The 256,783-nt window shown below is 37.1% G+C and overlaps 1 protein-coding gene across 1 annotated transcript; it reads left to right on the top strand.

The window, feature by feature from the left end:
* The first annotated feature begins 51,562 nt into the window (after nt 1–51,562).
* galnt18b (UDP-N-acetyl-alpha-D-galactosamine:polypeptide N-acetylgalactosaminyltransferase 18b) lies at nt 51,563–189,395 on the top strand. Its single transcript, XM_055213705.2, has 11 exons — nt 51,563–52,085; nt 118,054–118,249; nt 121,019–121,185; nt 130,856–131,039; nt 132,127–132,324; nt 133,601–133,715; nt 152,312–152,497; nt 157,223–157,360; nt 164,649–164,744; nt 181,174–181,338; nt 188,784–189,395. The coding sequence occupies exons 1-11, from the start codon at nt 51,848–51,850 to the stop codon at nt 188,928–188,930; spliced, it is 1,830 nt and encodes a 609-aa protein (XP_055069680.1). The 5' UTR covers nt 51,563–51,847; the 3' UTR covers nt 188,931–189,395.
* The last annotated feature ends 67,388 nt before the right edge of the window (nt 189,396–256,783 follow it).

Genomic DNA, 256,783 nt, shown 5'->3' on the forward strand with positions numbered 1-256,783 from the left:
TTGTGCAAATGCAAATGATTGTTGTGGTGCGACCTGTTTTAATTTCTTTACGAAACATTCGCATATACTGTAAAATAATGAGCGAACGCCTCATAGAGACCAATGAGACTTACACGGATGACTTGTGTAAAGTTTGTGCTGTTTTTTAGCATCCGAGGACACGAATACATGAAGTTTATATTCAGAGATGCTACCAAAATAAAAATCAGTTAAAGGCGGAGTCCACAATGTTTGAAAAACGCTTTGGAAAAGGAGACGGGCCGACTACCAAAACACACTTATAGCCAATCAAATCAAATCAAATGCCGGGTTGCGTATGTGTGAGGCAGGTCTATCAACAGAAGGTCCAGATTCTATTGGGGTAGGGGCGTGTTTGTTTAGGTGATTTCAAATATCAACATTGGCTTTCAAACATCATGGACTCCGCCTTTAAACGTAATAAAGTTGACAGAGATATTTTATTATTGTATAGTAAAATCTACTTACAAATAATGATTTTCAATAATTTTTATTTCTTAAGTAATATAATCACACACAAAAGATTTGTACTTTCATTTTTAATTTAAACAAAGTTTTGTTATGCAGCACTTTGACAAAAATATGCAATGTTTTGATAAAAATATTATTAGTTTTTATTTGATTTTTTTAGAAAAGATAAATTATTACATGTTATGAATTTAGTTTATTAAACATGTGGTTTGATAAGGGACATGTAATTAAGTATTAAAGAAAATGAAAAGTGAAAATACAGAATCCAGAAAAATTAAAACAGAAAAAAATGGAATTTGTGAAAATAAAAAACTGAATTTAAATTAAATAATTTAAAATAATATTAAATGGTATTTATAGTGCCCCATGAATCTACATGTTTTAAACATATTTTAAGCGTAAAAATGTGTCAAGCACAAGTCAAGTGTGTGGGAAATATTTTAAGATCAAGTTTGATCCAAACTTTTAAATTTCAGGATGATGAAGTGCTCCTATAATTTTTAATAAATGCTTCTAAATTTTTGCTGGTGCTCCTACAGTACTTTTAAATTTGGGAGCTCCAGTGCTACCTACTAAAAAGGTTCGAGCCCTGACCTCATGTTGTTCCAAACCTGTAAAAATGTCTTTCTTCTGCTGAACACAAAGGAAGATATTTTAAGCAATGTTTGTAACAAAACCATTTTTAAGCACCATTAACTTCCATAGTATTTTTCTTACTATGGAAGTCAATGCTTCTCCTGTTTCCTACTTGATTACTAATATCTTCCTTTGTGTTCAGCAAAACAAAGAAATGTATACACGTTTGAAACATCTTGAGGAAGACCACTCCCTTTAAGGCAGTGGTTCTCAAACTTTTTCAGCGTGCAGCCCCCTTTGTGTACGGTGCATTCCTTTGCGGCCCCCCAAAAGAAAATGTACGACAAATTTGTTCTAGAAAACATAACATTTTAATTAAACAAAACATATGAACTTATACAAAGTAGTGCTGTTGGTTAATAGCCTTATTTTTTTAGGTTAAATTACATAGAATTTATGCGAAATTAATGTATTTTAAAAATGTCATAAAACTGGGGCCTCCCTAGTACCATCTCGCGGCCCCCAGTTTGAGAACCACTGCTTAAAGGTTCAACATTTCATTTGTTGAACATCCAACACCCTAAAGAAGGATAAACAAAAATATACCATAATACTGTGAATCTATCTCTCACAGGCTTGTTTTTAAACTAAACACAGCATGTCGTTTCCTTTATGGCATATTGTAGATGAAGTTCAAGCATCTGCTCTGACAATGACCTGACCCTGAACTGACCTGAACTGTGAGATTGTCAGTTCAGTGAGAAATCTTCCAGTTAGCCTTGAGTTTAATATCTCAGCAGGTGTTGACTCTGACAGTAACATGAAGTAATGCTACGCTGCTCATACAATCAGATCTTTGACTGGTCAGGCTGGATGGCTGCATTTATCTCATGATTTTTCCAGGCCATACTGTACTTTGTGGAAATTGATTTTTTCCTCTGATGCATGTATTATCAAAAAATCTTAAAGGGATATTAGACCTAAAAAACCTTTGTGTTGTTGTAAACATGTGCCTTTTTTTCTTAAGGGAGCAAAAGTAAGAAATATGAAAGAATAATGTTTTTAACAATAAAAGTGCGATTAATTTACTTATACACTGTCAGAAAAAGTACAAAACTGTACTTTTTATTAAAGGATTAATCCATTTTCTTAAAAGAAAAATCCAGATAATTTACTCACCACCATGTCATTCAAAATGTTGATGTCTTTCTTTGTTCAGTCAAGAAGAAATTATGTTTTTTTGAGGAAAACATTGCAGGATTTTTCTAATTTTAATGGACTTTAATAGAACCCAACATTTAATACTTAACTCAACACTTAACAGTTTTTTTCAATGGAGTTTCAAAGGACTATAAACGATCCCGGGCGAGGCGTAGGGGTCTTGTCTAGCGGAGCGATTGTCATTTTTTACAGGAGAAATAAAAAATATGTGCTTTTAAAGCACAACTTTTCGTCTAGGTCCGGTCCAGCGCGACCTAACGTAAATGCGTAGTGACGTAGGGAGGTCACGTGTTACATATATAAAACGCACAATTGCGGACCATTTTAAACAATAAACTGACACAAAGACATTAATTAGTATCAGTTGACATACAACAACGTAGGAACGGTCCTATTTCTCAACACATGTAAACACTGGGGCGGAGTTTCGCGTTCGTCCTCTGTGACCTCTTGACGTCATGACGTATCGCGTTGGGTCAGCTGGCACATCACGACCAGATCTAGACGAGAAGTTGTGCTTCAAAAGCGTGTATTTGTCATTTTTCTTGTCAAAAATGACAATCGTTTTGCTAAATAAGACCCTTATGCCTCGTTTGGGATTGTTTATAGTCCTTTGAAACTCCGTTGAAAAAAAACTTTTAAGTGTTGAGTTAAGTATTAAATGTTGGGCTCTATTAAAGTCCATTAAAATGAGAAAAATCCTGCAATGTTTTCCTCAAAAAACATAATTTCTTCTCGACTGAACAAAGAAAGACATCAACATTTTGGATGACATGGTGGTGAGTAAATTATCTGGATTTTTCTTTTAAGAAAATTGACTAATCCTTTAAGGGTGTCACGTGTCACGATTTCGATTTTAATTTGATCGAAATTAAGTCGAACTTCGAATAAAAAAACTAAATCGTCGATTCTGCCACGGCCCCATGTCACGTCCGGTTGGCTTGCCAAGCGGAAAAAACACGTGTTGAGTGCTGCGATTCAACCTCCTCTAACTTCGCTAGCTACAGCCAGTTAAAAGATAACATGGCAGATGCAGGTGACACCACGCAAGCTGCTCTTTACATGGTAAACAAAAAAAACAGCATGCGCCTCCTGTCTTCAGCCGAACTCAAATCAGAACAGAGCACGCACGTGTGCACATCAGAATGGCGTCTGTGACAGGACCGGTTGTTTCTTTGAATTGAGATATGTTTAAGTTTCACGACAACTTATTTTAGTTGCTTAAGAGTTATGAAAACAGCATTTAAACATGATTTATTGGGTATAGTCTCACAATGTTATTTATAAGTCGGACGGTAATAAAAGCGCGTTTTTAAGGTGCAAATGTTGTACTGACAAATGTTTATCTGACAGGAAGTTTAGTTTTATTAGATATGTGGGCGCAGGGGCGGACTGGCCATCTGGCAGACCGGGCAGTTTCCCGGTGGGCCGACCTACTTTTTGGGCCGATCCATCTCATACTATTTTTGTCTGAGCAGCCCAGTTAGCGTCTTTTTTTTCCTAGACAGACCGGCCCACTGACATTTAAGCAGCAGCCCATTGGTTATTTTTTTTAAACGACATTAAGCTGGCCCAATGACGGACCAGCCCAGTCATCGTCCTTTTTTTACCCTAAATAGACCGGCCCACTCACATTTAAGCAGCAGCCAATTGGCTATTTTTTTTAATGACATAAAGCTGGCCCAATCACCGCTTTGGTCTCTGTGCAAGCGAGCGTGCAACGTCGGTCAGTTCACGTGTCAAAATAGAGAGAGAGAGATGGAGAAAAAACTCAAGGGAGGTGCAGAAAAACTGCGCGACAAACAGAAACAGACTCTTCAGGCAGACACTGGAAAATAACACAACTGTTTTCTTCAAATCGCGTCGCTGGCAGTGTTGGGTGTAACTAGTTACAAAGTAACTAGTTACTGTAATAATATTACTTTTTTCAGTAACTAGTAGTGTAAGGCATTAACCGTCTGAAAATGGTAATATTATTACAGTTTTCCCGAGCTAGTTACTTGAGTTACATTTGCCAGTAGCACCTTCATCACACAAGGCACAAAACACAGAGAACAAAAGGGAAGGGGAGGAGGGCGTGAATGGAACAGTGATTGGTCTACGTTTGGCACAAGGTATCATTTACCATCACCGATTGGTCAACACCCGGCAGCCAGCAGCACAGATCGGCAGCGGCACACTCAAAGACAGATCGGGAAAATGGAAGCGTCAACAACGGCAAGCTCTTTTTCAGAGGAAGGTTCCCAGCAACAGAAAGCTAGTTTCGACGGGTGGAGATTCAGTCATATGTTCAACGGAAGGAAAATAACTTGACGGTGAAGTGCACACTCTTTAATGTTTCTCCGAATGCTGTGCCCCGCGTCCGGTAGCGGGTAAGGAAGCCAGCATTTTCTTGGCCGTGGCTTGCCCAAATAAACATTCTTGTCCAGAAAAAAAAATGTAACTAGTAATATAACTAGTAATATAACTAGTTACTTTCTCCAGGGAGTAATAAAGTAAAGTAAGGCATTACTATTTTTAAGAGTAATATGTAATACGTAATATATTACTTTTTTGAGTAACTAGCCCCAACACTGGTCGCTGGTGATGATGATGATGATGATGGTGGTGCGTGGCACTGGCAGCACCAGCACGCAAAATGTTGTGAGGAGAGGGAGAGAGAGACGAGGGAGAAGTGAGTTGCGGTAAGCAGAACTGCTTTCAAAACACAAGTTTAGATAGATACCCCTTGATAAAACCAAGTCAAAAACACACAATTATGGTGATAAAGCTGCAACAAAATAATTGCACTCTTTGCTCTGTGACTACAACCCAGACGAGCTGGGAAGTTCGGTACTGTTGCGTCCGTTGCGTTCTCTTCTCCTGTTTTCTTGCCATTTTCGCGTCGGTTTAGGGTTAGATTTACATAATGACATCCCTACCCAAACCTAACTCTAACCCCAACGCCAGGTGACAACTGTTTCTAACCCCAACGCCAGGTGACAACTGTTTAATTTCGCGTACACTGTTTAATTTCGCGTACACGGTTTAATTTTGCGTAATCTAACCCTAAACCGACGCGAAAATGGTAAGAAAATAGGAGAAGAGAATGCAACGGACGTAATAGTATTGAAGTCCCCAGTTCGTCAAAAAATGACGCGAAAGGTATTCCGCGTCACACATTGACGAATGGTCAAGTGTCGTCAAGGGGTGAGACTGTGTTAGTGACTACGAGAGTGTATCTGATTCGTAGATTTTTCGTTGATTGTCTGTTTCAAAACGTGTCATTTCTCTTCAAGCAAAATCAAACAATCCAGGACATCTGCTTACAGACAAAATATATGTTTATTGTATATAACAACACAATTGACAGATAATGTTAAAAAGCTCTATTACTGTAATCACACAAGTTTAGTTCAGTGAATGTAGTAGTGAATACTTTCCTGTAAGTACTGCAAGTAATAATCAGTTTTTAATATTACTGTAAGCAGCACTTGTATTTTGTTAAAAGTCAGCAATTCAATGGCAAATTTTGCCAATTGCACCATCTCTGGTGTCCTGTTCTTCATCATAGGGTACTCTTCATCTGCCTCTCAGACTGTTTACAATCCACACAATTGGTAAAGAATACCATTAGAAAAAAGCGTGTACAATTTTGAGTTGTTGTGTTTGCTTGATGACAACTGAGTTGTAGTTGTGTTCATCTTAAAGGCGTGCAAAGATGGGTGGTATTTGTAAATATATGTAGTGTGGGCCGGTTTGGGCCAAAATGCCAGGGCCGAATTTTTGTCCCAGTCCAGCCCTGTGTGGGCGTGTACCACTGGCAGCACGACTAACATGGCAGGGCATCTCCGGGTTCAAGGTCAGATATTATATTTCATAAAAGTGTAGTATAAAAATGGCATAGCAATCTAAAAAAAAAGAAGAAGCAAGAATCGAATCGAACCGTGACCTTAGGATCGAAAAAAAAAAAAATCAAAATGCTGGTGGTCACCAGCATACCAGCACCAAAACACAACGTATGCTGGTCTTGCTGGTATGCATTTTTTTTTAGCAGGGATGGCTGGGTCAGTATTGGACAGAACACACGGTTAGGTCTTTAATATTTGCTGTATGATGTCTTGAGATTCGGGCTCGTGCTTTAGAGGTGCGCAAACAAAACTTATCAAACGAGGCATGAGTAAAATAATGAGATCTGTTTTCATTTTGTGCTTAAATATTTTAATTGGGCAATCGCGCCAGTGACTGTTGCATTGCTGCTAACAACACATTTATTTTTACATGTTTGTAATCATTTTCTTACAAATGATGCACGGAGAAGTCTCTTATGTTGTAGTAAATTAGGTAAGTACTGTTTGTTACACAATTCCAGCAACATTGGTTCGCAAAAGCGCCTTTTAGAGCATTGTCTGGTCTGCATTTTTGCGCATGGGCACCTGCATACCAGTTATGTGTACCCCTGAAATGAGTAATTTCCAAGCCCTCTAGTCATGATGGTTCTAGAAGAAAATGAAATCCACTGCTGAGCTGCAGATGTACAGAGCTGTCATCAGTAGAGGAACAGCCAGTGAACATCGAATGGTCACACAGTAACAGCCTGACCTCAATTTCAGCTGTTAAAGACCAAATTGCAGATATAGGGCTTGGAGGGTTTTAATTGGTCTTTTCAGAGAGCAGGGGAATAGTGAAAGATAATGAACAGAGCTGCTGTACATCCAAACCTTTTCATAATGATGAAAAATAAGGCTTCGGATTATTACAGAGTTAGCCAGAGAGGCACAGAAATTATGAAACTCGGACCGTATAAAGGCTTTAAAAGGATTTGAGTCAAGAAATAATCAAAGCCTAAACTCTGAGAGATAGGCTTGCGTCAGTAGTATCCAGAAAGCACCATTCACTTCAAATGAAAGGATGTTCGGCCTCCGCAATCATTCAGAAGCGAGTAATCAATATCTTTTCATCATCGGTGAGTCAGGACTTGACTGCTTAAGTGAAATGTGAATATGGCATGAAAATATGTAAAGTCTGAAGAAATTAGGTTTTCTTTCTCTCTGTATATATTTGTAATACTGTATAAGACTGAAATTAAGTAAGATTTTTCAAAGAATAATTCCACTGACCTTGGATCACCATCATCAGTTGCTTTGGTAAAACATATACATTATAAAAATTGCTGGGTTATTTTCAATCCCAATTTTTGGGACCCAGTTGTTAAGTAAAATGTTTGGATTTGACCCAACAAGGGGTTAAACAACTCAGCATTTTGGATTGAAACAACTCAGCATAGGTTATATTAACTCATTTCCCGCCAGCCATTTTTTGAAAAGTTGCCCGCCATCATTTTTTTGTGATTTTCACAAAGGTTTCACAAAATGCCTTTGAGGAAAATTTTCTTAAACATACAAATATATCAAATGAAAGAACAGCCCCTCTGTTTTCAAACAAACAATAAACAAACAAACAAACAAAACAGTAAAAAAAACTTTCATCCTATCTTATAAACTCTTAAATATGGGTATTTTTCTTAAAAAAAATTTTTTATCAAAAAGCTTAAATAATTGCATTTTTGTGAAGGAATTTTGTTAGAGATCAGATTCAGAACGATTATCAAAACATTAACAGAGTTTGAAATTAGTATTTTTTTTATTTCCTTCAGTTTTTTATAAATTGGGTAAGAGCGCCTTCTATCGGATAATCGCAGTATTACAGAATAACATAAAACCTCATCAGTAAAACTTTTTTATGCAAATGTTTTCTCTTAATTGCCGAGATAACTTAACTCTTTCCCCGCCATTGACGAGATATCTCGTCAATCAAGAGAAAACGCTTCCCCGCCAATGACGAGTATTTCCGTCTTTCCGCAATACCGCTATTATCCACTAGGTGGCGCCCTTCCGCAACTTTTTAAACCCGGAAGTATTGCCCTCTGGCAGGCTGCTGCATGTCCGTGTCTGTTTTAAAGATCGCTCTGAATGGGATCTCTATGAAAAGTCCGTCACAAAAATGGAATTATCTCTGCTTTTTGCTCAAAATGTGGTGTTTTTGCAGAAACCTACCCATATTCAAAGCTGATTACAAAAGAACTACTGAAGGTAGGATGAAACGTTTTTTTTTTGTTTGAAAGCAGAGGGTCTCTTCTTTCATTTGGTATATTGTATGTTTATATATCTGAAGAAGAACATTTTCTGGAAGGCATTAAACTTTGGTGAAAATCATGAAAAACGCTGGCGCTGGCTGGCAACTTTTTTAAAAAATGCTGGCGGTGAAAGAGTTAACAAAGGCGGGGAAAGAGTTAAAGTGGCAAGAAAAAGTATGTGAACCTTTTGGAATTTGATAGTTTTCTAAATAAATGTGTCATAAAATGTGATCTGATCTTCCTCTAAGTCAATTGACAAACATTAAGGGCCCTATCATACACCTGGCGCAATGCGCGACGCAAGTGTCTTTTGTTAGTTTCAACCCGGCGCAATGATCATTTTCACGTTTAGCACCACGTTGTTTAAATAGCAAATGCATTTGCGTCCCCTTTCCATGGGTGTTCTGGTCTGAAAACGAGGTGTGTTCAGGCGCATTGTTGGCGCGTTGCTATTTTGGGGCAACTAAAATAGACTATGCCATTGACCAACAAAAACCTGATCTAAAGTCTATGGCGCAATATTGTTTTTGTTATTTAAAGAGTGCATTAGTAATATATGCCTATAAACGGGACGACAACGTGCGTTTGCTTATCACATGGTTGCGCTGCAGCACATAAACATTTTAAAATATGAAAAATCAAAGAATTAAAATGCTAAAGATTATTATTCAGTCTCTTGGAAATAAACGAGGACCGATTACGAGACGTTAAAAGGTGTAAAGAGCTGCTTCACCTGTAGCCTGGTAAGTAATTAAATGTTTTGCTTTCAATTCAATTCAATTTTATTTATATAGCTTTTCACAATTGTTAATCGTTTCAAAGCAGCTTTACATGAGTAGATGTAGGGGAGAACACAGAATAATCAATAGATAATATAAGAGTAGAATACAGCGGCTAAGAATAAACCGTACAAGCGAGCGTAGTAATAATGTAACGTATACAGTAAAGTGCTAAGTTAAGCCAAAGTTAGTTGACTCTCCCGGGGATGAAAAAAACCCCTAGGAGAAAAACCCAGTGGGAAAACTCCTAGAAGGACAAAAACCCTTTGGAGAGATTAATATATATTTATATATATATATATAAATACTGTAGGGATAGGAAGTGGGTAAGTGGATTAAACTGGTTCAGCCGGTGGTCATTAGTCACGTATCGGCTGGGCATCACGTTGAAGGACAGCCAGTAGATCAGTGGTGTGATGACCTTCACAGCAACAGGAACTGGGTCTGTTTGTCTCATTGTCCTCGGGGTTGAGAACGAGACAGGGAGAGAAAAACAGAATTCTATTAGCGTAGGGGCCGTTCGCACGTAATGCAAGTGTCATACAGTATTATGGTTTAAAATCCGCTCGGTTCCAGACAGGTTACCTATTGCAGCATAAGTATATTACCCATATGAGGTATGGGAGTGCTTTGTTCTAGACAAACTAACTATTCTGAGATAAATACATTTACTGGACATTTTATGTTAATGCTATGTTAAAAAAGAATGTCTTAAGTTTAAATTTAAATTGATCGACTGTGTCTGATACTCGAACAATATTTGGTAAATTATTCCAGAGCTTAGGGGCTAAGTATTAAAATAAACATATTTTTAAATGTTTTTTTTTTTAATGCTACCCCACAGATTTATTGTATATGATGACTTTGTACCTATGGATATGGTGAGATGAGAACCTTTTTTAAGTAATGCTTTTCAAAACACTAACGCCGCTGTCCGAGTGCTGAAACGTTTCGTCTCTCCACACGTTTGTAAATTCTTTATCTCCTGTTTGTTACAAATAAAGTATTTTTAGAGTACAAACCTTTTCTTGCACATTTGTAAATTATTTTTTGAGATAACACAGATCATGTAGGCTATCCATTAATTTACAGCAATTAAAAGCCTGCTAATTTTACTTTCATGACTGAAAAAAATGAATTTTAAAGGTTTTAATACCAAAAAATAACAGTTTTAATACAAATTAAAATAACGCCATTTTAAATATCAACCTTAAAGTTTACAAATTCTGCTTCCTAGATAGGGATTAGACATGGCACCAGGCGCAACTTGCTTTTGAAGGAGATGAGAGCTGAGACTCTCATTGGTTTATTGCCGTTACGCCCAAAACACACAAGAATAGGAGCAACCCATTTAGGCCGTGCGCTAGGCACATAAGCTATTTTTGCCATCGTTAAATTAGCAAAAGTGGAATCGGGCACGCCCGTTCAGACCGTGCACCGTGCGCTTTAGACAATGAGCTTAGATCATTAAAATAGGGTCCATTTAAATAAATACATGAAAAATTCTGATCTTTTATGTCTTTATTGAGAACAACCAAAAAAACTCATAGTGCTTGTGGAAAAAGTATGTGAACCCTTGAGTTAATGATTTCAAAAAAGCTAGTTGGAGTCAGGTTTTAATGCACCTGGAGACTCATTAAAATAATACGTTTGGAGGTGTGGACTACAGCTACTTCGACTGATAAAATTCCCTCAAATTTTTGGAGTTTGCTCTGCACAAGAACACCACGCTTATGTGAGCTACGCCTCGCCAAAAAGAGCTTTCAGAGGAGCTGCGAATCAAGAATTGTTGCTTTACATAAAGCTGGAAAGGTTTCCAAAGTTATTTCAAAGACTTTACAAATTCACCAGTCTACAGTCAGGCAAACAATCTACAAATAAAGACGCTTTGGGACTGTTGCTGCTCTACCAAGAAGTGGGCGACCAGTCAAAATGACAACAAGAGTACAACGAAGATTCATCAATGAAGTAAAGAAACAACCCCAAAGATTTGAAGACATCATTGAAACTTGCTAACATCTCTGTTCACGAGTCTACAATACATAAAACACTGAAAACAGAAGGGTATACATGGCAGGACACCACGAAGGAAGCCACTGCTTACTAAAAACAACATTACTTTTTCTTGCCACTGTATAACAGGCTCGGTTTGTCTATTTATGTTGAAAATAACCCTGCATTTTTTAATGAAATGCGCCTAAGAAATCTTAAGCCTTGATGTTCAATTTGCAAATGTCTTTGGCCCCTGTGGACCTTAGAGTTGTAGCTTATTTGAACCCTTTTGATTTACCAAAGTCTCGGCTTAAATTGGACATCAAATTTGATCTGATCCTCAGTTAGGTCGCAGTAATAGTCTGCTTAAATAACACAACCATACGTTTCATGTCTATATTGAACATGGCGTGGAAAGATTTGCCATGCAGTGCAATGCTCTTTGGGGAGCCATAATCTCCGACGAATGTTTCTTGTAATTGTGCATTGTGGATGCGAATCTAATCTTAGGGCTTGTAAGATCTTTTTTGTTCGAGGCATGGTTTCATCAGGCAGTACTTCTTGTAAAGATCAAGTTCAACATTTGTAAGTGTATCACAATTTCTCAAACTTCTGCACTACATTATTAACTGGAGAGAATGCAACAAGATATAATTTATTACAAGTACCAAGATGAACTTGTTTACCTGAACAAATTAAATGGGAAATGTTGGACACTTCATGCCCTGAACAATCGTAACTTTCTCTACGTAGCGGAAGGAAAGCCGAGCACATATCGTACGGTGTGAGTACACAGTGCTACATCATTTGAGATCCAGTTATTAGATTAGATTGTGGAGAAGTTATTAGCCTAGGGTTTCACAATTTATCCACCTGTACTGCGAATGTTTACACGGTGCGATAAGACATTGTTTCTTTGTATTTATGCAGAATTCCAAGTGAATCCAAAAGGTTTGCATACCTTTTCTTGCAGCTGTATATATATAATAACAACCCTTGGGTGTTATTTTTCAGGTTGGTTGCTTGGTTGGTCCTGATCTTGAGAGTGTGGGCTTTTAAATGAGGTGTCCAAGCTGTTTTAGCAAGGCTGCAAATGTCACAGGAAAATGGAAAGGACAGATGCAGCCCTTGGCTTGAGGGTTTAAGCTGTGACTGACAGGCGAGACTCGCTGCCCACTGATTCATTGGTTAATGGTGTTTTCTTCAGGTCCAGCCGAGTGACAAACACGTCTTGTAATGCTGGAAAGCAGTGACTTCATTCTGTATTCTGTGTTAACACTGTGCTCCTTGATGAAGCATGGCTCTCTGAAAGTGAGTTATTAACCTGTTTGAACATCATTCATTCTGTGACAGAGCGAAGTGCAATACATTGATCCAGACCTTCATTGGATGGATCAACACCCATGATGTTTTTTTGATGAATGAAGACGTTCATTTTATTTATGTCCGGCTGGGGATTAATAAAGTATTATTTCATATTAAATGATGGGGAGTGGCCGTGCATGTTTATGCCTGATAAGGACAATACACAGTGTGTGCGTGCGTGCGTGCATGCATGTGTCTGTCTCTTTATACATCTGTCCATCCAACCATATACAAGCCAAGGGGTGTCAACACAAAAGAAATAGAAAAAATGAACTAAAATTAAATAGACTTTGAAAGGCACAATATGTAAGATTTTTATTATAAAACACTGTGAAATATATCAAAGTGTGTTATAAATAATGCAGTTACAGTGCAGGGGTATGCGGGGCAAAAACTAACGCGGGGTTAGTTGCAACACGGACTGTTTACATTGTTCCACAAGGTTGAGCATTTTGATTTACCGTTTTTTCACGCTGAGAAAAAAGACAATCTCCCGCAAATTATTGGAAATGTATAATGTTTTTCAGAGAGTTATTGATGAACGAGTGTTTTGGTGGCATGTAAGTACATTTTTTCATCATATGTTTTTTTTTTTGGTTTCTAAGTTGGGTGTGTAAGATACCAAATCCAATGCTATGTCATCTTAATCAGTGTTTTGCTGACTAAAACATAGCCTCGTTTTGAAATATGTCTGCAGCTCTTAGCAACTTTTTTGGTGGGCTTGAAAATATTTTGACCCAGCGGGGTTAATTGTAACGCTGTGTTACAACTAACCCCTCAGCACTTACGATATGAAAACCGCTAACGTTAGAGTAATTCATGTTGTTGTCTAAATAGTCAACACACGAATGATTGCTGGCTGCCAATAAAATAAATGTGCCTGTCTTATCAAAAATCGTGTGTCAAATTTATTTTTGTTCATATCTTTAATATTGATTAAATTAAAGATTGAAATCATAATGAAATGAATGGCTAAAATCAGACTTATCTCAGAATTTGATTTTGAAACTGTAGTATGATTATTCAGACTGGGTCACGTATAAATTTTTTGTTTTTCATAATTGTGCTGCTTTTTCCTCCCATATTTGTATCAATTTATAATTGAACTATTGTTAGAAAAGGGCTGGATGAATGAATACAGTGTGGATAGCTGTCTATTATAGACAGATATATAAACAATATCCACTTCAAGTATATAGACAAAATAGTATTGAAATATTTGCCTGCAAACTTAATTTTTAGCAAGTGTTACAACTAACCCCCTGCCTGTTACAATTAACCCCACCTATGGGGTAAGTTGTAACGTTTGCACTTCTGTCACATTTGGTGTAATTGTCCAAGAATGGTAAGTACTAGAAACAAACTTCAAATGTTCATTTGTAGCAGAGATGTGTGTGTTGCTTGTGTAAAAATATAATTAATCAAACTCAAATATTTTTTGAATGATTGAGCCAAAACCAAAAAGCGTTAGGTTGTGCCCCGCTCTCCCCTACTTATTCCAAAAGTTCCCATTTGTATATCCACATAAATTGCACATTTAAATAGTGGCATGTCCCTCAGGGCCGTGCAGAGTTGTTTGGAGGAGCAGGTGCTCAACATATAACACGTATAAACAGAATAGAAAAGACCATTTTAAGTCTAATATTTTTCTTTATTTTCCTTGCAAATAGAGTGAGACAGAAAAATGTATATAGTTTTCCTGATAGCAACAAGCTCCGGGACGGATCCGCAACAATCCGCTCCGAAGTCGGCAGCTCCGGTCTGGATCCGTTGCGAATCCGCCCCAGAGCTTATTGCTATCATATCTATATATTTATGCATTTGGCATCCAAAGCGACTTACAGTGCATTCAGTGTGTGTGTGTGCGTTGCAGTTTTGATATTATATGACATTATATATTGCATTGTGACAATAAAATATTTTTAGGTTTACAGGCTTGTGTTTTTTGTCATATTTAAAATATAAATCTATTCTAATCCTGTTCTGTGATTCTTTGTTTGAAAATGTTACCTGGTAAAAGTTCAATAGGTCATCATGTGTCTCAGTTTATTTACTTATTTTTCATTAATTTTACTAGTAGTTATATTGCACAGGCCTTCACAAAAGGGCATTTAATTACAAAAAAAAATGCCTTGACACAAAGGGCACTTTGGTCATCCACGTGTCAGGGGAAGGTGCTTTATTATATAAAGAAACTTGCATCTTTCCACTGCCTTCAGAGGAGCATCAAGTTTCGACTTTCAAGTTTTGTTTTGAAAATGTGACCTCCGGTGGCAAAAACGTACATAATGTGACTTAAATGTTGAAAATGTAAATGTACTATAACAATAAAAGTTTTTATTATTTATTATTATACTATTTTTATTACCTTTAATTAAAATGTAAATATAAAATTTTTAATGCACTTTTTAGGGGCGGTTTCCCGGACAGGGATTAGAGTCTTCGACTAAAAAAAGTTTAAGATCTGTCCAAACTGAAAACAACTTGCACTGACATGAAATACATCAATTCTCTTTGTTTTACCTCAAAATGCATGCACGCAAGTAATGTTTTTAGTAATGCATGTTTGTTATAGTTATATTTCATTATTAAACTAAGGCCTAATCCTGTTTTATGTTAATCCCTGTACGGGAAACAACCCCTTAATGTTTATCTGTTAATCTTTAAAGTTTATTTTTATTGAAATTTTTTGATTTTATAGGTCCATAATTTATTTCTTCCTTCTTTAATAATTGGCACCCTTTGGCTTCCATACTTCTTAAAAACAAGCAATCTACACAGTAATTGGGACAACTGACAATTCAACATCATAAAATAATGTACAAGAAATTATGTTTTTCACAAAACATTGGGAAATCCAGCTTTTATCTATATGAAAATCCTCTATTTTACTTTCTACAAGTGTGAATTTCTGCATTAAATTGTTTTATGTTCTCGGTCCTGAATGATTCCCGAGAGTGCAGGTGCACAAGCTCATCAAAATATCGCTTCAATCTTTAATGATATCAAGCAAGCCCAAAACTCCAAACCACATGCACGCCTCTGCACCCGGTAGGTCTGTGGTTGCAGGGAAAGAAGCCTTTCACTCCAATTGATTTTCGCTTCTGATTTAATTAAATAAGATCCCAGTCTGGGAGGTTTTCCGTCTTCTTCCTTCATTTTCTTCTTCTGGTGCTTTGAAGTGCAAATCTGATCTCAGTGATGTATAGGAGAATCTCTCTTAAATCACACTCGAGAGACCTTTAAAGGTTGGTGATGTCAGGTGAACTCAGCTAAGTGATGCCAAAGGTATAGTCAGTAAATTTGACCTATTTGTCACAAATTTACATTTCTACTTTTACAGATCACAGTAAATATTACATTTAATGTGAAAGCTTAGCTCAGATCTATGTACTGTGTTTTGAAATTGAAGTGAAAGTGACTGGTAGCAATTGGAGGAAACCATGGACTGTAAAAAAATATGGATGTAGTGTTTTTGTACCAGGCTGTAAACAGGTGGGCATTTGAAAGGAATAGTTTACTCATTTTCAATATTAAAATATGTTATTACCTTAACTAAGAATTGTTGATACATCCCTCTATCATCTGTGTGCGTGCACGTAAGCGCTGGAGCGCGCTGCGACACTTCGATAGCATTTAGCTTAGCCCCATTCATTCAATGGTACCATTTAGAGATAAAGTTAGAAGTGACCAAACACATCAACGTTTTTCCTATTTAAGACGAGTAGTTATACGAGCAAGATTGGTGGTACAAAATAAAACGTAGCGCTTTTCTAAGCGGATTTAAAAGAGGAACTATATTTTATGGCGTAATAGCACTTTTGGGAGTAATTCGACTCGCCTGAAAAGTCCGCTCCCCTTCTCACTCTCATAATGGGAGAGGGAGGGTGTTACTGCGCCGAGTCGAGTACTCCCAAAAGTGCTATTACGCCATAAATTATAGTTCCTCTTTTAAATCCGCTTAGAAAAGCGCTACATTTTATTTTGTACCACCAAACTTGCTCGTATAACTACTCGTCTTAAATAGGAAAAACGTTGATGTGTTTGGTCGCTTCTGGCTTTGTCTCTGTTTGGTGCCGTTGAATGGATGGGGCTAAGCTAAATGCTATCGAAGCGTCGCAGAGCGCTCCAGCGCTTACGTGCACGCACACAGATGATAGAGGGATGTATCAACAATTCTTAGTTAAGGTAATAACATATTTTAATATTGAAAATGAGTAGACTATTCCTTTAAGACTTGAATGCCCACGCAAACTAGTGACATTAATTTCTTTTTCAATTTACAACTACCTTAGTGGTTGTCACATTTTGGCACAAAATACAGAAAGACTGTTACCATCATAAGCTTGATTTTATGTGACATTTTGCCCCACATTATTCATGTTTCTTTATTTAAAAAAAGCGTATTTTTGTTAGTTTGTTGTTGTAAATGTTCCAATTGGGACAGAGATTGTGCCATTTTCAAATAGTTTAATTAAAAGTTCATGTTATAAATTTGGGTTGCATTTGAAGGGTTTGGTTCTAAAATGCGATAAACGCCATTTAAAAAAAACAGTTACCGCCAAAATCAGTATTGTTACATGTCAGTATTAAAAAGTAAATTCTTAATTTTACGCAAAATCCAATATCCGCCATGTTATTCTGTCATCTTTTCTCTCTTTTTTCCCAAAACGCGAAAAACACCAGTCAGAATGCACTAAATCCACACATTGTAAACAACAATGGCAGCGCGTTGAATACACACAGAATTCTAGTTTTCCTCATCTATTTCGTACTTTGTGACCAACAAATAAACAAAAACAAAATAATACTTTTGATGGCATTGATAAACCTGTGGTGGTTTTCTGTGGCATTGAAGAAATGTAAGCCATCAAAATCGAATAATTTACATGAGAGGCACTCGAGAGACAGAAAAATGCCGGCTGTTGCTTGTTCCTACACGACAGCATCAAGCTTCTGTCATGCTAACACATTGACCTCAGGGGATCTTATGAAAAATGTTTCATTTTTTTACTTAAAGTCAACGAAAATCGAGCAGGACCAAAATATTTTACAGCTGATCGCTGTCAAAAAAGCTCAGCGACGACGTCCCAAGGATGACAGCAGTAAGTGTTTTGATTAATGCCATTAATGTTTATTTTTTTATAAGTGTTTACCACTAGTCAACTAAATGAATATAACATGGCAAAGATCAATGCACATTTATATATTGATTCAATAGATTTATAGCATTTTGAAAAAAAGATTGTCATGGATTAATTGCATTTTGCAGAAAAAAAATCAGTTTTTATAATAAATCGTTATTTTATTATAACCTAAAGATGCTATGTGAAAGTTTGTAACAGAAAAATAGTGGTTTTCATTTTGTCACTTTCTTGGTATAGAAAACACATTTTTACGCAAATTAGTCAAAATGGATTGCGTTTTGGAACAAAACTCTTCTTTTGTAAGTAAGAATGTAATTGCTTAACTAGGCACTTAATAAAAATATGAAAAAAGTGTTGCATTGAAGAAGTGTTTGATGTATTGGCAAAATTTGCATCGCTGGATTTTGTATCGAATCGTAATTAACGATTACGATTTACAGCCCTACTAGCTGCCAGTCGATGAATTGCAGTTTAAGGCACTTCCGTATAGACCTTTTGCGTGTTTGCAAACAGAGATGACGTTTTTTGTGGGTGGAACCCAACTGGTGGCAGAAAGTGACAGCTCCGCAATAGCTGTGTGAAGTGTTTTAGCGTTAAACTGTGATTTTTATGGATCCGGTGTTCTGTAGAAGTCTGTTTCCCCTATATTAAGTGTAATGTTTCTTATATCGTTTTCACCAAGTTGCGTTTAATTTTTAAATAAATTAATAATTTTAAATAAAAAGTTTAAATGGCTTGGCTGATATGTGTGCATGTATGTATATGTATTGTTCTTTATTGGTAAATTAATTATTTAAAGAAAACTTTAATAAATGGTAATATTATTGCTATTATGAACTCATTCAAATCTTTAATCTTTCTAAATAAATTATAAACGTAACGTGATGAAAACGCTATAAGAGACACATAGAGGGATCAGACTTCGACAGAACACCGAATATCTTCTCTAATTATTTTCTATTCAAATTATTAAAAGATTTCCAAATGATTTCATCACTCCAGTCTGTCCGGTTGAGGGCTTATTGCAACCATAAACACCTACGTTTATCTTCAAATGGTGTCTTCGACGACGGTATACTATAAAAATGAAGGTCATCTATTTTGGCATTCCTATTCTGACACTCAACAGCACAAGAAGACATTTTCTAGTAAGTTATATTGTTCGTTTCACTCGTGTCTCATTCATTTCCACAGTTTTTCTGCCACCACAACGCGCATGACGTAACAGTGACGTCGACTCGCAAAAGGTCTATTGGCTTCATCAGAGAGATCTAAGTAGGACACACAAACCTACAAATTGGCAATTTTAATATGGTATTTTGAGCAAGAACTTCATGTACGTACTCTGGGGACACCAAAGATGTATTTGACATTTTTAAAAAGTCTTGTGAAATGTCCTCTTTAAGTTAAATGTACCACTGTTTTAGTTCACATATAATTTTTTAGGGCAACAATTTTACTCCAATTTTTTAAGTAAATTCAACTTGTCCAGGTTTACAGTGTGGCCATAGCGTGTCTAAGATAAAGCTACTGACAACTGCTTTGATTGTAAAACTATTGTATAAACATTGTATTTTATAAAACGTTCCAATCCTTGATTCTGATTGGTCAATAGCTGTGCTTTATTCACAATAAAACACGGCTATGAACGCTTCACCCAATGGTTCTATTTATCACTGCGCCCTTAGCAACACCCTTAGCAACCACACGTATCAGTTTGAGAATTGTTTGTTGTTTTTATTTGAGCTCTCATGCATATTACACATTGGAATGTTGTTGTTCACATTTTTTTTCTAGCGGAAGGAATGCTTTTATTGATGTAACTTCATGAAAGTTGCACTAATAAATATGTTATACACTTTAATATTGTGTGGTAACCGTTTTATAAAAGCAATAAGGTACTTGAGGCAAGTGCTGTATCGTGAATAAGTTATTGATGAAGAGTAAGTCATGATACAGCACATCCCCTGGTACCTTATTGCTTACATATATAATATGTATGGGATAGGGACACCTTACATATTTTAGTTTTCCAGTTATTAAAATGTTATATTTTTCTCTGGCCCAAATATGGCTCTAAAACAAATTTCCTTCAGTGTTATTCGAGTATTTTTAATGCTAAAAAGAAAAGTAGACATTACAGCTGAGGCTGTCGTGTCCCAGTAGATCATGTTTAAAGGAATCACATTTACTATTGCCTAATGGACGGTGACAAAGCAGATCATACACTGCGTGCATCTGAAGATGCAATTGAAGATGATTTCACTTCCCATCTCGGGCCTTTTGGGCAAACAGAAACACATTAATAATTCATGCCTACTTAACCTTTCCTAAAGAACCATCAGTTGATGCTTTGACTGCCAGATTTCAATATTTGATTGACATGGAAGACATAAAGACGTCTAAATCAGTCAAACCTTGAACGGGAGAGACTTTTTATTCAGTTTTATTTAGTACTGTACCTCTTAACACGACCGAACAATTTTCAATAAACACACACACACACCTGCTACTTCACTGAGTCATCAATGAATGTTTTCTTCTAGCTACAAAGTTTGTGTCTCACCACAGGTGCACAACAAGGGCTTTTGTTAATAGCTCAGCAAGAATATCCTGAACAGGTCATGCTGTACAACATGACATGAAATTGATTTTCGAATCAGTCCATTAGCGGCTCTAGTAACACCTTTCATACAAACTACCTCTTTGACATCTATTTGCGACCATGTGTGCCATGAAGGTGTCTTTATTACACCGCCAGACAAAAGGGTCCCTACCTGTCACCGGGGTAAAACCCATTCAAAAAGTACACCTTTGCACCTAAAGATGTCATATTAGTAGCTCAGAGGTACATATTGTTACATGATGATATTTTGTAAATGTTCTACTGTAAATATTTAAAAATGTATTTATCATTAGTAATATGTTTTGCTATGGACCATATTTGGACAACTTTAAAGGAGAATTAGATTTTTTGGCAAACCATACATCAATACAACAATTCATCAAATTTATTTATTCATCTTATTTATGTATATACATATGTGTATAGATATCTGTACCTAAATGACCACATAGGTAGAGATGGGGTACTCGAACTTGGACTCGAGTCCAAGTTGAATGAACTCGGACATGTCACGCACTCGGGTGAATTTATACTCGGACTTGACACGGACATTTTGGAATATTTCGAGTACAGTCGAGTCCGCGTCATGTGTAACAACCAGCACAAACTTGAGATAAGAAATTAATTAATGTCTCACTGTCTCCCCTCCTGTTATTTTACTGCAACCCACTGGCAGGCAGCAGCCAGTCGCATCATACGTGCAGACAAACACACACATCACACACATCAATGCGTGGCTAGCACGATGTCCAATAATTTGTTTTGCTTACGAAAATCATAGAGAATTTATTTGCAAGACATCTGGTAAAAAGAAGATATCTCTATATCCCTTTCTTTTCTTTGAAATCATTTTTTGATAGGAAACTAGTTGACATAAAAGAAAAATGTTCAATGGCAATGACAAGATGCAATAGAGGTATTTTTTATTACATTTTTATATTGCCATTGGTTTGATGGGTTGGAAGGTTAAAGTATTAGTAGAAAGTAACAATTTACAATTCAAATTTTGTATCTTTTTTCAATTTAATTACTTTCTGGACTCATGCGGACTGGACTTGGCCTTTAAGAACTCGGACTTGAGTCCAACTCTGACCCTTTTAGACTCGGACTTAGACTCTGACTTGATGTTTAAGGACTTGGTCTTGACTAGAGGTCTTCTCGGGTCCAAAGAAATGTACCCGACCCGAAATGACCCGAATCACTTCATACCCGAACCCGACGTGCATAAATAAACATTTTTTAAAGAAAGACCCGACCCGAGACAAGCCCGAGAAAATTAGACCCGAGTCCGACCCGAACTAGTGAAATTTTTTTTAACCCGACTGGAACTGAATGTAAACGGCACTGACGTGTGTGCATTCTGCAGACCCACGCGCAGCAGTCAGACAGAAAGAAACTCCGGTGGCCTTGCACCAATTTGGCGAGCTGCTCCATTCGTTTTACTTTGTTATCTGACGACGACACCAACGTAACCGCTAAAATGTACATTTATAATTGACTGACATGTTTGTCTCAACGAAAATGAACCTTCCGACAACCACACAATGTCGCAGCGCTCTTGGCAAACAGATGAGAGGTTTGAAAAGGACATTGACGCACACAGACGAGAGAGTTCGGGTCTTCTCGGGTCCGTTCAGAAAAAACACATTCATTTTTAAATTACCCGAGACCCGATGCCGCTATTATTGTACCCGACCCGTGTCCGAGGCACATGTGAAACTTTTAGACCCCAACCCGATCGGGTCTCGGGTCGGACCTCGGGTTTTCGGATCTAAGTGGACCCGTGAAGACCTCTAGTCTTGACTCATACTCGACAAAGGTGGACTCGGACCCAACTCTAAACATAGGTGAATGTGATTTAAGCAAGTAGTTTGTGATCCTGGATCAACATTTCCATTAACCAATCAGATTGCAGGATTAGGATAAGGGTGTATGTTAGATTTAGGTTTAGGATTGGGTTAGGAACTTTTAATAAAATCTTCTCAAACTACTATTTCACACTAATTTGAGGGTTAAACAAGTTGGGCCGACTACCAGAACACACATGTAGCCAATCAGCGGTAAGGGGCATGTCTACTAACCGACATCGTTGCCTGGGTTGTGTATGTGTGGGGCGGGTCTATCAAAAGAAGGTCCAAATTCTGTTGGGGTAGGGGCGTGTTTGTTTAGGTGATTTCAAATGTCAACATTGGCTTTCAGAGATTATGCACCACACCTTTAAAAATGGTTAGGGTTTGAGTTATGGGTAAGTTGGAGTATTTTTGATTAAAACATTAATCCAGGACCAACAAAAATGTTCATCCAGGATCACATCTTACTTCACATCTTACTTCACATATTAGGACCACTTTAAACCGTACCATCCCAGTGACAGCTTGGGAGCATCTTTTGACGATTTTTCTGACAGTGTAGGACTCCATTTCTTCCCCCAAGGACCTTTGGGTTATATTGCTGGGTGACTTCCGTCAGAATCAGTTCACAGGGTTCCCACGGGTCTTTGAAATCCTTGAAAGTTTGTTCTCTTTAAATGTTAATATCTTCTGTATGCGAATGTTGATTCATACCAAAATGTTTTTTTTTGCATAGTTGTGTTTGACACATTAAAACGTCTCACGTTACGTATGTACTGTTGTTCCCTGAGAAGGGAACGAGACACTGCATCTCCCTTACCATAATTCCTGCATCCCTGTAACGCGATATACTTCCTGGCTCCCACGTCACCCTGTCTTTGTCATTAAGCCTCACCATTGGTTTAATTTGATATACAGATTCAGACGCACTTACCTCTGGAGGCGTCCCCAAACTGTCACTGCAGTGATGCAGCCCGAGTTCCCTCAAAAGGGAACTGTAACAATGTGTCTTAAATTGTAATACGATGTAAAGTTGCTCTCACTTGAAATGTGTCCCCACATTTAGTCCTTGAATTTGAGGGTATTGCACCTGGAAAGTCCTTTGAAAGTCCTTGAATTTGAAGTTAACTAAAGTGTGGGAACCCTGAGTTCAGTGGGCGGCCATCTTGAAAACACAGTGCAGTGTTTTTTAATGTATGTATGAAATTTGCATATAATAAATTAGATGCAAAATATCATTGAAGATCAAATCTTATTCGGTCACACGAGTCTGAAAGTAGAAACAATATTCAAGCCTTTGGAAGGTCAATCTTCAGGTGTTAATAATTCAGGGTGTCCACGAGCACTGAGTTCAAAGACTGCTTTATTAAAGGACAAAGAGTCAGGACTGTAATACCTGCTGGGTCATTTTCTTTTCTCTTACCCACTACAGGTACTCCTGGGCTTTGCTGCTCAGATCCTATTAAGTTATCTGAGACCATCACGGTGCTGTGTTTCATTCAATGACTTAAGTCATTATTAAGTCATTAAGACATTATTTGATAGCCGTTGTCTTTAATTTAAATCAATTTAACTTGTTAAACCTAATAAGTCAGCTGCTTGTTGAGGGATTGGCACAGGATCTTTTATCTGTTCTATTTAGGGCCAGGATTTTGGCACATTTATTAAATGAATAAAATTGTTTATAGGTCAAAGCAAATGAAATTAAAGGAAAACACCACTGTTTTTCAATATTTTACTATGTTCTTACCTCAACTTGATGAATTAATACATACCTATATTTTTATCTTTTTTCAATGCGTACACTTTTAATCTTTGTACAGAGCTTTTTGAATGTGTTAGCATTTAGCCTAGCCCCATTCATTCCTATGGCTCCAAACAAAAGTTTTATTTTGTGCCACCATACTTACTTGTGTAACTACTAATAAAATAGTCTTTAAATAGGGAAAACATGGAAGTGTTTGGTGGTTTCTAAATTCATTCCTGTTTATATCCTAAGGAATGAATGGGGCTAGGCTATATGCTAACACATTCACAATGCGCTGTACAAAGATTAAAAGTGCACACATTGAAAAAAAGAGGGCATGTATTAATTCATCTAAGTTGATGTAAGAACATAGTAAAATATTGAAAATCAGTGGTGTTTTCCTTTAAGCAGGAAATATTTGCATTCAACTTGTCAAGCATTGTGGTTTTTGAATATGCTATATGCATGATTGTAAAAGAGATTTACATTTCATTACATTTATCCATTTGCCAGACGCTTTAACCCAAAGTGACTACCGTGCATCAAAGGTTTACATTTTTTACTAGTATTTGTGTTCTTTCACTAGCTTTGCACTGCTAACGTAATGCTACACCAAGTGGCAATTTAATGGGGTTAAAAAGAGACATAATCATACAAAGAGACAGGTCAAAACCAGGCAATACATAACACAAGGTAGAGGTGCAAAACTGTAGCCTAAAGGAGACAGGTACAGTTTACATGACAATGACGCACTTTAAATAGAAAAGTTTGTTTTGCATTTAACGTGTACGTTGACAAAACGATCCCCGGAACGATGCATCCTCGATATCAAGAACGAAGCCTACTTCATGTATTCTTGAGTATTGGAACCGGACTTTGATGGTTGATGATAATGTAGAGTGAATACACGAGAATGCAATACCGCATAAGAATGCATACTGAGGTTGGAGCCGATGGTGTAGTGGACGGTGCTCCGACACATGGTGCAGACGCACTTTTGACGACCCGAGTTTGAATCCTGGCTCGGGGTCCTTTGCCAATCCCATACCCCTCTCTTCATCCTATACTTTCCTGTCGTCTCCTTAATTACTATCCAAGGCAAAAATGGCCCAAAAAATAACTTAAAAAAATGCATATTGAGAAACAGCCATAGTGTTATTTATACAAGAAGTTACCATCATTAACCAGACGCAGGTGTAAACGATTAACAGCAGAATTTTGGCGAGCGCTTCCTCACATAGTTGGAGTGGGAAGCAGCAGACAGACTTGGACTATTTTTAAAGGGTACCTCAGCTGTGAAGCCTTGTATGTTTTAATACTTTATATTTGACTTTTACTATAGAAACACATATATGAAGAGTTTGGTTCCAAAATGCGATATATACCACCAAAATCAGTATCAGGTCAGTATTAAAAAGTAAATTCTTAATTTTACGCAAATCCAATATCAGCCTAGCCTGACGTTGTCATACTCAATTCTAGTCAGAATTTGAGTCTGATACCGCTCCATTGAGCTAAAATTATGAGGCGTGTCGCAACCGAAAAATGCATCTGCACTCAATTGGATAGACATACGACCAATCAGAGCAACGGAGTGTGTGATGTTGAAATGGCGTCTTTAGCAGCCTGACCGAACTGCTAGTAATTTCGCTACAATGATACTAACATCATTGTAATTATACTAAGTCTGAGTTAGCGAAGGTACATCAACACCTACTATGTTTACAACATTTCATTTATATCACAACATTAAGTATTTACTAAGTCATACAGTAAGACTATCTCTTACCTTTTGTACGTTAGGTGAACTTCATCCACGACGATAGCTACCCATTACGTTGGCTTGAAAAATATCGGAGCCTAGCATGTCCCTCCACTTATTCAGCAGTCACGATTCCAGGCTTCCGAAAAGAAGCTGGCAACGACCGCTAATCCATCTCGTCGTGCACGCCGAGTTGCATCGCCATGATACCCATTTCAGTTGCTTGTTTAACTTTGTCCTCCATAGGAAGGATGGTGAAAACATAAACAAATGCCTTGATCGCGTTTCTCTGTTCCTCTTTTTAAATCAATGCTCTGTCGATATCTTTAAGAACAGACTCAATGTCAGAATCCACACATCTGAATTCACCAGCGGCAGCCATTTCATTGTAAACAGATTGAACACACGCGCTCTTTGGTGACGTGGTTGATACGTTACTGTTGATCATCTGTCCATCATCGTATAAAGCCCGCCCTCACAATTTTATTCGTCGGCCGGTTTTGGTATTCGCATAGTAGCTCCTCAACGGTGAATCCCCAGACCGATCTTCCCCGTTTTTCAAATTGTGGTGGGCGGGGCTAAGATCGGCTGGCACCCAGGCTAATATCAGCCATTATTCTGTCATCTTTTCATTTTTCTGTCACCCTTTTTTCCCAAAATGTGATAAACAGCAGTCCTCCTTCTTTGCATAATGCAATAAATCTGCTCCACAAATCACAGTGCACCATTCCACACATTGTAAACAATAATGGCAGTGCTAAGAATACACACGTAATCCTAGTTTTCCTCATCTACTTTGTACTTCGTGATCAACAAACAAACAAAAACAAAATAACACTTTTGATGGCATTGATATACCTGTGGTGGCTTTCTGTGGCAGGGAAGAAACGTAAGCCATCAAAATCTAATAATTTACGCGAGAGGCACTTGGGAGACGGAAAAATGCAGGCTGTTGCTTGTTCTCACAAGACAGCATCAAGCTTCTGTCATGCTAACACATTGACCCCAGGAGATCTTATGAAAAACTTTCCATTAATTTACGCAAAGTCAACGAAAATCGAGCAGGACCAAAACATTTTACAACTGATCGCTGTCAAAAAAGTTCAGCGATGACGTCCCAAGGATGACAGCAGCAATGACAGTGTTCTTAATATGACAAAGTAAGTGTTTTCATTAAAGCCATTAATGTTTATTTTTATTATCAATGTATAATACTAGTTAACTAAATGAATATAACATGGCAAAGATGAATGCACATTTATATATTGATTTTTGACATTTCTTGGAAAAAATAATCAGTTTTTATAATAAATCTTTGAAAATAAAATTATGGATTTAAATTTTTTATGTTTTTATAAACTAAAGATGCTATGTGAAAGTTTGTAACAGAAATTAGTGTTTTTCATCTTGTCACTTTCTTGGTATAAAAAACATTTTTACCGAAATTTGTCAAAATGGATTTATTGCATTGTGGAACCAAACTCTTCATATATTAATATATAATATTTTTATTACTTCAAAAAATCCCAACATGTAATACTCATTTTAAGCTCTGGAGGCTGCCATTTTTTCGCACGTAGTGCATTCTGGGATGAAGACATGTAATTATTGTTGGAAAATATTACTGCAGTAATTACTCGCATAGGTAATACTTTTTATGTGAGAATGTTTTACTTTGTCTTACCTCTCAGATCATCTTTATTTTGTGTGTTTTTTTGTATTATTCTTCATTTATGTTACTCTCTGGTTGAACAAGGCTGAACAGAAGACAATGTTTTTGCATTTTAAATGGAATGCAGTTGTCAAAAAACAACAACAACACATACCACCACCTACTGTCAGTGTGTTATAACTCACATTTCACATCATTTTACAAGCTACTAATTGAAGACTTGTTTACCATGTTTATCTCGCTGTAGCCTTAAAGGATTAGTCCATTTTCTTAAAAGAAAAATCCAGATAATTTACTCACCACCATGTCATCCAAAATGTTGATGTCTTTCTTTGTTCAGTCGAGAAGAAATTATGTTTTTTGAGGAAAACATTGCAGGATTTTTCTCATTTTGATGGACTTTGATAGAGCCCAACATTTAATACTTAACTCAACACTTGGCAGTTTTTTTTCAACGGAGTTTCAAAGGACTACAAACGATCCCAAACGAGGCACAAGGGTCCCATCTAGCAAAATGATTGTCGTCCCCGACAAGAAAAATAAAAAATATGTACTTTTAAACCACAACTTCTCGTCTAGGTCCGGTCCAGCGCGACCTAACGTAAATGCGTAGTGATGTAGGGAGGTCACGTGTTACATATATAAAACGGACATTTGCGGACCATTTTAAACAATAAAATGACACAAAGACATTAATTAGTATCAGTTGACATACAACAACGTAGGAACGGTCCTCTTTCTCAACACTTGTAAACACTGGGGCGGAGTTTCGCGTTTGTCCTCTGTGACCTCTTGACGTCATGACGTATTGCGTGGGGTCAGCTGGCGCATCACGACCGGATCTACATGACGAGAAATTGTGCTTTAAAAATGTATATTTGTTATTTTTATCGTTTTGCTAGATAAGACCCTTATGCCTCGTTTGGGATTGTTTATAGTCCTTTGAAATTCCGTTGAAAAAACTGTTAAGTGTTGAGTTAAGTATTAAATGTTGGGCTCTATTAAAGTCCATTAAAATGAGAAAAATCCTGCAATGTCCTCCCCAAAAAACACAATCTCCTCCCGACTGAACAAAGAAAGACATCAACATTTTGGATGACATGGTGGTGAGTAAATTATCTGGATTTTTCTTTTAAGAAAATGGACTAATCCTTTAATAGACATAAACAAAATGGTGGCCTCCAACTGCATTTTTTTTTTTAAGTTTATTAAATCTATAACTATGCTTTTTGTCCGTTGTTGAGCCTTACATCTTGTGTTCACTGTATGCTCAATAAATAAATAAATAAACAAACCCATATAATAAATACAAATAAATACCTTCAAAGCTGAAGGAACAGTCCTTACAGAGAGAGAAAAATGTTAGATTGATGTACTCTTGATCACACAATGTGGACTGTTTATAGCCGTGCTTATCAGACCTCAGCCCATAAAGCCACCCAAGGGTTTGGAGGTCATCACCTGTGCTGAACATTGATTTTGGTTGGTTTTTGTCTCATAAAATGCGAATGAGGACAAGCCATATTTTAAGCTCTGCCTGGATGACTCAACCCAGACGTTTACACTAATCCTAAGGAATAGCTGAGGCTATTGACCAAGTCTGTCTTTTCTCGAGGTTTTCCGTGAGCTTTCAATCTAATGGGAATTTAACTGAGCTTCACAAGTCACTTCTCATCGACTGTCTCTCTCTCATTCCAGCAGTGTTTTTTGGACAGATAAGCGTTCAACTCGACTGTTCTCTGAAAGACCGCTTTTGTTAAACGGGCAAATGCCATTAACTTTCATCCACTTAGTACTATTTTTTACACTTTCTTTTCATGTCACAAGTGAAATACGCAGTGATGAGCTTTTTCTCATTCTGGTCTTTGAAGGAATTCATGGGGAAATATTCTGCGGTGCTTGTATCTTACAAAACAGCACTGAACATCCAACGGCTTCAAATGAATAGAAATAAAGTGCCGTCATATTTTGTTTTATCCAATATTTCTCTTTTATAAACCGTAGCACCAGTTGTGCAAGTTCATTGTTACGGTACAGCATGTAAAAATATACAAATCTCAATTTTACAAAGGTAAATACTATTTTTGACACTTGTTTTCCATGGCAACTGTAAATGCTTCTAGGAGAGAACGTGCAGAATAACATTTCTCCAATTTCCTTTAGTAATCACTCATGATTGCTTTTAGTCAGTGCAATTGAAAATGAAGCAAGTAAAAAGTAAAGAAACCAGAATAAGTAAACAAGTTTGTTCTTCCCTTGAGCACACGAGGCTTGTTTGACACGACCAAAGAGATCATTACTTCAGCTTCAACAACAACCATGAATCTCATTTGTATTTCATGTAACAGCACAGATTACTCTGCTTACGTATTCATCAATAACAATTCTTCCAGCCTTTACATTTTTGCAAATACTACATCTGTTTATGATTTTGTAGGAGGAATTGTTAGATGCTAATGTGTAACTTGATGGTAAGACAGTGTGTGTAATAGTGCCATATCTGATGTGAGAGTCTCATGGGTGGGTCATTAAGGGAGCTCACATCTAAATCCTGCTTATCCTTCATAATATGGTAATGACTGCCAAAAATACATTTACATGTACGTGGAACCGATAGCATTTATATGAGCATGTCTTTAGCTCTATTTATATGAAATAAAATGTGTTTTATATTTGATTTGTGTTTTTATTTGTAACACTTCAAATTTAAAGGCATACCGCGGAACTTTTTGGCCACTAGGGGGCGCTAGACATGTATTTTTCACGACTAGCGCCCCTAGAGGCCACAAGCGCCGCAGAACTGTCGCAAAGCAAAAGAACTGGCCAACCTTAAAACTAAACTAAAAACTAAACCTTTAAAACGCTAAAAGATCAACATTTTGAGGCATCAGGGAGAAACGCAGTCATGTTACTTTCTGATGAGGAACTCTTGGCAGAAGCCATTTCTCAATCTGAAGGTTGCAGCCTCCGGATGTCGTATTTCTAAGCTGCATACGTCATCAAGACTGAATATTAACAATTATAAAGTTGACTATTATACTTAGTTAATCGTAAATTGTTGCAGTATGCTTATGACTTGCGAATCTAATGCTCACCTTAATAACCCAGGCTTGATGACGTATGCAGCCTGCATATTTGACCTCCGGAGGCTGCAGCCTTCCAATTGAGAAACGACCAGAAGTATTTCCTTGCCTTTTTCGAAACAAATATTGTTGCATCGTCTCTCTCTCTCCCTCGCCACCAGGATTTTCCACAATAGCGCTCGTTTTTCCTCTCTTTTGTGTGAAAATTGTCGCTCCAAATCCAAGTAAACCGATGTGTTTAGGTCTGCCGCTTTGTAATACGTCACGCGAGTGACAGCGGAACGCAGCAAATGAGGAAGAGAGAAGACAGAAATGCTCGGATCTGATTGGTGAATGAATAGGGTTTGGTTTTACACTGTGTGAGTTTGAGCAAGTTTGACTGCTATAGCATCCTGGGTTGTAATGTAAATACAGACAGTAAAAGAAAGGTAAATACGTGAACACGTGAAGCAGCATCTGAATACAGGGAACTATATGCAAGATAATCACCGTCATTTAAAAAGAAGATCACATTTATGTATGAATCAAGATCGTGAGTTTATATAAAAATTTGCCTTAAAGGGGAATCAAACCCGGGTCGCCCGTGTTATAGGTCCGTGACACCAACATGGTGCCACAGAGTCACATAATAGAAGTTGCTCTCTACACTCCTTAAGTAGCCTCCAGCGAAATTCACGTTAAAAAAATTGTGTGGAGGAAGTGATGTATGCCATAAAGCATTCAAATTTTTTTTTTTGTGCGCTGGTTACTACCCGAAACCCTAAGTTTAAAGTACGAGTAAAAGCGATACAGACCCCGTTAGGCTATAGTAGACATGTCATTCAACCTATTTAAAGTCGATGTACTATCACAAGGGTCTTGAAAATTTATTATGAAGGTTGAAAAATTACATGGTGTCGCTTTAAAGCGAATACATGCTGATACTGGTTAGCACGGCAGTCCTTAAGACTCTTTAAAAGGCACAGATTATGCCCATTTTTACAAGAGATAATATAAGTCTCAAGTGTGCCTAAAATGTGTATGTAAAGCTCAAAATACCCCACAGATCATTTATTATAGCATGTCCAAAATGCCCCTATGTGGGTGGGAGCAAAAAAGTGCTGTTTTCATGTCTGTATCTTTAAAAGCAAATGAGATACAGCTCCTCACTACCTTATCAATAGACAGTGAGTGCTTTTGGTTAAAGAGCACCATTTCATTGCTAAAACAATGTTATTTTGTGTTTATTTGGTGTAATACAATGTGTTTGCCTGGTATATGGTTATATATAAAAAAATACATTATTTGTAGCTCCAGATTTCACTCTTTTCCCGAAACGCACGGATTTGAAAAGCGCCATGTCCCTGATTGGCCAGCTAAGCTGTACGTTGTGATTGGCCTGAATACCTCTGACGTCAGCCGGAAATGTGACGCTCCTTACCATGTTTGAAAGATTCGCTCACAATGCAATGCTAACAGGAGTTAACTTAAAGGCTGTGAGTCCGAAGCGGGAGGAATTATGATACTGTCGGTCTTGTCTACATAACCAATTCCAGGAAGTAAACTGTTGCCTACAATCCGTGTTTGTTGTAGTCCAAGAAAAGAGATTTAAGTTGGAGATGATAGGGTATGTACCTTTTGCATATCGTTAACATATACTAATACACACTTACACACCGAAATTTAAAAACGTGAATTGGACGATAGGTTCTCTTTAAAATAGATCTGATTCCTGTGAATACAGTCTGTGACAATAGCATATTTAGCCGGTTTAGTGCTACAATGGCTAACATACTGTAGAAATTTAGAAAAGCTTTTGGGTAAAATTAACCAGTTAGTCAGTGGCGGTGGGCGGGGCTTTGTTTTTGTGATGTCACATTAACAAGATAATCAAAATAGCATGTCTAATGGGACTGCTTTGGTTTAATGGGGATTCAAAAAGAAGATGATGGATTTTTTTCATTGTAGGGTTGTTGTGTTCACACACGGCCAACACATATTTATGTCCAAACACCTTGTAAAAGTGGATGTTGCATAATATTTGCCCTTTTATATAAAAATAAAACTATTTCAGGCACATCTTGCACAGAAACTGATGGAAATTCATTTATATGTTTTGGAATATAATGGAATATAAAATTTTAGAATATAATTTATTTAAGGTGGTTCCTCTATGCCAGAGGTTCCCAAACTAGGGCCAAATTTGGCCCGCAATGACTTTTAATTTGCCACGTGAGATAAGATTTAAAAAAAATGTGTATGTTACAAAAATGTAAATTGAAATTAAATGCAAGGAATTATAGTGAATAAATTTTTTTTTATGTACATGCATACTTGAATACATCACGAAACTCAACGAACTCGGGTACTTGGCTAATAATGGAGAGGTCGAGTGGCACACAGACAAAAGGAAATTAAAAAATGATTGGCAAAATTATTTATTTTTCACAACAGTTACCTTTGAAAATAAAAATGCATTAGTTAAGCAAAAACAGGGTAAGCTTATTTATTTTTTAAATATTAGAAAATTGTAAATTAGGAGAATCAGGGCAACTTTAATTTTAATTTAACACTGGCCCTTGGTAGGAAAAAGTTTGGGCACCCCCGTTCTATGCCATCGTGGTGAAGTTTCTTTTGTAGCACCTTTAACCTTTAATAAGTAAAATCACGATAAAATCTATTCATACTGTAGTTATCCTTAAGCTGTAAGAGCAGTACAGAGTTGGCACACAGCAAAATCTTGAACCTCAGAATAACTCTATAAGAGTTAATTTCAACACTTTAAAAGTGTCTCATGGGGTCCACTCCCAATAGAGCTATTTTAACACTTTTGAAAGTGTTGGCACATTGACTCTTTTAAAGTGTTAGCAATTGACACTATACAGAGTTAAAAATCTAACTATAAATTTACACCAATCAGTGTTAAATATGTTTTATTTGTTAAAAATTAACTCCCTCTGTGTAATTTGTTAACTCCAATGTAGTGTGTTATTTTTAATACTATGGTGTTAATATGGTAAATGTAAAGACAGAAACATATTACGGTACTTTGGGGACAAAAAACTTTATTTTTTAACAGTTTTTTTATGTAACAATACAGCAGTATAATCTATCATTATCATTATAAAACTGTTACATATTTTTTTAAATGTCATCTGATCAACATTTATTTATGACAGAAAAATTGTTCTCAATGTATCATGCATTTAAGTGTTCATTAAATTAACATATAGTAACATTCGAGACAACTAAAAAGCACATTCCCAATGTATAACAATAGTACAGATATTTATAAATACAGTTTATGGGATGCTTCAGTTCATACAAACAAGTTTGACTTCATTTCAATCCAAAATCCATGTTGGTCTTCACATAATAACAGCAGAATGTGATGAACCAGCTGTAATGAGTTGATATGATCCTCAACGGTCAGACCTTCAGAAAATTAAAAGGGAAAAATTAATTATTAAAAAACAATATTTAAGTATAACACCGCAGAAACTAATATTTACAGAATGCATTACAGAATTTACATAGAGAACACATTACAAAATACTTTGAAAATAGTTATACATTTATGTTTTTCACAAAATACTTACTAAAAATTGCTCTTCGTCTGAAGAAATGTTCTTGTAGGCCTATTTCTGTGCTCCTCCAAAGTCCCCAAAGCGAATCTCCTGCACACATTAATGGATTTAATTTTTTTTTTTTAAACTAAAACAGCATATAAAGCAAAAAACAACAAAAACTCCCCAAAACATTATGAGTATGAATTGCTCCATCTGAGGCTAAGACCTCAACTCAACTGCAGCATTCATATAATGACAATAACACATGACTCTAATGTTAAACTTGATACTAAGAGCAATATAAAACATAACACCTCACAACTCTCAAATATTATTGATCAAAATGTTATTTATTGAACATTTACTTACCATTTACAGTGAAAGAGATGACCTTCTGCTTGAACTGCATCATCCAAAAACACGGTTCATTGTATGCTGTAAAGAGGGGGAGGTCTTCTCTATTTAACACCCTAGGAGTTAACAAACTCCACTAACAAAACACTGTAGGAGTTAATTTAAAAAAAAGTGGTAACACTCTGTTTTGACACCAACTCTTTATTTTTATAGAGTTAAATAAAATAGTTTTAACTCAATCCAGTGTTAAATTAACTCCGAACTCTTTATATTTCCATTAACACCGTAATTTTAACTCTGCTAAATTTGCTGTGCATACTTACAAATGCAGCGCATTTTGCAAACTCAAGTTGCTTATTGATTCTCATGCATTACAAACAAAATAGTGAGACAGTGATTGACAGCATTGAGGTTTAAGGTGACATCTTCACCTCGGTCTCTTAACTCAGCGGTGTGCTTTAACAGATGCATCTCTCTGTCAAAACACATATGTACCCACATCTAAAACAAGCATGAGTTGTATACTTTTCATGTATTTTTAAACTTTTATAAACTTACAATTTGGAAAGTGAGTTTTTTAGCATTCCTTTGGGCGACACACAGTACAGCCAACAAACATTCTGAAGGGTGAGATCAGGTACAAACAACTCCTCAAGGTAAAAACCGCATAGCTTTAGCTTTAAACATTGTATCTGAGTCTGTATCTGCCAAATACAGACACTTAGCAATCATGAAGCTGTTTAGCCCTTATGGCTGCCTCACAAATCTCTTTAAAGGTGTTGAGGGAAGGATTTGAAGTGAATTAGTAACGTCTGTCTCATGTCTGTACTGTAATCCCACGGCACACAGTTAGAACAGACACAGCATCTGTTCCTGATATCCTAAGATCCTCAACACAGCGATCGTCCATGACGCCATTAGCATTAAATGTTTTGCACAACCTATTATGGCTCCTGTGAGAGTTACCTATAATGTGAATGGGACTATATGAGGATTCCTCGTTTCTTTTTTGACAATTAAGTGTGTCGCATACATCTTAGGACATATTACTCACGGTGAGTAGGTGAGATGATGGATGAAGCCATGCATTATTCTTCCTGCACATACAGTTTGTGCATATTTAAGCAACAGGCAATTTAATAAGGGGGACGGAAAAGCAATATGCTTACTTTAATACACCATTCGCTGTGGTTTGGCCAATGCTATCACAATGTTTATGTTGATGGATCTTTAATATAATTCAGTTTGAAAACTAGTTATACGCATAGGATGGATACAGTCCCTTCTTGAATTTTTTATATAGTGTATTTCATGTAATCAGACAACGCTATACAGTGACTGGCACATGCATCATACTGCGTTGCTTTATAAAAACTGCAGAGTACAGTACAGTTAATCAAAAGAGACTGAACCAGCATCCGAAATACACAAACAACACACTCATAGGGAATATTGCACCGGTCCTATCAAATAACAACATTCAGGTGGCTCACGGGGGTGTCAGTCTTCTCGCTGTACACACTTATGAGGCATTACAGTCTGATGACCATCTGGCTTTGTGTTCTAGTAAAGAGAGAAAAAGAGAGACGCTGGGCATAATTTCATTTTTGGTCCACACAGGGCACGGCAGGGATCAAAAGTTTGTGAAGTCTGACTTGTCCATCTGTTTTTGTTTGATTATTTGTGGCAGAGTTAGATGTTGTTGATAAAGCACTAGAAACAGAATGAGCAAACTACAGTTTATCTAATTTTAGAACATTGAGATCTGCACTGAAAAAAATGATTCATTCAATTTACTAAATTTTAAGGTGCAATCAATTTATTTAAGACACATTTAAACAAAGTTTATTTTATTTGATTTTATTTAAAAACATTTTTGTTTAAATGTAGCTTAAATAAATTTAATGCAACTACTCACCTTAAAAAAATTGAGTAAATTGAATGAATCATTTTTTTTTCAATGTGGGAAAGCCAGGGCTGGAAATGAGAGGGGAACGCGGGGGATATAGTCCATGGGAGTGAATTTTGAGGGGTACGTCCCACCCAAACTGGCTAGAATTTTTGAAATGGTGAAATTCAAAAGAAATCATATTTACCATTGCAAATGACTTTCCATTTTGATTTTTTTATTGCAACTAATATTTAATAATGCATCATCAAGCTTGTCACATGACACTTCGCAGTCATGACTGATGCATCGGTTTCATGTCACATTTTTCCTCTTTTTAACTAAATAAACAAATTTTCACGTTCTACAAAACTTTTCTTTAACCCGAGGACAAATTTAATTTTAAATTTTTAAAGGGGGGTTAAAGCTATTTCATGCGTTCTGACTTATTAAAGCAACACTATGTAGTTTTTTGACCTTTAAATAATGTCTCTCAAATTATTTCAGTGATAGAAAAACTCTTAAAGGATTAGTCCATTTTCTTAAAAGAAAAATCCAGATAATTTACTCACCACCATGTCATCCAAGATGTTGATGTCTTTCTTTGTTCAGTCGAAAATAAATTATGTTTTTTGAGGAAAACATTGTAGGATTTTTCTAGTTTTGATGGACTTTGATAGAGCCCAACATTTAATACTTAACTCAACACTTGGCGGTTTTTTTTCAGCGGAGTTTCAAGGGACTGTGGACAGTCCCAGACGGGGCATGGGGGTCTTGTCTGGCGAAACGATTGTCATTTTTGACAGGAAAGATGGGGAATATGCTCTTTTAAACCACAACTTTTCGTCTAGGTCCGGTCCAGCGCGACCTAATGTAAATGCGTAGTGACGTAGGGAGGTCACGTGTTACATATATAGAACGCACATTTGCGGACCATTGTAAACAATAAACTGACACAAAGACATTAATTAGTATCAGTTGACACACAACAACATCGGAACTGTCCTCTTTCTCCACACTTGTAAACACTGGGGCGGAGATTCGCGTTCGTCCACTGTGACCTCTTGACGTCATGACGTATTGCGTGGGGTCACGCTGCCGCATCACGACCGGATCTAGACGACAAGTTGTGGTTTAAAAGTGCATATTTTTTATTTTTCTTGTCAAAAATGACGATCGTTTCGCTAGATAAGACCCTTATGCCTCGTTTGGGATCGTTTATAGTCCTTTGAAACTCCGTTAAAAAAACTGTTAAGTGTTGAGTTAAGTATTAAATGTTGGGCTCTATCAAAGTCCATTAAAATGAGAAAAATCCTCAAAAAACATAATTTCTTCTCGACTGAACAAAGAAATACATCAACACCCTGGATGACATGGTGGTGAGCAAATTATCAGGATTTTTCTTTTAAGAAAATGGAATATTCCTTTAATTGGACGAATTCTACTGCTGCTGCAACCTGAGCAGCCTCCTAGCTAACAAACACACTCTGAAAGTTGCATTGGTGGGCAGAGCAGGCAGCCCCACCCCTCCCCCTGCCTGCAGAAGAGTGTCTGATACCAGGCACGGTTGCGCTTTTCAACCACATGGGGGAGCCATTAGTCAATCTTACATGGAAAATACATAGTGTTGCTTTAACAGTGTTTCAGAGTTGGATTCCTCATGCTAAACATAGACAAAGTGTCAAAAAGCAATTGGACGTAAGATGAAGTATATTTCTGTGCCAAATGCATTTTTAACATGAAAGATTCATACGTAGCAATCTTGCTTTATTTCTTTACAGGCAATTCCAGTGCTGGAAGTACAGTGGAAGTCCTTATATGGGCATTCTAACCGGAATAGCGCATACAAATACCAATCAAGAGCTGATATGAAATCAGCATTACTGAGGAAAGTTAAAACCTGTTTAGCTTCCCAAATAATTCGGCCTTATAAAAAACAAAGGATATAGTTGTTTATGGATATATAATGGATATAGTTTGTTTAGCAGCGGAGTTGTGCGTGTGTGTTTGTCAGTGGCGGCCGGTGACTTCTTTTTTGAGGGTGCACGATTCAAAGCTCGTCAAAACATGTATTTAGCCCGTCATGTTTGTTGCTTATCTGCATACGCTTTAAAGGAATTTATGATAAAAGAGACGCTCGATTTGCCAGATATTCGCTTAATCTAATCAGAGTTTAGTGTTAAGTTTGTCTCTTGCGAGTATTTTCGGAACGTGAGCGTCTCTTTTGTCATAGACCCTTTCGACGCGTGTGCAGCAGGGACGTATTTTGATATTGCGCGTGATGCACATAGGTTCACATGACACACCGAACACATATTTGGATATGACGAGCCACACACGACACTCCGAACATATTGAATTTGCGCACCTCGGAAGAGAAGTCACAGGCCGCCAATGGTGTTTGTTAAACGCTGGATTTTGTTGAAATGGGGCGGTCCCAACCAGGTCATGAGTTGCAGGCGGTAAGTAAAACTGCATCAAATGTCTATGTTTTGTTGCCAATTGGCGCGTAAGTGCAAATAATGTAATCGACACAAACATATATACAAAAAATATTTCTTTGGCCAAAAATAAATATATGATAAATATATTTTTTGTAGAAAGTAAAGTGAAAAATATATTTAGTTTTAACCTTCATATATTAACATACACTCCAAGAAAGGATAATTATTTACACATCTTTTTGTTTTATGCTTTTAACACATTATGTTTAATTTTAACACATTATGTGTCATTTTGTGTTGATTTTGTGTTAAAATAAAACACAAGTTTTGGTAAAAAAACACAAAATGTGTTGTTTCAATAATAACACAGAGATGGGATGCATTTAATGTGTTGTCCCTAAACTAACCCTAATGTGTTGTTTTTCACATTGTGTATATTTCAAAATTTATTTCAGGGACGATAAATACATTTCTAATTTTACAACCCATGCAGCAAAAATATATTTTTCCTGGACAAAATATAAAAGTTTGTATAAATGTATAAATTATGTATAAAATATAAAATTATAAGTATATTTTTGCAGTTGAAAATATATTTTATTTGAACCTTTATCAAACCTGTTACAGTATGTTTACAGGTTTGTTATAACTTGTTTGTAATCGTGGATGTATGAATGAGTGAGTAAATGTGAGGCAACATGTAAAGCGCTTTGGATGGCCATGGGTCTGTGGCAAGTGCTATATAAATGCAGTCCATTTACCAATGGGTTTTTCTTCCAAAGCGATGTTAATATAAATGCTTTAAAATATATTTATTTTTAAATATATTTCAAAATATACAATAATTGACTATATTGTAGTTTATAATACTGTAGCCAAAAAATATATTGATGAAAAATAAATTTTTGTAAACATACTGTATTTCAAATTATATTACAGCACATATATCTTTTGACCATTTTTTGTATATTTTGAAATATATTTAAAAAAAATATTTGAAAAGAATAGTTTTTTTTGCTGTATGGGGTGAATTATAAGTGACTCGCTCTGCCCACAGTACACCTCAAGAATCTCCCTTTTTACGGAAACTACACTGCAAAATTTTTCGTTGTGAATTCACAGTAAATAAATTGATAAATTTTGCATGACTTTCACAGCAAGGATTACAGAAATATACTGTGAAAATACTCACAGCAATTTACTGTGATGTTATATCTGTGATATTACAATGCATTGATGTAAAAGCACAACTGTATACTGTAACTTCACCGCTTCAATGGCAAAGCAATTACTGTGATATTACAATACATTACTGGGGAATTACAATCTTTTGCTGTTCATCATTACAACAAGGCCATGTACTATTACAGTGTGTACTGTGAAAGTACATGTTGACAATAATTTACTGTGAATAGAAATGTTTGATTAGTAAATGAATTAGGTGATGATTTTTTACTATTAAGTACCAACCACCACAGAATTACAATATTAACTTTACGTTAATGTTCATAAAAATGTGGTGTATTAACACGAAGTTAACACAACCAGGGAAAAAACTAGCAAGAGTCAAGGGTCAAGAGTCCAACTAAAACAACCACTAATCACAAAAATGGTGACTTAAAATGAAACAAAACATCAACATCTAAACCTAATAAGTGAATTGTGTTTTCTACAGCAATATATTTACTGAACATTCATGTTTTATAAAATAATAAAATGCAATGTTTCTCTATCATTTACATAACAATCAAACAATTCAATATAATAAACAGTTGTTGTTTTAAACATTGTGTGAACATTAAAACATGACATTGTCATAACGTTTAAAAATGGTAAAATTTAACATTCCTTTAACGTTCAGACAACACAAAAATGTTCTTAGAACGTTAAGAAAACTGGACACTTTTTACGTTGGCAAAACGTTTTTGGGAACCTTGGGAACTTTCAGGGAACGTTCTTAGAACTTTTTTCTATTAGCTGGGTTCATCTACATCAACGTGCCATATTTTTTTAAATAAATGTATATTTTTCTGATTCCATATTTATTTTAATAAGTCAGACTACGTCCATGTTTTTATACAGTCTATGGTTCAAAACAGTTCGGTTAAGTCATGTGACTTCCCAGGGCATATTTCAATACAATATTTCACTGTAATAATACAGTTTAATGCTGTGAAATCCTTAATTTTTTACTGTGTTGCTGTGATATTACAGACCTTTTTGTGATATAACAGCAGGTTTTAGATTGCAAGATTTTACTGTAAAATAAGAGTTAAATGCTGCAAAATCCAAGGATACTATAGTTTTCACAGGTATTCATTGGGATATTACAGGGAAACTAAATTACAACAAGTTATGGTACAATAATACTGTTAATGATTGTAAAATGCTGGTAATTTCTAACAGTGTATCGGAAGAGCTGATCTGTCTTTTATAAATCTGATAAAACTAAAGAATCTTCTGAGATATAAATGATGTAATACTACTCTATAGGTATTAACATAAATTAACATAAGCAAAAACAGCATGAGTTATGTGGGCTTTAAAACGTTAAATATTCAAGAAACCATTATACATGTAATTTTACGTTATTTTAAAATATATCAGATATTTAATGTATGTAAGATATATTTATTATAGATCAGGCTGGTAAAAGAGTTAGTAAAGTTTTATAATAATACATTCATTTCTTTCCAAACAGGTCTGTTTAACCGTTTTTTTTTGTGTTTTAATTCCCTGTGGCATATTATACTGTAAGTCGACAGGTACCCAATTTTTTTTTCTAAATTATTTCCCCTGTGGTGTTATATTTGACATTCACGTATTCGCTGAAGTGCACTTGAGTAACAACCTGATTATTTTTAAATCAATTCCCGGACGTGAATCATTCTACACCCACTTGTGGTGTAATATCTCCCAATGATTAGATTCTGTTATGACTGCCACCCCCCACACATACAGTATTAATAAAGCAATAACATCCCCAAGGGATATAACCGTATCCTTAAGGTTGTATAAAATCAAGCAGAATTCATTAAATAAATACATTCATTTAATATAACCCACTTAAAATTCTCCCACTATTATCATTAGACTTCTTCAATGCATTTCTTTAAAACAATTTGCTGTTTGCTATCCTTACTGTAATAGCTGCCACCCCCACAGTTTAAATCTGTAAACGGGTACAGCGCTCAGGCCATCTCACCACGGAGAACGAACTGACCTGCTCTGCATCGATCATGCGAGTCTGAATCATTCTCCCACACACTGCCGAGAGAGGAATGAAGATGGACGGACTGATAAAGCCGCTGGACATTTGTCTTCCAAAAAGTGGAGCTCATGTTGAGAGAAGACCTGAAGAGATGATCAGTCAGTTTAGTTCTCTTCTTAGACAAGAGTAGCCATAGATGTTCTCATCCCTCGGAGGACTGAAAACTCAAGGTTAAACTATCATTATCAATTTATTAATGTTAGTAAACAAAATTAATATTTTTGATCAATATTAAGATTGTATAGTTAAACCTTTATACTGTATGTACATTACAGTCTGAAGGAAAGTTAAACTTTAGTAACTAATCACCAATGTTACTAAACATTTACTGGTTTTCTTTCATGTGATGTGTTTCTTGGGGATTAAATATGTTTTTAATATAAGATGAATATGAACACATCTATTGGAAGTGCATAGATACTGTAGTCATTCTTGATTTCTTAATGTTTGCTGCAATAGGGCAGCACATTACATCAAAACCATTGCAATACCGCAGACGTGCACATTGCGGTATGCATACCGCGATAGTTTTCGATATCTAAATTTTTTTATATATTATATTATATTATTATATATTATAAATTATTTTTTAATTATATTCAGTTCTTCAAAAGGTTATGTATAGTAAAGGTTTGAGAAGGTAGTGTCTAGAGGGGATACAGCTACGACCAAATCTCCCGAGATGTTGGGGTTAAAGCAACACTTAAGAGTTTTTGCTCTTTGCTCCCCCTACAGGTTAGAAGCATAATTGTCCATTACCATTGTCGTAAATACTGCAACATAGCTGGCTCTGATTGGATTGTAGCCCTGCGTTCCAGTTCATTTTTTAATGAACTTCCCTCGCTAACTTCCCTCAGTCTCGTTCACTCGGATGTACGTCATTGCTTACGTTGTACGAGTGCCCACTACTGCTAGAACACTTGAAGTGGGTTCAAATGGATCGCCCTAAGCCCTTGATCACATGGAAAGTGGAGACCCCCCCCTCCATGTGCAAAGCGCGAGTTGCTGAAGTGACGTCACAATCATGCTGCATTGTGGGATATGAAGCTGCATGAAGTGTCAAAATCGAGGGAGCGAGGGTCTGTCCATACAAACTTCCCTCGTCCACTTGACGAAGTGGAACGCACTTCAAAATGGCGACAGGGATTCCCCCGAGGGGAAGTGCTTAGGGAAGTTTGCGAGTGTGTGTCTAAAACTGGAGTGGAACGCACCCTAGGTCTGCCGTAAAGCAAGTTTTTGTAGTTTTCACTCGAACTACAGGACCGCGACCCGACGGTTGGAAACCTCTTTAGTGCGGTTTTGGCCAATAAAGGGCTCCAAAGTGAATGTGAAAGTGCCATTCACCTTGTTTCGAGTGGATGAACGACTGAAACTTTTATGTTAAGGTAAAAAAAAACTCTTCGGTGTTGCTTTAAGGTTAGGTTTGGGGGTAGGATTAAGATAAAAACAGCATTCATCCGGTGAGATTTCATGAGATTTAGCTGTATACTTTTAGACCAGTGGCGGCTCGTGACTGCTCATCCGAGGGGCGCAAATTCAAAATGGGTTCGGAGTGTCATGTGTGTTTGTTCCGTCATGTGAACCATGTGCATCACGTGTTTTGTCAAAATAAGTGCCTGCTGCACACACTCCAAAACCATTTATGATAAAAGAGACGCTCATGTTCACAAAATACACGCAAGACACTCCCTTAACAGTAAACTCTGATTACGCATACGATTATGCGAGTATCTGGCAAACGCAAGCGTCTCTTTTATCATAAACCCTTAAGACGCGTCTGCAGCAGGCACTTATTTTGACAAGACACGTGATGCACATAGGATTGCTCGACGCATGACGGGCTACATACATGTTGTAACGAACTTCGCGAGCACCGTCGAAAAAAAGAAGTCACCGGCGGCCACTGTTCTAGACACAACTGTTTGAGCCAATGGTACCACAAACATCCTGAAAAGTGAAGCAAAGCCTTTCAATTGCTCCCTATTGGCTGGCTGTAGTATAGCCCAACAATGGTTTCTGTTATTTTAACTATTTCTATTATGTTGATGTACTTTTAAGTGTCCGCTTTTCTAATAAGTTTGGTTTAAGTTGGTTATTAGATGCTACTACAGTGGTGTGACAACTTGGATTTGTGTGTTTGAGTTAAACCGGAAAATGGGCGGGGCCTTAATACCTTGGCTCCTCCTCATGATCACTACAGCACCGACTTTGGCTCCAAAAGATGTCATTGGCGCAAGATGTCGGCGAGCATTTTTGCGATAATATTTTAGTTTTATTTTTTTTACAATGGACGTTTATGAAACTGCGATGTCCTTTTTTTTACAATCTATGGTTTGAGCAGAGACTGACACCCGATGTTAAAGGGACACTCCACTTTTTTTAATATATGCATATTTTAGAGCTCCCCCAGAGTTAAACATTGTTTTTTTGTCGTTTTGGAATCGATTCGGCTGATCTCCGGGTCTGGTGGTACCACTTTTAGCATAGCTTAGCATTATCAATTGAATCTGATTAGACAATTAGCATCATGCTAAAAAATAACCAAAGAGTTTCAATGTTTTTCCTATTTAAAACTTGACTCCTCTGTAGTTACATCGTGTACTAAGACCGACGGAAAATTTAAAGTCGGGATTTTCTACGCCCATATGGCTAGGACTATACTCTCATGTGATAATCTACGACTTTGCTGCCGTAACCTGGCTGCAGGAGGAGCAATGAAATTACGAACTGCCCAAAAACTGTCCTCTGCTATTGAAAGTTACCAAGGGGACTATTTTCAGGCCCAACATGGTAAAAATCAAATGTCCCTTTAATGCTTTGTGAATGTTAGTGCTTACTTTTCCGTTTTTAAATATATTTGAATAAAGTTTAAGTTGATATTGCAAACTTTATCGTAATGCGTTTTAGCAAGTTATCACACAGCGCATCATGCAGCCCTACTGCTGTTTTTGATGTTAGACTGGTCTCATAAATCGGGGTCATAGATGGATTTGAAGTGTGTCACATGAAAATGTTTTAATTATGAACATCCTGTAGAGAAACATGGCGAGGTGCCAGTAATTTCCACCATACTCTGCTATAAATACACACGGTCATAATTTTAAATCACAGTGGTGCATCCATAAGAAAAATTTGTCATGATTAAGCTTGTTAAACTCTACAAAGAGAACTAAAGCTGTCCGTTGGGTCATTGCTTGCTTTCTGTCTTTTCTCTCTCTAGTGCCACATTTTTCATTTTCCGCTGGCATTCATCATATTTCTGGCCTGTCTCTCCCACCTTTGTGTGAGTGTTATGATGAAGGAGGGCTTCATAAACCTCCCAGTGTCTCTTAAATGAGATTAGAATGGCTGTGCTCACAGGAGAAACCCTCCGCTGCACACTGGGATCCAGTTACCATTTCTGCTCCACTGGAGCTTCTGGTGAAATGAAGCTGGCACTCTGGAAACATAATGATCATGGTACAATTCAGCATAAAGACATTTATTGTGGGAAACACACATGTTCTTGTCCACCATCAAATGTTTATGAAGGTATTATGTAATGCCTGCTCGAATGGGCTCCTTGTTGAGGGATCATGTTACAAGAGATCGGTAATACAAAACAATGACAAGCAGGGGGAACCGATACTACAATAAGCATTAGCAACCTCCTATTAAACAAACATAGAGGAATAAGATTACAAATTTAGGGGATTAGTAAATTAACTGATAATGGATTTACTGAAGGGGGTGTTCTCTCAGAGTTATAAAAAAGTTGTCACTGAGACGGTACCTTTTATAAAGGTTGTAATACAGTATATACCATTTTGACACAGTACATTTGAGGTACCAATATGCACCTTTTAGAACTGTACCTTTTCTGTCGCTGGGGTGGTACCCTCAAAGGTTAATTTTTGTATGCTTATCAGTATACAACACATTGAAATGTACCTTTTGGGGTACAATATTACACACTAAGGTCCTATTGTGTACCCTAAGGAACAATAAAAATGTTAGGGATACAAAGCAGTTACTGTACCTTTAAAGGTACACAATAGATCCTTAAAGGATTAGTCCATTTACTCACCACCATGTCATCCAAAATGTTGATGTCTTTCTTTGTTCAGTCGAGAAGAAATTATGTTTTTTGGGAAAACATTCCAGGATTTTTCTCATTTTAATGGACTTTAATGGACACCAACACTTAACACTTAACTCAAAACTTAACAGTTTTTTTTCAACGAGTTTCAAAGCACTCTAAACGATCCCAAACGAGGCATAAGGGTCTTATCTAGCGAAACGATTGTCATATTTGACAAGAAAAATAAAAAATATGCACTTTTAAACCCCAACTTCTCTTCTTCCACTGTTTGACGAGCCGGCGCGACCTCACGTAATTGCGTAGTGATGTTGAAACGTCACGTGTAACATGAAACAAACATTTGCGGACCATTTTAAACAATAAACTGACAAAGAGACTTTAATTAGTATCATTCGACATACAACAACGTTGGAACGGTCCTCTTTCTCCACACTTGTAAGCACTGGGGCGTAATTTCGCATTAGTCATCCGTGACCTCTTGATGTGATGATGTATTACGTGAGGTCGCGCTGGCGCGTCACAGGACCGGAGAAAGACGAGAGGTTGTGGTTTAAAAGTGCATATTTTTTATCTTTCCCGTCAAAAATGACAATCGCTTCGCCAGACAAGACCCCCACGCCCCGCCTGGGATCCTTCAGAGTCCCTTAAAACTCTGTTTAAAAAAATGTTAAGTGTTGAGTTAAGTGTTAAGTGTTGGTGTTTTTTAAAGTCCATTAAAATGAGAAAAATCCTGGAATGTTTTCCTCAAAAAACATAATTTCTTCTCAACTGAACAAAGAAAGACATCAACATTTTGGATGACATGGTGGTGAGTAAATTATCTGGATTTTTCTTTGAAGAAAATGGACTAATCTTTTAAAGGATTACTCCACTTTCGTAAAAAAATCTTGATAATTTACTCACCCCCATGTCAGATGTTTATGGCCTTTTCACACAGATATTCCTGAAAATACACAGAAAATGCACCCAGGATTTTTCGGGATCGTTTGATTTTTTGTTCAAATAGGAAAAGAGAATGCAACGGACTTAATAGTATTGAAGTCCCCAGTTCGTCAAAAAATGACGCGAAAGGTATACCCTCCGCGTAACATATTGACGCATGGTCAAGTGCGTCAAATATTGACGCCATGGGGATGAGGATGGGTTGTCCTGTAATGTTTTCCTTTAAAAAACTTATTTTCTTCTCCACTGAACAAAGAAAGACATAACATCTTGGATGACATGGGGGTGATTAACTATTTTAGAATTTTGTTGAATACAGTAATGTACCCCAAAAGGTACAACAGTGTATTATTTTTAGTATACCTGTAAAGGTACAAAACAGAACCTTATGGTACCACCCCAGCGATAGAAAAGGTACCGTTTTTCTGACAGCGTAGCATCTTTGACAAGCTTTATTTTGTAAGTGTACCTAAGCATGACCAAAACAAATCTACTAGGCCGATGCATTTCCACGCTTGAATGTTTCTCTTTTTAGAAAGCACAGAAGTGACATGTTGGTTTACAGAGCATGTAGTGGAGGCAGAGCTAAAGATTATAAATGCCGATGCACCTTTGAGTCTCAACCCCCCTTATGGCTTATTAAATTAGTACTTATATTTCAGGTGAATTCTCCAGCTCACAGCAAATTTACTGCCATAAATCTTTCGTGCCACCCACATCAAGGCTATAGACAAGGTCTGCTGCTTTTCCCCTACGGATGGGGGGCTTCGTAGTGTCACATATCAGCACCAATATGAAGAGAAGAAAGATCAATGTCAACCTGAATCAGTCTCAACACATTTTACAAAAACATGCATCATTTTTCACAAATGTCATTTTGAGTATTTTTGCCTTAGTAGTATCATTAGTGGTGCTTGATAAGGCTAATGGGAGAGCAAAGGTGGTAGGTTCGATTCCCATGAACACACTTAATGATAGAAATGTGAAGCTTAGATGCAAGTTTCTTTGACTAAGAGTCTGCCAAATCCATAAATGTAAATGTTAAAGGCAATAATTACTATTACTTTGGCTTTCCACTGCTTTTCTGCAATTCGCTTTTGCTGTAGCTTGCTCTCTGAACTTTTGGAATTAATTGCTTATGATGTTCTTCACTTTGGATAAAAGCATCTTCTGTGTAAATCTAGAAAGTAAACTTTGGCCATGCTTCCAAAGGATTGGTTTGCTGAGAAGAACTGTGCTATTGTTTTTAAGTAATTGAACGATTTTACCTAATGGATGATAAATCCTATATTGTATTGAACGAATGACCTGAGTGTCTCTAGGGACTATAGATTAGGATGTAAGACTTTTAGCAGTAAGCAATCATCTAGCATGCAACCACACCAAACACCCTAGCAACCACATAGCAACACAATAAAACCATCCAGAAGACCTTCGCAACTGCATAACAAGACGCTGGAAGTCATTGACAACATCCTCTAATCGCAAAACTCAGATCAGTTTCTCTGTCACTGCCTTATATCTGCTCAGTCATAAAAGTAACATGACAATTTTGTGCATGCAGCACTTTGTCATTAAAATGACACTCCACTTTTTTTGAAAATATGCTAATTTTTTAGCTTCCCTAGAGTTAAACATTTGATTTTTACCGTTTTGGAATCCATTCAGCTGATCTACGGGTCTGGCTGTACCACTTTTAGCATAGCTTAGCACAATCCATTGAATCTGATAAGTCCAATAGCATCGTGCTAAAAAATAACCAAAGAGATTGGATAGTTTTCCTATTTAAAACTTGACTCTTCGTGTACTAAGACCGATGGAAAATTAAAAGTTGCGATTTTCGAGGCAGATTTGGTTATGAACTATACTCTCATTCTGGCGTGATAATCAAGGACTTTGCTGCCGTAACATGGCTGCAGAAGGCGTAGTGATATTACGCACTGCCTGAAAATAGTCCCCTGCTATTGAAAGGGGACTATTTTCGGGCAGTACGCCTACCCTGCTGCAGCCATGTTGCCGCCAAACCCGGAGAGAAGCTGAATGCATTCCAAAACTGTAAAAATCAAATGTTCAACTCTAGAGGAGCTGGAAAATAAGCATATTTAAAAAAAGTGGAGTGTCTCTTTAATTCATGCACTGGATAAAATGTGTTTGATGAAATTTTGTTTTAAAACAGAACTTATATAAAGTGGTATGGCTCCCTTGGCTGGAAATAAACAAGTATCAAATTAAGTGAAATGCACCGTAAGGTGAGCATAGGTTTATATTCACATAAATAACATAATTTTTGCTTTAGTCAGTCTTTACAACGCTGTTTGTTTGCAGTTTTTTATTAAACAGATTATCTTGTGTAGATATTGAGTGCAACCAACTTATGCTAATGTAGATTTAATAAACGTCTCTGCCTCATGAAATGTCAGACATAAGCTTTCTTTTTGACTTAATTATTGTCATAAAATATAAATAACTACTAGCCTGACTTTATAATATCTTTATCAAAAGTTAACATAAGGCAATTCTCATTATATTTAAAATACTAGCAACTAGCACGTCCGTTAATAAGTTTATTTTCTCGTAAACTGATGGTAGTACTTTATTTTACAGTATGTGTACTTACATTGCATACATGGTAAATATGTTGTACTTACAGACAAATGTGTGTTACTTACTTATGAGTATCTGCGTGGTAATGAAATGGTATCATTACAGTACTTACCAGTGATACGTAACTCTAGATAAATACTGGGTAATATCAGATACATACTTATAGTGTAGGTATACTGTAGCTAACAAGAAACACTACTGTACTTACAAATGAATGTACAATATAAGTATTTAGTACTTACAGGCAAGTGTGGGTTAATGACAGGTACTTTTTTAGTTTACGTATATGATAACTAATAACAAACACTACTGTACTTACAAATTGTATGTACATGAAAGCCTTATTAAGTTATGTGTAATTACTCTTTCTATTTAATTCAAATAATCATGGAAAGTTAGATATTAGATATTAAACTCATGTTTGTACGTTTCCACAAAGTTAAATGTAAAGTTACACTTTGTCTTAACTACCTGTGAGTTGAAACAAAGCATATCTTCAAGTATATTTAACTCACATTTTTAAGGCAGCAGATGAACTTTTGTTTCTACGTTTAACCAGTTTGAAATGTTTTACAGTGTGTGAAGTACATAAAGGCCAGTGTAAGTTAATGACAGGTACTTATAGTGTATGTACTGTATATGATAACTAATAAAAAACACTACTAATGTGCCAATTTAGTACTCAGTATCTTTGTTCTTTATTGTAGTACCTGTCTTTGAGTACCTGTCATTAACCCACACTTGCCTGTAAGTACTAAATAATTATATTGCACATTCATTTGTAAGTACAGTAGTGTTTTTTGTTAGTTACAGTATACCTAGAGTATGCTGTAAGTATGTAACTGTTATTACTTATCTAAAGTTACAATAACTACCATGTACCACTAGTAAGTACAGTAGTCATGATAGCATTTAATGACCACCACAAAGTACAACATATTTACCATATATGTACAAGGTAAGTACATGTACTGTAAAATAAAGTCCTACCCTGATGGTGATATTTTAAATGCAACAGCAGGGTTGTTTTTGTATTTCTTTTGAAGCAATGTAAGACATGCCTGTATTCATTTAACAACACCACTGAGGGGATGAAATAACACATTTAACAGTATTTTTGCCTGCTATTTTGAATTGTAAACACCCATTTATCGCTCAATTTAAGTAAATAATGAATGCTGACATTATAATTATAGTCATTGTTATTGTTATAATTAGTCAGTAAAAATGCCATCATACATTTATAATACTTTTAGTCTGCATGTAAAGCATACAATATTTCATTCCATTAACTAAATAATTTTTTGTAAGACAGAAATTCAAATACAGAGTTGTGTATTAAATGCACAATGGATGTACTTTGCTTAGCTTCTTGTACAAATAATGGTTTCCTCTAGCTCAACACTTCCCAAGAGCCAGATTCCTGTTTACTTTGAGTCTGTATACAGTATACCCACTGTTGTGAATGATTTCATACAAGTGACACAAAATTATCCCACATGAAAAGAAGTATTATTAATATTTATTTCTGTTTTATTTAAAATAAATTTATTTTGTTGATGTTTACTATAATATTTTAGTATTAACTATAATAAACTGTAATAAATGGTGTACTTTAATATCTACTGTAGCAAGGTACAAAAACACTATAGTAGGCTATCTAGAAATTTTACTTAAGTGAATACAGTAAATATAGTAGTTTACTATAGTAAATACTAAAGCACTTTCATGCATGTGCATATTTCTGAGAAGCAATAAAAAGATCCTCCTTTATTATGATTGCCAATTTTCTCTGAGTCATGTTTGTTTTTAACAAACAGTTGGAATTAGTTTTTATTTTATGAACCCAGAGCATGGCTTTAATAGAGCATCATCTTATGTTATTGGATCATTGTGCAATTGGATCCATAGATTGCTGCTCTGTCGCATCTCATTGGTCAACAGGCTGAGGATCAAACCACACACACGGATACTGTACACACACACACACACACGCACACACATACTCGCATGCACTTTCCCTTAGCTTCCTATAACGCCGCGCACTGCTGCCGATGGAGGACGCGACGCTTCGTTTTGGAACAAGACGCTAGTTTTCATTTAACCAGGGGATGTGATAGATCTGAATTTGATATAGTCAGAATGATAAAACACGGACACAATGAACCCATAATAATCTTTGCGTAACGCGTCGTTACACAATTGCATGGATTGAACCAGCGCGTAATTCTGTAAGCGGGTACACCGGGACAGGCGCACTTGTCTCGGACTCTATATGGAGGGGTGTCGGGATGGCTTGCACCAGGAGAACCAAAACTTTGGTGTCTACGTGTGTGATACTGAGTGGTATGACCAACATCGTGTGTCTTCTGTATGTCGGATGGGTTACTAATTACATTGCTAATGTGTACATCAAAGTGCCGATGCCAGTTCCGGCCAAAAAGTTGGAGGGCGATAGGAAAGGAGAAACTCTGCGGATTATAGAGAGACTGGACCGACTGGAGAATGTTGTTAACCAGCACATACAAGGTAAAGATTTCATTAGTTTTGCAATTACGCGGGTTTCATTTGGGCTGTTGCACATGCTGCGCTAGGGGTTTTAAAGTTATTGTTGAATGGGCTTTTAAATTCACCTGACAGGTAGGCACTTGAACAACATTGAATTAATTTGCAATAAGCAGAAATAGAGCAAAGATTCATATTATGTAACTAATAATGTTTTAATGTGATGCAGTAGCAGATAGTATCAAGATACTTTGTTGTTATTTGGAATAAATAAGCTCTATATGAGGTAACCAAAGTTTTTGTTAATATTACATGTATTACAAATATTGCTTTTGTGAAATTTAATGGTTTTTCATACTGGATCTTCTTCAAAGGTTTGGTCTTTTCCACCTAGTGCTGTTGTTATACCTGAAAAGGGCCCTTCACAGCGATGCCCATTTGGTTCTCCAAAAAGCCTATTAGTCCAAAGTTTATGATAGTCCCTGTTTTACACTACAAAGATCCTTTTGTGCAACAATTCTGTGGAAAGGGTTATTATGGAGTTATACAGCCTGAAAAAGAAGAACCTTTATTTTTATATTTTAGTGCACTGTTAACTTTTATTACTTGATATTAGGACCTTTTAAAGGGTACTATACCCCAGTGACAGCTGTGGTACATACTTTGACCATTTATTCTAACAGTACATAAAATACATTAATCTTCAAACAGTTGAGACATAAGAAAAACAGTAAAGAAATAAGAAATTGGTAAATTAAAATGACAAAAATATTCAGAAATCCTCGTATGGTACTCCTATTTGATTTTACAGTAGTAATAGAAACTGTTGCGCCGTATACCGGGTTGATTACCATTGTACATTTTTGTAAGGCATTCCAAGGTATAACTGGTGTAACCTTAACTACAGTATTTTGTGGTTACCATGGCAATTCGTTTTGTCTGCTGTGTTGTAACTCAGGACAGACTTGACCCGGGGGTGAGGTTGCTCTGAAACAGCGAACCCCTGTTAGAAGTATCTGCCTCTCAACAAAACACACAATCTATAGAAATTCATCACGCTGACCCGAATACCATTTGTCATGTTGTGCCCGGTTCTTGATTATTGCCCCTCACCTTCATGTTAATGGGACTTGATACGCAGGTGTGACCTCCACTTTGAGATCTGGCAGCCTCACATTAATGATAGCAAAATCTTTTTTCTTCGTCTCTCTCTAGTGACTCTTGTGTAATGAACTTGGCACTGGCTGAACATTAATTACGAAAAGTGACTTGATTGCTTCTTTCTGTAGTTTCAGATTGGATTTTTAAGCGCACGGCACGTTTTTGTCACGTATTATGCATTTCTTTATTTTGTAGGATTGAATTGCATGTTCATTGCCAAGATGGGTGATGTCAATATTTCTACATTGTCACTGGATGATACACGTTAAAACTTTTCATTCTGCGACCCACCAGATAGGTACAGTCGAATTTATACCGAGACACACTAACATATTTTTTATGTAAATAGAGTAAACAAATGTTTTTTTTTAATAATTGAGTAGTTTTTATTTTCCTTGTCATTTTATAGATGAAATGTAAGTTTAATCGCAGTATCATAATAAATTATGGTACAGTACTGTGCAAAAGTCTTAGGCCACCATGCCAGAATTAGATTTGTTATTTTTGCAATGTTATAGTGATCATATATAATTGTTTCTCAGTCTATTAGAAAACATTAGAAAATACAGGAAATGTGTATGTAGTATTAAAAACTGTATAAAATGTAAACTGATGTGTCAAGTTTTTAGGGTAAACTCCCTTTCCATTTGAGCAATAGCAGGAAACTGCAGGATCTCTTAAACCTAAATAAAATAAAATCCTAATTTCAAAGAAATTTGTCTTTTTACTTCATTCTGCTCAAAAATGCTCAAGATGTGTTTAGTGCCAAATAAAAAGAGGTCACACTAAACACCGACTATGCCTAAAGAAGATATTTAGTCCTGAAAATTATTATTATTTTTTTTGTACATATTTCCTGTATTTTCTGTTTGTATCTTAATAAAATAGATTGAAAAATAAATATGGATTTACATTAAAACTTTGTGGTGGCCTAAGACTTTTGCACAGTAGGCCTACTGTATATCATATAAAAATTATGTTAGCCAAGTGACTTCGTGCGACCCACCTTATCCCACTGTGCAACCCACAAGTGGGTCATGAGTCATGACCCACAGTTTAAAAACCCTGATTTAAAAGATCCTAATATGTACAATTTAAAGCGATACTTGAGCCAAATGTCAAATTACCCCATGATTTACTCATCCTCAAGCAATCTGAGATACATATGTCCATCATCTTTTAGACGAGCACATTTGGAGCTATTTCAGTAAATGTCTTTGCTCTTCCAAGCTTATAACGGTAGAAAACAGGGACCACTTTGACCTTAAAGCTCCAAAAGTGCATCCATCCTTCACAGAAGTAATCCACCAGGCTCCAAGGGGTTAAAAAAGGTATTCTGCGAACAATCGATGTGATTTTGTAAGAAAAATATCTATATTTTAAATTGTATAAACTATGATAACTAGCTTCCGGTAATGATGCGATCTTGGACTGACGCAATTCACAAGAGTCACTGCGCAACGTACCTATAGCAACCAACGTTCACTACGAGTCCAAGATGGCATCATTACCAGAAGCTAGTTAGTAACAATTACTAAAATAACTCCAAATGTGTTAGTCAGAAACAGTTTGTCTTTACTTATTTTAGTAAATGTTATAACTAGCTTCTGGTACTGATGCCATCTTGGACTCGTAGTGAGCATTGGTTGCCATTGGTACGTTGCACAGTGACTCTTGTGAATTGCATGAGTCCAAGAGGGCGTAATTACTGGAAGCTAGTTATTATAGTCAACCTGATCTCACGAATTTCTGTGGTATAGTCACAGAATATTTTGCTCATTTTTCCGTGGCATTGTCACGGATCTCCGAATTTTTCCGTGGCCGTACCACAGACTTTCTTTTCCGTGTCATTGTCACATATTGGTTACTCAACTGTTTTGTCCTATTTTCTTACCATTGTCGCTTCGGTTTAGGGATAGATTTACATAAAATGAAATCCTTACCCAAACCCAACTCTAACCCTAACGCCAGGCGACAATGGTTTAAAATTTCGAAAATATAAAAGAATAAATCAGAAAATTTTTTATAAACCAATACTTAAAGTGCAAACACCAAATCTAACCCTAACCGAAGCGACAAAGGTTTAAAAATAGGAAATTAGGGGTGTCACGATTCTCCAAATCCTCGATTCGATTACATTTTCGATTCTGATGTCACGATTCAATTCGATTCTCAATTTTTAAATGAATTTTTTTAAGATAAAAAATTATATACCTTTATTATTTATATTATTATTATTATAGTTCACATTAACATGCACATTGCATGCTTTTCCTTGCATGGGGGTTTGTGGGCTTTACTTTACGCGAGAGAGCTTGTAGAGAGGGGAATTCCTTCTTGCACGCAGATAGACTTAATGCGCGCGTCTTGGACTCCTATTATCTGAACTAAAACCGGTGCGTCAAGCAGCTGCGCTTCTCTCTGTCTCACGTGCACGTGCTCTCGCATCTGTCCAAAGTCTAAACATAAACTAAAGTAATAATCCTTTAGTTTTTGTTCAGTTTTATGCGTTTCATGCGAGCTGAGGCAAACTATACCTTTTGTTTAAAATATAACCCGCTGCATCTTGGCCGCTCTCTCGTGCACGTGCAGAGAGCTGCGCTCTGTCCGAAGGCAGATCACTAGGTAGTAATCCTGTTTATGATATGCATTTCAAGGAGTTGTAGCAATACATCTCTCGTGTTTAAAATATAAATCGCGTTCCGCTGGATGGATGTTTTTAAAGGCACTTCTGAGACTTTATTTTCCCCCGCTTGGCAAGTCGACCGGACGTGACATGGGGGCGTGGCAGCATCGACGATCCAATTTTTTAATTCGAAGTTCGAGGTTGTGACTTAATTTCGATCGATTTCGATTTAAAATCGAAATCGTGACACCCTTATAGGAAAAAGCAGTTAAGTAACCAATCCGTAACAATGACACGGAAAAGAAAGTCCGTGGTACGGCCACGGACAAATTCGAAGATATGTGACAATGGCACAGGAAAAATTTGCAAAATATTTCGTGACTATACCACAGAACTTTGTGAGATCATTTTGCTATAGTTTATAAAGTTTAAAATATGGATATTTTTCTTACAAAATCACATCGATTATTCGCAGAAGACCTTTTTTAACCCCTTGGAGCCGGGTGGATTACTGTGAAGGATGGATGCACTTTTTGGGCTCAAAAGTGATCCCTGTTTTATATTGTTATAAGCTTGGAAGAGCCAAGACATTTAGCGAAATACCTCCAAATGTGTTATTCTGAAAGATAATGGACATATGTATCCCAGATTGCTTGAGGGTAAGTAAATCATGGGGTAATTTTGAGATTTGGCTGTAGTATCCCTTTAAGTTTCATTATGTACCTTTGAGGTACCAATTTGTACATTTGAGGTACTAATAAATGTATTAGTGCCTTTATTTCTGAGAGTGGGTGTTGGCTTCAGTTCCTCCAATTAGTAAAATCTAACACTTTCAAACAAAGTGTTTGCCAAATGGCACGCAGCTACCGGTATTGTGTTCTTCCAGCCTTATTCTTGGATTCATCTGCTGCTACTTTAAGAAATGCTCATTTGTTGCAGACCTACATGCAGACAATTTGCAGTTTTGTTCCTGATTTATTAGTCTACGAGAGCAAGTTTTATTCGCCTCTGTCAATATCTTGCTGTAGTTCAAGGCTGTGTGTTAGAATTACAGCAGTATGGATGCATTAATGGCCTCCTTTTGCATGTTTTTTTATGACGGCAGCCACATTTCTTTTTGTAACGGTGTTGATTCCATCATAATTACTAAGTGGAGATGCTGATGTGGGTTGGAGACAGACAGTGTGGCACTCAACACTCGAGGGCACAAACAAACCTCACAGAGCTGAAAGGCAGCAACAGACGATTACTTGAGCAAACATTCCCTCGCTCCTGCCGCAGACACGATTTGCCGTTTGGCAGTGAATGTGGGCTTCAGGAATGAGCCTGGAGAGAAAAGTGCATTACAGAGAATTCTCGACTTGTAACACTTGTAGCTTTTTTATTGCACGGTGAGGATCTTTGGTTGCTGATCTGTAGCGAATCTAAAATAGATGACATGCTTTGGAATATATAGTGATATCTTTTAGTGACATTTGGAGAAAATAACTGTAGCTTTCAGTTTGGGTCATTTTTACCGATTTCCCCTTTGCTGTTTTTTGATGGGCTATTATTTTGCTCTCATACTGTAATGAAAAGGCTAGTTTCACCGCTGGTGCTTACTGTGATCTTTGTAGTCCGGTGAAGGTTTTCATATAAGCGTATTTTTGAAAGGGCAGGATGACATTAGCAAGCTGATAAATGGGACAATGCCTGTAGGGGATTTCATACTACTTATAACCTTGGGTCAAAGTCTTTTTGTCCTGAGATAAAGTCCAGTTTTATTCCTGGGTTAATCATTTTTCCAACACATCCTCACCCCATGTCGTCAATATTTGACGACACTTGACCATTCGTCAATATGTGACGGGGAGGGTATACCTTTCGCGTCATTTTTTGACGAACTGGGGACTTCAATACTACGTCCGTTGCATTCTCTTTCCTATTTTCTTACCATTTTCGCGTCGGTTTAGGGTTAGATTACGCAAAATTAAACAGTGTACGCGAAATTAAACAGTTGTCACCTGGCGTTGGGGTTACAGTTAGGTACGACAGTTGTCACCTGGCGTTGGGGTTAGAGTTAGGTTTGGGTAGGGATGTCATTATGTAAATCTAACCCTAAACCGACACGAAAATGGTAAGAAAATAGGAAAGAGAATGCAACGGACGTAATAGTATTGAAGTCCCCAGTTCGTCAAAAAATGACGCGAAAGGTACCCTCCCCGTCACGTGTTGGCGAGTGGTCAGGTGTCGTCAAGTGTTGACGACATGGGGTGAGGATGGGTTGCATTTTTCATACTTGGGAAATGGGCTATGTTGATCCCAACACATTCTCTTGAAAATTCGTATTTTATAAGGTGGATTATTTGTATGAATTAAAGGGATACTTCACCGATTTAGCATTCAGCTTTGTATCTGTAGAAACCCGGCAGTATTACTGAATGACCATGTTTCCCTCCCTCATTTCCCCCTGAGAGGAGAGATATCTGCATTTTGGTTCTGCAAAAAAGTCCTCCGATGATGTAATATGACGATTTTTGCATCATCGGAGGACTTTTTTGCAGAACCAAAATGCAGATATCTCTCCTCTCAGGGGGAAATGATGGAGGGAAACATGGTCATTCAGTAATACTGCCGGGTTTCTACAGATACAAAGCTGAATGCTAAATCGGTGAAGTATCCCTTTAATTAATTTACGATTCATTGTACGATTTGCTTTCACCCTTTCACGTTGTGTTTAGGGGAGGAGTATTATTACTGTTTATTCTAATAAACATAACTCGTAAAATAGGTACGAATTTCTGTGAGATCAGGTTGATTTATCTCAGTGGTTCTCTAACTGGGTGGTGGGCCCCCTTTGAGGGCGCGAGATTGGGCTGGAGGCGGGGTTGGTTTTATGACATTTTATAAAATACTATATTTTATCATATATTCTGTGTATTTAAACCTTAGAAAAAGAAGGCTACTAACCATCAGCACTACAATGCATCGTTTAATATGTTTTGTTTTGTTTAATTTAGATTTTTGTGTTTTATGTAATGAATTTTCTTTTTGGGAAAGTCTTTTACAAGACATTCAATGTGTTTAGTCTAGCAAACATGTTTAACCTTCATTAAATAAACACATATCCGCAGAGAGAGGGTTTAGATTTGGCTCAAGATTTGGTTCTGGTGGCCAAAGCTAGTATTGCATGCTAACTGTTAGCTAGCAATCATTTATTTCCTTGTATGGTCTTTTGAAGAGAAAATAATTTGAAAGAGAAAATAATTTTTGAAAGTGAAAAAGAATTTTTTTTTGAAAGAGAAAAAACGTTTTTGAAAGAGAAAAAAATGGAAAGAAATAAAAATTGACAGAAAAAAATTTGAAGAGAAAAAAAAATCATTTTGTTCATCATGTTTTTTTACGTTCCGTTTTAGTGCTTCCGTAGTGCAGTCAGTGTTTTCAATACAATAAACTTTATTGTCCATCATCTAGTGATAGTCTTCAGTTAAAGGCTCAATTGTTACACAATTAAATACACCATGAAAACATACAATACATAAATACAACACACATTATTTCTAAATTTTTATTTAAAAAATGCACTTACTACTTGGACAGTGAGTACAAACTAATGCTGCGTTCTAACCAGCCGCGGTAGAGGCATCAAGCACGAGTGATTTCAATGTTAAATCAACGTAAAGACGCGTTGATGCACGTCTGGAGGTGTCGGGGCGCGAATGAGGTGTTTGGCACGGCGGGATAGACGCGATTCAGCCTCATTTGCACGTCTAGTTTGCGCGAGTTGAACATTTTTTACTTTGCCGAAAGTGCACAGCGTTACTTTCATTAAGCGAGTAAACTCAAAATGTTCAACTGGCAAACCAGTAGCGGAAGATGCGAATTTGACCCCTCAAACACGGCTGGTGTGAACCCACGGTAAAAGGTTATTTTATGAGCTTTCTTTATAACAAAAGGACAGCCTCATGGGAATTCGTACGTACGATGTGAATCATACAAAAACGTATGATTATCATTAAACACAATGATGAAACCCTATCTCTAACCCCGCCGTTAGAAAAAAAATGTACAAATGTGGTCATATGAATTAGCCACCTCTTAAAATATGTATGAATTGCCACGAGATTGCGTTGGTACTGACTAGTGACTACCCTCCTTGTTCGTAAAAATTTGTATTAAGTGAATCGTGCAAAAACATAGATTATCATAAAAATACAACAATGAAACCCCACCTCTAATCCCACCCCTAACTCCTATGTCACAGAAGTGATAGCAAATTGTACGAAAACATACGAATGTGGTCGTACCAATTAACCACCTCGTACAGTATGCACGAATTGAAGGGATGTAACGATTAAATGGCGTGTCCCATTAAAAATGCCTGTCTGAAATCGATTCTGAATCACAAGGCTGCGATTTTTTATTTCATGCACAGCTTGTGCGTGTACTACGGCATTTGGTCAGTAGGAAGTCCTTATCAATCTAAAATTATTATGAGTCGGAGTCGTTTATAACGTGCATTAAAAAAAGCAACACTCGTAAAAAAATCATTCAAAATATTCTTTATTATCATAAAAATACTTGAAACAATTTGAAGAACAGCTATATAAATATTCCTGTAGACATTTCCTGGAATAGGGTTTGTAATGCTAATTCTGTGAAACAAAGGGAGTTTCTGCATGAGAGCGCCCCCTGGTGTTCGGATGTGCAGGGATTTCACCGTAATTCATTCAAATTCATTCATTGAGAAAACGCGCATTTGCACGGTTAATCTTTACACCCCAAACGAATTGCAATGATATTGCGTTGGTACTGACTAGTGACTACCCTCCTAATTCATATGGATTTGTATTAAGTGAATCGTGCAAAAACGTATGATTATCGTAAAAAACCAATAATTAAACCCTATCTCTTACCCCGCCCCTTATCCCAGCAGCACAGGGTCGAAAGCAAATCGTACGAAAATTTACGAATATATGAAGTAGCCACCTTGTAAAATAAGTATGAATTTGAGATTGCGTTGGTACTGACTAGTGACTACCCTTCTAAATATGCAAATGAGAGGGTTTACAAATGTCTAAGAATAATGACTGACTAACCAAGGATAAATTAAAAACCGTGTGAAACATGGAATAAGATAAACCAGTATTTGAAGTTTTACCCTCAGGCTAGCAGGTTTGTGATAAGCTCATCTGTATATGTTAGAATGAAGTCAAAAGTGCAGTCTAAACTTCAGCATAGAGGACTACAAGTATACACATTCTCCACAGGTTCACTTTGTGTTACGTACAAGTCTCTTTCAGAATGAATGATTTATGTGAAAGAAGTACATGCCAGATGTGACTCTAGCAGCTGGTACAAACAGCCTGGAGGAGGATCTCCTGATCTCTCCGTCATCTTCAAGTTGATGCAGATCCAGCAGGCTTCGGCAGCACAGCGCCTGTTTAGCACTGTTGTGTGTTTTCTGCTGGATGAACAACACAATCATTTCAGACGGTTAAATCCTTTGTTCGGTTGTTGTTGGAGTGAATGGATTTACAGCTCATATCTGTTTCTGTCTACTTAAAGATGTTGCATTTACATTTAAAAGTTATTTTTATGCAAGATATTTTTTGCATAAACTAATCATTAGAATTATACTGTTACAGTAAAGAGGAAACTGATCTGTTTCAGGGCTATGCTAGAAATTAATTGTTTTGATTTACATGTATTCATTTAGCAGGTACTTTGCCTTTCATCTGAAGTGACTTACAAATACGAGGGCATTTTGTCCAATTTTTGTCTAGATTTATTTGGATCTTAAAGAGTATTTAACCTTGTCTGGTTTCCGCAGTGTTGCCTTCATTTAAGAAAAAGTCCATTTATATGAGTAGTTCATGTGAATTTTTTTAGTATTTACATCAACACCTACGCCCAAAGAAATTCTTGGCATACTTTGTGTTTGGCTATTAGTGTTGTCCTTTTAGTTTCTAGCAGTTTGTAGGTCAGTTATGAATTCACCCCATTGTTTATTCTTTCCCCGTCTCTACTGAATGTAGTGCAAGTATGAAAGAATTTATTAGTCTACAGACTGGCTATGATATGACTACCTGACTCCTATTTTATAAATATTACACATCTGAACTGAGAAACAGGTTATTTTCCTTCAGAAGTCACATTCGTAGGCTGCATAAGTCATGGAGGTTGGTTTAATACCATTACATAAAACAATAAAGTAGCATTATGCCTTTTAAAAAATGTGTTTTCTTTGCATATATTTGAACACTTCTGAAAAACAACTTTCTCCAACTGATCAACTTTGACTTTGTAAATTTATCCAGAGACATTTATCCGACGAGAGATGCTGTGCGCAGCCAAGTCCTCTGCTCTTTTGCAGACTTCAAATATACTTTTATACTGTTTCAGCAAGTTTTTTTCTTTCTGCGGGTTAAAGAAGAAAATATTTCGTTTATTAGTAGTTTATTGGTATTTGGGCTGTAAATAGTCATTGGGATGCTTTTGCCCTAGTTTTGAATGTCCGTAAGGTTGGTTTTGATACGCCAATCTGGCAACCCTGGCTGTGCCCTTGTGCAGACATTTGGTTCGGATTATATAGAATGTACATGTAAACAAACGTTTTAATCAGATTGCAATATTTAGGGTACAAGTAAAGTGTACTGTTGTAACATGCAATTGGATTAAATACAGTCGGATTGAATTTGTGCATGTAAGCCAGGGACAAAAAGACTTTTTATATTTAGTGTCATAATAATTTTTCATGCTGTTATTTTTCATGCTGTAATGCAAAAGAATGATCAAACAGTTAACATTTTATTTATGTAAATGTAAGACTTTTGGGCCATCATTTGGTCAAGTTCTGGACAAATACTTGAAAGGGATAGTTCACTTCAGAATGAACATTTTGTGAAGTGACAAGAATACTTTATGTGTATCAAACACAAAAGAATGACTCTTTTCTTCCATGTAAGTCTCTACAACAATGTATTGCAGCAATGGACCAAAGCACACAATGACCCCTCTAGGCATTAATTACGTCTATGTGTGTGTGGTGCTCAATGAACGCAATGTCAGAGTTCACACTGAAAATAGGTTGACTGAGCTCCGTAGATTGAGTAAACTCGTTTCCTCAATTCAATTGATTAATGGATATCCTAACAGCTTGCATATTTAAGTTCACTTAAAGTGCACCTATTTTATAAAAAAAACCCCGTTGTTTTCTGTATTTGGTATAATACAATATGTTTGCGTGGTTTATGGTTCAAAAACAGATTATTTTCCACATACCGTACATTTTTGTAGCTCCATATATAGTGTCTTCCTGAAATGCATTGATTTTGTAAAAAAACTCATCGATTTGAAAAGCTCTGTGTCCCTGATTGGCCAGCTAATCTGTACGTTGTGATTGGCCTGAATACCTCTGATGTCAGCCGAAAATGTGACGCTCCTTACCATTTTTGAAAGATTTGCGCACAATCCAATGCTAACAGTAGTTAACTTACAGGCTGTAAGTCCGAAGAGGAAGGAATTATGATAATGTCGGTCTTGTCTACATCACCAATCCCAGGAAGTAAACTGTTGCCTACAATCCGTTTGTTTGTTTTAGTCTAAGAAAAGAGATTTAAGTTGGAGACGATGACTTGCATCATTGTTTACTTTGGGGTTTGTACCTTTTGCATATTGTTAACATGTACTAATACACACTTACACACCAAAGGAAGTGTAAAATTGTTAATCGGACCATAGGTGCCCTTTAACTTGGTGGTCATATAGGCTGTCGGTCGTTCCCGGGAGCTAATTTAGTTTACTTATTTTAGTTTGTAAAGTTTAAATATGGCTATTTTTCTTACAAAATCGCATCGATTGCCCTGAGAAGGCCACTGAAGTCGTGTGGATTACTTCTGTGAAGGATGGATGCACTGTTTTGTGTTATGAGACTTTTGCCAATATTATGTTTTAAGCAAAACTTCCTCAGGGCCCCAAAAACCCCTTAGACCCAAGACCAGTGTTTCTCAAACTTTTTCAGCCCAAGGACCACTTTATCTTCCAATTTTTTTCTGAGGGCCACCTAACAGAATCCCACTCTAACACTCCCCCAAAAAACAACAAAATAGGAAGGATAAGCTAAGTTTAAGTTTAATATGCAACTGTTTCAAGTCAAAAACTATTTTTTTTAAAAACAAGTAAATGTGAAATGAGTTGCAGCTTAATATGAACAACAAACTGCACATGTGAAAAAAAAATACAATTAAACATACAGCCTAGGTCCCACTTAATGTCATTCCAAAGAGCCATTAGTTTAAAACTGAGTGTCCCCTTAATGTCCAAAATCACTGAAATTACAGGGATTTTACACATGAACAAAAAACTAGTACATAAAAACTAATAGATCTGTGGATTTTAGCTGCTTTCAGTTGACGCTTGATCTTTTATTTTAACTCCTCTTTGGTTTAGCCACCGATCCATTTTTACGTTATTAAAACAGAAAGGCAAGAACTGATATCACAGTATGCAAGTACATTAAAAATCTACTTAAATAAGTGACGATTGTATAAACACTTGCCTAGTTTAGGTCATCTTTTGGCGGACCACTGGGGGGGATTGGCGGACCACTAGTGGTCCCCGGACCACACTTTGAGAATTACTGCCCAAGACGGTTAAATCAGAAGCACTATTTACTACCATTATAAAGCTTGGAACAGCCAAGTCTTATTTTTATTTAACTTAGATTGTATATATCTCAAAAACAAATAATATACTGTATATCAAGTAAATCATGGGGTAATTTTCATTTACGGCTACACTAAGGGTAAGAAATGAAATATTTCTGTGTCACAGAATGATTTATTATTTACCTGAAATCTCCTGAAATCCATCATATATAAAGAGAATATTTATTATGGTGTATTTGCTTTGATGGCAGAACATGTTTTCTACGAAGAACTGAACAAGTGTCTGTCAGTGTCTCCAAGGAGTGAATTTGCTTCTTTGGAAAAGCTGTGATTTCTCATTTCCTCTCATCCTATGAGTCTCCTCTAATAAGCAGCGGGTTGGGTTTAATTACCTCAGCAGCGCGAGTGGAGGATGTTGAGAGAGGATGTTGTACTTTTGCTCTTCCTGGAAGAGACTCAGTGTTTTTAGGTTGCCCTCAACTGCCCTTTTGACAGACAGATGACTGAGTGAGTGAAAAGCTGATTTACAGCTGTGCTCGAGGGTTTATCCTCCGATAATCACTATAAGGTCTGATAAACAGACGCTGCAAAGCTTCTTATCCAGTAAGACGGGCTTTTATTCAGTACAGCCCGCACCCGACAAGGTGCCCATATTTATAGTGCTATAAACTAAAGAAACCTACCGTAGCGTTGGCATTAGTAGGACGTCAGCCGTTCTACTGTATTATATATTAGCAAGGCTGTGATTTATGCTGATATGTCTATATAACAGATAATTTCAGCTTTAAAATATGATTCGATGAGCCACATGCAAAGATACTGTAACCAATAATGAACAAATAAGCACCTAGTCACTCGTGTGTTTCTGTTCCAAATGCACAATAAAAATAGAGAAAATTTCAATATGTCAGGGATGAAGCCAAAAACGTGTCTTCCTCCTTATTTATTCTGTGTTCAATCTGTACAACAGATGTTTATGTGCTGTTTCGATGTATCCGCATTGCTTTTATTAGAATAAACAATGCGAAATGAGTACAAAGAAATAGGACGGCGTAAACTCTGTGCTGTAAACAAAATCAAAATGTGCATTAATTATAAAATTCTAACGCGAGTAAATTTGCATGTCTGTTCAACCCAGATAGAGCAGTTGTGTGAACTTAAAAATCCAGTTCATTAAGTATTCATCCATTTTAAAATCCTTTGATAGATGTTATGCTTGGAAAGCTTTAGAGGAGTCAAACGTGGTATCACCGTAGTCGTCGTGATTTTGCAGCGTTTACTGAATCTTTAATAGAGAAAGTAACCTGCTGATGCAGGGGTCCGACACACAGAGAAAAGTGCACATTTTCTTTCATATGAATTTGTTTCTGAGCTCCCGATGGTACAGTGGGAACTGCGGGCACGATGGTGCAAATTGAGGTCATGTTTCACTTCAACAGCACAGTCACCGCCTGACTTTAAGAACGCTGGCAGAACCTGTAGGGTTTCTTCGGTGAAGACATCAAAACTATAAATATTTAGCGAGCCAACACTAAGACAAAGAACTAATGTTGGTAACAGTGTCAGACTGTGGTCCTTCCTCTCTTTGTTTTTCCACGTCATTAAATAGCCAACAATAATTCACAAATAAAGACTTTAGCTGGGTTTTCACAGGCAGCGTCACATATTCTTCTGTATGCATATTTAAATAGCTGTCCAGATTTTATGATATACGAAAATGATCTGGGATTGTCTGAACAAGCGAAAGTAAATTAGCCAGAAACGTGCTTTATTTCTGTGTCTTATTTTAGTATGAGAGTGAATATTTATGAGTAGATGAGATACACACTCAGTTGCCGTACCACTCTTGAATTTGTGATTCTAATTAGAAGCAATGGGATGTAATGAGTCATTAATTAAGATGGAGCCAAGCTGAGGTTTCTATCTGTAAGCATAGCAATGAAGAGTCACTTATTGTTTTATCGTAACAGATACGCTTAAAATAAGCACAGCATCTTTAACACAGACTCACACTGTGGTCTTCAATGCTGTGCAGCTGGAGGAGAATAAACGGACTTGATTTACAATCGCTTGATTATCAGATTGTCTTTATGATTTTTAATTTTACTTTTAATTAATACATAATAACTGATTACTTTTGGGCCCCACTACATGCTTACATCAGTAATGTGTTGTTGTTGTAGTAAAATATTGAGTATTAAATTCAGTTTAAATGTATTTGTATATAGATGGTTTCATCAGACGCATGCAAAAATGAAATGATTTAAAAAAAAATATACTTATGATTTATCTGTGACCTTCATTATAGGGATGTTAACAATCGATCCTCGTTTAATTGTCAAAATTAAAATCGATAAAACTTAACGATTGTCGAAAAAGCAAGCACTTGTGTGCAGGCGCCTGCGCAAAGCACATACAGCCGGTGAAAAACATGAAACATGCGCGCAGAAGTTAAACTAGCCATGCTCACAATGAGGCTCGATGCCAAACACACACCTGGGCTTTTTAACATCATGCGAGACGAGGCTGGCTGCTAAAGCAACAAAATGGCATCCGCAGTGGATTTGATAGGGTCCGATACAGAAAATGCTAATATGGTTAGCATACTGAAAGCAAAGACCCTCTTCAGGAAAGCCTACAAGATTAGAATAGCAACGCTGCTATACACAGGGAAGGAGACCAGAAGCCGTTTTTAATGAACATATTAAAATGTAATCTTTAATTCTGGTAAGAAACTAAAATGTTAACTGTAAATGACTGTCGTTACACTCTGAACGCCCGCAACATATATCATTGATCATCATTATTGACTGGCTGAGGCGCTACATGCTAAACACTGTTGCGGGTTTTCTAATGAAAGGGTTGAAATCTTCATAATATAAGCATCTTTGCTAAAAGTACGCCGCAGGTCTAAAGCTGAGGTGACGACGGGAAAAGTGCCCTTCGGGTGCTTCTTGGATATAATTACAACAAACAGTGTATCATCGACTCGGAAAGCGAGGTGAACAAATAGAAAAATAACACTTGATGATAATGAAACTTTTATTTTGTCACAGATGCACGGACTTTCAGAGTGCCCATATGTGTCTATTAGTCATTATATTTCATTACTAGATTAGAATTGATAATTTTTATGTAGCCTCTTATGGAACGGTGGAAATTCCACAAGGGGGCGTATTTGTTCCTCAGACGTTGCACAATAAACGTGACATCCAAATATATTCATTATAAATCGTGAATGAAAAGTGAGATTTGAACGAATGTCGGTTAGTGAACTAATTGTATACACTATTTATACCGTAATTCGGCCAGAAACGTCAAGATTGTGAGATGAACAAATTGTTTTGGATTAAAAGGCTTGGATATTCCATTTCCTTGGACTTTTGGGGATTTATGAACAATTTGTTTTGGACAGTTTCACTGAAGCGGATAAAGGGAAGATTTTGAAGTTATGTAAATATCCTAAATCGGCGCCGCCCGGTTCAGGTAACTAACAACTAGATTACAGTTTTATGACTGCTAAAAATCATATTATGCTTTGTGTGTGCGCTTAATGGAAACCCGAAATAAGCTTTACAACGATGTGCCGCATGACCGTATATTTTGAAGATTTAATGCTTCAAAGTTACAATGACGTAATGCAGCCTCACGTGCAAGAGAGGGGGTGTACCGTGTACGGCACAGTGTTCCTTATCAGGCTAAACATAAACGTAAAAGTACATTGACTCATTTTACAATCACACTATTTAGACAAAATAAAATCTTTTAATTCATGTGAGGAAGCTGACATTTTTACGCACACATTTATGTCATTAGCTATTTATGCCACTGCTGTAAAGGCTTATTACAGTTAACGAGTATTCGATTGATTGATCGTTAATTTATCGAATTTATCGAACGATCATCGAATATGGGAAATTGCATAAATTGGCATCCCTACTTCATTATTTTAAAAAAATGTACCCTCATAATCTTTTAATCAAAAATATTAATCTCCCCTCCTCAAAGTGTTCTCTTTTACTTCCATTTTCTCATTTAAGAACCAATTTTACTCTGATATACGAGAAAAAAAGACAAATCGTTACTTCCGTTTCATGGCGACTTTAACTTCTGGACTGTGTTTGTTTATCGTTCTGGCTATAGTGGCTAAACTGGGGTACTGCTCCAGTGACAGCTAGGGTACCCCTCTAAAAAAATAATCCGTAAAAAAACGGATAATGTCCTGGCAGAAAATTACCGGCACTTTTTCCGTTATGTTTACAGACACTTCCGTTTATTTAAAAACTGAACATTCTGTAGATTTATAAAACACTGTCCGTAGATTTACAGAACATTTTCCGTAACCTTTAGGGACACTTCAATCTGCCTATGAAACGCAACAATGGTGACAATCAACAACAAAGCTTCATGCCGCAATGCATGCTGGGTACCAGGAGTGTAGAAAACTCTCTTAACATTTACTCTCACCATTGTTGAGATTTGTATCCAAAGTATTGATGTGTCTGAAGCAAAAACCACAGTTGACACATTTTCAGCCATCTTATTCAATACATTGTGTTTTTAGATCAGCATACAGTCTCACTCTTATACATTTCAGTTCATTATTCTTATTTTATCATTTCATATTTAAATGTTAGACAGTATAACATAAAAACAACTAAGCTTATATAGAAAATTCTTCTGCCTCAAGCAACAAACAAGTTGTAATTGCTACAAGCAAAAACACTGTTGCAATGTTAAAAGAGCAGAGTCAGTTCTGGAAGGTCAAGGGACAAAAGCCCAACTCAAGGGAACACCAATCACCATAGTGGTGACTTCAAATGAATCTAAAACAAACACAAACTGGAGATCCAATGCGACAAATGTTGTGGCAAACATCCATCCGACCCACACGTCACGCCAGAAAGAAGACCTGTCTACTAAATCACATGTGTTGATGCTGTAATAGTTTAACACTTGTATCTTGTTCTGACAGCATTTGTTTAGAAGTCAAACACCATCCATGCTTAGAAAACAACCCTGCAAGCAAGTTGCAATTCTAGGCTTCAAACAGAGATGGCGACAGAGAGGCAAAAGTGAAAGACCGCAGCAGGGGCCACCGTACCCACAATGCAACACGCCACCAAAAAAACGGACAAATGCCTGCAAAACATAAACACGGAAAATTCCTTCATATTTACACAGTTCTTTGTCCGTTTTTTTACGGATTTTTTTTAGAGTGTATATATATTGACCGTTTTCCAACAGTGTACATAAAGCGTGTGGGTTGTATGTGTGTTGCGATATAAATATGCAAAATGTGCTTATTCATTGACAGATATCTATAATATTCAGTCCGATGTTTATTTATGTGCGGTGACAAAGTGTTGATATTTGAATGACTCAGTTGCATGTTATTAAGCTTGTGTCAATTTCAGAAAGCTTTCACTTGACCACCTTTAACATTTTGATGAGCAATTAAAATCGCCTGGATGACACTGCCGTTCCCAAAAAACCTGTAGCAGTCGACGCTTCATTTACTGGCATCTCGTTCGAATGAAATTGTTAATATAAAAGTGCACGAATGGGGTGTAGTTTACATTATCTACAGTGCGGGTGCGAATCCTGATAAGCATCATAGTGACAGGTTGGCTGGTTAATAGACCTTAGAGAGGATGCCACATGCAATTTCACATGAATTAAAAAGTTAAACTGAGTGTCTAGACACAAAAACAAATTTGTATCTTGGTATCGATCGTTCAGATGACAAAACACTAAATATACATCTTTACAGACATCTCCAATGGAGTCTTTGATAACAAACATTTCATTTTCAGTATTTTAAAGTGAATATTGTCTTGACCTCTGGGAAGTGTTGACGTAGTCTGTCATTTACAAGTGCATCTGTTGTGCTTTACCACACACACACACACATATCCCTTAAAGTCATTTTACATTATGACTGCTTTGCTGTTAATTCCTATGAAATGAAAGCGAAGATTAATGTCGTAATGTAAGCTGTGACTCAACAGAAAGACTAAGAAAGCTGTATGATGATCGCCCACAGGTCTACAATGTTTGAAGACAATTGTTGGTTGTTTTGAAATGATGTTGAGGGGGTTGAACATGCTCGAGCATGAAATGTAATCAAGTTTATTCATTTCATAAAGCCCACAATTCCTAAAGGATTTGCTGTTTTGTATCTCATGTAGTTCACAATATAACAGGATACTAAAAGCACACAAAAAGACCAAAACATTTTTCCTTCAGTCTGTTGGTCCAACTGTCTATCTATCAGCATGAATGGACTGAGGGAGCAATCAGGATTTTTAGGGTGGGCAGCCATTTCTCGACTAAAATGATTCATACACTAAAATTAATACTAATACTAATTTTGCATCTGTATTATAATAAAGGGCCACTCATGTGCTTTTGCACGTTCAAATTTTACATTTTAGATGTAGACGCACGGCAAAAGCGCTAGATAGGAAGCTAGATACAGGAATGGTCACAAATGCTGGCTGTTTCTCACACGTTTGTTGTTTTGTTTCTAAGTTTGTTGGCAATTGTTGGTGCAGTGTTAACACAGGACACAGTCTGTGTGTTTATATATTTTATTGTTTAAGAAAGGCGAAAGCAAAATCCTATTTGCGTGGTGCCTTTATGTCTTCTTACGAGTGCCATCTACGCAAACTGTTTAACTGAAATCTTATTTTACATGTTGCATTCTTATCATCAATCTTTAATAATTTTTAATTGTTATAATGATTACACTTAAAATGATAGTTCACCTAAAAATTACAATTCTGTCATCATTGTCTCACTCTCATTTTGTTACAAACCTGTATAAATGTCTTTGTTCTGATGAACACAAAAGAAAATATTTTGAGGAATGTTTGTAACCAAACTGTTCATGAGCCCCATTCACTTCCATAGTATTATTTTATCCTACTATGGAAGTGAATGGGGCTCATGATCAGTTTGGATACAAAATTTCCTCATAATATCTTAATTTGTGTTCATCAGAATAAAGAAATCACAAATTGAGCATTGCCGCGGGAAATGCACGAGTTGAAAAATCGGAACTTTGGCGGATTTCCGCGCCGCGTTAACCAATCAGGACCTTGCTGTAGTAGTGCCGTGATTACTGGGAGCGACCGGCAGACCAGCAGAGTCGCAGAAGCCCCTCCCATGACGCGGATTTCCGTGTGAATGTCTTAAATGACTAGAATTTCACGTGCAGCTTTCACGCACAAATTAAGCGAGTAAACTCAAATGTTCAAGCGTCCAACTATGCGCAAATAGCGCGTTTTTGCCTCCTCTACTGTGGCTGGTGTAAACGCAACATACAGTAAGAGTGAGTTGCGACGAGTCCAAAAATCATTCACACTGCTTTGTTTAACCCAAATTAGATACTATAATAATACAACGTTACATTATAAAATACAGAATTTTACTTTACGATGACCTTGTAGAGTGAAAGCTCCTCCTGAACTTAAAAATTATTTAGATTTTTTGCGTGTAAATTGTTTCTTAAACGCAAGCCAAATGTGCAGACAACAGCGAAGCTGTTACAATACTGTATAACCATTTAATATAAAAGTGTGCCAAGAAAACATTCCCCACACCATTACACCACCACCACCAGTCTGCACAGTGGTAACAAGACATGATGGATCCATGTTCTCATTCTGTTTACACCAAATTCTGACTCTACCATCTGAATGTCTCAACAGAAAGTGAGACTCATCAGACTAGGCAACATTTTTCCAGTCTTCAACAGTTTAATTTTGCTGAGCTCGTGCAAATTGTAGCCTCTTATTCTTATTTGTCGTGAAGATGAGTGGTACCCGGTGAGGTCTTCTGCTGATGTAGCCCATCCGCCTTAAGGTTGTGCGTGTTGTGGTTTCACAAATGCTTTGCTGCATACCTCAGTTGTAAAGAGTGGTTATTGCAGTCAAAGTATTTCTTCTATCAGCTTGAATCAGTTGGGCCATTCTTCTCTGACCTCTAGCATCAACAAGACATTTTCGCCCATACTGGATGTTTTTGCTTTTTCACACCATTCTTTTTAAACCCTAGAAATGGTTGTACGTGAAAATCCCAGTAACTGAGCAGATTGTGAAATACTCAGACCAGCCCGTCTGGCACCAACAACCATGCCACACTCAAAATTGCTTAAATCACCTTTCTTTCCCATTCTGACATTCAGTTTGGAGTTCAGGAGATTGTCTTGAGCAGGACCACACCCCTAAATGCATTAAAGCAACTGCCATGTGATTGGTTAATTAGATAATTGCATTAATGAGAAATTGAACAGGTGTTCCTAATAATCCTTTAGCTGAGTGTATTTTAAAGATGCCTTTTCTTTAAAGACACACTATGCAGTTATTTTACCTTAATATAACAGCTTCAAAGTCATTTCAATGGTAAACGAAGTCATAGTAAGGCGAATCATCCCCCTGTTGAAGCTCGGGAAGGACGCCGCTACCAAAACCAGCAATGCAAGCTTGAGAGAACCGCCCCTGACAAATCTCGCGAGAATCACGACTTGCTTTACGGCAACGACGTCACACACGTTGGGCTTGTTCGACTTCGTGCAGCGCTGCAAGAACCGGCAGTCGGATGGCGTAGAAGTGCCGCGAGAATGATCCGAGGCGGCGCTTTGGCGTCATCCGGCTGTCGGTTCCTGCGGCGCTGCGTGAAGTCAAACAAGCCTGTAACAACAACTGCACGCGCGCATTTGAGACGTGATGCTCGATGAGTGAAACAGCTAAGAAAACCCGTTCGGAAGAGAGTAGAAAGCGAAAAAGAGAATCTGACCGACTTAGGAACCGGACAAGAGTCCCACTCAGTGAGGTTTTTACTCGTTGGCGTGAGCTAATAGACAGCCCTGGATGCAAAAGGGATGCTGATCTGGCGATCTTGTTGATGGACAAGTAAGTAAATCTCTTATTTGTAAATTTGTTTGCGGTCTATGTTGTATGTGGTTGCGCTTGCTTGTAGTGTGTATTTTTTACTAAGCTGTTCATTCATCCAGTGTTGATAATTAGACCAGTAAAATAACTTCAACAAGGGTCTAGCTAGCTTACGATCATAAGAGCATTTAGCAGACTTGCTAACAAACACTCGTTTCTCTTACATGTTTTTTTTTTGGCCATCTAAACTCAAGTGTTGTGTTGTGATGTGTACGTAGTCATTTGTCTAATTTCGATTTCTTATGGCCAACGAATAACGGCCAATGTTATGAAATAATGCAACGTATACAATTAACTTTGTCAATGCATTTTGTAATGTTTACATTACAATTAAATAACAAATGAAATTATACAGTAGACATAACGTTAGACTACAGACTGTTTACTTGTGATTAAGCTGCAATCTTGTAAAAACGTAATAAGCCAGCAAACGCAGTAGGCTACTTTATTATTATATGCCTACTCTACACTTGGCATAAACTTCTTATTATCCTATTACCATCATCTGTAGTTTAGTAGACATGCAGTAGCCTAATATTTGTATGAAATTGTGAAACATTCCCTGGTCATTATCTTCGGAGTCCATCTCACGCCCAACACTATCCTTACAGGTACGTACAGAGTGGGCGTGCAAAATTACGACAGTTGCAAGTTTTCCCCAGTGACTCTAGGGGTCGCTGTTTGACAAAAACGTCAAACTGCATGGAATGCCTTTAAGTTTCCGCCGTAGAGAATATTAGTACTTTTCTTTTAAGTTAAATACTGCTGAAGAAACCTCTGAGCTTTGAGTAAGATATATAACTAGCCTTTGCCAACAAAGGATGCTGATTGTGTAAAGAGAGTTTTTTATGTTTGGCTCGACAATTGGCTGGGGAACAGAGGGAAAATCTGGGGGGGGGCAATACCCCCCAGGCCTCCCGTAGACCCGGCCCTGATTGTGATCTTGTTTATTTATTTTATAAAGCACAAGATTCCTGAAAAATCTCTCTATCTTCTAAAAAAGATCTGTCTGTCTGTGTGTGTGTGTGTGTGTGTGTGTGTGTGTGTGTGTCTGTCTTTGTAATATGTCCAGATATCCACATATCATTGAATTATGTAGCCCTTAAAACATTTGTAGACTGTTAATCTATTTTGACATTGAAAGACAGAAGACAGACTGCCGTATACAGTTGTGTTCAAAATTATTCAACCCCCCAATGCTGTTAAGGGTTTTAGGGAATTTAGTGTACATTTGTAATTGTATTCAGAATGAAATCCTACAATGACTTCTTAAAGAACCATATGCAACTAAAATGACATCAATTGGTTTTGTAATATAGTAGTAAATGTTTCTTTTGTGAATTCTTCATTGACACAATTATTCAACCCCTTAAAGAACTACCACTCTGAAGAACAGAGGTTCATTGAAGTGTTTTCAATCAGGTATTGAAAACACCTGTGGATGTCAGGGAACAGCAATAAAGCCTAATAAGCACCAATTAGGCAGCTTTAAAATGACTGTGATACTCAACTCCTTCTAAACATTAACTGGTGTGGTTACAAACTTGGTGAAGTCAAAAGAATGGTCCAGGAAGACAAGAGAAGAGGTGATTAATCTTCACAGGAAGGGCAATGGCTATAAAAAGATTGCAAAGATGTTAAACATACCAAGAGACACCATAGGAAGCATCATTCGCAAATTCAAGGCAAAGGGCACTGTTGAAACGCTTCCTGGTCGTGGCAGAAAAAAGATGCTAACTGCGACTGCTGTGCGCTATCTGAAGCGTAGAGTGGAAAAAAGTCCCTGTGTGACTGCTGAGGAACTGAGAAAAGATTTGTCAGATGTGGGTACTGAAGTTTCTGCTCAGACAATACGGCGCACCCTGCGTACTGAAGGCCTCCATGCCAGAACTCCCAGGCGCACCCCCTTGCTGTCTCCAAAGAATAAGAAGAGTCGACTGCAGTATGCCAAAAATCATGTGGACAAACCACAGGAGTTTTGGGATAGTGTTCTGTGGAAAATTATAACTGTTTGGGCCCATGGATCAACGCTATGTTTGGAGGAGGAAAAACAAGGCCTATGAAGAAAAGAACACCTTGCCTACTGTGAAGCATGGTGGGGGGTCAATCATGCTTTGGGGCTGTTTTGCTTCTGCAGGTACAGGGAAACTTCAGCGTGTGCAAGGTACCATGAATTCTCTTCAGTACCAGGAGATATTGGATGACAATGTGTTGCAGTCCGTCACAAACCTGAGGCTTGGGAGACGTTGGACCTTTCAACAGGACAATGATCCCAAGCATACCTCCAAATCCACTAGAGCATGGTTGCAGAAAAAAGGCTGGAACATTTTGAAGTGGCCATCGCAGTCACCAGACTTAAATCCAATTGAGAACCTCTGGTGGGACTTAAAGAAAGCAGTTGCAGTGCGCAAGCCTAAGAATGTGACTGAACTGGAGGCTTTTGCCCATGATGAATGGGCGAAGATACCCGTAGATCGCTGCAAGACACTTGTGTCAAGCTATGCTTCACGTTTAAAAGCTGTTTTAACTGTAAAAGGATGTTGTACTAAGTACTAAGATTGAATGTCACTTGGGGGTTGAATAAAACTGATAATGATGTGAGCACAGAAAAGACATTTGTGGTTATTTCATTATAAATGTTATGTTATATTTGTCTGACCTACACACGCCTCTTTGATGTAATTGTAAGCAGGATGACTGAATGATCAAAATCAATGTCAAACCGGCCAAAACAATCAATTTCAGTTGGGGTTGAATAATTTTGAACACAACTGTAGCTACATCTATGTATAAAGCTATAAAATTGAATGAAGACATGCTACGTAAAGCCTAAGAAAACATTTTTACCGCTCACATATTCTGCGTTTCTCCTGTAACCTTCGTTTTCTCCGTCAAAATCTGTCGAACGATCTTCGTGGGGTGATAAGAGTTCCTCTGAGACTGAAGGCAAACATCTGCACCACTTAATGTCTTGTTAAATCTTGGCATTTCTTCAGAAAAGCTCCTCGCCAGACAAATAGACGCTGGGATGGGATGTTCAGCTACAAAGAATACAACCTAATCACTCGAAATGCCTTATCAGTCTTTGCACACCACGTATTGAACAAACAGAATGATGCCAATCTCTCCGAGTGTCTGTTTTGTGAGTCCAAGTGGGAATTGCTTCATTGAACATTTTCCAACCTCATTACAGCTGTTTGTGATTAGATATCCAGAGGGCTGTTGGGAATAAGTGCGCTTTACTGATTTTGGCTATAACAGGATTTGGGAGTTTTACATAAAACGTCTCTGTTCAGTAATGATGAATGAGTCATGTTTGTTTTTTATTCATTTCATTTTTTGGTGCTTAAAACAAGACAAAATAATTTCTTGAATTTTTCTAGAACTAAGTGTTTGAGAAAAAAGTTTAAGATTTTTTCTTGTTTTAAGCTTAAGTCCCCTTAATTTTATGGTTTTTTTTATCTTAAAACTAGATAATTTTTTTAGGTAATTTTGCTCATCAAGAAAATGCATCTCAATTTAAGAATGTTTATTTGTACTGGAAACAAGACAAAAATACTAAGTAAGAAAGTCATTTTTTGCAATGCAGACACTTGCATGTAAGAGTGAGCTCGATGCGGATGGGTCGAAAGTATTTTATCAAAAAAGGCAATTATTTAATGCGTTTACAAGTGCAAACCCTTTGACTGGATAAGTGATAAACAGCCTTTTGAAGTCATAGGGTTACATATTAGTTGCATCAGTTCCACTTGAATCGTGAACATGTTTGCATAATCTCATTTATAACTGTGAAATATTGCACAATTGTTACGAAGTCTTACTGGAGCTATTTGCTGAGAACAGCTAAAAATATAGCTCACGCCCCGCTTTTTAATTTGGTCATGTTGTGCGAGCCATTTTGTATTATTATTAATGTGCGTGAGATTTAGTAGTAAATAAATAGTTCACCCAAAATATAATTCATTTATTATTTACCCAAACATGCATGCTGTTATTATGTGCTAGTATATAGCTCAGTGTTAGAGCATTGCATTAGCAGCTCGAAAGATCATGGGTTAAAACCGAGGGACCACACATACTGATATAAACTGTATACCGTGTGATACATTTTAGATAAAAATCTGCTTTATTTCCATGGAACAGGAAAAGTCAAACATATTTGTTTCTCTTGTGCCAAACCAAACATTGTGTTGCATGTTTAACAGTATTATATTAATAATTTAAATTCCATCCTTTCATCACATAAAGCTATCTGCCAAAGAATGCATTGAAATAATGTGTTAAATTGTTTTTGATATTTACAAAGAAGGTATGTAACTTTATTAAGTGCAAAAATATCCAGAAATGTTTTTACATTTCATAACATTCCATTTACAACCCTAGGATTGGTCCTTTGAATGAGATTGTCTATTTTTGCCCTATTTGGAAGGGTCGTGAATAATAATGTTGAGCTCTGCTCTGATTGGCTCTGCTGTGCTCTGCTCTCTCTGAGGCTCATGCCAGTATCTCACATTAGTAAACAGACCTTATATGTTTGAGCCTGTATCAGTCGAAAATACAGATTTAGTTTAAAGATTGTTAATGGATGTTTCTGAGTGATAGGTTTGTGGTTTTTTTTGTTTTTTTTTTTGTTTGCAAAATGTAACTTTAAAGTCTCCTTCAGCCTTAACGTTAGCATATAGCATTAACTAGCATATAGCGCTAACTCAGCAGCCCCACCTTATTTTTAGCATTTTAACAACTTTTTTGTAATTAATTCAAAGTGTAATTTAATGTTGGGGTGTACATCTCAACTGTGACATCACAGTTGGTGTTATGTTAAAGGAACAGTATGTAAGAGATTTATAACAATTAATCATAAAATGGCCCTGATATGTCACTAGGCATTAAGAAATCATTTTAGAAAAAAAAAAATTCGGAGCCTAGCATGTCCCTCCACTTATTCAGCAGTCACGATTCCGGGCTTCCGAAAAGAAGCTGGCAACGACCGCTAATTATATCCATCTGGTCGTGCACGCCGAGTTGCATCGCCGTGATACCCATTTCAGTTGCTTCTTTAACTTTGTCCTTCATAAGTGCGACCAACTTTTGCCGAATCCCGTAGGAAGGACGGCGAAAACATAAACAAATGCCTTGATCGCGTTTCTCTGTTCCTCTTTTTAAATCAATGCTCTGTCGATATCTTTTAGAACAGACTCAATGTCAGAATCCACACATCTGAATTCTCCAGCGGCAGCCATTTCATTGTAAACAGATTGAACACACGCGCTCTTTGGTGACTTAGTTGATACGTTACTGTTGATCATCTGTCCATCATCGTATAAAGCCCGCCCTCACAATTTGATTCATCGACCAGTTTTGGGACTCGCATAGTAGCTCCTCAACGGAAAAACGCCAGACCGATCTTCCCGTTTTTCAAAATGTGGTGGGCGGGGCTAAGATCGGCTGGCACCCAGGCTATGGAGTTGCAGCCCTCAACTGATGTTTATGTTGTCATGTTGTGTATTGGCCACCAGTTGTGTGATTGCAGTACCAGTTTTAGCCACAAGTTTTGTGATTGCAGTACCAGTTTTGGCCACAATCCTACATACTGTTCCTTTAAGATTGGCCTGTTTTTCAGCAGTTTTTGCGTGCACTAGGTTTAAATAAAAATGAGGATACAAATGCGTTTAAGGCTCACGATATGTAATTTATATGTACAGAGTTCTTATTATTCATCTATGCCTATGTAAATACAGTTTTTATGGCACCTTTAAAATGTGTTGTATGGAAAAAATAAACCTGCTTCTAGTTCTCAAGTAATGCTTAAGACCTTGACCATCTGTTTCAGGTGTGTTTGTTCAGGGCTGGAGTGAAACTGCACTTGTATTGACTCTCTTTAATGGAGATTTTTTTGTCATTTTACAGCTTGCCAGCTTTTGGTCACTGTGAACTCTTGTTATATGGAAAATAAACGGGAAGATTTGGTTTGTGTTCCACTGAAAAAACAAAAGCATACAGGTTTGTAATGACATCAGGATGAGTAAATATTGACAGGGAGGAGATTCCAAACAACAGTTTTGCCCTTTTGAAGGGCAATGCAGAGAGGGGATGCCATACGGAGGGTGATTCCAGATAGAAAGAAAATTATGGTTTATCCCCCATTTTTAAAAACATGTCAATATCAATATACTGCACGGTATATATATATATATATATATATATATATATATATATATATATATATATATATATATATATATATATATATATATATATATATATATTTTAAAATGATTGTTATTTAGTTTCTAAACACGATATATATTACAGCTCTGTATGGCCGTTCAAGATGCTTCTTCCTTCCAAAGCGTGCTCCCTTGGCGTCTTTAGTACAGTAGCTATAAGCAACCATGAGCCGCGCTCACCGGGACGGCAAGGAAAATGGAATGCCTGATTGGATTTAAATCGCTCATCTGAACTTCATGTTAAATTATATATTATAAAACGGCCCGTTCTGGTTCTTCATTCTGATTGGGTGAAACACGTTCTAAGCCGTGATAAAATCCCCCGGTAACCCCACGGTTCAGACCACTTTACATAAGTATCACTGCGCCACTGTTGCTGCGTACCATTTTATGAAAATAAACACAGTCTTTAATCATATTTAAAATTTTTCTACAATTGCACAATTAACGGCGATATCCAGATAAATGTCAATAAATATTTTTGAGTCATCTCGTCGATAAAGAGAAAACGTTCTTTGAGGAGTTTCTAACTCAAATTCATACGTCCGCTATAATCCACTAGATGGCGATCTTACCCAACTTAAACACTGACGCATTCACTCACCACTGAAAACATTGTGTGTAAGTTTTGATGGCTTTGAATCTGATCTCTTACTAAAGTTCTTCACAAAAATGGAATTATCTCCACGATTAATCGTTATGCAGTCCTATATGCAATTACAAATTGAGGTTTAATATTTTTTTTATCTTATGTAACATTAAATAGCCTACTATCATTCAAAAGTGTTAGGGTCACTTTAGGCTATTAAAACAGTCATCCAACAATGTTACTGACCTTACTCAGTACTGATTTCTCTGTGGCCTTAACGGTGTAATATAGGTTATATTATTAACGTTACAACAAATCCCTAACATAAACACAGGATTTACTCATTTTTAGTAACGTTATTCACTCAATTTTCAAGTTAGCCTTACCCAGGGGCGTAGCACAAGGTCCCGGGCCCTATGCATAGGCAGTCCTGATGGGCCCCCCCATTTTTCCTCTGAGAAAGACATTTCAACCGTATCGCAGAAGTTTATGCTCCACCAGATGCTCAAGTAACATAAACAAAATGCACGTGCAGATGGACTAAGCCATTTGGCGCATTAGCAAGGGGTGGGGCCGTTAGACTTTAGATAGTTTTTACTTATACAAAATGTAGTCAGTCAAACAGTTATTCAGCCAATACACTAACTTAACATTTAATTTGACATTCATTATGAAATTTAATTAGGAAATGAAAATATCTAGGTAAAATAAAATATATTCCAGACTTTTAAAGGACCCTCTCTCTCCTTGGGGCCCTGGTACTCAGTACTGGTTTTACCCCCAGTCCGACGCCTCTGGACTTACCAAAGGAAGTCAAGAGAATGTAGTGCCACAGCGTCACTTCTCTGTTTGTAGTTGTTGGCATTTAGGAAATTATCGCCCCCTATTGTTTATCATCCTCATAAATGCAAATCATTTTCACGCCTAGAAATGCGTGTTATTGTCACGCCTAGAAAAGGCAAACCATGACACTGACACGCATCCTGTAGTGGACCAGCATGTGTGTTACATGCTTTGGCGTGATACCTTGCTTTTTCCACATATTAGTATAATAGCAATTTTATTAAAACTATAGAACTAAAGGCTATATAAAAATTAAAGATGAACATAAATTTATTTATACCATTTTTATTTTTTTTAAATATTATATTGTTTTTAGGAGGAGGTTTTATACACATGGCAAATTAATTTGTTAAGAAGTTTGTAGGTACAGACATTCGTTGTGGTCAGTTTATCCCAAGCTTTTTTAAAATTCATCCCGTTTTTGGATTTATACCGTATCGACCAAAATGTGGAAGTATATCGGCGATAGAAATGTCGCTCAGCCCTATCAGAGTTCCCATTTCAAGTGCTCCACTCTCTGTAGTGAGTAAACCTAAAGGATGGCCACTTCTGAGCGGTTTGGGGTACCCTGCTTTTTTAAGTACATCTACAATACATAATCATTTGGAGATCAGGATACACTTTCCTCTACTGTAGCTTTATGAAAGTAAAAGTCCAGATTTATTCAGTGGATTTATTCAGTAGAGTATTTCAGCTGGCTGTCTTTCCAACAATTTTTTTTACATCTCAGAACAGGTGAAGGCTGTCAGGCCGTCATGCGGCCATGGGGTATACCTGCGAGATCCTCCCTTGAGACCCTTCTGATTTATCTGCAAACATAGCAACTCCAATCTCCAACGGCAGATATGCAAGTGAACTGTCAAATTTCCCAAAGCCTCTTTGGCTTGCACAGGTCACCCATCTGTTCAATAGGGCACGAGTTAACAACCTTTTTCTTATAAAACATTTAAAAATCTGTACTGTTTTTATTTTTTTTTTTAATGAGAATCATACGTTTTTGCACAATTAAATTGGTATGAATTCATACGAATTAGCCAACTCGTAAAATATTTACGAATTATCGTGAGATCAGGCTGGGTAAGCAGAAACAGCATATTGTGTGTCTGTAAGCTTTAACATTAAACCCTTTCTGGTTCTTTGTTGTAAAAAGAGCACTTCAAGGTTCTTTAATGATGAGCGTTTGTTATTATTGTTATTAACCAAAAGTCTGTCTTTGTAGACAGTAGACAGCTCACTGTTTTGAAAAGAGCTTTTTTATATATTTTTAATTGTTTATACAATAACAGCTCTTATTGGCAAACCAATACACCCACAGCATCACAACCTTTGAAACCTTATTTTCAATGCCCTCTCTTTTCTGCATTTTCCTTCTTTGTGCCTTTCCGCATAGCCGAAAGCTTTGTCAAACGCTCGATTCCTGGAACCAACACATACGCTACTTAAGTATTGATTTTGAAGTGCATTTGTTGTCTGTCAAAGGTACGAGCTATATGAAATGAAGCCAGCTAGATTTAGACGGGTCAGTGCTGTGAAAGTCAAGCAGCGGCTGGAATAAACACCTCTAGCGATCCTCTCTGTCTTTTGAATGCAAATCGAAACATTAAAATAAATGTCATGTGTGATGCTGGTAGCTCGTTGTTTATTTCCTCCGAAAAGACATTGAAATGTTGTTTGTTTGTCTAAAGCTGGAGATCTAGAGAATAAAGAGCGTTAGCATTTGGGTTTCTGTCAGTGCCTCTGTTTTTGTTCAGAAAACGTATTGGAAGAAACGGCTGACATATCTGTAAAGATTAGACAGGCGTGACATACGCAATGTATCTTTCATGCTTAATTACGTCTGAACTTCGAAACTTCGTCTCTGCAAGTCAACAAAATCATGAATCACCAGTTCACCTCGCACAAAAATCTGCCTCAGAGCTGTGCCATGTCTTTTTTTATTTATTTCTAAGCTTTATCATTACTCTAACAGCAACAGATCTACAACAAAATCACAATAGTATTATGTCCAACATGTTAAATGGGAAAGTTCCTCGAACATTACTCTTGTTTATCAACTAATATGTTTAAATAAAAGCTTTCTCATTCATTCAAATCACAGTTTTTGTCATAAACAACAGAACGTTTTGCTACTTGTTTGGTTTTCTTATTTGCTGGGTATATTTGGATTTTTAAGCGAACATTGTGCACGGTCCAATGCACATTTGTTCATATGTCTTACAATGCATAGTTTATTTATTTCACTAGTACGTGAACAGACGTTTGACGCATACGCAGTACGATAAAATATTATGCATCTCCTGGGCTACATGCTAGATTCCCCGCATACAGTGTGCACATACTATTCTGATGCCTATTCATAAAAACTTATATATGAAATCTGGTTGCAGCCCTCATAGATATTCTTCTCTCAAATCTTAAAGGGGACATATCGTGAAAATCAGACTTTTTCCAAATTTAAGTGCTATAATTGGGTCCCCAGTGCTTGTACTGTATCTAGGGCTGGGTTTCGATTAAAATGTCAAGATTCGATTCCGATTCTCAAGATCTTGAATCGATTATCATTGTTCGATTCGATCCGATCTGATCCGATCCGATCTTCGAGTTTTAGATAAGTGTTTTTGAAAAAAGCCAGAAATGGTGCCAGATAGGGGTGCACGGAATGACCAAAAATCTATTCCATGAGTCATTTTATTTCACGGTAACAGTATATTTCATGGTATACATGTTTTTCAGTTTTTTTGGATTATAAAAATGTGCAGTTATTTGCCACTCACTATAGCTACTAACTGCTCACCACAGTTTTAAAATATGGACAATTTAAAGTTAATAATGTTTAAGTGAAAATGCCCAGAGGATAACAACAGATTAAGTCTTGATAGACAGAATCTTGTTTTTAATTGAGTTATTAATTTTATAGACTATTAAAAATAGGCAGTATGTAAAATGAACAGGTATAAATTTAGGCACAAACCTACAGACAGGATAAATATCTGTATATGAGAGACGGAGCTCTATATAGATATTATGACTGGTGCTATGATGTGATGAAGTCTGTTTTAAGGTCTTGACGCTCTTTACTTCCTATTACACATTAACATTTGCGTCTCTTTCTCGTCTTTCTAATCAAAGATGTTTGTACTATAAGCAAATTAGGCGTCAAACTACATCGCTCCAGCAGCGCACGAGTCACTGATATAAACGCGAGTTTTGTCTTAGCTTGCTTAAAGTTCAGAAACCTTTACAACTATTAGCATTATGTGTAATAACTCTTTATTTGGCGACCCGTTGCGCAATCCTCAAGAAACCTCTACGGATCGATCTTTAGAAATTAACATGAAAATCGATTCAGAATTGGTGAATCGATTTTTTCAACACAGCCCTACTTGTATCAACCTAGAAAATGTGAAAAATAACAACACACCAACTTAGTTTTGGTAAAACATTCTCTGCAAGCATGTGAAAAAATAGGTCATTGAAATTTGGCTCCCCTTGTGAGGTCAGAAGGGGATAATTCTAGGGATGGGCACAAGTACTCGATTGCTCGAGTACTCAAACGTGGCATCGATGATCAATCAAGAAAACGATGATCATTTGGGTTTATTTTTTTTTTTTTTAATTGTGGTTATGGCGCCATTGGATGTCTGGTTAGTGTTACAAGCACCTGTGGTAGTAAACACTGGGTCTGGAGATGCGTGTTTGACGTCGTGTTGAGCTACGCAGACCGGCGTCTGACATCAGTAACATTACCATGCATGATTCAAAAACAAACAGATAGTTCTGCGCACCCGCCATGCGGCAACCACCCAATGCGCGGCAACTCGCCGATCCTATGAAGCCGGCCACACCTTACATCACTGACTGAGGCACTATGGTTTAAAAGGATGCCGTGATTTTCGGAAATACAGTCAGTCAGGTGCAAAATCTACAGCGCCGTCAAAAGTTCAAGGGATTATCATCTCATATTTAAACATTAAATGTAAAAAAAAACAGCCATACGAGCATTAGCATTACATCTTGACTGACAACAGGTGAGAGGACAACACGACACAGCTAATCGCTAAAATGATCAAAAGACTTAAAGCTGCTTAATGTTATGAAGCTTGTGCTTTGACTGGACGTGTTTAAAGTGCACTGTAAATGGTGCACATCCACAAAGGGAGTTTAACTTTCTGTACATAACTTAGTTGAAAACTTAGTTGAAGTCTTGCATTTTATGCAGATAGATGCATGTTGTATAATACACTTCGGTTTGTGTTTATTAACCCTTTAGTTTCACTTCATCACACAGCTATTCCTTTAAGAGGTTTCTGTTAAAAAACATTTAATTCATTAATAATCTAGTATGGGTTCATTGTTCTGTCATAGTTTCTTCAAAATTAAGTTTTATTTGAGTTTTTAATAAAAATATTTTCATCTTCACTATGACGCGTATGCCCCGCCACTTTGATTGCCCCGCCCCCAGTAAATCGAGTACTCGTTCTTCAGACTTATGGGTTAATCGAAACAAAAATGAAATAAATGCCCATCCCTACACTGTAAAAAATACTTTGCTGCCTTAAAGCTGCCGTCGGCAACTCTGGAGGATTGAGCAGTTTCCAAATGTTTACAATTTCATGTCCCTCCCCCACTACCTCCGAGCAACCTCCCTCAGAGCACGTTCTCGTCAGCGCGTGTGCAAAAGTATTATTGTGAACGCATACTTAGCAAGAATACTTAGATTACTTACATAACACTCCGAAATACAATCAATGGTTGATAAAGCACAATTACCTGTTGAGAAGAAATGTGGCAAGCTCTGCATCCAGCTTGAAATCTCGTAGATTCCTTTCAAATGCCGGTCCGATATTGATCCTAGTTTTAATACGGCCACAGTCGCTTTCTATCTTTGTTTCCTTCTTTTCATTGGTTGTTTTCCTAGCTCTAGTTGTTAACCGAGAAATCGGAAGTTTGTTACTGAAAGTTCTTTCCGCCATCACGCTGTTCAAACCAAAACAACTATGAATTTAGGCGGATGCACGTGATATTGTAACGCGCGCGAGGGGGATGGGGATCTGTGGCGCGTGCAGGTACTGTGATTGACAGGCAGATTTTACACAGCCCTGCGCTGATTGGACCAAATGAACCAGCGTGCGCTGATTGGACCAAATGAACCGGGAGCGGTGGATTTTTGCAAAACAAATAACAGGCTCTAGGAGCTAGAAGCGCGGGGTTTTTTCTTAAACAGTCTAGTTGATGTTGTTCTATCGGAGCATAGTGTTGGTTTCAGTGAATATGATCAAAAAATATGATAAAATAAGTTGCCGACCGCAGCTTTAAATTTCTTTTAACTCAACTCAGATTTACAAGTCATGTCAACAGAGATAAGTTGTCGCAACTTATAAAATATAGTTGAGAAATGTCAACTTAATTTTATAAGTTATAACAACTCACCTGTAGTTATAACAACTCATCTCTAGTCAAGATAAATAAGATTAAGTTGAAATGACTTGTAAATCCGAGTTGATTCAACAAAAAATTTGGAGGCGGCAAAGTGTTTTTTACAGTGTAGATAATTCCACCCCTTAATCTGCATTATCCAACCACTGCACTGCCATTAAGTACAGAGATCAGCTCATTTGCATTTTAAAAGACACACCCAAAAACGGCACATTTTTGCTCACACCTACAAAATGGCAATTTTAACATGTTATAATAAATTATCTGTGGGGTATTTTTTATCTAGAACTTCACATATGTACTCTGGGGACACCAAAAATTTATTTTACATCTTAAAAAAGTCTTCACATTACCTCACTAGGAAGCAGATGTAAATAAATAAAGATTGCGACTAATTTATTATTCATTTTAATGTTTACATTTGCTAGTACACTAGGAGCTTTCTACACTCACCAGGTGTGTTTTAAACCGAGCCCATTTCTCATCTATTGTTTTTGAGGCAGCAGTCGTGATATGTTTTCACAGATGCATTATTCAGGCAGTCATGTTGTTTCCAGACTTCCATGAGCCGTTTCTTCATCTCTGATGTCTATTGGACCTGTACAGCAGCTTGTTTTGTGGACGTTATTTTAAAAGGTCCATTCATCTTCGTCTTTCATTGACTGTTGTGAAAGTACTGATGTAATCATCCTGATTTAAAACCTTAAATATCAAACATGTTACAAGTTGCCATGATCTGGGGTTGCCATGATCATATAGCGCAAACTATCAATTTGTCGTTAAATAACGACTGTCGTGATTTACTAAAAACATGCAGTGGATGATTAAAGCTTAAAAGGTGTGTCTAGATATTTTTGCATATGCATTCCTAAGAGTTTTTCTTTCAGACGCAAAATTGATGGAAGGAGATTATTTTAATGTCTCACGCAATGTGATTTACTAATGTTTGCATGTGTGATATTACCTCAACTTAGACAAATTAATACATACCCATCTTTTTTCAATGCGTGCACTTAATCTTTGTACAGTGCGTTGTGAATGTGTTAGCATTTAGCCTAGCCTCATTCATTCCTTAGGATCCAAACAGGGATGAATTTATAAGCCACCAAAAACTTCCATGTTTTCCCTATTTAAAGACTGTTACATGAGTAGTTACACAAGTAAGTATGATGGCATAAAATAAAACTTAATAAAAGCGGATAAAAAATGAGAACTATATTGTATGGCGGAAGAGCACTTAGTTTGCAGCACTTTGACCTCGGTGCACAGTAACATCCTCACTCCTGACTACTCCCCCTCTCACTCAAACTTTCGTCAATATTACTGCACCCCTAGGTCGAAGTGCTGTAAACTAAGTGCTCTTCCGCCATACAACATAGTTCTCATTTTTTATCTGCTTGGTTTTATTTTGTGCCACCATACTTACTCGTGTTACTACTCCTCATGTAACAGTCTTTTAATAGGGAAAACATGGAAGTGTTTGGTGGCTTCCCTGTTTGGATCCTAAGGAATGAATGGGGCTAGCCTAAATGCTAACACATTCATGACGCGCTGTACGAAGATTAAGTGCACGCATTGAATTAAGATAGGTATGAATAAATTAGTCTAGGTTGAGGTAAGAACATAGTCAAATATTGAAAAACGGTGGTGTTTTCCTTTAAATCTCTTTGTGCTTGAAATGCCTGCAATTGTTGCTGATAGGAGAGGCATCACAGAGCGCGTGATACAAGGCAGAGGATTGTTTTAACATGTAGCAATTTATTTGAAATGCCAGAGGAACTATTGTTCAAAAATATTGGTTGCCAATCCATGTTATTTTTGTTTGCTGAAGGAAATAAAAGAGGGGTCACTCGGAGCAGTCACACAATAGCAGGTGTTTCATTTTTTGTCCTCCGGTTCTTTTCAGTGTACTATGGCTTAGTTAGCTGGGATTACACACCCCGAATATTCAGCTCTGCTTATTAGTGACCCTGAACTAATTTGCTGCTCTTTGTAGATTGTGTTGGTCATTATGTTGCATTTGTGTTATGTAATTTGCACCTTTTTAGTAAATAACCTGCAGACATTACCACTCCCATTGGCACTTTTTTGATTTATGCTCTTGCGCTAATTTGCCCCGTTTAGTAAATTTTTTTCTTCTTGAAAGAAAAAAATTAGGTAAATTCGGGCCAAAAAAATCATGCAGTGTGAGCCCCGCTTTACACTGTCTAGTCCCGTCACCCTCAAATTATGCCAACTTTAAAACAACATTGGCTGTGATTATGTTATGTCACAGAGCAGTTTTGTGTTCTGTGAGATGAAACGTTTTTGATCCAACATCTAGAATAACTCCAGTACTTCACAGGCTGAATCACATAGCAGCAGGTTTTTCCATTGTTTATAGGCTATGGAGCGAGAAAACACAGGAAGTAATGTTAACGGAAGAACTTTAACTGAATAGCCTCAGGACATTATTTTGTGATAAAAGCAATCTCCCAGGATTCACATATTGTAGAGTCTAGACAGGCAAGGGTGTGAGGTCGCAAAGCTGTTTGGGTGTGCAGGCTGCACACTCCTAAAAATAAAGGTTCATAAAAGGATCGTGTCACGGTTCCACAAAGAGCCTTTAACGTCCACAGAACCTTTTTGTTACATGAACGGTTCTCCATAGTGGAAGAAAGAATTACAGACTATAAAAAGTTAAGAAAGAAATCATTTAGTCAAGAACCTTTGACTAAAAGGTTCTCTTGGGAACTGTAAATAATGCTTTATGGCATTGCTGCAAAGAACTGCTTTTATCGCCTTTATTTTTAAGAGTGCAGGCAGGTTGTTTGTTATCCTGGCACTGCCAGTAGACCGATAGCAGATGTTAAACCTCCATACAAAGTCAAAAGGCACAAGGATGATAAAAACTGGACTGTTCTGCTCTGCAGTCGATAATTTTATCACTTAAAACTCATCTTAGAGCATTATAGTATCATATGAATCACAACTTTTAATTTTCTGTCGATCTTAGTACAACGATGTAGCTACAGAAGAGTCAAGTTTTAAATAGGAGAAATATTGAAACTTTGGTTATTTTTCAGTGCGATGCTAAATGGTCTAATCAGATTCAATGGATTATGCTAAGCTATGCTAAAAGTGGTAACGCTAGGGTGACCATACGTGCCATTCTTCCCGGACGCATCCCGTCCAGGATTTCGGTGCGTCTTCCGGAAGTCGTATTTGTTGACCGCATACCCCTACTGAAAAATCCAGCTAAAACCAGCATAAGCTGGTAGCTGGTTTTAGCTGGTTTAAGGTGGTTTATGCTGATCCTCCCAGCCTGACAAAGCTGGTCATGCTGGTGGGCCAGCTGGTATTCCAGCATAACCAGCTAAGTCCAGCTAGACCAGCTTAAAATGTGACCAAAACACACCTAGACCAGCTTGCTACACCAGCAAAACCAGCTTCCTACACCAGCTAAAACCAAGCTGGGGACCAGCTAAAACCAGCTCACCAGCTTATGCTGGTCTTAGCTGGATTTTTCAGTAGGGACGCCATTCAGTTGATATACAATCGTAGTTTCATTCTTACCTTAAAATGTAATGGTTACTTTTTTCTGTAATAATAATAATAATCCTCTATGACGTATGCGGTCGACAAATACGACTTCCGGAAGACAAACACAAAATCCTGGACGGGATGCATCTGAGAAGAATGGCACGTATGGTCACCCTAGGTAACGCCAGAACCGGAGATCAGCTGAATGGATTCCAAAACAGTTAAAATTAAATGTTAACTTTAGGGGAGCTGGAAAATTAGCATTTTTTTTTTAAAGTGGAGTGTCCCTTTAAAGTGGACTAAAAGGAAAATCCAGAAGCACAATGTTCACTTTGTTTAAAGTTGTTGTCAAAATTTGTAAAAGCATCAGTTATATTCTGTATATGTGTTTATGTGTTGAATTATTTTAGAAATACAGTGTTTGTTCCATTTCATGAAAACGTAGCTGTTTAAAGACACAAGTTTTCAATCCAACAGTAACAATATGCATAATATTCATAACAAATTGAGTCCGCCCATCCACACAGTGGCATTTTCTGAGGAAAAAATAGGAAAAGAAAAAAATCATGTCTATAACCAATCTCTCACTTTTTCTAGTTATATAAGGTTTAAAATAAATATTTTGCCAGTAATTTAACTAAGGTTTACTACAATGTGATTCCAAATGTTTTTTTCTCATATAGCAATATACTGTAATACTGATATACTGTCTGGAGAGTGGAAAATAACTTTATATGAATTTTAGCTCATATCGCCCAGCCCTAGCCCTGACATATCTTAATTTATATCAGTGCCATTGTATTGTCTCGAAATGCACATCAGCAATGTTTTTTTTTTTGTAAGGTCTGTTTGTAAAAATGACTTGACCTCATAAGACATACGTGGACATCACATTTTTTGTTGTTTGCACCATAATACTTAATTCTGTGCAAGTGGAACCTGTTGTACACAAACATGGACAATTACGCTGCCTCATGTTCAAAGAAAAATATTTGGTTATTATATTTATTGGTTCTTCCTAACCCCAAAGTAGCTGGAAGAAATCTAAAAAAAAAAAAAAAAACTCGGGTCTTAGGAGGTTAAATGTCCTAAAATAAATAAGGCCTAGTCTAAACCCTGTCTGGGAAACTGCCCCTTAAAGGAATAGTCTACTCATTTTCAATATTAAAATATGTTATTATCTTAACTACGAATTGTTGATACATCCCTCTATCATCTGTGTGCGTGCACGTAAGCGCTGGAGCGCTGCGACGCTTCGATAGCATTAAGCTTAGCCCCATTCATTCAATGTTACCATTTAGAGATAAAGTTAGAAGTGACCAAACACATCAACGTTTTTCCTATTTAAGACGAGTAGTTATACGAGCAAGTTTGGTGGTACAAAATAAAACGTAGCGCTTTTCTAAGCGGATTTAAAAGAGGAGCTACATTTTATGGCGTAATAGCACTTTTGGGAGTACTTCGACTCGGCGCAGTAACACCCTCCCTCTCCCATTATGAGAGTGAGAAGGGGAGCGGACTTTTCAGGCGAGTCGAAGTACTCCCAAAAGTGCTATTACGCCATAAAATAAAGTTCCTCTTTTAAATCCGCTTAGAAAAGCGCTACGTTTTATTTTGTACCACCAAACTTGCTCGTATAACTACTCGTCTTAAATAGGAAAAACGTTGATGTGTTTGGTCACTTCTAACTTTATCTCTGAATGGTACCATTGAATGAATGGGGCTAAGCTAAATGCTATCGAAGCGTCGCAGCGCGCTCCAGCGCTTACGTGCACGCACACAGATGATAGAGGGATGTATCAACAATTCTTAATTAAGGTAATAACATATTTTAATATTGAAAATGAGTAGACTATTCCTTTAAACAAGAATAAAAACTAGATTTTCACCACAGGGGACTTTTAAGTCATATTTTTGTGATACCATGTCACCTGATCACGTGCTTTTGTAAAATGTATTATTTTAAATCCATGATTTTTTTTAAGGTTTGCATAGTCGATTTGAAGTTTTTTGGAGAGGGGTTGTAATGATGTGTAATGATTGTATGATTATAGAGGTTTAGCACTGGTGATGTACAATATACTGCATGTCTGTCATAGCACAGCATCCTAAATTTGAGCCACAAAATCGATTCAATTTATTTACTTTCCATCCAGTCGTTGGCACACTGCCGTACTGCCAATCCACTTTCCATGTCTTTTGCAATTTGTCAAATCTACCGTATCTCATTCTTAATGATTTCTGCTTTTCTGTGACTGGAGTTCCTTCTGCAAAGAAGGAAAGATTTAACATCAGCAGAATGTTTCTGTCGATCTATCATAATCTGTTGTTTTTATACATCTGCATACTCAACCTCGATCTTTATTATAAGTGCTGATAGACGATTTATCTAATATTTCATCAGCATTTTGATATCTCTAAAGCTGCCAAAAAGCTCCAAGAACGTTGCAGGTTGATAGGAGACCTATTTATCATACAGTCTGTCATTAATTTTTTAGCAATGAAACCATTCTGGAGCAAAGAGAATTCATGTTTTTTGTAGCAAATGCGTACAGGTATGCAGGTTTTTGACGATGGCAATTTTTAGTGAATATAATGGAGGTTCTGAGCATGCTCAGTAAGAGATTCTGCCCATCCTTAACAACTCTTCACCCCACCGTCCCTGATCACAGTTAATGGCCTCTCGCAGACGTGATACTGGACTTATTGGGGAAGGCAGAAAGTTTCATGTGGGAAAATTGAAGTGCTCATGGTGGCTCCCAGGAGAACATCCACAGTCACCCGAGCGTTACGTTAAAGCAGTGGGAGGATGGAAAGCTCATTTAGAAAGCACGAGCCTTTCTCCTCTCCTCAAGATCCATTTGGTAGATTTGGCTCTTAAGGGCTAAAGCAGAGGAGTTAGATTTACACGATTGTGAACTTCATACATGTTCAAAGTTGCTTAGAGGTCTCTCCATTTTGCCACACACTGAGCGAAAGAAGCAGCAGTACGGTTAAATGAGAGATTCAATTCAAGTGAATGTTTCATTCTTGTGGTAAATAAGGTCTAGCAGCTCAGTTTAACCATATGAAATTTCTTTCAAGGTGACATCAGTGCTGATAAGTGCTCAATTTTAGCAACAAAATGAGGTAAAACCTCTCTGCAGATTTTAAAGCTCCAGGTTCAAGAGTCCCGCAGACCACATCTTTTGTTTCATTTGATGCATTCGGAGCTAAATTCATGACCGAGGGCACAGAGGGATATTTCATAGATGTGGTGCTAGCGTTTTAAGCATCGGGTGACCTGCACTACAATTTTGCCAGCTCTCCTTTATAAAAGTTGGAACGATCTCTGCTCTTAAATTATTTATGGGGTTCAGGAGCAGTTGAAATAATAAGTCTTCCATCTCGGTTTCTTCTATGAAAGCCACAGAGCGTCCGCATACACCATGCACATTTTTTGGTTTTTCTCGCCAGACTCATGGAGTTCCAATTTGCAATGAATTTCACAAGGTTCATTAGCTGATAGATTTAACAGGTGCAAACTTGTATCTAATTACCGTAAACTTGAAATGAGTTGTATCTAGCTATTAAGCAAAATTAAGCCATGTTTTTTATACAAAGGCAGCATGAATATTTATTAACCATGCAGTCATCACACTTGATTCATTAATTGTTTCGGTTAAAACCATACTGCTAGTACGGTTTAATTTTAGCCGCTGTAGTTTGCTACTTTTGTTGTCCACCGATGTTTTTTTCTTGCTTTTATTAATGTAAAGCTGCTTTGAAACAATTAAACAATTGTGAAAATTGGTATATAAATAAAATTACATATAAATTAAGTTTTTCAGTGTACACCCGTCTCATGTAAACCCAATAACTGCTCATAATGATCAGAATGAGCTCTCTTTTGCCCCCTTTTTCAGCTTCGGTTTGTACACTGTAAGTTAATTTAAGTGGTCTCCTTTCGGGACGTCTTAAGCATGTGACGTCTTTTTACTGGTTTAATTTTTCTAAGTCTTTTTTTAAAGAAATATATATTTTAAAAAACACTTGAAAGGCCGATCAACCTACGGTAGGGGAGAGCAGGGGCAAAAGTAAAATTTTTTAGAAAAACGTAATTTAAAAGATAATGTTTCAGACAGAGATATATTTTTGCTGTGGTCAATAACTCACAAGTGTGGTCTATCAATACCAGGTGGAATTTTGAACAAATGTAAAACGACTTCAAAATAATTTTACATTGAACATAACTAGCGCATTGTTACTTTTGACCTTGTCAGCTGGGATAAGGTAACACGTCAACAAAATAGTTTTTTGTGTTACACTTGTTTTTAGTAAATATACATGACTATGACCTTGTAAATGTGTAACTGCAAACATATTTTGTCATTTATCTTTGCAAAAAATTATGAAATTACATTTTCATTTAAAATGATAGTTTCATCAAAAGTTTCAAAAGTAACCCGACAGTACAGACTTGTAGAGAACAAGATTTGTTTCAACAGTACAAATACTATGAACATTTTATTAAATTAAATTAGAATAATATACATTTGCAATATAATGCAATAGTTTTAGCAGCGGGACAAAAAGAACAAGGGCCCTATTTTAACGATCTGAAACGCAAGTGCGAAGCGCAAAGCGCAAGTGACTTTGTGGGCGGATCTTGGGCGCTGTTGCTATTTTCCCGGGGGGAGAAATAACTCTTGCGCTGGGCGCAAATCAATAAGGGGTTGGTCTGAAGTAGGTTCATTATTCATAGGTGTGGTTGGTCAAATAAACCAATCAGAACGCTATCCAACATTCCCTTTAAATGCAAGGGCGCAAGTTCCATGGCGAATTGCTATTATAATGACGGATTTACCAGGCGCACGCCAGGAGCGGTTCACAGACCCACGTTCTTGTAAGAGCAGTCAAAGACAGAGAAGTTGTTTTGTATGCGGGATGGGAGAAACCCGCCCAAATCAGCGTAGGTTAAACAGGCGTGAGAGGAAACAGCCACAAGTGTCTCATCAGCTGCGCCAAGCACTACAATGATGTCAGGAAACGGGGAATCCCAAGCTTGCCAGCATAAATCGGGCACGCCGGGCACACAGGAGGACATCGCTGCGTCCACCCTCACCGCTGAAAGGGTTTGGGGGCTTTGAAATCGGACCCAAGAAACGCAAGCAAGGTCCAACCCCAAAGGACACTTACAAATCAAGTTCATATACATAAAGGTTTCTTATGAAAACATTTTAATTATTATTTACATAAAATAAACGTAATACAGCCACACAACAAACTTATGAAAATATTTTAATCGTTATTTGCATGATAATTGTTTAACGCTGCCACACAAAATAAATAAAAACTATCACCACAATGTTCACCACAATGATTTCCCTTATCTCATGTATTAATATTTTTTATTGTAACAATTTATGATTTGCAAAAATAACTGTTGCATCTGTGTAGATTAGATAAGCAAAGTGTGTGCGCGTTGTGCACACCATACATTATGGTCAAGCATGCGCCCTTAAAATAGCATAACGAACTACGCGCAACGTGCCACTGACTTTAGACTAGTTTTTTTTGGTTAGTAGCGCAATTGTTTTTTGAAACTGCAAAATAGCATCAGGGATGGTTTGCGGCAGAACACGCCTTCTTTTTTGCGCTGAACCGCCCAGGGAGCGCAAGTTCATTCCCTAGTTTGCCGACGTGCGTCTGTGGAGGGAAAAACACGCTGTGCGCCGGTGCAAAATACGAAATGATACATGCGTCACTGACAAAGTCAATTGCGCTGGGTGCAAGATAGGGCCCCAAATGTTACTTTTGTCCCGACAGTAACTCCTGACATTTAAAAAAAAAGCTCTGAGAAGGCAAACTGTAAGTAATGTAACACATAAAACGAGAAATACAGTGCATTATAAAAAAAATGAACGCTTTAGGAATTTACCTATCATGGTCGAAAACAGCTTTCTGGACCTACACACGCAAAGCGCTGATGAAATAACACGATTTTGCAGCATATTAAGATTAATTTCCCTATAACTTTTTCATATCTCATATGTTACGTAACGTGTGGTGAGGGAGAATGATGATATATCAAAATAATAAACTTTAATTACAAATAGTCATGAAAAGGTACACAGTATACACACTAGACATTAACAATAATGAACAAAAACTGGAACAAAGGCAGGGAAATATTTACACAAGGACTAATGACAACTAAACAAGAGGATGATTAATTAATTAACAATAATGACTAATAAAACAGTGAGGGAGACAGGCAAATGGGAACAAAGATGAAAATGAAGACACAAATTAACTACACCTAAATATCAAAACGTGGAGTGAATCTTTTCAATATTCGCAAAAAAAGAAACAAATGCAATTAGGTGCATTTCCATCAAGTTGTTTGAGTGAATGACAGTGGTATTTTGTAACATACAGTAGTAACCAACAGTAAATAAAACAAGGCACGCTTAGAAAATTGAGACAGGACTGCATTTAGTTATGATTGGGCAAGTTATAAACTACTAGCAGTGCAACTTGTAATTGCCAAACTGAAAGCTGTGCACCGAAGAAGAATTGCAGAATTTCTGACGCAGGCACTAACAGCAAGGGTATTACGAGATGTCAAACCTCATATATGGGAAAGAAAATGTCAGGGTGTACAGCTAGACGATCAGACACATGGGTTTAATGTTCGCTACTTCAGAGGTTATTCAGCAAATGCGTTTCTATAAAATCTCCCTTTATTTGCATTTACTCTTTTCCCACAAGTCAAAAACCACTTTAAGCCAGCGTAAAAACCTTTTTGCAAATTAAGGGATTTTTATTCGAAATTTGACGTTTCCATCATCCGTTTTCAAAATGCGCATAAAATCGGGGTGATGGAAAAGTGTTTGACCATGCAGATGAGATGAAACATATATTTCTCTTTAAGCTAATGAGTTCAGCTGATATCAGTGTGATATCTTGTCTGCCAGTAGATGAGAAAATGTGAGGACGGTTTCCCTCCGGGGCACTCCCGAAATATTTTGATTTTTATAGTCTCTGGCTCACAAACCCTGCTTACAAAGATATCAGAAACTCTCAAAGAAAATTCATGCACTAGGAATGCACCGAAAATGGCAACCTTTAAAAAAAAACCTCCCGGAGAGTTTGCCCCTCACACGAGCTGTAGAAGATTATAGCGTTCAAAGACAAAAGATTTCAAAGATCTTTGAAAAACAATCGTCTGTGGTGAAGTTAAAACTGTAGCAGTGAGTACTAGAACAAAACCTGATTTGAAGTGGGTTGGTTTTGCCTCTGGACAGAGAAAAAAATCATCTTGAAGGCCACCCACATCTGCCCTGATCTAAGCTATAAAGAATAAACTGACCCAAGCTCCCCAACAAAATTAAAAAAAAAACAAAACGGTGGCTTGTGAAGATATATATTTCTAGGGAACCGATTTTATTCAGATTTTATTTTTAAACACTCTTAGGATGGATGTGTAAAAACAACACATTAGTGTTAGTTTAGGGACAAGACACTAAGGGCCAGATTTACTAAATGGGGCAAATTAGCATGAGAGCGCAATTCCAAAAAAGCGCAGATGGGAGTGGTAGGTTATTTAATAAAAAAGTGCAAATTAAATAACACAGATGCAACAGCTGGTAATGACCAATGCAGTTTACTCAGAGCAACGAAAAATAATTCAGGGTTGCAAATAAGCAGAACTGATCTTGAGTTCAGCACCACAGACATCGCAGCAGAAAATCTGGGATGTGTAATTCCAGCTAACGAAGCCATAGTACATCGAAAAGAACTGGAGGACAAAAAATTAAGGTTTACAAGACGTCTGGTATTGTGTGACTTCTTGTGACTCCTATTTTTTTTTACTTCAACAAATAAAAAATATCTTGGCAAACAATATTTTCGAATAATATGTTCCTCTGGCATTCCAAATAAACTGTTACATGTTAAAACAATCCTCTGCATTGTATCACACGTTCTCTGCTCTCTGTGTTGCCTCTTTTTTTTAGCAATAATTGCAGCCATTTCAAGCGCAAAGTAATTTAAAGGGACACTCCACTTTTTTGAAAATATGCTAATTTTCTACCTCCCTTAGAGTTAAACATTTGATTTTTACCGCTTTGGAATCGATTCAGCTGATCTCCGCGTCTGGTGGTAACACTTTTAGCATAGCTTAGCACAAATCATTGAATCTGTTTAGACCATTAGCATTGTGTTAAAAAATAACCAAAGAGTTTTGATATTTTTCCTATTTAAAACGTGACTTTTCTGTACTTACATTGCGTACTAAAACCGACGGAAAATTAAAAGTTGCGATTTTCTAGGTGTCAGGACTCTGCCACGAGAGTTTGGTTTTATATTTATATTTTATTGTGATGGCAGAGTTCTGACAGTCTCTTGTTTCATGTGGAGGCCATGCCTTGTTTATTGTGGCATGTGCCTCTGGTGTCTCGTCTCTAGTCCCCGCCCCCTTGTTCTCTCTGTTAATTATTCATTATTAGTTCATCCCTTGCACCTGTGTTGCCCTTGTTTAGTTTCCCTATTTAATCTCCTCTTGTCTCTTGTCTTGCGCTGGTTCATTGTGTTTATTCCTGTCATGTCAAGCTGTGCTCATTGTTCATTCAGTTTAGTTTTCATCTAGTCTTGTTAATCATGTTATGTCAGTGAATTTCATGTTGTATGTAGTTTTGCCCCCACGTGGGCTTTTGTTTTCTTGTTCTTTGTTATTAAATGTTCAGTGTTCACTCCCCGATATCGTTTGCGTATGGGTTCATTCGACCATGTCTCCAGTTCCTGACACTAGGCCAATATGGCTAGGATCTATACTCTCATTCTGGCGTAATAATCAATTACTTTGCTGCCGTAACATGGCTGCAGGAGGCACAATGATATTACACAGTCCCCGAAAATAGTTCCCTGCTATTGAAAGTTACCAAGGTGCTGTGTAATATCATATGCTAAAAGTGGTACCACCAGACCCGGAGATTGGCTAAATGGATTCCACATTGATAAAAATCAAATGTCAACTCTAGGAGAGCTGGAAAATGAGCATATTTTCAAAAAATGTGAAGTCTCCCTTTAAAACATGCTTTTTGGCACTAAATAATGGTGCAAATATCAGTCATAACACACGCACAAACATTAGTAAATTGCGTTGCGTGAATCATTTACATAATCTCCTCCCCAAAAATCTTGCATCTGAAAGGGAAACTCCTAGAAATGCATATGCAATAAGGTCAGTCACTAAAATAACTAGACCACACATTTTCAGCGGTAATTATCCACTGCGCGTCTAGTAAATCCCGACATTGTTCTTTACCGCCAAAATGATGGTTTGCACTGGCGCAGTCTGTTAGTAAATCTGGCCCTACACTGTAAAAAATGACTGCCAATGGAATAAGAATTTTTTTCTTGAAAAAAGTGTTTATGAAAAAAATAAGAATTTTTTTGCTGGTTTTAGGCACTAATTTACTTAAAGTTCATATTTTTTGTCTAATTTTCCTTGGTCATTTTGCTTATCAAGAAAATACGTATTAATTTAAGAATTTTTAGATATTTTTACTGAAAACAAGACAAAACTTTCTTACTAAGTAAGAGCGTTGTCCCAGAATCCACCGATCTCGGTATAATTATCAGTGGCGGCCGGTGACTTCTTTTTCGAGGGAGCTCGATGCGAAGTTCGTCACAACATGTGGGTAGCCCGTCATGTGTGTGGTTCCTTTTTTCAAAATATGTGTTCTGCGCGTCGAGGAACATATGTGCATCACGTGTCTTGTCAAAATAAGTGCCTGCTGCAGATGCGTCTAAAGGGTTTATGATAAAAGAGACACTCGCGTTTGCCAGATACTTGCATAATCTCATGCGTAATTAAAGTTTACTTAGGAAGTGTCTTGCATGTATTTTGTGAATGTGAGCATCTCTTTCATCATAAACTGTTTTGACGCGTGTGCAGCAGGCACTTATTTTGACCAAACACTTGATGCACATGGTTTTTAGGACTCAACAAACACATATTTTGTAAACGCAAGCAACACACATGACACTCCGAACACATATTTTGAATTAGCGCCCCTCGGAAGAGCAGTCACGAGCCGCCACTGATAATTATTGAAACAACACATTTTTTTACTTTTAACACATAATCAACACAAAATTACACATAACAGACCCTGAATTAATTTACACTGCTCTTAGTAGATTGCGTTGGCCATTATGGAAATCAGCTGTTGCGCCTGTGTTTTTAATTGGCACTTTTTAATAAATAACCCACAGATATTAACAGTCTTATTTTTTTGTGCTTTCACGTTAATTTGCCCCGTTTATTAAATGTGACTTAAAGGTGCAGTGTGTAATTTTTAGGAGGATCTCTTGACAGAAATGCAAAATAATATACAAAACTATATTATCAGGGGTGTATAAAGACCTTTCATAATGAACCGTTATGTTTTCATTACTTTAGAATGAGACGTTTTTACCTACATACACCGAGGGTCCCCTTACATGGAAGTCGCTATTTTGTCCCGCCATGTTTCTACAGAAGCTCATAATGGACAAACTTTTTTATTAAATTGTCTCCAGTGATGACATGTTTGTCCTGTGTTGGCTACCGTAGCTTCTCTATGCATTTCAAAAGCGAGGGGTGAGCTGTGAACTGAGCTGTTGGTTGCAATTTGGAACATCACCACTAGATGCCGCTAAAATTTACACACTGCACCTTTAATGTGTTAAAATGACACACACTGTAAAGTGTTAAAAGCATAATACGAAAAATGTTTCTTAGAGTGAAGGGAAAATTGAAGGGTGGTGTTTTGTATTACACCCACATTTCTACTCTTTCCATTTCTCACAAGTAAGTCTGTTTCTATTCTTGTTACATTATTTCACAGGACAAACACTTCCTGCATCTAAAATAGATAATTCTGTCATTATTATGTGATTTTTCTGTGGAAACAAAAGATTTTTTTTAAGTAGGGCTTTCCATCCATATAATTTCTGAACTAAATATTGAATCTTCAGAAGCCATATGGTATAGCTTTATATAAAAAATAAACAAAAATATATATAATTTAATGATACATTTTTTGAAAGCAAATAAGATTGAGAGCTTAGGTAAAGGAAAATTCTCCCTGAATAACAATTTTACTGTATGTATTATGAAGTTGACCTTGTATGTAAAAACCCAGCTAAAGTAATTTTTTACATAAAATAATCCTACATAATGTAAAGAACATTCTGTGAAAATATAACCTTGATATCTTTAATATAAACTGAGATCATATAAAAGATTGAAATCAATGCGAAAGGCATGGTGTTAAAAGTTTGACACAAAAATGTTTCTTTAAAGACGGCACATCTAAGGTGCTTGGCACCGAAGTTAATAAATCCACACCTTTAGTCCTTAACTCTAATTGGATTTTAACTCTTACATATGATGTGCTGTCATGCATATGTGTGCCGACACACAGCAGCTCTTCATTTATAAGTAATAAGTAATGAAACGGATTGAAGTCTTGCAGTAGTGGCTCACCATTTAAGAGTTCTTCTCCACTTTTCTTCTTATTTAGAAAACCTGCGAGACAAATTGACTAAAGTTTTTCATTTGACGAACTCATTTCTCTCACCACAGCCTTGTTAAAGAGTTTATGAAGTGCATACAGTCATTGTGTTGTCATTTAATGAGAAAAATGAACTCATTAACAGCGAGAATGATGTTTGAATGGGATGTCATTTGCTTGTTTCTCAGCATCATAATGCTGATAGATTTATTCAAACTAAACTACCGCTTTGCCTACACACGTACTGTAGCTGGAAGTCAAACATCTGGAGAGGACGACAGAAGAGAAAATGAGATAAAGCATTGTGGGTGGGCTTAGGGGCGTCGGACTGGGGGTAAAACCAGTACTGATTACCAGGGCCCCAAAGGAAGAGAGGGCCCTTGAAAAGTCTAAAATATATTATGGGGTGGGGCCCATCAGGACTGCCTATGCATAGGGCCCGAGATCTTGTGCAACGCCCCTGTGGGCTTGCATTTTTCTCATGCCTCACTGTCAACAGGTACGATGAACATGTTTCAACACTGACAAATTCAATCCGACACATTCCTTTAACATGTATTCGCCATGCACATGGTGCAATACAACTGCACTTGCTGAGATGAGCTCGGCTGGCATCTCTGTCAGCTTGCCAGTCGCACCTGCCCGCATCATACCGCCTCTTAAAACACCTGCTTGCTATTGTGTTTGCCAGTGTGAAATATTAAGCATGTGCACTTTCCATGCACTTCTCCAAATGTTTCCCAATGCAGCGTTAGCTTGTGAATTTTGTCAGTTTTATGCCACTAGTGTCTACCAAACAGAACTGTAAAATAGTTAACTCTGCCAATTACGCAGGAATAGAAGTATTTTAATAGACGCTGTCATTTTTAATCAAAATGTTTTATGCATCGGAGAGATATAGTGACACATTTATACCATGCACAGGCAAATGAGAGCAACATCGATGTTTTTGTTAATGAAAGAAAAAATATTAAGCATATTTCATGAGCTATAAAAGAGAAAATGAAGCCCTTAAGAGATACAATTGTTCATTTAAATAGATCTTCTGGTGGGAGCTTTCTTACCAAGCAGGTCATAAGTAAGCCAATTTATCTTGTATTCCAATTACCAGTGTGAGTAATTTCTTATCATGCAAGCCGGTTCTGTGCGGAGAATGCCGCAGGCTACCACAATCTTGCATGCATGGCCGCGGGAAGAGGGGGGGCTGGGGGTGCTGCAGCTCCCCCTATTGGCGAGAGGGTAAAAATATATCGAAACATTATTATTAAAATTATTGACAGCACAATTGAGTTTAAATTTCAACAAACCACCATTATGGTGATCAGTGTTTGCATTTCATCAGCTCATTTGCATTTAAAAGGACACACCCCAAAACGGCACATTTTTGCTCACACCTACAAAGTGTCAATTTTAACATGCTATAATAAATGATCTGTATGGTACTTTGATCTAAAACTTCACATACGTACTCTGGGGACACCAGAGATTTATTTCACATCTTAAAAAAAACCTTGTGAAAGGTCCTCTTTAAAAATTTTGTAGCCAAATTGGCTGGTGAGTGAAAAAGTTAATTTCAAACCCTGATTGTTATAAATAAAGGAGTTTAAAAGGTTTTAAAGGTTCATAATGATCACAGAGACGACCAGGGGCGATTCCAGGGTTTTATAAATGGGGGGGCACAGGGGGGACCAAGAACCAGTCAGGGGGGGCCAATCAGAAAATTCAGATGAAAATAAATACTGGTTTAGAAAATATTAAGCATGGTTTTTGTGCAATGCCACATGCTCTAATATAGACAATATTAATTTTTTGTATTTTGCATGGATTAGACAACAGTTCTGCTCCAGAATAGTTCACTTTAAATACATTGCCATAATTTACTCATCCTAAAGTTATTTCAAACCTGTATGAGTTTTTCTTCTGCTGAACACAAAATAAAATATTTTGAAGAATCTTAGTAGCCAGAAAGATGATGAACCCCATTGACTGCATGTTATTTTGTTCCTACATATGAAGTCAATGGGATCCATCAACTGATTTTGTTTACCGGCATTCTTAACTCTTTTCTTTTTTGTGTTCAGCAGAAGAAAGAAACTCATACAGGTTTGAAACAAGTTTATGTATATGACCATTTAAATTAAGTGAACTGTTCCTTTAAGTACATTGCGTGTAGCTGGTATTAGTTAACATTCTGACATATCAGGATTTTGTTTTTCTACTCTGTCTGATCTGACTTTCATTGTTTATTAGCCTATATTGTATTTTAACACAACTGAATGCTATTTTTTACATATTATCTGTTCTGTTGTCAGACAACAAGAAAGAGTTTAAGCTAGTGACTAAACACGACCCAATAACACCCCGTGTTTAATCCAACCAGCTGTTACTTTATACTGCTAGAATCCTAATTTAAATGTGACATTGTCTGGTACAATTTACATTGAAGAGCTGATACGAGGTGATTTCGGATTACCTGTGTGTCTCATGCAGGGTTGCTCTTCTCATCTGATTGTGTTTATGAGCGCTTTTAATTTTAAATGCGAGTGATAGTTTTATTGTAGATCGCGTATAGCAATTCAGCGCAAATTCAAAAAGATCAGAGAATACTGTTAAGCGTGCGCGCGCATACCGCACCATAGGGAGGGAGAGAGAGAGCTCGTACACAGAGAACTGGTGTGTGTGTGTGTGTGTGGGAAAACACTAACCTTTCATTAAGTCATAATACTCGATCAACCGTCTTCTCTGTCAGTAACATCTGTTGGCTGTTAACTTTTACGTGAAAAGACAACAGAGGAACCCAGGTGGAAAACACCACCAACTTTTAACTCCCTCACTCAGTGTCAGAGAGGCACTGTCGAGGTTCCGCACGCAGCAGTGAGAAAGCGTGCACGCGAGAGAGAGAGAGGCGCTGCTGAGCGCTTGCAAAAGCACATGAAGCCGTTTTAAATAGTAAAATAAAATGTAAATGGTAATCATGGAAAATCGTTTTGATTTGTGCCAGTGTTGAGTCTGTGACGGCTGTTGAGTCTGTGGCGGGGCGCCCTCCTTCTTCTCGCTTGCACGAGTCTCAAATCAAACAGTGATTGACAACTGGTCCAATTGTGTGGTGGGTGTCGTGGTGTCTCGTTCCTCGTGTTTAAAAACGCGCAACCATGTGCTCGCTTCGCCTTCGCGTTCGAGCGAGTCTCAAATCAAACAATGATTGACAACTGGTCCAATGGTGTGGTGGGTGTCTGACAACTGGTCCAATGGTGTGGTGGGTGTCATGGTATCTCTTTCCTCCTGTTTTAAAAACGCGCAACTACTCTGCTCGCTTCGTCTTCGCGTTCGCGCGAGTCTCAAATCAAACAGTGATTGACAGCTCTCTGGTCCAATGTGCGGTGGGCATTTTCAGGTTGACAGTAAATCTGAATGGCCCAATGAGATTGGAGCGGGGGCACCAGGGGGGGGGTCAATCATATTCCAAGGGGGGGGGCGGTGCCACCCCATGCCCCCCCTCTAGACACGCCCCTGGAGACGACACAACATTGTTATCAAAAACATGTGCTTTGAAACCTGTATTCAAACGTTTGCGTTTTCTGGACCCCAAAACTCCAAACCACAAAAAAACTTTCACGTTATGGTTAAAAACATGACTGTGTATAGATCCCCATAGAAAATATATGAACCTATACACACTTTACTTTTTCAAACATGAGCAGATTAGTCACATGTGGCCGAATCAGTCGTGGCACTCTATTCATCAGATGTGTCTCTTCATGCAGGTGGTCTTTTGTACAAATACATCCGTTTTCAGCCCACCTGACTGTTTGATAATGGGCAGCGTGTGATTAAAACCGCTGAGCTGAACAAGAGAAACCATCAGCACAGAATCCTGATTGACACCAGAGAGGAGTCACGGGAGATAAAACATGAGCATCTCTTTCAGTGTAACATCATTTCATACTGTTTCAATCGAGTGTGTGCCTGATTATACGTCTCACAACGCTTTCTTCCTTTTGTTAAACTGTTCTTATTGTTTCCATGTTCTGACTCAGGAAGTCACAATTCATTGGCTTCCTCTGGGTCTCTTTCAATGCTCGTGTCTGCCCAGCACACCCTTTACAGGAAGGGCCGGGCTCTGTTCATGTAAGTGTGCATGTCAGGATTTAAAAATACAGCTTTGAATAACATCGAACCCACATTGAGACAAATAAGCTGCATACCAATTCAAAGCCTGGTTGGTTCATTTGATCTACAGTAGTGTTGTTTAGTGTAATCTGCATAAACGTCTCATATATTTTAAAATAAAAATGTTATATTTATTAAGGCAGAAATGTTTCTAATGTGATCCGCTGACAGGCGCATTGGGAGGGAACAACTATCCGTATTCTAGACTGTCTCATTTCAGTACACTCCATGGACTTCGGAGGCTGCTTCTTTAAGTCTTTGAAGGATCCAGCCTTCGAATTGGGACACAGCTGTGGTTTTGCTTAGAAGTAGCTCTCTAATATCTCAAGGACTTACTGGAAATTTGACTTTAATTCAAAAACATGTGCAGAAAAGTGTACAGCGCTATGAAATGAATGCATTGCTTAGATAAAATAGTATGAGAAGAATCTTAAATGCTTGACATGATCATGTTTATGTACTGATATTTTGGTTTAGGCTTACATCATTTTAAACGAAAGTCATATTTGCATTGCATTTGTATTTTGATATTGTAACAATAAACCTCGATTCAGATTTAGTATGATAGGGACATTCACCTGATTCTAGATCAGTCTGAATAGCAGTAGTAAGGGTATAAAGGTAATTTCAGACACAGCCCTGATCAACTCAAGACTTAAAGTAGCCTACAATTCATCAACTGTCCAAGACAGGCTCCAAAGGGAGTCAATCCCTATGTTAAAATGGGTGATTTTTTTGTAACTCACCCGTGTAAATTTTATTAAGCCTAATGTTGCATTCACACCAGATGCGGAAGAGACAGCAAGTGTGAGTGATTTACATGTTAAGTCAATGCAAAGACGCGAATAGGCCTCCTGTGGTGCTGTAAGCGTGAATAGCGAATTGAGCGTTGCCAAGTGATCGTGCGAGTTGAAAAATCTGAACTTTGGTGGATTTTCGCACCGCGTTAACCAATCAGGAGCTTGATCTAGCAGTGACGTGATTACAGGAAGTGAGCGGCAGCAGAATGAGCAATGGAGGAAAATCATCATTGCTACACAAGACATCTTCGTGCTTTTACAGGAATTAAAAGGTTCTTGTTCGGAAGAAAGTGAGTGAGGAGGTCGCACAATCTTGTAAGTTTATCCAATTTGAGCTGTATAAGCCCCTCCCATAAAGCAAATTTTCAAGTGAATGTCTCAAATGACTAGAAGTGAAGCGAGAATACTCAAAATGTTCAAGGGTCCAACTACATGCAAATAGCACGTTTTTTCTGCCTCTTCCACGTCTGGTGTGAACGCACAGTTTACGTTCTGCATAATTAAGGGCGTGGGTACTTGAGTGACAAGTAAACTGCCACTGCTATCACTACCATTGAACCATTTTTGGTTATCCACGAGTGATTCACTGTTACCTCAACGCATTTAAATTTCACTAACTGTAACTGCGTTACTTGATTTAAAAAAATACTTTGTTGCATGTTTACTTTGTAACCCGTTACTCCCATCACTGTTTTTAACACAACTTGTGTTGGCCCTTTCATTTATTTTAACATGAAATAACCCCTTAAATGGCTTGACACACACACAATGTGTAAAAAATTAACACATCATTTTTTGCAGTGTATTGGCATCAAAAATGCTCTTCACAAACCTATGTAACATCATGGACTTATGTTACTCTGGCAACGCCCCCTTTTCCTGCACCAATCAGATTGGTGCAATAATTTTCAGCACCTGTTCTCTGCAAGTGGATTATAAAGCCTGCATGATGTAAGCTCTCATTGTAGATGTTGTAGCTTGTGTCAGGCTGCGCTTCATATGCCTTACTCTCATTTCTCTGTGTTGCTATTTTTCCCTCCCTGTGGTATTTTGGTAATATAATTTTACCTCTTTGTCTGGATCCTGTTCACAATATAAAAAGTACATGAAACAGAAATGATCTGTCATAAACGCATAGAGGAGGGAGAGAGGGAGGTAAGGAGGGAAATAGGGAAACAGTGTGTTGTGAGCATAGACTGTAAAAAAACATGGACGTAGTGTCCGTGACGTCACCTATAGGTTTTCTGAAGATCGTTTTTGAAGCTTAAAGTAGGCGTTGCCTGCCGTCGGCATCTTGGCCGCGCGTTACCGCGCATCACTCGTGGACATCCAAAAATGGGTAAAAAGGCGAGAAATGGGTGAAGCTGAGGTGACTGGTTGCTGAAACCACGCCCGCCTAGCTTGACTCTAGTGACGGCAGTGGCTGTTCAATGTCACTCAAGTTGCCACCCCTTACAACAAATTCACCCCCCTCACAGTTGTCATGAAGGGCAAAATTAGCTATACAGACCAAGAACACATTTTTTCCAGGCTGTGTGCATATTATTTTCTACTGTAAAGTTGGTAATTTTAACATGGAGGTCTATGGGAATTGACTCCCTTTTAGAGCCTGCCTCTAGCGGCCAGTCAATGAATTGCAGTTTAAATCACTTCCGTATTGGCTTCATCAGAGAAATCGGAAGGTTGCCCTTGGTTGTGACCCATCTATTGTAAGGACTGCACCTTTACATTTACATTTATGCAGTTGCTAGGTGCTTTTATCCAAAGTGAATTACAAAGAATTACAAAGTATTCTTTTTTATCAGCATGTGTACCATAAAAATAACAGCGGATTCCAACTATAACAATAAAGAGGAAATTATCACTGGGATCACTTTTAGTGCAGATGATAAGTGAAAAAATATCAACCTATCCTCCAACCCATACGATTGTTCTCGTCGTTTGTCCATTCCCCAAAATACGACCAACAGATGCGTTTACTAAATTAGCACCTCGAAAACTTAATATATTAGGGTATGAAATTTTATTTTGGGGTATCATTTTGCTATGATGACATGCATTGGGATATGATTTTAATTACTGACAGGAATAATTGTATTTATAATACATATTACACTATTTAGGCATTAAAGCCGCCTTTTCACTGCACATGACATTCAGACACGATTGATGGACTTCGCACCCTAGTGGCAGTCGTAATGAAGTTTCAGTTTAATCGTAACATGGTAGAGAAGCTCATTTCAGCACAAGAGGCTTCATTTCAATATTGACCATAGTGGAATAAATAAATGAACGCAAATGAATGAAACGATAAACAGCTTTTTGAGAGAACATATGGAGACAAGATTAAAGGAAAAGTCTACTCATTTTCAATATTAAAATATGTTATTACCTTAACTAAGAATGCGTAAAAAAACAAAATAAAACGTAGCGCTTTTCTAAGCGGATTTAAATAGGGACCATATTTTATGGTGTAATAGCACTTTTGGGAGTACTTCGACTCGCCTGAAAAGTCCGCTCCCCTTCTCACTCTCATAATGGGAGAGGGAGGGTGTTACTGCGCCGAGTCGAAGTACTCCCAAGGGTGCTATTGCGCCATAAAATGTGGTTCCTCTTTTGAATCCGCTTGGAGGGGCGCTGCGTTTTGTTTTGTGCCACCAGGCTTGCTCGTGTAGCTACTCGTCTTGAGTGGGAGGGGCGTTGATGTGTTTGGTCACTTCTAGCTTTGTCTCTAAATGGTAGCATTGAATGAATGGGGCTAAGCTAAATGTTATCGAAGCGTTGCAGCACGCTCCAGCGCTTACGTGCACGCACACAGATGATAGAGGGATGTATCAACAATTCTTAGTTAAGGTAATAACATATTTTAATATTGAAAATGAGTAGACTATTCCTTTAAATAACGTATACATATGTATAATATGTATAATAATGTATTACTCATCAGTAATAAATCGTTTTTTTATTAAGGATTTAAATGTTACTGATAAAGTTAAACAAAAAGAATTAATAATTTTCACCTCACACACTAGTTTTGATCGGAATACACTGAAATACATCAGTTCAAATTTTTAAATGGATCCAATGCTCAAAACAGATCCGAAAATTATGCATCCGCAGATGGTCGGCACCTCACGCAGCCCCTTTGCGACTCTCCATAGGAAGATTTCTTTTCTGGTTTATCGGACGTCATTTGTCGTCTACAGTGGAAAGGTTGCTTTAGGCATTTATTATTTATTATATGATATAAAACAAGGCATACAAAACAGTACTTGAAATATTTCAAGTCTACCGAGGTCAAACGATTGATTTATATAGAGAGGATTTTGGGTGCACGAGCGGGTTTTATTTTTGAAAATCATGAATGATACAATACATTATCCCTTAAATGCCTTCTTGTGCAAAATACTATGTTGCATGTGTGCACCTGCGTCAAACTGATTCTGGCTGGACAGGACTAACCGCGAGTTTTCAAAATCACGGTAATCAAACATGGTTGTAATGATAATGAAATTTTAAACGATAATACTGACCATCAGGACATTTTATCGTGGTTATCATGAAACCGGTAATCGTCCCATCCCTAATTGTGCATTTTCTTCTTATAAAGTGAACGTTTCACTTTAGTTCGCAGGGTTTGCAACACAAATTGTTTGTTATTGTAAGGGTTTTGTCTTGTGGTTTGTTTGGTTTTGTGTTTAGGTCTTTTATTTTGAAATGTTCTGTTTCAGGTCTTGTATTTTGAAATCATGTCATGTCACATTTCACTTCCTGTTTGTCCCTATATAACCGGTTCGATTTCAACATCACGCTGCGAAGTATTGCCAGCTAACACTGCATATCGAGTGTTTTTGGATTGTCATTGTCTTGTTTCATGGCTTTCTGTTTTCTTGTTCATGGTTTTGACCCTTGCCTGTGTCTTGGATTTTTGCTTTTGGATTACCCTTTGGATTTGTTTGCCTGCCTGGATTTATAATAAACTCCCTGCATATGGATGCATAATAAATACATGTGACTGTACTTTTACTTACGTGTGGTTTTATACTGGCTAGGTTTAGGGTAAGGGTGGGGTTAGACGCTCCAAAATATCTTTAAAACCATAAATGTTTATGAAACTATTTCTTCATTTACAAATGCGAAAAATAAAATGCATCTAATCTGACATATAAGGCAAAAAACATTAAAGGAATAGTCTACTCTTTTGCCATATTAAACTATGTTATTAATTCAACCTAGATTAATTAATACATTCCTATCTTTTTTCGATGCGTGCACTGTGCGGCGCGTTGTGGGTGTGTTGGCATTTGGCCTGGCCCCATTCATTCCTATGGTACCATAAAAAAGTTTTATTTTGTGGCACCATACTTACTGGTATAACTCCTCATGTAACAGTCTTTAAATAGGGAAAACCTGGAAGTGTTTGGTGGCTTCCCTGTTTGGTGCCGTGGGAATGAATGGGGCTAGGCTAAATGCTAACACATTCACGACGCACTGTACAGTGAACGCGTTGAAAAAAGATAGATATGTATTAATTCGTCTAAGTTGAGGTAATAACATAGTTTAATATACGGGTAGACTATTCCTTTAAGACGTAACCACAAGTTGTATAAGTTGCTGGTCGTTCGAGGGCACCCTTACACGTACCTTGACGTCGTATTATGGTGCTAGCACAAACAAACTATTAGGTTATTTTTTGAAGGACAGTCCCAAAAATATCCACTCAAAATTCGAATGAAGTCTTAATGGCTTAGTGGTGTTACTCTGTTTTGCATTAGAAGATTTTTTTTAATTTCCTGTTATTTATCTTTATATTTCACTTTTATCACGCTTAAACCTTAATTCACTGATGTTTAATACTCGGCACACATTGGTGCGGCGTTGCTCTCAGACTGCCTATGAAATTCTGCTCTTTCTGCAATAAACGTCTATGTAAAGACCTCCATTACTTGTAGCCCCACGTCTCTTTTGTTGAGCTGAACGGTTCTGATAGCTGTCCTGCATGCTTTCTGACTCGATTCCTCTATCAACAAAGAGCCTTCAGGACGGCATGCTGAACAGACTGAGAGACTACATGTTGCCTAGGTTACAAAGTCTACAAAAGCTCACACTGACTGAAGCAGCGTGTTTGCTTTCTCTCCTCGGGGAGGGGTTTAATTAATACACAAACATACTATCACATCAGTGACCCTTTTAAGCACCTAAAGGACATTTCAGATCGTGTCACAATTAAAATGCATTCGTGTGCATGCAAAAATGCAAAAGTGCTGTGACTTGTTACTTTTATAAAACAAGGTACAGAAAATAATTTTATTTCCATGAAGAGGACACTCGATGACCCTTCACTTGAATGCTGTCAGATGAAGTAGGCATATATAGTGCAGGTGAAAGCACTTTAATAAAGATTTGCATTGGTTACATGTAGGATATATATTTTTCTTTTTTTGAACAAGGCCAGTCATCTTTTATTTTGTTTATAAAATAAATTACTCCACTGTTAGAAACATGTATAAATGGCCACAATTTGACAAATGCAACAAATTCGCTATGCTACCTACAAATGGACATGTTATGGATTTACTGCATTACATTTTTACCACAGTGATGTACAGTGCATTTCATCCATACATTTTTATAATCTAAAAAGTGTTGGATTATTTTCAACCCAGCTATCACGATATGTGCTGGGAGAATTAATACATGCCGAAAACTATTTTGTTCATTATTAACTAATACAACCTTTTGTGTTACCATGTGTTGTGAGTGCAACATATTACATGAGAGTTTGTTTCGCACAAAGGTGAAAACATTTCTAAATTCATTGTCTCCCAGCAAGAAAACACTATTCTTTATATCGATATTTCATCTCAGCCGTCTGGATGTTGCGTGACGGGTTCAATAAAACATTCCTGCATCAATGTTTAAAGAACGTTGCCATCCAGACCTGAGGACTCATTGTGTTAGCAGCAGGAGTTCAATGTTTATTCAGCGCGGCGGTTCAGGTGCATGTACTCCAGGTAGCCGGTCTCCAACAGAGCGGCATTTGATTCAGTCAGTGATCCAGACTGACCCCGTCAGTATCAGTTTTCTGACTGGGGATTCGACAGCAGTGCTGCAGTACTGTGGCTAATAACAATAGCACTTCCTATCTGTCATCTGGTGATCGCTTCCCTTAGCCGCTGTTACTCGAGATATCAAGTGCACTGCTCTGAAACAACAAGGCTGTTGTTTAGGAGATTTTCTGGCAGTTGTGTTGGTATTATTTGAAATATGGACTTGGTATTGAGTTGTATTGAGGCCTTGGGATACTGAATTTAACAAATGCAGTGCCTTTCAGGTTGGCGCAATTACATATTAAAGACACAAAAACATTATTTGTTGCCTCATAAATTGAGTCAATACCACACAAACATTTGTAGCTTTTTCACAGCATTCATGGTTACAACATTAAATAAACAATGGGATTAAATGGAGAGGGAATGAAATTTCCTGCTTTATAAAGAGAAAATTACATCCAACTAAAAGCCAGAGCTTTGAAAGGGATAGTTTACCCCAAAATGAAAATAATGTCATTAATGACTGACCCTTCATTGAAAATCTATGTACGGTATACTGTCCATGTCCAGAAAGGCAATAAAAACACCATCAAAGCAGTCCATGCGACACCAGTGGGCCAGTAAGAATGTGTTAAAGCATCGAAAATACATTTTGGTCCAAAAATAACAAAAATTATGACTTTATACAGCATTGTCTTCTCTTCCACGTCTGTTGTGAAGTGCATGTGCGAGACTAAAGACACGTGACTGCAGTGACCCGGCTGACGTGTTATTTGGTGCGCCCCAGCTGTTTTTTTGTGCGCCCGGGCTTCGTTTACAGTCTGAGGGAGCCGCACACTGTAAGTTTGAAAAGAAAAACTTCGCAAACATGTCTAGGATATCACGTCATCTGTGTCACTGCAGTCATGTGACTTTAGTCTCACGCATGCGCTTTACAACAGATGAGGAAGTAAAGACAATGCTGAATAAAGTCGTAATTTTTGTTATTTTTGGACCACAATGTATTTTCGATGCTTCAACACATTCTAACTGACCCACTGATGTCACATGGACTACTTTGATGATGTTTTTATTACCTTTCTGGACATGGACAGTATACCGTACGTAGATTTTCAATGAAGGGTCAACAAGCTCTCAGAGTAAATATAAAACATCTTAAACTGTGTTCCGAAGATGAACGGAGGTCTTACGAGTTTGGAACAACATGAGGGTGAGCCATTAATGACATTATTTTTATTTTTGGGTGAACTATCCCTTTAATGTAAATTCAAGCATTTTTCATATCCACATTTACTGTAGAGGCTCAAACTATTACTGTACACAGGGCTATTTTTAGGCATAAGCGAACTAGGCGGTCGCCTAGGGCGCCACCTGCAGCAATGCATTTGTGATGCCCTTAAGAAAATAAAGCATGATTAAATTGTAGTAAACATAGTTTGTATTAAGTAACCACACATTTACTATGTTCTCACCATAATAACAATGGTATTTTATTTGTAGTAAAACTATGGTAATACAGACGGCAATTAATCTGCTAAAATCATGTTTACTACAAAAACAAATCTATGTGTCTTAACATGCTAGATATATTACTTTGATTGCAATGTTTACTTTAGAACTGTAAATGTGATGTGCACAAGAGCAGAGGTACAAAATATGAAATACACACTGTATAATAGTACAGTAATAACTGAATACTGTAAATAAAGCTAAATTTGTCGTTCACATAGTATGCAAATGTAATATGATTTGAGTGTTAAATAATCACATGATTTTAACATGATTTGTGTTTTTTGTAGGTAATATTGTATGTAAAATTGTATGATGTTGATTGGGGGAGGGGTGCAAATAGGGGTTTCACCTAGGGCATTACAATGGCCAGAAACGGCCCTGATTGTACAATATGTCACTCACTGTGGCGTTCCTGAAGCTCAACTAGTGGAGCATTAGCAGTGCAAAAGATTGTGGGTTTAATTCCAGTGAAAACACAAACTGATAAAGAAGTATAGATTGAAAGCACTGCAAGTCGCTTTGTATAATGCATAACTAAGCTTTTGGCTGCCATTTTCAGTTGCATTGATGTTGTCAACATGCATTAAAGCCTTTAACACTGGAATTAGAAGTATTTTAATGCTTGAAAAGATCTGCTCATGCTTTATCTTGTGCAGTGCTGACTTCAGCCATAATGATTTCCTTCACAGATTTGAGTTTCTGTAATGTTTAATTAAATACTTCATTAATCTTTTATTCGGTTTACATTCTTTACTGTTAATGAAGCATTTTGGTGCCGGTAATCATTACGAAAAAATAATAGTGAAGCTATGATAACCATTTGATATCTACCAGCTTGTGTGTGTTTGTGTGTGTGTGTGTGTGTGTGTGTGTGTGTGTGTGTGTGTGTGTGTGTGTGTGTGTGTGTGTGTGTGTGTGTGTGTGTGTGGTGGCTGTGAGTTATGGAAAGGTCACAACAGACAGTCAAGCAGAAAGGTCCATCAAAGTGACATTGTTAGTGCAAACAGAGACAGAGGGCTTCATACAGAATGAGTTTCATGTACGGATATTGTTGCCATAAGTAAACAATCATACTCGGGCTTCTTCAAAGCTGAAAAATATTTTTCCTCTTAGTCTTTTGTTCTGTAGTCAGAGCAGTAGGGATGCTCTAAATAAAATACAAGCAGTGCCAATTACCTGTGCTCGGTCAGAACCTCTTATATTTAAGCTGGTCACTTCTGTTCTGTATCTGCTGACTTTATAGTTACTGAAAAATAGCCCTAGTGAGGTTCAAGTTCAAATATTGAATGGCTGATTCAACCAGAATGTTATGGTACATTTACATGTACATTCATGCATATCTACAGTGCAAATTAACCGCTATACGTTTTATCAGTTTGTGTGTGGAACCCACAACGTTTGACCTTCTAAATCACTTCTTTACTAATTTGAGCTACAGGATCCTTACGCCTGGTTTTGCAACTCTTGGCCCTCTTCAAGTCAATCCATAGCATCTCTATTGAGTTATGGTCTGGGCTCTGACTTGGCCACTCCAAAAGACGGATTTGTTTTTGTGAAGCCATTCTGTTGTAGACTTTCTCTGGTGTTTTGGGTCATTGTCCTGTTGCATCACCCACCTTCTACACAGTTTCAGCTGACATACAGACATTTTCACATTATCCTGAAGAATTGTCTGATATATTTGGGAATTCATCTTCCCCTCAATGATTGGAAGCTGGCCAGACCCTGATGCAACAAAGCAGGCCCAAATCATGATGTTTCCTCCACTATACTTTACAGTTGGAATGATGTTTTTTAATGATTAAATGTAGCACTGTGTTTTTTTCCAAATAGTTCAATCTTAGTTTCATCAGTCCACAAAACATTTTGGCAATACTGCTTTGGACTGTCAGTGTGCTCTTTTTTCCAACTTCAGGCATGCAGCAATGTTCTTTTTAATAAGCAGTGGCTTCCTTCATGTCGTGTGCTGCCATGGATACCCTGCTTGTTCAGTATTTTATGTATTGTAGGGTCATGAACAGAATGTTAGCAAGTTCCAATGATGCCTTCAAATTTTTGGCTGTTGTTCGGGGTTGTTTCTTTACCTCATTGAGGAGTCTTCGTTGTGCTTTTGGTGTTATTTTGACTGGGCGCCCACTTTTTGGTAGAGTGGCAACCGTCCCAAAGCGTCTCCATTTGTAGACTGGTGAATTTCAAAGTTTTTGAAATAACTTTGTAACCCTTTCCAGCTTTATGTTAACCAACAGTTCTTGAGCGTAGCTCCTCTGAAAGTTCCTCCAGGCATTGCTACATAAGTGTGTTCTTCTTGTGCAGTGCAAACTTTTTTTTTTCAGTTTTTATCAGTCAAAGTAGCTGTAATCCACACCTCCAAACATATTATCTTAACCAGACTTCAGGTGCACTAAAACTTGACTCCAACTAGCTTTTTTGAGGTCATTAACTCAAGGGTTCAAATACTTTTTCCCACAAGCACTATACGTTTTTTTTGTTGTTCTCAAAAGACATGAAAGATCAGAAATTGTGTTACTATTTTTAGACACATTATGTGTCGTCAATACCCTTGACTAAGATAAAGATCAGATCACATTTTATGACAAATTTATTCAGAAAACTATGAAATTCCAAAAGGTTCACATACTTTTTCTTGCCACAGTATGTATACATTTGGTACCAATATGTACCTCTGGGGTACTAATATGCACTCTGTGTTCCAATATTTACTTTTGTGGTACTAATATGAACTCTTTAGTTGCAAATGTGTACTTTTTGAAGGGTACCACCCCAGTGACAGCTAGGGACCACTTTTTGACCATTTTTCTGACAGTATACAGTTATTTGGGGGGGGGGGTTATAAAGCTATTTCATGCATTCTGACATATTATCACAGTTTAAGGGTTGTATGCCACATGCTAAACAAATGCAAAGTGTTAAAAAAGCAGTTGAGCGTGTGACAGAGTATTTCGGGCGCCAAATTCATGCTTACTTTTTCCTACAAGTTTTGGAAAGTTTTTTTCCAAACATGGCCCTGCTGAATAAAACAATAAAGCCATTACAGAAAATTCTAATGGTTTCCATTAAAATACCAATAGGAACCATTAGCTTTTACCATTAAAACCACTACACTATAGTGTGTTTTGGGCCATAATACATTAGAACAAATACATTTTCCGTTAGAACCAATACATAGAACCAATAGAACCACTACATACCATTAGAGACCAACATAACTCAGTACACCGTAGTGTGTTTTGAGCCATATTCCATTAGAACCAATACAATTCCCAATAAAACCATTAGAATTTTCTGTAATGATTTTATTGTTTTTTCAGCAGGGGGTACCCCTTACTTACTATGGGTACCCATTATGTATCATATTCCTGTAAGAAGAAGGTCTTGTTTAGCTTTTCAGGTAAGCCAGCCTTATGAAAACAATGGATATAGTTTGTTTATCTGGGGTAGCAGTGAAGTTGTTTGTTTAACGCTGGATTTCGTTAAAAAATCCCAACCGAGTCGCAGGCGGTACGTAAAACTGCTTCAAATGTTTGTGTTATGTTAAAATTGGCGCGGAAGTGCATATAATGTAATCGACACAAACATGCAGTGAATCATAAGTTATCCAGAGATAGTGGGATCATGTTTTTGTGTATGTTGCTTGCTCGTGACTCGCTCCCGGCTTTACGCCTTAAGGGGGTCGGGTTTTTCCGGAAACATTCGCTAGAGCTGATCTGTCTTTTATAAAAAAGACTCTTTGGAGATATGAAGGATGTAATACTACTCTATTTACTCCAGAATAAAATTTGATGATCCCAGCTAGTTATGGGATTAACTAGATGTAGCTCTTGTGACAACTTTACTGACATTTGCCAGGAGAATGACAGCGGCCTGTTTTTTTACCCTTACAGAGTCCCCGCTGAAAGGAGATGACAATCAGGTAGATCGATCTTTTTCGGACTCGTCCTTGTTCAGTCACTGGGGCCAGGATCTGGGGCCAGAGAGCCGCAGGGTGGCACTGAAGATGTTTCAGTATTACGGCTACAACGGTTACCTCAGCGATCGCCTCTCTATGGACAGACCCATCCCAGACTACAGACCTGATGGGTAAGTTCTCCTCATCTAATAGTTAGTGGGCACCACAGTAATGGTCCAAAATTTACTTTTACCACATCATTGGTGCCAGGTGAAGTACACCAGGGGACTTTCAAGTGTACAAAGGCATTCCCATATCTAAAAAGTTACTATAGTAAGACCGTAGAAAGGTAATGGTTCTTTGGTAAAGTTCTTTGGAGAACCAAAAGTGGTTCATTTATACTGTAGCATGGTCCTTTTAAAGTTTACTGTTCAAAAGAGTCACTTCACTTAAATGTTTCCTATGATTTTAACAGTGTTGGGAGTAACGCATTACAAAATATAATATATTACAGTAATATATTAGTTTTTGCTGTAACGCAGTAATATAACGCATTACTAATAAAATTTTGGTAATATTTTACTCGTTACAGTCTTAGTAACGAGCGCGTTACAACAATGCATTTCAAAATTAGACCGTGTTATTTTTGTTTTTTTATTTTTGACCAATGCGCGCGACCAGCATCCACACATGAAAAAGCTGCGTGTAAAAATAAATAGGTATATGGCTGCGTCCCAAACCGCATACTTCTATACTGTATAGTGGGCGAAAAACACTACTTCTCGTACTCTTTGCCTACTATATAGTATGGAAGTAGGCGGTTTGGGACGCAGCGTATGTCTGTTTCCACGTGCTGTATGCAACATGTTCATTTTTACTTTAACTTTGTATTTGAAATGTGATTTGGACGCGGTGCGCGTCAAATATAGACATGTTTCTTAAAGAGCCGAATCTGGGAAGTCCGCGGCTTTATAAGCATTGACTAAAGTGGTCGCAATCAGGTCCGGTAGCCCGCTCACGCATAATTTTGCGAATAAGAGCATTAAGTAAAAGCAACAGAAAGTTTCTATCGGTCTCCCATGCTGCTTGAACCTCAGAAGTAAAGAGACTTTTACAAATGTTGCCAGTAAAATCCATATCACACCAGCAATGACAAGGTAAGCTTTGCTATGATAACAGTCCATATACATAATAATAGATTGCTAGGCTATATTCCTATGCTATCTACAGTTTTATTACAAACAGCAACCTAAATTACAACATAACATTAGTGAAGACTTAAACATGGTTATCTAAATAGTACTTTAAACATCACTGTTTAAAGTTTTTACCAGCCTTTGTATGGGAGCCTATATTCATTGTTTGGCAAAAAGCAGTGCTCCTCTGTGTGTCTGTGTTTTATATGTTTGTCTACATGTAATCCTTATATTGTACTGAAATGAGCTGTATTCCATGTTATTAGGCTATAGGTTGCATTATAGTGGGCTCTAGCTCTATTGTGTTTGGTATGTGTACCATAATTTACCAGACTTTTACTAGATCATTTGTCTATGTTTTTGATTCTGACAGTGATTGTTACTGTATTTTGCCATAAATCTTCACTTTGCCTATTCAAAGCTCGAGGGCCAACACATAACTTCTAGATTTATAAGCATCAATAAACTACATTTTAACATTTTATAATGCCTGGTCATACTTCTGTTCTTTTGATGAAAGTAACTCAAAAGTAACGCAAAAGTAGTGTAACTCATTACAGTTCAGAGACAGTAATATTGTAATGTAACTAATTACTTTCAAATGACAGTAATTTGTAATATATAATGTATTACACTTTGGAAGTAACTTTCCCAACACTGGATTTTAAGACGTTTTTATCATAAGACGTGCTTACAGTATCAGTTTAGTAAAGAGAAAACTTTGCCATTGTATGTTAAAAATTCCTATATTTTTTCTAGTGTTTTTATTTTTTGCAGTCTTTCATTGATTGGACTTATGACAACATACATTTTACGTAAACCAGCTCTATTTTGACAACCTCTGAAAGAGGTGTGTGTGAAAAACATCATTACTACATAGCCTGTAATTACTGGATGTGTCTTGCTGGCACCAACATAAAGAACTCCTTCACATTCGATCACATCTGTTCTTTTCTCTCAGTGGAGCGAAATTCAGATCGAGTACCTGGCCTGAAAGCTTTGAAAACCTGCTTGTTATAAACTCCAGTCTGGCAACATCATAAAGGGTGTTCGCCAAAAAATTCCTGTTTTTCTAATTCCCTTTTAAAGCAAGTCAGTTCACTTGACGGCCACATTTGTAAATGCCCCAAGGCAGCTATTTCCAGTCGTGTAAGGGCAGCTCCTGTGTGCATGAATGAAGAAAAATGCATTTCCATACCTGTAGGCAAAGACTGCATTTCAATAAATCCAATTACAAAACATGGAATCATTTTTTTATGTGCTTAAATCAGAAAAAATGTCTAGCTAATTAGCATACACATTTTACAGAAAAACCGACCATTTGGGAGAAATTGCAGTATCTGCACTGTAGTTAGCATTGCTGGTTTTCCTGTATTATATACTGTACAGTAGACGAGGGCTGAAAAGGCGTCATGCCCATTCAAACTGAGGGGGCACATTCCCCCCCTTGGTTTTTTTGAGCCAAATGGATTTTTGCATGCAACTTTTAATTCGTTTAATATGCACAATATTATCAATTCTGTGCTGCATCATTGTCACTTTTCTGAGATTTTCGCCGTTTTGATAGGGTTTGGATCGTGTTACATTACTTTATGCTCTTTGCTGTTGCTGCTGCATTTTGCTATCTGAGGAATGAAAACGTGTAAGAAACGCTCACAACAGATCCCGTGCAATTCCCTCGTGAACCACTAGGGGTGTGAACCTCCTTGGGAAACCCTATTAGTTACGACCTCTCTCTCTCTCTTTCTCTCTCTCTCTCTGCAGGTGCAAAAATATCTCTTACCCCTCCAACCTGCCCCAGGTTAGTATAGTCTTCATCTTTGTAAATGAGGCGCTCTCCGTTATTCTGCGTTCCATCCATTCAGCTATGAACCGAACCCCACGCCACCTGCTGAAAGAGATCATACTTGTGGATGACAACAGCAATAATGGTACGTTTACACTCAGTACAGACTTCTTAAAGTGTTTGTTTATGAAAATTATTGCCTGTAACTACTTCCTGTTCAAACACATCAGTGCACAAGCAACCTCATGGTCTTCTGCAATGGACTGTAAGCTTAACAGTTTCTTGTGTGTGACTTAAGTTTTAATAAACGGCCTGTATTGTTTCTCATCATTCTTCCTTTAATCCAGCCCTTCAGTGGGTTTAATTAGCAGCACTGCTCATTGGATTAAAATGGTTGGTGAATGAATATAAATCGGCTAAATAAGGGGACAATATTTGCCCCGAAAAGATTATCCTAATAAAGGTGATGAATTCTCTCTCACTGTGTGCCTCGCGTTCTGGATTATTGATGCATGTAGTGGGTTTTGTCTTTATTTAGAGCGATTTACAAATGAGGAATGTTACAGCGAAAACCGATTTATCCTCCGGTAACAGAAATACAAAGTTAATTGCTGAAAAACCGTGGGACCACAAGTAGGAATCACAAAAGTGTGACTTGTTTGGATATAGCATGCCAACATCCAACATAAAAAAACAACCTGTCCTCCAACTCATTTACCCATATAGGTCACTTGTCACTTCTCTGAAATACGACTTATAGGAGCGTTTGGTAAATTAGTGCCCATAGCTGTGGCAGGCAATGCTAAAGAAACTTGAGCCTTAAGGGTGCATTAATAGAAATACACAATTTGTGTAGCTTGGCTGGTAGAGCCTTGTGTTAGCAACACAGGTTCGATCCCTGTGAACTCATATAAGAATAATTTTAACAATCTAAGTGCATTGTCTAAAGCGCACAGCGTAACGTGTCTGAATCCACTTTTGCTAATTTAACGACGGGAAAAATGGTTTGTGCGCTGAGCGCATGGTCGAAAAGGGTTGCACGTCTCACCACTTGGACAGCGTCACAAGGTTTTTTTAAGCATTACTTAAAAATGTTTCTCATCTCACCATATCCACAGGTACAGAGTCATCATATACAATAAATCCGTGAGGTAGCATTTAAAAAAACATTTAAAAACAGATGCATTTGTTTAGAGCGAAGCAGCTCTTTGTGCCTTCTAACGTCTCATAATTAGTCCTCATTTATGTCCAAGAGACTCAATAATAATCTTTTACATTCAATCCTTTAATCTTTCATATTTAAATACGTTTTTGTGCTGCTGCGCATTCATGTATGTGATGAGCAAACCCGTGTTGTCGTCCCGTTTATAGGCGCATATTTCTAATGCATTCTTTAAATAACAAAGAACATATTGCGCCATTGACTTTAGACTTTAGACCAGGTTTTTGTTGTCAATGGCGTAGTCTATTTTAGTTGCCTCAAAATAGCAACGTGCCAACAATGCAACTGAACACACTTTGTTTTCAGACCAGAATGCCCATGGGCGCAACATTGGGCGCATATGCATTTGTTATTTAAACAACGTGGTGCTAAACGTGAAAAGGATAATTGCGTTGGGTCGAAACTAGCAAAAGACACTTGTGTCGTGCATTGCTCCGCTGCATTGTGCTGGGTGTAAGATAGAGCCCTAAATGTTGAATGCATTATAAGTGCACTAATACATTAAATTAAATAAAATATTGAAAAAATTGTGGGTAAGGGACCATGTATAAAATGTACACGTTATGTATAATCGAAATCACATTTTGGTGGAAACTGTCAAATGTCACTTTGTGACGTCACACGCAACATGACACTGGCGTTTTTTATGCGCTTAACTTTAAACCATAACCATGGGTCGCTTTTAGCTTTTTTTCTATAGTAAACTGAAACTCTAGTAAAATGTCTAGTTCCTATAGTGTTATTGATGTTAGTATTAATCTATCCCCCAGTGTTTACTACAGTTTATCTATTCAGTTAATACTACAGAATACTATTGCATATATTAGCAAAAATACTATTATCAATAATACAGTATTTTTCATCTGAGATGTTTCAAATGACGTTACAGTAGCTGTTAGCAAGCTAACATAACAGAGATATTGTGCATTACAGTTAATTTCAGTGGCGGCTCATGACTGCTCATCCAAGGGGTGCAAATTCAAAATATGTGTTCGGAGTGTCATGTGTGTTGTTCGTGTTTTCAAAATATGTGTTTGTTGCGTCGTGTGGGCCATGTGCGGCACGTGTTTTGTCAAAATAAGTTCCTGCTGCACACGCGTCAAAACCGCTTATTATAAAAGAGACTCTCACGTTCACAACATACACGCAAGACACTCCCTTAACAGTAAACTCTGATACGCATGAGATTATGCAAGCGTCTCTTTTATCATATCAGGCACTTATTTTGACAAAACACGTGATGCACATAGGATTGCTCGACGCGCAGAACACATATTTTGAAATTAAGAACCACACACATGATGGGCTACATACATGCTGTGACGAACTTCGCATCAAGCGCCCTCGAAAAAAGAAGTCATTGGTTCATTTAATACGCCTACTAGAAAGTATGAAAGCCCCTACATTTAAAAACAAACCATGTCTTCACATTAACCACATTTATCAGTGCACCACCAGAAGTTCAGCAGAACCTCATTAAAATTTAGCAGAAATCTCTAAAACGTGTGTGACGTTTGTTTTATCATTGTGCCATTCTGTGTCCCTTTGAGCATTGTGTTACTGATTCATTCTTATTACGACGTGTAATCTGTAATCTTATCATCTCTAACTGTCGTCACCCCGGCGGCTCCGTGCAGCAAACCGGGTCCTTTCGATAGTGAGTGTTATCTACGGACATCATTCTCTAATGCGAGTCATTGCTGGGTTCAGCGTGCGCTTCATTATAATGCCTGAGACACCATGACTGATACGAGGAGAAGGAGGGTAAAGTGACCCAAATGACTCCTCATTAATTGAACAATTTGGAGGACCAGCAGCCCACTTGTTCAGCTGGCAGAGTGGATCATCCCATAAATTCTGATAGCTCAATCTTTACATACAAAGAGACAGGTTGTGAAACGGCACTTGACATGAGACTCTGTGTCAACAGTGGGACCAACGGTCAATCTGTCAAACCTTCCAGAGTAATGCAAGTAAAATTTAATCTTGCTCTACTTAAACCCTGACATAAAATCCTTCACCTGCAGGAGACAAATGATGAATAACCACTTCACTGTCAAACATTTAAAATCATCTTATTAAAGTTATAGGTATGGAATAAAAATACAGTCCATAGACGCTTTCAGCAGTGACAACATAAACAAACGGCTTAAACTCCATAAAGAATCAATAACAATAAAGTCCTTTTAGAGCATTTTACCTAGGACATGGTTACGGTTCAGGTTCCTGAACACGGGAGAGTACAAGGCTGGATGTGCACAAAGCTTTTGTCTAAAAAGTGGAGCAATTACAACTTTGCAAGTACAGTCTGTCTCTTCTGATTCACAGCCTGTAAGTAGCCTATGGTTTAATATTTCAAGATTTTCTTACTGATGATTCAATCAAGAGTTTTGAGATCCGGGCTCGTATTGATCAAGTAAAGACGATATTGTGTCTTTCATAGATATGTATAAAGGCTACATGTCTCGCCTGTGCTGCTGGCAAATTGAGTGGAACGTCCGCATTTGGCGGCCATCTTACCACAGGCAGCTCGCTCACTCGTAGCATTGAGTTTTAATGGTGCAGTACTTTTAAATGACCATAACTTGCTTCCTTTTCTACCGATTTTCAAATAGTTTGGTTTGTTATAAATGACAAAGATGTACCTATGACACTGCATTCTTCTACTAAAAAAAAAATTCATGTAACATGTTAAAGCATTCAGAATTATAGCCACGTTAATAACGTTTGTAAGAAACCAAACGTTTGAGAATTGGTGGAAGGTTGAGCAAGTTGTGGTCGTTTCAAGGTACCTGCACCATTAAAACTCAATGCTACGAGTGAGCGAGCTGCCTGTGGTAAGATGGCCGCCAGGTGATGACGTTATAGACTCCGCCGTAACACATTTAGCCTTTATGCATATCTATGGTGTCACCAGCATCCGCGGCCTTCCAGTGGAATTCTGAATTGAGCTACATTTAACCCTTTCCCCGCCACTGACGAGTTATCTTGTCAAGTAAGAGAAAACATTTGCATGAAAAAAACGTGTTCCTGATGAGTTTTTATTTTAATCTGTAATACTGCTCATATATCTACTAGATGGCTCAATTTATAAAAAAACTGAAGCAAAAAAAAAAAAAAAAATATATATATATATATATATATATATATATATATATATTTACTAATTTTTAACTCTCTGTATGTTTTGATAATCGTCAAACAAAAGTCCTTCACAAAATGCATTTCTTTTTTTATTTAGGAGTATTTAAGAGTTTATAAGCAGAGAATTATTTTATTGTTTATTTGAAAACAGAGGGTCTGTTCTTTCATTTGATATATTTGTATGTTTATATATTTTTAGAAGAAAATTTTCCTGGAAGGCATTTTGTGAAACTTTTGTTAAAATTACAAAAAATGCTGGCGGGCAACTTTAAAAAAAAAAAGGCTGGCGGGGAATGATTTAAATTGTTTCTGCAGGTTGACATTTTTTTCTGCGGGATAGAGAAGGAAGGATTTTGTTCATTAGGTGTTGGTATTTGGGCTGTGAATAGTCATTAGGCTGCTTTTGATCTAGTTATGCCATTGGGCTGGTTTTGATATGCGGATCTGGCAACCCTGCCTTTCACTTTTGCTTTGGGAGCTGGTCTTTCAAATATGGTAAGGAGCGTCACATTACTATTTACTAATCACAACGCCCTGGATAGCTGGCCTATCAGAGCACACATCGCTTTCTCAGAACGATGAGCTTTGTAGAAATCGTGTTTCAGAAACGCGGGTCATAGAGGAGCAACAACACTGTATGGTATGTGGAAAATACTGCTTTCCTTTTTAGATAAACAAGGTCTTCATGATCACTAGAAAATCACAGGTGGGTAAATTTGATTAGGGTTGGACCTAAACTTTGTAGTGCCGAACCCTGCTTTACACTTTGTTAAAATTTTGCATTATCTTTCATAACAGATAAATCAGACAATGCACTAGTAATTTGGTGCTAATTTTTCCACCCATCTTGAAATAAAATTAAAGTCCTTTTAGTCTGAGACCAAGACAAGACCGAGTCCAAATGCGATTGAGACCAAGACAAGACAGAGACCATCAAAAATGGTCTTGCGAATGGGATTAAGACCAAGACCAGTCTATTTATTCATTATACTGATTTTCAGCAGTAACAACATAAACAAGCTGCTTTCGTGGTCAACACGTAACTTCCGGTAAACTCCGCTAAGAATAAAAAACAACAAAGTACTTTAAAGTTTATTTATATAACAAGCAAAATAAACAACACTTAGATTACCTAGGAAACCAAAACATTTGTTATTTTCGACGAGGTAACGTTATTTGTGCAAGAGTTCAGTTTAGCAACAAGAGCATTAAAAAACCTAAAACCGGAAGTAAAGCTCGCACCAGACGCGTATCGCGTCACCGCATGTGAGTCCGATGAAACCGTCTATATGCTCAGTTAGTGTTGTAGTCAAGACCACCTAAACCGAGACCAAGTCATGACCAAGACCAAGACAGGCCGAGACAAGACCAAGACTTTAAAGGGTCGAGACCAAGTCAAGACCGAGACAGGCTGAGACCAATGCAAGTCACTGCATTAAAACACTTATGATAAAATGTGGAATATGCATATGATTAGGCGCGTCTTGTCTTTGTGCGTGCGTGCGTGTGTGTGTGTGTGTGTGTGCCATGAGAGAAGTTCATAAAATAATCAAAGGCATTGCAGATATGTGGGAATTTATCTGTGTCTATAAGCAAATAAAAGTGAACAAACACTAAAGAGCTGAAATCAACTTAACCATTTGCACGCGTTTTTAGTAATGAAATTAGAAAAATTGTCATTGGGAGAAACTTTAACAATACTTAAACAATGCCAACATCATATGCCAAACCTGAATAAACTGCATAAAATTAATGATAAAAAATACATTTGTGATCAGTTGTGGTCTTAAACTGGTCTTGAAATAAAATTTCAGAGTCTTCTTTGTCTGAGACCGAGACGAGACGAGTAAAAATGCGGTCGATTGCAAGACGAGACCAAGACCTTTAAAAAGTGGTCTTGAGACCGGTCTCGAGACCTAGACTGGTCTTGAGAACTACAACACTATGCTCAGTATTAGTTGGTGGACAGCATGGGAATCTCTTACGAATGATTTGTGGTTGGATACTTAAAGTAATGCATCATATAAAGCGTCATATTTCATCTGTCTCAACGGCTGAGAGTCCACATTGACACGCATAATGATAAAAGTGCTCTCGATCTATGAAAAATCAGGAGATCTTCTATTTGAGGCATCCTGTTATCCATACCGTGCAACTGAGCAAGTCGTGATATATCACTGAGACTGACAGATTGACAGATGGGTTAAATAGAGATGTTTATATATAACTCTCCCGAGTTGACATGACTTCCCAACTCCAGATACGGCCAAATAATGGATGCACATCTCAGCAGAGGAATAAAAACACAGCTTTGAAGATCGTAAGAGGGTTTAAAACTATAGACTTAAAAATTTTAATGTTTTGACTTTTACATTATACAAGATCTCAATAACTAGAAATGTAGGTTTTTGTCTGAATGTTTTGTATCGACTGATGGTCTGATAAAAGACTGATGCTTTCACTCATGGGCAGCTCTGAGATAATGGTCATGCTCTCGATTTTATTATAATTCATCAAAACCCATTACCCCGAGTCATCACAAAGTCGATCAATGGTTATTTGTTCAGATATGTAATTATTAATTTAGATGGAGATGAAAGTTCTGCACTATAATGCTTTAAGGAAAGCTTTTGGTGCAGTAAAGGGAGAGTTTTTACTTTTATACGAATTCAGAAGACAGATTTTGTTTGCCGTCTTCCAGTTCCATCATAAAACTCATTTTTGCTGGAGGGAAAAATATTAGAGCAATTTGTGGAGCCACAAGCTCTTCATTTCCAACATTGTCTGGCTTTTAAAAAAGACATTCGCAAGTACAACTTCACAATCTCTGTGATCGATCATGAATGCCGGTCGCTGAAGGATAAATTCTATAGGCATGAGTCAGGATGAACACAACATCACACTCAAGGGCAAAGACAATTACATTGTTGTAGAAATAAGTCACTTTTGTCTTCTGGCATGCCTGTGGCCAATGTTGGGATTATTAGTAGCAAAGAAGCAGAGAAAAAAACTAAAATACCAAATGTTGTGCTTTGGTATTTTCAGTTCACTCAGTCATCCACAGACTGGAACCATTCGGTATATAAAAGTGCAAACTTTGCATGGGTTCCCAAAGCGTACAAGGGTTGCCAAGATACTTCAAAGAATGAGGTTTTTCCATTGAAAAACAGTATATAGGGCTGCCAAGTCAAAAAATACATTTATATTCAGTGTAAATATTCAGTATTAATGGGAGATAAAAGAGCATTTTATAAAATAAATCAATGTCAAAGTCAACTGTCTCTTAAAAAATTCATCCACTCCACTACCAATGGTGAAAATCTGAAGGAAGAGAAAGGGAATAATAAATCATAGGAATTTAATTTAACAGTGAAGTGTAACACTTGATGGCACCCATATGAAAACTTAATGGGATTTCTTGGTTTGTTTTATATAGTCATGTAAAACATGTTTATGGATTGTTGCCAGATGCATTTTTTCACCAAACTACAGATGCTAAGTGATGGTGAACCAGTGGTGAGATTGTATTATTGGGGTCCAAAAAATGTAAACCACCAATGAGATGTTTGCAAATATTGTTTTCTGATTTAAAGTAATAGTAAAAAAATCAATATTGATAATGTTAAAGGGACACCCCACTTTATAAAAATGCTAATTTCCAGCTCCCCTAGAGTAAAACATTAAGATTTTTACCATTTTGGAATCCATTCAGCCAATTTCTGGGTCTGGCGCTACCACTTTTAGCATAGCTAGCATAATCCATTGAATCCGATTAGACCATTAGCATCACGCTAAAAAATAACCAAAGAGTTTCGTAATTTTTCCAATTTAAAACTTGACTCTTCTGTAGTTACATCGTGTACTAAGATCGACGGAAAATTCAAAGTTGCGATTTTCTAGTGGGTACCCCCAGACCCGGCGATCGGCTGAATGGATTCCAAAATGGTAAAAATTAAATGTTTCACTCTAGGGGAGCTGGGAAATGAGCATATTTTCAAAAAAAGTGGAGTGTCCCTTTAAGCTGTTACAAAATTTAAAGTTATATTAGTGGCATCATTTAAAAAGAGATTTTCTTCCAGTATTTTGTTAGCATGTACATGGGCTTATCATTGTTAATGTAACAAAATTGCAAGATTTTGATTTGTGACCTAGAAATGTTAATGTATATCTGTGTAATTCCAGCAAGAATTTGTGCATTTTTTACAAATTGGCTATGTCGTATGAATTTGTATGAAGTTAATCGTGTAAAAACGTGCGATTATCATAAAAAACAGTTACGAATCCGACTTCAACGTCACAGGAGGGGTCAAGGCAAATCATACAAACATGTGAATGTAATTAAAACAATTCATTTATTAGCCACCTTGTAAAATATTTACAAATTGCCATTGGATAGCATTGGTTATTCATATAGTGCACAATGTTAAAGGTGCTAAATGTAGAAATCCTTGTTTTTAGTGACACCTGTGGCCATTAACTCTTTCCCCGCCAGCATTTTTTTTTTCAAAGTTGTCAGCCAGCACCAGCACTTTTTAGGATTTTTACAACAGTTTAATGCTTTCCAGAAAATATTCTTCATAAAATATATAAACATACAATATATCAAATGAAAGAACAGACCTTCTGCTTTCAAACAACAACAACAACAAACGATTCTACTTTCATTAGTTCTCTTTTTAACATTTTGAGCAGAAAAGCTGAGATAATTCCATTTATGTGAAGGACTTTTGATAAAGATCAAATGCAGAGCGATCCTGAAAACTTACACGGACATACAGGCGCCACCTGGTGGATAATAGCGTTATTACAAAAAGCCGGAAAGACTCGTCATTGGCAGGGAAGCGTTTTTTTCTTATAATTGACGAGTTCATTGTCAGGGAAAAGTTAAGTGTACTGCAACCAGCAACTTATTGCTTGTGCATGCAGTTGTGCACACTGTACTGAGGTGAAAAGTTAAAATCTCTCTACAGACTTTCATAGACAGCCAAGTATGTCTATGAATGTCTCATTTTTAAAGTTTTGTCACACAATGGCACTGAAAAAAATATTTTTCCCCATTAAATAGCCTCTATAAAAACTCTTTAATTTAAATTACTAAAATGTTTTCTGGTATAAAATTACATTGTGAATCTCTGATTTATTGTTCAATCTGCCTCCTCATATCTTTTATGTATGATAGTTCAGCAGGTCAAGGGTGATGAATGTACTCTATGAATGTTGCTTTGTTTGGTTTAGGAGCATAACAATGTCTGACTCAGACACCACACGTAGCTTCACATCCCGGTTCAATACTGCTTTGCCGGTAAAGTGGATAGAACAGGCCTGGGAGTCAGTATTGACACACAGAGAAACAACAGCATCCTCTTTTCTTTGACCAGGGATAATGAGGATAAGTCCTCCAGGAGGCATTTTAATGCGCTCTCTCTTTCTCTCTCACTTCTCCTCCCAGATGAGTTAAAGGAGAAATTGCAGGACTTTGTCAAGGAGACCAACGGCAAGCAGCCCGGTTTCATTAAAGTGGTGCGGCACAGTAAGCAGGAGGGGTTGATCCGCTCGCGTGTCAGTGGCTGGAGAGCCTCCTCTGCCCCTGTGGTGGCCCTGTTTGATGCCCACGTTGAGTTCAACACTGGCTGGTGGGTGATATGAGAACTCGAGCTTTTTCTAGTGCTTCATTGCCAGATTATAATTACTGCTTATTTTAATTTAAATGGTCTAAAGCATTCCTGTTGTTTATGCACTGAACTGAAATAAAGGATATTTTACCTGCAAAGGGTTGGAAAGAAATTCAGGACATCTGCTGTTATAGTGACGGCTTATCTAAAAAAACCTGTTACTGTAAGTGCTCAGTGTTTTTACATGGAACATAAAATGATTTTTTTTTATCTTGACTAGTGATGAGTTTCTTTAGTTACTGAGTTACTTCTAAAATTATTGAGTTTGTAAGTAACTTATTAAGTAAAGTTGAATTAGCTTAACTTATTTCGACTTTATTTAAAAGTTACGGCAACTTTTCACCAGTCAAGCTATACCTTTAACTCAGAATGTGTTAAGGAATGCAACGTCTGTGACCTGTGTATAACAAGTCACTTGCAAATATATGAGAGCCATACAAACAATGATACAAGGTATAAACTGCAAAAAAATGACTTTCTTATTTAGTATTTTTGTCTTGTTTTCAGTACAAATATCTAAACATTCTTTTTAATAAGCAAACTTACCTAGGAAAATGAGTTTAGTGTTTAGACGAAAATATCAAAGTTAAGTGAATTTGTGATTAAATCAAGCCAAAAATCTGCCGATGGGGTATGAAAATTTTACATTCATTTTCTTGTATTAAGTGTTTAAGAAAAAAGTTATTAAACTTATTTCTAGATTTTTTTTCTTACCCCATTGGCAGATTTTGTGCTTTTCTAAAGTACAAATTCACTTTAATTTGATGTGTTTTTTTCTTGTCTAAAAAATAGACTTATTTTCTCAAGTCAAGAAGTTACATATTGATTTAAGAATTGTTAGATATTTGTACTAAAAACAAGACAGCAATACTAAGTAAGAAAATCTTTTTTTTGCAGTCTACCCATCCAAACGTGGGAGGTCGGGGTATTTCTCCCATATTTTTATAAAACAAAAAAATCAGTGATAAAGGTTGCATATAATATCAACAAAAAAATTCAAAGCTGTTCACTAGACAGAGTAACTTATTGTATTGTTTTGTCTGTTCAGGGCTGAGCCAATCCTCCAAAGAATCAAAGAAGACAGAACCAGGATTATATCTCCATCTTTTGACAATATCAAATATGACACATTCGAGATTGAGGAGTACCCGCTGTCCGCTCAGGGCTTTGACTGGGAGCTGTGGTGTCGGTACCTGAACCCGCCGAAATCATGGTGGAACTTAAACAACAGCACTGCACCAATCAGGTGATCTGTTCAATTCATTCATGAATGTTACATTTATTCATTAATACATTAGCTTTAGTAACAGAATAAAAGGCTATATCTATGTCATGTATCAGCCAATGTTAGCTTTTATAAATATTGCATTTGACGATTCTGACAAAAATTAGTTAAAAGTTTTTTTTTTCAGTTTTAAACTAAATATTTAACTATATTTGTCCAATTTGTATTACATTAACACATGGAAGATGCTTTAATCCAAAGCATTTTATATTGCATTTCAGGTATACTGTACATTTGTGACCCGCCTGTATATCACAAAACCATAAGTTGCATGAGTATATTTGTAGCAATAGCTAACAATACATTGTTGGGTGGTTTCCCAAACAAGGATTACTGTGGGTTAACACCAGCCGTGTTTGAGGCGTCAAATTCGTGTCTAGTTTGCCGCTTGAACATTTGAGTTTACTCGCTTCATTCACGTGGGAAAGCCGCACGTGAAATTCTAGTCATTGAGACATTCACGTGAAAATTCACCTCATTGGAGCTAATCACGTCACTACTAGAGCAAGCTCCTGATTGGTTAACGTGGTGCATTTTTCCGCCAAAGTTCACATTTTTCAACTCCCGCATTTCCTGCGGCGGCGCTCAATTTGTGCCATTCACGTGAACTAGGCGGAATCGCGTCTACCTCCGCGAGACCTCCAGATTAGCGTCAACGTCTTCACATTGACTTAACATTGAAATCTCTCGCGCTTGACGCCTCTACAGGCTGATTACAGGCTGGTGTGAACGCAGCTTTAGACTAGTCCTAGACTAAAATAAATGTAAGAGCTGTCCAAACTGAAAACAACTTGCACTGACATATCTTAAAATACATCAGTGCCCTTTGTTTTGCCTCATGCACACAAGTAATGTTTTTAGTAAAGCATGTTTGTTCAAACTAGTTATACTTCCCAATTAAACTAAGGTCTAGTTATGGCTTAAGCTAATCCCTGTCCGGGAAACCACCCATGTATGGTTCCAAATTTTCATTAGGATATTAAGTAAAGATCATGTTCCATGAAGATATTTTGTAAATTTCCTACTGTAAGTATATAAAAACTTTATTTATCATTACTAATATGTGTTGCTAAGGACTTATTTTTTTTATTTTTTTTCAATATTTAGATTTTTTGCACCCTCAGATTCCAGATTTTCAAATCATTGTATGCAAGTCCAGTAATTGTATTCTGATACTGTATGCTAAAGAAGCATTAGTGTCATTTATCATTGCCCTGTTATTTGTTTGACTCTTTAGGAGTCCTGCCCTGATTGGCTGTTTTGTGGTGGACAGGCAGTACTTTGCCGAGATTGGCCTGCTAGACGAAGGCATGGAGATTTATGGAGGAGAGAACGTGGAGCTGGGTGTGAGGGTGAGATGTGTCATTCACTACAGCCCATGACCTAATAAGAATAATGGATTCAACCCTGAAGGATTAACAACTGTAAACTCTCATTCTTGGCAGGATAGTTCAGATCGGCACCATTTACTATATACCTTGTCAAAAAACATTTTTTATGTAGTTGTAATTGTGAATGAGAGAATGCTTTTGTTCCCCTAGCCAAGATTTAATTAACACTACTGTATACCAAAATCAACATATTTCTTTCAGTTTGTTTAGCAGTTATTTATATATAAAGGAGGTTGCATACTCGCAGGTATTGCACACTGGACACACACATTTTCAACCTTTCATAATCATGAACGATTTGGGACAAATACGGTGTTATTCAATACTAAACTATGTGGGTGGTGCGGCATGGATTTGAACAGCATCCAGAGTCAACAGTCGCTGTCAGAAGCTGCCGGTGTGTACATTGATAGAAAATAATGTGTTCGGTTTTTAGATACATGATGCGACGTGATGCAGCGTGCAGCTTCTTGCCCGTTCCGCAACCTCCTAAAGCATTAAATCCTTGACGATGATTTGTCAAAACACTCTTAAAAATAAAGGTGCTACACAATAGAGGAACCTTTACCTTTCTTTTACACAAACTTTTCCTTGAAGTAAAGAAACAAGGACACACCCAACCGATGCAAAATAGCGCAGACTTTAAAGTCGGCTCACATTGCCCACATGCTGGCTGCGTCTGGGTACAAACTTGCCCTGGCACACCAAACAGACGGCGGCCAAGTAGCACATCCATTCTGTGCCTGCGTGAGATGAGATACTTTCCATACCAGCAGGGGGCAGAACTTGGTATTCATTAATCAAAACGGGAAATCGAAAGAGCAAGTGACTGCTGGGATACAAAACATAAACAAAGCAGCGCTAGCTTACCAGTTGCACGCAAATCTCGCTCACCACAGACAAATTTGGGATATATATGTAATGTCTTAAGCCATATGTTTTTGTATTTGAATGAGAGATGCAAAAATGAAATTAGCATCCTGAAATCGTCGTTTGCTTGCTTCGTCACTTGTGTTTTTCTTCTTGTGCACTGGTGGATATGCCAGAATGATCCAACTCCCATACGATAGCCACCGCTGATTCGACCCTCAACCTGATTTTGCCAAGTGACAGATGTCCTCAGGGCAACGTATTGTGTTGACCCAAGGACAACATTTTTGTAAATAAAACCTAAACCCACTCAGTATCGGCTTGTGACTTCTCTTCCAAGGGGCGCAAATTCAAAATATGTGTTTGTAGTGTCGTGTGTTGCTTGCGTTTTCAAAATATGTGTTTGTTGCGTCATGTAAACCATGTGCATAACATGTTTTGTCAAAATAAGTGCCTACTGCACACACGTCAAAACCATTTATGATAAAAGAGACGCTCACGTTCACTTAATACACGCAAGACACTCCTTTAACAGTAAACTCTGATTACGCATGAGATCATGCGAGTATCTGGCAAACGCGAGCGTCTCTTTTATCATAAAACCTTAAGACGCGTCTGCAGCAGGCACTTATTTTGACAAGACACCTGATGCACACAGGATCATTCGACACGCAGAACACATATTTTGAAGTCACCGATCACCACTCCCATAACTAAACCCTAAATTCAAATGAAAAGTGAAAAATAATTGTCTAGAAGCAGCTAATCCTGGTTGTAAGCTTAAACTTGAAACAAACTGTAAACTTATTTCTGAAATTTGATTGGTTGATTGAAATGTTGTCCCAGGGTCAACATAATGTTGCCCTGAGGACATCAACCACTTGGCAAAATCAGGATCACCCCGATGAACATGATGAAGGTGATGGTGACTAACTTTCCGGATGGTGCAGAACACACCGAAATAATAACTCATTCCCTGCCAGCCCCGAAAAGTTGCCCGGCCCCCCCAGCATTTTTGTGATTTTCACAAAAGTTTCACAGAATGCTTTCCAGGAAAATTTTCTTCTATAAATATATAAACATACAAATATATAAATACACATTTTTAAGCAAAAAGCTGAAATAATAGCATTTTTGTGAAGGAATTTTGTTAGAGATCAGATTCAGAACGATTATCAAAACATATACAAATTAGTACGTCATTTTTTGCGTCAATTTTTTTTATAAATTGGGTGAGTGCCAGTGATGCGCGGGTCAATGTATAAACAACACGCACTCGACTGACGTTTTCAACTAACTTGCCCGCAACTCGGACAGCAAAAAAATAAAAAAATTATTATTGTACCCGACCCGCTCCCTTGCCCGCATTTTTTTTAAGTAGTAATTGTTTAAAAGAGTAAATAGGCATCTTTATTTCAAACGACCCAACCGACCGCGACCCGAATATCATTAAAAATATTTTTGGATGACTCGTAACCGCGGGCGACCGCAGGCACCCACTCATTTCGGATCAACCCGCGCATCACTGGTAAGTGCGCCATCTTCATTTTCTATAAATATATAAACATACAAATTTTATCAAATTAAAGAAAACACCCTCTGCTTTCAAACAAACAATAAACAAACAAACAAACAAAATGGGGGAAAAAACTTTCATTATATATTTACTTTTTCTACTTAATTTAACCACTGAAATATGGATATTTCTCTTCAAAAATACAACATTTTGAGAAAAAAAGCTTAAAAAATTGCGTTTTTGTAAAGGAATTTATGTTACAGATCAGACTCAGAATAACTATCAAACATAAAGGCAGTTAAAATAAATCATTAAATCTTTTTAACTTCCGTTTTTGATAAATTCGGTTTGGCGCCATCCAGTGGATTACACTTTCACTTTGAAATTCGTCCAGAAAGGCATATTTATTAGTTAAATATGAACTCATAAATGACGAGATAACTCGTCAATGGCGGTGAATGAGTTAATTGACGAGAGAACTCGTCAATGGTGGGAAAATAGTAAAGTTGGGTGACACTTAAAACATGCCCAAACGTTGACAAATGGCTTGGTGTGTACCGGGCTTTAGGCTTTTCTATGAAAATGTTAGAAAAATTACTGAATGGTTCTTTGGTACAGTGTTTTTATTGTGTAGCATTGCTCTGTTACTGTTCTGCATGTCAGAGATTACATCTTCCACTTTATTTCAAATTTGAATTAACATTTATGCCCTACTAATACTTTTATTATGTGGTAACTGTTGTATAAACGCATTAACAGGCTCAGGGGTGTGCTTTATATTGTGACATCTGAAGGCATTCCTGGGACTCTTGGCTAACAATGCTCAAGAGTCATAACTGTATTCACAATATAATGTATCTGTGAGTGCCTTATTACTTTAGCTCTTAAAACCAGCATTTATTGAATCATTAGGGTACTTATGCACAAACTGGATTGCCTTGCAAATAACAATTTTCTAATAGAATTAAATCACAAATGGAAAAGTTTTCTCTGTGATAGTTTTCCAGCTTTAAGATCATTGCAGTGCTGAAAAAGTTTCCATCGAGCTTTATTTTTTGAACAGACTGAAAGAAGTTCTCTTGCACTATTTTGCACCATCCGTTCTTTTTCATCTATTTTAAGACGATGCCCAGTCCCTGCTGATGAAAAGCAGACCCACAGCATGACTAAAAACCTACAAACTACCACTTTCACTTTTTTTAAGGCGTTAGATTTGAGCGTGTTACATTTTTGCCACACATGCGCATGACGCACATGACTTCACAGGTTTCTTTTTGTAAGTAATGGCTTCTTTTGTGCCAGACCGGTGTTATTCAGAGTTGTCTGGTACACCTTTACTTCACTTTTAACCACTGAAGCTGTAGCTCTCTGAAAGGGACCAGTGTCCTCTCTGTGGCTGCTTTCTGAAGTCTCACGCTGTTCATGTTGAGATTTTGGAAGGATGACCTTTTCTAGCCGGTGTCTGGGTGATTTTATGTAGCGTTTTTTTTCTTTATGAGTAAAACGCTTGGATATTATTTTGTACAGTTTTACAGGAGTGGCTATCAGCACAAAAACCCATCAAAACAATATTATGTCAGTTTTTAAGTTATTTATTTGCAGGGTTTCCCGAAGAAAATTAGTTAGTTAAGGTGCTATGGTTTGGTGGGTGGGTGGTGCCAAGGGCGTATGCGTCATGATGAAAATTAAAATATGTAAATAAAATAATAAATAAAATATTTATTTTTAAAACACTCAAATAAAACTTAATTTTGAAGAAACTATGACAAAAACACATACTAGATTATTTAATTAATTAAATGTGTTTACTTCTAACGGGAATAGCTGCGTGATGAAGTGAAACTAAAGGGTTAATAAACACAAACTAAAGCAGATGTAGAACGTCAGGCGAACGATGATAGACGGCGCAAAAATGGTAAAAACTGACTATTTCTCACTATTAATTACATTATCTTAAAGAGTAACTACTGTAAAATGTAAATAATGCATAAATAATGTGAGCAAGAGCGCTCAACAATTATATCTCATCAACAGGCACGTGAAACCCTAGCAGGTTGCTCAAATAACAAAATCACCTGCTAACTTAATTTAAAATGGCAAGAACTATAGACTAATACAATAACAGGCTTAAATAACCTCAAAACATAAGTCCACTTACAGTTCTCACAGACACGCGTTTTATCTATCGACATGACGGACCACGTCGTATCTAATTTCGGCCGTGTGGTCTGCGTGCACGCTCGCGGTGTATAGCGCGTCTGCGCTATTCTCCGAGATGTTTTATCAACTTAGTTATCCTCCAGACAGTGATGGTCCGGACCACGTCTTTCTCATTTCGTCCCCAGTGGCGCGCGTCCCCGCTCGCGGTGTGATGCGCCTACACACGCTATTCTCCGAGATGCACTTGACGGCCTTTTGTGCAGCGAACTATTATTATTTTTTGGACAACCTAGTTAAGGCGGTAGGGTTTCCAAGTTTAGGCGGGCCGCCTTAACTGAAATATGCTGCAGGAAACCCTGCTTTGTTTACATTTACATTAAACACTTTTGTCCAAAGCAATGCACACTGTCAGAAAAAATGGTCCGTACCCTCTCATGAAGTACATCTTTGCACTTAAAGAGCTCATACTAACCTACCTTTATAAATGACATCTATAGGGACTATTTTTGTCCCTTGTTTTGACAGCATAAACTAAAGTGCATTACAAGCTATATATTTTATGTATATGTGTGTTCTTTGAGAATCCTTTTGATATGTGGGATCTACAGTAGTGCGTGTTTATTTGCCTTTTGTGTGCAGTTGTGCTCCTGGTTTTTGGATGTGTTATTTTTTTCGATAGAAAAAAAAGGAGTGTGTTGACATAAAGCTACAGTATGTTTTGCCTTTCTCACATGCTTTCAAAACAATGTTCTGAATGCTCAAGTTCATGTGTATAGACACAGGTGATACTTCGATTGTGTTGAGCCGATCTTAGTGTTGTAAAAATTGCGATTTTGATGCTGACAACATATTGAAGGCATAGCTTCTAGTTCTTTTGCGACCACTTCAGGTACTCAAAATGGGGGAAGACAAGATTGAGATTTAAGTGAAGCCCGCTGATATTCATGAATATATGTAGTGATCTTCAGTGATTTTCAAACGGGCACCAATGAGTAGTAAGCCATACAAAGGACACTAGAGGTGAATTTCTCCTCTAGTGTGTGTGTTTGTGTGTCGGATGACCCATCCCTCCTTTCCCTCGGGGCACTAGCTAAGGAATTTCGCATTGCCAATATAAAAATGATCTAAATGGATCATTTAACAAATAAAAAATATGTTAATTGTAAATTGAAGGTCGTTTGTCATCTAATTTATCTGAATAAATTTGTGAGATTATGACTCAACACTCCATAAGGAACACACAGACGGAATTTATTAACAAAAGATAAACAAGAATAAATAAAAACACTATTAAATTATACTAAAGAATAATAAGGATTAAAACTAAAGTGCAAAGAATAGAGAATAGAAGTGACTGAATTTAATTTATGGCAGAATGTTTCTAATAAGATGACAACCTTATTTCTCATAAAATGGATAATTAAAGAATTATCTATTAAACATTTGAAATCAGTTATGCAATATTGAAAAGCATATATGGTAAACAGTTACTGACAGAATACACCAATGCCAAAGTCTCTGGAGAGAAGTTTGGTTAGTGATATTTACGTTCTGCGCAGTCAAATGAGCAGTCCAGTGGTGACACTTCATCCACTGTCAGGCTTTGCCATGCTGCCGGGGGGAATGGATTCATTTTCCATTCAACAGCCTTGAACACAAAGTGCTGTGAAATGCTGATCTCCTGGAGCACCAAGAAGATCCTAGCAATCTGGTACACACAGATGCGGTCTTGGAGCCGGTGCAGAAGGTCCTTAACAATCTGGAACATGCAGATGAAGGTCCCTTGAAGTAAAAGTTTGCTCCACTGTGCTTCATCTTGTTGCAGACGTCTGTGATTGCTTTCTGGACGAGAAGCCTCGGAACGTGGTGTGATCCGCTTAGTCTCTGCACAGACAGGCCAGAAACTCAGAACTTGTGATTTGCTCTTAACTCCTACCACATGGCTGGAGATTCAGAACTCGAGGCCGATCTGTTTCAGTCTCTGTTGTGAAATGCAGAATGATGAGCTGTAAAATCCCTCAGGGAATTTTTTCACAAACTTGGTTGATTCTTGGTGATCTGTTAGTATCTCCCAGAATATATATATATGAATAAAAGGCATTTAAAAAAATAGTTACCATCAAAATCAGTATTGTATCAGATCAGTACTAAAAAGTAAATTCAAATTAATTTTACACAAAATCCGATATCTGCCGTGTTCCTTTGTCATCTTTTTCCCAAACGCGATAAACGGCACTCCTCCTTCTCTGCAGAATGCAATAAACCTGCTTAACCAATCAAAGCGCACCATTCCACGCACTGTAAACAAAACAATGGCGGCGCTTTGAATACACACAGAATCCTAGGCTGTTCCTCAATATGTGTTCTTCTGCGATCCTACGTCCTTGTGTTCTTGCTCTACGTCATCATTAACAGTCGAAGTTCAATTCCAATTCTCAAGAACACAAGTACAAAGGACGCATGAAAATACCCGGATGTGTTCTTGATATTGAGGATGCATCGAGTGCAGACTTGCGCGCTGAAATCTGGGGAGGTCAGGAAGATCACACACATCTCAATTCTCACAAGTGCGTTCTGTGTTCTCGCGACCTTCTGAGTTTGTTCTTCCAAGGTCGCCTGGTAAGACCAATCTTCACGAGAACGCAAGTCCGTTCTTTGCGTTCTTGGAACTGAGAAACAACCCTAGTTTTCCTCATCTTGTACTTCGTTATCAACAAACAAACAGAAACAAAATAATACTTTTAATGGCATTGATAAACCTGTGGTGTTTTCTGTGGCGGGGAAGAAACGTAAGTCATCAAAGTCGTAAAAGGGCATCAAATTTAATTATTTACGTAAGAGGCACTCGGGCGAAGGAAAATGCCGACTGTTGCTTGTTCTTAAACAACAGCAGCAAGCTTCTGTCATGCTAACACATTGACCCCAGGGGATCTTATAAAAAACGTTCCATTATTTTACGCAAAGCCAACGAAAATCAAGCAGGACCAAAACAGCTAATCTGATCGCTGTCAAAAAAGTTCAGCAACGACGTCCCAAGAATGACAGCAGCAAATACAGTATTCTTAATATGACAAAAAAAGGGTTTTTATTAATGACATTAATGATTATGTTTTTAATCAGTGTATACCACTAGTCAACTAAATGAATATAACATGGCAAAGATGAATGCACATTTATTTATTGATTCAATAGATTTATAGCATTTTGATTTTTTTCTGCATATTTATAAAATATTATATTATATATAGTTATATATATAATATTATATATAGTTTTATATATATAGTTATATATATATATATATATATATATATATATATATATATATATATATATATATATATATATATATATATAGTTGCACAAAACTATATATAAATATATAAAAATATACATAAAGACTAATATATAATAATAATATAATTTATGTGTGTGTGTGTGTATGTATATGTTTGTATATGTATGTATGTGTGTGTGTGTGTGTGTGTGTGTGTGTGTGTGTATGTGTGTGTGTATATGTTAAAGGTTTTTTTTTTTAGAACCAATCAGCCAAAAATGGTTCTTCTTTGGCATCATGAAGCACATTTATTTTTAAGGGTGTATGCAATTTATATGCTATGCGTAAGCAATAAGGTACGAGAGGCTGTGCTGTATCGTGAATAAGTAACGGCTGAAGGGCGTTGTTAGGCACGACGCGAAGCGGAGTGCCTGCAACCCTTTCAGCCGTTACTTATTCACGATACAGCACTTGCCTCGAGTACCTTATTGCTTTTATAAAACGGTTACTACACAATATTAAATTAAAAAAAATATTAGTGCAACTTTCATGAAGTTAAATCAATAAAAGCATTCCTTCTGCTAGAAAAAATAGTCCCTGACTGTGAACAATAACATGAAAGTTCAAATAAAAACAACAAACTGTTCTCAAACTTTGTCTCATTATATGTTTATGTGTTGCTAAGGGTGTTGCTAAGGGCGCAGTGATATTAAATAGAACAGTTGGGTGAAGCGGTCATAGCAGTGTTTTATCATGAATAAAGCACACCTACTGACCAATCAGAATCAAGGATTGGAACTAACCGTTTTATAAATAGATTTATATGTTTTTAGCCATTTGGTAGATTAGGGAGTAGGCCACACCTTCCATTAAAAATATGAATAATCACATAATCCATTTTGTAATAAAATATTCAATGACCTTTGTGTGAGCCCAACAACAGGTTATGTTTGGGTAATTATTTCCAGCTAAATTACAGTTTATTTTCCAACTGGTGTACAAGTTTGTGTGTTTGTCCTGAAACACCATACTATATATTTTTGCTAAAACATATGAGATGCAAAAGCACCTCCAATGTCAAAAATTAGATAATGATATTAACTGAATTCTCTTACCATATATAATACGTTCATCAAATACTTTTCACCGTCAGGCCATTCAGAAATACTTTTTTGCTTGCAGACTCCATTAAAAGTCTGATAAAAAAATCAAACACACTTAGGTTTTTTTTTTTTGCATCTGAGCTCATCATATGATAAGTTTGACATATGACTTATTTGATGCAATGAAATTCATACTGTACATTTTCAAATGTGGCTTTAGTGTTTGAGTACTGTTCGAAACCACTTTATAAGCGACAAGTTCAGGGCTTTCAAGTACTGCAGTAAATCCATTAATATAATGCCAAACACATGAGGACAAACTCACTGTGCTCGTGCTTGTCCTCTGCGTGAGTCAGTACAGTACTGAAATGGGTTGACTTTCAATGCTAGGACCACTGTGACCGAGCACAGTAAAATATAATCATCAGTCACGGTAAAGTAGAGACAGCATTAGCCTCCCTGGTAATTTCCCTTCAGTGAATGGCATGCTTTTAAGATTTTTATGCGTGATAATGGGCCACTGATTGCTTTTCTGTGACAGCACATGCAATTTTCCTCTTAGATGCACTTTTTCACTGTCCCTCGCTGGTTTGTGGACAAATGCAAATTGAATCATTTTGAAGCATTGGAAGTCTCACCGAGACACATCATAATACATTTTTACAGTACATGTACTCAGTCTCTGTTTGTACCTGGTCATGGTAAGTGCAATAAAAGCACATGATGCTTAGGGATGGAAGCCAAGTGTTTCAGTTAGATTCGAAGATATTAAAACTTCACTTAAAGGGGAAATATCATGAAATTCTAACTTTGTCCATGTTTAAGTGCTATAATTGGGTCTTCAGTGCTTCTATCAACCTAGAAAATGTGAAAAAGAGGTCATTGAAATTTGGCTCCCCTTGTGATGTCAAAAGGGGATCTTATTATAATAATACCGCCTCTCCATATGCACTATCCAACCACGGCACAGCCATTTAGTGCAGAGAGAAAGAGAGAGAAAAAAATAAATAATTGATCTGTGGGCTACAGTACTTTGAGTTAAAACTTCACATGTACTCTGGGGACACCAAAGACTTATGTTATATTAAAATAGTCTCATAATGTGTCGCCTTTAACTAACAATTCCCACCTGTATGCATTATATTAAAGCCTTATACAAGATATAAAACGAATCCAGAGTAACAGAGTAAAAGAAATGACTTTCAATGCTTTACATTTTATCAGTAAGTGCATTCCCTAATAATCAAACCCCTGACCTCACCATTTGTAGCACTATGCTATTGAGTCACATGGCAGGGGTGTTTAATTTGTGTTAAATGCTCAAAGTGGTTGAAACAGAAATTAATTACAAGTTGTCTGAAACCTTCTGAGGTGACAAACAGAAATTATAGTGCACAGCGCGATAAAGCTCATGAAGCATTTATGTAAAATGCAAATGAAATGCCTCTGATCTCATGAAAAAATGTGGAACATGTAAGCAAATTATAGTGTGCCAGAGATTAAAAAGAAATGGGTCATGCAGAGGTTTGATCATTTAATGTAAATGAGCCCAAATGTTGGATGAAGAAATGCCTGGGTCATGTTTTAAAATCAAAAGAAATACAAAGAAAAAGTAGTAAATTAGAAACAAAGATTTTTTTTGGTCCTTTTTGGGTTGCAGAGTAATAAAAAAGGATTACTATTAATAATATTTTAATAATAATAATTTCTTTACATTTGCGAGACACTTTTATCCTTACAGTGTAGGTGTGTTTCCTGGGTTCGAACCTATGACCTTTCACACTGCTTGCGCAATACTCTACCACGTTACAGTACATTAGATATAGTGTTGATAAAGAAATAGTCCACTTTCATACAAAAATCTTGATAATTTACTCACCCCCATGTCATCCAAGATGTTTATGTCTCTCTTTGTTCAGTCGAGAAGAAATAATAATTTTTTGCCGTGCATGGCGTACGCAAAACTATCGCTCCAATGTTTAAAAGTATGGAGAGAGTGGACCGTTCTGAAGTTGTTGTATGTGGAACGATACTAATTAATGTCTTTGTGTTAGTTTATTGTTTAAAATTGTCTGCAAGTGTGTGTTTTACAAGAGTTTGGTTCCAAAACGCAATAAATCCATTTTGCCTAATTTAGGTAAAAATCTTTTTTCTATACCAAGAAAGAGATAAGATGAAAACCACTATTTTCTGTTACAAACTTTTACATAGCATATTTAGGTTATAATAACATTATAAATTCAAATCCATAACTAGATTAAAATAAAAACTGATTATTTTATTCGCAAAATGCAACAAATCCATGACAAGTTTTTTTTTTAATGCTAAAAATCTATTGAATCAATATAGAAATGTGCATTCATCTTTGTCATGTTATATTCAATAAGTTGACTAGTGGTATACACTGATTCAAAAAATAAACATTAATGGCATTAATCAAAACACTTACTTTGTCATATTAAGAGCACTGTCATTGCTGCTGTCATCCTTGGGACATCGTTGCTGAACTTTTTTGACAGCGATCAGCTGTAAAATATTTTTGTCCTGCTCGATTTTCATTGACTTCGCATAATATAATGGAAAGTTTTTTCATAAGATCCTCTGGAATCAATGTGTTAGCATGACAGAAGCTTAATGCTGTCGGGAGAACAAGCGACAGACAGTATTTTTACTTCGCCCGAGTGCCTCTCGTGTAAATTATTCAATTTTGATGGCTTACATTTCTTCCCTGCCACAGAAAACCATCACAGGTTTATCAATGCTATCAAAAGTATTATAGTATTTAAATTATAGTAATTTATATGGTATATAAGTATATAAAGCACCACCATTATTGTTTACAATACATGTAATGGTGCACTGTAATTTGTTGAGTGGATTTATTGCATTCTGCAGAGAAAGAGGAGTGGCGTTTATTGCGTTTTGGGAAAAAAGTGAGAAAAGATGACGGAATAACACTTAATATCCGCAGTTTCCGGTTGTAGTAACTATGGCAACATAGTTGGACAAATGCAGAAGCGCTGGTTATATACAGCATCTAACACTCAGCTGTTGTGCCTCGCAAACAACATCTCCCATCGTTCCACTCTCCTTCATAACGTCATTAAGCTTGTGAAATAGCAACCTGGTAAAAATCCTACATATTGTGCCTATAATCTATTCTTCACTTTTATCTTTATGAAATATGTTATTCTGCTCATACAGATTCAAACTCTCTATCGATAAATTCATGATATCAAAGAACATCACTGCTCTTTTGTTATGTAAACGCATAGCTTTGTTTAGCATTATGCACTCCTGCGATATTTGAAGTGAAGGATGAAGTAACTTTAGAGCTGCTGGCGTTTTTGCCGTATAGGGCAAGGTCTGAAGGACATTGAAGATCAGTGTGTGAAATCTCTCTGTGTCTAAAGCGAATGTGGGTTTGCTGATGAAGCATCTTAGGACTTGAAACAGATGGCCCTTTCTAGTCAATGATAGGAGATAACTACTGTTTTCCTCAACACACTTCTTCATCCTCAGAGATAAGACTGCTTGAGCATAATTGATTAATTAATGCTACTTTACATACATTTCCATTTGCTTCAGCATTTACTCTGTGAACTATGTCTCACAATGTGGACTTGATGTACAGTTAGTTTAGTGTGCAAAACTTTTGACAGCAACTCAGAGTGTGTATTTATAGTAATGTCATTTTTTACACTTGAGGTTTGGTTGCAATTTAGATACAAAAATGCATTGTGTTCCTGATTCCTCTTTGCTATCCATCATTTAAAAGAGAGACAAGCATGCTACATTTAGTATTTCTGCACTACGTAGTACATAAAGTATGCAAAATTCTGTATGTATGGAATATATGTGACCTACTGTAATGCATTTTCTAAATGTACTACATGGTATACTGTTTCCCACAATGCAATGCAGTCAAGGTACAGAGGGACCAGTGTGTGTCTCGCGTCCTTTTTTTGTCTAAAATTAGAAGTCGAATCAATATTTCATTATACTTATTCATTTATTTGGTAAGTAGCTGTGACATGCGCGAGATAATATACAGTTGGTTGGTAATTATCGCAAAAAAAAACCTTCAGGGGTTATGTTACAAGCCTTTTTTTTCTTTTGTTTACTGTTATGTCAATCTGACTGGTCATTATCCTTTACGTAATGTGTACTGTTGCACATGCTATTTTTAAAAAGCGTGTAGGCAGTATTCGGTGTATACTACGAAGCAGGCAGCCAGAAGTACCCCGTTTCATTTTCTGCTCACCTCAAAGGTTTTCCCGTGATATATATGCAGTAGAATGAGTTCACTCCACTACACAGCAATGAAGCACCCTTGAACAAATGTTTGCACCGTGAAATGAATGACATTTTGGCTTGCTTGAACCAGTGCACTTTGCAATCAGTGGAATAAAATCACACATCTGATCGTCTGAGAGCGAATGTTAGCACACCGGAGGAAAAAGTAATAAGTTATCACGGACAAACTTCATAGCTTCCCTCGCATTACAGATAATGTATGTGTGTGTGTGTGTCCGTATGAGAACTGGCACGGAGAGAGAAGAGCTAAAAGCAGGCGGTCACAGAAACAGACATTTTTAAAACCGCCCACTATTCAGTTCATGGTGCATACTTACAGTAGGGCAAAGACTGTCTAACATCGATTCTGACAAGGGTAAATTATAAAAGAGTAAATATCAGGGCAGCACCGCTGCTAATGCATGCTTTGGTCAATGACAACAATAAACCGTGACAATAGCAATTCCTCCCACACCGAGAATCGTTGTTTTCTTTGTTGCTTTCAATTTAACAACTGCCAGTTAAGTACATACTAGTAAGTGCTTTTAATTGCAGCTCATACAATGATCAGGGAAAGCATCCAACTCAGTTGTATTTTTATTATAACCTTGTCTTATAGATGTCACCGTGGGAGTTTTTTGCATGGCAAATGCTCTTTTTTTCCTGCATGACCAGGGGAATCTCATTAGTATTTCTAGATATTCATGAAATAAACAGTTATGGGTAAAACAAATGTGAGTTCAGATATTCACTCACCTAAAGGATTATTAGAGGAACACCTGTTCAATTTCTCATTAAGGCAATGATCTAATCAACCAATCACATGGCAGTTGCTTCAATGCATTTAGTGATGTGTTCCTGGTCAAGACAATCTCCTGAGATCCAAACTGAATGTCAGAATGGGCAAGAAAGGTGATTTAAGCAATTTTGAGTGTGGCATGGTTGTTGGTGCCAGACGGGCCCGTGTGAGTATTTCACAATCTGCTCAGTTACTGGGATTTTCACACAGAACCATTTCTAGGGTGTAAAAAGGGAAAACATCCAGTATGCGGCAGTTCTGTGGGGAAAATGCTTTGTTGATGCTAGAGGTCAGAAGAGAATGGGCCAAATGATTTAAGCTGATACAACTTCACTGAAATAACCACTCGTTACAACCGAGGTATGAAGCAAAGCATTTGTGAAGCCACAACACGCACAACCTTGAGGCGGATGGGCTACAACAGCAGAAGACCCCACCCCATCTCCACTACAAATAGGAAAAAGAGGCTACAATTTGCACAAGCTCACCAAAATTGGACAGTTGAAGACTTGAAAAATGTCGCCTGGTCTGATGAGTCTCGATTTCTGTTGAGACATTCAGATGGTAGAGTCAGAATTTGGCGTAAACAGAATGAGAACATGGATCCATCATGCCTTGTTAGTGCACCTTAGTGCAAATTGGGCATCGTTTAAATCAACCCATCCTCACCCCATGTCGTCAATATTTGACGACACTTGACGATTCGTCAATATGTGACGGGGAGGGTATACCTTTCGCCTCATTTTTTGACGAACTGGGGACTTCAATGCTGTTGCGTCCGTTGCATTCTCTTTCCTATTTTCTTGCCATTTTCGCGTCGGTTTAGGGTTAAAATTACATAATGACATCCCTACCCAAACCTAACTCTACCCCCAACGCCAGGTGACAACTGTTTAATTTCGCGTACACTGTTTAATTTTGCGTAATCTGACCCTGGGGCGACGCGAGAGTGGTGGGAAGGTGGGAAAGAGAATGCAACGGACGTAATAGTATTGAAGTCCCCAGTTCGTCAAAAAATGACGCGAAAGGTATACCCTCCCCGTCACATATTGACGAATGGTCAAGTGTCGTCAAATATTGACGACATGGGGTGAGGATGTGTTGTTTAAATGCCACGGCATACCTGAGCATTGTTTCTGACCATGTCCATCCCTTCAGCATGAAATACTCACATGGGCCCGTCTGGCACCAACAACCATGCCACGCTCAAAATTGCTTAAATCACCGTTCTTGCCCATTCTGACATTCAGTTTGGATCTCAGAAGATTGTCTTGACCAGGACCACACCCTTAAATGCACTGAAGCAACTGGCATGTAATTGGTTGATTAGATAATTGCCTTAATGAGAAATTGAACAGGTGTTCCTCTAATAATCCTTTAGGTGAGTGAATATCTGAACTCACATTTTTTTTTACCCATAACTGTTTATTTCATGAATATCTAGAAATACTAATGAGATTCCCCTGGTCATGCAGAAAAAAAGAGCATGTGCCGTGCAAAAAACTCCCATGTGACATCTATAAGACAAGGTTATAATAAAAATACAACTGAGTTGGATGCTTTCCTTGATCATTGTATGAGCCAGGGCCGGGTCTACAGGGGGGCTGGGGGGGGCATTGCCCCCCCAGATTTTCCTTCTGCCCCCCCAAAAATGTCCAGCCAACCTTAAAATAACGGAGTCTCTTTAAACAAAAAATATCTCCTTTAGGCAAGCGCTAGCGTTTACAGCTCCCGCCCACTATCGTCTGTTTAGCTTATTCAAGCCTTAGTAGTCTTTTTTTAGCAGTATTTAAGTCACAGGAAAAGTACTACTGTTCTCTATGACGGTAACTAAAAAATAAAACGCATCTTTAAAATATATATCAGAAACAATGCAATTTAGTATTACATAAACGTAATAACCCAACACATATTAAATGAAAACTTTTTTTTATAGTAAAACATGCCCAAAATAGCCCCTTATCCTTTCTTAGACTCACCTCATTATTTATTCATTCAAATACAACAGCCAATGGCAAGTCTCCGGCAGCATTTAATGTGTTTGTTTTAGACGTAGTTCTGTTTATTAAAATTAGAATATGCAGTTTGGTTGTGGCATACTATATAGTAGATATAAATGATATAAGATGGTTATACAGTAAATATACAGTATTGTAACAGCTGAGCATCGCGTGCAGTTTTAAAATCACATTTTAGCGGTTTTGTCATCGTCATTCGTCAGCTTATTCAGCTCGCGTTTGAGAAAAACTTCACACGCAAAAATCTACACACGCACAAATGTATGGAAATGTTGTGTGCTAGAATCACTATTGTGTGCTATGACTACTATTGATGTGGTCATGCAATTGTCATGAGACAGCTGATTTTACTGAACCCATAATGCACTCCCCCAAGTTTGAGATCTTAGTAAAATTGCTTTGGGCATATTACTGCAGCCTGTCATGTTTCAGATCACTGAATACCTACTGAAGACCGTCTTAATAAATGTTACAAAGATGCTTGCTGAATGACTTTGAAACATTTGCTGCAGAATGCTGTTAAATGTTGTCACATCGCCAACAGCCGTTACTGGCACTTGCCAACTCTCATTGACAATAAATCACTTTAGGTCACTTTGTCATTGCAAATCGCTTGCAGTGTAAATGCCCCTTAACAGTGAGCTGTACATTGATAAACAGTCTTGTTGGAGGTATTGTGACAGCTTCATCTAACTACTCACTGTGAGGGCAGATGGCACCTGCAACACCAAAGACACTTGATGGATGCCTCATAAAACACTAGTACACATGCTTCATATCTTTCCTCTTGTTTCAAAAAAAGTCCTAACCAATCATGCTAAAGTCATGGTTTCCCACAAACTGTGCTTTAAAAAATGCTTAGTTGTTTTATTCCGTTGTTGGGTAAAATATGGACAAACCCAACCGTTGGTCTGTTTAACCAAGAAAATGTCCATATTTGACCCAACCATGGGTTAATTAATTTTAACCCAATAGTGGGGTTTGTCCATTATGTTGGCTTGTTTTAACCGGGTGTGCATCATACATTTGAAAAGTGAAGCCTCTGGCTCTTTGATCACCCCCTGGTGGCTGGCTGCAGTACAAGTTATAAACCCCGCCCTATTCATTCAAACGAATGACACTTTGCTCTAAATAAAAAATATTTACACTTCCAATACAATTTCCGAAAGATTTTGGTCTTGGTCCTTTCATGTACTTGTTATCACCCTGATATGTTCAATTGTTCATTTTTGTGATAGGTTTTATTTTAGCTTGTAATTTAATGCTATAGAAATGGGGCGTCTCATTATGATTGGCGTGGTTGAATATGGGGCGGCAGAGCATTTGGACGGAAGTTTGATACTACGGCTCCGCCTATGGCTCCACGGACGATTCCTTCTGCGCATGCCCTGGCTCCAAACTGATGTTTTTACGTAACATGGCAGCGACCATGGTCGGACATTTTTAGCTTCAATTCAGTACAATGGAAGAAGACGACGTTGCGTTGTCCATATTTTTTTTACAATCTATGGTTTTAACCCATGGTTGGGTCAAATATGGACAAACATCTCAGGTTACACATGTAACCATGGTTCCCTGAAAAGGGAACGAGATGCTGTGTCGCCAAAGTGACACTTTGGGAACACCACCTCAACGATGCAGCCTGAGTTCCCTTGTATGGGAACCCAGCTGTTGGGTTAATTAAATCTATGCTGGGTTGCTGTTACCATACAGCAGGTTTATTTATAACCCAACGGTTGGGTTTTGTGTATATTTGACTCAACCATGGGTTAAAACAACCTGATCCCACGAATTTCCGTGGCATAGTCACAAAATTTTTTGCTCATTTTTCCGTGGCATTCTCACGGATCTCCGCATTTTTCCGTGGCCCTGCTACGGACTGTCTTTTTCCGTGGCATTCTCACGGATTGGTTACTCAACTGCTTTTTCCTATTTTCGTGCCATTTTCGCTTCGGTTTAGGGTTAGATTTACATGAAATGACATCCTTACCCAAACCCAACTCTAACCCCAACGCCAGGCGACAATTGTTTAAAGTTTAGAAAATATAAAAGAATAAAGCAGAAAAAATAGTATAAACCATAACGCAAACACCAAATCTAACCCTAAACCGAAGCGAAAATGGTTTAAAAATAGGAAAAAGCAGTTGAGTAACCAATCCGTGAGAATGCCACGGCAAAAGACAGCCCGTAGCAGGGCCACGGAAAAATGCGGAGATCCATGAGAATGCCACGGAAAAATGAGCAAAAAATTCCGTGACTATCCCACGGAACTTTGTGAGATCATGTTGGTTAAAAATAAAACAACCCAACATGTTTTAAGAGTGTACTATGAAATGTATTGTAAGAGCTGTATGTAGCTTTAAGTTTTATGCCAGTGTACCCTTTTGAAATCCACATAGTATCACTAAGATGATCAAGTTTGGAAAAAGTTCAACTATCTTGCCAAGAATAATTTCTTTTAATTCTCAGCATGAACATGAAAATATATTGAAGTAACACGTGTGTACTGTATGTATAGGCATGGCAGTGTGGAGGAAGCGTGGAGGTGTTGCCCTGTGCTCGTATCGCTCATATCGAGCGTGCCCACAAACCCTACACGGAGGATCTTACTGCCCATGTGCGCAGAAATGCTCTGAGGATGGCCGAAGTGTGGATGGATGAATTTAAGAGCCACGTCTACATGGCCTGGAATATTCCACAGGAGGTGAGGATCTATGCTTACATTTTAAATGTACTTTTTTGCATTTGGTAGACGCTTTTATACAAAGCAGGGTTCCCACGGGACCTTGAAATCCTTGAAAGTTTGTGAATCTGAGGGGAAAAATTCAAGGCCCTGGGAATTTTTTGAAAATGTACATACGTAGATACAGGTCATTGAAAGTGCTTGAATCTATTTTATGCAAGAAGTTTTCTGGAAAACAAATCCATATTATTTTCTGTGTATTTTTATATCATAAAAATTCTAGATATGCTATATCTTCTGTATGCGAATGTTGATTCATACCAAAATGCTTTTTTGCATAGTTGTGTTTGACACATGAAAACGTCTCGGGTTACGTATGTAACTGTTGTTCCCTGAGAAGGGAACGAGACGCTGCGTCTTCCTTGCCATACTTCCTGCGTCCCTGTAACGTCGTCTTTGTAAATATTTCAGATAGCAATATACTTCTTGGCTTCTGCCTCACACTGTCTTTGTCGTTAAGCCTCACCATTGGTTGAATTTGATATACACATTCAGACGCACTTACCACTGAAGGCGTCCCCAAAGTGTCACCGCAGTGGCGCAGCGCAAGTTCCCTCAAAAGGGAACTGTAACAATGTATTTTAAAAGGTAACACAATGTAACTTTGCTCTCACTTGAAATGTGTCGCCACATTTAGTCCTTAAATTTGAGGGTATTGTACATGGAAAGTCCTGAAAGGTCCTTGAAATTGAAGTTAGCTAAGGTGTGGGAATCTTGACGAAGGCACTTCAACGTGTAAACTTTATTACTAATACAATGCTCGACCAGTTGTGCTCCAGGGACACAAATGCTTACATTTACATTTAGTCATAGCAGATACTTTTATTACATTTTAAACAGATTCTTTGTTCAGTTTTGTTTATTCAGTTTTGCTTAATTTTGCTTTACATTTACATGCATTTGGCAGATACTTTTATTTTTAAACTTTATAGTGGCAGATTCCCCTGCATGAACCTTTGGTAAGATACCTCTTTCCTAAAATATATATCCATATTTTGTATAAAGAAACATTTAAACTGTGCTGGATAAATAGTAATTGTGATATTTTAAAGACTGCAAATTGTTAACAAACATAAAAAGACAGCAGATATTATAAAGACAGCTAATTCAATTCAATATTTGGCAACACAGTAGACACATTTTCTTTTGTCTTCTTCTCTTGTAATTTTCTGAGGAGCCCTTAGAACCTTCTTGGAGACCTTGCTAATCTTTATGGCATTAGTGTTGCTGAGGCCAGCTGAAGGGTACAATTTTGTAAAAATTGCCAAGCTGGCTAGCACCTTGTTGAGAAGTTGTGTTTTGAGATCTCCAACCAAGGTTGTCATGCTGGAGAAACATACAGTATAGAGCTGGCCGAGTGTACCTGAGTTATCGCTCGATCCCTTGACACCCAACCATGAGCTACCACCGTGGCTCTTATGTGACACTCATGATGCCCAGGTCCCATGATGCCCAGTGCAGAAGAATAAACAAATAAATCAAAGTTTCTGGTGACTCGCTATATCTGATTTAACAGAATGAAGACGGATCACCTGGAGGCAGCTGTGGCCGGTCACCGTACATGTTATTTACTTATTATTTACTGATGCATATGACAGTATGAGCAGTTTTACGACGGTGACCGAACCATATGATGAATGGCCTCGCACGCATCGATACCTATAAAGTTGTTGCTTAAAGTTGCTTTAATAGCATAGTCTCAGATCCTCTGAAAGTACTGGTTTCTGTTGTGGAAAATGAAAATGCTATTACGGTTTTCTCTCAAGCTCTTGTTAACCGTACAGTCATGCACAGCATGAGGATATGCAAAACAGATCTGATTACAAAGGCAGTAGAAAAGTGATTTTGAATGCATGGAGAAATACAGCTGTTATTGTTACTGTCTATTAAACAACCATTACCTCATTTATAGTTCTCCAGCCCTTAGCTTCACTTCCAACCATATGTTACAGTGCTCCATTTGTTTAGAGAGCTTCGGCCCCCGTTCACGCATTCATCAGCTAGACGACAATTAAGATCGGAAGTAGAGGAGGGCGTCGTGAGATTGCGGCAGTTTTCCACGTCTTAGACGTAAGTTGATGAAGGGACAAAGTTGTGATTGTGGCGCGCCATCCAACACATGTTGAGTTCTTTCCTTACATGTGACTTCCAGTTGTATACAGATCCAGATACAGGTTGTAGGGCTGTCACGGTTATGAAATTTGTCTGACGATTAATTGACAAATAAATTGTGACGATTAATTGTCTGTTTTATTGCTTTGACATTTAATTCTCATACATTTTTTGTTTGTTCATGAAATAATTTTCACTCATTGTTATGATTATTAAATCTTTTGCAATGTTTAACTGGCAGTAAATATTAATACACTTAACATATTTAAAAGCAATTATTTAATGAATATTTCTTTGCAAAACTGAAAATTCTTCATAAGTAATAAACACAAAGTGTCTGAAAAATAACAGAAAATATAGATGCAATCGCATAAAAAATAAACTACAGAACATGCATTAAATAGTAGCCAATCCTATTAAGGTAGTTCATATTACTTGTCAAAGCTTTGCAGCATGTCTTTAAATGCTGTTTTTTTCACTGTATTTTGGCTTTGCAATGTATCACATTACACTGTCAGTTAAGGATACGGTCTCGGTTTATACAGGCGCTTCAGCTCCCCCTTGTGTTTTTAGAGAGATGTGCAATCATTGCGGTAATCTGAAATGATTGCGTTGAGGTCAAACAATTGGGTTGAGACGATTATTTAATCATTGTAACAGCCCTACTGCTATGTTATAATAAATCTGTACTGTAAAATGTACAAATACATTTTATTGCCGGTATACAGCGCTGTTCTTTTGCTTTGATGCATTTTTGGATACGGCTGATGCGTGAAAACATGCAAATAATTAATTATTTTTAACAATGATTGAGTTTATTGAATTTGGCAGTGTATCTGTTTCATTTATGTTAAATTTCCTAAAACTAATGGGAACATTTACAGCTAAATTGGATCTGTCTGTAGCACACACACACACACACACACACACACACACACACACACACACACACACACACACAGTTTCTCGCGGTGCACCTGTTTATTAGTAAATGATGACCCTTCTTATGGGCTGTTTAACATCCGTAATGTCTTTTTCAGTCTTCACATGGTGAAATGTAATTTTCCTGAATGCTCAACAAGTGAAATTGCCCATGATGAAACCTTGTCAGTCATCTGTGGATCACTGCAGGTCAGAGGCAGAAATGATATCCATTAAATCCAGAAAGATCATTTTCAATTTTCATTTTTTCATTTAAAGAAATAAAGGATTTCATTAAAAAAAAAAAAATGTTTCACCAGAGGTGTCATCCATACAAATAGCCAAACCTATAACACGGCTGATTGGAATGCTTGATTCTGATTGGCCAGTCGTGACACTTGCAGGTTGGTTATTACCAGATAACAACCGCTCAAAACTAATAACACACAGTAACCTGGATGGATTTACAAATGATTGAACTAAATAGTGTGTTCGTGACATTTGAACGTCTCGTCTTATCTTAAAAGCGAAATGCAAACAGGGTTTTAGTCATGGAAGGTCTGCATTTGTTAAAAATTGGTAAATAAAATATTTCAAATCAATATTTTTCTTAACATACTTATGAGGTAAATAGCTGTGCAACAAGCGGGATAATGTACAGGCATCAGGTTGTTATCGCGAAATAAGCCCCTCTTCGCGTGGGGTCCTAATCACACTGTCTGGGCTTATGTCTGCAATATATATGTATTTTAGCCTTTTATTTTGTTTTCCTTGAATGCATTATAGCCATAGTTCATTAACAATTGAAGAGTTTCATTGCAAAACGAGATAACCACCGTTTTTTTAATTTTTCAGAAATCTCGTTTTTTGGTTGTGCATTCCAATTAATTTCAATGCAACTGCAGTTGGTTTGTTTTGATTTAAACCTTCATAACTTAAAAAATACAGCTAAGTAGCACCATAAAACAAAATAATAACATGATAACATCATAATAAACATGTTTTGACAAAAAAATTTAAAAAATGGATTTATCTCGTTTTGCAACGAAACTCTTCAATTCAACTCTTATTAACTCATTCCCCACCATTGATGAGTTATCTCGTCATTTAAAAGAAAACATTTGCATAAAAAAACTTGTTCCTGATGAGTTATCTGTAATACCGTAATTATTATTATAAAAGTATTACTGAATGACCATGTTTCCCTCCATCATTTCCCCCTGAGAGGAGAGATATCTGCATTTTGGTTCTGCAAAAAAGTCCTCCGATGATGCAAAAATCGTCATATTACATCATCGGAGGACTTTTTTGCTAAAAATTTTGTATTTTTGAAGAACAATACCCATATTTAAGAGTTTATAGGCAGAGAAAAAATATAGATAGGATGAAAGTTTTTTCCCCCATTTTGTTTGTTTGTTTGTTTGTTTATTGTTTGTTTAAAAGCAGATGGTCTATTCTTTCATTTGATATATTTGTATGTTTATATATTTTTAGAAGAAAATTTTCCATTTTGTAAAATTCACAAAAAATGCTGGCGGGCAACTTTTCCAAAAAAAGGCTTGTGGGGAATGAGTTAAATGGAATTAGGATTTTCAATGTAAGTTCATCTGTATCTCTGCCACTTTATTTATGTGTGTGCTTGTGTGTCATCAGGACTCAGGGGTCGACATCGGTGACATCACAGAAAGGAAAGCATTGAGGAAAAGGCTGCAGTGTAAAACGTTTCGCTGGTATCTCGTGAACATTTATCCTGAGATGAGAATGTACACAGACACCATCGCATATGGAGTGGTGAGTATTTACTGGAGTATAATAAACCCCATTGTTGAAGTGAGAGTAAAAATAAATACGTTTAACATCAAATAAAGAGTGCGTCTGAAAACAGCTGCATGAGATGATCTAATCTTTTCTAGACTATGCTTATTGTTGGCTCCTAGACAATATTGCTCCCTCTTATTTGTAAGTTTTTTGTATGGTCTGTTAAGTTAATAATATAAATGCACAGCCACATAGGCAATGGTTTTGTAAGTGAAGTTGCCACGTTAGAAAAAAACTGCTTTCAGATGAGCTTCCAAAGCACCGTAACGTCAAGTTTAATGATCTCAAACAAATTCAAGTGACCTTTAGAGAAACTTAATTAATTTTTAGTGACTGCAATGCTTTCTTGACAAAAAAGGAGTCGAAAGATGAAAAAAGGGGACTGAGCGTGTTATTACCTGCAGCTACAGTATAATAAATTGACTGAGGAAATCGATGACTCTTCCTCATCCAATCAGAGTACTGTAGTTGTTGTATAATATTTGATATAATTATATGATTGATATACTTCATAATATTTCCCTTCTCTATCTTTGACTATGATAATTCATGCTGCCATGAGTGATAGAAAATGTAAATAAATATTTTTTAGTAATTCATCAATTTAAATTATATGAATCCATTTCCCCGCCAGCGTCTTTTTTTAAGTTAAGTTTTTTGTGATTTCACATAATGTCTTTCAGAAAGTTCTCTTCTATAAACATATAAACATACAATATATCAAATAAAAAACAGAACTTCTGCCTTCAAACAAGCAAACAAACAAAAATAAAAGGGAAAAGAACATGTCATCCTATTTGTTTTCTTTTTATCACCTCTCAAATATGAGTAGGTTTCTTAAAAAATACAAACATTTAAGCAAAAAGCTTAAAATAATAAGCTTAAAATAATAACTTTTCTGTAAATCATTTTTTAGAGGTCAGATTCAGAGCGATAATCAAAGAATAAATGGAGTTTTAACTGTTGATGCTTCACTTTTTATAAATTGGGTCAAAGTGCCACCTAGTGGATAGTAGCAGAATTATAGGTTACCGTAAAACTTGTCAGGAAAGCGTAATTGGCAGGGAAACCTTTTCTCTTAAAGAGTAAAGCCTTACTGTTTACATGAGTCGCGGTAGAGGCGGCAAAATTGAGCTATTCGCGCGTAGTTGGACGCTTGAACATTTGAGTTCATTCGTTTCATGCCCGCGTGTGAAATTGTAGTCATTCAAGAAATTTACGCGGAAATTCGCATCATGGGAGGTGCTTCTGCTCCGCTGAGACTCCGCTCGCTTCCTGTAATCACGTCACTACTACAGCAAGGTCCTGATTGGTTAACGTGTCGCGGAAATCCATCGAAGTTCCGATTTTTCAACTCGCGCGTTTCCCGCGGCAACGCTCAATTCGCGTGCAACTCGCCATCCGCTCCGCACCTTCAACGCCGCGTTTACCGCGTGTACCGTGCCGCAGGATGCCTAAATCGCGTCTTTGCACTGACTAACATGAAAATTGCCGCCTCTACCGCGACTGGTGTAAACACAGCATTAATTCTAATTAGTTCTGCATAATTAAGGGCGTGGCCACTTGAGTGACGGGTGAACTGCCACTGCTGTCACTACAGTCGAGCTAAGCGGTTGTGGTTTCGGCACCAGCCACCTCAGCTTCACCCACGTCTTGCATCTATACCCATTCTTTGTTATTCATGATTAATACACGGTGATGTGCTGCCAAGATGACACCGAGAGGCTTCGACAACTTAAAAAAAGGTTTTCACAAACCTATGGGTGATGTCACGGACACTATATGTATATATTTTTTACAGTCTCTAAATTTTACCTATGCTGGGTTGTTTTAACTCAGTGTTGGGTCAAATATAAACATTTTGGGTTAATTCATCCCAAATGCTGGGTGACTACCTTTTTTGACCCATTTTTAGTGTGTATATTTTTTTTATCAGAATGTGCTGCGAATGCAATGTTTTACCAAATAAGCTAAAAAAGGTAGCATGATATAAATGAAACACAATCTGTAAATGTAATAAAATAAAATTGTCCTTTTTTCCATGTACTTTAAAAGTACAACCCTTTGTTTAATTCTCCTTTGCATATTTTGATTGGTTTCCCAAAGCAGCATTTACTGGAATCAGATTTGTTGTACATGAAAAGTCTAAGCAGGACTCTCCTGACACACAGCTAAACAGAGCTCTTGTCAGTGCTGAATTTGCAACAGCCTGTTGTAAATGCTGATATTATACCACTGAGACTGGACTAGAGAGCACCTGAGTCACATTCTCATCCCTTTGAAGCATATGAATAGGATTTCCCAATTACTCCGCAAAACAGTGCTTGCAAAATATCCCAGTATCCGTCGAAGCGCATCACCAGTACTGTTTTTTATTAGCCATGCATGGCAAGTCCAAACAATTCATTTGTTTTTATATCCTACTATGATAATATACTTGACTTTGTATTGATGAGAAAACAGGTTGAGGTGCGACATTCATCCTGCGCCTAATTTCGTCGTCTGCGTTTTCCTGGGAGCAATTTTAAAAAGGAGTAACTGTGGAAAATAGGTCAGCATTATTGAAATGAATTCTGGGAGTAAAGGGCTCAGAAATAGCTCTCGCCCTCATTACTTTACTCCGAGTGACTGCATTTGATGAGCCTGTCAATCACATTGGCTAGAAATTCAGCATGCAGTGATAAAAAGCACAGTGTTAAGCTAAATCCTACGGAAAATGCACAAGAAAAAAATAAAATCCATTGAAGTCCCCCGCTAGGGATTCTTTTGTCACAGAAACGGGCTTGTGTTTAAACATTATTTTCAATAGATGTACCCGTTAATATCAACTGCTAAACCTACAGGGAAAAGAAAGATGTTTTTCAGGCTTTCCTTAAAATGAATTTGGTGATAAACTCTGCATGCAATGGAGGTAAAATCGGGCAAACAGAACTCCAATGAGTGGAAAATAATGCATGGTGGTAAACCTCTTTAACTTCAACGAGGACTTGGCGGGAATAGGATTGAGAGGATTTGTGTGTGTGCATATGCTTATGAAAATGTATTTTATATTTAGAAACTGTAATTAGAAAATAAAAATCGCATTGAGATGCAGCTGAGAAACAACAAACAGAGTTTTATCTGCTTATTGTTGGATATCATTTGAGCAGTAGCTGCACTAAAAAAAAAAACAAACTTTTGGTGTAGTAAAATATATTAGATTAACCCTCATAATTTCTAAATAGTAATATTAACATTTGTTGAGAATTAGATTTTCCTAAGTAAAATGATAATAACACTTCATGTACAAAATTAACTGTGTGGGAATAGTAAGTCGTATTATATATTTTCTTTTTCGTTTTATAGTCACTGCACATAGTCCTAAAACAATTGAAAAGTAAATTTTAACCAAAAACTTTAGTGTGTTCAAGTCAAAAATCCAAGTTAATTAAACTTAAGTGTATGAAGTCCAAAAACGTTCAAGTAAAATGGACTTTAATGGAATTTATTTGCACATGTTGTAAGGAATACCCACAATCCTTTGTGCCAGATTTTGTAAGCTTTTTCACAGAATAAAAACTGATAAGAACTTTAACTACTTAAATATTTGTTAATAAAATATCATAAAGGTTTAAGCTCTTATATCATTGATGTTGTTTTGTTGTAAATGATAATATTGTAAATGTTGTGTTATTATGGCATTTATAACACTAAGAGTAACTAAGTCCATACAGTGCAACTATGTTAAAGAAAAAAACAAAAAAAAACAGTTTACCTAAACAATTAAAATAAATCTAACTTCTAAAATAAAAAATAATTAAGTGACATTTAATTAATTATTTAACAAATGTTTCATGCATTATTAAGTAGATTTTATTTGATTTTGGTAGGTAAGTTCTACTTTAAAAAAGCAGTAAATTTTACTTAAAAAAAGTTTGTGCAAATTTTACAAGTTGTTTTTTTTTCAGTTATATCAGCACAGCACCACATGTTATCACAGACATGTTGGTGTTCTTTAAATTTAATGTTGTGTTAATATAACAGTACTGTAAAAACCCATTTAAGTAACAACTTAGGGCAATATTTACTAAACATGTCAAATAAAGGTGGAAATTTCCCATTGTTGGATTTACTGAGAAGGCGCTTGTTAAAGAACATGGGTGCAAAAATCTCATCTCTATAATGACCAATGCAACCTACTAAGAGCTGTGCAAATTAGCGTTTAAGACTTACTTTTTGGGGCATAAAATAATGCTGAAAGTACCAGTAAATTAATGACGGAAAACTTAAGTAAATCCTGTTGAGTGAATCATTTAAATGCGCATATGTAGGTCAACGCCTATGTAAGAGTCCGCACTGCGTGTCTTTAGTAAATCCTGACAGATTTTTTTTCAGCAAAAGATGGTTTGCCTGGCGCAAGTTATTAGTACATCTAGGCCCTTATGAGTGTCTATTTACTGTACAATGAGTGTTAATAGTGTGTTTGGTTTACAAATGCTATGCACACTAGCTCCGCCCACCAATGTCTGATTGGAGCACTAAAGTTTGCTGAAAAAGTAAAGCAAAAAAGACGCGTTAAAACCAATGGCTTTAGTGGTGTAAGCAGTACAGTAGATCGTATGGCTCGTTTTTGACGTGATGTTGCTGGTTCGAATCCGCCTTTTGCCGACTTCGCTCTTTACCCTTATCCTATCACATCGAAAAAAGGCATTTATTTTCAAATAAAAATTAAGAAACTGTTCCAAAAAGTAGAGATAAAGTGCCTAACAAGTGTTTATTATAAATAAAAGTATTTATTAGGTAGGGTTAGGGGTCGGTGTATAGGGGGGGTTTTCATTTTCCCAATAATAAGGTGGGTTAGGGTTCTTCCTGATCCTAACGCATGCATTTGATAATTTTAATAAATATAATAATTTACACTCTGTTATTATTGCATCTAAAAAATATTGAGGTGCATATAATATGCCAATATAGATAATATCGAATTACTATTTACACTTATTGCAAATTTGATCATTTTATTTATTAAATAAAACTTTTTTCACCTAAATAGCATATATCGCTATTTGCACTAAGTGTAATTAGCCGCTGCCAAAAAATAGAAACAAATGAGACAATACATTATGGGGCGATTCCCAGACAGGGTTTAGATTAATCCAGGACTAGGCCTGATTTGGGTAAATCTGATTAGAAATATTTGAATTCAAATTGAAATCATCAATAATTTTGTTTTTTTATGGCAAATCTAAATTCAGTTAATGACATCATCTCTTTTGAATCTTTAATGGAGACTTTTGTTAGATTTATTTCTTCTTTCTCTCAGGATCTGAAACCCATGCAAAAGTTTCCATTTGCTCTCTAAAGTCATTGCTGAGAAATAATGGAGATTTGAAGAGATCTCATCTGTGATGTTTTTTCTTTTGGGAAGAAGTTACATTTTTTAAATTTAGGTCATATTTTCCCAGTCAACACAAACTGTTTCAAAAGAGGCAACAGTGTCAAGTTTCATGTGTTGCCAAGCAACACACAGAATGGACTGGAGTATATAGGCCCTTCTCACACAGACATTACGGGAAATTCACGGAAAATGCATCCGGGATTTGGTTCATTCACCTTGCCAAAGATTTACTGGAATGTGAACGCACACACAGATACCGTAAAGATTCTGTTAAGAAATGTGACGTGTTTAAACTCCTGCACTTAGTAGTTTTTTTCTGCCTAGCGTCTACATTTAGCTTATTATCCGTTATTTTCTCTTTAGAAACCACTGCATTTTTGTTTATGATAAGACTATAAAGGAGCGCGTGATGCCCCGTTCTGTCATCCTGGTTAATGATCTCAGCTTCAGAGTGGATATTTGAGAAGCTCTCTGATATCTGCTTCAGTCCAGTTTGCAGACATTTAAACCCTGGTGATCTTGTTGCGATGATGTGTGTGCATTTTTGTTTATTATAAACTTATATGAGCGTGTGACGCGCTTTTCTTATATGCTGCTGGATGATCTCTGCTTCAGCGCGGATAGTGACGAGCTCCCAGATATATGCTTCAATCCAGTTTGCAAATATTCCTCATCGTAAATGTTAATTTGCATGTCGTCGCTGCCCGATGAAACTCACGTATGTCCAAAACGGTTACTTTTCAGGAAGTGAAAAAAAACACTGTATTTCAAAAGCAGTTGAATGTAGCGTTGTCATACTTGGTACGGCATCTTTACATGTAACCATATTCTTGCCAGTGTAATGATATAATCCACATTTGACCAAAATTGAGTTTAAATGGACATACGTGCATATTTTACAGTAACGGTGATCGATACGCGTTCTTCCGATCATTAATTAGAATGGCCAAGTCGCGTTTCATATTGACAGATGAATACACTCAGTTTATTAAATAGCCTACGTCTTAGTTTATTAAATATGCTTAGTTTATTTAATATTAATTATACATTTATTAAATGTCTCTTGCAAACTATGAAGGGACAATGAATCAATACCCTGACATGGTAATGCTAGAAAGATACTACCATAATTTTGTCACTCCTGGGGGGAAACGTTTACCCTTAATGAATGAAAGTCATTGTCTCACCAGGCTATGTTTATTCGGCTATATACAGTGCAGAGCTTCACGAGACCGGTGAGACGCTTCCACAGGGCGGCTTTGACACCAAATGGATATATGTGAAAATCAGATGAGATGATTTCACAACTTTTCATTGCCCATTTAGATATGTGAAGCATACTGTATACGGAAATGAACCTGGACATTCAATCCGTCAAAAAATCTCAAAATCAGCAAAATGGACATACGTTATTTTCATCGGACAGCGACGATGTAAACTCCTCGTTTTAAAGAGCTGAACTATAACTTCATGTTGCCAAGACTACGGCATGCCCCTTACGGCATTGTTTCTGCGTCATATTCACACAGAGGGCTTTCCGGGTATCTTATGGCAATGTTACTAGGTCCCCTTTCCAAGAGCTATTCCAGAACATTTACTGGACGTGTTTGCGTTCACACAGAAGCATCTCTGCCAATTTCATGGGTATTTTCTGGGACTAAAGTGTTGTGTGAATGAGAGCAGTTGTAAATTCAACTCCCTTCCAGGTTGTCTATTTCCTACTGAGATGCCCCAATCTGAGCAATCCTTGAGAAATAAAAACACTCACGCTCTTACTTCTAACTATTGCGTAACCAAAATATAAAAAAAGAAAGAAAGAAAGAAAGAAGCAAACAATATGCCATCACGCACAAAGATATAATGCACATTTCTTTTGTCCCTCAGCTGAAGAACTCTTTAAAGAGTGACTTGTGTCTCGATCAAGGGCCGGACACAGACAACATTCCAATCCTTTACCTCTGTCACGGGATGACACCCCAGGTAAGTTAACTTTCTTAATTTTGTCTGCTCCTCTGTGTGCATGTATCCACAGTGGGATTCTGAGAGAGGAGGGAACATCGCTTTTCTTTAATGGCGGTGTAATTACAAAATATATCTGACCGAAATGGCAGGATAAAACACAAAGCAAACATAAAACGAGATTCAAATTTCCTAAATGATTCACCAGTGCTTGCGTGGCAATAAAGGATAGTGTTAAAGTTTTAAAGGTGCACAAGGCAGGATTTTCAGTTACTGTTTGTAAGCATTACATTTACCGGCTCCTCTCAGTCACAGAAACACAGAAGTGCATACACTGAAAAAAATGATTCATTGAATTTAATAAAAATTTTTAAGGTAAGTGGTTGCAATCAATTTATTTAAGCTACATTTAAACAAAAGTTTTATATTTTATTTTACTTTACTAATCTTTTTTGTTTAAATGTAGCTTAAATAAATTGATTGCAACCACTTACCTTAAAAAAATATATTTTTCAGTGTAGAGTATCAAAATATTTAGCTACTACAGTACATATGCACAGTATTTATCATTATTATTTATCAGTATTTACACTATCAAATGTACATAACTGTCAAAAATTTGCTGTAGTTATGCAGCTGTTTGCCAGTAAGATTTACATTTATGTTATTTACTGGCAACAGTTTGTTCAAAGTTAAATGAACATTAAACATTAGCAAGTCTTTGTCTTTACAGAATAAAATTATAAAATAAAAGCTAGCTTCATGCAAAGCATTCTGGGAACCAGAAATCCTCATCAAAACTTTTTGTTTTTTTCCTTCAGATTTTAGTTCCTAGAATGCTTTGCATGAGGCATGAGGTTATTTTAGTTTTATACTTTGAAGAAACAGGGCACTATCAGATACCCAGCCAGTGCTGGCCCGAGTCTCTTGGGGGCCCTAAGCAGAATTTGTTTGGGGGCCCCCCTCCCACCAATCAGAGAAATCAGAATTTTCTTGTCTTGAATTATTTATTTTATCATTCATATTCATTCATTCATTCCTTCATTTATATTACTTGTTTAAGTTATTTAATTGTAAAAACGATTCGGGGCCCCAAGCAGCCGCTTAGTTCGCTTATGCCTCGGGCCGGCCCTGTACCCGGCGCAATGCGTGACGCAACTGTTTTTTGCTAGATTCAACCCAGCGCAATTATTTTTTTTCATGTTTAGCGCCACGTTGTTTAAATAACAAATGCATTTGCGCCCAATTTTGTGCCCATGGGTGTTCTGGTCTGAAAACGTGGTGTGTTCAAGCGCATTGATGGCGCTTTTCTATTTTGAGGCAACTAAAATAGACTACGCCGTTGACAAACTAAAACCTGGTCTAAAGTCTAAAGTCAATGGCACTATATTGTTTTTGTTATTTAAAGAACATGTTAGTAATATGCGCCTATAAACGGGACAACAACGCGGGTTTGCTTATCACATACATGGATGTGCAGCAGCACACAAACGTTTTTAAATGTAAAAAATTAAAAGAATAAAATGTAAAAGAGTCTCTTGGACATAAATGAGGACCGATTACGAGACGTTAGAAGGCGTAAAGAGCTGCTTCACTTGCATGTTACGCTCAAAACACACCCATTACTCATTACGAGAATAGGAACAACCCTTTTAGACTATGCGCTTGCCGCACAAACCATTTTTCTCGTCAATAAATTAGCAAAAGTGGATTCGGACACGCCAGTTTAGCTGTGCGCTTTAGACAATGCGCTTAGATCATTAAAATAGGGCCCAAAGACTTGTTAATGTTTAATGTTCAGTAACTTTGAACAAACTGTTGCCAGTAAATAACATACATTTAAATCTACAGTAAGTTACTGGCAAACAGCTGCCAATTTCTACAAAAATATTTAACAGGGTACCATTACGTCTAAAAATTTACAGCGCTTTTTGGCTTGCCGTTGTAACGCTTGTGGATATTTGTTCAAATTTGTTAAAGAATAAATTATCTTTGCTATGATAACACTTTTATTGGGTTATACGTATCCGTAAATGCAGTACTGTATAAAAAACACCTCTCACATGTTTCTATTTTTATCTCACCTTAAAAGTTTTCGGAGAAAATCTAATACAAAGTTAAAACTTATGAAACTTTGTTAATGAAACATTAGAGAGCTGACAAATTGAATCTTCTGAGCTGTGGAAGAGCAATCACTGAACCCATTTTCTTTGGATGGTTATTGCTTATTTTATCTTTACTATGAGTTATTAAAATCCTGTTCCTGAACTAACAGCTATAGCACTGTTCAAATAACACAAGACATATGACTTGCTACAAGATACATACAGTAAACAGCGAGATATAGTAGTGGAAACAGTAGGATGGGATGATGAGTGTTTTAATGCAGGGGTGGCTGTTTGTTTTCGTCAACCCTTCTGCCAAGTCTGTAGCTGTATTAGCTGCTTGAAATCAATGTTAAAATATAAAAATAGTGTTGATGACAAATTAGGACATTAGGACACTGGTGATGATGTTACTGTAACTGTACAGTTATATTGACATAAATATAGTGTTACATTGTGTCATGCATACACACATCTCTCTAAATGGACCACTTTACTTGGAATGGCATTTAAATAGAGTACCAGTGGGTCAGGTGGTATGGTGGCGAGACCCTGAAGAAATTTCTTTACTGCTTTGAATATGCTGAGGTATAAACTTTTGCATCTTTGAGAAATGTTAAGCATGTGAATATACAGAGTATTTCTAATGGCACTTTAGTTTAATGGTGTTCAGAAATGCCTGAAGAGCCACTGAGGATGTGGTTCATCCTTGAAGAGCTATTCACAGCTTTATGCAAGATAAAATATAGAGAAGCATTTGGAAAACTTGGAAGCGGGCTTCCTGTTTAATTATACAAGGATTACTGGAATATTCTGAAGATGAGTTTCGTGGCAGCTTTACTGTATGCATGGCTCACTCTTTTCAACCTCTCAATTGGTCTTATTTCTGTGGAAGAAAAAACTTGTAATGGCTTTGTTCATATAAGAGCAATGCTTAAAGCTCACATAACACACGCTGTTTCTGCTTATCTCATGTTAATCTTGAGTACCTATAGAGTAGTATAACATCCTTCATATAGCCAAAGGGTTTTTAGTTTATCAGATTTATAAAAGATTTACAGTTTTTTTCTTAAAGGAATAGTCTACTCATTTTCAATATTAAAATATGTTATTACCTTAACTAAGAATTGTTGATACATCCCTCTATCATCTGTGTGCGTGCACGTAAGCGCTGGAGCGCGCTGCGATGCTTCGATAGCATTTAGCTTAGCCCCATTCATTCAATGGTACCATTTAGAGATAAAGTTAGAAGTGACCAAACACATCAACGTTTTTCCTATTTAAGACGAGTAGTTATACGAGCAAGTTTGGTGGTACAAAATAAAACGTAGAAGAGGAAGTATATATTTTATGGCGTAATAGCACTTTTGGGAGTACTTCGACTAGCCTGAAAAGTCCGCTCCCCTTCTCACTCTCATAATGGGAGAGGGAGGGTGTTACTGCGCCGAGTCGAAGTACTCCCAAAAGTGATATTATGCCATAAAATATAGTTCCTCTTTTAAATCCACTTAGAAAAGCGCTACGTTTTATTTTGTACCACCAAACTTACAATTCTTAGTTAAGGTAATAACATATTTTAATATTGAAAATGAGTAGACTATTCCTTTAATAAGCCCGAGCTCATGGAGGCATAAAGCGGGTGGAGCGAGTCACAAACAAGCAACACACACAAAACATTATCCAACTATCTCTGGATAACTTATGATTTGCTACATTTGTCATTTACATTATATGCACTTGTATTGCCAACAAAACACAAAGATTTGATGCGGTTTTACTTATTGCCTGCAACTCATGACCCGGTTGGCACCACCCATTTCAACGAAATCCAGCATTAAACAATCACACACGTAGCTACACTGGCTGAACAAGTTTAAATTTTCCTCACAAACAACACCACACTTCTTTGGTGATGTTGATTTTGTGTCAGCTCTTGGTTGGTGTGTGTGTGTGCACGCTTTCCGGTTAAAGTAGACTTTTCCACATTGTCTAAAGTTTGCTAATTATCCGTGATTTCTCTCTTAAAGGAAACATTTCACAAGACTTTTTTAAGATGTAAAATAAATATTTGGTGTCTCCAGAGTACGTATGTAAAGTTTTAGCTCAAAACACCATATAGATAATTTATTATAGCATGTTAAAATGGCCACTTTGTAGGTGTGAGCAAAAATGTGCCATTTTTTGGGTGTCCTTTTAAATGCAAATGAGCTGATCTGTACTAAAATGGCAGTGCCGTGGTTGGATAGTGCAAATTAAGGGGCAGAATTATCCCCTTCTGACATCACAAGGGGAGACATTTCAACGACCTATTTTCCAGCCCAGTCTCCCGAAATTGTGTGATATTGTCACGAATTTCTGGGTTTTTTCATGATCGTATCACGAATTTCTGTTTACATGTAATTGTCATGTATTGGTTTTGTTCTATTTTCTTACCGTTGTCGCTTCGGTTTAGGGTTAGATTTACATAAAATGACATTCTTACCCAAACCCAACTCTAACCCTAATGCCAGGCGACAATGGTTTAAAGGAACAGTATGTAAGAAATGTATATCAATTAATCATAAAATGGCCCTGACATGTCACTAGACATTAAGAAATCATTTTCATTTCAAATACTTATATCACTGACAACGGTGGTCTGGACAGGATATTGTCATTTAAAAGTGGAGTTGCAGCCCTCAACTGATGTTTATGTTGTCATGTTGTGTATTGGCCACCAGTTGTTTGATTGCAGTACCAGTTTTAGCCGCAAGTTTGTAATTGCAATACCTGTTTTGGCCACAATCCTACATACTGTTCCTTTAAAAATCAGAAAAAAATTTTATAAACCAATAAAGTGACATCCTAACGCAAACACTAAATCTAACCCTAAACCGAAGCGACCATGGTTTGAAAATAGGAAAAAGCAGTTAAGTATCCAATATGTGACAATTACACGTAAACAGAAATTTGTGATACGATCACGAAAAAACACGGAAATTCGTGACAATATCACGAAAAAAGAATCAAAAAGTTCCAGACTATAACACAAAATTTTGTGAGATTGGGTAGATTTTTTCACATGCATGCAGGGAATGGTTTAACATTTTTCACAATTTCTAGGTTGATAGAAGCACTGGGGACCGAATTATAGCACATAAACATTGAAAAAGGCAGATTTTTATGAAATGTCCCCTTTTTAAAACTATGTGCGTGCATTTTAGTTTATGATAAGATCATAAGGAGAGCATGATGCGCTGTTCTGTCATGCTGGTGAATGATCTCAGCTTCAGCGTGGATAGTGATGAGCTCCCTGATCTCTGCTTCAGTCCAGTTTGTTGACATTTCTTGTGAATGTTGATCTACGATTAAATCACTCTGTCAAAGAGCCGAACCATAACTTCTGGTTGAGATGACACACGTGTCCTAACGGTACGCCCCTTACGGCATAGTTTCTAAATCTTTCCGTGAATGTTACGTCAATGTTACTAGATCTTTTTTACGGGAGCGATCCCAGAACATTTACGGAACGTGGTTGTGTTCACACAGAAGCCTCTCTTCCAATTTTATGGAAATTTTCAGGGACCATGGTAATGTTTATGTTTAACATTATGTAGATATTGTTAATAATTCAGAATGCATAAATACCTTTAAAGGCAGGGTGCATGATTGAAAAAAAAACTTTGGAAAACTACTAACCAACATCATTGCCTGGGTTGTGTATGTGTGGGGCGGGTCTATCAAAAGAAGGTCCAGATTCTATTGGGGTAGGGGCGTGTTTAAGGCGATTTCAAATGTCAACATTGGCTTTCAGAGATCGTGCACCCCGCCTTTAAACCCCCGAAACATAATGAAAGTGTTGAAGAAATATAAAGTAGTATCTTAACAACCGTTATAAATATTAGCAGAGTAGGTTGTTCTGGTGTACTATATGCTCTATTTAGCAAGCATAAGATTGATGCTGTATAAGGTTGATGGGGTTTAGGAGATCATTTATGTAGGGCCATCAATCTCCTGTTAAGCTTTCAGCATATTGTGATGATGAGGTTATTTAATAGGTTCTCATTGAAATTGGTCAGAAATCTTCTGCAAAAGGAAAACCGGTATGCTAGATAAAAAATCCACCTTTAATTTTTAAAAAAGGCATCTGGGCCTCTCCAAAGTGTTACCTTTGTAACAATTGAAATTGAATGTAGGCTACTCTACAAAATAAGTGTACACAGAAAAGGATTTGCTTTTTTTCAGACTGGCAGGGATGAGATTTTTTAACTCATGCAAAAGCATGCCTGGGAAATGCTCGGCAAACAAATCTCAAAGCTTGGCATACATGAACACACAACTGAGCAAGTAGAATGTGACGAGACAGAGTTGTTCCCAAGGAGATTAACTCAGACTCCTCGCTCGCTGCTTTCCAAGTGTTATGTGCAGATGCATGAGAAACAGCGGTGGCATGTTCAAAAAAAGATTTGTGAAACAGCCGGTGGTAAGCAACATCCACTGGATCGCAGGTTGTTGTAGGTTTTATTGGAGGACATTTATTTGACATTACACAAAGAGGTTGCTCCTTTATAGCTTATGAGCTCATTTAAAAGGTGCATTGTGTAACTTTTAGAAGATCACTTGACAGAAATACAATTTAATATACATAACTATATTATCAGTGGTCTATAAAGACTTTACAAAATTAACTTTTTGTTTTTATTACTTTTTATAGCCGTTTTTATCTACATACACTGCGGGTCCGAAAATCGCCGTTTTGCACCGCCATGTTTCTTTTGTTAGCCCTAAATAGACAAACTAGTCTAAAGCGTGTTTGTCACTGTTTTCTCTGACGATGACATGTTTGTCCTGTGGTGGCTATTGTAGCTAGCTTCACTATGCATTTCAAAAAAGGGGAGGGGGGCTGTGGACTGAGCCGTTGGTTTCAATTCACCGTTGGTCTCACTGCTAGATGCCACGAAAAATCTACACACTGGTCCTTTAAGTGTTTAGTTTTAGGTGACTTTCCTAAAACTTCTTAAAGGGGACAGAGAATGAAAAACCATTTTTACCTTGTCTTTGTTGAATAATGGTAGTCTACCCGCATTCACGAACATACAAAAAGTGCTAAACATGCTAAACATCTCAGTGTCATAGAAATTCCTCTTTTAGAATTGTCAGCCAGAAAACAGACCACTCTGAAAAACTGATGCTTATGACATCACAGGCATCTAACTGCCCATCCACTTTAAAATTATTGGCTACATTTTCGGAGTGGCAGCAAAGTCAGCCAATCAGTAATGAGATTGCAAGTTAAGCCAGTAGGGGGAGCCAAATAGGTGCAAAACCACTTGTTTAAAATCCCCCACCCTAATAGAGCTTTCTGAGAGAGGTTTTTAGGAAGCTTCTAAGGCATTACAGACCCAAACAAAAACATTTTTTGTCTACATGTCACATCACAGAACAAGGATAAATACTCCGTTCAATCATTCTATGTCACCTTTAAATAATTTTTTTTTACATTTAGCACTGTAAGTGTGTAGGGCTGCTGTATAAAAATGTAAAATGCCTAATTTTCTTAAGAGACGTTTATGAAAAATTTGGTAACACTTTACAATAAGGTTGTATTTGTTAACATTAGTAAATGCATTAGTTAACATGAACTAAAAATGAACAATACTTCTACAGAATTTATTAATCTTAGTTGATTCATGTTAATTTCAACATTTACTAACACATTTTTAAAATCAAAGTTTGTAACTCTTAACATTAGTTAATGTTCAATGAACTAACATGAACAATTGTATTGTATATACTAAGATTAATAAACGCTGAAAAACTATACTAGTTAACATTTGAAGTGGATCAAAACATTTATCGAAGTTGTCCTAAGAAAAGAACGGGTATTGGGTATTGGTTTTAAGACTTTTAGGAAAATGTTGACTATATTGTTCATTGTACAGTAAGTTCATGATAGCGAATGCATTTACTAATGTAAACAAATACAACCTTATCGTAAAGTGTTACCAGAAATGTCTAAACAAATCTGGGCACAGTTTGAAATATTGAGGTGTCTTCTTTCATATTTGTTGTTTTAAAAGTACACTGCAAAAAATGATTTTCAAGAAAAAAAATCTTAGTATTGTTGTCTTGTTTTCAGTAAAAACAAAAAAATAAATCTAGTTTTTAGACCAAAAGTATCACGTGATTTTGTGCATAAAAAATCTGCCAATGGGGTAAGCAAAAGAATCTTGATCATTTTAATTCAAGAAAAATTGGCAGATTTTTTGCTTGTTCTATGCACAAAATCACTAAAATTGGATATTTTTGGTCTAAAAACTAGACTTTTTTTCTTGGGTCGTTTTGGTCATAAAGAAAAAGCATCTTAATTTAAGAATTTTAAGATATTTTTATTAAAAAAACAAGACAAAAATACTAAGTATTTTCTTTCTTGAAAATAATTTTTTGCAGTGTAGTAAAAAGTAGTGCTGTACGATATTGAAGAAAATGTGATGATGACTTAAATCATTGGATATACGTGTGTAGTAGAATAATGCCTTAAGTTTGTAAAGTCAAACTGAACTTTATTAAAATATATTTTAAAACAAAAAATTATATAACAAACATACACATTGATCATTCAACACAGAACGCACACAAGCACTAACCTTCACGTATCAGTTTCTTTGCTCAAACCTTTACTACACATAACCTTTTGAAATAATTAAATGATTTGTGATTTTGGACCACAAAAAATCTAGAAATTAGAAAATGAAAGCTAAATAAATAAGCTTTCCATTTATATATGGTTTGTTAGGATATGAAAGTATTTGGCTGAGATACAATTATTTGATGCAGTTTAAATCTGGAATCTGAGGGCGCAAAAATAATCAAAATATTGGGAAAATCACCAAAATGTACAAAATATATTTATGGAATATCCCAGGATTTTGGCATTTGTAACCTTTTATCCAGTCTGATAATGTTTTTAGATCGCTTCTGTGCCCCTGTACAAATCTTTGTGAATACAGTAAAACTCCTCATTGCACTATAAAATATGTGACACTTTCCTATCAGAAAGCTAATTTCTGTCTTTGCTGTTTTTGTTTTTCTCTAAATGCTATGGCCCAGGGCACATCCATTTCACAGACTGCCATGTTCTACATTAATCTTCATGATATGCTGTAGTTTTTTCCATTGACTGCGCTGTGCCTTTCATACTGTACAGTATCAAATTGGTGGCCCATTTATTAGTGGCCCGCTTCCTTTCTTCATTTAATAACAGTTATGTGATCACATTTATAAAAAGAAGGAAATTTTTTCTTCTTTAAGGTCAACATGAAACAGCATTTCTAACACATTTAATTTCTGTTGTGACAATACCCACCCAAAAGAAATTGAGAGCAGGACCACAAGAGCTTATCCATGTGGTTTAGATGGGTGTTTTATATTAGAATAGAGACAGAGAGTACAAAACCTGTGCATTCTTCATTTAGGCATTCTTTATAAAGATCTGATCAAAGACCAATCCTATTAATATTTATAGGTACGGTAGTGTAATGTGCTTCATTATGCTTCATTTTCAAACCCATCAATCCATTCTTTATTATAGTAACGGATACTGGCATTAATTTACTGCATTATTGGAAAGATTTCAGGCTGAAATACATACAGCAGTGCCTATATAGCTATTTGTTTATGAGTGTATATTACATTACATTTTTCCTGACAATATGGCCTATACGGCAGGTTTGCATGCTATTTAGGTGACGGCAGCCAAAATGATGGTAATCATGTTTGATAAAAGCATTGCAAAGACAAACATTTCCTCTTGTGTGTACTGAGGAATTGTAGGTATACATGTACAGAAAGGTGCACTATGATTTCATGGTTTTATTCTCTTAAAAAATACTGTGAATCAGGTGCATGGCGTTAATCTATTTACTTTTACAGTAAAGTCTGTGTGAGCAATATTAAATCTGTGTTTTGAGTGTGTCAACTGAAATATTGTAAAAATATGCAACATTCTCCGCTCTTATCATGGGTTCACACCAGCCACGTTTGAGGTGTCAAATTCGCGTCTACCGTGTGTAGTTTGCCGCTTGAACATTTTCAGTTTACTCGCTTCATTCGCGCATGAAATTCTAGTCATCGAGACATTCACTTGCGCGCTTGCTGCGCCAACGCTTAATTCGTGCCATTCGCGTGAACTAGACACGTGAAATTCTAGTCATCGAGACATTCATGCGGAAATTCACGTCATGGGAGGGGCTTCTGCGACTCAGCTCACTTCCTGTAATCACATCACTACTAGAGCAAGCTCCTAATTGGTTAACGCAGTGCTTTTTTCTGCCAAAGTTCCAAATTTTTAACTTGCGCGTTAACGCTTAATTCGCGCCATTTGTGTGAACTAGACACGTGAAATTCTAGTCATCGAGACATTCATGCGGAAATTCGCATCATGGCAGGGGGTTCTGCGACTCAGCTCGCTTCCTGTAATCACGTCACTACTAGAGCAAGCTCCTGATTGGTTAACGCAGTGCTTTTGTCTGCCAAAGTCCCAAATTTTAAACTCGTGCGTTTGTTGCGCCAACGCTTAATTCGCGCCATTTGTGTGAACTAGACGCATGAAATTCTAGTCATCGAGACATTCATGCGGATATTCGCATCATGGGAGGGGCTTCTGCGACTCAGCTCGCTTCCTGTAATCACATCACTACTAGAGCAAGCTCCTGATTGGTTAACGCAGCGCTTTATTCTGCCAAAGTTCAAAAATTTCAACTCACGCGTTTGCCACGCGAACGCTTAATTTGCGCCATTCGCGTGAACTAGACGCGCGAATGAGGCAGAACTGCCCCGTGTTAAATGCCTCATTCGTGCTGCGAGACCTCCAGACGCGTGTCAACACATCTTCACATTGACTTAACATTGAAATCACTCGTGTTCGACACCTCTACTGCGGCTGGTGTGAACGCAGCATTAAACGCTGGGGGCGTGTCTGCTGTCGGCACTGAAACCACTTGCGGGAAAGCTCCCATCTCTCTCACCTTTCAAATACGCTACAATCTCGTGATTGTATTGGGGGCGGGGCCATGCTCAGTGGCTCCAGTGCGCCATTGCACCACAGTTTTAGCACCGCACAAATAATCCTGAACACAAAAATGTGGAAAAACAATTCACTCAATTTAGTCTTTGCAACGTGTTTTATTTCTAACATTTGTAGTGTGTTTAGAAATGACTTTAATTATAGTTATATTTATACAAACCTGGGACTGCTTTGACAGGTTAAAGTACAGTACTGTTCTCAACTCAAATATTATGTAAAGAGTTTGCATTTCATTATACTGTACATTGGTAATATTATCTCTCAAAATGAAAGCTTGGCAGTCTCAGGAAAACAAGTAAAAATCAAACCTTTATAATCAAATTGCAAACAACTTTTCATCTCAGTTTTTGCTTGACAGCCTCCATTTGAAGCCACATTGAGGATTTTATTCATGAGTGAACTTTATATGCATGAGAAAGCAATGTCTTAAGCCGTAATGTTCCCTTTGAAGAAACTGTCATGTCTTCCAGATGTTCTTTAGCCCATTGGTTATGTCCCTTATGTTCACCTCTACACACAGACATGCAACTCATCTTACGTGTCAGTCGGCATGATATGAACTCACAGACCATCTGGAGTTACTGACTAATTAAATGTGTTCACACAAGAACAGGAAATGACATCACAAACACAGATATGCTTCTATTTTTGTACATTTAGCGATAAATGATGATATAATAAAATGAGCAAATGAGCCGATGGAGATGTTTGTAACTTTTCCAAAAAAATGTCAAAAATTTTGAACTATGGGTGCGAAAGTTTATTCAATTTCAGTAGAGGTTAAGTATGGCCATCTGCTTGAGTGTTAATGTATTAATTCATAGAAGAGGCTCTGCATGACTGCGTTCAATGCAATATGGTAGATTCACACTTTCATATGCACTGCCAGTGGTTCTTAAACTTTTCGGCATGGGCCCTCCCATGGTGTAGAGTGCGTCCCTTCGCTGCCCCCCAAAGAAAATTCATGACATAAAACATATTAAACATATTAAATTATACAATGAAGTGCTGTTGGTTGGTATCTATATTTTTCTGAGGTGTAATTAAACAGAATTTATAATCAATTCATGTATTTTATAAAATGTCATAAAACTGGGGCCCCCGACATCATCTCACGCCCCCCAAGAGGGACCCGCCCCCAGTTTGAGAACCACTGGCTTAAACCAAGAGAAGCATGCAGGTGTGGTATTTAAAAAACTGGAAATGTAAGAAACAAACATGCCAAAACATAAGGCATCTTAAGACATGCATGATGTGAGGTTTGTTTACATATTCATGCATTTTGCATATAAATAGCTTCAGATGCAAAGCAAAACCTAATGAAAGGCTTTATATTTAAATAAATGCTAAATGATTTATGTTAAGCATTTAATGCTTTTTTTGTACAAATTCTTGATAAAAGGCATCATTCAACATAAATTTATTTCTGTAGCGCTTTTTACACAGCTGAGTACATATTAGTATATGACAGTTATAGACAAATATGAAAATAAGGCTTATGAAATACTGAATACACTGTATTATTTCACAATATGTGTCTATTAGCAGTGCAAAATTGCACACAAACATGTCCCATAATTAATTGTGGGATCACTCTGGTAAAGGGGACCAAGTAACACATCCTGTGTTTACAAAAGTAAGGGGCGTGTCGTGTTGAGGACGCATATGTCATCGCAACAAAAAGTTATCGTTTAGCTCTTTGTCATGGGGAATCAACTTTCACAATGAAAAAGGTCTGCACACTAGAATGCAGCAGAGATCAGGGAGCTTCTCAATATCCATGCTGAAGCTGAGACAATTCGCCAGTTTAATAGAACAGCATGTGCTAGATTTTATCATAAACAAAAATGCACACGCGAGAGAGAAATTGCAGCTAATAAGCAAACTTAAGACTGGAAAAAACTTAAGACGCGGAAAAAGTCTACCAAGTGCACAATTAAAAACATAATACACGTCACGTCATATTTTTTACGGGATGTGTGTGAATGCACCCACAGGTTCCGGAAAAATCTTTGTCAGTGTGAATGAACCAAAATAAAACGATTCCCGGACAAATCCCGGAAAATGTAGTTGTAAAATCTGACCAATTTTATTCATAGTGCCATCGAATAAGCTATTATATTTAAGATCATATATAAATCATTTTAAAAACCATGATTGAAGAACATTTCACGAGTTCACACTTACAAAGAAGTTGGATAGATTAAATTAGTAAATTTATTTGGCGTGCTGTCCGGGGAGAGGGCTCTGAACTCGGAAATGGTCCCGAACGCAGAGTACCCCCCCAGGTTTAGGAAATAACCTGGTGAGTAAGAGGAGACGGGGTGGTGGAGGGATTCTGAAGACTGCAGAGGATCTTTGGAGAGTTAAACTGTGACTTATATATGGCTTGCCTTTGTGCTGGGTAGATAGGATGATAACTGATTGTGGACAGCTGGTGGTTCTAGAGTACAGAGCATGTGAGCGGTGCAGAGCGGTGTGACGCTCCGCTAAATATTCCGCTCTACTGTTCAAGCGCTCCACTCAGTCGCTCACCGCCCAAGCAAGCGCTCCGTTAACTTTCCGCTCACACTCGCAAATAAACCAATTCCCGCTCAGATCCCGCTCCGACATAAAAAAAATATTTAGTAAGCCTAGTTGTTTTCTGTAGCCTACTGACGTTCTTGGATAATTGCATTTAATTCAAGTATTAGCTGATAAATCGCAGTTATGTACAGTTGTGTGTTGGCTATTAGACCTAGTTTAACTGATACGGATATAATTCAAATTAACAATTTGTTTTCATGAAATCCACATGTTTTACTAATTCACAATTTTAAGTTATAATAAATGTAATAAGTAATTACGAAATATTATAACAATTCGTTCCCCTTATGAGAAAAAGATTAACAAACTATAATATTATATAAATATATTATTTGAAAAAACTAAAATAAATTGAAGAACAATTTTTTAACAAGAAGGTTTTTAAGTGCGAATTTACATTGCATCGGTAAAAACAGAACACAGTGTCTTAAAGAAATTAAAATTAGACAGTATTTATGAACCTGTAAATGTACAAAACGAATGCAATACAGAATATTTATTTATGGCATTTTCAATAGTATATTAGTAGATAAATTAACATGTATCTATATAACGAATAAAACATTATTTTGGCTAAATTCATCTGGATATATCATTTTAGTCAGACTGATTTGTCATTATTTCAGAAGCTTAAATGCTATCTAAAACAACTTACATTTTATCCCAGATGTTACATGGTCGAAAATATGTAGAAATATAGCCTATACGAGAACAAATTACAGAACAAAAATGTTTAGCTCGCGCGGACCGAACGAAAAGCCGTTAATTAAGCGGACTCTCTGTAAAATAGAGGACGTGCTGAATCAGTCGAGTCGGCAGATTATCATTAATGTTTATAATGTTCCACGCAGATACTGTTGATGAAACAATATCTAAATGTCCAGGTAAGTCAAGTGTTCAGTCAGTTAATACTAAAGGCACCGGCGTTTTTGGCTACAGCTTCATCCACGGAGTGGCCGCTGTACATACACAAAGAACTATAAATGTTTTTATTTTAAGTGGTTTTAATGCTGGTAAGCAATCAGTTATATTATGTAGGCCTACAAATATATTTGTATTTGTGTTGATCAGTTGGATTAAAGTTATTTTAATCTTTAAAACTGCATCTAGATGCAGACGATGCTACAGTTATTCTGTCATCTTAGTTACATTTCTTTCATTTATATATAAGGCTGGGGACTTCCTTAAAACAATATTTGAACTCCATAACTTATTGCTAGCCATTTTTACAGATTCTCGAACTAGCAAATTACCAAAGGGCATTCTGGGATGAGCGAGCGGTGCTGAGCGTATTGAGCGAGCGGAGCGGAATTTTCGGAAATGCGCTCTGCGCTCTGATGGAAATATTACCGCACCGCTCAACGCTCCGCTCCCGCTCCGCACCGCTCACATGCTCTGCTAGAGTATTTGTTGATTACTGATTATAGACAGCTGGAAGTACTTAAGTGGTTTATTTGACGTGCTCCTCCCGAACTACTTTAATAAAACATCATTTCAAATCTCTGTATAGCTAACAATATTTTTTAAATAAAAGTAGCTATACTGTATATTGACAGTACTAAAGTCAATTAGAGAAGATTAAATCTTTCCCCACCAGGGTTTTTGAAAAACGTTGCCAGTTAGCGCCATCATTTTTTTATGATTTTCATAAAAGTTTAACGTCTATTAGAAAAAAAAAACATACATTATATCAAACGAAAGAATAGACCCTTTGCTTTCAACAACAAAAAAATGTTGTATTGTGTCTTCATTTGTTCTCTGTTATCACCTCTCAAATATACCAAATTTTGTGCAAAAAGCTGAAATAATTGCTTTATTTGTAAAGGACTTTTGTTAGAGATCAGATTCAAAACGATGATCAAAACATACACAGTTTTTACTGTTTTTGGATCAGTACATGCTTCAGTGTTTTATAAGTTGGGTAAGAGCGCCACATAGTGAATAATAGCTGGAATATGGATTGTTGTAAAAACTTGTCATTGGCAGGAAGCGTTTTCTCGTAATTGACGAGATAACTCGTTAATGGTGGAGAAAGAGTTTTAAAGATGTCTACGTACAAAAAATGTAAATATTAGACAATTCATGTGGATTCCATGAATTAATTAAAACTTGTAAAAGATCATTATGCATTCCTTACAGAAAAGCGTTTTTTTTGTGATTGTTGCGGTCAAAAATCCTTGATCTTGCGGCACGGTTTCTTAAAAAATGCGATGGAATATGCAGAATATTTATGCAATTTTATGCTATGAAATTGCGTGACCTTGCAAAACTTGTTTTGCAGCTTTTCAGTGATGTTCACGTCACATAATTACATCACTTCATAACGTTCCCATGGCAATAGGGGACATTGCTGTGCTTTTTTCAACTTTCTGCTAAGATATATGTAATTTTTGCAATGAAAATGCGAGGATTATGAAATCATGCAAGCGGAAATCTGTAATTTATGCTACTAAAGTGCAACGTATTTAAAAAAATGTGACTGATTATGCGTTGAATCATACGATCTCATAATCGCGTTTTTCTGGAGGGACTGATTATGTTCTCAAACATTTGCAGTCAGGCCTGCTCTTCACATTATCAGCTCTGCATATTTAAACCATTAGCTTTGTTCGGTTCAGATTTATGGTTGTATTTGATTCTGTAACACGTCTCTTTTTATGCTCATTTTATTCATAAGACTGCTCTTTCATTGCAGAATGTATACTACACCAGCACTCAGCAGTTATTTGTGGGCATCTTGAGCCCCACCATTGATGACGATGATAACAAGTGCCTGGTGGATGTGAACAGCCGACCTCGACTCATCGAGTGCAGCTACGCTGTTTCCAAACGCATGAAACTCCACTGGCGCTTTACTCAGGTAACTTCATTTACTCTACAGCCTGAAATGTCAAATCAGAGTACCCGCGAATAATGGTATATTTATAACGGTATTGGATGGTGCCCCATATTTGTTTAAACCTTCAATCCATTAAATCACCAAATTCATCTATCCAAACAAATCCTTACAGTTATTAAATGTCTTTTGAGGTGAACTGGTGTTTTTTTAAGAAAACATTTCTATTTGAAACCTTATAAACTACAGCCGTACACGTGTTCACGAGAGAGTTGAAGAGAGCCTACCGTCTGACCTCTGACCCAACATTACAAAAACCCATTGCTTTACTTTAGAAGACATTTACTAACTGTATGGATTGGGTTTTGATGACTGAATTAGCTTTTTGGAGCTTAAGTTAATTTTAATGAAACTTATTTTAATGTTTCCTCCATTAGCACACTTCACATTTGTTGTGGCTTCAGGCAATGCTTCAGTCTAGACACACACACAACTGCACATATACACACATCAACACTAAATCAAATCGGCTCATTTCATTGACAGACAATTGCCAAGCTGGTTCCCCTTTTGGTGTAAAACTACAGAACCATTATGATATCATCCAACTGAGTAATTCTTTATAGTGAATGGATTAGTTGGTGTGGAAACAGACCTGTATCTCTGGGAATGTGAGAGACAGGATAGTGATGCCCAACTATGTGCACACATTTACTTTTGCCCTTCAGGCTCATAGCTGGATGCACAAGTCATGTTAGATCTCATATGCTTGAATGAATTACTATAAAGACTTGGGAATTGTTTAACCTTTAACCCAGTTCTAATACATCTGTACATGTGAATTATTTGTGCCTGGGGTCTTTAAGCCGGCTTATTAAAACAAGTGTCATGTGCACATGATAAATTGGGGTATAGAGTTAGGATATACTGATGTAATGCACTGTAAAGAAATTCAGCGTGCAAGTTTAATCTAATTGTTTATGCAAGTCAATTGAACCTATTTAAAGTGGTTGCACGCAATTAAATTATCTAAATTTAGATACTGTATATGTATTTAGTTTAACTTACTCAACTGTTTTTAGTTACCTCAGCACAATTAAATGAGTTGATCTGAGTAAAATTGAGTTAAAGGGTACCTATTGTGGCCTTTTTACAAGATGTAAAATAAGTCTGGGGGGGGTACAGAATGTGTCTGTAAAGTTTTATCTCAAATTACCCCACAGATCATTTATTATAGCATGTCCAAAATGGAGCAAAAGCGAGCTGTTTAATGTCTGTACCTTTATATGCAAATGAGCTACTGCTCCTCATTTCTTACAAACAGACAGTGAGCGCTTTCAGATAAAATAAATCTGATTAATACAGTCTGAGACAATAGTATTTGGACAGCGTACAACTCGCTAAGGGTGGAAACTATGGTAATGCAGGAATGTAAGTGGGCGGGGCCTCACATTGATCAGAGAGTCAAAACGGCATGTCTAATGAGACTGCTTTGGTTTAATGGGGATTTAAAAAACAAGGAGCGGGTGGATTTTTTTCATCGTAGGGTGGTTGTGTTCACACATTGCCAACACGCATTATGTCCAAACGCCTTGTAAAAGTGGATTTTGCATAATAGGTGCCCTTTAAATTTCAAAATTTTAAGTTATTACACTACAGCAACAGCACACATTAGCAAGCTAACCATAACTAACACTCAACTGATACCACATTTTCTAAAGTACTCGTACTCGTTAAAAGTCCCCCGATACCGGGGATCGATACCACGGTCTGAGAAATGTCTATGTTTGCGCGGCGTGTAAGGGGTTAATGCTTCTTGTGTTGTCCAAAGAGGCAGAGTTTACAACAAACTGAAAAAATACTTGAGTTGCACTGTCACTTTTTCAATTTTTTATAATTATTTATTCTGTAATATGTTGCATACAACATGCTTTTCATCTTAAATAAATGTTCTTAAGTCCAAACTAGTCCCTTGGTTTTTTGTTAAATTATATGACTAAAGCTGTTACCTGTAAATTTAAATCATGTTTTTTTATAAAGTACTCGGTATCGGCAAGTACTGAAATGCAAGAACTCATACTTGTACTCGTATTCCAAAAAAGTGGTATCGGTGCATAGTTCTCGTCCTAAGCAAATGCTCTACTCGTATGCACAATGATAGTCATTAAAAAACTGAACAACAAAACAGAAACTATTTCAAATACTTATTTAACAATATGCTAAACATTAATAGCTCCTCTTCTTTCTTATCCAAATTAAAAATGCATAAAATAATATTATATTAATAATATTAATTTATTATAATATTTAGTCTCATTATTCAGTCTCATGCAAAGCATGTTGGGAACTGGAAATCCCCGCCCAGTTTTAGCAATAAATCTTCAATACAACACAAATTGTTGATTTAGTCCCCATGATTCAAGTTCACATTGTTTTGAAACACATGTGATACGCCTAAAAACCACTTAAATACCACTAAATTATGATATTGTAATGGATTAAACTGAACACTGAAGTTGAAGTTTTTCTGGTTTTATTTGACTTGTGTTAATTATAATGGAGTAGTACACTGCAAAAATGATTTTCAAGAAAAAAATCTTAGTGTTTTTGTCTTGTTTTCAGTAAAAATATGTACAAATTCTTAAAGTGAGATGCTATTTCTTGATGAGCAAAACACCACAAGAAAATAAGTGATTTTTGTGCATAAAACAAGCAAAAAAATCTGCCAATGGGGTAAGCAAAAAAATCTTGAACAATTTTCTTAAACACTAAATTCAAGAAAAATTCAAGAAAAATTTGCTTTGCCCCATTGGCAGATTTTTTTGCTTGTTTTTATGCACAAAATCACTTACATTTGATATTTTTTGATCATTAAGAAAACGCATCTTAATTTAAGAATTTTTAGATATTTTTTCTAAAAACAAGACAAAAACCCTAAGAAATATTTTTCTTGAAAATCATTTTTTGCAGTGTACATGATAAATATCTAAAATATTGGCACTCTTCAAAAGAGAAACTACTTCAACACTTCAAAGTAAAATTCTAGTTTAACTTTTTTAAATAACACTACCCGCTGTATAGCTCAGTGATACAGCATTGCAATAGCAGAGTTCGAACCCATGAAACACCTTTAATAAACGAAAGATATGCATTAAAAGTCGCTTTGGATAAAAGCATCTGCCAGATCCATAAAAAGTTAGTATACCACATCATGCATCAAAATCATAATCTCAATTTATTCAAACGGATTGTAGCCATTTAATTGGTCTTTCCACCCACAATTAACACTTTATTTTTTATCCACAATGATTCAATAATTGTCTCATCGCAATCGTTTGTCATCGCAATGATTTCAGATCACCGCAATGATTGCACATCTCTGTAAAAAACACAAGGGGGAGCTACAGTGCCTGTATAAACGAGACCGTATCAGATGGCGCTCCATAACTGACAGTGTAACACGATACATTGCTGAGCCATTAGTAGGATTGGCTACTATTTAAGGCCTGTTTTGGTATAGTCAGTTTATTTTGATTGCATTTTTATTTTCAGTTATTTAACAAGTGAAGAGTTTCATTGCAAAACGAGATAAATCCATTTGTTTTTACATTTTTGTCAAAACATGTTTATTATTATGTTATCATGTTATTATTTTGTTTTATGGTGCTACTTAGCTGTATTTTTTAAGTTATGAAGGTTTAAATCAAAACAAACAAACTCCAGTTGAATTGATATTAATTGGAATGCACAACCAAAAAATGAGATGAGAATGAAAAATTAAAAAAACGGACTTATCTCGTTTTGCAACGAAACTTTTCAAGTATACTGCAGAAAAAGATTGTTATTTCCACATTTCTATTAATATAGACCAATAATATACTGTAAAGATTAAAAAGGCTTTGTCAGAGCATCTACAGTATAGTACTTTAGTCCCATTATACTCAGTATGATTGATTGTATAAGTTCAATAAAGCTTTTGTTCATAATTACTTTTGTAATCTGAATCATAATGTTTAATGATATCCAGTATAATGTCGCCAAATAACTAATTTCTGGTTTGGTGTACGTGCATAGGCGTTACTGGCCCTTTAAACTCTGATTAAGGCAGTGTGCATGTGCGTGCCTGTGTGTGTGAAGACCTTCTGACCTAAGCAGTGGAGGGTCTCTGAAAGAGAGAGCGTGATGATGTGGTACTGAACCTTCATATACCCGTGACTTAAAGCCACAGGCATTGGTCTCAGAGAAGCGGACTGAACTGAGTGCTGGAGGCAACAAAATCATCCAGCCTATCTCATTTCTGCAGTCTTTCCTTCACGGCTTGAGATCAGTGTGGAGTTTCCCCTCCAGCTCATCTTCTGCTCTCTGCTTTCTGTCTAAGCCTACAGCGCTGCTGTTCCTCACAGATACACCAGCTGTGAACCTTCCAGCAATGTCTGAAAGATCAAGATGAATTTGATGTGTCTGATGACACTTTATGTTTTTAAAATAATAATAATAATAAATAATTAAAATGAGATTTTTTTTAAACATTCAGATATTGCATTGTGGCCATAACCTTATGCAAAAACATTTATTTTCATCACTAATACACAGCAGAAAATAATGTAAATGTATATAAAAAGTATTTGCATTGTAACATTTGTGCATAAGGTAACATTTGTCACACTGTTTTTTATGTATATTTACAGCAGTACTTTATCCAAAGCGAGCTACAAAGGTACATTTATGAAGATTTTAGCCGATCACTCTGCTTTGAACGCTTGGAAAGAGAGGCGGACAGCTTTGCCTTTTTTGATTGACTTCAGAAAAGAGCAGTGTGCTTCATTTTTGTATATTGCTAGGCAACCACAGAGGCAGCTGTCCTGTCAATCAAATATTGAAGCGTTAGCACTCTTGAAACTTTGGTTTGCTGTCATATTAGCAGAAACTTTAAAAAGAGGATGCTTGCCAAACACGCAGGACACAGTGAGAGAGTCTCTGGTTGTTCCAATCAGCTGTAAACTTTTGAAGCAAAAATGCTAGACGTTCGGCAAGCATAAAAGCGTGCATACGGCTTACTGCCCATAGAAAACAGTTAAAAAAAGGCGCCTCCCACTGCCATAAACGCATTCTGTGTGATCCACCCCTTACTGTGCATTCATACCGCCACCGGCGAGAGCATCAAAGTGGCCGCAATTTATTCATTTTCAATGAGAGCCGGCGGTGAGCTCCGGCGAGCAGCGTTATGTACAGCGTGAGCGACAAGAAGAGTTGAAATCAGCTCAACTTTATGGGAATGAGCTATGACACGGTTCGGCGGCAACCAATCGGAAGGCAAAAATGTTCGGCGGCAACCAATCAGAATGCGGAAACCTCCGCCCGAGAGGAGTTCAGAGAATGCATACGAGCGTCAGAGCGTCCACTACACCTTTTTTAGCGTTGACGCTCTCGCCGATGGCGGTGTGAATGCACAGTTAGGAGGCGTGAACACCAAGGCGTTTACTTCGGTGGTCGGCGCATGTTTTCAAATCTTTCCAATTGAAGTGCCATGCTTTTCAAAAACGCCAGCAGCTGACATTTTTTCAGCGCTGAGCACACAGAGTTGAAAAAAGTGTTTAGCTTTGGATAAAAGGTTCAGCTCGTTAATGTCTCACTCGACCAACAACCAATCGGCACATTGCTTAATGACTGGTAAACAAAGCAGAAGTATCATAGCAACCAAAACGATTAGCTGAAAAAACTCTGGCAAGCGCCCGTTTTCAGCCAGGTTAAAGCGCTTTGGTGTACACGTCCCCTTAGTCATGTTTTTAAATGTAACGCAGTAAAAATAAATAATGGAAAGTTTTTCATAAGATCCCCTGGGCTCAATGTGTTAGCATGACAGAAGCTTGATGCTATCGTGTGAGAACAAGCAACAGCCGGCATTTTTCCTTCGCCCCAGTGCCTCACGCGTAAATTATTTGATTTTGATGGCTTATGTTTCTTCCCCACCACAGAAAACCACCACATGTTTATCAGTGCCATCAAAAGTATTATTTTGTTTTTGTTTGTTTGTTGATCCCAAAGTACAAAGTAGATGAGGAAAAATAGGATTCTGTGTGTATTCAAAGCACCGCCATTATTGTTTACAATGGGTGGAATGGTGCGCTGTGATTTGTTGAGAGGATTTATTGCATTCTGCAGAGAATGAGGACTGGCGTTTGCCGCAGCTTGGAAAAAAGGGAGAGAAGATGACAGAATAACACGGCAGATACCGGATTTTGCATAAAATGAAGAATTTACTATTTAATACTGACCAAATACAATTCTGATATGGTGGTAACTAATATATTTTTTTAAATGGTGTTTATCGCATTTTGGAACCAAACTAACATATAACATTAGTAGTTATAGTTATATATGACCACCTGTTATTTTTCATATTAATTGATTAAATGTTCGATAGTTGAAGAAAAAGTAAATACATATAATACCATATAGTCTATTCTACGAAGCCCCTAAGGGGACATGGAGCAAAAATTAAGTAAAGTTTAGTATCGCCATCGTGAAACTATTGCGTGCTCACGTGAAACTTTCGCATGCGTGCTCGAAAGTTTCTCGTGCACGCGCGAGAGTTTCACGTGTGCACGCGAAAGTGTTACGTGAGCACGGGAAACTAAACTTTAAAAAAAATTCTGCACATGAAGGTTTCGCGTGAGCACATGAAACTAAACTTTCGATTTTTTTTACTCCAGTGTCACCTTAGGGGCTCGGTACTATTCTACATACTATGGCTGCGTCCGAAAACTCTAAATTGCTGCCTTCTGTGGCAGCTTTCCTAGGCAGGAAGGCATCAAGGCATGTCCGAATTCAATGTTAGGTTTACTTCCTGCGTAGGTGTATAATAAGAATTTGATTGGTCGAGCCTGGTCGAGTTCGAAAAAATTAAATGGCGGCCAAGGAAGCGAATGGAGCACAAATTTAGTGTAAATAAAGGTAGATTTTCACTTTTCACACTCTTTAATTGCATTTCTAGCGAGAAATTAGTATTGTAGTTTTCAAATATGTGATAAGTTATCACAAAGGCGCTCTCTGTTTATATTTCAAACACGCTGCCTTTGAAGTGTGTCCGAAAGTCTTTCTCTGAGCTGCCTTCATGCCTCCGAAGTCATTTCCTCATGAGGCAGCGATGCAACGAGTCACTGCCTTGAGCTTTCGGACGCAGCCTATATATTAAATAATTTCCTGTTTTCTGTGTTCAGTTCTTTTTCTTTCATGTAATGCTGCTTTGAAATAATGCAAGATTATAAAAAAGCACTATATAAATTTGACTTGACTCGACGTGTTCATTCCAGTACTATGAGATGATGCTTTTCTTATTACAAAGGGGAAAACGTCTCTCACATTGCAGGTGAATTATAAAAGGAGATGGATGAAGTCTTGCCGGACTCTGCCTGATCACAGTTGGACGTGTAATGAAAACCATCCTATTTTCTCTCTCTGTTCTACAGGGAGGCTCCATCCAGAACACAAAGTCAAAGCGATGCCTCGAACTCGTGGAGAACAGTGACAATGAGTTCGGATATCAGCTGACCCTCCAAAAATGCACAGGCCAGACATGGACCATCACCAATCTGTTGCCTGGCAGCACCTTATGATAGTACCGTTGAGAACATCGAGAAATGAACTTGAAGCTTAAACACCAGGATGTCTTTATTCGACTATGACATCATATGATAAATGTTAAACATTTTTCCTATAGCTACTGTACTCGTGCATATTGATCAGCCACATTTGGCAGATATGGCATTGTGTGTTATGAGGTTTTACACTGTATACTCGATTGTGTCTTGACTTGAAGGTTGTATCGACTCCAGTGCGCGCACTTGGGGCCGTAATTGCTACCGTGTAGCAAAGCTTTGGCAATGTTCTTGCTGTATTTCTTTCAATCTAGTGTCTCAGGTTTGTAGGTTGAGATTATTTTGAAATAACACTGTACATTTTTGGGACATGCCAATATGTTGGAACATATCTAGATACAATCAGCTGTTTTATATCTACATGTATAGTATCAGTATTTATAATTCATGGCAGTAAAAATGACAAATGTTAAGAAAATGTGTGTTTTGTTCTGATTCAGTGACTTTGTCTCAGTATCTGGTGTACTGTAAGTAGAGGCAAAGCTGCAGTTGTTACGACATATTAGATAATTCACAGCATCACTGCATTGGTTTAGCAGATACCTTCCTTTTTAGGGAACATTGTTTGTTGCTTTAGGTACTTGGCATTATGGTGGCTACTGTCACCAAAATGTTTCACACCATTGGCACCGATCCTATGCTCCGTGGCTCAAGCACCCGCTAAAATGGCAGAGGACCCAAGGACAAACGCCAAATATACTGAATTATTTTTAATCAAAAACTCTTTTGAAATTCGTAAGCGTCTGTTTTCAGTAGAAATATCATAAAAGTCTTAAATCAAGATGTATTTTCTTGATGAGCAAAATGACAATAAGTGTACTTTTTAGACAAAAAATATACAATTAAAAGTAAATTTGTGCTTAAAACAAGCAAAATTATCTGCCAATGGGGTGAGAAAATTTAGCTTGAATTAAGTGTTTAAGAAAAAAGTATTGAAAACTTATTTCAAGATTTTTTTTCTTACCTCATTTGCAGATATTTTTGCTTGTTTTAAGCACAAATTTACTTTTAATTGTATATTTTTTTTGTCTACAATACAAAAAATTATTTAAAAAATCTTTGTATTTTTGTCTTGTTTTCAGTAAAAATATCTAAAAATTCTTAAATTAAGATGCTTTTTTTAATGAGCAAAACGAAAATAAGTCTAGTTTTTAGACCAAAAATAATAAATTTAAGTGATTTTGTGCATAAAAAAAGGGGGGAAAAATCTGCCAATGGAGTAAGCAAATTTTTCTTGAATTTTTCTTAAATTTAGTGTTTAAGAAAAATGATCAAGATTTTTTTGCTTACCCCATTGGCAGATTTTTTTGCTTGTTTTATGCACAAAATCACTTCAATTTGAAATTTTTGGACTTCTTGGGTCGTTTTGCTCATCAAGAAAAAGCATCTTAATTTAAGAATTTTTAGATATGTATACTGAAAACAAGACAAAAATACTAAGTAAGTCTTTTTTACAGTGTGATTGGTGGATCTCGTGAGTTGTAATATCTGCAATGATTTGATGAATAATTAAATAAGGGACACTTCACATTTCGTATATAAAACTATTCAGAAAAGGCAACTGTGCCATTTTCCTTCTTTGGTTGTGGCTAGAAGGAATACAGCAAAAGCCCAATCTGGTGAAATCTCACTGGATGAGCCCTGTTTCTATCTTTTTTTTCGCGGGATTCAGACCATAGCTGTATCCCATCTAACCAGAACCTCTGTTTTCATCTTAATCCTTCGCCCAAACCATCACCTCTCAGGATTTCGGTGTTTGCTTCTAGCCAAAACCTCCTCTTTCTTTCCAAAGTGCTTGGGCACTCCCGTTGCGTCTGCCATTGCTAACAAGCAACCTAAGCGTTGCTTGACGTTGTTTGAGCACCCACATGTGTTAACAGAAATTGGTGCCTACAGTATGTTTAACACTGTTGTGAAGGAACATCAAACACTTCCTACAATGAGGTCTGTGACCTGACATCAATCGTTCAAAAGAAGTCATGCCAAATGTTAATGTTGCTTTTCTATAAAACAAAACCAGACAGCACCATGACACTATCACAGCAGTAGTTTATACTAGAGTTCTTCTCAAGTCCAAAGAAATGTACCCGACCCAAAATGACCCGAATCACTTTTTTTACCGGATCGGACCTGAATGTAAATGGCAAAGACGTGTTTGCAGTCTGCATTCCCGCACGCACCAGTCAGACTGTTTTTTACTTTAATGGGTCAAACAGAATATTTTTTATATTCATGCTGTGTGCACCAAAACGAACTGACATCTCAGCGTACAGGAACTCAAGCTCCAACCTGAAACAACACGTGGCAGTAAGGCGCCTATTTGAACACTATCAATGGTCATTTAACTTTTTGTAATACTATTTCACACACTGTCAGAGTATTTTTGTCATATGCGCTCTTATGTAATCAGTGACAATTCCTGTAAACCTTAATACAAACAACACACGTTCACATCTGCATATTTCCATATCCTTTTCCCACAAAAAAATTGAACAGCATAATGTGACGTCATGCATTTGTACACAAATCCGAACACCTCACTAAATTGTAGAAAATACATTCAAATAAAAATGGGATTTTATTTTATTTAAATCCTTCACAAATAATGTATATATTTATTATTTATTATAATACATGTAGAGTTGATTTACAAAAACAGGTAAGTTCCATATGAAATTCTAAAATTATCATTTTTATCATGCTTCTGTTTATGTTCAGTAATTGCACTTTGGCAATGGATATAACCTATTCATATAAAAACATGATAACAAACAACAGACGTTTTTTTTTGTTTACTGTTAGCTTGTTTAAGTTTGTGTTGTGAACATGAAAATAACGTGTGTAATTTATGTGATGTTAATGTACCCGTTGCACTGAGATAGGCTGCTTTACTTTAACTTAGGTTTTGCAAATATTAGCAGAACAATGAGCCTTTCAAGGAGAGGTTTGTGAAAGACCTTCAAGTAGTCTGAAATTCAGTGTTTTTATGCTTCTCTATCAGATCGGAAGTAACTAGTAACTAACTGAGTATTTTTTCATCTTATAGTGGAGAGCTGGGCACAGCCTTACACTTTTTGGCTTTGGCTCTATTATTAAAAAAAATATTTAAGTTCGATTAATACTTTTTTTACAACCCACACATCTCTGCAAATAAACACTAAAAGTTTGTTTGTGCCAATTAAGACAAAAATAATAATTATCAGTTATTTCCCCTGATATTGTATAAACAGTTATAATTTTGAAGAATAGTATTTACATTGTTTTCATTTCATTATTATTGTATACTAGAGGCTTAGTTGTGACACTGTGTGACAACTAGCCCCGCTGTGTAAAAATTTTTCAATCCCAGCTATCAGTTACTAGAAGTTGCTGACACGTTTTAACATGGTGTTATGTTTAAGTAACAAGACACTGATTAAAATAATATAAGGTTGGATTTGGTGACTCAAACACCCAACTCAGAAATGGAAAAATAATCATAAGATGAAGAAATTTACTTTTATGCCTCCAAAACTCTCTTTGTTTAATATCTTAACCAAAACACATCAAAACGTTTCACAAATTCACAGGAGATCATCTTCTGACAGTAAGAGAAAATGACTAAAAGCACAAATTGCTCGGCCCTGTATAAATATGTAAAATTGCTGCGTTACGATTAACCCCGCGTTAGTTTGTGCCCCGCTCACTTCTACTTTACTCTTACTCAAGTAAATAATTAGATTTATAAAATGGGCAGTTCTTCATCTGACTGGTTGAAACGCGTTCTAAGTCGTAATAAAATACCCCGGTAACCCCACGGTTCAGACCGCATTACATAAGTATCAATGCACCACTGTTGCTGCATACTGATTTATGAAAATAAACTTTGCTGCGTCTTTGTTGGTTGTGAACCGCGCTCTGTTTCAGCCACACTTGATTCTGAGGAACTACTTTGTTTGGCAGAAGAGTATTATTTGTACTAATATAATTACAACTTGTTTGTGTTTTATTTAAGAAATCCTGCTATGCATATGAAGTAACCGTTTTATAAAAGCAATAAGCCCCGCAAAGCAGTGGGGTTACAGTGCATTTTATAACAGCTTCGCATCGTGCCTAACAAACAAAGCTGTTATAAAATGCACTGGTAACCCACTGCTTCTTGGGGCTTATTGCTTTATTTTACTCTTACTTGAGTACATTTTTGTAAAAGTACTTGTACTTTTACTTGAGTAGAGATTTTGAGTAATATACGATGACACCAAGGTAACTGCTAAAATGTGCATTCAAAATTGATTGACAGGTCTGCCCCAATGAAACCTACCGCCCAGCCACACGACAGTCACACATGTCGCAAGCTTTTGGCAAACAGAGGAAGGGTTAGAAATGGACTCGATAGACACACACAAGATAGTTCTGGTTTCCGTTTGGCAAAAACACATTGATTTTGAATTACACGCCACCTTAAATTTGCAACCTTAAATTCACATCACGAGTTCGCATTAACATGTAATCAGTAGGGAATGAGATAAAGCATTTGGCGTGCAGTCTGAGGGGAGAGCGAGAATGGAATTTTAGCCCGAAACCAGAGTAGGCTTACCCCCCCCCCCCCCCTTAACTGGGATAGATGTACTGGCTGAGAGTGAAGCGATGGGGAGGAGAAGGGATGCTGCAAAAACTGTCACGGGACAGAGGTGAGGGATGGCTACAGTATATATAGACACTTCTTCGTGCTAATTGGTTGGATCCCATGACCCTGCTTCTCCAAAACTTGGTTAAATAAACTTTTTTTATTCTTGTCTGGTGATTAGTTTCTGTACTTTATTAAAATGTTAATAGTACTCAAGTTATTTTGAAGAGTTAATGTGAAAACATTGTCACATCACTTGTAATTTATTCTGTATGAGTAAGGTGAAGAGCAGGGTAATGTCTTTCTCTCTAAATGCCACTTATGCCTCTCTGCATTCAAGGGATGCATGAAAACCAACAGTGTTCAACATCATGGATGTCAAAGTTCAGCACATCTCCACACCAAAGACACATTTGATGCTTGAACAGCTTCAGGTCACGGTCTACTTTTGTACCAGCTTGGACATTTTTTTTTAGTCTAAAGAAACATGTCTAAGCTGTGTATCAGGGGACACAGCAGAGTGGCAATTTTTTTTCTTGCCAGTCCTCATTAGCATCTACAGTCCTGCTGAGCCACAGGGATGTTCCCATTAAAAATACATGCACACCCTGTTTAACCCTCCACACATTAACTAAAGTCTTTAAAATGTTTGCGTTTTCGAACACTTTGGGGTGGTTTCCAAGACAGGGTTTAGATGAAGCCAGGACTAGGCCTTGCGTATGTTAGGACATTTGGGTAATTTTTACAAATATACCCTGCAAAAAAACATTACTGGTGTGCATCTTGAGATTAAATAATGACACTGATATATTTTAAGTTATGTCAGTTCAGCCTGTTTTCAGTTAAAAGTCCCTATGAACACGTTAGAAATGTATTGCTGAAACACATTACAAAGACTGTAAACTACGTAGGGCTGAATTGTGGAGTTACATTTCTGTGTAGAGGATTATTTGTGCAGAGCTCAAAAACAGTGTCTCGAAGATGCACAGGAGCCACCGAGCATGGCCCCGCCCAAAACACAATCACGCGCATCCAATCAGGTTGTAGCCGTATTTGAAACTTTCCCACGAGTGGGCGTGGTTTCAGCCTGGCATTGGACATGCCCCCAGTGTTTAAAAGCCTGTTTTTCCCAAAATTTGATAACTTATTTTATTTACTTGGCTTTTAATAAGTTTTAATAGTGCACCATGATGTTAGTTTGAACTACAGAAATCTGTTTAGAATTATCTTAATGAACTAATACAACAAAGACGAAGCATGTTAACTGCGCTGTTTGTTTATTCAGAATAGAAACGTTTAAAAAACATACAACAATGATGAATAAACAAGAATGACCTGGAAATGGCCTATAGGAGAAGGCCTACTACTCTAAAATAATTTAACAAGGTTTAAGAATATATTTTAAACAAAATATGTTGGCCTATTTTGATCATTTAAAATGTAGGTCTATTCCGATGCAAAAAGGTGGCACCCAAGCTATAGGTTCAGGAAACGATTTTCTAGTTCTTCATCTTTTCAAAAACATATTTATATAGCAAAATTGTTTTACAGTGTTTAACACACATGTAAATGTTACAGAACATGTGCTTTATTGAATACAAAAGTAAAAATGATAAAATTAAATTATTAAACGATGCGAAAGGAACTAAATTGTAAAGCCTCGATGTACAAAAAGGGACATGTGACATTTAACTCTTTCACCGCCAGCGTTTTTAAAAAAAATTGCCAGCCAGCGCCAGCGTTTTTCATGATTTTCACCAAAGTTTAATGCCTTCCAGAAAATTTTCTTCTTTAAATATATAAACATACAATATACCAAATGAAAGAACAGACCCTCTGCTTTCAAAAAAAAAAAAAAACGTTCATCCTACCTTCAGTGGTTCTTTTGTAATCAGCTTTTGAATATGGGTAGGATTCTGGAAAAACACCACATTTTGAGCAAAAAGCAAAGATAATTCCATTTTTGTGACGGACTTTTCATAGAGACTCCATTCAGAGCGATCTTTAAAACAAACACGGACATGCAGCCGCTTGCCATAGGGCAATACTTCCGGGTTTAAAAAGTTGCGGAAGATAATAGCGGTATTGCGGAAAGACAGAAAATCTCGTCATTGGCGGGGGAAGCGTTTTCTCTTAATTGACGAGATATCTCGTCAATGGCGGTGAAAGAGTTAAGAGTGGTGGGTATTTAAATTTTTTTTTATAAAAATTATTCCCATGCATCGATTTTAATGTTAAACATCTGTAAATCCAAATGAATCCATATGGAATATATTTCGACAGTTTAGGATACGATCTTTGAATTTTAAAGTCGAAAATATCTCATTTTTACACCTCTGCACAGGAGGCATGGCAAACTGAAACAAAACTTTAAAGACACAGATATTACATTTACGTGTAAAACTATATTTAAATGAAACCCGTGAATTGAAAGGTCCACTAATAATCGCCTTAACTTGAGTGATGTCAAATAAAGTTTCCATATTAGAATTTAGAAATAATAAAAATGTAAGCAAACGACAACATGTTACATGTAACTTCTTACCACTCGCCATTGTAGCAGTCAATCAGAGAATTTGGCCTTTGATAATTAAATATGTATATGCTAATGAAATAAATTAGGGGCGTTTACAAGGCGGAGTTCTAAGAGCATTCCGCTGCGCACAATTTTTAAGATAATTTGTGATTTATAAACCGCACATCTGGAAAAGAGGCGTTTTCACATTGCACGGTTAAAATACAGCTTAAAAATGAAACTTTGTATGTACAATCATGTAGAAAACTGCACATGCTCACTTTAAAAACATGGCACTTGGTATTTTTGTCCAAGTCATGAATGCTTGTCCGCTTGGTGACCCTGTACTAGAGGTCTTCACGGGTCCACTTAGATCCAAAAACCCGAGGTCCGACCTAAGACCCGAGCAGCTTTGGGTCTTAAAGTTTCACATGTTCCTCAAACATGGGTCGGGTATAATATTACTGGCATCGGGTCTCGTGTAATTTCAAATGAATGTGCTTTTGCCTAACGGACGCGAGAAGACCCGAACTATCTTGCGGGTGTGCATCAAGTCCTTTTCCAACTCCCGCTTTGTTTGCCAAGAGCGCTTGCATCGTGTGGCTGGCGGTAGGTAATTTTCGTTGAGCCAGACCTGTCAATCAATTTTGAATGCACATTTTCAAAATGTGACCACTGTGCTGTTTACATTCGGGTCCAGTCAGGGTAGCCCTTTATGGAACGGCAGAAATTCCACAAGGGGGCGTATTTGTTCCTCAGACGTTGCACAATAAACGTGACATCCGAATATATTCATTATAAATCGTGAATGAAAAGTGAGATTCGAAAGAATGTTCGTTAGTGAACTAATTGTATACACTATTTATATCGTAATTCGGTCAGAAACGTCAAGATTGTGAGATGAACAAATCGCTTTGGATTAAAAGGCTTGGATATTCCATTTCCTTGGACTTTTGGGGATTTATGAACAATTTGTTTTGGACAATTTCACCGAAGCGAAAGGGAAGATTTTGAAGGTAAGTAAATATCCTAAATCGGCGCCGCCCGGTTCAGTTAACTAACAACTAGATTACAGTTTTATGACTGCTAAAAATCATATTATGCTTTGTGTGTGCGCCAAATGGAATCCCAAAAGTCTAAGCTTTACAACGATGTGCCGCATGACCGTATATTTTGAAGATTTAATTCTTCAAAGTTACAATGACGTAATGCAGCCTCACGTGCAAGAGAGGGGGTGTACCGTGTACGGCACAGTGTTCCTTATCAGTAAAAAAAATGCCACTTGGTCGGGTCGGACTCGAGTCTAATTTGGTTTGTCTCACATCGGGTCATTCTTTTATAAAAAAAATGATTTATGCACGTCAGTTTTGGGTTAAAAGTGATTCGGGTCATTACGGGTCAGGTACATTTCTTTGGACCCGAGAAGACCTCTATTCTGTACTGCTTAAAGAATCTCACATAATTGAGATCCACACTTTCATTGTAAACAGGGAGCGACGGAGCACAAAATCTACTGTCTGCTCTTACCTAATGGTTTAATAGGAGCCCTGCCGATCAATATTTCATTCAGCCATTGAGCTTGAAGTGCTCCGGCTGAAAGTGTCCTCGTCCCATCCGCAGCTGATCGACGTCTAAACCGTTTGCTTCTTTAATGAGGACAAAGCAATAAAGCTACCTGAACATCCCAATATGTACAAAGCCCATGCTTAAATCAGCCAGTCATCTCAAAAACACTGCAGAATACGGACAGACATTTTATTACACTGATTGCAATGGGATTTCCATAGGTTGCTATAAAAAGTTTATGCAGCAAAGTTCAAACCATTTCAATTTTAACTGTTTTGTATAAGAGCATGAGCCAAAATTGCATAAGAGCACCTGCACCTTCCAAATGAGACGGATAATTTTAACAGCTCACGAGTTGAGAAAAGATTGCATTTTCCCGATGTAGTGCAGTTTATGTGTGTGGGTGATGGGTCAGGGTGGGTGAATATAATGAAGCATTTATGTATTTTCAGCTCACGGGAGGTCCAGTATACTTAGAGGCGGTGTGGGTTTTGCTTTCAGTGTTCCTGCGAGCAGCTTTTTCTCGAATTTGCAGAGGGAAACAGATGCAATAAGCAGAATGAAGTGCTATTGTCCGTCCCCTGCGAATACATGACAGGTTTACTGCCCTTGCCCGTATCTATTATTCAGGTGTCTCTCTTTGGGGGCGAGACCAATAAAATAACAGTGGATGTTCATAATGAAACATGCACAGTCGCACACACATACCCTGTTACAGATACAGCAGTGAAATAATAAAATAAAAAGAAGGTTTCTGGCACAGAATGTGTGCGATGTGACAACAGGGAATAAAAGAGGTCAACTTAACATACGGAGAGAATCAGGGAATGATCCGAGTCGAGAACTGGCATGAATCCCAGTGGAACTAAAAGGCAGAGGGGCACAAGAGACACTCTTTGTTTTTCATTCGGCAGGTGAGTCACAGGTGCTGCGGTGAGCGGTGGGGAGGGTTTGAGTTTCGGGTGCACCTGAGACTTCAGCTTTAAGTATAGAAAAATATGCTCGGAGGAAAACATCGCAATTACTGCAGCGCTAATAGCTTGAAACCTGACAAAAACATTTTCAGATCACACTTTACCCCGTGGTTAAAAAAATGCATTAAGGAAATTAGCTACCAACACCTTTACAGGGATAGTTCACCCCAAAAATGTAAATTCTTTTTAAACATTTTTATGTTGTCACAAACCTGTATAAATATCTTTGTTCTGATAAAGATGAAGGAAGATATTTTGAGGAATGTTTTAACCAAACGATTTATGAGGCATATTCACTTCCATAGTATTCTTTTTCCTACTATTCAATTCAATTCAATTCAATTTTATTTATATAGCGCTTTTCACAATACTCAATTGTTTCAAAGCAGCTTTACATTAATAGAAGCAGTAAAAGCACAGAAAAACGACAGATAGCATAACATAATACAAAATAGCATAAGCAGTCAAATTTGCTGCGGCTATGACGCGACATTATGAGCGAGCGTATTACTAATGTAACGTTGAGAAGAAGAAGCTAAGTTAAGCCCAAGCAGGCTACCTCCCCGGGGTAAAAAACCCCCTAGGAGAAAAAAAACAAAAACCCTGGGTTGTTTAGCCAAGGAAATAAAAATAAAAGTCCTAGGAGGGAAAAACCCTTGGGAGATATACATGTATATACACACAAATAAACCGATAAGGAGCATAAGCAGAGATTAAGCAGAGATTAAGCGGATATTAAGCGGATATTAAGCGGGTCCTGCTGGTGGTCGTTGGTCAGGCATCAGCTGGGCATCACATTGAAGGACGACCAGTAGATCAGAGGTGTGCCGACTTTCACATCTACCGGAACTGGGTCTGTTTGTCCCATTGTCCTCAGTGTCAATGGGACCCAGTGACGAGACAGGGAGAGATAAACAAAATCATATTAGCGTAGGGGCAGTTCACATGTAATGCAAGTGTCACAAAGTGATGTGGTTTAATCAGCTTAGTTTCAGACAGACTAACTATTGCGGCATAATTATATTATCCACAGTTGAGGATTTTGCAAATTGGGGGCCCACTGCGACGGTATATATGGTAACTAAGGGTCATCTTCCGATTTTTAAGAGAAAATGAAACCTGTCGACCCGTTTGACTAAGGCCTGTAACCCCACTGTCGTCGTTAATGCAGGTTCAGTGGCAAACGGGTCTATATTGCATACTATTTACAAGATCACGAAAAAACGCCAACATCGCAACCTGACCATACGTGTCAACCCGTTTGACTAAGGCTGGAGGCCCCACTGTCGTCGTTAATGCAGGTTCAGTGGCAAACGGGTCTGTATGGCATACTATTCACAAGACACAAGAAAGCACCAAAATCGCAACCCGACCATACGTGCCAACCCGTTTGACTAAGGCCGGAAGCCCCACTGTCGTCGTTAATGCAGGTTCAGTGGCAAACGGGTCTGTATGGCATACTATTCGCAATAGAAAGAAAGCGCCAAAATCACAACCCAACCATACGTGCCAACCCGTTTGACTAAGGCCAAAAGCCCCACTGTCGTCGTTAATGCAGGTTCAGTGGCAAACGGGTCTGTATGGCATACTATTTGCAATACAAAGAAAGCGCCAAAATCACAACCGAACCATACGTGCCAACCTGTTTGATTAAGGCTGGAGGCCCCACTGTCGTCGTTAATGCAGGTTCAGTGGCAAACGGGTTTGTATGGCATACTATTCACAAGAACACGAAAGTTCCAAAATCGCAATCCGACTATAGGTTAAGATAAGATTTTTATTTATTTATTTGGTTGATCTGTGTTATGACCGCGAGTGCTTTGTTCCGTACAGATAACTATTTCGAGTTAAGTACTTTTACTAGACAAATTATGCGAATGCTTTGTTGAAGAGAAAAGTTTTAAGTCTAGATTTAAAATTATCGACTGTGTCTGATTCTCGGACATCGGTTGGTAAATCATTCCAGAGCTTAGGGGCTAAGTAGGAAAATGACCTTCCACTTTTAGACACTTTTGATAGTCTAGGGATAATCAAGAGACCAGAATTTTGCGACCGTAGTGTGCGTGATGGATTGTATTCTGATAGTAATTCTCTAAGATATGAGGGTGCTAGGCCATTTAAAGCTTTGTAGGTGATTAGTGATATTTTAAATTGTATGCGATATTTAACTGGTAGCCAGTGTAAAGATGCCAAAATTGGGCTTATGTGGTCATACTTTTTAGATCGAGTAAGTACCCTTGCGGAAGCGTTTGCAAGTGAATGGGGCTCATGATTGGTTGGTTACAAACATTCTTTCAAATTTCTTTGTGTTCATTAGAACAAATAAATGTATACAAGTTTGTAACAACATGAGAGTGAGAAAATGATGACAGAATTTTCTTTTTTTTTTAACTATCCCTTTACCTATACCAGTGTTGTTTTCGTCAACGATGACAATAACGAAATGATTTCGTTGACTCCATAGATATGTATAAAGGCTAGATGTCTCGCCCGCGCTGCGGGCCAATTGAGTGGAACGTATGCATTTGGCGGCCATCTTTACCACAGGCAGCTTGCTCACTTGCAAAGATATGTACACTAGATGTCGCCTTGGCTACGGCAGTTCATTGGACCGAATGCGTCAAACAGAGCCGCCATCGTGAAACAGGGGAATCCCGCATCAGCGTCATTTTAGTCAATGGTGTAACAGAATTAAGATCACCATAAATCATCATGAACGCGTTTTTCTTGGTTTTCATTGGGTTCGTTTCAACAGTCAGACACGAATTTAGCATTTAGTACAGGAAAAAATAAAAGTTTTGATTTTATGAAAATTTACTTTTTCTAACTGTAATGCATAGTGCTAGTAGCCCTTTCATCCATGCGCAGCACAAAAGTCCGGCATCGTTCATGAATTCGAAGTACAGGCGGAGATGGCAGCTTTACTTAGATGCTTCCTATGACAAGACCCCTGTTCCAAGATGGCGGCGGTTTTGACGCATGCTCAGAGCCCCAAGGCGACATCTAGTGTACATATCTATGGCTCACTTGTAGCATTGGGTGTAATGTTGCAGATACTTTTAAATGACCATAACTTGCTTAATTTTCTACCAATTTTCAAACGGTTTGGTTTGTTATAAATGTCAAAGATGTACCTATGACACTGCATACTTATACAAAAAAAATCATGAAACATGTTAAAGCATCCGGCCACGTTAATAACGTTTGTAAGAAACCAAATCATTTGAAAATTGGTAGAAAATTGGGCAAGTTATGGTCATTTAAAAGTACCTGCACCACTAAAACTCAATGCTACGAGTGAGCGAGCTGGCTGTGGTAAGATGGCCGCCAGGTGATGACGTTAGAGACTCCGCCGTAACACATCTAGCCTTTATACATATCTATGGTTGACGCACCTTTTTTTATGATGATAACACGGCGATGACTAGCTAAAAATGTCTCTAAGGTGACGAAAACATGACGAGACGCTTTCGAGTTTTAGTGGACGATTCGTTGTTTTAAAAGGGTACAGCCTAGAGGTCTTCTCGGGTCTAAAGAAATGTACCCGACACGAAATTAACTGAATCGCTTTTTACCTGTACCCAATGTGCATAATAAAAAAGCCCCCCCTCCCAAAAAAAAGAAAGATCCAACCCGAGACAAACAAAAAAAGAAATAAAACCTGAGTTCGACCCAGTGGCAATTGTTTTTAACCCAAATGTAAACGGCACCGACGTGTGTGCAGTCTGCAGCCCCACCAGTCAGAAAAGAAACCTCGGTGGCCTCGCAACCAATTTGGCCCGCTTCTCTATTTATTTTCATTTCTTGTCTGACGACAACACCAAGTTAACCTCTAAAATGTGCACTCAAAATTGATTGACAGGTCTGGCTTAATGAAAATTAACCTACTGCCAGCCACACAATGTCGCAAGCTGTATTTGCAAACAGAGGGGGGAGGGGTTGGAAAAGGTCTCGATGCACACACGCAAAATAGTTTGCGTCTTCTTGGGTCCATTTGACAAAAAAAACACATTCATTTTAAATTACCCGAGACCTGGGGCCTCATTTATAAAAAGCTGCGTAACACCATCCTACATTTTGATCTTATGATCATTTAACAAAAATGCGTACGTGTGATTCATAAAACGCGGCTACCCCTTTTCAAATCTATAAATCGCAAATGAACTTGTGCGCGCAGCTCAGCAGTTTCAGATCTCCGACTTCAAACTATGCGTAATTAATGTCAGACATATAAAAGAGCACTTGTCAATGTTTAAACTCAATTTCAAACAGCAAGAATGGCTTATATTTCCAAAAACCTGCAGCAATCAAACAAGCAAAAGTGCGTATGTCTGCTCAGACCCTGACGTGACGCTAAGCACTTTTCCACGTCAAAGACAGTTTTTATACATATGGACTTTTCCGTGGATTTTTGCCCATGCACATTTTACGATCAAATCTGTGTGTAGGCACGCTTTATAAATGAGGCCCCTGATGCCAGCTTTTAGACCCAGACCCGCTTGGGTCGGACCTCGGGTTTTCGGATCTGACAGTGACAACATACAGTCTTGTTCAAAATAATAGCAGTACAATGTGACTAACCAGAATAATCAAGGTTTTTAGTATATTTTTTATTGCTACGTGGCAAACAAGTTACCAGTAGGTTTAGTAGATTCTCAGAAAACAAACAAGACCCAGCACCCATGACATGCACGCTCCCAAGGCTGCGCAACTGGGGTATTAGTTGAAAGGGGTGTGTTCAAAAAAATAGCAGTGTCTACCTTTGACTGTACAAACTCAAAACTATTTTGTACAAACATTTTTTTTTCTGGGATTTAGCAATCCTGTGAATCACTAAACTAATATTTAGTCGTATGACCACAGTTTTTTAAAACTGCTTGACATCTGTGTGGCATGAAGTCAACCAACTTGTGGCACCTCTCAGCTGTTATTCCACTCCATGATTCTTTAACAACATTCCACAATTCATTCACATTTCTTGGTTTTACAGCATTTTTGATATCACCCCACAAGTTCTCAATTGGATTAAGGTCTGGAGATTGGGCTGGCCACTCCATAACATTAATTTTGTTGGTTTGGAACCAAGACTTTGCCCGTTTACTAGTGTGTTTTGGGTCATTGTCTTGTTGAAACAACCATTTCAAGGGCATGTCCTCTTCAGCATAGGGCAACATGACCTCTTCAAGTATTTTAACATATGCAAACTGATCCATGATCCCTGGTATGCGATAAATAGGCCCAACACCATAGTAGGAGAAACATGCCCATATCATGATGCTTGCACCTCCATGCTTCACTGTCTTCACTGTGTACTTTGGCTTGAATTCAGAGTTTGGGGGTCGTCTCACAAACTGCCTGTGGCCCTTGGACCCAAAAAGAACAATTTTACTCTCATCAGTCCACAAAATGTTCCTCCATTTCTCTTTAGGACAGTTGATGTGTTCTTTGGCAAATTGTAACCTCTTCTGCACATGCCTTTTTTTTAACAGAGGGACTTTGCGGGGGATTCTTGAAAATAGATTCGCTTCACACAGACGTCTTCTAACTGTCACAGTACTTACAGGTAACTCCAGACTGTCTTTGATCATCCTGGAGGTGACCATTGGCTGAGCCTTTGACATTCTGGTTATTCTTCTATCCATTTTGATGGTTGTCTTCCGTTTTCTTCCACGTCTCTCTGGTTTTGCTCTCCATTTTAAGGCATTGGAGATCATTTTAGCTGAACAGCCCACCATTTTTTGGACCTCTTTATAGTTTTTCCCCTCTCTAATCATCTTTTTAATCATATTTCGCTGTTCTTCTGAACAATGTCTTGAACGACCAATTTTCCTCAGCTTTCAAATGCATGTTCATCAAGTGTTGGCTTCATCCTTAAATAGGGGCCACCTGATTTACACCTGTTTCTTCACAAAATTGATGACCTCAGTGATTGAATGCCACACTGCTATTTTTTTGAACACACCCCTTTCAACTAATTGCCCAATTGCACAGCCTTAAGAGCGTGCATATCATGAATGCTGGGTCTTGTTTGTTTTCTGAGAATCTACTGAACCTACTGGTAACTTGTTTGCCACGTAGCAATAAAAAATATACTAAAAACCTTGATTATTCTGGTTAGTCACATTGTACTGCTATTATTTTGAACAATACTGTAGGTTGAAATGTGATCCATAATGTGATCCATAATGTGATCGACTGTCAAGTTAAGTTGAAGACTTGCTTACATTGTGTGATCATGTCGCTTGTTTTATATAGACATTCATTTAAAGATATTTCAAGAAAACATTAGTGTAAAATAACATTTTACTGTCTGCCTTTTTGCCACATTCAAGATTGAATATCTGCAAGTTCCCATGGTTACTCATTTCGGAGGTCTTTAGATATCCCAAGGTATCATTTAACGCATGAGCTTTTATCAAACCTGCTAAAACCTCATTTCCCCCCTCATGCAAGATTGAGCATTGACCTTTAGCATTGCACATGAATGTACCTTTTCTGCAATAAAATATGCACCTGTCGCTGTTTTCCCCTATGCTTTCTGTGCTTTATTTTTAATCTATAGACATTCTTTGATCATTTTTTCAAGACGTACAGTACTCTTATATGCAGTCATTTTAAAAGTTACAGCCCGGTTTTATAAATATATATTCCAGATCCTTCATTTGCATCCATTGTACATTCACCAGTATAAATTACTGACCTGTCATTCTGCTGTATTGCCAAGTACTGAATAATAGAGGCCCAGGGCTTTACCACATGAATTTACATTAGATATCTTTTGATATTGTACAATGATGTATCTTGTGTTTAATACGCCTCCATGCCCATAAGAATGGCTAATGATAACTGATAACAGAATGTCTCTTCACCAATCACTCCCTCACCCAGATAGAAAAATCACAAATCTAATAAAATACCACTGTAAGACAAAATAAAATATTTTTGCTGAGTCCAGCGTGTAGGCAAAATGGTCACAACGGTATTTTTCCTCTCTGTCAAAGCTGAGTTATGAATAAGTTATGACTTATTCCTACATCACAAGCACATGGCTGTATTCAGTTGTCCACGTCTAGTCTCACAGTTTATAACAATGAGAATCTGTTCCTATAAACTCAATATACTGCAGTGACTTTACACAGTCAGAGAATAAGACCTAAAATGATCAAAATCTCCATGATGGCTCTATGGTTTATAGAGTATAATAATGGCTTTGTAGGCCTTCATAAGGAGATTTAGGTCATACTGGCACCGTCAAAGTCCAGACCTCAACCCCATCGAGAAATTTTGGGCCGAGTTGGAAAATTAATATGTGCAGATTCGAAAGAAAGCCTTTGGCTTAAGTTGCAGAAAGGCATGGGATAACATTACGGATAAAATTTTAAGGACAAATATAGACCAGGGATCTTTAACCTTTTTGCGAGCAAAGGCTACCACAATGGATAAAACAATCTAGAGGGCTACTTTTTGATATCTACTCGAAACTTTGTTGTTTTAATTGTTGTTTTTATTTTATTTTATTTTACTTGTTGATATGTTTTATTTATATGTTTGTTTAAATGTTAACATAAAAGACGCCAAGCTAATATAAAATATATAAAAAAGTTACTTTTAAAACTTATTGTGTTACTTAGTTACTTTTAATGGAAAGTAATGCTTATGTTACTTTTAAGTTACTTTTAAGTTACGTTTTCTTACTTGGCTGAGGCTTGATCTCTTTCAGGCCTTGCAGGTATTTTTTTTGATAGCAAAAATTTCAAGCTCTGGCCTGCCATCTCCGTTTCTGACTCAAACTGTTCCCTCTCAGGCACACAGAGTGCGTAATTCTATGTTAATATGTTCAGTTTAATTCAGTACATTATTTTATTTTTGAATTGAATTAAATAAGCTGAAAGTAACTCGCATTACTTATTTAAAAAGTAACTAAAATATTCATGTGTACATTTATAAAGTAATGCGTTACTTTACTCGTTACTTCAGAAAAGTAATATTATTACATAATGCGTTACCCCCAACACTATATAGCCAGTTTTTTTTTTTTTGAAAAGTTGCCCGTCATCATTTTTTGTGATTTTCACAAATGTTTCACAAAATGCCTTCCAGGTAAAATTTCTTCTAAAAATATATAAACATACAAATATATCAAATGAAAGAACAGACCCTCTGCTTTCAAACAAACAAAACGTGAAAAAAGCGTTTTATCCTATCTATATTTTTTCTCTGCTTATATGGGTATTTTTCTTAAAAATAAAAAAATGAGCAAAAAGCTAAAAAAATGCATTTTTGTGAAGGACTTTTGTTAGAGATCAGATTCAGAACGATTATCAAAACATCGATCGAAACTTCGCTTTGGTGGGCTACTTACAGACTCCGTGCAGGCAACCTGGTGCCCTCTGGCACCATGTTGGAGACCACTGATATAGACACTATGCCAAAGAGATGTGCTGCTGTATGCTACAAAAGGTAGCAAATATTAAAGTTAAATGTTTATAAAAACAGTACGACTCTCACATCATCTGAAATTTGTTGTGCTTAGAGAAACCATCATTATAAAATAAAATCATGTTTTGGAGGCAAAAATGTCATTATTTTCAGACGGTGTTTTAATAATTTTGGGCGCAACTATATTTATATTACATTATATCATACAAATAAATAAAAAAATTATGAGTGAAGAGCTGATGAAAAGCCTGCTTGCTTTAAATATCAGGAAAAAACTCCAAATAAATAAATAACTACACAACAAAAAAAACTAATATATATACAAAATTAAACGCAAAACAATTTTCAGAACTAAACGTCTTCTTCAGGCATCAGTCAGTATTTAGTGTGACCTCTTTTGGCACAAAACACATCTTTAACTTTTTTGAGGAGAATGAAGTCCTGAAGTCATTCGATTAGAATTAGAAATTAGGATTTAATTTCATTTAGATTCAAGAGATCCTGCAGCAGCCTGCTATTGCTCAAGTGGAAGGGAAGTTTACCCTAAATACTTGACACTTCAGCTTATACTTTATTCAGTTTTTAATACTACATACACATTTCCTGTATTTTCTGGTTGTATTCTAATAAAGAGACTGAGCAATAATTATATATGATTACTATACAATTGCAAAAACAACAATGGCATGGTGGTCTAAGACTCTATATATAATTTTCCTCAGATTTTTTTTCAAGCACCATAGCTAACGTGTGTGCTTTTGTTTTGTCATTGAAGAAGAACACTAGAAATTATGATGGGAACACGTCATTACAGTAAATAGCTGGACTCAAACTTGCGTCATCTACATAAGCATCACAGTCCGGTGTGTCGAGGACCAACCACAGCTAAGCCATGGCTACAACACCTGCTGGTCAGTGTTAAACAAAACTGCTGTTATATTTTTGTCATCAATCATTGTTATTTTAGATGGATTCTTGTCAAGCTTCATTATCATCATCAGATACTAATTAAAAAACATATTACAAGTTTGAGTGTGAGTAGACAGTCAGCCCAAACATGCTCTGGAGAGATAAGACATTTAAAAGAGAGTGGCACATTAATCTTACTTTCCTTCAGTAATTTACGAGTCCTCACCTCAAACTGACAGTGGAGGACAGAAGTTTATCTCATGCACAGAGGGAGTCAAGATACAGAAAACACTCAATGCTCTTCAACAGACTGTGAGTAGAAAAGTTTTACACAAACTCTCAAGCTGGTCAAGAGTAGTGGTGATTATGGTGATAAGAAAATGATGACTATAGGCTATAGACACATAGGCGCCGATCCCAAGGGTAAATACCTGTCAACAACTGGATTCCAAAATCCGTAAGACCTCTGAAAGAGGGGCGGGGGGTTGGGGGGGTCAAAGAGAGACAGTCTGCATTTGTTTTAATAGCACTAAAATTATATCATATATATGAAAAGTTTAATATTTTCAACTTGGGCGAAGACGCGTTTGAGGCGAATAGTGTGTGTTTTCACTGTAAATATTATCGCCGCCCATAATATCGTGTCTGATTGCGTCTTTGCGTTGACTTTGTATGTAATCTACTCGTGCAAATCGTTGAACTCGCGTCTGCTGTAAACGCACGGTAAGACACGATGAACATTGTGGGGGTCGCACTAGAAGTTTGAAGAACCGATGTAAAAACATTGTGCTCAGTACATTACACATAAGTGGAGAGTAAGCAATCCGGTTTAATGTTTTTTTGACTACCTCTGAATGTGGTCGAAAGTGGATGATGAGCTGAAAACATTTTACACCTTGTATTTAGTGTCGTCCACTTGTGATCCGATTGATCAGGCCTCTTAATACCAGATGTAAACAGTGCCAAAATTGCATATAGGAAATGACAGAACAGTTATTTTCTTTATATGTTAATTGTAAAGCCAGTAACACAGACCCTAACAATTTCTTACAGAAATGAATCAGTCCTTATTACTGTAACTCTGCTGGGGTTTTTGTTTGTTGTGCATATCTGAGCAGTATAATGAGTTTGTATTAGCATAATTTTACATAAACAAAAACAAAAAATGCTGTTCAGTAAGAATCTGATGTTTATCTTTTTATCTAGTTCCGTTTATATTAAAAACACGTACAATCTCTTGGGCCAAAAAAGACGATTGCATTAAACCATATGTTTTAAAACGAACATAAATACATTGAATCATATGCACTTATATTTAAGTTCACAGTACTCATACTGTATGCATGTGTTTAAAAGGTAAATGGTTTGAGGCAATTGGTTTCCTCAAAGAGTTGATTTAACCGTAATAAGCTGTTTTTAGTATTTGTTTTACTTTTTTTTAGTCATGGTTTAAACCTAAATTAACATTATATCGCACTATTAAATGAACACAAGGAACAGATAAGGTCAAAATGCCTCTTTAAACAAACACTATTTCCCATGAATCTCTTGAGTCGGATAAAAACATTTTGTATCTATTGCCTGCAGTAAACCAAGCCACGCTATAGAGCACATTGGGGCGGTTTCTCGGACAGGGATTAGACTAGTCCTGGACTAAAACATTTTTAAGAGCTGTCCAAATTAAAAACAACTTGCATGGCATACCTTAAAAAACATCAGTGCCCTTTGCTTTGCCTCAAAATACACACAGGTAATGTTTTTAGTAAGGCATGTTTGTTAAAACTAGTTATATTTCCTAATTGAACTAAGGCCTAGTCCTGGATTAAGCTAATCCCTGTCTGGGAAACCGCCCCATTATGTCTTAAAGGGAACATATGCTCATTTTCCAGCTCCCCTAGAGTTAAACATTAGATTTTTACCGTTTTGATATCCATTCAGCTGATCTCCGGGTCTGGCGCTACCACTTTTAGCATAGTTTAGCATAATCCATTGAATCTGATTAGACCATTAGCATCGCGCAAAAAAAATGACCAAGGAGTTCGGATATTTTTCCTATTTAAAACTACTCTTCTGTAGTTACATCGTGTACTAAGACCGACAGAAAATTAAAAAGACTATACTCTCATTCTGGCGTAATAATCAAGAACTTTGCTGCTGTAACATGGCTGTGGCAGGCGTACGCACTGCCTGAAAATAGTCCCCTGCCATTAAAAGTTACTAAGGGGACTATTTTTGGCTGCTGCGTAATCATTGAGCCTCCTGCAGCCATGTTACAGCAGCAAAGTCCTTGATTATTACACCAGAATAAGAGTATATATCCTAGCCTGTCTTAGTAGACCAGTGGTTCTCAAACTTTTTCAGTGTGTGGCCCCCTTTGTGTACGGTGCATTTTTTCGCGGCCCCCCCAAAGAAAATGTATGACAAAAACAGATCTAAAACTTCATATTTTAATTAAACAAAACATTAAAATATACAAAGTAGTGCTATCTTATTTTTTTGGGATTTAATTTCACAGAATTCATGATAAATGAATGTATTTTATAAAATGTCATAAAACTGGGGCCCCCCTGGCACCATCTCGTGGCCCCCCTGGGGGCCCCGGACCCCAGTTTGAGGACCACTGTAGTCAACGATGTAACTATAGAAGAGTCAAGTTTAAATAGGAAAAATATCGAAACTCTTTGGTTATTTTTGAGCGCGATGCTAATGGTCTAATTAGATTCAATGGGTTATGCTAAGCCAGTGCTTCTCAAATAGTGGGGCGGGACCCCCAGGGGGGGCTCGAAGCGACACCAGGGGGGGCGCGCGAGACCCCGGGGAAAATACTTTTTCAGGAAGTGATTTTTTTTGCACCGTCACTTAAAGACATTACACCCCAAACACGCTGATAAGCCGCTTGAGTTTTTTATTATTATTTATTGATTATATTTAATTTAATTTTTCAGTATCAAATGGTCAACAAAATATACTGTAAATAAGGATTTTTTTTTATTTCAGGCAAATGGATGCATTTTAAGTCTTTTCTGTTACAGACCAAAAAACAATGTTAATAAAGTTATTCTTTGTTGTAAGTTGATTGATATTTCTTTTTTTGTGTTTTCTTTAATGTTAATAAGGATACAATGCTTTGCAGATGTGTCTTTTTATAGACAAATTATACTATTTACAGTCGCGGCAGAGAGTTGCGGGGCGCGAAATGTTTACTTCTTCCTAGGGGGGGCGTGACAGAAAATAATTGAGAAGCACTGTGCTAAGCTATGCTAAAAGTGCTAACACCAAACCCGGAGATCGGCTGAATGGATTTCAAAGCGGTAAAAATCAAATGTTTAACTCTGGGGGAGCTGGAAAGTGAGCATATTTTCAAAAAAAGTGGAATGTCCCTTTAAAAACGGGTCCACTGGGTGTGTCATCAGTGAAGGAAAGATCTCAGATTCACTGACATAATGCAGAGAGCATCATTAACAATGACTGCAGCATTTCCAGAGGATCCTGATGGATTCTCAATACTGATGAGCCTCAGACTCACACAGTGCAAAGTCAGACTTCATCTCCATCATAAATACAAATCCATCTGCATCAGGAAGCTTTTTGCTCTTGGGAAAGGTGATAGTTTGATCCTGTTAAAATAGGAGGGTGATTGGAGCTCTGTAATAAACCTCACCAGTTTCCATTTTTATGAAATTGTTGAACATTTTTGTCCCAATCTAGTTTCATTGCAATCAATCAAATATGTAAATTGGAAGTATATGCTTATTAGATTTTTTTTAATAATTATTTTTTATTGGCCTTAACCAGATGTGCATGTGATATCCATTTCCCTAAATGCATCTCACCATGATAGTTTTTTTGAACTGGTGGTGTTTTGGGATTTGTATTTAGAAACACTGATAAAATCCAATAACGAATTATACGATTGATGTTAGTGGTGCTGAAATCTCCACTTTAAATATGTAGTTGTTGTTTCATTGTGGTTGGTGCAACCCTATATCACGAAATTATAGTCACGTAAATTTGTGATTCTTTTCTGTGACACTGTCACGTTTTTCCATGTTTTTATGTGACCGTTTCACATATTTCTGTTTACGTGCCATTGTCACGTATTGGTTACTCAACTGTTTTGTCCTATATTCAAACCATTGTCACTTCGGTTTAGGGTTAGATTTGGGCTTTGTCCACACGAAGCCGGTGCATTCCCTATCCGATCATTTTTTTTTCCTTGTTCTAAAAAAATTATCCGTAAACACAAAACCACTGAAACCGACTGAAAGCGCGGTGTAGTATATATGCCAGACCAATATGGGGCGCTGTAATTCTGCCACAGATATACACTATACACGAAGAAGAAGACTTTGAGCATGCGCATAACCAACGTATGGTGTTGTCCATTATCGCTTGTTGCTCACCACAATTGCATAGAAGCAATAGATTTTGCTGTAATAAAGCTAGTAGGCTTTAGTAGCTTCTGTAGCACGAACACAATCACGTAGACCGCCGTTATTGTTGTTGCTGTTGCGTGTGACGCTTCCGACACGTGATGTGATGACGTTTTCGCTTCACAAAATATACGGATTGGCTGTACACACGAAACCCGCAAGGGTGTCGATTTCAGATTTATCCACTTTAGGACCCGGTTTCAAAAAATAGCGGTTTCACTCTCTCAAAACGCCGGATCCGTGTGGATGAAACGGCAATACGATAACAAATTTATACATATACAGTGATATGCGTCTCCGTGTGGACAGCCCCTTGGTGTTTGCGTTATGTCACTTTAAGTATTGGTTTATACAATTTTTTCCTTTTTTATTTTTGTATTTTCAGATTTTTAAACCATTGTGACCTGGCGTTAGGGTTAGAGACGGGTTTGGGTAAGAATGTCATTTTATGTAAATCTAACCCTAAACTGAACGAAAATGGTAAGAAAATAGGACAAAACAGTTGAGTAAACAATACGTGACAATGGCACGTACACAGAAATACGTGATACGGTCACATAAAAACGCGTAAAAACGTGACAGTGTCACGGAAAAGAATCACAAATTTACGTGACCATAGGTACATACTTTCTGATATTGGGTTGTGTGTTCGCACGTCACGGTTTCGCCCCTGGCCCAAAATGAACTTACGGGGTGTGTTTCTTTATTAGCTTGGCTAGTGACTAAACTGACCTCTGGAACAAATATCTAAAAATGTTTGGTTTCCTAAAGACGAGGAGAAACGGTGAGCATGGATAAGCTCTGTACTAAGAGAGGTTTGGCAGCCAGGCAAGAATTTAAGGATTTAAGAATTTAATCTGTAGCTCACATCTTGATTAATTTTACACAGTAACGTTAGCTCAGTGTAGTTGATATGCTTTAACTATATCTTAAACTATGGTAAATTACTTATTTATTTTGCTTGTTTTAGAAATAATCTAAAGAGAATTATTGATTCTTTGCAGAAGTTTGGGCCACAAAAGCTGTTTGTTTGTCTATAACAAATATTGGTTATTTGAGAAATGATAATTTACGCAGACGTTTTCATGAATATATTTTAGATCTGATTGGCGCATTGTCAAACTAAACATGCCCTATGCATTTCTATGCATGTGAATCAGCTCAAATGATCTCTGACTATATTAGCCCCTGCATTGCAGTCCTTATCATCTGGCCCGTGATTCGACAGGACTCCAGGAGGAGTTGCAATGCCTGCGGATCTGTCTTATCACCGGATAGCTCTCTCCTGCCTGCCAGCTATACACACACACACATACACACAAAAAAACCCACTCTGGTTGCATGTGGGTGGACAAATACGGTGCATTGTAATATGTGTGATGTAAGTCTTATAAACTGGATATCTGGAGTCAGTATGCATGGCAAGAGAGATTGGGATTCTTCCAAATCTCTGTTTAAGCTCATTGTTTTAGCTCACATTTCCATACAAGCCAAAAGCCAGTTCTCCCACACACTACACTAACCCATACCCCTGAAACAACAAACAACACACTATCCCACAACATACACTTCAAAAATGTTTTTTTCCCACATACGGATCTTCTATATGCACAGATATAACACCGTTTAACACTCCAAAGACAAATGAAAACACGAAATCAAATCATGACCCCTTTTAATTTCTACGGATGTTGATTGTGTGGACTGTGTTCATCAAACACACCATCATTTACAGCTTCGTCTCTGCCAAATATGTCATCTTTGGTCTTATCTGACTCCAAAATCTGTGATGCCACTGTCCTCTGAGAACAACATTGGACTGACCCAAATAGCATCAAATATGAAGGGTTAGCCTCTGAGTCTCTTAAGAAATAGCTGTGACAGATGCTAAATCCGTTTGAAGTGCTGATCACATCTGTTAGAAGTGCAAAAGATGCCAGTGGGGTTCAAGAGGTAAAGTGTACTGCATATAATCACATAAAGAGGTAAAGTGTACTGCATATAATCACATAAACATGATATATCAGCCCAGTCTCACAAAATTTCGTTATATAGTCACATATTTTTTTATTCTTTTTTCATGCTATTATCACGAAATTTCGTGTTTTTTTCGTGATCGTATAACGAATTCCTGTTTTCGTGTGATTATCACGTATTGGTTACTCGACTGTTTTGTCCTATTTTCTTACCATTGTCGCTTCGGTTTAGGGTTAGATTTACATAAAATGACATCCCTAACCAAACCCAACTCTAACCCTAACGCCAGGCGACATATACAAAAATAAATCAGAAAAAATAGTAAAAATCAATATATAAAGTGACATTCTAATGCAAGCACCAAATCTAACCCTAAACCGAAGCGACAATGGTTTAAAAATAGGAAAAAACAGTCGAGTTACCAATACGTGATAATCACACGAAAACAGGAATTCGTTATACAATCACGAAAAAACACGAAATTTCGTGATAATAGCACAAAAAAAGAATAAAAAAAATACGTGACTATATCACAAAACTTTATGAGACTGGGTAGCAGCATATATACAGTAAATGTTTGGCTTAAAGTTGCGTTGTAGGATATCTTAACAGAAATGCAATATAATATACATAACTATATTATAAGAAGTGTATGAAGACATTACAAAATGAACTGTATTGTTTTTTATTACCTTAGAATGAGCCGTTTTTATCTACATACACCACGAGTGCCCTTACATGGAAGTAGCTCTAAACAGACAAACTGCTCTATAGATCGCGTTTCGTCATGACAGTACGTTGTCTCAGAAGATGGCGTTTTTCCTGTGGTGGCTACCGTAGCTTCATTATCCGTTTCGAAAGGTAGGGGTGAGCTGTGGACTGAGCCGCTAGATGCCTCTAAAAATCTACACAATGGTCCTTTAAGTATGCTTTTTTAATACATAGTACTTCATATATATTTATTAATAATTAATAAGTATTTTTCTACTGCATCGCCTACTGTAAGTCTGCCCGGCAACTATGGAAGGTTTTTTTGGTCATTTTTAAATTAATTAAAGGAACAGTATGTAGGATTGTGGCCAAAACTGGTACTGCAATCACAAAACTTGTGGCTAACGCTGGTATTGCAATCACACAACTGATGGCCAATACACAACATGACAACATAAACATCAGTTGAGGGCTGCAACTCCACTTTTTAAATGACAATATCCTGGCCGGCCACTGTTGTAAGTGATATAAGTATTTGAAATGAAAATGATTTCTTAATGTGTAGTGACATATCAGGGCCATTTTATGATTAATTGATATACATTTCTTACATACTGTTCCTTTAATTAAATTATAAAATAATTAATTAAATTATAAAATAAAAAATAAAATCGCAAAATATGTCCCAAATTTGAAAATTAAATGCTAATATAAAAATTAAAACATTATATTAAATTATTTCATTTTCATTTTTAACGTGATGAAGCATCATTCTGGCCAAATTAAAAAAGAAAATTAAATTGATGATTTGACATTTCATTTTCAATATAATCTTGAGTCAAGACTGACAATATTAAAATAAAAAGTCAAGCTTGAAAAGGAATCTGTAAATACATTTTTAAAAGGCTTTTTATTCATGCCCAAGCAATAATAGGGACAAAATTAAAATGTAAAGTTCAGTTTTAATTTTATGTTCTCTTTAAATTATTTGTTTTCATTTTCTTTTTCGTTTTCATTTTCATTTTCAACTTGTATGCAAATTCAATGTTAATCAATGGGTGGCGTTTACTTGCTTAAAAAAAGGGGATTGGCTGAAGCAGTGTTGCCAACTCAGCGACTGTGTTGCTAAAATAGCGACTTTATTGCTACATCTAGCGACTTTTAGGCCCATTTAGACAAACTTAGCAAATGTTTGGATGAATCTTAGCTTCACATCTGTACAGATAGGCTACTGTGTCGCTTGTACTGGCACACGAGTGCCGGGTGGCGCTGTCCCGGTGAAATGTGCGTCTGGTGTCTCTGTGCATGGAGCTGGGCAGTGTAGGAGCTGACGCGTGGATGAGATTCGCGTACATTGTTTACATTTCTAAGGAGGAACAAACAATAAAAAGTGGCTGGTCCGCTGTTATATATGTGCCTATTTTCACACATCTGATCCGGTGAGGCGTCAGCCATTCTCATCAAATGCATACACATAGCACAGTGTGATTATTGTGCAATACATAATTATGCCAAAATACGTGAAGGACTGGAGTATCATATGCTCGCAAAATTGGCGTATATATAGCACTATAATCACACTGCGTGTTATTTGTATGCATTTCATGAAAATGGACATACACAGTAACCAGTCACTTACTTTTGCAGCGGGCACACTGGCAGAGCAGACCTTCAGCCTTTGTGGCATATTTGTAAGTGGTCCTCATTTGTAACGCTGATTTGTGAGTAGGGCTGTGACCGTACGGGATTTTATTTTACCGTGGTGAAGCAGCAACAGAATCACGCGGTTAGACTGTTAGCACAACAACCCACCCCATATTATTAAAACAACAAATTATATTAGCAATAACAATGTGAAATAATATGTATTTCTATAACTTTTGTTTTTTATATCTTTTGAATATACTATGATTTATAGACCTTTTATGTCATCGTTTATAACCCATTTTATACAATACATTTCATAGAATAACAACCTGAAAACCTGCAGAAAGAACATGCAGAGTTTAAGATTGTTTCTGATGAGTTGTGCAAAACCTGATTCCTATTTCTTTAGACATTCATTTTCGGTAAACTCTCCGTGAATAGAAACACACTTCTCCAAACATGTTGAAACTCTTAATAATTTATTGTACAAAAAAATGGGTTACAAACAATGACAAAAACTGTTCCATAATTGATATTAAACTCAAAAGATATCGAAAATAAATATTATTTAATGTTATTATTGTTAGTATGTTTAATTAGATTTTCTCAAAGTGGATACAAAACGAAATCGACAATTGCATCATTACGTAAATAACTGCACAAAACTTATGGATACTCCAATCATTGCTTTCAGAAATTCGCTTACAGTAGCTCCAGATATAAGCACAGCATTCAACCAAATAACGAGTTGTGCTGTCAGTATACGCGCTCCTGCCTTCATAACGATAGTTGTCATGTTTGCCCATTATAGTTTTGAATTATTATTATGCTATCATTATCATCACCAGCACAGTGCCTGCTTCTCCTTGAACGAGAAAGCTTAATATGCGCGTGACTCGAACTCCTTGCACATGAACTTTCATGGGCATGGCTCTGACATTTCCTTGTAGAGATGTTGTTATTCGCGCAGGGGTTTAAAACCAGGGAGTGAGTTGGTACAGTTCAAGAAATCAGAGCACTTGGGCATGACGCGCTTTATAAGGTTGCGGCCGTGACATCACCGCAGCTGGCATACAGAAGTGATGCAGTATTACTGTGATATCGTCACAGCCCTTATGTGAGTAGCTCGTCTTCCACGCTTCAGCTATGGTCAGAAGAACTGTATGTTGTGTCCAGTGCAGTGTACACAGAAGACTCCGAGAGACTCGCATTTCACAGAGGACACAGACAACACATAGGCTAAATAAACAGATAATGTTCATTTAAAAGTAAGTGACTGGTGGGTGTATCAGCTCGTTAAACTTACGCCTCACCGGACCAGATGTGTGAAAATACGCACATATATAACAGCGGACCAGCCACTTTTTATTGTTTGTTCCTCCTTTGAAATGTAAACAATGTACGCGAATCTCATCCACGCGTCAGCTCCTACACTGCCCAGCTCAATGCACAGAGACACCAGACGCACATTTCACCAGGACGTCAGCGACACCCGGCACTCGTGGGCCAGTACAAGCGACACAGTAGCCTATCTGTACAGATATGAAGCTAAGATTCATCCAAACATTCGCTAAGTTTGTCAAAATGGGCCTAAAAGTCGCTAGATGTAGCAATAAAGTCGCTATTTTAGCAACACAGTCGCTGAGTTGGCAACGCTGCTTCAGCCAATCCCCTTTTTTTAAGCAAGTAAACACCACCCATTGATTAACATTGAATTTGCATACAAGTTGAAAATGAAAATGAAAACGAAAAAGAAAATGAAAACGAAAAAGAAAATGAAATCAAATAATTTAAACAGAACATAAAATTAAAACTGAACTTTACATTTTAATTTTGTCCCTATTATTGCTTGAGCATGAATAAAAACCCTTTTAAAAAATGTATTTACAGATTCCTTTTCAAGCTTGCCTTTTTATTTTAATATTGTCAGTCTTGACTCAAGATTAAACTGAAAATGAAACGTCAAATCATCAATTAAATTTTATTTTTTAATTTGGCCGGAATGATGCTTCATCACGTTAAAAATGAAAATGAAATAATGTTTTAATTTTTATTTTAGCATTTAATTTTCAAATTTGGGACATATTTTGCAATTTTATTTTTATTTTATAATTTAATTAATTATTTTATAATTTAATTAATTTATTTAAAAAAGACCAAAAAAACATTCCATAGGCAACAACAAACCACTAACTTTAAAAAGAGGGCACTTGCTCTGACCTTGTTTGAGGGTATTTTTTTAACTTTGTACTTTATTCTATACGTTACATTATTACTTCGCGCACTAATACAGTTTAATCTTAGCCGCTGTACTTTGCTACTTTTGTTGTCCTCCGATTTTTCAGTTTTCTTTTGTTTTTATTAATGTAAAGCTGCTTTGGAACGATTAAACAATTGTCAAAAGCGCGATATAAATAAAATTGAATCTAATTAAATTTAATGCTTTACTCCTGTTCCTGAGTTTCAATCTTAAATGAAATTGGTAAATTTTAACATCATGATGTGCAAATCAAATACAAAAAGCATAAACCAAATTCAATATTCAAAATTTTGTTAACATGACTTATTATTACATTTATAATCAAATTCAGCTAAAAGCGTTTAAGATATTACATTAATTGCGTGTATTCTTCAATTGTGTGTAATCCTTTATCTTAACTGGTAATTACATTAACATTACTGATGTTGTGGATTGGAATTTCAGGGATTAACACATACTGATTTAAGTTGCTTTGGATAAAAGCATTTGCTTGTAATGCGTAAATGTATATTTAGGATACATAAAATTGCTATATTAGCCTTTTTTAAGATGTTATTTCCTGTCCCATTAATGTAATGCATGTTATTAATCACAATAAAAAAATATGTCATTTTTTTGTGGGTTGTGTTTAATCAGTTAAACAAGTGTGTTTAAAGAGTTTATTTTCAAAAAGTTCACCAGGTCAAAAATGCCCAGAATTAAAGAAACACCAACATTTTTTTACAATTGTGTTGTTTTCTCTTGTTGTTATTCCCTCTTGTTGTTTCTGTAAAGACGCCTCTGGCGGTGTTGCTGTATTTGAGGTTGTGTTTGCCATTTTTGGTCTTGCTCTCCCGCTACCTCTCCTATTGCCAAACAGACAGAGCTCCCAAAGGATCTCTCAGACCTCTCATTTCGCCTGTCTGAGGTATCAAAACCCACAAATCCCACCATAGAATTACACTCAACTTGAAGTTTGTCAGTTGCATGACAGTTTCATTTTAACCGAGTACCTCACATACATGTCTTCTGAGGCCGTGTGAAAGTCGAAACATCTCCAAAAACATTTGGAGAAACCTGCACACTGTAAAAAGTGATATCAAATCAACATATATGTTTTATGGTACTTTACCTTAACAAATTAAGTTAAACTATTTAAAACAGGTTTATATAATTCGTTAAACTGACTTGCAAAACCAAGTTGTTTTTACTTCATGCTGCATTTTTTTTTTACAGCGCAGTAAATGTCACATGAGGTTTCACTACGAGGTGATGCATTCAGTTATTTGATGATAAGTCCATCTCCACACAGACATTATCTCTAAATGCCAGCTGGTTTGTCAATCTTCTCCAAAAACCTCTGTCTGCAATGCCCTTTTGAAGATAAATTGGTGCCGATTTGCCAGGATTTCATCATGCGTTCAGTTTTAGGTGGTTTTATTCTTCATTTCAACAAAAATACAGTATTTTTCATGTGAAGGTTTAAATGCCTTTTCTGTTTTGATGGATTTTATAGATTCAGGAGAAAGGCCTATTACTATTAATTGTAACCTAGAGCAAATACACAGCAAAATCAATTATACAGAGACTGAACACAGGCAACTAAATGGGAAAAAAATCCCACTTGGGCAAGGAAGTTCAGAAACTTTCAAAACTTTTCTACATGGCCCATCAACTTTAAATCACTGAAAATAATTTGATGGGCAAAAGGCTAAATGTCTTTAAAGAAGGCCTGGCTCAGAGCTTTCCTGTTTTGTTTTGTTTTGTTTTGTTTTGTTTTAAGTGAAACATTCCCAATTTAGCAGATAGCCTTGATCAATTAACTTTACATTTCTGCTTTGGGAACATATCCAGGGTTTCAGTCTCAAAGGATGTATTGTAGATTCCACTACAAAGTAAATCTTTCATTTAAAAAGTTTAACATCACACTGTAAAAAAATAGTTGCTGCCTTAAGTATTTTAGTTGAATCAACTCAGATTTACAAGTCATTTTAACTTACTATTATTTATCTTGAATAGAGATGAGTTGTTATAACTTATGATATACAGTTAAAAGAATTCAAATCTCTTGTTAAAGGGACATTCAACTTTTTTTGAAAATATGCAAATTTGCCAGCTCCCCTAGTTAAACATTTGATTCTTACCCTTTTGGAATCCATTCAGCTGATCTCTAGGTCTGGCGCTAGCACTTTTAGCATAGCTTAGCACAATCCATTGAATTTGATTAGACCATTAGCATTGCGCTAAAAAATAACCAAAGAGTTTTGATATTTTTCCTATTTAAAACTTGACTCTTCTGTAGTTACATCGTGTACTAAGAACGACGGAAAATTAAAAGTTGCGATTTTCTAGGCAGATATGGCTAGGACTATACTCAAACTGGCATAATAAGGACTTTGCTGATGTAACATGGCTGCAGAAGGCGTAGTGATATTACGCACTGACCGAAAATATTCCCCTTTGTTACTTTCAATAGCAAGGGCCTATTGGTCAGTGTGTAATATTACTACGCCTGAGATTATATAGAGAAAAATCTTGGAATGTTTTCCTAAAAAAAAAAATTAATTTCTTTTTGACTGAACAAAGACATAAACAGCTTGGATGACATGGGGAAATTTTTATTTTTATGAAAGTGGAATATTCCTTTAACCCCTGCCTTGTGGCATTTAGAAATACCGCTTTGTTATCAGAATCAGCTAAACGCCTTGTCGACTTTGTGCACTTGTCCTCTAAGTGCACGAAATATGAATTAGACAAATGGCGACATGCAAAACATGGATCACATTTAAACTTGTGTTCCCTGTGGCTTGAACCTCAATACAATCCATTTGTGGCAGATCATGGACCACATCGTCACCTATTGTGTGGTTTAATTTATTATTTTTTACACTTTGACTTTTGAACAGTTCTTTGAATGTCTGGCTTTACATAAAACAACACACATATGAAGGTTTTCCAGCCGTGTAAAAGCTCAGGTTTTGTTGTTGAGTCCTTGACTTGCACAAAAACTCAGTCACCGACACACACAATATTTGGCCTGAAGCAAACACTGCTCTCTGCACAGCTTATGAAACACTTGCTATCTGTAAAAGAATAGTACACCGTTTAACATTCTGCCCCTCTGCATTCACAATAAACACTAGCGGTCGGTCAGAATCCATTTGTGACATGACTGTCAAGTATGGTTGCCCATACTCAAAACGTTACCTCTGCATTTAGCCCATTCCAGTGAGTCGTAAACACACACCTGGAGCAGTAGGCAGCTATCACTGCAGCGCCTGGGGAGCAATTGGAGAAATATGGCTTGCTGAAGGGCATCTTGACGACTCAAACCAGCGACCTTACAAGCCCGACTTTCTAACCTTTAGGCAATGACTGCTTGAGTCAAGCACTAGTAAAAAACTGCTGTTGAATGTGACAGGGCCGGCCCGAGGCATAAGCGAACTAAGCGGCTGCTTGGGGGCCCCCCAATCGTTTTTTTTTAACAATTAAATAACTTAAACAAGTAATATAAATGAATGAATGAATAAATGAATGAATACGAATTAATAAATAAATAATAAAAAAAAAATCAGATTTGCAGACAACTACTTTGTGTCTGCAGCGCTAGCATAGCGTTTGAGTCATGCACAATATAGACACTCCGCGTGCAGCAGCAGCTAGTAGTGTGACAGATCGCAGTTGATCCGTGATTGACCTATGGTTTGGCTCGCATGCAATTTGCGGATTAATACGCAAATTTAAATAGGGAAAGTTTATCGTTTGCACGTGTTTCAAAGACTTGCAAATGTTAACACTTCAAATGATAAACAATTTACCCACAAAAAGGCGCTAAAGTGAGCAGCTTTCTGGACGCACATGCGGTTGAATTGCATGTGGCCAGTCCAGCTCCAGTCAGACGTGATCCTCACTACTGTTATGCCCTTCAGAGATCAGAACACTTGATGTTTAAACTTTAGAGAGAGTTATGCTACTTTGTGTCATACTGTAGTACATTAACATACATTTGAGCAATAGAGCACTGAAAACAATCTAAAGTTTTTAGAATGCGCCTTTTTTAATTCGTCCTCCATCTGTGTACGCGCACATTTAAGTGCACTCAGTAGTGCACACATGGAGAGACGCGTTTCAGAAAGCAAGCGGACATAAAATCTTTCTTTTTTTGACAGGACACATACAAACAAAATGATCTCAACAGTATTCTTTTTCCAATAAAAACATTTGTTTATGTCTAAGGTTTATGCATAGATTGGGCAGAAACCACCAGGTCCGTGCTTCTCTTAAAGAGACAGTAACCTCAATTAACCTACTTAAGTCTGTGTCATTAATGTTAATCAAACAACCCAAGACAGTGTTATTATTCATTTGATTTGATTTATGTACCTAATGCTAATTTAAGACCTTACTTAATGTGCAACTTTGTTCCGCTTATAAATGTTTGTAATTTGTTAATTTTTCAATAAAAAATATTCCCAAACAAATTCTGCTTAGGGCCCCCAAGAGGCTCGGGCCGGCACTGGTGACAGAGTTGAATTTGAAATGTATTAGGTTAGTCTTTGTTCAGAACCAGTGAACAGTTCGAGTGAAAGCGAAATATCAGGGATTGGTTTCCAGGGATGTAATTGGATTTCACTAAATGGCTGTAATATGTTTTATTGAAGACAATCTCCAGTTACTGAATGACAATATCCCTTTATCTTGAGTAAGGGGGTATTGCAATTGTCTGTCTCATACTGTATTTTAAAAAGACATTACTCCATACTGTTGCCTGTTATATTGTTGTAAGCTAGCAATTAGGTACGAGAGCCTGTGCTGTATCATAAATAAGTCACGGCTGAGGACATTGTTAGCCATGATGCAAAGTGCAGTCAATTCAACCCATTCACAATACAGCACTAGCCTTGACTACCTTATTGCTTTTATAAAATGGTTACCAAACAGTATAAATATTAAAGCAAAAAATATGTATCAATGCATCGTTCATAAAGTAAAATCACCAAAAGTCCTCCATCCGCTGGAGAAAATAGTCCCTAACTGACTGTGAACAGTAAGAGAATCGCCTATACATCCTTGTAAAAAAAAATCCTTGTTGCACTTAAATTGAATTAACAAGTCATTTCAACTTTTTGACTAGTGAAGAGTTGGTATAAATTAAAAAAGTTGAATGGGATTAAGTAACTAAACATTGTTTTTTTAAAATAGTTTATGGCAATTCGAACTAATCAAATAGTTGAAATGACTTATTAATTCAAGTTATACTACGGGTCCGTTTAATGCTTGAATCTGATTGGCTGATGAACGTCCTGAGGTGTGCAATTATTTTCTGGGAAACGCTTGGTAAACGTAGTTCCAGGCAGCTCTCTTGACCTCATTACAGTTCCATATCACTTCTCATAGTTAACTGTAATAACGGACTAACAAAAACAAAATGACAGACGATTTTCCGAGGCAATAACAGCGCTGTTAAGAGACACACAGAGGTAGCCTTATTCACACAATCTTTCTCGCCGAAGTATTTCTTGCACTTCGCCAGGGTTCGTACAAGTTTTGGAAAGTTTTTGTTTTAATTAAAGGAACTGCTAACGTTTCCGGGGTACGCTATATGTAATACTTCTTTTTATGGGAACTTGCGTGTGTGTTTGATTAACGCTGGAATTCATTGAAAAGTCCCAACCGGGTCATGAGTTACATGAGGAAAGACTTCTGTGTTATGTTGGAAAAAGGGACGTAAGTGCATATTATATAAACATCACGAACATGTAGTGAATCATAAGTTATCCAGTCAGTGTTGTATAAGGCATCAACTCGTGACTCGCTCCTCCCACGGTTCATAACTCCTTATTCCTATTTTTCGTATGTTATCGGAAAGAATCAGTAAAGCTAATCTGTCTTTTATAAATCTGATTAAACTAAAGACTCTTCAGAGATATTAAGGATGCAATACTACTCTATAGTTACTCTAGATTAACATCAGATACGCACAGGGGTGCTGTAAAGGGGGGGGGGGTAAACAATGACGATTCTCGGGGCCCACGAGTAAGAGGGGGCCCAGAGAAGCCCCCAAAACTGTGGTGATAAAAAAACATTTAATAGTATAAATTATTAACTTTAAATTATTCTATTTGCTGTTTCCTGGTATCAAAAAATGTATTTGTTTAGGAAACACAAACGTCTGTGGGCCCCTTTCCCCCCTCTCAATTGTCATAAAATGGTTTAGTCCGCCCAAATTGTATAATCCAGGCAACACGGCTTGACTTCACTTATAGTGCCGGCAGAATATCAACTTGACTGACAAGGAAGTGAAAATGCCAAAAAAATCTGGAAGTCAAAAACGGAAAGAGAAAAAAATAAGAAGTGAAAGAGGCAAAGGGTCGACATTATGTTACCAAGGTGGGTTTGTAAGTAGGCCTAAATTGTTAGTGGACCGCCCGTCGTGACAATGATCGTAGCCTACGGCACTTTTCTGTGCTAACGCGCACGCTTTGTACACAAGGCCCCAGGTCTCTACGGTAGCATTTTTCGACAAGTAAGCACGTTTATTTATGCACATAATTTATTTTGACAAAGTTATTGCAAATTTCAAACTGTCAAAATGACGCCTTGTTCATTCTAGTGTTAAAGATAATTACCACACTGCAAAAAATTAATTTCAAGAAAAAATTCTTAGTATTTTTGTCTTGTTTTCAGTAACTAAAATTGCTTAAATAAAGATGCTTTTTCATGATGAGCAAAACGACCCAAGAAAATAAGTCTAGTTTTTAGACCAAAAATATTACATTTAAGGGATTTTGTGCATAAAACAAGCAAAAAAATCTGCCAATGGAGTAATCAAAAAATCTTGAAAATTTTTTTACCCCATTGGCAGATTTTTTTGCTTGTTTTATGCACAAAATCCCTTAAATGTAATATTTTTGGTCTCAAAACTAGACTTATTTTCCTGGGTCGTTTTGCTCATCAAGAAAAGCATCTTAATTTAAGAATTTTTTGATATTTTTACTGAAAACAAGAAAAAGGTACTAAGAATTTTCTTGAAAATCCTTTTTTGCAATGCATAAGTTTAAATGTTGCGGTTAAAATGACTACTGGTGGCCGTTTTAGTGTTAAAAGTGCATGATAAGGGAACTCAATTTTCTCCTCATGTTAGGTAAAGAAAACGCTGGAAAAAATAACAATACACAGTTTTAGTTAAACATTCACTTCAAAAAATGACTTTCTTACTTAGTATTTTTGTCTTGTTTTCAGTAGAAATATCTAAAAATTCTTAAATTAAGATGCTTTTTCTTGATGAGCAAAATGACCTAAGTAAATCAGTCTAGTTTTAAGACAAATTAATATACAATTTAAGTGAAATTGTCCTTAAAACGAGCAAAATGATCTGCCAATGGGGTGAGAAAAAATTGTGAAATAAGATTTCTTTTTTCTTAAACACTTAATTCAAAATTAAATTAAAATTTTCTCACCCCATTGGTAGTCAAAATACCATAAAAGCGCATGATTTTATGTAAATTAATATGAAAAAAAGTCTCATCTGTGTTGGGGGCCCTGTCAAGATTCTTTTCATGGGGCCCAAAATCCTTAGCAGCGCCCCTGGATACGCAGAAACAGCTTGTGTTATGGATGCGTTAATCTAATTTAGTACTGTCAAAGTGTGCGGTATTCAAAAATCTAATGTAAAACCTAAAATTCTTGCTTGCATAAATATGTTAAGCTCTAAAAACACCACCAAACTGCCAAACTTTTTTTTGAAGTGGGAAACATGTTTCATGTTTTTTAAAAGTGCAAGTATGTTCCAGGGGCAAAAGCAGTTTTCACAGTAAGCATCTGATAAAATGAAAAGATCAGCAGAGTCTCATTAGTGATCCATCTCTACTGAACTCCTGCAGAGTGACATTTGAAAATTCACACAGAAACATTCAAATGTGACTCGCAGTCAACTTTCAGCAAACTTCTGTTCTGTATTCACATTAAGTAATTAAAACTAAACTTAACTTTTTACGTATCTAAGTATGAAGTTTTGTTATCATATATCTGATAAAGTCTGTGGATAAAAGAGAAATGGGGTGCCCATCCCTACTGAAAAATCCAGCTAAAACCAGCATAAGCTGGTAGCTGGTTTTAGCTGGTTTAAGGTGGTTTATGCTGGTCCTCCCAGCCTGACAAAGCTGGTCATGCTGGAGGGCCAGCTGGTATTCCAGCATGACCAGCTAAGTCCAGCTAGACCAGTTTAAAATGTGACCAAAACACACCTAGACCAGCTTGCTACACCAGCAAAACCAGCTTTCTACACCAGCAAAACCAGCTAAAACCAAGCTGGGGACCAGCTAAAACCAGCTCACCAGCTTATGCTGGTCTTAGCTGGATTTTTCAGTAGGGATCCCACTCATGGGTCTCATCAGAGAGCGCTGTGGACATGTGGGCATATCTCAATCAATGATTGTCAGAGCCACCCTGGTTTTTTTGATTACATCCCATATGTTCAGTGCATCTGGCCCTGATCTTTTAGCCAGCTGATGAAGATGGACTGTGAGCTGGCACAAACTTTACATTGTCTACATAACAGAGAATTAGCTATTGAAAACTCAACTCATTTACACTGTGGCATTAAACACAACCATTGATTTCCAATGCACTTTCACTATGTTAACCAAACATTTTAATTTGCCAGTCACAGAACTGTTTCTAACTCTTCATTGAGGTCAATATGGGTTGCCATAGAGCTTTGAACACAACTATTTGTCAGTAATGCTGTATTGATAACTTACCACATTCATTGATAATTGTTTTAAAGTAACAGTAAACAGCACATTGATGTCAAAATGTTGCTGCAATTAATTACCACTTGCATTAATTTTCCATATAACTGCAAAGTTTTTGTTTTTGCATGGCATTTAACCACCCCAAAATCAATGTGATTATGTGAATACATGTGTATTTTACATAAAGTTTGGTTGTACCACACACATACATTTACTTAAAGGTGCAGTGTGTAATTTTTAGAAGGATCTCTTGACAGAAATGCAAAATAATATGCAAAACTATATTATCAGGGGTGAATAAAGACCTTTCATAACGAACCGTTATGTGTTTATTACCTTAGAACGAGACCTTTTAATCTACATACACCGGGGTCCCCTTACATGGAAGTCGCCATTTTGTGCCGCCATTTTTCTACAGAAGCCCTTAACGGACACATTTTTTTACTTATTTGTCTCCGACGATGACATGTTTGTCTGGTGGCGGCTACCGTAGCTTCTCTATGTGTTTCAAAAGCGAGGGGTGAGCAGTGGACTAAGTCGTTGGTTGCAATTCGCAGCATCACCACTAGATGCCGCTAAGATTTACACACTGCACCTTTAAGTTTTAATACACACTGAAACTTATAATATTAACGTGTTAAAAGGATGAATACATTAATTATTTATGTGTGAACAGTTTTAGAGACGTACACATTTGTATGTATACAGTATTCATAAATATTATAAGCGTGGACATTGGAGTTTCTTACTTTAATTACATGTTTTCAGTCATATTTTTTGACTTACAGTATTTATTTAAGACTGTTTACTCATTACCTAATTAAATGTTCAGTGTTTCCCAAAGGTTTTTGAGAGACTGTGGCGGTGATGACGTCACACGCCGATTAGCATTGTTCATAAAGTAAAATAACTAAAAGTCCTCCGTCCGCTGGAGAAAATAGTCCCTCCCCGACTGTGAACAGTAACAGATGCTGCATCCAAAATGAGTAGTATGTTTTCAATAAGGCATGTTTGATCAAACTAGTTATATTTCCTAGTCCTGGTTTAAACTAATCCTTGTCCGGGAAACCACCCCTTAATGTATTTAATTGGTCTACTTTAATGTCAACTAATTTTAATCGAATTCTTACAATGGCTTGTTTACAAAAAGTCCCAGGTTAAAAGCTAACGTTAGCTAGCTATATTATTTAGCTATAAATATTTTCGGGGGAAAAGGCGAAAAAAATACATTAACGGCTCAAATTTTGTTACAATCTATCTTTACCAATATTCATATGTTGCACATTTCTGTCCATTACGTTGTGGATATGATAAGATGAGAATCGTTTTTAAGTAATGCTTTAAAAAAAACACATGCCGCTGTCCAAGTGCTGAAGGCTCTCCACATGTTTGTAAATTCCTAATCTTTTGTTTGTTACAACTAAAGTATTTTTAGAGTACAAACCTTTTTTCCCATCATTAAATTAACAAATGCGGAATCGGACACCCCCGTGCGCTTTAGACAATGGGCTTAGATTGTTAAAAAAGGGCCCTATGTATTAACAGTGAGAGCAAGCTGACAACATACAGTACAATATGCCAGAAAATGTCTTTTCACCAGTGGCTCAGTGAATGGGAAACAAACTTGACTTGACTATGCATGCGATCCCTGCAAGGCTGCAGTCAGCTGGTGCTTGAGTGAATCTGATGTCTGCTGACACATTACTGGATTGAACCCAGCCTCTGCTTCAGCAGCGAGCTGGAGACAAACACGAGGTGACTCTTCCCATTCAGAGCGGATCAAATGTTTGCTGCATTACGCAAGCCTGACTAGAACGGTCAAGTGGTGTATCATTTCTTACCAGCCACTTCTCACCATAGAAAGTGGCTCGAGTCTCTGGTGATGATCAGGGACGTGTCATTGTGCGTAACAGACTTCCGAAACAAACACAGGAGACTTGCTACAGACAGTATGTGGGTGATGTTGTCGACAGATACACACATAACACCCAACACACTGTTCCTCAGTGCTGTAATGTAGTGATAACTTCCTGATGAACAACATGGAGGTGTGACATGATTAATGAGGGAACTGATGAGGGTGATTAATTGCACACAGACTGTTGCTTACAGTAGCTGGGTTTCCATCCAAACGGGAAGCGAAGTTTTTCAAAATTAGCAAAAAAAGAAAAACAAACAAATGCAAATTAGATGCGTTTCATCAAGTTGTTTAATGACGGTGTTACTGGTAACCTAGTAATCAACAGTAAATTAAACAAGTTCTAAATTTACTAGCAGTGCAGCTTGCAATTGCCAAACTGAATGTGGTGCACAGCCATACGGCAAAAAATGTATTTCTTCGGCCAAAAACTTAAATATATGCTAAATACATTTAGAAAGTAAAGCTTAATTAAATATTTTTTTTATTTAAAAATATATTTAGTTTTAACCTTCATATTAAAGCAACACTAAAGAGTTTTTGTTCTTTGCTCCCCCTACAGGTTGGAAGTGGAATTGTCCATTACCACTGTGGTAAATAATTTAGCCTACTGCAGCAAAGCTGGCTCTGATTGGATTGTAGGTCTGCCAAAAAGCAAGTTTTGTAGTTTTCACTCGAACTACAGGATCGTGACCCGACGGTTGGAAACTTCTTTAGTGCTGTTTTGGCCGATGGCTGCAAAGCGAATGTGAAAGTGCCGTTCACCCTGTTTTGAGTGGATGAACGACTGAAACTTTTTTTTTTTGGAAACATTATTTTAAGGTAAAAAAACTCTTTAGTGTTGCTTTAACATATTTTTCAAAATGTATTTCAGGGGCAATAAATTAATTTCTAATTTTACAACCCATACGGCAAAAAATATATTTTTCCTGGCCAAAAAAGAATAGTTTGTATAAAATGTATAAGCATGAATAAAATATTAAATAATATTTTTGCAGTTGAAAATATATTTAATTTTAATCTTTTCAAACCTTTTGGGGAGTTTTTCCAGGGCTCTCGTTTTCCAGGGCTTATCCTAGTCCCAGACTAAAATGCACTTTTGAGGTGTTTCATTAAAAAAAAATTTGCACTACCATATCTTAACATACAGGTGCTGGTTATATAATTACAATATCATCAAAAAGTTTATTGATTTGACTAAATCCATAAAAAGTGAAAGAGTGAAACTTGTATATTATATTCATTCTTTACACACATACAGTACTGATATATTTCAAATGTTTACTTCTTTAAATTTTGATGATTATAACTGACAACTAAGGAAAATCCCAAATTCAGTATCTCAGAAAATTAGAATATTGAGTAAAGGTTCAATATTGAAAACACCTGGTGCCACACTCTAATCAGCGAATTAACTCAAAACACCTGCAAAGGCATTTAAATGGTCTCTCAGTCTACTTCCGTAGGCTACACAATAATGGGGAAGATTGCTGACTTGACATTTGTCCAAACGACGACCATTGACCGCTTGCACAAAAAGGGCAAGGCACAAAAGTTCATTGCAAAAGAGGCTGGCTGTTCACAGAGCTCTGTGTCCAAGCACAAAGAGAGGCGAAGGGAAGGAAAAGGTGTGGAAGAAAAAAATTTACAAGCATTTGGGGAGTTTCAAAAAGAGTGGACTGCAGCTGGAGTCAGTGCTTCAAGAACCACTTACACAGGCGTATGCAAGTAGGGCTGGCCCGGTCTGGGTTTTTTCTTAGCGCATTTGGTAATCATCAAATTCTCGCGTTTTGTGATTTAAAGGCAAGACAGCGAGTTCAATAACACGGATGATTTATTTATCTTCAATACAAAACATGTGCAAATTACTTAAGGAACATAACGTGAATATTATTTCCTTCAACATTTCTTCAATTTCAACATTTAACAACTTGAACAATTAATATTATCAGTTAAAAGAAACAAATTTTAATGCATTGTGCGTGTCCACACATGCCTACAGACATTTCACCACTTTTCTATACTTAATTTGTGAATGGCCTGCAAATTATTGCTGCCCATACGGTCTGGTAAAGTAACCATTTGTATATGTGTTCGTGCTTGAGTCTGGGCAGACCGCTTCTGTCCTATACCCTTACCATAAACAACATCTTTCTTTTTCCACAAACAGAAAAAGAAGATCCAAAAGCAAAACTTTTTGAGATGTGTCCTGCTTTATAAATGGCCACTGTGGTAGGCTAGATGAAAAAGAGACAATCTAACCTCTTTGGATATTAATCCTCTGGACTGATCGCGTGCTCTTCATGTTGCATGAATGATAATGTAAGAATCCTGATTCTGAAGTTACTCTGTTGCGGCTGTTTGCACATTCAAATTAAATAAAATTTTTGTATTGCTTTTACCGAGTCACAGACAACCGTCAACTGTATTTCTACTCAATGACAATTTAATATTAAAATCATATGCTAACGGTTAATGTTCATGCCAATGCCTAAATGGATGGGTTTCAGCTGTGTTTCAAGCCACTCTTGAACAACAGACAGCGTCAGAAGCGTCTCGTCTGGGCTAAAGACAAAAGGACTGGACTCGAGTGCCTCTGAGTAGTCCAAAGTTATATTCTCTGATGAAAGTAAATTTTACATTTCCTTTGGAAATCAGGGTCCCAGATTCTGGAGGAAGAGAGAAGAGGCACACAATCCACATTGCTCATTACATGAATATAAATGCTTTAAAATGTATTCATTTTTCAAATATATTTCAAAATATACAAAAATGGCCAAAAAATATATGGGTGAAAAATAAATAACACTCCGGGAATTTAACATTATCTTAATAGTTAAAATAATAGTATGTCCTTCAAATTATTAAATTTTTATTCACCCTCATGTTGTTTCAAAACCATATGACTTTCTTCATATTTTGGATATACTATTCCTTTAAGGGATCTGGATTGCAGTCAAAACGTGTTAGTCTGATCCATGATCCAGGAAATGGATAAATAACTGTGGTCACACTTTTTATGCCAACACTGTGCTCTTGAGCATAACATGTAAGGTTACCCTAGTGGCCCAGTGTTTGCAGGTGTTATTCACAGTCATTTGGTTTGGGGAAAGGTGTCTGTAATATTAAAGTAGTTGATATTATATACCACATGGTTTGCAAAGTTTTGATTTCAGATTTAAAGAAGCAGCCCATTACAATACTCTTATGCATAAGGAGAGACTTTTAGTGAGTCTATAAGTCTTCTTATAAAAGTATGGGATATGGGCATGAAAGAAAATGCAAAAGACAAATAAGAAATAGAGAAATGCAAAAGGGTTGACTATCAGTGCCAGAAAAAAATCCATTGGAGATGAAAAACTACAAATTAGTTCAAATTGCCAGAAAATATAATCATCAGAAAACACAGAACATCTCGATTTCCACAAAGCATGCTGATCGATTAGTTTCTTAGGATATTGCTGACTCCCCTTAGAATGCTCATAGATCAAGAGGAATAATAACCCCAAGATGAGTAAAGACTTTGGAGGTCGTTCTCATAAGTATTATGCTCGTGTCATTGTCTCAGAGATGACTTTGATAATTAACCAACTTTGAATTAGTGCTTCCCCAGAGCAACAGCATTCATTTCAATATAATGGCTGCTTAACAAACCTCATTTGCACATTATCATCCACCGGAGCTGTTAGGTGTGTGACAAAGTGTTAGGAGGAGCTTTGGAAACACCTGCTGGCTGAGTGTGTTTCATTATCACACTGTCAACACTGAACAGTTAAAATTGTGGTGCGTGAATTACGGAGCGGCACGGTAATTTTAAATGATTAAAAACGTTAAGCTTCATGCAGGCCTATAGCACATTAGAGAAAACTTTAGTAAATTGTGGTGAGGAACTCCTATTGTGAATCTAATTGAGGATTTACGTTTTAATATCTGGAGGTTAAATTAGGTAGCGTTCAAGCAGAAATAAAAATATTGCTGGGTAAAAGTGTTAGCAGGCAATATATTTCATGTCATAGTCCTTAAAGGCTGGGTGCATGATTTTTGAAAAACACTTTGGAAAAGGTAGTCGGTCCGACCACAGATATGTATAAAGGCTAGATTACGACTAAGTCTCTAACGTCATCGCCTGGCGGCCATCTTACCTCAGACAGCTCACTCACTCGTAGCATTGTGTTTAATGGTGCAGGTACTTTTAAATTACCATAACTTGCTCAATTTTTTACCGATTTTCAAAAGGTTTGGTTTCTTACAAATGTTATTAACGTGGCTATAATTGTGGATGCTTTAACATGATTCATGAAAATTATTCATTAAGTATGCAGTGTCATAGGTACATCTATGACGTTTATAACAAACCAAACCATTTGAAAATCGGTAGAAAATTGAGCAAGTTGTGGTCATCTAAAGGTACATGCTCCATTAAACACAATGCAATGAGTGAGCAAGCGCCCTGTGGTAAGATGACTGCCAAATGCGGACGTTTCACTCGATTGGCCTGCAGCGCAGGCGAGACATCTAGCCTTTATACATATCTATGGGTCCAACTACCAAAACACACTTGTAGCCAATCAGCAGTAAGGGTCTACATCGTTGCCTGGGATGCATATGAGGGGCGGGTCGATCAAAAGAAGGTCCAGATTCAATTGGGGTAGGGACGTGTTTGTTTAGGTGATTACAAATGTCAACATTGGCTTTCACAGATCATGCACCCTGCCTTTAAGTCTGTAACATGTACAGTGGATGGTTAAAAAATGGTCCTAGGGTGTGATTGTACATTTGGTACCAATATGGACCTTTAAGGTACTAATATGTACCCTTGAGGTACTGATATATGCACTCTTTGGTACTAGTAAGTACTTCTAAGTTACTTAGGCCCTGTTTACACGAGAACGCTCGAGTAAAATATTTTATCGGATGTCCCTTTCGTTTACGGCAACAGCGTTTTTGGAGCTTAAAACGCAAAAAAGTGAAACCACCCTCCGGAGTGGAAATCTTAAAAACGCTCTACTGCCGCGTTCCCGTCTAAAGGGTAAAAACACAAAAGTCTGCTCACTGTGGCTCTCATCGCGTACGCATGCCACAGGCATGCGGCAGGAAAATAACCACAAACATGTTGAATTATTTCCATACGTCGGACCTTCAAGTTGCCATAGCAGCTCTGATAAATATACAAGAGTCTTTCCAGCAGTTGTACGAAATATTCACAGCTAGAATAACTGATCAGAGAAGGTGCATTAATCACCTCTATCAAATTGTAGATGCGCCAATTTGTCGGTGCCACATTGCCACCTAGCCGCCTGGAGTGCATGCTACATCGAATCTCACACACTTTTGCATCACCATTTGCACGCAGATACCCCCCCCCCAATAAACGCGGAATAAAAAGTGATAATGCAACGACACTTTTGCGTTTTCTCCTCAGATCGTTTCTGTGTAAACGTAGCCTTAAATTAACTTTTTAGGTGCAAAGGTGTACTTAGTGTATATCTGTGGCAGAATTACAGCGCCCCATACCGGTCCGGGATATATACTACACCGCTTTCAGTCGGTTTCAGTGGTTTCGTGTTTACGGATTATTTTTTTAGAGCAAGGAAAAAAAATGATCGGATAGGGAATGCACCGGCTTCGGACATAGACTAAGAGGATCTGACTGAATGGTTCATTGTGGAACCAATGCTACACTCTAAAAACAAAGAGTGCTAAATAGCACTAAAAGTGGTTCTTGGCTCGTAATGATACAGGAACCATTTTTAGTGGTATATAGCACCGGTAAAGCACCTATAAAGAACCATACGGGGTCATATAGTACCACTATAGCACCACAGATGGTTCTACAAAGGTGCTACACAGGTACTTAATTGTGCTATATGGCACTTAAAATGGCTCCTCTATGATTACGAGCAAAGAACCACTTTTAGTGCTATTTAGCACTGTTTGTTTTTAGAGTGTATCTCACGAGAATTCGTACATCTTTTACTTGACTTGAATGGAAACCGATTGACTTGCCGCCATTCCGCAGCAGATCCGCAGCCGTTCCGCAGTCAGTGGAAATCTAGCGTTACGAGTTGGCAAATTTGTATTAATGCATACGACCGCATTCGTAAGTTTTGGTACGATTTGCCTTGACCCCTGTGACGTTAGGGTTAGGTGTTCAGTTTCATTGTTGTTTTTTCATGAGAATCGTTTGATTTTGCACGAATACTTATTAGCCAACTCATAAAATATGTATGATTTCTTATAGAACCCTTAGGAAGAAATTTTGTAGCACCTTTACTTTAATAAAACATTTACATTTATTCATTTAGCAGATGCTGTTATCCAAAGCCATTTACAAGTGAGTAAGCATGTATAATAAGCTTTAGGGTTCATCCCAAATCCAAATTTTAATGCCTTGGTGCACTGGGAGGCCAAATAGATAGAAAATCTGAGAAGCATGATTTGCATTCCAACTTATCTTGAAAGAAAATCTTATTGCCTATTTATCTGAATGCTCTTATTAACACTCAGGGAATAACCGAAAGCAATAACAATTCATTTCAAGACATTTAGAAGAACATTTCTATTTCTTGTATTGCTTTGTTCTTGTGAAACTGGTCAGTTATGTCAGATTCTTATTTTACCGCTGTTCCTATAGAGTGGATTTGACAAATAGCTTCATTATGTTCCTGCTGTTTAGGAAGGGAATGATAGTACAGTTCAAATCAGCCTGTTTGTCCTTTCAGCAGAACTGGAGACCTGGTTCGGAGGGAACGCTTTCAAGCGAGCCGAGCTGCTTGTTTTCATTAGCTGACAACGAAACAGCAGCTCTGATTCAAAACCCAGCGAGCTGTCTACCTAAACAGAATCTTACATTATTGTGAAAGCTTTTCCAAAAGATAGCATCCATCGTTTGCTTTTTAAAGCCACACCATGTAACTTTTTGGCCACTAGGGGGTGCTAGACATGTATTTTTCATGTCTAGCGCCCCTAGAGGCCACAAGCGCCGCAGCACTGTCGCAAAGGAAAAGAAGACAACTCTTTAGGTCACAAAGTGTGCCTTCCAGCATGTCATATGAATATAATTTCATGGGTTTTATTTTATTTCAAATGCCAAAAGATCGCGTAGCTCACGTTTTCAAGCCAGTTGTAACAATGGTCGCTTGGTTAATTCAATTCAATTCAATTCAATTTTATTTATATAGCGCTTTTCACAATACTCAATTGTTTCAAAGCAGCTTTACATTAATAGAAGCAGTAAAAGCACAGAAAAACGACAGAAAGCATAACATAATACACAATAGCATAAGCAGTCAAATTTGCTGCGGCTATGACGCAACATTATGAGCGAGCATATTACTAATGTAACGTCTAGAAGAAGAAGCTAAGTTATGCCAAAGCAGGCTACCTCCCCGGGGTAAAAAACCCCCTAGGAGAAAAAAAACAAAAACCCCGGGTTGTTTAGCCGAGGAAATAAAAATAAAAGTCCTAGGAGGGAAAAACCCTTGGGAGATATACATGTATATTCACACATATAAACGGATAAGGAGCTTAAGCGGAGATTAAGCGGATATTAAGCGGGTCCTGCCGGTGGTCGTTGGTCAGGCATCAGCTGGGCATCACATTGAAGGACGACCAGTAGATCAGAGGTGTGCCGACTTTCACATCTACCGGAACTGGGTCTGTTTGTCCCATTGTCCTCAGGGTCAATGGGACCCAGGGACGAGACAGGGAGAGAAAAACAAAATCATATTAGCGTAGGGGCCGTTCACATGTAAATGCAAGTGTCACACAGTGATGTGGTTTAATCAGCTTAGTTTCAGACAGACTAACTATTGAGGCATAATTGTTTTATCCACAGTTGAGGATTTTGCAAATTGGGGGCCCACTGCGACGGTATATATGGTAACTAAGGGTCACCTTCCGATTTTTAAGAGAAAATGAAACCTGTCGACCCGTTTGACTAAGGCCTGTAACCCCACTGTCGTCGTTAATGCAGATTCAGTGGCAAACGGGTCTATATTGCATACTATTTACAAGATCACGAGAAAACGCTTTTTAAAGTTTATCTTTAAAAAAAATATTGCCTTAAAGGGGAATCGAACACAGATCGCCTGTGCCCTAGGTCCATGACGCCAACACGGTGCCACAATGTCACGTGATATAAGTCTCTCTCTAAACTCTCCAAGTAGCCTCCAGTAAAATTCACGTAAAAAAAATTGTGTTTGGGCACCAGACAGGACTTATACATGCAAGCAATATAACATTACTAACTAGTACAAAAGCATGAGGGCCAAGTCAACATCTGTCAGGAACCCCTCCTCCTTCTTTAGTTCACGCCAGCTAGCTAACGCTGGCTCAATATTGATCCTCGTCCTTCTTTTTATTCTGTCACTCTCCCGTTTTCTCTTTCTGGTCTCCTCTGACAAAACCTTGGGGTTTTTTCTTAGTTGCTGCTTCGGCCATGACAAAAACATCAGGAAAATAAATTGTTGCGCTCTCACGTCCGAATTTGAGGATGTGACGTATGCCGTAAAGCAGATTTTTGTCATTTTTTGTTTTGTGGTTGGGTTACTACCCGAAAACCCCAAGTTTAAAACTATGAGTACAAGCGATACAGACCCCGTCAGGCTATGGTAGACATGTCATTTAACCTATTGTAAGTCGATGTACCATCACAAGGGTTTTGAAAATATATTATGAAGGTTGAAAAACTACACTTTAAGATGTGGCTAAGCGCTCAGTTTCATAATGTATTGTGAAACCTTCATCCATATGGTGGACAAAATATGTGAAATGAGAAATAGACTGCACATATTGTTCAATCACTTGACTGAAGTTTACCTCATTATGTTAAACCCAATCTCACAGACATTCGTGTTATAGTCACAAAAAATTTGATTTTTGATTTTGCGTTATTGACACGATTTTCCGCTGTTTTCGAGCCTCTGAAGCACGAATGTTTTTTTCGTGCCACCCAGCACGAATTTCTGTAAATGGTTTTTCGTTTCTGTGTCACAAGTTTCTTTATCATTTCATTTTAAATTTTGTTTTCTCGTTGTTTTTTCAAATTTTTTTACCATTGTCGCTTCTGTGACTTCCTAACCCAAACTCGAACCCCAACTCCAGGCGAGAATAGTTTTAAAAGCGGACGAAAAACATGTAGAAATCAATGCATAAAATTACATCCTAACGCAAACCCCGGATCTTACCCCAAGCGACAATGATTTAAAAATAGGAAAAACACGATAAGAAAAAAATATAAAATTCGGAGGGAACGCTTTCAAGCGACCCGAGCTGCTTGTTTTCATTAGCTGACACTGAAACAGCAGCTCTGATTCAAAACCCAGCGAGCTGTCTACCTAAACAGAATCTTACACTAATGTTAAAGCTTTTCCAAAAGATGGCATCCATCGTTTGCTTTTTAAGATGTGGCTAAGCACTCAGTTCCATAATGTATTGTGAAACCTTTATCAATATGGATGACATAATGAGTGAAATGAGAAATAGATTGCACGTATTGTTCAATCACTTGACTGAAATGTACCTCATTATGTTAAACCCAATCTCACGGAAATTCGTGTTATAGTCACAAAAAAATTTGATTAATGTTTTCGTGTTATAGACACGATTTTCCACTGTTTTCGAAAGCACAAATGTTTTTTTCATGCCACCCAGCACCAATTTATGTAAATGGTTTTCGATGTCTGTGCCACGACTTTATTTATCGTTTCATTTTATATTTAGTTTTCTCGTCGTTTCTTCCTATTTTTTTAACATTGTCGCTTTGGGTTTGGGTTAGAGTAACTTTATGCGAATTCCTAACCCAAACCCCAACTCGAACCCCAACTCCAGGCGAGAATAGTTTTAAAAGCGGACGAAAAACATGTAGAAATCAATGCATAAAATGACATCCTAACACAAACCCTGAATCTAGCCCCAGGCGACAATGATTTAAAAATAGGAAAAACGATGAGAAAAATTTGTGCTGGGTGGCACGAAAAAGACATTCATGCTCCAGAGGCACGAAAAACAGCGGAAAATTGTGTCAATAACACAAAAACATTAATCAAATTTTTGGTGAAAATAACACGACTTGCCGTGAGATTAAAAAACTTCCAATAGTTGAGTTACTTTTGTGATGCTGTCTACTAAATTTTACATCAGTCGTGTGAACTAACATCTGGGTTAAAATTACGCCTTTAATGTCAGCTGCCTTTGTAGACAGCAAAACGTCTCACCAGATTTTAAAATCGTAAATGCTGTGATTCAGCTTTTCCGTCAGTATTATTGATTGAACAGTGCTCGGTACCCAAATCAGTTGTATTTAAAAAACACCCATGAATAAAGATCAGTCACAATACCTCCTTTTTTATTCAGCATTTCCCAGTGGGATGGGATGTCAGACGTTGCTCTTAAAGACCACTGTTATTGATCGTGACGTTATTTAAAAGTCTGATGGGATGTCAGATATGAGTTGTGCTTTATTTACTTGCTGCTGTGCACCTCTGTACACTCAGACTGATCATAATGAATCACAGACCGCTGCGTGACTGGACTGATGGTGACCTTTACGCTTCAGCTTCATGGGGACAAATGTTACTTTTGCTTATTAGCATCAACAACTCATTGAAATTGACTTTATGTAATTATAGAGTCTCGGCAGTATTGCTGTTGACACAAGCTTGCATAACAAATATGGTTATTTTGAAACCATGCTATATAAAATAACATAATTTATACCAAGATTTTAAAGGAACTCAAAGTAAAGTAAAAAGGTCAGTACAGAAGAGTATTTCACTGTTTGTGTGTGGGCATGTGCATATACAATTAACTGTAGTGTTGAGCAGTTGTTTAAATGCTACCACATCCCACTTACAATCTATTTAGTAAACTTTACATTTGAAGAATTTGGTTCCAAAACGAGATTTATTTTTTATTTTTGTGAAAACATGTTTAATATTATGTTATCATGCTTTTATTCTGTTTTATTGTGCTACGTAGCTGTATTTTTTAGTTGTAAAGGCTTACATCAAAACAAACATATTAATTGGAATTAGGGCTGCAGCTATCGATTATTTTTGTAATCGATTAATATAGCACAGAATCGATCGATTAATCGAGTAATAGGATAAAAATGTTGTGTGTGTGTTTTTAAACGACCAAAACAAATAATGCATAACAAAAATAAAGTGGCTGTAAAGTGTTCAAGCATTTGGCTTTTATTTCATAAAAAACAGAGGTATTGGCATCTGGCTCCAAAAATTACGCCTATTTTTTTCAATTTTTACCCATTTAGTGTTTATAAGTGCCAGTGCCAACAATTAAGAACTTTAATTTATTAATATGCACAACAGGTTTCATGCTGTAATCTAGCCCTGACATCAAAGTAAATATCTGGTTTATGTACATTTCTACACATGCAGCATTTACCATTAGGCTACTAACATATAATATATAATTTCTGGGGTGAACCTATTGGCTATGGTAACAACCTGTGTGTGTGCGCGCACGTGCACCTGTGTTTATGGACATATTTACTCTCTGCCATCGCGCCAACTAAATTCAAAATGTATCACGCGCTATGATATGCTTCCTGAACATTGAACAACGGTCCGTGTGAATCAGATCTTGGCGCGTGTAGTGCGCGTCATAGGAATTTAACGAGGCTTCGAGGCAGAATTTTTGCCTCGAGGAATTTTTTTAATCGAGTTAATCGAGTAACTCGATGAATTGTTTAAGCCCTAATTGGAATGTACAATAAAAAAACAAGATTTTTGAAAAACTTAAAAAAACGGAGTTCAGGGTTTCCCGCAGAAAATTTGTTTGTAAAGGTGGTAGGGGTGGGAGGGGCCGGGCCGTGGCGATCAAAGGGGTGGGGCATACGCATCATGATGAAAATGAAAATATTTTTTATTAAAAACACTCAAATAAAACTTAATTTTGAAGAAACTATGACAAATGAACACATACTAGATTATTAATTAATTAAATGTTTTTAACAGATACCTCTAATGGGAATAGCTGCGTGATGAAGTGAAACTAAAGGGTTAATAAACACAAACTGAAGCAGATGTTGTCTGGCGAACGATGATAGATAGCACAAAGATTGTAAAAACTGATTATTTACCACTATTCATTTCATTATCTTAAGGAGTGTAACTACTGATGTAAATAATGCACATAAATAAAGTGAGCATAAGGCTCAACAATTACATCGAATCAACAGGCACGAGCAACCTAGCTAGCAGGTTGTTCAAACAACAAAATCACCAGCTAACTTACTTTGCAAGAACTATAGACTAATACAATAACAGGCTTAAATAAACCCAAAACATAAGTCCACTTACAGTTCTCACGGATACGCGTTTTATCAACTGGCTTCAGACAGTGACAGACCACGTCTTTCATTTCAGCCGTGTGGGGCGCGTCCGTGCTATTCTCAGAAATGCACTTGACGGCCTTTTACACAGTGAATTTTTTTTTTTTTTTTTTTTTTTTTTGATGACCTAGTTGGCGGTAGGGTTTCCCAGCTTAGACTGCAAAGTGCTGCAGGAAACCCTGGAGTTATCTTGTTTTGGAACCAAACTCTTTAATTGCACTTCTTGCTGTTCAGCTGCTGACCTCACACAAAAAACAAAGTTGTAAAGCTTTATGTTTGTGTGTCCAGATACCCACATATCTGTTATTCAGTAAATAAATCTGTACTGGGCATATACTGTAGAGCTGTGCGTTTTGGTTTTGGTTTTCGTCTTTGTTTATTTAGTTGTGAGTTTTGTCTATCTATCTATCTGTCTGTTGGTCTGTCTGTCTGTCTGTCTGTTGTATGTTTGTTTGCCTGTCTGTCTGTCTGTATCTTTATCTACTTAAAGTTATATCTGAAGTATTGGTTGAAAGGCAAAGTATGGACAGACAATAGTAAACTAAATGAATATTTTGTAAGACCGAGGACATTTCAGTCAGAATGAATTTGCTTCATCACGAGAGATCAGTTTATTTTGGTTCAGCAAGCTAATGGGAATGAATAATTCAAGTCAGCTAACCTTTGTACCAACTCTAATTCATTTTATTCAGGCTGCGGGTTTTCGCAATTAAATTTGCATTCTAAGGATTTCTTTCTACCTCTTTTGTATTCTTTGCTTAATAGATTTGCCTGAGCGCTGAATTTAAATTCCCCTAAGCATATGCTGGTGCGTGCGTGCATGTGTGAAACCGAATACTAGTGTGCATACGCATAATGCATGAATTTACAAATGTACTGTATGGTCCATGAATCATCAATTAGTCATTGTTTAGGCGCAGGTTTGATGCCCTATTTCCTTAATTTGTTAAACTCTACAGCGGAAGTTCAAAAGTCACGTTTTATGTACAAACTGCTTCGCTTTGCGGTCTTGATCACCGTGTTCAGTTGTGTAGTGGTGCCTGGAGAAGTGGGTATCCTCTTTAATTTACGCCCCTATTTTTTTTAAAGTGGCCCAACTAAGATTGAACACTTCTTGTTATGCATAATTAGTTCATTCTAAAATGAGAAAGTACTGTCACTTGACATAAGGATTATTATTAAATTAATATAGATATTAAATTTTTCAAATTTAGAAGTGGGTATACCCCAAGCCATTTAATTAAAAAATATTCCTGCGTATATACCCTGCACTACAGCACTGACGACGTCTGTGTTTATTTTGCAATAACAGCTGTCTGGATGTACGCTATCCTGCTTATCACATGGCTACTTGTGCATATAAGTAAATAATTGGATATAAAAATTGTAATCAGATACAATAAGTAGTAGGCTACTGCTTTTCCAGAGAGCCGTGTAATAATATAAATAATGCATAGATACTGATCCAGCATAAAGATAAGGGTACATTGTCAGACATACTGTCCATCAGTCATCTGTCAGAATGTCTATTTGAAGTCCCTTGGCATGGCGCGGTGCACACAAACATGTTGTAGGTACATCCACACTGGACATTAGTTTATTTCTGTAAATAGTGTTTGCTTCGCCAGTTATTTATTTATCTTGCCTGTCCTCTGGTATTTCCATACTCTACATGTCTCAGCTGGACTCATGCTTTGACAGACTTTGGCAAACTTTTGCTCAGCATATCAGATTGTACCCAATCCTTTTAGTATCTGGGTTTCCCTGTGTTGTCATTTTAGAGAGATTGGCACACAGCCCATACTTCATATAAGTGGAGTTCAGATGCAAAACCCTGACATGAAGAGAAAAAGCATCTGACATGTTTTCTTGTATTATATTGTATGCCTAGTTTTAGTAATTTCATTGTAATGCCTATTAAAACGTTTTTAGTCATTAATTAAAATGCCTTATTTTCACAAATGTCACATTGTTATTTCATTGTTATTTAACAAATAAGAGCTGCACAACCCTTAAAGTTCATGCAAAAAACTCTTGACACAATCCACTTCTTTGGACAAGACATAGTAAACTATTGCAAAATCAATAAAGATGCAAATAGAAACATTGCAAAATTATGAAAGTCAGAATGTAAAAGTAAAGCCACTGAACCACACATTAGGTGGCGCTGTGGTCCATGTGACTGCTACATATGGGTTGTATTCATGTCCAAGTACTCATGGGCAGTGTTGGGGAAAGTTACTTTTAAAAGTAATGCATTACAATATTAAGTTACTCCCAAAAAAGTAACTAATTGCGTTACATAGTTACTTTTCATGGAAAGTAGTGCTTACATTACTTTTGCGTTACTTTTGCGTTACTTTTTCTTACTTGGCTGAGACTTGATCTCTTTCAGGCTTTGCAGGTGTTTTTTATGATCGCAAAAATGTCGAGCTCTGGCCTGTCATCTCCGTTTCTCACTCAAACTGTTCCCGCTCAGGCGCACAGAGAGCGTAATTCTACGTTAATATGTTCAGTTTAATTCAGTACATTATTTTATTTTAAAATTGAATTAATTAAACTGAAAAGTAACTCGCATTACTTTTTTTAAAAGTAACTCAAATATTAATGTGTACATTTATAAAGTAATCTGTTACTTTACTCGCTTCAGAAAGTAAGTACTGCACGTTACTTGTAATGTGTTACCCCCAACACTGCTCATGGGGACACAAGTTTAAATGTGATCTACGGTCGTTTTGCACATTTTCATTCATCTAATTCATCTTTCGTGCACTTAGAGGACAAGCGCATGTTAGTTCATTGTGCTTTAACTTATGTTAAAGAGCTCCTATGTAGGGCCCTATAAAATCCGTTTTATTTTTTCCCAAATTCCGTTTTATTTTTTCCCAAATTCCGTTTTCTCCGTTTTAATTTTTGCAAATTCCGTTTTATCCGTTTTAATTTTTGGCAATTATATTTTTTACCCTTTACTTTTATTTTAGTCATAAAAAGAGTGTGCCTTTAATGTTAATGATTAAAATGTAAATGATTTGGTGGGAAAACTGGATAACAGGATTACTTAATGACTAAAAAATAAAAGATGCATTTACACACGCACATACACACGCAAACGCGCACACACACACAACTCAATTCCATGCATTGTTTTTTAGTGTTGTTGCAGGAGGCTACAACAAGGTGTCAAAGCAGTTGTGCCTTCAGAAGTGCCTAAAACACATCAATCCAGCGGAACGCGATCCATATTTTATACACAATCGCTTGAAATGCATATAACTTTACAAACATACACAGGATCTGACTTAGGACAGCATGAGCACGCAGCTCTATGCACGTGCGAGCGAAAGAGAGACAGAGAGCGGCGCCATGATGCAGATGATTATATTTTAAATCCGAGGGATAGTTAGTTTGCCTCAGCTCGCTTGAAATGCATAAAACTGAACAAATACATGAGGATTTGTGTTCGGACTTCGGACAGATGCGTGAGCGCGTGCACGAGAGAGAGGTACAGTGAGACAGACATGGATGAGAGAGTGCATGTATCTTTGCGCTCACCGTGAACAGAGTGTTGACTAAACTTCCAAAATAACAGTTCTCCGGTCACATAAAAGTCATGTGAGACCTGCTCGGAACTAAGTGCTTAGCGTCGAATTTCTTAATTTTTTCGCTGCCGAAAGCAGAGTCGTGGAGAGCCCCTTCGCCATGGTTTCAGTGTTTTGGAGAGGGTCTGAAACGACGGGAGGGGGCGTGTCGCCCAGATTTACTTTCCCCGGTGTGCATTTCCCCCAGACATACGTTCGTCTCCCACACAAAAACATAATTTTATTCAAAATATGTAAAATTCCGCAAAAATCCGCGTTAATACTAGATTCCGTGTTAATAAGCCAATTCCGCGATTCCGTCCGCGATTCCGTGATCGCGGAAATTATAGGGCCCTACCTATGGTCCAATTCACGACTTTACATTTCCTTTGGTGTGTATTAGTACCTAGTAAAGTAGATATGCAAAAAGTGCATACCCCAAAGTAAACGATGACTCGAATCAGTATAGCAGGAGATACAAAATTGTTCGGTATGTGGAAAATAATGGGGTTTTTTTAACCATAAACCACACAAACACATTGTATTATACCAAATACACAAAATAATGTTATTTTTTAACAATGAAATAGGTGCACTTTAAGTGTAAAGTGTTTCCTAAATATTTCAATAATAGTGCAGTTTGCATGCAGTGTAGGAAAACAGTAAGAATTGTGCTTATGAACCCTCATTTGAAATGTAAAGGATGTTAGAGCTCAAGTGACATCTTATGGAGAAAGAATGAAGTTACATCATTCTGGAAAAACACTCTAAGGTCTGTTTATATCCTGGGAATATAGCTGCCTCATGGCTCTAAACTTTAAATTCAAGTCCTGTCAAGGTCAAAGTGGTACCAAATTCCTAAAAGGTTTCCAGAAAATCCCAGATAGCCCTAAAATCACATCACTGTGTGCACCAGATGAATGATTCATCAGACTACACAAACTGAGCAATTAGAGTAATGCAGAGAGTCTGGCTTCTAACCCGAGAGTTGCCGGTTCGAGTCTCATGGCCGGCAGGTTGCGACCTTTCCCCTAGTGCTTCCTAGGAGTGTGTGTGTGTGTGTTCACTACTCACTGGATGGGTTAAATGCAGAGGTATGGGTTACCATACATTGGTCATTACCTCACTTTCACTATATACTATTCAAGTCATACCACAAGTAGCTAGTTATGCCTATAAATTACCCTGGGATACAATAAAAGGTTGAAACATTACATACATATGGTTAGCACAGAATATATTGGAGGATTTTATGCGTGGGATATGGTAGTATTTACGGTGATGTGGCGTAGTACAACACACAAGCTGCTGATTAAGGACGCCTGTCACATCAGACTGCAGTGTGTATATTTCACAAGTTTGCTGTGAGGAGAGCTAACACATTGCTCACACTCTCTCTTTATCACCCATTCAGTGACACACACACACACACACAATTACACAAAATCTGGCCGGTATAGGAGGTGTTAGATTCATTTAATATTTTGAGTAATTGTACCTATAAATATTCGAATCGCTAGAAATGTAAAATAAGAGAATAACAAAAATACCCAAACATTAATGTTTTGTTTGTCACATGCCTTTTGGTCAGCATGTCCTGATTTCTAGCAGAAATCACACTGCATATTAAATCTGTGGAACATCACTGAATGATTGAACATGCCGTGCTGGTGCCATGGTGATGATTAGGACAGGGGCATACAGGGATAGTGGGGAAACTGGGAGATGCTGGCAAATACTGATACCCCTAGAGAGGAAATTAGAGGTCATGTATTGCTCAAAATCTGTTGTTGATCTGTACAAGCTGAGGCAGAACTACTGTGTCTGAATTTCTGAATTTTCCACAATAGTAGGATGGGTTTGTTTGAGTTTTCTGTGAAGCTTGTGTGGCATTACTTGTCCCTGTGTGTCTAGGTGTAAGGTTGATTGTGTTATGTAATTAAACCAATGCAATGTTATTAAATCAATTTATTACACGGCTCTCTGGAATGCTTGATTCTGATTGGTCAGTTGAGACATTTGCAGGTTTGTTCTTTTCAAATAATAACCGCTCCAAAGTAATAACGCATAGCCGGACTACTTGTATGTTAAAAATCCCTCCGCGCCAACAAAGATTACTGTTTGGCGCCATCTTGTGACAAACACTGGACAACCACAATTAAGAATGGAACATTTTGACATTAATTTTAACATGTACGGAAAAAACAAAACATTTAAACAGTGGATAGAAGAACGAACAACGACAAGACACAGAGAGCTTACTGAGACTGAACTTGACAAAATAGAGCATGACAGCTACGAAGCCAACACACAAAAAAATACAGAATGGGGATTAAAACTTCTCAAAGACTGGCTAAAAGAGGAAAAAATGGAGACAGACAAGTATGAAGCAGAGGATCTTAATAAGGTATTACGATCATTTTATGCATCTGTGCAAAGGTTCGCGGAAGGATAAAAATGTTAATTTAAAACAAATATGCCAATAAAAAGTTTCAAATTCATATTCATGTCCAGTTTTTTTTATGTTATGTGGCAAGTCCGCTTCGCGTCGGGTCCTGATCACACTGTCGGGGCTTATTTCCCAATAACTACCGGCTGCCTCTACATTATCCCTTACATAATCTCCATATATCACCAAGATCTGTGTGATGACTGCTTACTGGGAGTTTGAGTATGGGAAAAATGTTGTCAACAAAAGCTTTTGTGAAACAGAAAGTTTTTTGGATGTTACAGGGGACATTTCACAAGACTTTTTAAGATGTAACATAAAACTTTGGTGTCTCCAGAGTACGTATGTGACGTTTAAGCTCAAAGTACCATATAGATAACTTATTACTGTAAAGCATGGTAAAATTGCCACTTTGTAGGTGTGAGCAAAAATATGCCATTTTTGGGTGTGTCCTTTTAAATGCAAATAAGTTAATCTCTGCACTAAATGGAGTGTGGTTGAATAATGCAGATTAAAGGGCGGTATTATCCCCTTCTGACATCACAAATTTCAATTACCTATTTTTTCACATACTTGCAGGGAATGGTATACAAAAACTAAGTTACTGGGTTGATCTGTTACAGATTTCTTTTACAGTATGCAAAAATATCAAATTTAAGTGATTTTGTGCATAAAACAAGCAAAAAAAATCTGCCAATGGGGTAAGCTAATTTTTCTTGATTTTTTCTTATATTTAGTGTTTACGAAAAAAAAAAAGATTTTTGCTTACCCCATTGGCAGATTTTTTTGCTTGTTTTTTGCAGTGTACAGGCACTGAGAACCCAATTATAGCACTTAAATATGAAAAAAGTCAGATTTTCATGATATGTCCCCTTTAAAGGTTCTTTATGAAACCATATACATACAAAAGTTTTTTTTTGGCATCGTTTAGCACCTTTATTATTCAGAATAGTTTAAAAAAAATTGTTTAAATTCCTTTAAACTTCGGGACACAGCATCACGGGTCTTTAAACTGCTTTAATTGCTCACTGCTGGTTGCTGTCTAATGATGTCTTCATTAGCCTGATCAGATATATAAGTGAGAAGGATTTCTCTCTTTTTAAGTTACCTTTAGGGTAAGAGACAAGCTTTTAAAAAGACACCCCCAGAATTACTGTCAGTAACAGCATTAAATGAGCTGATTCAAACACTCATGAAGCTACTAGAATTGCACATCAATTTCTCTTCACTTGCTTCCTTAAGAATAACACACATACCCACAAAAACAAAAATCAAATTACAATGGCCAGATGAATTTCAGATTAACTTTCTATACAAAAATGTTAAATTAAGAAGCAAAAGTTCCCAGCGTGATGGTTTGTTGCTCAGTGGTAGCTCTGAAGACTAAATGAGATTTTCAATTGTTTGATTTAAATAGAGGGAAAAACAAATACGATGGAATTCAATGCGGTACTATCAACTGTGTGCTTTTTATCTTAATATATTCTTCATCATTTATCACAGTACTTCCATAATTTTTTCTTTCCTACTATGGAAGTCAATGATTACAATCAACTGTGCTTACCATCATTTATCAAAATATCTTTTGTGTTCATCAGAAAAAAGAAATTGATACAGGTTAAGAACAACATTAGGATAAGAAATTGATGACAGATTTTTCATTTTTGGGTGAAATATTCATTTAAGTAAAAACTTTTTATCATTTGAAACAAATGAGGCAGTTGTTTGCAAATAAGGTTAGGGTTAGATATAAAAATAAAAATGTGGGTTTAAATATAAAATAAATGTGGATTATGTAGAATTTGATGACAAAAATGTTTAATACACTGTGAAAAGTAAAAGTTGGATCTATTAAAAAAATTACTTCAATTGGTAATGCCAAAAAATTAACTTTTTTTTCAACTAAAATTTTCTCACTTTATGTGACAAGTTTAAATTGAAAATGTTTAAATATTAAAGCAATAAGCCCCAAGAAGCAGTGGGTTACCAGTGCATTTTATAACACGCGAAGCGGAGTGCCTAAAACCCCCTTAGCTGTTATAAAATGCACTGTAACCCCAATGCTTCGCGGGGTTTATTGCTTTTATAAAACGGTTACTTCATATGCATAACGTTAGCAGGATTTCATAAAATAAAACACAAATAAGTTGTAATTATAGTACAAATATTACTCTTCCGCCAAACAAAGTAGTTCCTCAGAATCAAGTGTGGCTGCAACAGAGCGCAGTTCCCAACCAACACAGACGCAGCAAAGACACAATGGAAATACAAATTTAGACTGTGGTGTTTGTTTTATAAACCAACATTCATCCAATTCATACATTAACATTAATATCGTGCAACTGTTGAAGTGATGATCAAATATGCTTGGAAGCATGCTGAACTCTTTCCCCGTCAGCGGTTTTCAAGTTGCCACACAGTTTAAGTTTAATGCCTTACAGAAAAATTATCCTCTTTAAATAAACATAAAATATCAATTGAAAGAACAGACCATCTGCTTTCAAACAACAACAAAAACCATTTCATCCTACCTTCATTTCTTCTTTCATCACTTCTCAAATTTTCAGCTAAAAGCGGAGATAATTCCATTTATGTGAAGAACTTTTGTAAGAGATCAGATTCAGAGCCATTAAAACTTACACGCTGTGTTTTTAGTGTTAAGTTAATGCGTCAGTGTTTAAGTTGGGTAAGATCGCCACCCAGTGGATAGCGGAAATATGAATTTGAGGTAACTCCTCGGGGAGCGTTTTCTCTTTATTGATTAGATGACTCAACAATATTTATTGACATTTATCTGGATATCACCATTAATTGTGCAATTTTACACAAATAAAAAAATATGATTAAAGACTGTGGTGTTTATTTTCATAAATCAGTACGCAGCAACAGTGGCACAGTGGCACAGTGATACTTATGTAATGCGGTCTGAACCGTGGGTTTACCGGGGTATTTTATCACGGCTTAGAACGTGTTTCAACCAATCAGAATGAAGAACCAGAACTGCCCGTTTTATAATTTATGTTTTACCAATTGAAGTAATGTTTTAAAAAGTGCACCTATTTTATTGCTAAAAACAACTTTTTTTGTGTATTTGGTATAAAACTATGTGTTTAAGTGGTTTATGGTTCAAAAAACACATTATTTTCCACATACCGTACATTTTTGTAGCTCCAGATATACGATCTTCCTGAAACGCACTGTATTTTGTACAAAACGCATTGATCTGAAAAGTGTCCCTGATAGGCCAGCTAATCTGTATGTTGTGATTGGTCTGAATACCTATGACGTCAGCCGGAAATGTGACGCTCCTTACCATGTTTAAAAGATTAATGTCTGTCTTGTTCACATCAAAAATCCCAGGAAGTAAACTGTTACCTACAATCCGTGTGTTAGTTAGTCCAAGAAAAGAGATTTATGTTGGAGACGATAACTCGCGTCAATGTTTACTTTGGGGTTTGTACCTTTTGCATATCATTAACATGTACTAATACACACTTACATCCCTAAGGAAATGTAAAATCGTAAATCGGACCATAGGAGCTCCTTAAATTTTTTCACCTTGACTTTTTCATTTAGAGTGAGAAAATGTAAGTTTATATTTAAGTAGAGCGGCTTTCACTTTTTATGGTGTAAAAACAACTCAGACTTTTGACTGCAGAAATCAGACTTTGGTATGAAAAGACAGTTTGTGAAATTTTGTGACATTCTCCTCTGAACCTGACATGTGAGATTAATGAGAAAATCCTGATTTTAAAATCTCTTTTACACAAGAGTCCAATAATTCTCATTTAATCTCATTCTGAAAACACATTTTTTTCTCTTTTCCTTGTGCTGATAAAAAGACTTCAACATGAACGACATAATGAGCTTCAAAAGAATTGAAAGAAAGACCTTTTCCCCACATTTAAAACCTCTCAACTGTGAAAGCACATGAAATAGTGGCTTGTTGCTGTCAACGGCACCACATCGTGGCCTCATTACACACACTTTCCTTTGTTTTCCATTGATTTCCTGAGCCCCTCGAAGTCTAGTACAACATAATCTCTTCAAATGATCACAACCCACCACCAAAAGATGAATTGCTAATGAGAATTTGTTCTTGGCTGATTTGACTAAAACGTGTGAAAATGAAAGCGATGTCAGAGGACTTGTTATTTCCTATTATAATTAATCCAGCAGATCTCATCAAATTGTAGCGCTGGATTCTCACCCAGGATGTGATGAGCAATAAACCTGCTTTTTGACAGCAGGTTATACAAATGCACACCCGCAAGATGAAAACAAGCAGTGTACATGAATAATTGTTTATTATAGGTTATTAAAGCAAGAAAAACAGACTGGGAGCAAATTAATTGAAGTGAGGAGAATTCATGGTTATGAACAAGGTCTTTTATACACAGAACATAAGTTTCCTATATGGGATGCACTGATATATCAGCCTATAATTGGTATCAGCAAATAAATAAAAATTTTCACACTATATTGATTGTTTAAAAGCAGCCGATGATAAGGGCAGATTATATCGTGGCAATCATGTATAATATAGTACTATATAATGCATTGCAGAGCTGTAAAAAAGGGTGGTAAAACGCATCAGAATACTGTGTGATTATTTTAAATTAGGTGACAATGACAACAGAATTGCAGTTCTATAGACAGTTTCAGCAGTAACAACATAAACAAGCAGCTTTCGTGGTCCACATGTAACTTCTGGTAAACTCCACTAAGAATAAATAACAACGAATTTCTTTAAACGTAGTTTATTTATATAACAAGCAAAATAAACAACACGTAGATTAGGAAACGAAAACATTTGTTATTTTCAACAAGGTATTTGTTCAAGATTTCAGTTTAGTAACTAGTCAGACCATTAAAAAACTGAAACCGGAAGTAAATTTCGGACCAGACGCGTATTGCGTCACCACACGTGCGTCCGATGAAACGATCTATAGGATTTCACATAGATATGTATATAAAGGCTAGATGGCTTACCGGCGCTGAGAGCCAATGGGACCCGACGACGTCACACGGTGGCCATCTTAGGACAGGACCGCTCGTCCAGTTATAACATTAAAGTCTATTGTGCATGTAGTGCTGAAATAACTATATTTTGCTCAATTTTCAACCGATTTTCAAACGGCTTGGTGTGTCATAAACGTCAGGGATGCGGCTATTTAACTGCATACTTGTGAAAAATTATACATCGAAACATCGGCATCAGCACAAATCATAGCCACGTTAATAAGGTTTGTAATACACCAAACCGTTTGTAAATCCGTCAAGAATTCAGCAAGTTACGAGCATTTTAGTTGGCGTATGTCACTCACCTTCCGTCCACAGCAGCAGGGAGCAGCACTATGGCAGCACTGACCTAGGATGGCCGCCAAGTGACGACACAGCTGACTCCGCCTCGAGCCATCTAGCCTTTATACACATCTATGGGATTTCACGCCATACACCAAAGGTCTTCAACTACTTTTCTTTGAGGGCCAGATTTTAAAGATGTGATGCGGGCCAAACGTTTACACCATTTTTTTTTACCTTTTATATATTTTATGTCATAACTTATGTTGTTTTGTTACTATTTTGTTGTAGGTCAAGACATATATTAAAAAACATGCATTTTCAAAAAAGATGCACACATCTTGTATCCAGTATTTTGCCGTTTTTTTACTAAAAACTCATATTTTTTTTTTTTATTATTTTAAAAAACAATTGCAGTTTAACATTATAAAAGCCAAATGTTAATAGTGAACATGAACATTGCACAAATAAAGTGCAAATAATTAACACATGTATTTTTTATAGTACTATATAATGCAGAGCTCTTTTGTTTATAACTGTTTAACTTTCATAAATTGTTAAATTTCAAGTATTCACAATATATAGGCACTCTTCTAACTAAAATTGCACTTCATGTTTTCTTTTTTAATATTTTTTAGATATATAAGCTAAACTACCTTTCCATTTAACATTACATTCGGACACGACTGTCGGAGTTCTCCCCCTAGTGGCAGTCGTAATGAAATTTCAGTTTTATCGTAAATCTGTGTCAACATGGGAGAGAAGCTCATTGCACTTCACGTTTCCTTTTTAATATTTTAAAAATATATAAGCTAAACTACCTTTCCATTGTACACTACATTCTAACGCGACTGTCGGAGTTCGCCCCCTAGTGGCAGTCGTAATGAAATTTCAGTTTTATCATAAATCTGTGTCAACATGGGAGAGAAGCTCATTGCACTTCACGTTTCCTTTTTAATATGTTAAAGATATATAGGCTTAACCACCTTTCCATTGTACACTACATTCTGACACAATTGTCGGAGTTCGCCCCCTAGTGGGAGTCGTAATGAAATTTCAGTTTAATCGTAAATCTGTGTCATCGTGGGAGAGACTCTCATTCCAGCGCAAGATTCTTTAATCTACGAATATATTTATAGTTAATAATTTATTTATCAGTAAACAATCGTTTTTTTAAAGGATTCAAGTGTTACTGATAAAGTTAAACAAAAAAGGATCAATAATTTTCACCTTGCACAGAGTGTTTTGATTGGAACACACTGAAATACATCACTTCTGTTCAGCGTGTCACATACGGTGTAGTTGCACAAAAACATCAAATTGCACCCCATGTAGCCCCTTTCCAACTCTACTTCCGTTTTATTGGCACTCATTTGTCATGTACAGTGAAAATGCAGATTTCAAAGTAATCAAGCGGAATTTAAATCAGACAAATTAACCAGGATGCCGGATAAAGATGATTTGAGGGCCGCATTTGGCCCTGGGGCCGCCAGTTGACTAGCCCTAACATACACTGAAAAAAGTGGTGATAACTTAAAAAAGTAAGTTACCTGGTTGCCTTAAAATTTTTAGTTAATTCAACTTGAAAAAATATTGAAAATAACAATTTTACAAACTTTTTCAGTTAACTAATATTTTTAAGTTGAATTAACTCAAGGCAGCCAGGGAACTTACTTTTTTAAGTTGAAACTATTTTTTTACAGTGTAAAGGAAGTAAAAAGCAAAACATGTACCTACAATATCTGTATCTATTGGTAGATGTCATTCTAAGTAATCAAATATCAGTATCAGAACAGAAATTTTGTGTTGGTGCGCGCACTCCTAGTTTCCAATTCTTATAGTGTTCTCTGAGTGGTTGTGTTGAGTATAATCCAGTTAGTGGCCAGGACTCTTTTAAAAGTTTTAAAGTTTCTGCAATGGCTTGTTACAGTACGTGAAATCGAAGTATTACTCTGCAGACACTGCGTTCTTTGAGTGGGATAAAACATGAAGGGTTGTAGACAGTCTCCATTTCTGCAAGAGGATTAGTGGAGAGAGTGTCAGCATGAAGCTTGACTGCCTCAGGAATCTGTTTAATACCCTATGCATGGACACACAGCCCGGCTCTGTGGAGCAGAACGGGTCATGCTCAGCACCCAGAAAAATGTGACTGGAAGATTTTGTGATTCTGCGTCTGACAGGTTCCTGTTTTAGAATGAAAGACCCCAGACTTGACTTTTTAACTTTTTGTTTGTCTTTTTTGGTGCACTCGATATCTTAAAAGAAACTCAAGCACCTGTATACTGCTTTGATTGTTAAAATTTTTGTAGTGAGCTTTGTGTGCATTTTCTTGAACATTTGTAAGACGAAGTGACTCTTTAATCCAAAGTGACACAATGTATATTTTTTAAGTTTGTGCATTCTGCATTAAATGAACCCATGACCTTGGCGTTTCTAGCACCATGCCATGAGCTGCAGGATAACAACATCATATGTTGACATAATTGATTGGTGTTCATTAGCACACCAGCATCTTTACATATTATCATAGTGACACCTTGTGGGCATTTTAAATAAAATATTATCAAGGCATGGCAACATTGAAACAATATACAGTAAATGTATAAGTACATTACATGAATAAAGTGTTTATGCAAAGTCATTTATTACAGAAGAACGGAAGATAAAATAACTTTTGCACCATTATGGTTAATAAAATCAATAGTCAACAATAGTGATGTCAAAATAACGTCCATGCACATGTTCATACTGTACGTTAAAGCAGGAACGTTAAAAAGTGCCAAAGCACCTATTTGGCATGGCAACAAAAACCTTAAAGTTTTATGTACTATATATTTCCTTGTTTTAGTTATTTTTCTGCTTGTTTATTTGCATAAATACAGTTCTTGTTCTTTTACATTGATGTGTCTCTGACACCTTTTATCAGCTAAATCTCTAATTTACAAGAAATAGCTGGGCTTTAATATATTTACGTTTACAAATAAAATTATTTTATCAAAATATCCAGTTATCTTCCCATGATATAGTTCATAAACAACCAGATGCAGAGCATACTATGCAACTCCCGTGGAGCAGCACAAGGTCGTAATTTCTCTTTAAGCTGCATGCAACATACACAGAGCAATACGTTCATCTCCAGCCATTCATTATTTATGTCTTTCAAGGAATAGCTGAAATGCATGTGAGGTTGCATATTCATCATTTCAATTTCTCACACATGCCGAGCTAAAAATAACTCCCCAATTATTGACAGGTTCAACAAAGCACTGGCTCCAGCCAAAGGTTAAACGTCTGACTAAACCCCACTTTAAAGAAGACCTGCGTGGTTCTCATGGGGCATGTCTCACATTGTTACATGGGGGTGACCCCTGTTAATGGTTTGTAAGCAATTCTTCGCCTTAATTCTAAGCGGTTCTCCCACACACCACTGCT

The sequence above is a fragment of the Misgurnus anguillicaudatus genome, chromosome 21, assembly GCF_027580225.2.
Source record: "Misgurnus anguillicaudatus chromosome 21, ASM2758022v2, whole genome shotgun sequence".
Classification (NCBI taxonomy): Eukaryota; Metazoa; Chordata; class Actinopteri; order Cypriniformes; family Cobitidae; genus Misgurnus; species Misgurnus anguillicaudatus.

Coding starts and splice junctions, on each gene's coding strand:
- galnt18b (XM_055213705.2), top strand. CDS start 51,848: ATGGCTTGCACCAGGAGAACCAAAACTTTGGTGTCTACGTGTGTGATA. Junction 121,186..130,855: donor GGATGACAACAGCAATAATG/GTACGTTTACAC, acceptor TTCTCCTCCCAG/ATGAGTTAAAGGAGAAATTG. Junction 132,325..133,600: donor AACAGCACTGCACCAATCAG/GTGATCTGTTCA, acceptor TTGACTCTTTAG/GAGTCCTGCCCTGATTGGCT.